General features: G+C 41.1%; 6 protein-coding genes across 6 annotated transcripts; 2 read left to right on the top strand and 4 right to left on the bottom strand.

Annotated features, from left to right (window-relative positions):
- Positions 1-85,389: 85,389 nt before the first annotated feature.
- Positions 85,390-203,550, bottom strand: LOC307250865 (A-kinase anchoring protein 13). Its single transcript, XM_080028127.1, has 41 exons — positions 203,411-203,550; positions 183,005-183,048; positions 166,655-166,808; positions 162,947-163,098; positions 162,191-162,362; positions 155,579-155,762; positions 153,898-154,093; positions 151,483-153,610; positions 150,233-150,318; positions 149,860-149,875; positions 145,583-145,755; positions 137,887-137,941; positions 128,090-128,226; positions 124,934-125,289; positions 123,043-123,084; positions 119,869-120,046; positions 119,280-119,382; positions 116,252-116,294; positions 115,725-115,836; positions 112,691-112,856; positions 110,269-110,336; positions 110,081-110,147; positions 109,533-109,680; positions 109,198-109,310; positions 108,636-108,782; positions 107,885-108,129; positions 107,243-107,368; positions 106,626-106,743; positions 103,613-103,861; positions 103,393-103,469; positions 101,705-101,886; positions 100,029-100,111; positions 99,745-99,933; positions 97,569-97,715; positions 96,238-96,311; positions 95,372-95,416; positions 93,714-93,764; positions 92,911-93,183; positions 91,977-92,156; positions 91,007-91,301; positions 85,390-88,105 (listed from the first exon to the last, which is right to left on the bottom strand). The coding sequence occupies exons 2-41, from the start codon at positions 183,035-183,037 to the stop codon at positions 88,056-88,058; spliced, it is 7,413 nt and encodes a 2,470-aa protein (XP_079884253.1). The 5' UTR covers positions 183,038-183,048; positions 203,411-203,550; the 3' UTR covers positions 85,390-88,055.
- Positions 203,551-218,826: 15,276 nt separating this feature from the next.
- sv2ba (synaptic vesicle glycoprotein 2Ba) lies at positions 218,827-228,679 on the top strand (the record flags this gene model as incomplete). The annotated part of the gene is made up of 12 exons (XM_080027949.1): positions 218,827-219,304; positions 223,429-223,609; positions 224,407-224,558; positions 224,941-225,074; positions 225,637-225,726; positions 226,021-226,134; positions 226,354-226,442; positions 226,642-226,806; positions 226,932-227,065; positions 227,240-227,440; positions 227,525-227,684; positions 228,496-228,679. 12 exons carry the CDS (start codon positions 218,827-218,829, stop codon positions 228,677-228,679), a joined length of 2,082 nt encoding a protein of 693 aa, XP_079884075.1.
- A 7,855-nt stretch (positions 228,680-236,534) lies between these two features.
- Positions 236,535-237,275, top strand: LOC307257443 (uncharacterized protein; the record flags this gene model as incomplete). Its single annotated transcript, XM_080036677.1, has 1 exon — positions 236,535-237,275. The coding sequence occupies one exon, from the start codon at positions 236,535-236,537 to the stop codon at positions 237,273-237,275; it is 741 nt and encodes a 246-aa protein (XP_079892803.1).
- Positions 237,276-244,733: 7,458 nt separating this feature from the next.
- Positions 244,734-258,703, bottom strand: LOC307255405 (aminopeptidase Ey-like). The gene is made up of 21 exons (XM_080034087.1): positions 258,517-258,703; positions 255,600-256,220; positions 253,231-253,373; positions 252,763-252,902; positions 251,767-251,893; positions 251,417-251,571; positions 251,195-251,308; positions 250,882-251,025; positions 250,617-250,682; positions 250,381-250,446; positions 249,899-250,071; positions 249,674-249,750; positions 249,449-249,582; positions 249,278-249,333; positions 249,032-249,179; positions 248,844-248,935; positions 247,490-247,600; positions 246,366-246,533; positions 246,016-246,156; positions 245,465-245,546; positions 244,734-245,136 (listed from the first exon to the last, which is right to left on the bottom strand). Exons 1-21 carry the CDS (start codon positions 258,579-258,581, stop codon positions 244,978-244,980), a joined length of 2,982 nt encoding a protein of 993 aa, XP_079890213.1. The 5' UTR covers positions 258,582-258,703; the 3' UTR covers positions 244,734-244,977.
- Positions 258,704-259,549: 846 nt separating this feature from the next.
- Positions 259,550-279,731, bottom strand: LOC307271484 (aminopeptidase N-like). Its single transcript, XM_080053964.1, has 21 exons — positions 279,614-279,731; positions 268,249-268,978; positions 267,968-268,110; positions 267,423-267,562; positions 267,127-267,253; positions 266,499-266,653; positions 265,934-266,047; positions 265,635-265,778; positions 264,951-265,016; positions 264,611-264,676; positions 264,321-264,496; positions 263,805-263,881; positions 263,544-263,677; positions 262,964-263,019; positions 262,729-262,876; positions 262,531-262,622; positions 262,281-262,391; positions 261,920-262,087; positions 260,810-260,950; positions 260,304-260,385; positions 259,550-260,189 (listed from the first exon to the last, which is right to left on the bottom strand). The coding sequence occupies exons 2-21, from the start codon at positions 268,851-268,853 to the stop codon at positions 260,037-260,039; spliced, it is 2,898 nt and encodes a 965-aa protein (XP_079910090.1). The 5' UTR covers positions 268,854-268,978; positions 279,614-279,731; the 3' UTR covers positions 259,550-260,036.
- A 352-nt stretch (positions 279,732-280,083) lies between these two features.
- Positions 280,084-287,720, bottom strand: ap3s2 (adaptor related protein complex 3 subunit sigma 2). The gene is made up of 6 exons (XM_080032392.1): positions 287,538-287,720; positions 286,429-286,520; positions 285,430-285,541; positions 284,133-284,204; positions 282,388-282,495; positions 280,084-281,411 (listed from the first exon to the last, which is right to left on the bottom strand). The coding sequence occupies exons 1-6, from the start codon at positions 287,604-287,606 to the stop codon at positions 281,301-281,303; spliced, it is 564 nt and encodes a 187-aa protein (XP_079888518.1). The 5' UTR covers positions 287,607-287,720; the 3' UTR covers positions 280,084-281,300.
- Between the last annotated feature and the right edge of the window lie 638 nt (positions 287,721-288,358).

Below are 288,358 nucleotides of genomic sequence, written 5' to 3'. Positions count from 1 at the left end.
AGTTTTTTTTCCTACATAAAGGAAAGCATTATCATTGTGTGTGAATGTTGCAAATGCCTAACCCTTAACCCTTGAGTGGTGTTCTGTGGGACCCGTTTGAATTTTTATCAAAAGAAAAAGGATACAATAATTTTAAACTGAGACTCATTTGCCTTGACTCATTTTCTGTGATGAACATACTGTATATCAGAAAAAAATGTCAATGAAGAGAAAGAAGTTTTCTGATCATAATGCAGTAGATGAAGATGTTTCAGAATGTGGATCGATCACTCTCTCATGATCATTACTCATCATAAACTGCTTATTAGGGGTCGGGCGCGGGGCCAGCAGCTCGAGCAGGGGACCCCAGACATCTCCATCCTGGGCCACATATACCAGCTCTGACTGGGGGATCCTGAGGTGTTCCCAGGTCAGGGTGGAGATCTAATCTCTCCACCTAGTCCTGGGTCTTCCCCGAGGCCTTCTTCTAGCTGGACATGACGGGAACACCTCCCCAGGAATGCGCCCAGTGGGTATTCTTACCAGATGCCCAAACCACCTCAACTAGCTCCTTTCTACACATAGGAGTAGCATCTCTACTCCAAATCTCCCAGGAGGACTAAGCTGCTCACCCTATCTCTAAGGGAGATGCCAGCTCCCTCCTGAGAAAACCCATTTAGGCCACTTGTACTTGTGCAATCTTGTTTTGTCATAAGAATTCATGTTACAAAGGGGGAAACTGACCTAAAGCTGGGGTATATGATTTCGGATTGGTCAAAGTTGGCCAATCAGAGCGAGGCTCCCATTCTCTGTTCTTATTGGCTGTTGGGACTGTCCATTCACTTTGGCACGACTTTGTTGGTGTAGAGCCTGTCAGGGAGGGACCATATGAGAGGGACCAAAGAGAACAAGTGGAGCGGTTGAGGAATTTGAATTGGAATCTCTATCCCAACTGCCATTTTCTCCCCAAATCCTCCACCCAAGCCTTAAAAAAATTGGTTGATTGAACTGATACATCTCTGTGGAACTTTTCTTGGCTTTTCAAATACTAAATCAACATATCCTCACATGCTGTTAGCCTTATTTATTATGCATTTTCACTAGTTGGAGCATGCTGACATGAGTAATAGCTGCACATCTTGACCCCTTAGCAAACTAACTTCCTAATTCTCCGTAATTAACTGGTTTCCGCCATTTTGTAGCAGAGGAAACAAGCCATTTACTCAACACTTGCATATTATCACCTTATAAAGATGGCAGTGGAAGCTTGTTAGCAAACAGGTACCTATTTACCCATTCAGCAGACAGGTAGCAACCATAGCATTTATGAATTACCTCCTTATGAATCTAATTATAATATACACATTCACCTTAGCTCTGCTTTTAGTCTCCACTTATATAATATTCTGCTCCTTAGGTGCAATTAATTATAATAATCATAATTTGTCTATTTAACATGTTCTATTGGTGTGTTATAAGTGTTCTGTGTAAATGTCTCATGTTTGCTACCACTAACAATGGGATTATTGATATTCATGTTTAGATATCCCCCCCCTATGTTTTAACCGGTCTATGTTACATACCTGATAATGTCTAATATCAGAGTTCTTGTCTATAAAAATCTTCTCTACTCCTGTCTGTCCTCCTACTGCACCCTGCAGTACACAGTCAAAATCAGCATGCACCTCTCTGCTGCTGCCTGGCTTGTTTACCACAGATGACCCCAATCCCAGGTGAAATGGGGCAGCTGACGAACTCTGAAGGCTGTCAAGCTTAAGATGTTATTGCCCCTAATAGGCAACTTTTCATGGTAGAGGAACTACACAACACATGGCTGCGTTAAAAAAAAGAAACATACAATTCTGGGAAAACCTCTAGCATTCAAAACTCTTTCCTTTCTCCTTTAGTGAATCTTAAATCTTGCTCACAAGTTGAGCACAGGGAGGTATCATAGACTGAGCATCAACAGAAGAGACATACATGAGTGAGCTGCCCCCCATGTTGACCCATTGTCTGCTCCTTTACTGCTGAGGTCAGACACATGGTCTCAGATCACTCCAAACAGCTACAGAATCCTTGCCCTATCCACCTCGCTCACACAGACCATTCACCGTATTATTCATGATGACGTGGTTGCGTGCATCCAGCACTTTCCAGTGCGTGTTTATTCATAGTCTATTTGTACAATACCCTCCACAGTTAGGGATGTGTTGTCAAACGGAGTGAGAGCTCAGGAGAGGGCCAAGAAATGGGTCAAGAAACTCACCCCCACACACAATGCAAACGGCCATGTGTGCAAATACATAGATGCTGCATGCACAAAAAAGATTATGTTGATGAAAACATTTGCAAGACTATTGGTTGCATACGCGTTTTCATTAAAATGCATATTTGTTTCTCCTGGTAGGGTTTTTTTTTGTAAAATGATCACTTAAACTGCATGACTTTGGCTAATTGATTTCTCTGTTATTCAATTATTCAATCACTCTACATCCTAGTACTATCAAATCAACAGTGTTTCATTTATGAATACCAATTGTATTACTACTTTCCAATCAACTTTCGTAACTTCTTTATTTACTCTGGGAAAACTGATAAGGTCCCATGCTTTTGCACCTTGTTCAACTACTAGATTCATAGATATAACGTTATACAAAATGCCAATTTTATAGGATAATCTAAACAATTTTCTCCACGAACCGTACTACACAGAGTCAATGAATGGTCTTTATACCTGTTCACAAAGATGAGTTGTGTTGTAGTTAGTGATTAAGTAGACAAGTTTGTATTAATTATGCAAATAACACATTAATATTGTCAATAGGGCAGAGCTCATGGAAAACAGTAAAATATGATTCTGTTAATGCAGTAATGCTAATCATAATGAGGACAAATACCACATAAATACTTATACTACAGGTCAATAGTTTGAGAACATATCAACTTTTTCCAGTTTTTATTGCAATTCACACAGTTTGAAGTCTCATGTTCTCTGAAATGTATATACTATATCTAATCTATCTATCCTATTCAACATTGCTTGACGGTAATGCAGACTAGGTTTGACTAGATTTGTATGTTATATTTGAATTCACATCATTGTCAGCAATTTTGACATGTGTTGTATGAATTGTGACAAAGTTGTGGCCATGTGCATGTGTATGAAGCCACTGAAGTAACAAGAGGTAATGTGCATTCTGTCTGCATATTGGAGCCTGCATTTTATTAGTATTCTGCAATTGCATCCTCCAGTGTGTGTGTGTGTGTGTGTGTGTGTGTGTGTGTGTGTGTGTGTGTGTGTGTGTGTGTGTGTGTGTGTTTGTTTTGTACCTGCACTCCTCGACCTTTGAAAGATACAGTTACTTGTATACAGAAACAGAGTGGCTTGGTTTCTCTCATCCAAAACACAGCGGGTTATACAAACAACTGCATTAGTCATCTCTGGTTTGATAATGGGTTGTCCAAAAATAGCTACGGTGATAAAGGATTGTAATTGCAAATTCCGCTAGCAACAAACAACATGTGTGTGTCACTGGTGCACACACAGGTCAACCAACTCCCTGAAGAGATGGCGTCACAGTTTGACTGGATCAAAAATTACTTCATTGACATGACAGTGAGATGTGTATGAAGCACAAAGGCTACAAGGATATTACAAGATAGTATGAGGGCTTTTTTTTGCAGAGCAGCAGAATCCATTTAATTCCTATGATACATTTTGACATCAGAATATGAGATAAATGTGTGACATTGTCTGGCCATTTTCATGATATTTCTTCTGAAATCCTTACCTAGCTTTTGCACATCAGTGCTACTTTTGATTTTTATTAGATGCATTTCATGTTGAAAAAGACTGAATTATCCATACTTGTTTATTTTCAATGCATTCTTTTACTGTCAAGACTATTACTATTGCTGTTCATTGCTGTCTACTATTTGTATTTTCCAGTTGTGCCCAAGTCTTCTCTATTCTTTTTTCATGCTGAATCATATTAATTTCTCTAATTTCTCCACTTTAAATTGACCAATACCTTTTGTGTTTATTCTAAACCAATATGCCCACTGTTATCTGGTATCACATAAAGCAGATGAGGACAAAGCTATACTGCCTGTGAGGAACTTGCTTTTTGACACACAGCCATGATGTCACAATACAATGACCGAGTGGATGAATGTTGATTTGCATATCCAGAAAAACTTAAAGAATGTATCAGTTGGGTAAAAAACACAAGGCTCAGTTTCCTCATAGCCACAGAATGTGTGGGCACAAGAAGGGCTTTACTTAGAGGGGAGCTCTGACTGTCCTGTGTGCCAGACAGTACTTGCTCTTACACAATCAAGGTCACGGGACTTTGCCACTCCTCTCTACGTGCGTTCTGTGGATTTCAAGCTGTTCCTGCAGGTCTCCTGTAGGAGGTGTTGTGTCAGTGTGAGCTGCCAGAGTCGCTGCTATCATCCATCTGGTCCCTTTACAGTCAGACTGACAGCTGTGCATGTGTTCAAGGTGGGTACACATCTATGACAAGGATGCACTTTGTCTGCCCTCTTGTTGTGAGATTCACAGTGTGCAATAGACTACTGGTACTTCCTCCACAACACCAGAAGAATACAAAAAGTTAGTGTATATGCTGGTCCATGTCAGGTTTATAATACTCAGAGACAGGATTTCACCACTTTGAGAAGTCATAATGGAAGCAGTCATTTTATATTGAAAAGATCTGTATAAATATGAGATTTACAATACAGTGTAATCGACAAAGAATGCTTGCTTGCTTGCATTATATAATTTGCCACTGCAACGACATTGCACTGTGGAGCCCTTAAAATGAATGAGAGGGCTGCCTTTTTTGTCTAAGCCTTAAGGTCCCTCTTGTACAATCTTAGCCGGCTTAATATATGTATATATTGCTATATTCTGTTCTTTATAACACCACAGCTCAAAGCTAAGGTCATCATGGAATTGGTCCCAGATATCAACTGCTGTAATAGCTTTTTGATTAAAACAATGGGGGGGGGGGGGGCTTAAAAATGAAATTGTCTCTTCAGAATTAGAAAATAAATGTAGGCAAAGATGCCATATATGTATGAAAAATAGTCAAAATTGGAAAAGGTAGGAATACAATTTCAGCACATTTCTGTTTTATGTATTTTTTTTTCAATTGGCATCAATATTAATGCTGCAGCACCCTTCTCTTTAATAAAATGTTTTGGACTCTTGAAGCTCTTGTTTTCCCTTGTCGCCCACCATACATAAAGTATGTTCATACATGATACACTTATTTTAAAAAACAAAAACAAAGACCTGCTGCAAGAAAGTTAAATTGCAACCGAACAGAAAGAAGAAAGTGTGTATGTCAAGAGAGAAAGAGTGTGTGGTGTTGCGTGTGTGATCTCCATTAGCTGCTCTGCTCTGACAGCCAACCAGGATTACAGTGGAAGCCCACAGGTGAAGCGACCAGTTTTATACCTTAAAAGGTTTTGAATATTTTATTGATGGATATGCACACAGTACCTGCGGACCCATCCTATTTATTTTGCATGCCCATTTTGAGCAAGTATGGTTTTTAAAGTGGAAGTTGTCTTCTGTGAAATGGTCGAGGGAGAGTGCTCACTGCAAATAGGAACAGATACACACTTTTGGTTTATTCAGTTACCATGAGAAATTAATGAGGACACAAAAAACGTTTTTTTTTTCTTTTTCTAAGAACTTCAGCACAAATGCTGGGCAAATTGATATGTATCCTGGGTCAGGCTTACCTTGACAAACTTGTCAGCCAGCCAGTCGAGAAGCATTTCAAAGATATGAACGACCCCCCAAAACACATCAGAACTTTACATGGTAAATGGACTTGACTTATATAGTGATTTTTAGCCAACTTGCTCAGCCCCATTTCTTACCATAGTCACCCATTCACACAGACACCGATGGCAGTAACTGCCATGAAAGGCGCTCTCTTAACCATCTTGCCGAGGGACACTTCGACATGTGGGATTGAACCTCCGACCCTGCAATCCAGTAGACGACCACCCTACCCACTTCGCCACTGCCGCCCATCAATCTTTACTAAATCAACTGTTATTCAGGAAGTAATTACATGACACTGTTCCATTCATTTTGTATAGGCAATATAGGAAACTTGTCAATTAAAATTATAGAAAACTATTTTTGCCCTAGAATTTATGTCAGATGTGTGTATCAATTAATTTAGAAACTTCCACAACAATCATATTTTTAAAACTTTTGGAGAGCTCGGAGACCCACCACACATACATGCCCTCCCCACTCCCCACGGTCTGGCTGGTAATAACAGTGACTTGATCCTGTGGAAAGAGGAGGCACAGGCATCTGAATGAGACACTAATTAAGAAATGCAGTCATGTGTGAACGCGGCCACGCTCGTAGCATTCAGATGGAGTCACCGCTATACCTTGACGCCCACCACTCCATCAGATAAGGCTTTGAATGTGAAAGGATAGGACTGTCACGCTGAAGAGGGATGGTGTGCTATACTGACTATCAGATACTTCAACTTCTAAGGACAAGAAAAAAGGCCAAAGAGGATTTATTTAACGGCTCAAAAGTCTACACTAGTGTCTTACAGTAGAATATATAACACTGCCAGAGTGGGTTAAAAAATGACAATAAAAACAAAGGAAGATATATCAAAGCCGGTCTAGAAAATAATAAAAAGGTAAGTCAAGACCCCCCAATGGTTACTACAATGAAAAATAATGCTGATAGATTTGTAAAGACACAGTACAGGACACAATGGGCAATTACAGCAGTAATAACACAACATGAGATCAGGCATGTTTAATGACCTGATGGAGCCTACAGCCTAGTGAGCAGCTCTGTGCTTAGAGCTAAATGCTAATGCCTCACTCTCATACTCACAGTGACAGAGTTAAGAAGGCTGATGTTTAGCAGGTGTGATCTTTACCAGAGTAAGACTAATATCAGACCTGCAAACTCATAGGAGGTGAAAAAGGTGACAAACACCCGTCCCTTCTAGGGGGGTCGGGTGTTTTTCGCTGTCCAAACGATTGGCTATTGTTAAATATCATTCACACAACCAGAGTTCTCCACTATTGCCTCCAATGTCCAGCTGGGTGAAAATAATAGCCAGCTGAGATCCTGACCCTCCTAGGGGGGTCCGGGGGTATGCCCCCCCGGGAGATTTTTTTTAAACTTTTTAAAGTGAAATGCATGAATCTGGTGCACTTTGAGAGGGAAATTAAGAGGCTAAATCTGAGGAATTTTGTGTGAACAAATAATTTGGAGACACTGGGTCGGATGAATTAGAAGCTTCTTGGATTTTCCATTAAAATGTTCATTTAAAATAAAATATTATGCAGGGTCCTCTGGGTTGGGCTTGGTGCTCTTTTTCTTTTATGGGACATATTTCTCTGTAATATAATGAATGCATTTAAATGCAGTGAGAGGAATGAAGCAGAAGAACTCTGTTGTCCAGCTATCTTTTTTTCCACAGATGAGGCTGAAATAGGTTATACAGTGCATGGGCATCTGAGCCCCATTTCCAAATGTTTTTAAATAAACTCAATACACACTGGACGTGAACGTGACGTGATCAGTTAAACTTGGATTACCTCCCAGATGAACTGATTAAATTATTGGGCTATTAACTAGGCTATCTAGATCAAAACATTGTATTATTATTTTTGTATGATATAATAATATGATGTTAATATCAAACAAACAAACTAAAAAATAAAAATAAATTGAGGGGGCGGGGGGGCTGTCGGTCGGCTCTGATTGTGAGCGCACTGCAGACACTTCATTTCTGCAATGTGCGCTCATTAAACTGTCAGCTTCACTTAAGAGTCCTGTGTGGGTCAACAGTGCAGTGCAAACTATGCAGCATAAAGTTATAACATTCGTCTACGACCGTGATGTTAAATCACCTTCACACAAAGTCTCCGCCCCAGCAAAGCAGCGAGTCGATCGCTGTGACGGTGAAAATCACCGGGACCCGGGAGACCCAGTGAGCGAGTGAGACGCCGCTCAGAAAAAACTCTGTGGTTTGATGGATGAAATCAGTCGGGGATATCCTGCCCGTTAACTTTGTCTACGGGAACGGCTTCCGCGATCTTTTTCTATGTCTCGAGTCTAACAAAGAGCCATGTCGGCAAACTGACAGCGCGACTAAATAAAGGGACTGTAGGCTACAGTGAGCTGCGTCCCTCCGTATAGTTTCTGTTTCAGTAGGCTGTTACATTAACCTCTGAAGCATTGACAGTGTTTAATCAAAGCCTCTAATTTTTTATTATCAAAAGGGTTTTGATTGAGACTTTTAGCCAATTCTAAAGTCTGAACACACAGCGGCAGCAGTGATGCTTGTGCCCGATCTTAACGCTGATTGGACAATACTCATGACGTCTACCAAAGATGTTTTATTGCCAAGATAACGATATTCCCTTGTCTCACACTACGGTAACTCGCCCACACAGTCCAGTCTGGGAAGCGCTGGCTGACTTCTCTGGCAGCTGCCGCTTCCCCCCCCCCCCCCCCTCCTCCCAAAAACAAAAACTCTTCGGATCTATACGATTCACGTGGGTCATATATTTTGATTCTAAACGGCGATTTTCGCCGAAAAGCGACGAGTTTGCAGGTATGTAATATGAATGTTAGATTGGGAGGTATTTGGTGAAAATCTAATTATTGGACAGAAGAAAAACTTTCACACCGAGGGGGACAATAGGTAAAAGACGGCGATTACTAATTATTGCCTATTTCCATATATAAATGTGCCATTCCCCACACTCACCTCCTATCTTGAGCTAAAATACTTTATATTAAAGATTGTTTTAATTGGGTTTCATTAGTATTTATAGATTTGGGATAATCATTAAAGTGCCTACGTTTAAAACTGCGCCCAATGTGTTTTTCCTGTCTCAATATGTCTAATAACAACCTAATTTCCCTCATAAGGATTATTGTTTCATCTGATTTTATTTTGAGTGAGGGCCATTAAGCTGATCCACTAAGCTTTCTCCATTGCACCTTATGCTCTTTCGTAGCTTTGTGATCCATTGGTCCCAGGTGTTTAGCAGATCGTTACTGACCCAGTCAGCATTGAGGACGGCAGCCTTTGTGGCAACATATCTCAAATCTCCAGTGTCCACCGTCATGGCTTAGCAGGGCTTCGCTTTGTTTGGCCATTTTATGAGGCAGAAAATGCCTCCACAATGTAACAGTTTTATGATGCATTTCAAGCTTGGCAATGATATGGGTTACAATGTGTTCGGTGCTTGGACAAAATCAATGTGCCAGGCCAGACTGGAGCCAGAGCTGATGTTTGGCTGATCTCTCCTTGGCCCTTCTGAGATCGATAGCACAAGACATTGTTCATTTAGCAATGCTGTGGTTCATTTATTGTTCCCTAAGGTACAATGAGCGGTCACACTTTCACTGCATGTGGGAATCAAAACCACCAGTCATCTAGAGAAGCTACTCTATTGTATGTTCCCGATGAGATTCACTCCAATACAAATTCTGCATGAGCAGGCCAAATAGGCTCCAGATGAACGAGTAAACAGATAATTTGATCTCAGAAAGAACAACAAGCCGGTCTTTATGACCTCAGCAATCAACACCGTGATTGAGTGCTGTATAATCACGCTGGTCGATTGTTAATTTGTGCATTCATGCATTCAGTGCCAGACATACGGACAGATTTATGTGGGTGATATGATATTCGCTGATGATGCTTTGACTAATTGATTGACCAATTGGGATCTACATACAAAGCACTGTGCAGCATTGAAATATTCCTCTCAACTGTAAAGAGTGTGCATTAGCATAATCAGAGTGTCAGCAGCAGCATGTATGTGTATTTTTTATGGAGTTGAAATATATATGAACACACACTGGGAACGCTTTCACTGGATGCTTTTCCTGAACAGAAAGGTCTGTTGTGGAGGGTAAGAGTGTGAGGCTTAGATGTAATTGAATACCAACAGGATCTGTGTTTCTGCTCACACCTCTGAAGGAGGATCTGACCTTGAGACGCTGCAGCTAGATAGACAGGCAACACAAAGACCCGGCTGGCTAATTAGATTAAAAAACATGGATCCCAAGGGAGTGAGATGTGACAAGCACATTGATTCACTACATTCCCCTACATGTCCATCCCTATCCTTTTCACTTCCTCTGCCCCCACCACCACCTCCACCACATGTCTCGTTTGATCCATCTCATTGTGCTATTCATCTCACAGCTCAAGTTTTTTTTTTCTTTTCTTTCATCTTACACATTAATAAAGGAATCCCTGACATTTATGACATATTCAACAAGTGAAACAAATGGAATGTGTTGAAAATAAATGATTTGATAAATAGCCATAGTCATAGACAAATATAATTTTTCTATGTACTATGATATGTGATTGGTCTTAAAAAATGGTTTACCGTTCAAGCAAACTGTCATTGTCAGTAAAATAGCATGCAGCCATGACCTTCACAAATGCCATGTCACAAATCTTCTCCATGTATAGGCCAAGTTGTTTTGTGAGTGGACATTACCGAGTACAATATAATATTATGGGTATTTCTGGATCTTTGCCTCCGGACAGTGTTACAGCAAAGACATAAACATCCAGCCTTCCATCCATCGTCATCCTCTTATGATGGTACTGACCTCCGATGGTTTAACTTCAGTGATGTAGACGTGTACTTAAGGATGTGTCACTTCGCCATGACATCCCTGTTAAGTGTGGTTCCAGGGGCAAGTGGGTACACTAATGACAACACCTAACCCCCCTCTACACCGATGTTGTGTGTGGTAGGAGGTTCAAAAGCAGTGCAAACCTTTATTGTATTTGGCCCAATGTGTTTATTAATTTCATAATCTCTTTGGGGCTCAATATATTGGGACTTGGCTATTCAGGAAATACAGGATCCATTCATGGGTGGCTTTGGTATTTTCACAGGATTTAAAAAAATTACACAAGCCACATATTTTAAAATAGTTAGCATAAGACATCCACATACTAAAACTAATACCTCCCAGGCTCAAACCAGCAGGGAGAGCAGGGAATGTTGAATAGAACCCCTGTACATGTGTAAATAAAGTTTGGGCGCAGAGCAGCCATGCTGGCTATGGAAAGGGCAGAATCATCAATTAACTGGGGTGCGGGGGCCAGAAGTAACCCTCAGCACAAACCTAGGTAGAAATGGTTGAAATGCATAATCATCACAGGGCCTCCTATGGTCCATCTATCTAATTAAGCCATCTCCTGTTTACAAGGCTTCAGCCCCTGCTCTCTATGGAGGGATTGACTGAAAGGACACCATGCAAATGTCTGACAGCTAATCACTATGCTCCTAAGTATCGATCACAGACCAAAGAAAAATGTCAAATGAGCAAACAGCACAAGCCTATATGATTACATGGAGATGCCTCGATAAACATGAAGAGGATCATTTTCAATATCCCATGACAACATTGATCGCGTAGAAAGTACTTTGCTTTAGGGATATAACCATGCGGACGGACACTATAAATAAGTCTTGATCTTCTTTCAAAGAGGGTTATAATCCTGACAGAATACGCATGCATACTCTGATCCCATTTCATCAAGTGGAGAGGACCGTAATTCTCTCATCGGCTTAGCGCGCGCAGCATTCTGATCCATACACAAAAGGCAAGAGCAGGAGACATTCATCTGGCCGATTAACAACTTCAGTCATTGTCTTCTTTAATTACAACAAAGTCAACAGCTCCATTACTTCCCCCTGCTATCTCTCTTTCATCCCTGCGCTCTCTGAGGATTGTATGTTGGAACACAACAGAGGCAGGCAATAGCTTCATCTGTAGGCTGGTGAGAGAAGGTCTCCCGCTCACACTCTGGTATGTAATCAGCATTCATAGGATGACGAGGAATCGAGACGTCCAACCACAACATATATATATCCGTGGCTGCTGGCGGTAATTACCTTTCCATCTGCTAATTGGGCTCACATCTCTCTCAGTTCTTTCTCTCTCTCACCTGCTGCTCTCACTGAAATTGATTTGTGAGGCATTCTGTAGCACAGTCAGTCTGTAACGCGATCAGTCAGTCAGTCAGTTGCTCGACCATTCAGTAAGTCAGCAAACAGGGCTAGCAATATCTGTCAGTCAGAGAACCATCAGGGGCATCTGTTCGACACAGAGTTCAAAAAGTTGGTCAGCCAGCAATCTGGCAAAATAAACAAGTCACTCACTGGGCTAGACAGCTTCTCAGCCCGGCTGTCCATTGATGTCTCAGTCATTCAGGCAGTAAGGCTAATTTATCAAAGATGTATCAGTCAGTTGTCTCCTGGTTTTGTGTCATTGGGGCTATTCTGAATCTAGGACAGCCTGCACTAATGCTATGTGGCTCTTTTTTTAAGGGAGTGATTGATGAGACGACGGGCATTATAAATGATTTAGTTCGATCAACGCAATTCCAAAGCAGCACAATGAGAGTTACGACATCGTCATTAATGACTGTAATGTTTAACAACAGCAATAATATAATTCAGTGGTTCGGACGAAACCACATTAAGACTGATGAGGTACATTTATTTTAAATTATCTTGCACCGCAGGGGCCAATCTTGTTCATCATGTTGTACTGTATATGGGGCAGCTGCTGTAGAGGTTAGAGGAGCGGGTTAGAGGGTCAAAGGTTTGAATGTGGACTGCCAGATAGGGAAATCTGGAAGACGAAAGTCAATGTGAAACACTTTTGGTCCACAGCATCAACGCAACCTTGAACAAGAGCCTCAACCCAGCAGTTTACCCCATAGTGTTCAGGAAGAAGACTGTTTAAAAGGGGATTTACTGTTAAATAAAAAGCAAACCAATCCTGCTCAGACTCCTGTCTGAACAGGTTCAGTTGTACATCTTTTAGTTTAGAACTGGTTAGTGTGCCGATATTTGTGGTAGAAATGAAGCTAAACATGTTTACATTGGTCTCCATGCTGCATTGGCCAAAAGTAAACAAAACTGACAGCTGGGCGTGTGCCATGCCCATGTAGGTAGGTATAGAGTAAATGAGCAGGGCGGTGCATGCACGCCCATGTAGATCTGACCAGTCAGAGCAGACTAGTATTTTTGCGAAGGGGGGTCAAAACCAACCTTTTGAGATAGAGGGCAGAGAAGGCTGGAAAAGGCGATGAAGAAATGGGAAATGGTAGAAAACTATTGGGTTTTTTGAACAATAAACCATGAAAACCTTTTCTAGTAGACCTTGGAAATACACCTTTAAAACCGAGATTTTGCATAATATGTCCCCTTTAACTATAGTGCATTGGCCATAACAAGGCACTTCCCAGAAAGGGCATTTGACATTACTGCGATGTGTGATTATCCACAACAATCATGATAATGTTCTGACGAATGGCAGGCACAATATGCTGTTCTCATTTCTGATTGACCCATCAGCTCCCTAGAGTTAAATAAAAACTAAGTGTCTTTCTATGTATGAAGTCTTCTTTATTCCCTGCAAGTATAAATGCAGTAAAGGAGTTGAATTGTTTTATGTTGTCCAAACAAGTGAAATCATCCACCTGTGGGCACCTCACCCCCCTTGAATTGATGTTCCACCGGTCTTATAAAAATGTGTAAGTTCACCTTTCACCGCTGTTTCATAGGAGCCTCCTATTCTATTAGGAGGCAATAGAAACACATGGAATATCTTGTCCCACTTATAAAACTATTTTATTTATCTTGGGATCAATACATCATACTGTTAAAAGACAGCATACCAAATCAAAGAACAAAGTATCAGGCATATATTTTGTATTCATTTAATTTCCCTTCTTTATTTCAGTGCAGGGTTAGACATTCAAATAGTAAGTGTGCAGATGTGGTATGTTACCCCATCAGCAGGGACGTTGCATGGCAAACTGGATTTTTCAACAATTTTTCAACTTCAGAATTCAAAAACTGAGTTCAGCAACGGCAAAAAATGTTGATTAATCATTGAACCTGAAACAATAATGTAATATGATCCTTTAAATAAATTATATGTTGCTGAGAGTCCACATGCTGAGATGAGTCAAGGGTGCCTCTTTCCCCAGATGCCAGTGACCCTACCTGTTTAAAGCCACACCTGGCCAGCCATCGGTAGGGTTTCATCTGTATTCCAGATGTCCCCCTGGTCCCAGTGAATGTTGGCCTTCTCTATATTGTCAAAGACAGCCTTAAGCAATTCTCCATGGTAAAAGCACCTGCCCTGGGAAGACTAGTTGCCTCTGGCTTTCAGAGAGAGAGTTTAGGGTGATGCTTTAAGAAAGGTGTAAACCACTTGCTGTTGGCGTTTTCTTTTCAGCCCAGGCTGGTGAAAAGTGCAGCTCCATGTCAGCTGATCTCATACTGCACTGCACAAGCAGCAGCTCCAAGTCTGGGCTAAAGACCTGCTGTGGAGATTTATACCCAACAACCAGGAGGGCTGTCTGATTTTGTTGTGATTCTTTGCTGCACTCCTTATTGATTTATTAGCCAACTTCACCCGCCTTTATGCCCTAAGCAACCCACAAAGTGGTTTGCTCTTTTATGATCTCTTATCATCTCCCTCTTTCCTGCCCTTCTCTCTCTTTATTTCTTTAAAATCACATTCACAACACACTCTCTGTATAACAGTGTGCTTTTTGCAGTATAGCATAGGCACCAAGTAGGACCTACTGTATATACGTATATATATATTTTTTTAATTGTTTGTTACCTCCTTAAAAAAATTTGTATTTTAATAGACGGGCCACAAATGACCGTAATTGCACTCTTTCAGATATGTTTAAATGTTTGTTTGTATAGATAACACTAATATATCATAATAACATTACATTTAGTATCACCCTAAAGGATATATTCACAGTTCTTTATGTCCTTAAACCAGTGGCCTGTAAGGACAATTTATATATATATATATTATTTGATTTTTTTTTCATCATTACAAATACTAGGTGACAGCCCAAATCTGGTCAAGTGTGAAGATGTTGAATGTGCCTGGCAGAAGGACTTCACTTTGCCGTCTGGTTTATTATGTATGTCAATGAGTCATTCATTACATTTGCTAATTTCACAATATCTAATTAGATTTGGAAAACAAAGTGTGCACGTATAGCTAGAAGCAATGATACAAGCGAGACCAAATTAGAGAATGACAACCTGATTCTAAGGCCTCTGGTGTGGAACAATTAATGAACTCTGAATAGTCACAGTGATAACCACTGAGCAAAATGTTGAGCTGCAGCGCTGCCAAAGCAAACAAACACACTGAAACACTTTTGACTGCAAGTCTGGTAAACACTGCAGTTAATCCATGCTCGAAACAAAAGACTTCACCCTCCAAACACTAAACAACTTATCGAAAAACATGTTTCTCGCAAACAGTGAAAATGAGTGTCTGGAGTAAATGCAGAGAAAATATAAAGTAATTAGGATAACACCTCAGAAGTTCAAAAGAAAACAATATGCTCAAAGTCTGCATAGTTGTATATGAAACACAACAAAAAGAGGCTACTTTGAGTGTAACGCATGGACACTGATGCAGTGCTAGCTGTCAAAGCTAACCAGCCATGAAAATGTATTGTGTGCCTCTCTGTTTTTCTGCAGGAAAGGTTCATTCTAGCGCAGCCACCAAAAACAACGTTACGGTAATTTTGTAAATTTTCTGTTGTGAGTTGAATATGGAAAATACGGCACAGAGGGAAATTCATATATTATATATATGTTTATGTTTTGGATTCAATTTGAAAGTGATGTTCCCAGAAAAACAACTGTTATTTTCTAAATTATTACTGAATTATAACCATCATCACATTTATGTTCAATGTGATGAGACCCAACAATTTCCCAGATTTTCTGAGCATTTATTTTTGCCAGGAAAACAGTCATATCTATCTGAACCAAAAGTGTGTTTGGCACGATCCCAACACTGTGGGCAGGGCATATTTGACTTTGTACATAATGTGTGTCAACTTGTGCACACAGAGCAGAAACTGGACCACTGTTGACTTTCGGAAGAAAATTAGATACAAACACTGAGCACGGACTGCAAAATATCAAAACTCTTCCTGTCAGTTGTTAATTCTAACATTAATAAATTGTCCCGTGTATTCGCATTTCAAGAGTGGCTGAAAATACATTCCAGGCCCTCAAGAGTTCAAGCCACAGCAAGGGTTTAATTTTTTTTTTGTTAAAAGTTAAAACGGCAAGTGTGGATATTATCCTTGCCACTAAGAATCAGCAACCTAAGAAAGGTATATGAAACAAGATGGATAATAGGAACCAAAGAAGCAGGAGTTATCTGTATTCAAAACCCTGTAGCTCTGAATCACTATGTTAACATTGACTGTGTGTCCTTTCACTACCTGAGTTTTTGTGTGGCCGGGTCTCCTGAGTCAGCTGTCTGGCTGATATCTGACATTTTCTAGGGCGGTGAATGCAGATCATGTTTATCAATGAGAGATGCTCTATAGAGAAGGCCTATGGGAAGCACATTAACTGAGCCTCCCCCTCTGGGCTCCAACCTAGAGACCTGTACCAATACTACACAGCCTCTTTGCCATATTTCCTATTGGCAGTGAATATGTGTGCTGAATCACCCATTCATCTGCCACACAGACTAGAATGTATTCAACATGGTGACAGACAGGACACAATGGTGGACGCAGAGCCTAGAATCCAAAGGTGTCTATTGGTCCAATTCCAAATGAGCTTTGATATCAAACTGTTACTTTAACTAATCCCCAGAGTACAGCTGATGGGAATATACAAACTGGTCTTGTGAAAAACACAAATTTGTGGACCTGTGCATGAATTTTCAATGTTTTTCGTCTTCTTTGGAAAATGCAGTGAGACTGTGTTGAACTATCATTTGTTTTGAAAGTATTTAGTCATTTACCAAAGTGTTGGAATAAATAAAACGTTGACCTGATGATAGCTCTAAACAAGAAGTCAAGGAGTCACCAAAGCCCTTACAATTCATCCTGTGAGGAACATCTGTCCAGTAGTTGTTGAGACATTCCAACCTCATGATTGAAGTAGAGAAAATCTGGAAACTATGAATGCCCATACAAAATGTGGTGGTAATCTATTCATTCTATGTTGTTTTGTGTGGATATGTAACCTTTGCTTGTTTGTGGTGTTAGAGGAATCACCAAACTAAGACATGTTATGTACACAATGCCATGGCAAACCAACAAGTAGTTGTTGAGATATTCCAGTCTGCACAGGCCAACACTGCCATCCATTGAGCTGTGTCGCTAGTGTGGCTAACATACCACTCTTTTGTTGCGTCAGTGCTAATCTGATATAATGATGTGGGTCAGACTCGGTGTTGAGACCACATTGATGATTAAGTTGTTATTGAATCAAACATTCCTCTACGTGTTATATTAAAGCTCATTACTATTCATTTTCTTGGTCTTTGATGTGTACAGTGTTATGACGTGCTACATTAGGTTGTAATGTATTATGCAGAAACAGAAAAAACATGCTGATCTGTTTGAACCAGATCTGTAGGGGAAAAGAGGGAGCAGTTTTTCTAACAGTTTGCCAGGGCGTAAAGAAAGTATAGAGTAGACATGCAACATAAAAGCCCTGCAACATAAAGGTCAATGCAGCGTTCAAGTATTATATGCTCTATATATTTTAATCCTATAAATCCATGCTTGTATATATAACATGTGTGCTTTATTACAACGTCCTACAGAACTGTACTCTTTTATTATATACGTAATGTCAAACTTGTATATGTACGCGCGCGCGTGTGTGCGTGCATGCATGTGTGTATAAACTGTATGTACTGTATATCATATTACATGTTCTTAAAATATGACTAATTTATAAACTATCGATGTTAATACTGCAGAGGGGACACTGCAAATAAAACAAAGTTGGCTGGAATTCAATACTCACTTACTTCTACATCCATTATGTGCAGCTGAATATCTAACATCATCATAATCTTAGAAACAAACCATTTATTTCTGAAAGGCCGTGGTGGATCTATAGTTAATGGGCGCAAACTTGCTGATCTTGATGTCATGAAACAAGCTGTCCATAAAGTCAATGAGGGTGTCAATTCAGCCTGCAGCAAAGTGTCCGTGTTCAATATGAGTGGACACAGAGCAGAGCTATTTTCATTTGTCAGTTAGGACAAATTTGATGGTCATCAATCTCGGCCACAGACCTGACCAGTTTATGATCAGAGACATAAACAGAAAACTGCAGAGCTGTTGCATTTTATGTTAGCTTATAAAATGCCATAATGTGTTTGGATCAATTCCTACTTTTACCTAAAAATGGGGAAATTGAGGAATAATAGTGAAGATAATGCAATATTGTTGTTTAATGACAGCCGCAAGTCGCCAAGGCTACAGAACAGTCTATGCCATTAGCAAGAATCACGTTATTCAGCCCACACCCCCACCATCACCTTCATAACAACTTCCAGTATAATAATCCGAATCCAGTTTTTGAAAACAGATATTTTGGCGACATAAAAAGACAGCAGCTTTGAATTCCACTACTTAGTTCAGATAAGAGGAATGCTGGTGTTGTTTACTTATTGAAAATCAACCATGCAATACATCCGTAATTTGATGTCGAGGTGTTTGAACATTTACAAAGCAGCACAGCTGTGCAGCAGGATGTGTGTGTGGGGGGGGGAAGAACACAAGTGAACTAAAGTAAAGAGTCTGATCTTGGTTTGGGGTGAGCTGAAGGTTTCTGCACTTTCGGGGGCAGTTTGAGCAGATGGTTCCCAACCATATGCTTTGGGCAAGGGAGGAGTTTGCCAACAACCTGGGGAACATCAGTTTTTTTAACAGGTCTAGTTTTATCTGAGGTTAATTTACTGCGTATTTAAGCTATATTTAAAAAAAGGGATTTTAACCGGTGTGACTGTAGAAAAATTACTGCCATGCTAGATACGGATAAAACCACAAATGCAGGTGTAGCTAATCCAGTCTTAATACGGCTTGAGAGTGTATGCGTTTGGCTGGTGTTTTTATCAAGGGAGACGTCCAGACACTGTGAGGTAAAATAAGCCTCCACTCGCTTATCAACAAGCAGGAGCCAATTGGCAGGAGTGTAAAGCTCTTTTTAGAGGGGTACAATGGTGGAATTAAAGTCAATGTTCTTCACCGAGAAGTAAAGCAGTAATATAACTTACATTAATACAGAGCATTTATGATTTGGGTCAATCTTTATTCCTCACTGTGTATACATTTCACCTAAAATGGAAATGTTGTGTCCAGACCTTTGTATGGTGTGATATACTGTAATGCATTGTTACATCATTTTCTGAAATTCTCTGTCATCCCTCTGGTGAAGTGGTCTCTGTTCATCCTCTTACTTTGACATATTCTATTCAAAGCCCTCTATATGCCATGTCTCGTTCATTTGAAATTAGGCTTTGATGTATATTGTATGAAAAAGAACCTGTTTGCAATGAGTGACCTTCAAAGCTCTCTCCCAATGCTGCGTTTGAAGTATTGTCAAGTCGTTACAAAAGCACTTAGACTAACAGAAGTAGAAGGGAAAGGACTGCAAAAATATTAACTAACATCACCTTGATTTGGAAAGGCTAGCCTCGAGGCTCAACAGGCAAGGGCTTAATCACCAGGACGGTGGTATTTGAAATGGCACTAAATGCCCTTTCTCCTTGTTCTGTATTGGTGAGCTGTCTGAGTTTGCCCATTCAGCTGCATAGCTGTGATAAAGGTTAATCTGTCCATGTCAGATAGCACAGTGTAATGGCTGTTTTTGGATTAAAATAACAAACCGGGAGAAACACACACACACACACACACACACACACACACACATAGTGAGGATATGAATCTGTATCTATTTTAAATTCCTAAACTATTTTATTTATCTATTTTTTTATTAGTTTGCTTTATTTTTAAAACATGTACTGTAGTCGCAGCTCTGATTGCTAAAGGCCCTTTATTGATGGATTTGACTTGACTTAATATCTCCCTTTTACAGTCTGATGGTCGGCTTCACTGCCAGCCATTTGACGAGTTTTTGAGTAAATAACTACTGACTTTTTTCATCAAAGACACAGAGACTTATAGCTCCACCTTAACACACATGCTTATAACATCTGGCTGAAACGGCTGCTCCTTTTCGCTAATCCGATCAGCTCCTTGATGTTCTCTGAGGAACACCTGGCAGCTCTTTGATTCATCTCACCTGGCAGAACTTTGCTATTTGGCCTTTACCTTGCTCAGTAAGCATTTTATAAACACACTTTGAAAAATGTCAACGCTCCCGACTGGAATCCATCAAGAGAAAAGTGGAGACACACACGCACACACACAGAAACACACACACAAAAAGGGGTCACCAGTAATCAAATATGTGGCGCTGGAGTTTAATCCAGCAGGGTGTTTGTGCTTACACCACAGCCTCCGGTTACACCGATTGCTGGCTCATTTGCTCTTTTTAACGTGTCACTGACAGTTCCTACTCGGGGTTATTGGTGCCAGCGGCCTGTTATAATATCTACAGCTCTAATGCAGGGGCAGAAAGGCTGCAGGCTACACTGACTGCACAGTTCATCCCTCACTCCCTTTCAAAGCAGAAAAATGATGCAGCCTCGATTGTGGAAGGTGACCAGGATGATTGCCCCCTGTAGATCTAAATCAAACATCTGTGCACACGATTACCTTTCCAAAAGGATGTATGATCCATGTTGGGAATGTCTTGAGGAATAAATGATACTTCTTGTTAATGCTGAGCCACCATTAATATTATTGCTATTATAACGGAGGAGGTAGAGGGTAACATCATTACTGGGCCATGTCCTTCATCAATGTTGATTACAATTTCGAGAATGATGACCTTGCCAAATCTAATTTGAGCGTTACTCCAAAACATCGCACAAGTTCAAGGGTACAGTCTGAGGCTCTGGAGCCATAACGTAAACAATAAATATGCTAAAAAATCACTACAGACATCCTTATGCAAATAATTTTGTCGGACAGGCCAATGGGGAAGCCTGTGCAGTGCTTGGCCCGCTTCCTGTTCCAAACCGTCTGTCAGGGCAGCTGTCCAAACTACAGCCCAATCAGGCCCACTGCCATTTTTGCTGCAAATTCAGCCTCAGGCTGTCAAGCTGAAGAATGCTCTGGCACACTTGTGGGCGGAAGAAGTGTCTGGCGTTTAGTATGGAAACACAATCTTGGTATATGTAGATGGAGTGACGGGAGAACAGCTCTATACATGCTGCATCACGTCTCTCAGAGTAGCCTCTTACCATAATGAATGTGGTATTCAAGATACTTATCGCAACAGCTGCATGGCTCTGCCAGTATAGACATCACCTCTTTCGTTTTGTGCCTTCCTTGCTCTCATCTTATCCATGGCACACTGCTGAATGCCTTGCCTATATAAATGCTTGCAGAATCATAAATTGGACGCTGTGTGCACTCTAAAAATGTCTCTATTCCTGGATATGCAGCAGATTGTGTGCTCACCCAGACCGCATGGCTCAATCTATGTACTGTTGAAAGTGTCAGCTGCAATCATTTTGCCCACTTGAGTGCAGGTTCTTATGAACTCAACCTTGGCTAATCCACACTGCAAGGCGTCAGATAGCTTCCTTGTGGAGATAATATTATTGGATACCATGTGATGAATCTTGATTGTTAGCACTCGGCTTTCGAGAGATGTGGAGAAGAAAGAGAGAAGGGCAGCATTAATCAATCATGTGAGAGGTCTGATCCCCCCCTAAGGTGATGCACAATTGCTGTACAGTGTAACTTTTTAATTCAATAGGCCACACAGCAGTCACTTTCCACCTGCAGAGAACACGTGTATCTGTCCTTCCCTCTTCACTGAGAATATAAGGCACTACTGTACTCCTAGTTTATACAAATGTTGGATTCCTTCAAACAGTCAGAATGAGAAAAAGCGGCAAACATGCTCAAGTTAAATATTATAAAGCATTGGTACTAAGCATGGTCTTGAAGGTTCTCCTATTTTTTATTTCTTTTTCAACCTTAACCCTTTTTAAAAATGGATCCCCGGTGTGTGACTCCCAGAGTAAGAGCAAAAACAACCCTTTTTCTCCACTTCCACCTTTCTGAATACCTGTGTTAAAAAAACCTAGTCAGATTATCCCCCATATGATGTCACAAGGGGAGAAGCCACACTTCTTCTCTTTTTTTTGACAACCCATGAAAACAGTTTGTAGGAGAAACCCAAAATACAATGTTATACCTAACAAATTATCATAGGGTAAAGAATACGAAGTGACAGTAACTTTGCTTCAGTCCCAAACTTTGGGATCAAATGGAACTGGATTTTCACAGCATGAATGTGCTGTCTAAACATACACAGCAGCTATGTCATAGGAGTAAGCCACAATGAAACAAGATCCCTGTTGTAAAGCTTGCTGAATCCATGTGTCCAAGATTCCACATGCATAGAGTGTACACCCAGTATTTATACATTCAAGATGTCAGTCTTTATTCCATGCTTTGTAGTGGGTGATGTTTTGCTTCGTATGTGACCAACTCAGACGTGAGCTTGTTTTTCTCTCTCTCTCTGGGTGAACAGCTCTCGGCGCATAGTTTGTTTTTACCTAATTAAGTAACGAGCACGGGGATGGCGATGTGCAATTGTAAGGGACTGTGATGATCTGCCACCTATGCTCAGAGCATGGTGTGAATCTGACTGACTTTGACACTTCCCTTGGTGGATAACCTTCAAGACAGTGAGACAAGGGACCGCTCTCCCTATGCAGACATGTAGACGTGCTTACCTGCACTTAAACACAACAGAATAAAGGCCATTGAGGAGTCAAATTAACTATTTGCTTAACGCCTCCGACAATGTCTTAATTAGCATGACAGGCCTGTTAAGCTGTGGATTTCTCCTCACATTTAAGTGATGTACATGGGGTTGTGTAGTATAAGATATTCAACCTTTAAGGAGTTTTAAAGTGTGGCATTTAATTTTCTCGCCATTGAATATGTTTCTTGTGCATATATCTGCTCAAACTTTTGCTGCAAGGAAGCATGCCTGGCTAATTAGCATAACTCCCACAGTAGGAACTGACAGTTTCTTCCAAGGACAAGTTGCATATAATTAACTCAGGGCAACGATATTTTCAAATGACAAAAGTGGGACCATTCACTGTATCACACGTTCATGTACGCCCACAGGTATGTGCTTAGGTACGCATCGTAAGGTGTTATCATTAAGACGGGAGACAACTGTTTAAATGCTAAGCACGCCTACAGAGCACACACCAGTGACGCCATGAATGCAGCGTATAGGCTACCAAGGAAGGAGTAGCTTGGAGCTCTTTATAGAAAACCGACTCTCTTCAGCGTGAGAGATAACCATCATAGACAAGGGTCATAGCAAATGTATTGTGACATGTTCATTGTCATCAAGTATGCCAAAGTGTGAGGCTTCAGGCTATATCAGGCAAATATGTAACACCTAAATAAATGTGAACAAGAAAGCAGTAATGCAGTACTTCAAATCTTAAAAGCAAATCAACAGGGCAAAACTTTCACAAAACAGACGCTGACATGGTTTTGTTTTGCTTTTTATGTCACAATCCCTTCTATTTGTCCTAAAGCTGAAGCTACATACTGTCAGAGGGCTATTTTAAGCCACAGGTCATGCTCAATCTTTCATCCCTTTGTAAAAAAAAATATCTATCAGTGAAAAAGTCAGCCAAGGCCGCCTTCTGAGACATCTCAAACAGGGACTGAACGGCTGCTGTATCTTTCAGAGATCACAGGTGATCTGTCATAGCAGACAGGTGTTTTGTATGCTGGTCAGGGTCCCTTTGGAAGTGAACGACATCTGCTCCCTCCACATCTTCCTAATCAGCTGCCCGGTGCACGCACGCGCACACACACACACACACACACACACACACACACACACACACGCACGTGCACGCACACACACACACACACAGTCACGCACATGCTGTATTTTAGTCAGCTGGTGAATCTCTCTGTGCTCCATGCCCTCTCCAGCCTTCTGTTTATCTACACTTTTCCCTGACACAAACCAACTCAACATGAAGGTACAAGCATTTTCTTAGAAAACCAAATTTAGTCCGTCAGCAGGGCCAGACTTGCTGTAAAGCCATGTGAATGCACAGGGAATCAGGGCAGAAGCGCTTGGATGGGCACAGTAACAATTAGTTGCGGTGGAGGACAGAGAGAAGTGTCCCTGGCCGTGAATATGCATGCCACGGTCCTCCACTCCTTGTCATTGGGACTTAATAAAAACGCACTACTCAACAAGGGGCACTGAGCAGAAAGATTAAACTTGGCTAAGCTACCAAACTGCCAGCATTTCTTGAATTTTACATCTCCTAGGCCCAGAGGCGCAGTCTATCCATGAAATACTCCACTGGTTTTTCAGGCATTGTTCCAGTCTATTTCTCGGATGGACTGGAACAATGCCAGTAGAGCTCACACACACTGTATCTCTTTTCTGTGTCTGTAGATCTATCAGGTTGAAACCGATGGAGGTATGTGGCAGCACTTTGATACAAATAGTAAGTGATGGCAATGGTGATGACAGGGAAATCCAGATAACTCAACCTGGAATACACTATTTCAAAAAAAAAAAAAAAAAAAAAAAGATTAAGAATGACTCAATAATTTTGCGCTTGTCGTGACACCCAAGAAAATATTTACAGACTTCCCTGGACCAACAGATATCTCTGGAAAGGACATGTGCTAACCGATTCTGGTTTGAATTCAGATTGTTTTTCTGTGTAAATCAAGCAAATCTATGGGGTATTAATAAGTGATGTGTGCCGCTCCTCTGTTCTTCAGCCCTATTTGTTTCAGGACAATAACAGGTGTATTTTTAAATAAAAGCCAATACAGAGAGAGCATTCCAGTGGTACTCCCTTAAAGAGAGACGTGATGCACATTTGCATATTTTTATTTACAAAGCCTTGACCGGGAAGCTTCCTCGTTATTTAACAGAAATGTTGCAAATTTCAGATGGGCTTTATCAGACCCGCTCCACTGACATGCTCATGCTTTATGTCCCACAAGCCCGGTCTGAGCTGGGAAAGACAGCTTTTAGCTTCAGTGCCCCCGACTCCTGGAACAACTTACAGCAACAAATTAAACTAAATACCTTCATATCCTTTAATCAATTTAAACAAACTATCTTAAATCTGCCAAACTCTACCTGTAACTGTTTTAATTAGGCTATATTGTACTTTCACCCATTTAATTTAATTTTAATTGCTGCCACTCTTCACCACTATGTAAATGTTTCAATTGTTTTTTTGTTTTTTTGTTTTTTTCTTCTCTTCACCGGTTGTTGTGTATTTGATGTATTTGCATTGAATATTGTGTATGCATTGTTGTTTTTCCTTGGAATTTGTTTGAACTCGACACCATTGAAAATGAGGGTCACCCCTCAATTGGTCTCTCGAGGATAAATAAAAGTTAAATGAAAAATGAAAATGAAAAAATATGTGTTTGATAAATTAGTTATGTTCTTAAATCAAATAACATGAAGTCACTTTGAGGTTTTGGCTTTAGTTTGCATGCATACCCATATAATTAAAGGTATTCTAAAAGACGGGGTATGTGTTATAAGGACGAAGCCTACTGAATCAATTGATTGTTGTTCTACTGTTTCAAAAGGCCATTTACAGTTTACACTGTTACGTCTTACGAAACATTCCATAAGGCTTTCACAGTACTTTTATAATTGAAACAGTTTCCACAAATAGTGATTAAAATTGATTCAACCAGCAGTCTCACAAAGTGTGTAGACAAATGGCAAGAACTGAGATTCTCTCGTATATACCTTTATTTATTGTATCTAGTATGGTGTTGACCTGTGTATCATCATGTAGCCTTTACCACTGGTATACAATGCTGTCCTTAAAGCCCCTCACATATTTAATATTTAGGACTTAATAAGCAACATAAAATATAAATATATATTTTAAAAAACTGATTTATTAAGAGGTAAATGCTCAATAACTGATATGCCAACACTTACAACTTTAAATGCCATGACATTTTGATCAAAACACTTCTAAATCCTTATTGGTGCATTGAAAGAAGGCAGTGACATCACGTTTTAACAAACTGGGCCCTGTCCACCTCAAACCAATGGGCAGAGCACAGACAGACATCCATCATGTGAAATAAGCATTACTGTTCTAACTCAGGCGGAACCTCCTCACTCATCTTGAGAAGGAAATACTTTTTCGGGTCCTTTAATATTTTGTTAAACTGTAACAATGTGAGAAACTGTAGCTGAAACATTTCCCAAATGTTTCGGGGAGTGAAATTGAAAAGGATGATCTAGGTTATTGCCAGTACTGATTCCTCCTTCTCCCACTCCATCATATGTAATAACTAAGGAGTGGTCTGTCTATATACACACAGGCAACCATCTGCCTCCCTTTACCATTCATTGGGCCTCATCATTGCTGTCAGTGAAGAGAGATACATCATTCACGCAAGCCATATGTATTCATCAGAGTAAGAAAGCCTGCGTTTGATATTCAAAATCCAGCTATGTTACTACTGTAGATCGGAGCTGCACACCGTCTGATTTCCCGGTGCTTTGTGATACTCGTGATTCCATCACACTTTCTCCCCCTGGTCTAGCTCATTCCTTTTAACTTTGTCAAGGAAAAAAGGATTCATTATCCCCATACATGCGCTATGTCCTTAATTTGAGAGAGAGAGAGTGAAACGGAGATTGATGCCCTCTCTGACCTGAATCTGCCGTGTCTAATTATGCCGTCTTCCCTTTTTAGGTCACACCTGGTGTCACTGCGCCCACACTCCAGCAATGTTAAGTGGTGCCTTAAATGGGTTTTCTGCTGCAGGTTTCAAGTTACAAAATGAGGACCGTTCCATATTAGGAATCAAAATTTACCTGCTACTTCATTTAGTATATGGAGGAGAGAGGTGAGATGAGTAATGATGTGAAGCAATTTCACTCTCTCTGTTATATTAATTGAACTATTTGTTTTTATGTTGTTTTTAAACTAAACTGCAAGTATTTTCTGTGTATGCAAATCCACCAGGAGTCTCTACTTTAACAGTACATACAACAAAATAGGTTTTAAAAAAGTCTGATCCAAAAAAGTCCATTTTATAACTGAAATGGAAACTCCTTTTTTTATTTTGGTTTTTAATATTCTCATCCATAACATATAAAGATGGTAGAAGATGAGACTGCAGTTTTATAATGATTAATTTAAAAACTTCTTCCTCTGATTTTGTTTTGACAGATATAAAATTAGGCTTTAATTTATCTGACTTGCCCTGAGATGCCCCCAAATGCAGCGCTGGATTCAAATATTTAAATAACACAGTACTGCTGAACCAATCATTGGTTAGTGTTACAATTGGGACATTTAAAGCTGAAAAGTCTCCTTTTGCTCTACTAAGCTACACCGTGATAGCAAAACAGTAATGGATGATTAAACAAAACCTGGACCTATGATCTCATTCCTCATTATAAATATCAAAACCTGGTGTTTTTACTTATTTATTTAAACCCTGTCCATCCATTCATCCATCCATCCATTTAAATATACAGTACTGTATACATTATTAAATCAGAAATAAGTAATGCACAGAGGGGCCTCATTATGTGGCACCTGTACAATCTATAACAAATTCAGTACAACAGCTATGGCATAAATTCCACCTCACATTTGTGTGTAGCCTCCAAGTGTACCTGCAATATTGGTCAGTGAGTGTGCATGTATATCCTTGGTTTGTTTGGACTTGTGATAATTTTTGGTCAAAATAGTAATTACCGAGAAGACTAAATGTCACAAAGGATAAAATGTACACAGTGACAGAGCACCCTAAACTACAATTTTCTAGGGAGTGACTTGCTCTGTCTATTTGATTTGACCCATATCTGTTTGTGCACTAAAAGTAATTTGTTTTATCACTTCCTTTCCAATGGCCACACAGGCAGTCAGAGAATGTGTGTGTTGTAGTGGTGTGGTTGGATTCACAGTAATGTATTGAGTGCTGGGGTTAAAGGACTACTCGTGGCTGTTAGTTCTGATAGCTTGGTCATTTGTCATTCCCACTGGGAATTAAGCTAACAGTAGATGACCCTCCTTTTAATTATGTGTGTGACTCACACAACACTGAGTGTACTGGAGCTACCGATGACTCAGTATGTGTTTGAATAATATGATGAATGTGAGTGGGCATCAATGTAAGCAAGCTTTCACTTCACTTCAAGTAGCCTACACTAGTAAGCTCAAGTTGCAAGCCGTGTATTTTCTGCAAGCTGCTTTTTGACCGACAGTGAGAGACAGCAGTCGTAGAGGGAAGCTGTTGCCTCAAACCAGACCTATGGAGGTCATTCAACTTACTCTGGATAAGTAGTCTACTGAATTTGAAGAAAAACGTAATTTAATTAGTGTACTACTTTGCATGTTTGATATAACGATTAATGGCAGACTAAAAAGCTGGAGAGCCCTCTTTTGCAAATCAAAAGGTGAGTAAACCGAGTTAAGATGGGTTTATCCCCCTCACTCTCCCTGGTGCAAAGTGAATTTCATTCCAACTCCCCTGACACTGAGGATTTGCTCAACAGGAGGAGTTGAGACAGAAAGCCCAAGGCGCTGAAAATGAGTGACCGTTAAATTATCTCTGTCAGAAGGGGCGTCAGACTTGGATTCAAGCTGACAGGGACTTCAGCAAAACACAGGGGATGGTCCTTTGGGTAAAAGTGTATGTCATGCTCAACCCCTTTTACAACCCATTCTGATCAAACTCTTTTACTGAATTGGCAGATTCTCAACACACGCAGAAACACATTTAACCTTGAGTATAAAATAAATAAGGCCAACAGATACCTGTTTGACACTTGAAGAACGAGCCAGGTGAGGGTCACTTTTAGTATCATTTTTTATATGGTCCTTTGTTCTCACACCATTTAGCTACATGGGAGCTCAAAACATCTATTGACCCGCCTCTCTTACATTACTTATCCTTGGTCCTACTCTGTTTTGTCTAGTATTTTTGACTGCATTTGACCTGTTCATAACCTGGGGGTCATCAATTGCCGCATTGCTGGCTTTACCTTCATCCGACCTTCCAAGTCTTTTGAACAGCCTGCCTAAGCATTTCACACATTAGCTAGCTCTGTTTCAGTTTGGTTTTTATCTCTTCTGAGAACGATATACTGTATTAAAAAAAAGCTTTATCAGACAATGGTTATTTATGTGCCTCAGTGCATTTGTATTGCCCTCGCTGAATGTATTCTTACTGTGTGATTTAGGTGCCACTTGTGTTATCGGATGTTTTTACCCTTACTCACATGTGCAGTTGTGATGAGAAGTAACTTTACCCTTTTCCCGCACATCACATCATCAATTTAGTATATATTATAGAGGCCCGGCTTTATGGAATGTATTACCTCCCCTTTTAAGATCCATATCATCCCACTCACTCTTTAAAAAGCAGCTTAAAAAACATCTTATCTTTTTGTGAATCTTCTAATCACCTCCTGTCCTCCCCATTGCTTTTTTCTTTTTCTTTCTCATTTTTTCATTATCTTTTTCCATCTAATTTTGATTATTTTGAGTATTTATGTACCTTGTCTCCTTAATTTCTAGAGTTTATTTGTTAGCCTGAATATGAATTCAGTGTGATTATTGATAGGGGTGGAACTCTGTATAAGCCCATTGGGCTTCGTTCCCTCCTTGCACCATTAATTGTTATTGTGTGCTAAATAAATAATAAATAAACTAAACTAAGTGCTATATGAATAAATATGTTATTATAAGGAGCATGAGTCGAGTACTCCCATTCTCCTCACAAAAATAAAAAAAATAAAAAATTACTTTAGATGACTAGAGAATATATTTCTTGATTTTTCTTTTATCTTGCAGAGCTGTGATTTCTGCCTGGTGTTGGGGGCTTATTACCAGGAGAGCAAAGGAGCTGAGATGACTATCTCATAAAATAACCATTATCATGGTCTATATGTCATGGGACCAATGTGCCGTGGCACTGTAGTATGCTCTCTGACCAAGCTAAAGAGGACAAAGGGGGAGGTAGCCTAATTTGACTTGATGGTGAGAAACACATTAATATATAGGGGAAGGTGGGGTGATTTGTGCATTTTGGAAGTTGCAAAACCCCTTGTTTCTAGAAAACCGTGGAAGAAATTGGAAATGTGACCACATATTTAAGAAGAGCCATCCATTTGACTCATCCTGTAAAGAAGGGAGACACAAGGAATAAGATATAAGCACATTTAAGCTCAAAAAACTGTGTTTTGCCTTTCAAAGTAAAATTTCCATGATCAAGGTTTTTCGATTATTGTGTCTGAACAATTATAGACACGTTTGAAAACATTTGACACATGTTTTAGTGCTTTGGTATGCTACACTTTGAGTCTATATAGTTAGCACAATGTCAACCCTAAATTGCTGCATCATGCCTATTATCCAAAATTCTGGGGATGGGGTGATTTGTGCGCAAGGGCCTGGGTGAGTTATAAGTAAGTAAGTAAGTAAAATGTATTTATAAAAGCACATTTATGACAGTTTGCACTGTCCAAAGTGCTGTACATAGTGCATTCAGTAGGTAAACAATGAAGGTACAATAACAATAACCAAAATAAAAGACGTAAAGCCCATACATCCACATAAACACAGATAGTAGTGCAGAGGTAAGATAGTTAATGGGGAGGAAACACCAGGGTGTACATATGGGTTTTGAGCCTTGATTTAAAGGCAGAAATGTAGGGGGAATCACATTTGTCAGGTGGCAGTTGGTTCCACAAGCACGGAGCAACTAGTGCAAAGTACATTTCTGAGAGTTGTGCCAGTGGCATGGCTGTATACGCTGGTCACCAAAAGAAAGTGATTGTCTACAGTAGCTCAGAAGAGAGTGACATCTCAATTCCACTTAACGACACCACTGATGAGAGTTCAGATGGCCAGAAAGATGATGATGGTGACTTTGTCATTGTGACACAATGACGCACAAATCACCCCACTACGTGGGGTGATTTGTGCGACAAGACAACTTTTTTTCCGAAAGCCATATTTCTTAAACAGTTTATTCCAGATCCAAAGTTTTTATTGCCAGGGATGCACAACATCCTGAAATATATGTACATATTTGAGTTGGAGACATAACTGTCAAGGCCTCACTTGAAAATCACTTTGAGTAAAAAGTTGCACAAATCACCCCACCTTCCCCTACTGTATTATAGCAAGATTTGAAAGCAGTTTTGTTTTTGTTATTTTTACAAATACTGTATACATCCAGTGTTCTTTTTTTTAACAGGGCTGTTTTATTGACCATACCCAAACCTCAATTTAAAGGTCACATATTATGCTAAATGTAATGTATATTATGCTAAATGCACTTTTTAAATGTGTTCCAACATATCCATGGGTCCACGGTGTGCTTAGAGACTGCCAAAATATTTAAAAAAATAACAATCTCTCCTTTTCTCACTCTCCCCCTTTCTGAAACCCCCACCCCTCCCCAATATACTCCGTTCATAATTCTCGCGGTTTATGACGTCATAAACTGCACAGCCACATCCCCATATTTTCTTTATATGTCCATGCTTCCCCCCCACATTAGTAACCAGAAATTTCCACCGTGCAGTAGTCTATGATAACCCCACCCCCCCATTTCTTATTGGTCCACGGCCCAAGATCCTCTAGGAAATTTTCCGAGCGACAGCCATGTTGCTTTCCCCGCTAAGCGACAACATGCCCATAGTAGCCTACAGCCTGAATGTTACATACACCAACACAGAATGCTTTTGCTCATACTCCACTAATTTATCTTAACCACAGCAGTTTATGCCTCGTTTTTAATAACACAACGGATAGGAAGCTACTTGTGGGTTTTTTCAAACAGTGAAACTGAAATAAATGTTTTTATTGGTATTTTTGCCTGACTGGTGTATAGCTATTTAGCTTTGGGACAAGCATTCAGCTTTTCATCATACAAACATAATTCTATTACCCACACCAGTCTGGAAATGCCTCGTTTTTAACAGGACAAAGGATTGGAACTTAATAGTGTGGAACTCAACTTTGAAGATATTCTTTTCACTGATTTGTGTGGTATTTTTAGCCGGTAGCTTCCGAGCTAGCTTCGAGACAAGCAATCAGCTTTTGCTCATAAAAACATAATTCTATTACCCACACCAGTCTGGAAATGCCTCGTTTTTAACAGGACAAAGGATTGGGACTTAATAGTGTGGAAGTCAAATTTGAAGATATTTTTTTCACTGATTTGTGTGGTATTTTTAGCCGGTAGCTTCTGAGCTAGCTTCGAGACAAGCATTCAGCTTTTGCTCATAAAAACATAATTCTATTACCCACACCAGTCTGGAAATGCCTCGTTTTTAAAAGGACAAAGGATTGGAACTTAATAGTGTGGAAGTCAACTTTGAAGATATTTTTTTCACTGATTTTAGTGGTATTTTTAGTTTATTTTATCGTCTTATTTTTAGCGTTAGCGCCCATGTAGCTTCGGTTGTAGCACCAAGTTTTGCTCATAACACGCTGTTTATATTCCCCACAGCAGTATGAAAATGACTTGTTTTTAACATGACAAAGGATGGGAAGATATTCCTGTAGAAATCAAACTTTGAAGCTACTGTTTTCACTGGTTTTAATCATGTCAGGTCATGTCAAACTGTTCAAAGTATGGCTTAGCTCCGGCCGGGTAAACACTGTGTTCGCAGTCACGCAGTGTCTCTCTAGTATCGCGAGAGCACGGCACAGACGGTGGGAGAACCCCATGGACATATAAAGAAAGCCCGGCAGAGAGGTGGGAGGGGCCAGCCAGATCGCACAAATATAGGTCATCCTGAGACCAGAGGACAATCAGGGTATAAAGGCTTGCTACAATAAATGATCTGAACGGGTTTTTCAGCAAACATCTAAAAAAATAAGTATTAGGGACTACTTAGACCATATAAAATTGACAGCAAAGTGCATAATATTTGAGCTTTAAATCCGTCATGAGAAACTTTGATTGTCTGTGGGTGGGTAAGCTGGGTTAGCGGCTACGGTAGGATGAAATAGAATTGTGTTGTTGGTTTTACTGACTGGCATCCCTGAAGCTGTTTACTTAAATTTTCCCACACCACACTGGATTGATTTCTCTGGTCAGCTTTCTAACGTATAAATGTCCTCAGAAAAGGATTTTCGCTTCGGCAGTGGCAGGGATGAAATATCAAATATCAAGTTCTTTTATTTTCCTGGTCGGAATCTATTTGCAGTCTGTTTTTGTACCGTTAAGATGAGAGGAGCAGCTGAGAAGTCCTAGCTGGGCTTTAAGTAATCCAAACATAGGGTTGAGAAGGTTTTTTACATCTGTAGGGATTCAGGTAGGAGGAGAGTCAAGGTCACATCACTATTGGAGCTCTTCATTTCTCCTGGATCCAGTTTATGTTTGTATCTGTACAACCTCCAAACTGCTCTACTGGGTGAAAAGGTGAAAAAGAGAAAAGAAACAATACATAGAGACAAGGCCAGAACCAGAGCCAGAAATCAAGTTATAGGTTGCAAGCGCAAACATATAGAACATATCAGAAAAACACAAACTATTTGTGGACAAGTTGCAGCCAAGGCTGTCATTAAGGCGGTCCAACAAGAAAGACAGTTACATGTCTATTATACCCAAGATAATGAATTTTTTCAATGTATAATACATTCATTAATCAATTAATAATTTTAGGATGTCATAGTATACTGCAAACGAATATCAAAACATCACAAGAATATCATTGACATTACCTTTGTGTGTGCATGTGTATGTATGATATGTCCACATGTGACTTTGTGTAGGGAAAGTAAATAGATTTGAGAGTGAACATTTTCTATACAAATGGACCATTCCATTGCATATGGCCTTTTGCTTTCCTGCATTTGTATGCAAGCTATGATGCTGCTCTCTATGTCAGGACACCCTGGGAAAAACAGCTTTAATCTCAACAGGCTTACTCAATTGGTGAACAAGGTTAAATAAAGTCATTACATATTAAATATGAGGTCAAGTATAAATGATGAATACTTTGCCACCTTGTGTTTGTTGGGAATGTGTCCTAGTTTTGCTGCAGTTGGCCTGTTTTATGTATGCTACACAACTTTAATGGAAAAAAAACTTTTAAAGGGAGTCAAATGCTCACACACAGTAGCTGTTGTTTGCTTATATATCATAACTTTGATTAAAGTTTATGAAGGTTTTAGTCATCTGCATCCTGAATGAATGTAATACTGCTACTGCCACTGTTATTAGAGCATATTGTCCTCTCATTGCTGCTGTACTGCTCTTATACCACATCAAATACGGCTGCTGCCACTACCATAGGTTTGAATACTGAGCCAACTTCAACACTACAGCTGTTACAGGTAGTACATCGGCTGATCATACACTGCTACCACTACTGTTATGATTGCCTCTCAAAAAACTTCCAATAACGCATTATAACATGCAAGGTACCTCCTTTCATGTTCACTATAATTGTTCAACCTTTTGAACACTTTGATGGCTGAACACAATAGTTGAAGGCACTGATTGAGTTTCATCAAATGCAATAAATGGCACTAGAGAGATATGTTGTGTCAGTATGCAATAGAAGTGATACAATGAATCAATGACACATCTTAACCACAAGTCAACATTTTGATGAATTGCTTCCGAGATATGGTGAGGAACAGACAAATGCAACATGGCACGTAGATCACTGCAGGACATACTATCACTCTTCTGTCCCTCTTTTTCTCCTGCTGTCAGTGCTATTGAAGGAGAAAATAAAGTGCCGCTGTGTACCAACAGACGAGAAACTATAATGTTTCAATCATGCGGCAAAACATATCAACGTCAGCCTCCTACCACTGCTTCATAACTTGCAAAAACATGATGCTAATGTTTCTTTGCTGCAGAGGAATGGCGTGTTTTCTGCCCCAGAGAGTTCATCTAACTGGTTTCATACGTGTCTTTAGCACATCATTAACGAGGCAACGAGGCGAAAAACTGCAGTGGCCTCAGCCAGAGAAACGTGCAGCCCAGCACTGCAGGGGGAAATAATATGAGAGATATTATTTTCCTCTTTCTCCCTTGCCCTCAAAGGTCTGATTTTCTACTCAGATTCCATTTTGAAGGCTACTGTGTGACTTTGACCCTTCCGGCATCTCTGTAACACTTTGAAAGCTTCAAGGGGCTCTGTTTGTTTTTACTCACCAATTTTTTTTTCACTCACCTTTTGCCACTACCACTACCACTCGTTGTATCGGGGAGGAGATTTCCTACCCGCGTCTGTACCCGACAACAGTTTCACTTGGGCAAATAGCAGAAAGCCATAAGGTCGTCATTGTGGTTGATATGTTATTTGTTATTTTTCTCTGTTCAAAATCCAGTTTGCAAATAAAGATGTGTGTGTTTCTATACAAAACTCTTTACCTTCACCTATAAAGCATATTTGGTTTCCAGTGCTGGACCTTATGACTGCATCTCAAGCTGGCCAAAGGATTTTTTTCATTCCTCAAACTCCCTAGTTCCATAGACTTGGACTGTGCTAAGGTATTTTATTATTCGACTGCCTGCCTGCTGAGGGAAGAAAAAGACAAAGCCACTGGACTGACTGCAATGAGACACATCGGGTCAGAACCGAGTAGTCACATTGAAATGGATCCAGCCAAAGATGTTCTATAACTATATGAGTGGCCTCATGTAGGATTTCCTGTCAATATACTAATGATATAGCTTGGAAATCCAGACCCACATCTAGAACGATATAGGGTCTGGCCACGATCAATATACCTTCGTTCAATATACCTTCCCAACTCAAGGGGCGGCACTTACGTGTGCATTTCCAATACCACTGCTCGCAATTGGATAGCACTACGACCAAACAGAGCAATGAACAAGGTGGCGTATTCAGCCCTGTTCATTTAGCAAAAAGCGGGGTTAACTGGTACAATTAAACTTTTGATGTGGTCACTCGGCAAAACAGAAAATTATTCTTTCTTGCTAATGAAAGATTAGAGTGCCGTCTTCCAAAATTCAATAAGTGTCGAGGCCAAAGTCGTTTAAACTCAAACGATGTATCCACAGCCATCTTTGTTGTTTACTATCACGGCTTTGATGGCGCATGCCCAGCACTGTGGTCATCCGGTTAGATCCCAATACATAGGGCTCTGGCCCACCCATATCAGATAGAATGATTTGATTGGCAGGTCGGAATTTTCCGAAATAGTTAATGAGCTCCAATGGATCGTGTCCAGTCCAACAGGCTGAGTAAATCTAAATTTGCCCGCAGCATGTCTGGTTTTCCAGACTACTCATGCTACTGAATTGCCTCAGGAATTATCCCTTTGGCCAGCCAGCAATCTCTAAACTGCTGGAGGTGCACATAGTGAATTTCATTATTTCAGGTCAAAATTACCAGCCATAGTTGGGGTCCTGTGTTTTCAGTTACAATCCTAATAATTATTCACTGTTTAATCTGGTATACACAGGGCATCATTCATGAATCCTTAGTAATGTTTACTGTATTTAACCATGGTTGTATTTACTCCTTTGTTCGTATGTACGTAGTTAGAAGTCATTGTGTGTGTAGTACGTAGTTAGAAGTCATTGTGTGTGTAGTATGTAGTCTAAAGTGGCTACGAGGATTTTCTTTTTTGTTGATTCTATGGGTTCCAGCAGTAACTGTATAAAAATAGCATTGTTTTCACTGATGGTCGTGTTTGCTGTTACAGGTAATTTATGATCATCAGAGGAATACATTAAAAGTACTCATAAGAGGTTTACCTAACAATGTTAAGTTCTTATATGGATGTGCCCAGTGGTGAGTTCAAAGCATGATTACATATGTTACTTGTTGTGAAAAGCTTATTTTTTAACAGTTCTGAAGTTGAGTACAATCAGTCTACTTCATCTGTTGTAATTAACGTGTTTAGGATGCAAAGTGACGCCCTCGTGTGAAGCCTTGTACCTCATATCAAACACTGAGTTTTTTGGCACCCTGCTGTGAGAATTAATTACTTCATATTTGGTGCATTTGTGTAAGGCTTTATATCATATTCTAATATTTACATGTTTTTCTAACCTTTAATGCTACACGATTTTGGATTCTTGTAGCCGGCATATAAAATTATCACTACATGTTTTAGAAATAGTTTTATTAGGAGGTTTATAACTGCTACGACTTTAATTTGGCTCATTTACAGAATTAAAGAGTGTTTTGCTAATTTTCTCTTGCAAAATAAATGATAATGAAATTTCAAATGAATTGGGATATTGCTTCTCTGGTCCGTGTCTCCATTTGAGAGCGGAGAGTTGGAAGATTACAGGAAATGAAGGGGTAGAGGAATGGCCAAAACGTCTCCGGGGGGAGTCTAACCCAGCAACACAAATGAGCCATCTTTGTGTTAATAAGATAGGACACAATGTGTTACATGCAGCAGTTGCAGCATATTTTATTCACAGTTTCTAACTTTTCTCCTTAAATGAATAGTTCAACATTTTGAATTTTTGCCTTACTGTCAGGCTCAAGAAAAGTCGACAGAAACCGCTTCTGTAACTGTGTGTGCATTTTTGATATAAAAATGGGCAAAGGTCACTCATCCAGGTTAGCTTAGCTCAAACACTGGTAGTCAAGGGAAGCAGGTCAAAATATAATATTTACAACATCACATGGGACAAGGTTTATTTACCCCATTATGTTGCTCCCCATATTTTTACACTATGTCTTTAAGAGCCAAATTCATACGTGACCGTAACAGGCACTTCCTGGTTTCTTTCAAGTATGTACTTAATTCTAAAATGACTGAATGTGTTAAGAATAGAGAGCAACATAACGTGGTAAATATACAAGTCCAAATAAGAACACAGGAGAGTTAAGTAATGTTGTAAAGTAAATGTTTTGCTCTGCTCCCCTTGACTACCAGTGTTTGAGCTAAGCTAACCTGAATGAGTGACCTTTGCCCATTTCTTTATCAAAAATAAAAGCACAGGGGTGCCCTTAGCTCAGTTGGTAGAGCGACCCCCCCATGGGCCTCGGCCAGCAGCGGACCCGGGTTCGATTCCAGCCCGCGGTCGTTCTCTGTATGTCACTCCCCTCTCTGCCCCATTTCAACTCTGTCTCTATATCAATAAAGCATAAAAATGCCAAAAAATATATTTAAAATGTTTTAAAAAATTCAATAAAAGCAGTTCAGGATCAGTTTCCGTCGCCTTTTATTGAGCCAGAGAGCTAGGCAAAAAGCTAAAAATTAAAAAATATTCCTTTAAAAGGATTTATTTGTGAGTTATATATTGTATGTTTAGAATTTAACTTTACAAAATCATATTGCTTTAAATAAACGATTTTTGAGCTAGTCAAACCAGCAACAGTACAAATCTTCCTGTGAGCATCAAACACTGATACCGTCCCCACACACTCTGAGGTCGCAGAATTTGGTGTCGTTCAGTGATGGATGCAGTGACAACAGGAAAGGGAAGAATTTTAACTAATGTCACATAAGGTTTGTAAATGGCCCCTTGACTCAGTTGGGTCTAACGCAATACTAAAACTGGGTGTAGATTATTTGTACCTCATTTTTAAAGTATCTTTATTTTTCTGTTATTATGTCATTTGATTTTGCCTATATCAGGTTTAGACATTCAATGGACACAACAGGAGGGGGGATTATGTGCTTATTACATCATTTCAGTGGTGTGTTCTTTCATCATACCCTTTAACAGTGGACTTAGGGAATATGCCATAGGCAACAGATATAGTTATTTTATGTTGAGTGCTTGACGTTTATGTCAAACATTTCAAAACTGCATTCACTTAAAAAGCATGAATTGGAGGGGGAATAGGTATATAGTATTCTTACTTTTATGACTGAAAATAGGACATCAATGACACAAATGACTGGATGGAACCTCAGGTATTTCGAACAAGCTCTGAATAGAACCTGGTAAAAAGGAACCAGTAAAGTATGGAGATGCCACCAAGGCCTCTCCTGGGAGAGACATTCTGAGCATCTCCAACATGGGAAAGGCCTTAGGGTAGATGCAGAACATGTTGGAGGAATTCATAAATAATCCATCTAGTTAAGAACTCATCATGCCCTAACCTGGAGAACGTGGATGGAAAGAAGGGCGTTTTGTTTCCTGTTCCTGTCTTCTGCTGACGCTGCAGCTGACAACTCTGTAGAAATGAGAGCAGAACAGTAGAGTGCTAAAGTGTATTAAACGGTGTGAAAATTAAGCTCAATTCTACAACGTTTTGGTTTATTTCTAGCTTCAAATTAAGATTTTGGACGATTTTGCTGGACACTTGCTGGAAACACCATGAACTGTAAAGTCTACCCAAAGCTACAGTGCATGAATATCAATTGTTGGGAGGTTTTATGTTGAGAGCAGTTCAATGCCATCTTTCCGCCAAATACAGTGCCTGTTGAACCACTGAGTCCTCATTGGAAACTATCCAACACCGGAATTTCATCGAGTTCAACAAGGTGAACATATTGTCTTGGATAGAGTAGACATTCTTCTCCTATACAGATCTAATTGTGCCTTATAAAGCTTCAAGCAGAATAGACATCATTTTTGGATGTTTTCCACATCCTGTTTGGAGCTGATATATACCGCTGCTTGCTTAGGCTCTTCAGAGGCAGCAGCGTGTTCTATGTGTTTAACCTCCTTTGAATATAATAAAGTAGACAGCATTGTGCGGTATTGTGCCTGTGAGAGTGTGATCCATGAAGGAGAGAGCATTATAAAACCATCGTAAATGAAAAGAGGCTGCAGATAACAGTCCCTAAACACCACTGCTGCTGCTGCTGCTGCTGCTCTCCATAATCACTGAAGAAACGCTGAATTAACAGCATCCAAACGCAATACAACACAAGCACTCTCTCATTTAACCTTGACCTAACATGTATTTTCACCTACAGATCATAGATATTAGCTGTGTCATCCGGCAAAGAAAAATATGGATTTTGTTCTAGTGACGTGTATTTTATCTCCTCACACACGCACGCACGCACACACCAAATCACATCAAACCACATTCTGCGACTATTTATTTTAATCTCATGTGCATATCATTCACCCTAATATGTATCAAATATGTACATTTCTTAAATGTAAATTTAATTGACTAATTTAAAGTTCTACAGTGTATTCCTCATTATAGAATTAGATATGTTTGTATATTTAGCATTTTCTGTAACTCACTCTCAAGTGCACCGCTGCTGGTATTTGTCATACCAACATGGTGGTGCAATCATCTCTCATGTGTTTATATTCTTGGTGAAACTGCATTTGGCAGCTCATTTGAGTAATTAAGGAAACTCCACAGAGACCCAAAAGCCAGATGCAGTGCTTCACTTTTCTTCTTTAGACTGAACATTGTTACGTTCCAGTGTTGGAATTGTTAGATGGGGTTTAAATGATTACATCTGCTCTATGCGTCTTTCTGTTTTTTCATTTAGACAATAGACAAAATAGACAATTTGTGATACAGACTTAAGGTTCGAACACACTGCATATTGGTGCACCGCAAGATTACATACAAAGTCAATGTACAAGCACGTCGACGCGCGATCCGTCGTTGAGCGTGACGCGCGGCACGCTGACGTGTGTCATTTGCGGAGCATCGAACGCAGAAGTTGTAAATATTGAACTTTCAGAGTTGACTCGCAGCGATAGCCAATCAGCGTTCAGATCGCCCGGTGTTCTGCACGACGAGGCAGGCTTGGGGAGAGTTAGGAGATTGGGCTTCCTGTTATATTCTGTGAATATGTGTCTTTTGCATCTGTTTAGCTGTAGGCGGTTGTACTTTAGCCAAGGTAGCGCCGGTTAGTATGGTAAAACTCACCCAGCTGTGTTCTGTTCCGGAGGATAATATGAACCCAAACTTGACAGCAGTGTCCGTGTGAAATTCCAATATAAGTAAAGCGAAGCACCGGTGTTGTCTTCCGCCAGACCAGGCGTACTTTCACTTTCAGGTAGGCTAATGTCTGCCTTTACATTTTGCCGCTGCTCACACAATGCTGTTATTAATGTGTTTAGTATGTTGCTGACTTGCAGTTAATTTGTGTGTATTTGCGAGTGGGGTGTCATGCTGAGTTAATGCCATTTGTGCCGCACCAGCCGCTGGTTACACAGTATACCGATGCAAATCTGTTTTGTATGTTCAGTTGCTCTTTATTTGTGTGTGTGTTTGCCAGCTACGTTGTTGTACCGTCAGGCACACAGTGCACAGTTGTGCCGGGTCTGATCTCAGACACGGCGTTTGGCTTCAGGAGTCGGCGTCTGGCAAATATGACCCAAATATGATCAAGCGGCGCTTCACTGGCATTACACGCATTAATCGACGCGGGCATCGAGTGCAGTGTGTTCGTACCTTTACAATGACATTGAACAATTTTAGATTGATGAAATCCACTTGTTTTTCAGTCCAGCTGATTCAACTCAAGCAATCAATGACAATATCATTTCGAATAGAAATTGCAGCAGTATTTATGGCTGTGTTGTGATTTCCGTTGCAGGAGCTCAGATTACAGTGTTTGGTTGGTGATTGGCTGCTTGTGTGACTGCCAGGCTAGTACTCTGCATGGTGCTGGCTGGGCAGTGCCAGTACCAGGTTGTAATTGAATAACAGATGTTGGCTGACAGGTAGGACCATTTGTCACTTAACTGTCTAAGCAAAACAGGCTGGAAAGTGTCACCATAAGTCAATGTCACAGGCTTGGACAGCAAGGAAGGGATCCAGACATTTTAATACTCTTAAAGCCCTCTCTACCCTGTACTACTGTGCTCTTCATTGCCAACACCACGGCTCAATATGACTTGCTGTGTGTTTGCTCTGTCGCCCTAGCACCACTACTGCAGACACCTGCTCTTCATCTCTGATCCTGATAAATGGCTTATAGTTTCAGGGATCTGGAGGTTTGTCCAAGGCCGCACATAAGTTGAATACAGCTTTCTAAGGCCCAGTCAAGGAAGGGAGTCCATCGCCTTTGGAGGCAAAGAACCATTACTAAGCTAATAATAATAATAAGCTAAACATTATTTTGAAGATATTCTCTATAACTTATTGTAACAAAATCAACATTTCAAATATTGTGACTTGAGTAAAATATATCCTAATTCATCTTGAAAACCTTAAAACAGTATGATTATTTTTTTTCCCCAGTGACCTTTGTCAATTGTCCATTGTCTTTCTTATTCTGTACTGAATAGGATACAAAAAAAGTCAAACTGCAAAATGTTGATATTAAAGTTGTGTTTTGTTTTAGTTTTTTGTCTGCAGCACTACTCACCTTTCTCCCCATCGCTACAGTAGATTGTTTGGAATAATACCACGGTATTTCTGTCACCACCTGTGGCGAATAAACTGGCCTCAGTGAGCATGAGTGAGGATGACACCAATTTTAACACTGCACTGATTTTTACCACATTTTTCGAGCAGGTGCTTTCACAACACTGAGATTTACCACGGCAGTTTAAGCGACTGAAATGGAACCATCTGTAGACAACTGTAAATCGTGACATTATACTAGCTGGAAATGCGTATGCACTAAAATCCAACGGCATTATGCTCGCTTCTCACCTAGCCCCCAACAGCTTCACTGACTGAAGGTAGTTCTTTAGCTATACCTTCAGATGACAAATTGACCATAAATTGTCAACTAGAATTTAAAAAAAAAAGCTTTGTTGTCTTGTGATTAACTGTCTTTCAGTCCTTTCCTAGGCATTGTTTTAATATAAATGTCAAAAAGAAGACCAAATCTTACAAAGGCCTTCATCTCTGGGTGGTTCATTTTCTCCATCTTTGGGGGCACAGGCATGCTGCATTGCACTGTTTTTGAAAAAAGAATGATGGCTTCTTTTTATTACCAGACAACAGCACGACAACATTCCTCATGTTGACAGGGCTCCATATTCACCTCAGCGCTCTGGGGGGCTCGGCTCGGCCATTTCTTCCAGAGCTGGGCTCAAGGTCACCACATCTCCTCGCACGAAAAAAGCTTTCCTCCCAGTTGTTTTTGGCAACTGCATGCCGGATGAGTGGCTACATTTGGATTCTTTCCCCCTTCCTCACACAGCATGGTTGCATGTTATTTCGTGTGGCTGTCATATAGCTGCCTGTGAATAACTGGCAAAAAAAATCCCCACTGGAAATAAAGCAAAAAGACATCACGCCAGAGGAGCCATGATGCAAACAGCCCAATTCCTTCGAGACGGTCGGCCCTGCAGCCTCACAAACCATCAGTCAACCGCCTACAACAGCTATATCTAACCACAACTATACCCTTCATCTCCAGCCCAATGAAAAAAGCTCACCCACCCAATGCAAAGGGAACAACAGAAAAGATTGGTCACAGAAATCCAGAGTTGTGTGTGGCAAATAATAGGAAGGCTCCGTCCAGAAGGCCAGCTCTGATGCAGTGTTATGAAGGGGAATGAATAGAGGGGGAAGGAAGAAAGACATTCAAAGTTTGGGCATTGATCTGACACAATTATCTAGATTGACATTCAATAAATAAGAGATATTTTGTATGAGAGAGAATGAGTGAAAGAGAGGGACATAGAGAGAGTGAGAGAGATGGGATGACAGAGCAAATGAAGTTTTAAAAGAACTTTAATGGGAGAGAGAAATGAGACTGCACTGCACAGCTGGGAATTGGTTTCTTCCAGAGGGCTTTCATTTTAAGGAAAATCTTTGAACTTATTTTTCAAAACCTTCCAATTTCCTTTATAAAATTAGATTAATCTCAACAGGAAGAGTGAATTCTGGACAAAGGAACAAAGGCTGAGACAGTGGATATGGTATTCTCTTTTCAACACAAAGACAGACGATATTCTGAAGAGATGTTATGGATCTGAAAAGACGTTGGCATTGAACAGAAGTCAGGCATCCCAATTATTTTCAATATAGTTAGAAAAATACTTGCCTAGAGTTCAACAAGAACATTTACTTTTTTGTTTGTTTGCCTACAGTAAATGTGAAGCAATCGCCAACAGTTGGCTACATTTTCTAAGCACGAAAACAGCTAAAAGGTCCAAAGGTTAACAATGCTGCCTATCAGAAACTCCAAGAAACTGAAGGAAGTTACCGCTCCGATTCCAATACACATTCACCTGTAAAAGATCAAGTTTTTGTATAGATAAGAAAATTATAATAATGGTACATATATAGTGAGCTTAAGAGATGTTGTTACCTTTGGACAGGCTAGCCGTTTCCATGTCTGCCGCCAGTAGCTTCATATTAGCTGTGCAGATGTTAGTGGTACAAATTGTCTTATCAAGCTGAATGAGCAAACATTTCCTTTTGTTAACAGCCAACATTGCATTCCAACACCACTAACTATTGCATAAAAAAAGTACCTCTACAAACTGAGCACTGCAACATTCATAAAGGTAGAACACATTGCACTGGACATGGACTGCATTGAGTCACAGAGGCATTCTTGTTTATGTGCGCCCTCCTGCATGTTTGACCATTAGCGTTAGCAATCATTAGCACCTTGCCTGTTTTCCTGGACGGTACAGATTGATTTCACTCTAAGTGCCCGCATGTTTAAATTGCACTTCTTGATTAAGCCGATTCAATTTTTATGAATCCTCTGAGTCCAATTTGGCATGAAGAATTGCTTTCCCACTTTCAATTGTTGAATGTTACTTTGTGGTATGGTGCCCTATTTAATTTAGTCAGCCCTCAGCTTTTACAGTGGGTTAATTAGTATGTATTGCAGTATTAAATTACTGGCCCTTTCCCATGCTTATCCTACTCCGTATGTCCAGTTCACGTGGGTCTCTTCTAAATTGCTGAACTCTTCCATAATGCCCTGCCTATCAATAACCAGGAACATAAAACCAACCTCACCTCAAGCTGAGTCCCTCTGGGCCGCCATGTCCTGAAAAGCACTGCAGTCAGAAAATACATCTACAGCCAAGTCTGACTGTGAGCATGACAAGAGACTTCTGAGCAGAATTTGCATAGAAATGAAATTGGGATTGAGTATCAGTTTGTTCTTGTGGAGTGTGTAATTGCATGTTGGTGGTATGTATTCATATAATTTGAATATTTCTGGCCTGGGAGCTATAAGGGCATTTGGTTTTGTATGTTTTTTAAGTTATCATAAACGGGGCTCAATGGACATTTCTGAAATTCCTTATCAATATAGGCGCCAGTGGTGGTAAAGTGAGCTACATTGAGTGTGCCTATGAATCGAGGCCCACTGCATAGAGTGTACCCTGATACTTAACATTTTGCTTGGGTGTAAAATATTTCCCGAAAGTATTACTATTCAAAATGTTTTATAAATACATCAGATTAGTTTCAGTGCTACCACCAACATGTTGGTTATACACGGCAGATCATTTATCACATTGCATGAAGACTTTACATTAAGTTAATGTTTAGATACTCTAAACTAATGTCAAGTAAATTGCAACTAGTGTGTGTGTGTGTGTGTGTGTGTGTGTGTGTGTGTGTGTGTGTGTGTGTGTGTGTGTGTGTTTTGAATGGGTGTGTGGCTGTGTGTGAATCCTATTTTAATCAATTCTGCCTTCACTCAGCATGATCTTATTATGATTACATGATGAGGATTTCTCAACATGTCATGTCATTCGAGGCAGGGGGATCTTTATGGGGAGGCAGAGGACTGCATAACCCCCAGTTGTGTGTATAAATGTGGTCCTCGGTGAAACTTCACTCTAGGAGCAAAAGATAATGATTTAAAAATTCCAGATTAAATCAACTCTCATCTGTACTGGGCGTGTGTGATATGAGAGCAGTGATTGATTTTTCCCTCCGACTGGCAGGAAACTAATGAAATATGCGATGTCTTACAAATGCTTCCATTATGTGAGACATCACCTTTTTCTCCATTTCCCAGATGTCCATAAGTGGTTTCCAGGCCTATGGGAGCCATCCGCGGCTCTCATTAGAAAGCCAGTTGTGACCCTGTCTTAAACATGTCATCTGGAACCACACATTACTTAAAGGGCTCATTGATTGCCAGCAGAATCACTAGGCCTCTGACAGTCAAGCCAGGCTGATGGCCCTGGACATCTGCCCGACTCCCCCCCACCAGCCTGCTGTTAAATTCCCCCCACATCAGCGCACCAGTCAATACTGCTTTCTATCGTTAGGGGACTGAGGACTGAATGGGGTTTCATCCCCCTAGCTACCAGCCCACATACTGACAGCTGTCAATGTCTTCAAATACAAATCTAAATTACAAGCAAATAATAACAGACTATGCTGAAAACAACAGACGTCGGGACAAAAAAGTCATCACTCAACTATGGGTTGCCATTATCTGGGGGGTGTAATTACTCGTGGTGGGTGATGGCGGCCGGTGATTGAATCAGCAATTGATCATCAGTAATCAAGAGAACAAGATGAGACAACCGTTTACGCGCCTCCAACTGCCTCAACCAATTAGGGCTGAGTTGCCTTCACCTCCAAACAATCCTCACACACAACTCTTTTTGAGGAATGGAAAAAACCATCATGTGCACTTTGGTATGCGGGAGAATTTGTGTGGTTGCAGCAATCTTCTCACCCTTAAATTCACCTGGGCTCCGAGGTCTACTACAGTAAATAAATAAAAACTTTAAAAAAACTGCTTTGCTATAAGAAGGAGAGCACTGTGTCTCGGTATACACACACACACACACACACACACACACACACACACACACACACACAGGGCAAATGATCGAAGGAGAATGCCACTGATGGAAAATGTGCCAACGGCAGAAAGGCAAGCAAGAAAGCAGTAGATAAAATGGGAGAGATGAATATCCCATCAGCCCCAGGCATGGGATTTAATTTTCCTCTATGAGCTTTTTTCTACTTCGGCTTGGGGAAACTGATCATTTATATTCCCATACCAGGTGAAAATGTGGAAGAGGTTTGTGCACAGCTGTGTAGCTGTGTCAGTGTGTGTGTGTGTGTGTGTGTGTGTGTGTGTGTGTGTGTGTGTGTGTGTGTGTGTGTGTGTGTGTGTGTGTGTGTGTGTGTGTGTGTGTGTGTGTGAAATGCAATGGTTATGTGACTTAGAGGGAAGAAGACGGAGAGAGAGGGAGGGGAGAGAGAACTCACAAGAGCATAACTAACCACGCCGAGCCCAGAACAGCCATTCACAGCGGCGATACAGTTGTTACTCAGTTAAATGATTCAGCAGTAACAGGATAAACAGAAAAACAAAACAAATATCAAACTGACGGGCTGCATCATAGCCGGGGGGGAACCAGGAGGGAAAAAAAACACTGACAGGTAGATTAACACTGTCCCACAGGCTGTTTAGCTCCCAAAGAATGGGATGATCATATTAATCATGGCTCCTGATTGATAGCCACTCTTACAGTTGACATCTCCATTGTGCATGGTATTCACACACACACACACACATGCAATCACTTCACAGACCAGCTGCAGTGCAAGTTCTATCGCAGTAAATCCTGCATTCGCTTCCTTGTCACCTATATTCTGTCTTTCTGTAAAATAAAATAAAAAACAACAACAAATGCAGCTCTTCTGAACAATATTACAGATACAAACATGTGTACAGACAGGCACTGTGTTTAGTCATGTCCTTGTCAGCTTGCCGCTCATAAATAGACATCAGTTCTTGGTGTGTACGCCGCTGTAGAAAACAATCTCTTTCAGCCGCGCACAGTGACATTAAGATCACTTGACAACAACACACAAATACTCCCACGGGGAAGAACATGAAAACATATTTGCATTGACTGGACTACTCAGCTGGAAGACTTCCAAGAGATTTAGGGCCCTGCTGGGAGGCAGAGGTGCTCACTGTAGGTTTGAGATAATGACCTTGGATATAGAATGGTTTGACAGAGCTGAACAGCAATGGTTGAAAAATAATTCCCATTTTGAACACAGCAGAAAAAGTTGTAAAAAAAATAATTGTTATCACACTCGAAAACGTTGTTCTTATACTGTATCTGTTTCTGGAACACCAAGCGAAATGAAGATCCGGTGGAGAATATTAAAACAAAGGAATATTTGTATAAACACATGCAATTGGCAAAAATAAAAATAAATTACTGCCGTAAGAGAGACCTTGCTGAGATTAAAAGTTAAATGAAATGCGTATTCTATTTGAATCTTCCGCTGAATATTAATAAATGCTGTATGAAGGTTTTCCAAATAGTATGCAATCTATAATTCAAGCAACATTTACAGTGTGTAAAAACGCCGATTTAGTGTGCATATTCAGAAATATGTTTCCATGAACACTGGCATGTCTGCGGACGGTCATGTGTGCATATATGCAGACGATAATGATCTGTGTTCTCTAAAGTTGTTATTTAAACAGTAGAAAACATGTACAGAGCGTTTATTTGAACATTTGCGTTACTGCTTGTCCATGTTCTTATGTCTGGCTCTATGCATCTACAGTATATATGGCTTAAGTATTGGCTCTAACTGTTACCATGGAAATTCTAACATGAATGGAACGCCGGATGAATTAGTTCAGAGGAAATGTCCCAGTGGACAGCCATGATCCAGAGAAGAGGATCACTGACTGATCCGGTGGTTCGGAGGAAAAAGAAGATTAAAAAACATCTTCCTTTTTTCATAAACAGCATAATTTGTCTCATGCATCTTGTGATTCTGATTCAAGTGTATGCCCCTCAGCGGTGGCTCCCACGAGAGAGGCTCCTGGGTAGCTGGGCTAATCAGATCACTTCATTCTAAATTAGACCTCCGGGGAATAAAAAATGCCCAAACAAACTGAAACATTAAGTGTGTTTCTCATCCGACAAGGCACGATCGGTAAGATTCAAACCCTTAAAGTGCTGCTGCAGCGATGGGTCTATACCTCGTCTCCCAACTCTCTCATCTTGTCCTGGAAATGTTTTTGGTACATTTTTTTCCTGCTTTTTTTTTCTTTTCCAACTCATTTATTCGCTGTCCTGTCTTGAAAGGCACAAAACAGAGCAAGCTTCCACAGCTCCAAAGGTCTGGCAACATAAGCAGACTCCCCGATAAAACATGTCTTGTCATCCTGTGGCCCGTTACCAACTAAGAAGTCGTTTTTTTTTCCACACCGCCACTGAGCACAGAGTGAGTCAGCAGCACTGCTTTCTAACCATCCTCGCTCGGGCAAAAAGTTGTAATTAGCTGCTACAAATTGCAGGATCCTGTATCCAATTATGTGTGAATTTTTGCCCCCAAAAAGTGTCTTAAATATTAAAGAGGAAACTTGCCATTGTAATGCATATATTAATGATGTCCATAAGTTATAATTTATGAAGAACATTGTTAAGTATCTCTGCTATGCTAGTCACAAGGGATTCTGAACAACATGCAATTTAAATGAGATGTACTAATGAGACTGAGGTGGGCCTCTGCAACACAAAAGAGAATAAACTAACATGGCAAGCTCATGGGCTGCATTATCTACTGTTGATAAAGTATAGATAGCCTATGGAACTTAACTTAATCTTTTGATTTTGTTAGTTCTTACAAAACAGCAGTCGTTTCTTTTGATGCATGTGGAAACTGCAGCAATAATATGGTGATGAGATTCACAAGTGAGAGCAGAAGTTAAATTAAGCTTCAGTCCTCCTCATCAATAATGTCTGACTGCCGCCTGCACATTGAAGTCAGGCTCCCCATTGTTTATTCCTGCATCACATCAGGCAAAACACCTAGGTGAAGGAAAACAATGTGTTGTATACAGGCAACAACATCATAGTGAAATGGTACCGAGCTGATTTGGAACCAGCCAAAGAATGATCATTCATAACTATGTCAATGATGTACTGCTGGAAACCAGTGTTGGGAGTAACGCGTTACAGGAAGTAATGCATTACTGTAATGCATTACGTTTTGCTGTAACGCGGTAATGTAAGGCATTACAGAAAAAAAAATGGTAATGTGTAACTCGGTACAAAGCTCAGTAACGCGCGTTACAATGCATTTTAAACCCGAAATTGACTGGTTTGTTGTTTTTATACAAATTGGCCAACACCGCGAGATTCGCAGAGGAGAAAAAAAACCCGCGCTAATGTTACTGCTTGAGGAGGAGGAAACTCGATTTGCTGCAACAATTGATTCCAAAGATGCGCTAGTCTACTGGCTTCCGTCTCACTGCCCAAGTTATTGAAAACTTTTGTGGTGTTTGGAGACTCTGACGTGAAAGCACGTATCACTCTGCAGTCACTGTGCTCAACGAGCAGCGGGTGGTGCCGCGAGCCCCTCCCCGTCTCAAAGCACTAAGAGGCGGTCAGTCTCGGAGCAGCCCCTCGGAGCGAGTCCCAGCCTGCTGTCACACAAATTATGAAATCTTAACATAACGGCGGCAGTGATGGTGCGTAAAGGACAGCGCAGTTGGCAAGCTCTCCTCAGCACTACAAGTGCTGCAGCAAAAAAGCCACAGTAAGAGTTGATCGCTTTGTCGATTCATGCCTCTGACACACACGTCGACTCCCAACATAATGAGTCGAGGCTTTGAATTCAATGCTGGGGGTGTTGAGCTCTTTGGCGATTTGCCGTGCCTTTTTATAGCCTACTATAGTCTCACCGCGTTCTCTCTCCCAGCGCAAAAACGCACGTCCCAGCTGCTTCAGAGCGCACAACCAGTGTTCCACCCGAAAAAAAGAAAAGAAACAAGGTGGACACAGGCCGTGAAGCTGAATGATCGCTCTGGTAACGGGCATTCCCTTACTGGACGCCGAATATTAGACCCCACGTATAAGACGACCCGACTTTTTACGACCTATTTGTAGGGGAAACCCCCAGTCTTATATTAAAAACATCACCGCTGCTTGTAACACTTTTACATTGGTGAAGTTTGTATTTATCAATGTAGCGAGTTGCGAGAAGTGCAGGCTGAGCTTTTTTTTCAGCACCCCCTGTTGAGAATATGTTCCCGCGGCTATGTGCGTCTATGCTATGTGCGTCTGTTTTATGTTGGCGAGCCTGAGTAAGTAGCCTATATTTTAGAGAAGTTTCACATCAGGCCCGCCTATTATGTAGCCTGATGATGCGCCGAGTCCTTTTATTTATTTATTTTTGCCTCGCACCCGGCCGAGAGTCAAGCAGCTCCGCAGGGCGGAGTCCGCCCGACAGCATGTCGTTCAAATAGGCTGCTGCATCCAAATCATCCCGCAATCACCAATTTGATACCAGAAAAGTTGCCAGCGTGTCTGTTTCTCCCCAGCGCACAGCAAAGGAGATATATATTTAGGCTACTATTGTTATTATAAAATGTCATGCAAGAGAGACGATAAACAAACATAATGGGCAGTTATCATTTAGATTAGATGGCAAGATGATAAGGCATATTCTTTGAAACAACTAAAAAAGGCAAAGGTTGATGATGATGTGAACAACTTGTTTGTGCTTTTAAGTCGCCAGAACACAAGAAACAGGTCTTTGAGGCTCAATTTACTTTTTCAATCTACAGTAGTAGGCTCTAGCTCTATTGATATTAATATAGGCTAAATAAATACCTAACGATACAGTATTTCTATTATAAAATGTATTGCACCATGAGCCATAACTGTGACCATTATATTATATAGCCTACTTTTGTTAGCCTTAAGCCTAGCTCAGTAGGATGCAGCTCATTACACAATGCTGTGTAATGAGCTGCATTGAAAACAAGAAGACCTATTAAGAACACCAAATCCATATTTCCTGTTAATTTGGTGAAAGTAATGCAAAAGTAATGTAAAAGTAGTGTAATGCCTTACAATTCAAAGACAGTAATATTGTAATGTAACTAACTACTTTGAAATGACAGTAACAAGTAATAAATAGGGGAGAACGGGGTAATTTGTCACATGGGTTGGATGTCACATTCGTTATATCTCGCCACCAGAGCGCGCTAGCTCTGAAATGTTGATATAAAAAAGGTCCAGAATTGGGATCAGAGGTCACATACATAGACTTCCTTGGAGTTAGACTGCTGCATTTCAGGTGAGAGGATGTTTTGTGTTTTTCATGTCAAATTCAAAATATTTTGCTTCTCAGTATTTTTCTTCTAGGCTTTTACACAATGGGTTTATAACAAAACACTTGTTACCCTCAGAAAGTGTGAAGGGTAAACTATAGTTTAGATTGTGGTTAGCAAGCTAATTAGTTGTCAGATGGTTGTTGGCCTTGATGCTAGCAAGAAATTCAAGTTGGGGTTGGTCGTCAAATTTTTTGGGGGGTTGGTTGTCACATGTTATCTCAAGGCTGCAGCCAGAAAAGGAACCCAATAACGAAAGAAATTGTCAAGCTGTATCCTCACTGACACCCCAGAGAAGGAAAGAATAGAGCAGGAAAAGGCAGCTAGCAAGCAAAAGAAAAAAGGGCAACAAAATCAAAACAACCCAGTGCATCCCAAACTAGACCAGCTGCCAAGGCTACAGAACGTTATGTAGGCCTATTTGTCAACTTGACAATGCAATTAAACATTCAAATTTGGTTCTGCCTCCTTGCCTTCTTTTTAAGATTTTTCCCATTAAGATAACATTGTGACAAACAACCCCATAGTGTGTGACAACCGACCCCTTGATGGGGTTGGTTGTCACAATGTGTCAGAGTGTCTTTGATGGTAAATTACTTCTTCATTACAATAAGTTGGAAAAAAAGAGAGACACACATTTCTAGCCAACACCTTAAGCTTCAATTTAATGTAGGAATGGCTATTGACAGATGTTTTGGTGATGAGCAATTCTCACTAGAGTAAAAAGTGTGCCTACTTACCCCGTTCTCCCCTACTGCATTACGCTTTTGAAGTAACTTGGCCAACACTGCTGGAAACTGATGATCCAATTACATTTCAGCTGTAATCTCAAATCACAACCAATCATTGTGTTTGAAACTATCATGTTTGATATTGTCAACCTCAGGCTCTATTTGGTTTGTTTACCAAACAAATGTGCAATACATGTGAATGATGTAACATAATTGAATGTCAACTCATGATGCATGCAAGTCCATTATACAAGTCTATTTACTGTTGCTGATAAATGCTCATTATGTTGAAGGGCAAATTGCTACATTTGCCTTTCCGCTGTCTCTCTACAAACTATAAGTTAATCAGAGCGGCATTGCTGAAAATATCAAAAACTAAAACCATATGCTCAAAGAATTAAGCCTGCTGCCACATTGGCACAAGACCTCCCAGTCTTACAGATGTAGAGCCACCAACTGCTGGCTTGAACCGTGTATAACCGAGGTCAGGACAATGCCTCGGAGGTTACACGCTGAAACATTTGGGAAATTGGTCTTGCTGCTCCCATGCATAATTTACACTACGACTGGAATGAGGAGAGATACAGTGAGGAAGATGAAAAGGTCCGGCAGCTCTCACATACTGTAGCTTGGCTCCGAAAAAAAAAAAAAAAAAAAAAATAGTCTCAGAAGCTAACAGTAGTTGTCAGAGACAGCCTGAGCACCTTGATCTTCAATACTTTCCTTTCTTTTATAATCAGTGGCGCTATATGACGCTCGCTCCCACGAGTGTTTTGAGAGGGGGGGGGGAGGGGACCAGGTTTGATATGATAATTCAGCGCCTGGGCTCCTCCACTCTGCCATATGCCCGACCTCTCTGTGGGGAGAGGCATGCAGCAGGCTCCTCTCACTATTAATCAGCCTGATGGGGGCGGTGGAGGGTGTGGCGGTGGTGTGTTGGGATGGGGAGGTACGAACTGCAGCCGGATGCTGGCCAACATTTCATTACACACACACTCACACATACACACTCAAGGACACCTACACACACATATACATACACACACACAAACTCAAAGACACACACAGACACACGCACACACAGTCAAAGTCACACAATCAAACAAACACACACACACACACACACACACACACACACACACAACCAACCCTTACACATGTGAAAACTGCTGGTTCAGCATTATCCTGTTTTCCTACCTCATAGTCTCCCCTGCGCTGTACTGTACCAACCTCACTCCTATTCCTCCTTGTCCCCTATTCCTCTTCCCTTGCTCATATGTCCTCATCTGCTTTCTTATTCTATTTTAAAAGCCTCCAACATCCATCACCCCTCAGCCCAAATACACTCCGTTCCCAGAGTACAGTGGCCCAGCAGGGCAGGACTCTATGGAGTGGACAACATATGAGGAATTCAGGAGCAGCTTGTGTCTCCATCCATCAGCCTGCTCAGGTGAGTCCAGGTGAAGGCTCTGGTCCCTGATTGGTTTACCTGGACAATCTGCATCAAGGAGATATAGAAATAAAGATGGCTAGAAAATCTAAAGAAAGCCGTATAAAGATAGAGGTAGAGAGGGTGTGTCCAGAGATGACCCACACCAAGTATCAGGCAAAACAATCTGAATCAGTAAATATGGAGAAAAAAACCTAATTGAAAATAAATGCAAACAGAGGAGATAATTTATCAAATTGGATAGAGTGTACACGAATCAATGAATAAGAAAAATAGCCGGGGAAAAAAGTTGTTTTTGTTTCTTTCTTTACCAAAGAGAATATTATTCTATTTATTCAGGGAGAAAGTCCGATAAGAAGCACCATCAACAAAGGATTTACTGATTCCAAGTAGCTCAATGACTGCAATTCTTCTGTAAGCTAATAAAGTCTGACTGAGCTTCACAATGGGATATACAGTAATGAGAGTCAAAGAACACTGTAGTAGGCAGAGTCATATTGAAATCCCCTACCAATCATGAAGGACAAGGTCTATCCTCCTTTGCTGGCCATGTTCGAGATCAACAGCTAATGGCCGCAAGTGCTACTGTGGTAAAGTCAGGTTGTACAGGCCATAGTTACAGACAACCAAGTGGGAAACAAAAACTTTCAGCCTCCTAGTTTCGATCACAAGTAGATGTGGGAAAATTCTGATAGCGAGGCATTTTTGGCATAAATATTCACGAGTGTCTACAACATGGCAGCAAGTCAACTCAGTTGGACAGTTAGATTTAAAAGAAAGTCCAAAACATTAAAACTAATACAGTACATTAAGAAAGGGGACATCAGGAGTAGCTTGTGTCTCCATCCATCAACCTGCTCAAGTGAGTCCAGGTGAAGGCTATGGTCCCTGATTGGTTTACCTGGACAATCTGCATGAAGGAGATATAGAAATAAAGATGGCTACATAGTCTAATGAAAGCCGTATACACATTGAGGTAGATATGGTGTGGGCAGAGATGACTCACACTAAAATCCGAATCGGTACAATTAGAGGAAAAACCTTATTAAATAAATGCAAACAGAGGAGAGAACTTATCAAATTGGATAGAGTGTACACAAATCAATGAATAAGAAAAATAGCCGGGGAAAAAAGTCGTTTTTGTTTCTTTCTTTACCAAAGAGAATATTATTCTATTTATTCAGGGAGAAAGTCCGATAAGAAGCACCATCAACAAAGGATTTACTGATTCCAAGTAGCTCAATGACTGCAATTCTTCTGTAAGCTAATAAAGTCTGACTGAGCTTCACAATGGGATATACAGTAATGAGAGTCAAAGAACACTGTAGTAGGCAGAGTCATATTGAAATCCCCTACAAATCATGAAGGACAAGGTCTAACCTCTGTGATGATAACAGCTAATAGCATACTGTACTACTTTAAGCACAGTAATCAGCATATGCATTATACGATCCTCGGCAGCGATAGCCACATATTTTTTCAGTCCATACCTTAACTGCACAGTTCATAATAGAACAATAACTCTGCCCCAATTACTTTTACTAGAGTGATGCATGATGATTAGCCTCCATTTTCTCAAGTTAGACATCGTCCTTTGGTGGCCATGTTGGAGGTCAACAGCTAATGGCTGCAAGTGCTACTGTCTTAAAGTCAGGTTGTACAGACCATTATAACAGATAACCGAGTGGGGAAAAAAACCTTTCAGCCCCCTAGTTTTAAACACAAGTACAACGATACAAGAGTGTCGACAACATGTCAGCAAGCCACGTCAGTTTGACAGCTACATACTGTATAAAAGAAATACAAACACTAATTTATTAGATTAAGAAAGGTGGTACTGGGGTATCACACTTCTCTTCTCAGCCTTCCTGGCAAAGTCTACTCAAAGGATTGAAGAGGAACCATGCGGATTCTGTCCTTGCCATGGAAGAACGGACCAGCTTTTCACTCTCGCAAGGATCAGAGAGGGGTCTTGGGAGCCTGCTCATCCGGTCTACATGTGCTTTGTGGGTTTGGAGAAGGCATATGACCGGCGGGTTCCCTGGGAGATACTGTGCGGGTTGCTGATTGTTTGTTGTTTGGTTTTCAGGCTCTGTTCCCATTAAAGGGGGCGTTAAGTGTTTCATTTGGATCCTTTCCACACAAAATGGACAGATTTGCGATTTTGTTGGTCAATAGGATCACTTGGTTAAGATGAATAGCTATGAAGAATATCAAAACATTTATTTCAGCTAAAAGCAACACTGTTGCTGCAAGTAAGGCTAGAGCGTAATGTATTCAGAAAATGGCTGTCTTTTAAATTGATAAACTCCATTGGATGCCTCTCAGTGTCTACCATTCATTTCCAATGTGGTCACTGCTCATTAAAGTGCTCTAAAACATTAAACTGACACTGTCTATTGATGAAGGATATGTGGAGAATCAAGGAAAAATTAATACTATAAACTGGATATTACAGTCTGGAACAAATGAAGAGCCCTCTCCAAGTGATCAGTGTCTCTCTTTTTATTTATAGTAATATGTTTGAGTAAAATCAATTTTATTTTAAAGACAAGATTTCTCCCAAATTCCAAATAGAAATATTATCATTTGAGCATCTCAATTAATTAATGTGGGGATGCCAACTAAAGAAAATTTGGAGTGGTCTCTTTTTCTACAGCTGTAATTACCGAATACTCTGGGCTGTTTGTGGATATGTCTGACAAATCTGAAGTTTTAGTGCAGCACTATTGCAAAGCTTTAGTGTATATGCAAGTAATGTGCATAGGTGCCACCAAATCCCGCGATAAAAAATGAGTACCAACTAATTTACGGTTAAATGTGATGCTGTGACAGACTTTCTATTTACAAAGTTGCTCTCATGTTCCCCTGAGGCTCCAGTGATGGATGCGGGTGCAATATACCTATTACCTGAGGGAATCCGTTGAAGCAATTATACCGCATGTCATCAGTAAGTAAACATCAGACTGATTATTAATATAGTGAGCTATTAATGTATGCCACTTGTGAACCCAGGGCAAGAAAAAAAAACGCGATGTGATACAGTTTGGGCTGCTGTAATTGCATGGTTTAATTACTTTTCGTTACTAACGGGCGGCCCGAGAAGTTTGCTGCCCCCCACTATACTATTCCTATTATGTCTTTGTTGTGACTTATGTGGTCCAACTTTGTAAACCACAATATGCTGAAAATACAATACAATACAAAGCACATGGCAGCTTGGACCATCTTGCATGCACTGAGTGGGCAGTTAAAAGGGTGCAGGGCAGATAAAGGGAAGTGGAAAAAGGACAGCCAGTGGGCGGAGAAGGTCAGGTAACTGCAGGGCCGGAGAGAAGACCAAAGTGGGAGAGAGACAATAGGAAGAGTCTGTGAGCATCGGGTAGAGAGGTGGAACATTAAGATAGACAGGTTGAACTGAGCTAAAAAAAAGTGTATCATTCTAGTATTTCTAAATGTTCATAAAGGCACTTGTGTTGCTCTGTTGTATTTACACCTTGTGGCCTATCCAGTTCTAATGTAGCTACTCAACAGTGAGCTTGTGTTATTTATTTATCGTATGATGTCAGTTTAATTTTATATTAGGACTATACGTCTCTGCAGATATCAAGGCAGAGATTTGTCTGCCAATCACAGGTGCTGCTGCACAGTGGACAGAACATTTTTGAAAGGCTAACATCAGGACCACCACACCCAGCACAGTGTCACTGCCCTTTACCAACCACACAGTACCTATTTTTTTCACTTTTCTAATGTGTATTCAATGTTGGTGTATATTAATATTGATGTATTTCGTGACCCTGTGAAGCACTTGAATTGTACCCTGAATTGTGTCTGAATTGTGCTATATAAATACACTTGCATTGCCTTGCCTTGCCTCAAGCTGATTGGCAGTAGCAGAGTGCAATGGATGGGCTGGGGTGTAAGGTTTGATCTTGTCCTTGGCTCTAGGCATTCGCACGAAAGCTTGAGGCATAGGCTACCAGTGATTTGTCAGAACCTGCACCGCCTTCTGAGTGAGGAGGGTTATAAGAACACCAGATTTAATTTTTAATGTTTGGTATATTTTTCTATGTGAGCGTACTTTAGCCCCTACATACTGTAGAACCAACTATCCTTAAAGACTACCAAGTCCAACAAAACAGCACAGCAAAAAAATCTTAAAAGTCTTAATAAAGCTTTGTAAAAAAGAGTAGTGAATGAAACATGTTTAAAATCAGTTATACAATACGGTAAAAAAGGAAGGAATCCGACCTTGGAGGCTGAAAACAGTTTCTGATATAAAATAAATAAACTGTAACAGAATAACACACACTCCCAAGTGGAGGGTGTTCCTGTTCTTCTATTCTGCCAATATGGTGTGAATGGGTTTGTCGCTTTTTTTATCTGCTGTGTAACTATATTATGTCAACTGCATATGGCTCTGGGAAGGGACTGTGTCAGTGCCTGCTTGCTCTGCGACTGATAATTGTGTCTTTTCAGGGCTTCAACAGCCGTGTTATTAATGCAGTTCCCAGTTCATGTTGGCTTCAGTCAAACCATTAAAAAGCCAGTTTAATATGTCAACAGCTTGATAATGCATTATGGGTACTTGGGAGCCTGTCTCGTATTATCTGTGTTGTCATGTAGTTTATTTGTCAAGAGATAGTAGTCATCTTGTTGCATCTGAATATCTGTGCACAGGCAGAGCTCCAGAGGCCGCCCATGAATAGCCATGGTTAGCTATCAAGCAGCTGCGTAGCCTCCATATGAATGGACGAGAAATGTAGAAGAGGGATATTAGTGCAGAAAATGAGAGGCTCTGTTTCAAATGAATGGAATCTAACAGAAAACTACATTTCCCCTGCTGTGTTTTATGTCTTGTTTAATTTAGCTAGAGCCACACAAGGCTTATGGCTCAGTGCTTTGGCCTCTGCCTCTGTCTATATGGGCTCAGAGCATCAAAGCATCAAAACTGCTAACTCCTCACTTCACATCGTTCGTACAGGCTGTCAGAGATACAGGATAGAGGGACAGTGCTTTTTGGACGCGTTCCACACAGGCTTCTTAGAAAAGTTCCCCTGTGCTTTACAATTGGAAATATTTGCTTTGGGAAGGTGGATTTTAAGGAGAGAACACTGCGTCTGCCTCGGGGTACAGTGTGTTGATAAACAGATGGTCTGCAGTGATTTGTGCCTGGGTTGTTGGTGTGTAGATACCGTACCTTTAATGGAATATGATCTGAGGCGATGATAGGTGTTCTTGATAGGAAGTTGATAGGGAGAAGCTGTATGCTGTTTTTTTTCGTTCATTGCTAATCTTCTCATATATTTTTCGGTTGCTTGGCTTGGCTTTTTCACATTTGTGTTGTCAGGTTTGATTAAAGGCTCTGAAAACGTATTTGTTCTGAAGCAGTTTTTTCTTTTTGTATTATTGGATGTTTGGATCCTACAGCAATACTAAATACTGCCAAAGTTGTTTGTTGTTTTTTCACACTAAAGATCTGTATTTTAGTGATATCTGTATTTTTGTTTGAGCTTCTTCACTTGGTCGAAAACAGCCCGGCTCAGTTGAACAAGAAGGCGCTGCGCTCTTATTTGCTCATCAAATTTAATGTTGTCCAAACTATACTTAAGATTTGAAGCCGAGATTTGAGGGGATTAAATTTGTGTGCCTTGTCCTATAATCGCCTAGCCTGGCATTTCCAGACCTGCCACTAGGCGCTGGCAAATAAAATGTGCTGCGCCTGTTGGTCTGGACAGTCTCCACTGAAGCTTTTTCAAAAAGTAAAAAAAATCCTGACTCACGTTTCAATTGGTTCTATCTAATATGGGCGGGCCAGAGCCCTTTGTATGGAGCTCTGGGGCGGACGTAACCGGATAACGACAGTGCTGGGCATGCGCCGTCGAAGCCGTGATAGTAAACATCAAATATGGCTGCGGATATGTTGTTTGAGTTTGAGACGGCTTTGGCCTCGACACTTAACGGAATTATTATTATTTGGAAGACGGCACTCAAATATTTCATTAACAAGTAAGAGGAATGTTCTGTTTTGCCGACCGACCACAGCAAAAGTTTAATAAAACGAACGGGGCTTAATACGTCACCTTGCTCATTGCTCTGATTGGTTGTAGTGCTATCCAATTGCGTGCAGTGGCATTTGAAATGCACAAGTAGGAGCCGCCCCTTGAGTTGGGAATTACTATTGATTGTGGCCAGACCCTCTATCGTTCAAGATATCAGGGTCTGGATTTCCAAGCTAATAATCGCCCTGTTCTATATATGACTCTCTGTCAGCCCAGGAGTTTCAGATTGCTCAGAAGCACTTCAGTAGTGGAGTAGCCTTGAGTTGTTTGCACCGATTTGATAACGGACCACTAATGGATCAACAGTACAAACGTTAGCTGGGAGCTAGCTAGTAAATAAATAAGTTCCATGTGTGAGGGAATATTTCTGTCCTGAAGGTTTGTTTGACATCACAGCCTCTGACTGATCTCAGAACTCATCAGTAACTCTATATTCCTGATTTTCTCTCCCTTTTTCTCTTATCACTTGCAAACCCAAAAAAGTACAAGCTATTTGCTCAGGTTCAAATATGTTCAACTCGCATAGATGCGCTGCCTCCTCACTTTGGCCAACTTCAGGCAAATTTCCATCTAATCACTCCCACTCACGTCTAATCATGGCCTTTGTATGCAATCGCCTGGCCTTCAAATTTGTATCGGCTTTCACAGTGGCTACTGTGAAAAGAATTCCTTTGTTTCTTCAAGTATTGCCATGTATGCTAGCTACGCGAGCCGAGCCGCACTTTTTTTAGGACCCATTCGAGGAGTCGTGTGTTTAGAGAAACATTTTGGCACGCTGTTCTTTGTTTATTGTGTGGCGTTTTTCCTCTTCATTGAATTAATCAGCAGGCCACACTATGTCCCACTGCTATGATGTCAGGATAACTTTTGAACCAGCGCCGTTCAACAGCTCTCCAGCATAAACCTTTCAAGTAGGGTGCTGTAGGCAGTGGAAACGCAATCCAGATTTAGCGTTACCATGCTAACCTGAACTGTGCCGACTCCAACTGCACCGCTCAATGGAAACATGGCATTATTTTCAAAACTGAGTTAGTTAGCACAGTTGTGTTTGCTCTCACAAAAGACAAACGAACCACACACGCAGTTCACGTGTATTTGAAGCCAAGTCACCTCTGTGAATGTCATCTCCTAAAGGTGACACTTGGCTGCAAAGGAGACCAAGGGGAGCACATTTGCCAGGCATCCGGACACGGTTAAGATTCCTCTCAGGGAATGAGATATAAAATATTAACCTTGTTTTCCGTCCTAATTGGCTGAAGCTTCTGAGGAGGTGAAAGGTGAGGGGAAGAAAGCACTTTGAACACAGCGCAGGAGAAAATAGCATGGCAGGACGCTTGGTCTGTGAATATGAGAGGTCGCATCTAATGAAATCAAGTTTTTTTCCAGCAGTTCACTCCTCACTCATTAGGCCAGATATTTCAATATCAGTTGCCTTCTGTGCCTCAGGTGTTTGGGCATAGGCATACTGACCTACAGAAATATACTCCAAGAACACAAAATTAATATGGAGGTATTATAAGTGATAACAGACAATGCTCACCAGAGCAGAACATTGGACAACCTCTTTTAAACACTTTAACCCTGACCATATTGCACAACACAACTTAAACACCTCACCTATGTGATTCCTGTTTATCTAGTCTTAGTTTTAACTTGATCCATTTGTAATATTTCTAATTTCAACAACTTGTGCACATGTTAATACTAGCATATAAATGTAACACTTTACCTTCCTTGTGTATATACTGTATATTCTGCTAAAACTTTTAATTTATTTTATTCTATTCTATATTTTCTATTTTGAGCACAGTTATAAGGAGTCTGCCACACCAACATTTCACAATACATATGAGCATGTTAGCCTGGCTCCGCCCGCCTACCTACTTCCGCCCAAATTTCATTTTCCCTTCAGTAGTCAGTCTGGGGCTGCGGTAAATTCACGTCTTTGAGCTCAGGAACATTTTCGACCGTCCAATCAGCGAACAGAGCGAGTGGCTGAGAACGATGACGTCGAAGTCACGCTCCAGTTTCAGATGAATGCTGCGACCAAACGTTATGCGATTTTTTGGCTGATCCAGAGTGGCACTGGGCAGATCCAATAGTTTTAAACTTCAACAGACACCCACCTCCAAGTGAGTGAACGTTTGCCAAATAGAGCAGTTCCAGACCTTCTCTACAAATGGAAGGAAGTATGATGGTCTGGTAGCACCAGGCTAGGAGCATGTGACAGAGTATACAGAATCTTTGAATCTCATGAGATTATGAGATTGTGGGAAACTCTGAATGGCAGGCATCAGGCAGTACTATCACAGTTCTTGTTTTCTTTCTCAGATCTTGTGTTTCAGATTGGTTTACATTTCATTCATATTCATGGAGTGTCAGTGTTTTGATACTTTTGGACTTTCAGACTTATTTACTTGTAAGTCAAACAGTTAAAAAACAAGACCAGGCCTTTCACTCTGAAACCTTATCTTTCTTTTGCCAACACGACCCCCCACCACACACACGCACACGCACACGCACACGCACACGTACACGCACACACACACACACGCTTTGACACAAGGCCCACTTACACTCAGTTCATTAATTTGATTTCCCTTCCCTTTCAAGTTTTGCTTCCAGATTTAGATTGTGTACTGCTCTTGTTTATATTATTGACTACAAATATATACCTTTTTATCATCCAGCCTGCCTTGATCTGTTTGTCCTCTTCTGTTTTATTGCATTATATGTAGGAGGTTCAGCGGGAGGAGTTCGCCTTTCTTCACCTCTACAGTACAACGTTTTCTATCACCTGAAAAAAAGGAATAAAACTTACGTCAGACTTTTCAAAGTAAATATTGAAACACAGTACAGACTGAACTATTTTCTGACAGCTAATACTTTGACTTTATGAAACAAAATAGTTGAAAGTAGATGTAAAAACTTTAGGTAAATATCTTCTCAAAGCCTCACCTTTAATTGAATCCCTCCTCCTTCTGCAGACAAGAACCTGCGCCATGGCAGCACCATTTATTTATTGTCCTTCATCCTGAATTATTACAGCAGGGAAAGAAGGGAGCCATTAATTAGACAAGGATGTAAGATGTCTCAATGCCAACCATTTGTCTTGCAAGTGATTACTTAGAGAAAGGCTTTTTCTTTTATATGTGGCTGAGAGCCACAGTATTCACTGGAAGTTCTACATGAATATAGATAAAGGGAGGGCATTGGTTTAGCCACAGTGACCGTGACCAAGAAAACACTCATTGACAATGAACACAAACCAAGCAAATCATTTCCTTAGTCCTCGCTTGATTCTTGGTATCTTTCACTTGTATCTTCATGGTTGAATGCATGGTTGCTTTGGATAAAAGCTACAGCTAAATAAATGGAATAGAGTGAATGTAATAAAAAAACAACATGTGAAAGATTTTTGTTAGATTAAATGTAATCCTCCCCCTGCTGTGCAATATATAAACATCACATTAAAATTATAATGTGATGAAGTCATTTTCTATTGGTGAGTAAGAGGCCGTCTTATATTATTCACCCGGAACAACAGGATTACACAAGGACATTCAGCTGACAGAAAATGTTTATGTTCCTTATTTTGGGCAGTTTGTCATCCACTCACATCTCTGGGAAGACGGCCAGACTGAAGTATGATTGCAAAGACAATGAAAAGTCAAAAGAAGCAATTATAAACTTAACGGTTTTCAAAAATGTCTATGGGAGTGGGACGCTTCCACATATGTTATTATTTAAAAGAAAAATAGGATTATACATGATAGCTATATACCTATACCTATCTGGCACTAGTCTGCAACTGTTTATGGGCGGCTGTGGCGAAGTGGTCGACCCTCAACTACAGGGTCGAAGTGTCGCTGAGCAAGACACTGAACCCTCAATGTTCCTGATAGTTAGCCTGCTTCCAGTGTATGAATGTGTGTGTGTGAATGGTAACGTGGGAATGGGAACAGGTTTCCCTTGAAAAAGAGTCTCCGGTCTCAATGGGATTTACCTGTATAAATAAAGGTTAAAAAAAGGTTTAAATATGTCAACAACAGAACAAAATGATGAAGACACTCGGTAGCAACAGTAGAATGGTGGTGGGGGTGAAGCTGCACATTTTGCCACGGTGAATTAGAAGATGAAACCAGGCCTATATATGTGTTGCATTTCATGTATTTAGCAGTTTAGCTCATTTTGTTTGGGCTGATCACTTAAAAGTAAATAATTTTATTTGACATGGAAGACCCCCCACATGAAGGAAGATTCTTCCGGTTGATTTAAGTATCAGCCTTTTACCAAGCTACAAAGACACATCGTATCTATCAGCTGTGTATGAGCCCGTCGGAGCTGCTGCGTATTCATTAAGTCAAAGAAATGAAATCAGTGATGCAGGCAGTGTTACCGCTGAGTTACTTTATGTTAAAATACCTGCTTCCCGAATCCCTATTAATCAAACTTTCTAAAAGTCCTTTTGCCCGATCATGGCTATTTGTAACCTTGATAGTGCTGTCACACACAGCCTACAACTGACTAGTAAAACAGATCCATCGCCTTACCAAATGTATATGTACAGTATAGTGGAAGCAAATATCAACAGTTGGGATTCCTCTGATCAGAAGTGTAGAATATTCGCAACAGTGAAGCAGGACAATGACAGGGCTATCATAATTTTACACCCACAAGTTATAGCTGGCACTTAGCACTTTAAACTGCAGACACTTATTCCCACTGTATATATTGCCTTGACTTTTATTGTGTGTCTGTGTTTGTGACTCTGTGTGCTCAGGTAAAAAACATTCTGTGTCTGCCTGACATTGGCTTTTCAGCAATGATTATACCATGGACATGGCTACAGAGTGGGGAAGTTATAAACATGCTAATCCATTCAGAACCATGGGTAAACACTGGTATTGCTTTCTCATACATGCACGATGTGTGGGTGACAATAAGGCAGGGAAGCAGTGGATGGTTGGCTGTGTTGCGTACTTGATATTTACTAGCCAGTCAGCCCCGTAACAAGCTAACAATGCTTGATTTACCCACACAGTAAGCACTCAGAACTGGATAATAGTCCTTAACTAATACAATGCATTATTTTTGCTTACTGCATTATGACTCCCTGTTTCTCTGGGAATCTCTCTCTCAGTCTTTCACTACCTTGGCTCTTTCTTTTTCTATCTATATTTTCCTCTGACTTTCTGGTTGCTGTATTGCTATCAGCAGCCAGTCAGACATGTTCCTGTTATTGATGCACACCGATGCACAGCGTCTGACAGGAGCAGACAGCATGAAAAGAGAAGCCGCTGAAATAAATACATATGTAATGAAGGAAAAGGGGGGGGTCTCCAAATGGCTTGCCGATTTGTGTTTGTCAAAAGGCTGAGCTGCGGTTGCATTGACGAATAGATCTATTATGGAGCCACTTCTTCACTCATTTAGAGGGGTCTGCAGCACACAGCACTACAAGCCACCAGGTGCAGGGTCTTCAAAGAGGTTGATTATCAAGGTGCCCGGTTTTTTCCATCATAGAAAATCGTTTTGTCCAAATGAGACTTGAAGTCACTCTGGCTGTCATCATGGGGGAAAATAACACGGCAATTCTGCCACTGGCTTTACCGAAACAAACGACACAAGCGGGAGCTGTCAAGTTGAGCTTTTCAAAAGCAATCTCGGTGGTGTGGAAAAGTAAAAAGGGAGCGCACTCACACTAAATCAGAGATTTATTTAGTTTTTAGTTTTTCTGGGAGATTTTCAGTAGGATTGTATGGTGTTATTTAAATGAATTCCAACTCTTCTTTCACACCCACATTTTAGTTGGAATACTGTATCCCTTATTTTATATACTCTTGCTACTAATACAGCGTCATGCAGCGCAAATACTGCATAAAAGAGCCTCAGCATGCTTTAAAGAGAGTGATTATTGGATCATCAGACAGCATCTGAAAACCATGTCTGGCCAAACACCATTCTGTCTTCAGAAATTAAAGTAGATTTACCAATTGGACACTCATCAGGTGTCCAATGGTAATAGACATGCTTGATTTAGATTCCTCTCAGGTCCTGATTTTTCCATTACGCTACTTCTTCTGTAGTAAAAATTTTAAAAAATAACACCTTTGTGTCACTTTTCAAGATGTGTTTGAAAGTGTGGAATGGACTTGCTGTTGCCCTTTGCGGCTGTTGGGGAGGAAACACACCCAATACTGGTTAAGTCCCCACACACACACACACACACACACACACACACACACACACACACCTTCACCCTCTCTTTCCATCACTCACAATATCGATCAGTAGATTGGTATAGAGCAGCTAAACACGATTGACCGCACATTAAACTCTGTAGATCTTTGGGAAACTGCAGCCTCTTGCCCTCTCTCTCTTCCTTGTATTTTCAGCCTTCACTCAAATCGGTCAATGTAGTCCAGAGTTTCAAAAGATATCTCCTGAAACACTGTGTGCAGAGTCAACTATAACAAACCTGCAGGGCTACCTTTCAAATTACACTTTGGCATCAGTTAACACAACTATCCAGCATTGTGACACCATACATACAGTAGGTCAGAACAGATGGAAATGCATGATATGTGCCCTCAAATTCCATTGCGGAAATTGTTTCACAACAGTTTTCGTCTCACAGATTCCATTAGGTGCAGTGGCCATTGTTGTCCCCTTTCCGAGCCCCTTGTATTCCAAGAAATTCTTAGAACTGTTTCTTGAATGCAGTGCTATTTACAAGCAACTTGTTGAGCTGACCCATTTGATCCCATGGAGCAGGGATCATGACAATTGCCTGTGTACATGACTAAATTCTTCTCATTTCTTCTGATACCCTAATTTTGTTTAAGAATTTATTTATGTGGGTACGCGATATACACATTGAGCTTTGAGACTGAAGCATTTCAAAGAACGTCATCTACGACGATAATCACGAGCACATTTGGCAGGGAGTTTTTTCATTTCCTATATTCATTCAGCAGGAGTGGCCTAAGACAGCAAGTAAATCACCAACACTGCCAGAGGACATAGAAAATGAACATTAAGGTAACAAGTCTGCCTAATTTCCTTCTAAAACAAAAATAACTTTAGTTGAAATGCAAGAACATATTGCTTTTATTATGATAAATTATCCAAGCAAAAATGGTTTCAGGATTTGTGCTACAGTATAGTAGTCGGAAGTAGAGCTTACATTACATGCTACAACATTGATGTGCTTTTTTTCAAGCCTTTCCCTAATACGGAAATACAAGAGAAACACTGTAACAAATGGACAAAACACTGGGTTTTTCATTACCAGCTAACTAGCTTGCTTGCTTGCTTACAGTAATGACCTAACCCCGCTTTAGAGGCCAAGAAAAATGAATACTGTGTTACATTATGGGCTAAGGGCTATGCCCTGTTCACACAACCTGCACATCCTGTATGCAGTATTTCCTCATTGTGTGGAAGCTGATCCTGGATACTGATATACTGTATGTGTCCATCAAGTGCATATTTAAGACCCCTTTAATAGGGCTCTCATTTTAAACGGGTCAGCCTGAAACATTTCAAAGTCAGACTGTATTTCCAACCAACTCATGGAGCTAACGACTAGCAACTGTAGTCATTACAGCTGCCTATATTGATTGCTATAGGACCTACTGTATTGTTTCACTAATGATTAAGGATGTAGAGTGCTAAATCTGCCACTGTCACGGGTCAATTGAAGTCAATGGTTAAGATGGTAGGTGGCCCTCCTGTTTCATCTCCCTTATGTCTGTAACGAGACAGCTTTTTGAAAATAGTTTGCACATTGCAACAGGGACCTGCATGTTCTCCCTCAAAGCCTGTTATGTTCAAGCAGGCAATACTCACAGCTGATGAAAAGTGCCTCTCAGAGACGCTTCTCACAGACTTGGTGAGACAAATAAGCATGTCTGTGGAGTTGCCACGACAACAAGCGCCATGATTCCTTATTGACGCACCAAAACTCTCAACTCAAACGTCAGGAAGCAGGCACAGTCTAAACGCTCCTCCACTCATCTGGATACAACTGCTTGACGCTGTTGGAGGATATGCTCATTTCTCAGAGTTAAGTAGACTGAGCAACAGTGTATGTTTAGCTCGTAGACAATCAAGGGAATCAGTGATACATTATACACTTTTTACACTGTGCCACAGTCCGTCTGGAGATTCCACTGTGCATGCTTTACAAACAGCTTGAGCTTTGCGTCAATGGAGAACACATCTGATCCCTGTGGACAGAATGAAAGACAAATCATGCACACACTAAGGGTGTATTCACACATGCCTTGTTAAGTTCGGTTGAAACAAACTCAGGTGCACTTCCGCCTTCGGTGCGCATCTTTCAGGCAGGTGTGAATACAACAATCGCACTCGGGGGCGGATTAAACAAGCGCTCCGAGACCCAGATGAAGAGGTGGTCTCGATGCGCTTCAAAACGCACTCTGCTGCAGTTCGTTTGTGGGGTGAATTCGGCCGGACTCGATCCGACCCAATTGCAGGAAGCACTGTGCCTTTTCTTTCTTAACTTTTTTAATACATCGCCGTCAGCTTCACATTATGTGTTGTTGTCGCCATTGTTAGGAAGATTAGTTATGGTTTGACCGGGAGCCCCGAGCGAATAGGCTATATTACATTTTATAGACAGGATGCGTAAACATGCAGATGAAGGAGAGGGGAGCGTCTCACACACAGTGCCAACATGCTTTGCATGAAGTGTGTGTTTTTATTTTGCTTGCCGGCCACCGTTAACACTATCACCGTGTCAGTTTGGAGCTGAGCTGTGCCGAACTGACACCCTGCTCAGCTGCACACAGCTAAATCAGCTGTGTGTCTATTCTTCTCGCGAGCCGCGCGTCCAGCAGCAAAAGTACAGTAAAAAATATGTTTCACATCGTAGGCTACAAGCCACATAACGTCGCACTGACATAGGCCTACATATTATAACCATAAGAAACAACAATAATTTGATGTTTTTATTTTTAATTTATAGGCTAGATGCCTATTTATTTATTATTTTTAACCCTATATTATATCAATTATATATTTTGCAGTGCTTATTTTGTGCTTCCTGCTTCTCTCCACCCCAGAATGTCTGTCCAATGAATGAATAACCTCATATCACGTGTGGTTTTGCTTCGTAATGCTGGTTCACTTGCAAAAGGGGCAATATGAAAGTGGACCACACCAAACAAAAAAAATCTAAACTCTATTTGGTCTGGACCAAAGCAAGTGAACTAGCGGACTTTCCCTGTGTGACTGTGAATACACCCTAAGTTCACTTTTTAGGTTGCATAAGAGTACCTTAAATCCCCCCCCCCTTTCCAATTGCTGAAAGGTATAGGAAAAACCCATGTAGCATTTCCTGCTGATGGTATTACTACTCACCTTCTCTCTGTGTCTCTCTTTCCCTCTAACTCTATCTCTATCTCTCTCTCTCTCTCTCTCCTCATCTCTTTCTTTCAATCTCTCCTCTTCCCTGTCTCTTCTCTTCTCATCACAGATGCGTTGCAGCTTCACCAGAAAGCTATATGATAATGTTCACAGACTGGATCTTATGCCAGTGCCCTCATCACTCAAACAGACCCTGTCAACACACACACACACAAACATGCACATACACACACTCACACATACACACACACACGCACACCACACACACGTGAGCACACACTCTCAGTGATGTGTACATATGCTATACACTGCCTTCCTTTCAGCCCATGCGTTGACATGCTATCCATCTTGTACAGGGTGCAGCACAGGAGCAAACTGTTTTCACTGGGTTAGAGTCCCGGTCTTCCTCTCTGCATGTCTCCCTGCTCGTCTCTGTCCCTTTCTGGCGAGCCTGGTGCATTGTGTGAGCAACCTCCTGCTACCTCCACCGCAACACTAATGGCAGCACAGGCCTTTATCTGGCAGGAGAACAGAATCTCATTTCCAGAGCTGCCGCTGGCTACAGTCCACACACAGACACAAACGTTAAGCCTTCGCCAATACACTCAAAGAGGAAGGCAAACAGAATTCAATTTAAAAAGTAGCTTGCAGAAAGACAATGGGAGAATGGTATGTCTGTGCCTTTGTTTCTCCTCCTGCCTTGCCATGCAGCACCACGCATATTGAAATTAATAAGAAAACATGATTTGCATTACGCTGGTCAGTCACGGGAAAACAAACAATACAAGTTTGTTGATGATGAGCAGAGACACAGCCCGGCGTCAGCATGTACCGACACGCAGCAATATGTCACAACTTCCATTCAAACGCAGACGTGCCGGGCTAAAATGATTGGCTCTTTAATTAATTGCATTATCATCAGCAAACACAGTGATTTTCTCCCAGCCTTGAAAGCTCCTGAGAGAAGACAGATATAATGTAGCAGAGGCCACTTCACTCACCCACTGCAGGAGGAATGCAACAGGCGCAGGGGCTGACACATAGTCACAGTGCCCCCTACTGGCTGACACAGCACGGACACCCTGAAAGAACATTACCCTTGGCACTTCCACCGGCAGCAGCAGAAAGCCAAAGGGTTGGGCATTTTGTGCACACAGCCATGGGATGCTGAGAGAATAGCATCCCTTCACAATATGAAAGGGATTTACTGCCAAGTGTTTGGCAGTCCGTGTGGTGCTCATGCATACTCAATTTCAGGGCTGAATTTGATAGAAAACAGCTTTACATGATATTGGGATGCGAATGTGTACCATTGAGATGGAAAATATTCAGCTTTCCCATTTAGAGCATATTGTAGGCAGCCAGGGGACGACTCAGTAAACGTTTGCAGCACAAGGTTCAGGGGTTCACAAAATATGGACTTGATGGGGATATGCATATGGTGTTGAATAAGTGTGGATCTACATATTTGAAAGGAGGTTTTTTTTCTGCCTACTTCATATCTCAGCTTGATCGAACATGCTCTTGTGTGAAAGTATGAAATGCCAAAAGTTCCAGATTATTGCCCTTTTTTGTGTGACAAAATCCAGCCTTAAACAGGATTTAGGTGTCACGCTCAGTCCTTGTGCTGAGCTGCAGAGAGACTGTCAGCTGACAGGCCGTCTGGAGACAAATGCTGAATGTGGTCCTCAGACGCTGAATAATGGAACGACTGCTGGCACACTTTGTTAGCAGATGTGATATTATTTTTTCTGGGATATCGGGAGATTTTGTGATTCACAGCTGGAAGCTACTGTCACATAAAATCCATTTGGACCGGATGTCTCGTACAAGAAACTTAGCCAGGCAACAAGTCTGTTAGGAATTCAGTGCTAGTTGCAGAACATACATTCAGCAGTTATATTACTGTGTCTTTGTGCCGTGAACATTGTCTATGTTTGTGGATCATGTCTGAGCTGTTTAAAATCCCTAGCGTAAGACAATGTTAATTCATTTAAAGTGAATTTCCCCTTTAACCTCTGGCTCTCAGGCTTACTTTCAACTCCAGGGACTGTCCACATTAATACTACTCGAAAACAAGCATGCCAGACACAGACTTGTTGTGCTAATGCGATGCAGTTTGTAAAGGAAATAGCGGCAGCAGAATGGACATATGGTTGAACTGGGCGAAGCATATGTCCCCAGTATTACTGCTCTAGTCTATCTCCGCAAACATGACAGACCCCCGGGCAAAAGAGTCTGCTCCTCGCTCCTTTCAAACAACTCCCAGGCGATAGGAGCGCATAGTGCAATAACAGCATTTTGAAGGGAGCGTAAGGCATTGTAGAAATGCCAGAGACATAATGTGAATTACATCATCTAAACACCTTAAATGTACCATGGCATTAACAAAATCATAAACACTGCATTGTGCATATGTTCCTTCCTATTACTCACTAGAATATGGTGTTCCTGCAGGGCTGTTAGATTCTGCTGACAACCTCTCCTGTGTTCTAAATATATCATTAGCCTGTAGGGGATTTTTTTTTTTTTCCTTTCTGAATTGCCTTAAGCATCCACAGGATACATTGATCTTTAAAGGTAACGCTAAAGAGCAATCCCTGGGAAGAGTCCACTCATGAGGGATGGGCTCATACCACCCATCTGTTCCCCACCGATGACACAGAGCATCTATAAGCCTGTGAAGATAGATTACAAAGCTGTAGCTACAGTGTCTATTGCATATTAGTTATATTAGAACGTTGTCATGTGTTTAATAATGCCCTCACTACTAAAGCTGAAGGAAAAGCTGGGCCCATGATTCATTTGATTCACATAAAACTGCAATGCAATGTTCTCTTATCTGCTGTATGTATTTGTATCTTTATGATGTTTTTGATTTAGGATGCCGATTAAAAGAAGGTGAAGGGAATGCGGATGAAAACTAGCTTTAAAGCTAACTAAAAAAAATGACCTCTGAAGAATGTTAATTAATGTACACTGTCCTTTTTTTTAATGAAAAATATGAGTTTGAACTTTTATTCACATGCAAGATGTGTTTTATCAATTATACAAGAACAGAAGAGCAGTGAAATAGCACTGCAAGAGCCCGATAATTATGAATATGAAAAAAGGAGAGAGACAGAGATGGAGATGGAGTGATGAAAGTTGATCTGATAGAGAGGTCATTAAGATGTTGAAGCAGAAATAATCACAGCATAAAGAACAAGTGAACTTATCATGTCAAATGGTATTGTATAAGGTTGCAGCATTTCAACAGTGGCATGTGAATTATTTGTGTGCTCCATTTCTATGTAGTGAAGCTGTCCAGTGAAGACAAGAAGCACTGGCACATCTAAAAAATAAAAAATAAACATGGCTGTGATGCTGTCACTCTGTTATTCCACAGATACAAACAGTACTTTCTCCCAAAAGGGTCTGTTTCTCCTCCATACAAGATCATATTTTACTAAGGCAATTCTGAATTCAGTCACTTTGCCATGGAAAGACTCTTAATGAGGAGAGGTTTTTTGCCTAAATTGATGAAGACATGTAACCTACCCTGTCCGCAGGCAGTGCACTGCAGATCTGCACTTCTTTTCTCCCTAGGCTCAGTGGACCCAGAGTCTGTCTAGACCTTGGGCCCACAGGTATGATCCTGCCTGGGGAAGGCACTGCTTGCTGCCTCTGATAGCGAAGGTGACATAAGGAGCCAGCTCCCAGCATGCATTATGAGCAAAATGAATTCTAGAATACACATCAGTAGCCAGTGTTAGAATGATGACATTTGTTTGACAATTTCCATCATTTCAGTGGGAAATCTGGCAACAGTGTTTAACAGTTAACCGTTTTGAAGACAGTAATCTTAGGTAGTTATAGGATGAACTCTACGGAGAGGACCAGGCCATTATTGATGACTTCTGATTTATTGTTGTGTCATGCTCGTGTGGCAGTATAGAAAACAGTAATGGCTCAAGTAGTAAGCCGTAGGGAACTCCAGGAGTCAAAGACACCTTCGAAAAACTGCAATAACACCAGAAAAAATTAAATTTTCACAACACTTATATTCATCATATATAAAGTAATCTAACCCATTTTAAATGGACCCTTGGATGTGTGACTATGTACTGGCCACCAGTGCCCCTCTGGAGAATTTTGTTGTCATCCCAAATATAAAGCAGTTGAAAAATTGGTCAAATAGGAAACTAAATTGCAGTGAGGTTAACCGTTTAGGATTTATCAAGAACTGAAGCTCAAAATCGGGGGATTTCTTTGCTATTTCTTTGTCCATTGCACATAATGGCTTTTCAAACTGGGGGTCGTTGTCTGACAACATACACTTGTTCATGTGAATCCAACATAGCTACCAGAATCCAACACCTCCTCCTCCTGGGCAGAAAGAAGAGCGCTAGCTGCTTCTCCTCTGTATGCTCATTCCAGTCAGCAGGTTCACATGGACACAGTCCAACTTCCCTGCAGTCTGCAGGGGAACAGAAGGTCTCTCTGCAGTAATCTGTTGCCATTTCCCTCACAATCCAGCAATTAACTTCACCCGGTGACTAAACAAAGATTTTTCTCAATGTGATCTAATTAGGAAGTGATTCGTTTTGTAAAAAGACACCCACACACAGACCCCCCATGGGGATTCCAATGAAATGTAACTGAAGTTTAATGGGTCTCAGTGGCAATAACAAGCAGCAATGAATATTAAAATATATATGAAAAAAAAACAATAGCGCTGTTTATTGGTTTTAAATTGTGTTGCTCCAGTGTAACACACCAAAGGGTGAAATAATGCATCTTCTAGCAGCAGAGCACCCTGCTGAGGTGGAGCAGAAGCACACAAGTGTATTCAGACTCAGTGTCAGTGGCACAAAAAAAACAGATGGTGCACTAAGGAGTAGAGGCGACACATTGAGACACAGATAAGCCACTGCAGCAGCCGTGCCCTCGGATTCATTTTTAGAACGGACTGTAATTATTCAGGAAGTCAGCTAAGCTCCATGCTGTTTGTCAGCACTGCCCTGCTTCACACTCATACACTACTACACATTCACGCTGGTAGTTGCTCACACAGAGCAGCCTAGCAGGAGCAAGAGGCATCAAACTGAGGGGGGGCACATTGTTTACTTCTCACACCAAAAAAACTTAATCGAAACCAACTGGGTTCCACACCACTGACCTAGTCACCAATATCGTTCTTTAATTCGGTATGAGTTATTCCCAACCAGGGCTACTTACAGTATACAATTGGCATGGGGCATTGAAGAAGGACAAAATAAATAACTATTTAAAGAAAATAATATATATTGACATAATGAGTCAGATTCAACACCTGAATACCATGTGTTGTGATTGACGGTGTGTGAAAAGCAGATAGGTTGGGGCGCCCTTAGCTCAGTTGGTAGGGCGTCCCCCCCATTGGCCTCGGCCAGCAGCGGACCTGGGTTCGATTCCAGCCCGCGGTCGTTCTCTGCATGTCACTCCCCTCTCTGCCCCATTTCAACTCCGTCTCTACACTATCAATAAAGCATAAAAATGCCAAAAAAATATCTTTAAAAAAAAAGCAGTTAGGCAAAAAGTAAAGGATAGTAACATATAAGTAATAAATAAACAGTTGAAATACACAGTATATCTAAATATTAAATAAACACTCAAAAAAGTAAATTAAATAAATAAATATAATAAATAAATTGTGATGAGCCTTCAGTTTGAAATCATTTCAAACACATTTGGAATATGACGGTATCAATGACGGTGGACTAATCTGACAGTATGTACCGAGTTAGCTAAAGTCCAGAATCACTTGAACGACTTGTAGCAGCCAGGATGCCAAGACGTTTCCAAGTTCCTTTACATATTCTCTATCCCCACCAGCTTCTGCCAGCTAGCGCCACTTTCCGTGCACTGAACCCAATTTAACTCTGCTACTGACCCATTTCCCAAGCAATAGGCTCGGGGAAGTATCTGACAAATGCTAGTTCCCGTTCGCGTGTGCCCAGAGGATTTTGGCTTCAAGGAACAATCCAAGATCTAAAAACCCTGAGGTAAGTTTAATCACATGCACATGTATCACTATGCAACGCGCTCAAAGACACAGTGAGAGGTGAAAAAGAGAAGAGACAAACTTGAGTGTTAACATCCCTAACAACAAATTCAGTCAAAACTACACGCTGGCCAGTCACTACTAGTTCAATAAATGGGTTAAATCAAACAGCCAGCATGCAAACTGATTACCGAGAGAAAACTGGAATGTCCCCTTGTAGAGTAGGAAGCAGTCTTCAAAGAGAATTTATTAGCAGATGAAGTGTTAACGATTTTAGGACACAAGTCCATTAAAAACCTTTTTCTTTAAAGAGTGTAAGAATAAGCTCATGGGTCCACGGAGTCCAGCTCTGCTCCTATCCTATCAACCAGAGCACAGGGCCACTGGGACATTCCTAGGAGCATTATCAACCCTCCTTAACTATTCTAAACTGACATCAATTGCTGTGCCGGCCTGATCCCAGCGGACCTTGTTAACTCCATTAATGGCGAAATGAGCCGACTTCTAAGTCCTGCTCTGGCAGTGGAAGCTGTGAGTCCTTCTGGCTGCACTGTGGTGAATGTAAAAAAATGTATCACACTAATTACTGAAGGGACACGGGCATGGGAAGGCTAAACATTTTTACATTTGTTAGCACATAGAGCCAGTTTGTCTTGGCAGTCACAGAAAGGCATTTCTATAAAAACACTAAAGCTACTGCATCAAAAATATATGGGTGGCATATTGTGTCATTGGAGCTTGCATTTAGACAGTATTAACACCATGGGAATAATCAGGTGTATTATTTCTATGGTGTTTATACCGTCTCAATGGCATGACCTCTGACCCCTTGACCTTATTTAGATTCTATGTAGTGGACACGTGTAGGCCTTTCACACCAAAATGAACCAAGAGTCAGTTCCAGGCTGGTGTTGGGGTCAGTTCAAAACTGGTTACAGCCTTATCCCAGTTATGAACCGGTTGGTTTCACATCGACCGGAGACAGCCATGGAGCCGGCAAGAGAGCAACGTCATGACGTCACTGTAAACGTGTGTGTACGTCACCCGACGCCGCTGCTCTTGTGGCTAACGCTAAAGCTACCGCTAGCTTTAAGCACAACAACAGCGGCGAATACGTCTTATTTTTACACTTGTTGGCTCTCGCTTTGCTTTCTTAAGCAAACAGGACCTATACAGCGTATTCTCGCCGGTCAATTTGGTCGCTACGTTCGGTAATTATGTTATGTTTACGTCTCGTAGTAGCGGTGTTTTTAAATATGGCGGGCATGAGGTTTGAGTTGCTCTGGTTGGTCAGGATAATCCCTCCCCCAACCGTTCGCGCAAGCAGTTCTTATCAAACCCTGCTCAATCCTGGGGTATGAGTTCCCCCGGTTTTTACGGCCCGGAGCAGGCTCTCTGGCGGTGTGAAACCAAAACACTGGCTCTAACTCCGAACAAGCCCAGAACTAGCTCCGATTTTGCGGCGGTGTGAAAGGCCTACCAGTTATGTTTTTTAAATGTGATTAACAACAACAATCAGCAGGTCGCCAATGTTTCATGTAATGGGTAAAAAGACAGTAGGGCTGTCCTGAATACCATGCTACAGGCTTCGAATACTGTTTGGATTTTCTGAGATGGTTTTCCAATACTCGTTCTAAATATAAACACACCATCAAAAACAACATTAAACCGAGCGTGTGGCACGATACAGTAGGCCTACGCTGGTTTGCTGTTGATGCTTTACTAACTTTTGAACAGTAATAAAGTAGGAGTTTCTTACTTTTTCACCGTGGAAGCGAACAGCTGTTGTTCCGTTCCAAATCAGCTGGAGCTTATCAATTCATCCTGGAACGTGCATCTTTTCGGGGATTTATAAATCCATAAAATATCCAATATTGATCATCTTTTGTGTCCATATTACATCCATTCTTCACTCGGTATTCCCATAAGGCAAACCAGTCACGGTTGATGGGCAATAGGAGCGCTGCATAGGCTAGCGAACGTAGACAAACAGCTAAATTAAGCTAACATTAGCATTTCGCCAAGCAATGCTTTTCCTTCCGAAATTGCCTAATGTTGTGTTATAAAGTTAAGATAAACACATAATATATTCTTCCTCAATCTCTGTCTTCCTGCATACTCTGCTTGGTACCGCTTTAAATTTGCCTCTTCTGGTAACGTCACGTAGTACAGCTAAGTGTATCACCGGTTGCACTTTGAAAGGTCGGCGGGAAACTAGGTCAAAGTTCAAATCATTTGATAATTTATTTCAAATTAGCATTAAATTTGTAGGCCTATATATTTTTTAACAATTGTTTTATAACTTGTATCTCTGGATATTATTATTTGCTGACAACATATATTGCAGTTTAAGCTACTAAAAGCAAAAATATATATAATAATAATATCACAAATATGCCTACTGAATTGAACTTCGAATACTGAACGAGTATTCCTTATAATTCGGGCCATGGTGTTTGAACTCAACAGTGGCATGACCTCTGACCCCTTGACCTTATTCACATTGTATTTAGTGGTAGGTAACTCATTTTGATATTGTACTATACTGCGACTTTAATGCAAATAACAATTAACCTTTGCCTAACTGTCAGACCAATAACAGGATTTCTGTGCTTTTGTTAACTTTCTTTTTAATACAGCTGCGGTGACCCTCTTTTACAATGACGTCGAGTCAATTACAGATAGCCTACACAATATACAATGAGAATTCACAAAAAGCTTACAAAGAGACAACAACAATTAAAACATTCAGATCAATTGAATGAAGCAGAACAATAGCCTGATTAAAACAGTTACAAGTGGAGTGGGGCTGATTCAAAATAATAAGTTTAAATTGGTTAACAGTTATAAGTGTATTTATTTTAATTTGATGTAGGCTGTTGCAGGAGTCAGGGGCACTGTGGCTAAAAGCAGTTTTTCCAAGGTCAGACCGGGCGTATGGAACATATAAAATACAATGACACTATGCATTTCCTGATATATTTCCCAGAATTCTACCTAGTCATTCACTTAAGTCAGGACTTACAGTAGTTGCTCGGAATTGGTTAAAACACAAGTAAGAAATACAAAATACAGTACATCCACCTAAAGTTAACTAACACAATAGCCACCATAACCTTCTGGTTATCGTAGACCAAGTGGTTGTATTAGAAAAAACCCATGAGAGTATTGATCAGTTTATTTTTTCAGATGTATAATGAAGATTGAGCCTTTACCTCTTGCTAATGTCTCACTATAAATACCTTATAGATACAGTCTTGTGTTTTGTTGCTTAGATGGACTGCACTGCAAGGTAATTCCATCCACCTGGGGGTTTCTGTTCCAACTGTGACAACAATGCGCCCTGCCAAGCTGGAGTGGCAAGAAAATATGAGGTGTGTACAAGATGAATGTATGCCAGGTGCAGTCTGCCATGGGAAAACAATGGTTTTGCAGTAAAATGTGTCTGTTTAGTATTCCACCATTATTGATGATGATTTACCAGTTCTTTTGCTTATTTGGTTTTTGGGAGGGGAGGGAGGGGGGGGCATTGCAGTGAAGCTGTTATTTAAAGGCAGGACCATTTTCTTGAGTAACAGGTTCATATGTGATGGTTCTGAGTTTCACAATGGTTTTCAGGACCCATAGCCCTTCAGTGCTATTACTATCCTCTCCTGCTATTACTGTAAAGGAGAGACGAAGTTGGAGATGGCTTTGTAATGAAGATCTAAGGAAGAGAAGTCATTGCTGCCCTTTGAGAGGCTGGCTGACATTTCGCCCATCTCGCCAATCAGATTAGCATTCATGGGGGTGGAGGATTCTGCACTTTAGTCAGCTTCAGTGTGAAGGATGTAACGCCCAACCGGATGCTTTTTTAAAGTTTGATCGGGAAGTTTATCTCCACCAGGTGTGTGTGTGTGTGTGTGTGTGTGTGTGTGTGTGTGTGTGTGTGTGTGTGTGTGTGTGTGTATATGTGTGTGTGTATTAGTGTGTGAACTTTAGAGGGGGGCCCAGCATTTTGTCACCTGAAGTTGTCTATCCTAAAATGACACATATCCTGGAAATAATGGTATATTACCATTAACCTAAAACTGACTACTGAAACTGAAGACTACATCATTTCAGAAAGATGTTTAAGGCAAAACATTTCAGTGATCTATATTCAATCGTATTTCAACATCAGCCTTTTATATATTCAAGTGATTCCATTTCATTATATTTTAATTTCAAAGTTTCAAGTTTCAAATTGAATCAAACTGTTTTGTCGATGATTTCCCAATACAGAATAAACATGCACATATATAATGCATATACGTATATTCTGATTCTTGGTTAAAGATGGCTGGAGAAAAAGGGATTTTGTTTACTGCCTGCAGCCCTGGCTCTGCAGTCTGGTGAGACCTGTGGGGAGTCGAGCTGACACAGGCAAACATGTTGATCACAGCTCAATTAGAAGCGCTGAGGTCATCAAGACAGGCTGACCGTCGTTACCCGGGCAACAAGCTTCACCGGCGAGCAAACAGGAGATCCCCAGACAATCTGAGTGCGTATACAGCTGTGTGTGTCTGCACAGTCTAATGTCTCCATATGTGGCTGTGTGACTCTGTATTTATATTTTAGTTTAGCCAACTTTTTGTGACCATCTGTTAAATGTCTGGGGGTAGGTGGCGGGGGGCTGTCTATGAAGGCTGAATCACGGTTGTAACCCCCCCCCCCCTCCCGAATCTCTGTTCGTATGACAAATATGGTCACAGAAAGAACACTGTTAGTTGGTAAGTGGATATAAACAGCTAGCCACACTCAAAGGTGGAGTCAGCTATTCTAGAGTACGCTTGTCACAATCGCTTATATCAAAATGAGTGAATATCTCTTCACGATCATCAACCTGTACTATGTAGGCCTACTGTGTATGCCCTGAAAGAAAATTCAAGTGTTAATACACAGCTTAGGCTCTGTAAACAGGTATGTTTCTAGTTAATCTCCTATTTCACTGATTTTGACAAAAACTGTTTTTACATCAAGCGTTCTCCAGAATGACTGACTCCGCCTTCCACCTCAGAACCACCGAGGGAAAACAAACTGCATTTTAATTGAAAAAGGCTGATGGGTCTGTGTTTTGACCTGCATCCTAAAGTGGCTAAAATAAAGTACCCACTATTACCGATAATGGATGCTTGTCCATAACACACTGTCCTTAAGTGAATGTGTGATTTGTTAAGGCTCAGTGTACTGTACATGTACTATCTCACCAGTTAGATGGATGGACTTTCTACGTGCACAAAGAGGAGTTCTTGAAGAAGTACTGACGTCATATTTGAACATCACTAATGCTGCCTTGAAAGGGATTTATACTAACGGCAGAGATTAGCAAGGACTTTGTCTTTCATGTGCCTTCTCTGTTATTTTGGAAGTAAAACCAACAGCATGAGGCACATGAGCCCTGATTAGACTAGTTACAAGTACGTTGAATACTTATCATCATTTCCGTTTTTCAAGTGGCATTTGATTATCTTTCCCCTGTCAATAAATTGGAAGAAACTGGAAAATAAAACGTTTACATCTTTTAACAACAGCATGGCGTGATTTAACAAACAATGATCAGTTAATTTACGTGCATATGAAAGTATATGTCTGTGGTTGTCGTGTTTATTACAGCCCATATGCTTTCCCATTTGTTGTTGATAACATAAGTGAAGAGACCCTTTACATTAGAACAGCGTTTCTGAGCTTTTACACTCATAGAGCTGCTATTGTGTTCACTGTGCATAGTGACAACTGAAGGACTTTGCTAATCCTGACCTGTTAACTCCCTTTAAGGGCGCACTCACACTAGGGCCGCTAGTTTAGGGTGTTCAGAGATCACCAATTCATGCTGAGGAGGATATGATTGTCCTCACCAAATTTCATGGTAATCACTCTGTTACATGTTGAGGCATTTCATTCAAAAGGATGGGCTAGATTAGAAGAAACAGGGGCCGACCAGTAACCATGAGGTCGCTAGTTAAATTCCCGGCACTGGACATGAGGGTGTTATGTGTTAAGACAAATTTCGATGTAGCCATTGACTAATAAAGTAACCTACTCTTAAGCAGAAGTGTTACATCACAGTGGCGCCAGGGGAAAAGTCAGTAAATCACCAAGGTCAGTAGAAACATCTTCTGAGCACTGTGGACATCTGCACCAATTACCATTAGGCAATGATGATGATGAAGATGATGATGAAGATGATTTACAAAAAAATCAGTACCACCCATTTCATCCCCTTAAAAAGAGGTACAATGGCTTTCATTCGCCTGTGCGGTGCATTATTAACTTTTTTAAACAATTGTACTGTATGTGAACTGTAAACTGTGAGCTGCAGGCTATTTAAGCCTGTTGTTTGGTCTGCAGGAGTGCCAGCTGCAGTGTGGTCTTTAAGTTCAGTAGTGGCTTCCTGAACATTGCATTTGAGCCTTCTAGGCATTGTTAAAGTGTGTGTGTGTGTGTGTGTGTGTGTGTGTGTGTGTGTGTGTGTGTGTGTGTGTGTGTGTGTGCGTGCGTGCATGTATTTGTGTGTGTGCATTAAGGCAGGGTCATTGAGGAGTAATAGGATTGCTCGGCCCCGCTCCCCTCTCTCGACACCCTGGCAAAGACAGGTCTCCTAAATCATCCTCACATCTCTGAGCAAGATGGAGGACCTGGCATGGTCTTTCTCCCCGCCCTGCGTCCCCATAAGCGCTCCCTCCCTACCGCTGGCTGGTACACACGCAGCCTCGCAGACGTGATCTCGCTCAAACCTCCGGCAGGACTGGAATAATATCTACTCAGCATTCTGTAAATATCTGCCGGGAGAATGTAGTCTAGCTCATTGCCGCTGTGCCTACAGTTACTGTATATGGACTCGGCCTGCTGATCCTTGACTATACTGCTCTCTGTTCTTGAACCTTTCATCGCATGACTCCTAAAGAGGAAGCAATGTGTGATGTGCAGGAGCCTACTCAGCTACTATTATTCATTATTCATTATTCATTCACTGTACTAGTACTCTCTTATTCCCTATCCAGGGCCATGAAGAGGCTGAATACACATGATGTGTAGTCTACACGTGGCTGCCTCTTTGCAAGTTTTATTTGTAGTTGACTCGACATTATTGAAAATGAGGGTCACCCCTCATCTCTAGAGAATAAAGATATGTTTAACTTTTTTTTTTAACTTAACTTCTTTATAACAAAATAAAAGCTATTCATAATATTGAACACGTCCAGGGAAAGTGCCTAAGAAAGTCAATACGGAGAAAATGCAATCATATTTTTCACTTGCTTCCGAACTGAAACCAAATAGAGATTGTGTTTTCTATTTTTTGTTCCCCCAAAAACTGATGGCATGACATAAAACTATCAGTGTGTTTGTTGTTTTTTATATCTGTGTGTAAGAAGTCCCAAACCGGAGGTAGAAACAGGGTGGTCACAGCCTCGAGCACTCTATATCCCAGACCATGGAAATAATGGCCAAGGTTTAAGGTGTGCTTTTTGACCTCAGGATGGATAGAAAGTTTACCAAGAACAAAATGACAATAGCTGGCCACAGGATGCCTCATAAAAAAAGAGCCTGAATATTGTATCCAACCCATCCATCTGCCATGGACTGCTAATGGTCCCAACAGCCCTTATTCCTATACTGAACATCCCTGCATGGTTAGAAGCTCTACCCCTGTGAGTGGAAAGCAGACACTACTTTTCTTTTTTTTTCTTTTTTACAATTTAAATCAGTGTATTGGTGCTGAGGCCTCGAGGAAGTTGACTGCTTGAAGCTATACTGATTTCACATGGATGTTTTACCTTCTGCTGTACATCCAGGTTATCTCATAGCAGTATAATCAACAACTTAAACAGTTCTTAAGATCTTGAGATTCTGATTTCTGAGCTTTCTGATTTTAGGACTAGGATTTCTGAGCCCCTGCGCCAGTGTCGGGGGGCGACACCAGTCTGCCATACTGCCATACTGCGAAATAAAGAGTTTTGTGGAGCTGATAGGCTTGATAAACTTTGTGTAAACATATCATTTGGTGATGGCTTGTATGTGACCGACATTCATTCATATGAAAAATGTACGCACTATAGCTTCCAGGATTGTGTCCCATTGTTTGCTCCAGTTTCAGCTTAATTCAAAGCTGCTTGAAAACGATCAATTAAGCAGATTTAGTCAATCAAGTATTGACCATTATTAGTTGATCCTATCCGTGGGCATGATAATCAATCAATCAGTTTGAGTGTGTTACTCAGCTGTTTGTCATTATTCATTCAATCGTCTTTTAGTCGTGAAATGATTTCCTTCGCTCTCTCTGTCTCTCAGTCTTCACTTCTTTCCTTCCTCATGTGTCTCTCTATCCCCATCGCCATGACAACCAGAGAGTGGATGAGGCTATCTGGCTTTCTGCTGATGCATCTCACAAAATAAATAAATATATAAAAAAGTAAGAAAATAAAACTTTCTGCCGCTACACAACTTTGATTTGGTGTGAATAATCTGAGAAGAGATAGAGGCTACAGGGCTGTTCCAGGGGTTTTGCTCCAGTAAACAAAATTTAACCCATCAAGCTATACTGACTTCCTGTCTGCTCTTATCAGCGTGGGGTTTGTCTCTGGGGTTTATCTGCTGAGTGAGCAAAATGGAGAAATACCAAGCAGGGGGCTGTGAAGAGTTCCCATGGTTCAATAGGTTAAGTGGAATCTATAGGGGCAAGGTGATGAACTTGGCGTGGCATACAAGATCGTACAGTTAAGAAAACTCTATTTTTTGTTGAAACCCCTCACAGTGGAAGTTTTACAGAGGCAGAATACTGGCGGGCTGAGCATTGGAGAGATTAAAGCAGCTGCTTGTGTATTTATCATGAGGTAGGCGTGCTGCTGCTGTGTGCCTGCACTGCTGTCAATCCATCAAGATCCTTTTCAGCTTTTTCCTCTGGCGCTGGTGCTCATACGGCAGCCCAGCATTAATCAAAGCAGTAGATCAAACCATTAACAGGATTCGGTGATATCAATTTAATTGCCTCCAAAACAAAAAAGTGGATTAATGAGAATAATTATTCTAATTGTAATGAAGCTAAACAAAGTAAAACAGACACAACATAGGGGGTTTAAATGCTGTTGTCAGGACTACAACACAGATGTGAACTGAGTACTTGAGGAGGGATAACCATTGTGGTCATTTTAGTTGGAGTTAAAGAAAACCTTCAGAAATGTTAATTGATGGGGGCGCCCTTAGCTCAGTTGGTAGGACGTCGTCGTCGTCCCTTTGCCGTGGTCGGTCGGCAAAACAGAACATTCCACTTACTTGCTAATGAAAGATTTGAGTGCCGTCTTCCAAATCGTAAAGGGTCGAGGCCAAACAACATATCCACAGCTATCTTTGATGTTTACTATCACGGCTATCACTGTCGTCATCCGGTTACGTCCGCCCCAGAGCTCCATACAAAGGGCTCTGGCCCGCCCATATTAGATAGAACCAATTGAAACGTGAGTCAGGATTTCTGGACTTTCTGAAAAAGCTTCAATGGAGAGTGTCCAGACCAACAGGCACAGCAAATTTAGTTTGCCAGCGCCTAGTGGCAGGTCTGGGAATGCCAGGCTACCAAAAAAAATCTAAAAAAAAAAAAAAAAAAAAATGTTAATTGATATTATGCTCATAATCTCAGTAATCCTGTATTGTTTGAGTATCGAGCAAGTGGCACTTTTTATATACTTAGTACTTTAACAAACAACACACACTCAAAATCTGCATTATGATTTTCTTTTTATTATGAGAGAAATATGACTTTCCATCCCCCCAAGGGTGAGAGAATAAAACATAAATAAAACATTCTTACAAAATGTTGCAATAAATCACCAAAGAAACATTTGTTTGTTTTTTACATTTGATTTGTTTTATACATAAATCATATTTACACATTTGTCCTTGCCATTTTTTTTTTTTTTTTTACATTTGTTCGGAATAAAACAATTCTGTACCACTCTCTATAGTACAAACATTTTCCTTCGTTTTCAAAAGCAGGAGGTATAAAAGCTTTCCTCTCTGTCCTGAGAAGATGCTGGGTGCTACTCTAGTGCATTTTATCGTTTTAGATTTTAAGGCTACGCAGGGTTTGACCTGATGGACACACGCCTATCATCATCGGAAAGAGGAGTTCATTTTGTCTGATCGCGCGTTTGCTGATTGTCCCTTTAAAGAGAGAAGGTTGTGATTCGGCCCCGTCCTCTTTACCATATTAAAGCTACTGCAGACTTTGCTTTCACAGAATAACCAATTACAGCCTCTGACAACTTATTTGTTCCAGCAGTCAATGACAAATGCCGTAGGGGGAAAATGTCACAGATTGTGAAGAGCCCACCAGCCCGCTCCACACATTATCTCTGTACGGCAATGACCTGCTGAGAAAGAATATGTCAATTTCTCACAGCAGGGAAAATATGAAAACCTTTAAAATAATAATTGTTTTTTACTTTGTTTGTTGTGTGTGTGTGTGTGGGGGGGAGATAACTTATTAAGTCATAGGTGCAGTGCTCCCTAGTGGTCAAAACACACATAAAAAGGGACAAGGGTGAAAAAGAAATCCCATTTCTTCTGTTTCTTTGATAGGATTACAACCAAAGCCACAAACAAAAAGTCATGAAGCAACTAATCGGCTGGTCCCTGTAAGCCTCTTTGAACTGAACAGTAAGTTAACAAACAAGCACTTAAGAGACAGGACAGAAGAGGAGGCAAGAAAGCAGTTCAGTGGCGCTGCTCCAAAATTCACTGTTTTTCCTTATTTTGTTGTTTACTTCCTACCTGTCCAGCAGGTTTAGTTATGAGGCCCGAAGTCTGGGCTCGGTGGGGCTAAAACAGGCTTAAAAATGTAAGACAGGTCGGACTGGTCACCTTGGAAACATTACATTAAAAGCTACCAGCCCTTCTTTTTCTTCTTCACACTAACACAATGGATTGCAGCATCTCATATGTACTTTAATACATTTCCTAGCTTTGGATCATTGTTTCTCATATCGTGAGCGTCGGTGCCCCTCGATTAGAAAGTCCACAGAATACATAAAGTATATCTCTTTGATTGATATCTCCCACTGAAAACAAGAACAAATGCGTCACACATCAGGACCAAAGTGCTTATCAACACTGATTGAGTGTTGATTAATATTTGAAATGACCATTGGACTCGGTCGGTTACATGCTGGGCCCATTTAATCATTAAATGTTCCAACAGGAACACATGAAATCGTTGGGTGTTCTATAATTAAGGCCCTTCCTTGGGTTTCTCTAACCAGCTGCTTTCCCCCCCCCCCTTAAATTACATTTTCAGATTCCATTTCCCATAGCCATCAGCAGCGTGAATCTATTAATCAGAACTGAAGGAGAAAGTTGAACTCTTAAACAGACAGACACCATTAGTATGCTACCTGTGGAGTTACACGCAATTAGAAATGCTCCGATGAATGATGAGGGCTGCATAAAAAAAGCCTATTGACAGGCGGATAAAGCAAAAGAGGAGGCTTAATATCCATCTGAGGCTCCAAAATACACTGGAGGATATGAATAGAGCCATTAGACACTAGGAGACATGTCTCAATGTTTTAATTACTGTTGGGTGTGGAATAATAGACACGCACAATCGGAAGTGTTTCACTCCAAATAGGAGATATTCATACTTCAAATAAATAAGGATCTGTGACTGATGGTATAACGTCGCTATAGAGGGTTACTGAAGGTGTCATGCGCCACTTCCATTTTGCATACAATCTAGAAATTAGCAGATATTATCATATCTGCTTTTTCAAAGAGTGAGGGAAGGAACATAAGGGTATTCTGCATTTAACAGAAAGAAACACTGGAGAAAAACACTGGACTATTTTTGATGTATACACATACACAGAGATTGTCGACATTCATATCTGGTCGGTATGTAGGTGTCCTTAAAGGTGGGGGTCCAGTCACATGGAAAAGGCTTCTGTAGATAGACGTACCAGTCTGCGGTGGAACAGGGACAGACAGTTGAAAAGGGGTCTGGGGCGAACTTGGCAGAACTTGTGAGGCAATCACTGTGAAATGCTTGAAATGTGATACCCTATTACAAATGTATTATGATTTGAATTTTGGAGAAAGAATAACCAGGAAAGTACTGCTTTTTCCATGTTGCCTATGTTCATGTTGGCTGCTCTGTGTATATATGAGTATGCCTACTTGCACACAAAAACAGAATTCCTAAAATGTTGTATTATCCGAAAACGAACTAATAGTCTTTTCAGTGTGATTTTGAAGAAGCTTGCTACTGCAGTATAACGTGTATGTGGTTGATTGTATCGCTACTTGGCAGGAGCACATTCCTCTGGTTGTCAGGGTGGCTGTGATTGGTTGATGGGGATGATGATGATGATGATGAGGAGGAGGAAGAAGAGGAGAGCCACTTCTCTCAGCAGAAGAAGATCTCTCCATCCAGAGGAGGCTCCATGTGCTGGGGGTCTGCAGGGAGGAGAGAGGAGAGGAGTGAGTGAGTGAGTGAAGCACTGTGCCCTCATTGACTTCCATTCTGCTTCAGTGAGCAGCTTCATGTGCTGTATTGTTAGCTCAGTATTCACTACTCATATCATAGCCGTCCTTTCATACAGAGAAATGCATTTTTACACTCCTATCTATTCAAAATGATAACAAAAAAATACCCCTGCACATCTGAATAAAAGTCTTGGGTCATAGGTGTGTCGGAGAGTAGTAGTTGACATGAGCAAAAAAAGGAGGTTCCGCACACTGTTTCGGCTTTCACAAATAGAACATGTTTCAGCTACTTTCATATCTATCTAATGTATTTTATATTCTAAGTGTGCTATGTAAGATAATGTAAGATGTGCCGCTGCTCTACAAAAACAGGAATACTCACAGAAAGCTAACGACATACAGCATTAAATTATCTTCACAATAATCACAAACTCATCAGGAACTCATTCCCAGGTGAAGTCAGAGCCAAACCAAAAGCATCTCTGAATAATGTACTTTTTCTGGAACAGTTGAAAATGCAAAAACAAAACCTAATCATACATTTATACTTAGAAAGCAAGCTTTGAGTATATAGCCATTTTCAACATGAAAAGCAAAGTACTTGTATACTCAAAACATCCCACACACTTAAAAAAAATTAATTTGTGTGCATGATGTTGATGATCACCTACAAGGCAGTGCATAAAGCCAATTGAAGGGGCTCCATGTCCACAGAAAGTAGGATGCAAGAACTATTACATTTTCTAAAAAACCTACTGCCGTCCAAAATGTTGAACTGGTAAAGACACTACAAAGTCCCTGTTTGACGTCCGTCAGCGCACAGAGTTTGGTGCCCCCAATGCTGCCAGGAAGGCACTCCCCGCCTCCAACAGTTAAGGTTGGGGTTAGGGCCTTCCAGGCACTGCTGCCTTGAAGGCTCCATTGGGGGCACAAAACACCATAGAGCTAAGCGGACATTTTGTGTAGTATCCTGTCGTAAAAAAAACGCGTATTAAGTATAGAGTATGTTGATTGTTGATTGGATTGTAACAATACACTGAAAATAGTTGTATCATAATAATATATACTTTATAGAGTGAGAGATATAGTATTAAGTATTTGGGAAACAGCAATAGACTCAAAAATCACAGGACATGAAGATGGCAGGTGGTAGGACCCAGCAGAGACCACTGCACACAGTACAATGATGAGTGACCTGGGGGAAGGTACAGCACAGTGGACTGTGGCTGCATTCACTGCAACGTGAAGGAGGCAGACAAGACAAAGAGGCGGCATGATGCAAGCCGACGCTCACATGAAACATTTTCTTTAGAATGAATCACCAGAAGGTAGACCTGTGAAAAGCAGATCAGCCTACAATGAGTTCCTATTATGAAAGTGTTAAAGGAGAAGGTCAGAGTCATTCACTAACACGTGTCTGAATAGAATGTCTCTCACACTACCAATGTATATCAAGTGGATTTAAAACCGGTGGCTTATTAAAAAATGTAATAGCTGGACACTTTCAAAGGGTTTCTTGCCTCAGTTGCATGGATCGCTGCTAAATATGTATAACATGGTTGTGTGCATGAGGCTTATTGTGTTGGTAAATTGCTTTACTATCAGCTTTGCATTATTATGTAAATGTATTAGTCATCGTGTATGCTTGCTAGGTTTGAACAATTCTAAAATGTTAATGATTGGATATATATACAGTGTTATCTACTATTCTTGAAAAGAACATGGGATGCAAACACAATATTCAAACTCATTCAAACTTTAAGAAGTAATATCTCCATAACAGCAAAGTTAAGTCATTTATTGAATTCCAGGGCTGGTGCCACTCACTGAAGTCAGAGCCTGCAGCCATTTTCTGTCTGGTTATTTAAAGAGTCTCCACTGACGGCCGGTCTAGAAGAGTTCCCCTAAACATGCATAAACCTAATGGTACCTGATCCTAAATGTACAGTGGATGTTTTACATGTTAACATGGGTTAAATGTATCCATCTAATAAAAAATTAACACCTTCTACAACTTATTTCATCCATCTGTCCGTCCATCACTTCTACCCATCGCTTTTCCTCTTCCTCTGATAACCCAATGTCATGTGTTTAATCTGAAGTGTCCTTCATAAAATCACTTAACCTATTTAGACCAGATGCAACGTTTGCACGTTTTGGATGAAGTCATTGTTCAAGACACATGAGTGATGAAATGCACCGTGACTTGGCATGTCAAAACACTTCAGTCTATCTGAAGATACAGTTTTCATTATCTTTACTTTTTTGTTAATGGATTTTTTTTTATGTTAAAGGGCAAAGGTAATGATTTACAGTTCTACAGTTCCAGACATTTTTGATATGTTTTGTATAGTTTGTATGTGCTACCGAGGCTGAGAAATATGATGTTTACCAATTTTTTAATGATGTTTATAGATTTTTACTTTCTTACAGGTGGATTCACAATCAGTACCTGTCCGTACCATGTGCACTGAAAAAGAAATCCAGTGTTAATACACCGCCTAGGCTTGTGAACTGGTATGTTGCTAGCTCCGGCGGGCATCCTTTGTTAACATACCCTTTGTTTATATACCAGTTTACAGAGCCTAGGCTGTGTAAACTAGGACAAAAAAGCAGTTAGTGCAAAGGCATTGATATACAGTAAAAGCCAAGGGTTTAATTTCACAATTCCATCTGCTACAGGCTGTGAAATAAAGAATTTAGTAAACCTTGACATTCTATGCAGTCTTTCAAAATATTAATGTTTGGCTGCAGGTTGTTTTGTAACAATGTTCAAGTTTTAGAGTGTGTGTTTTTGGTCAACTTACTTTAGGTCTAAATGGGTTAAGCGCTACCTGCTCGCTCACTGGAAGAGTCTGAATCATTCCTTACCTGCGGTCTGTGCGCTGCCTCCTTTGCCATTCTTCTTCTTCTTCTTGTCCTTGCTCTCTTTGCTCTTGTTCTTGGCCAGCTGCAGCAGGCTCTTTGACATGTGGTTGTTGGCGTCGCTGGCCTTGAGGTTGCTGTTAGTGGAGGAGGAGGAGGTGAAGGGGTTGAGGCTCTTCCCTTTAGGCTTAACCCTCTGGGGCTGCAGCCGAGGCAGGGAGAAGGAGGACAGGTCCAGGGGGTCCAGCTCCAGAGACTGGGAGCTGAACTGGGATTCCTCTGATGTTGTAGAGGGAGTGCTCTGGAAGGGGAGAGAACGGAGAGATGTACAGCTGTTATCTATAGCTGGAGGGAATATGCCTGAGAGGTGCATATTATAATGTTTATCTGGGGGAGAATTTCCAGTGAATAATTGGGATATTCACTGGGGGGGATAGTGAATATCTCCTCACGATCAGCTACCTGTCTATACTGTGTGTTTGTGTGTGTGTGTGTGTGTGCGTGTGTGTGTGTGTGTGTGTGTGTGTTGTAAAAAAAATCCAGTGTTAATACCAAGCCTAGGCTCTATAAACAGGCCTTTTGCTAACTACGATGGACCCCCTTTGTTTACATATCCATTTACAGAGCCTAGGTTGTGTATTACATTTTTTTCCCCCAGCGCGCACACATTTATCGTGAGGAGATATTCACTGATTCTCCAGAGTTGCTGGCTCCACCTTTAAAGCCTGGAAATATAACTGCTGTTTGTTGGTTAATACTTTGCCAAGAGCGTTTGCTGAATCACTTTAAAGGAGACCCTGGTTCAAGCAGCTATAAGCACCAAGCCTGCTGAAGTGTCATTGAACAAACTCTGAATCCCTCCCAGCTCATTGACTGTTGTCTAGCTGAGAGGGGCCACAGAGAGGACATTGTCCTACAGGGAGCCACAGATCACATTATCATTATTCTAATGAGGTTTAAAGGCTCCAGTGCTCACCTCATCCAGGTCCAGCTCCTCCATCTTCTCCAGCTGTCTCTGTACAGCCTCCCTGTCTCTCTCTAGTTTCCTCTGGGCGTCTCTCAGTCTCTCCAGGTCTTTCTGGTATTCCTCCTTTCTGCTCTGCAGCTCATGCTTCTCCTCCTCTAGATCCGTGTGCCTCTTCAAAGCGTCCTCCTCCTGCAGTGGTGGAGAGGTGCATGGGTGGATTTATACACATGTTCAAGTAAAAACAATCAGTACCGAGTAACTACTATTCATTTTGTACAGTGATATTGCAAGTCTATAGGTCTTCAGAACAGTGCTCTACTTCCATGTTCACAGATAACTAATTGAAATACCACTGGATCAGATTGGCTGGTCTGTTTTAGGTTGTAAGGTTGATCAGCTGAATACTCATTAATGACCATTCCAGCTCATATTAAACCTCTCAAAAAGCTTATTTTTTTATTTATTTTAATGTATATATTAACTTTTCCTGAACAAAAGTCTTCAATATGCTACACACAAAACAACATGTATATTTGATGCATTTGTATCACTGTAGAATTATGTAAAACGTTATAGAATGTAGTTTAAAAAGTATACAAATATGGTCTTATACTACAGTAAATATTGTATTCAAACGAGGTGAAATATGATTTTACTCTGCTGCATGATTTTATTTTGTCTTACAAGACACGACAATTAACACAACTCATTCAAAACATTCTAGTTTTCCTTTCTGAAGCCTGCCATGGTAGAAAACCCTTAATGTCTTGTAAAATACTTCATTGTGTTTTATCAGGTTCATTACGGGACAAGGTCAAATAAAACCGTCAAAGGCCTTTCCACTAACACATTTGTTTTTGGGCAGTTACATTGATAATCCAAGGCTGGCTATTAGAAACATATGGATAATAAACAGAACAGGTGTAAAATGGTTCATAGTTACCTGTGATTGCACCAGGCCCTCCCTTTCCGAGAGCAGTTGATCCCTGACCTCCCACTCCCTCTCTCTCCTCCTCTTGTCGTCAGCGTGTGCGGCCTGCTGTCTCTGCAGTGAGGCCAGCTCCTGCCTCTGCTTCTCCATGCTGCGCTGCTTCTCCTGCTCGATCAGAGAGCTGGGCCGAGAGGAGGGCCGAGACAGAGACGTGAGGGAGGAGGAGCGCTCGCTGAGGGCCTGACGCTGGTCCTCTATGAAACTGTCCTGCTGAACCACCACCGCCTGGGAGAGACACAATGGATCAGGACAGATATACATCACTCCTGGTTAAAGTACTATGGAAGATTTTCAATTTAAAAAAAAGCTAGTGTTTGTCCCCCTGCATTTTTTAGCCAGAATCACACATGCACTCAAGAAGTAACATGAAAATCTGAAATGTATGGCGAGCGACATAAATTAATTGAAAATGCTTTGGAGAACTATTGGAGTAATTATTTAGACATGACAAAGCAGACAATAAAGAGAGCACACATTCCCGAAAGCAATTCTCCCCTAAAAAGAAGATCAGAAGTAGGGAAACATGCTAAAAAGGAAGGTGCTGTAATGATGAATAGTACAGCTTTTAAGGTATTCTTTTGTGCGTCTCTATGGCTATGTTCACATTGCACCGAAAGGTATGTCAAAATAAATTTTTTCTCCCTGTACGCATCACACAAAAAGTGTTATTTATTTTCATAATACCAGCAAAAAGCTTTCATCACTTGAATTGTGATCCGGAGCATTTGTATACACGTGTATGGAAGCCATGTTACCTGCAGAGTGCTGAGCAGGAGATGCAGATTGGACACGCTGTTGAGGACCTGCTGTTGGAAAAGAGAGATCATTGAGCAGCTTGTAATCTTGGCTTGTTCTTGTTGCATTGACAACACTGTCTGTTTGATGTTGTCTTGCTTGTTTTTCACACTTGACTTTGCTTGTTAAAATGCAGCAGTGGTGGTAGCAGTGCTTCAGTTTAACTATTGGCTCCTTCTTTTTAATAAGCACTAGCAGAAGACTTGATGTAATACGGATCTACCAGTGGATTATTAGACACAGCCAGCATGAAACTGACTTGAGGTTGAAAGGATTTGACCTTTTCTCCATTCAAACACTGACAAAGAGACAAGACCACTTAGCTTCCAGCTGCTGCCACTGTTTACAAGGACACCAAATGCTCCATTAATGTTCACTGAGAACTGCAGCAAAAACAGCATTTAAAAGCATCTGCAGAAAGTGCTGTTGCATCAAATATAAATACAGAATGCTGTCTATGCTAGTGGCTTTAACTAATGGCAGGCGGTGGGGGTAGACAACCAGCATATACAGTACCAGCATCTGATATAGACCTTCCATTTCCTGTTAAAAAGAGTTGAAACTATGCCAAGCACTTGGATTAATCTGCATCCCTGCATCATTTGCAGACCTTCTTCACTAGATGATTTATGGAAACATATGGTAACAGGATGGGAACTTTGAAATCTTTTTCATATGATCTGCTTTTCATCTTTATGAAGAGAATGGAAACCATTAACCATATATAAAAATGAACTATCTTTACAGCTATTGTCATCCAAAGTGAGACATATCCATGGTGCCCAGATGATGAATCCCGCTGACCTATGTGCTTCTGACTTTGTCTTCACTCAGTTTTTAAGTTACACAATACTAAATGGGGTGGGGGGAGGGAAGAAAAGAGGGTAAAATGTTTATTACAATGTATTGTTTTGTGAATTTGAAATAAAAAACAATTGTTCACAAAAAAAAGTTACACAATACTTTGGTTTATGACTAAGTACCTCTGAAAGAGAGCCACCGCTATCCTTTGTGCTCAGTGCTAATTAGCAAGATATAGCAAGCTAAAATACTAAACAACAATGGTTAATATCATAAACATTAGCAAAATGTCAGCGTCATTAAAAGCATGTTAGCATGATAAACTTAGCAGTTAGTACAGCTTTACAGGGCAGCTAGAAAGGGTGCAAGTGTTATGAGGGGCATATGAAATATTCCTATGGCATTATGATTTTGAAACATATAATAATAATATTTTATCTTGGCGCTGCTACTTGTTTTGATGAGGTTGCTTAAAATATTCTCTTTGATATTCTTTTTTTACATTTAAAATTCTTCTTAAAGCTTGCTCTTAGAGACACCCTTTCATTAAATTTAGTCTTGCTTTTAAAGTTAACATTTCTTTCCAAGTGGTTCTGCAGTCACTTTAATCCATTTTCTTTTAACATAGTGTTATAATAATGCAAATAAGATCTGATACAAACATCTTACATACAACAACTAGTACTACTGCTACTATTACTACTGTTTTAGTTTATACATTAAATGGTGTTCATGATGGCGATGGCAACACATAGTTCTGACAGTTTCCATGTAAACAGCAGTTGTAATTGATTTAGAGACAGGAAGGCAGAGTTACCTCACTGTTCCTCTTCAGCAGCATCAGCAGGTTGGCGTTTCCTCCCTGCACACAAACAAAGCACACTGAGTACTGTGCAGCCAGAACAAGGGAATGCACTCACACACATACACATGTTAAAGTCTATCTCAATTTGAACATGCAATATGTGTAGGTGAACGCAAACTGTAAAGCATGTATAGCGGTGTGAATGTGATTATAGCTTTATACGTGGGTGTGCTGTCAAAATCAGATGCAGTAATACAGCAGGTTTGCAGCTGTGTTTAATAACAAATGTGTAATTTCCTAATATATGAATATAATAGAAAATCCAATGCTTCATTCACCCCTGCAACACAGCATTATTTTAATGCTGGAACCCCCTCTGAACATATGCTTTGTGAACAAGGTAAAAAGCTAATTACAATCAATTACTGCTCTTTTGTTCGGATGGTGACATTAACGGGGTCTCTGTTTCAAAGACTTAAAACATGCTTTTGATAAATAACGTACTACAGTAGGTTGGTCCCACTGAAACATTCAAGATACAATGATGTGCAGTCCAGCTCCTGGATGTGTGCAGGATAGATGACTACACAAATCAGTATCTAGAGCAGGGTTACAATAGCAGCACCTTAAGGAGTCCCATTCGTTTCACACTACACTTACACTATTGGATTTCTACACAAGTGATGGTCGCCATTAGCAACGTGGCCTGGCAGGCTAATTCACCGGGAGACAAGAGACAAGCGGCTAAATTCATGGCAATGGTATTGTTAATGTTGCAGGCCAAATGCACCACAACACATGGCCTCAGGTGCTCATTGAGACATTGGGGCGTAGCGGTTTGGAGTCAGGATTAATTGGATTGTGACTGAATTGCCTACCTTCTTCAAAACACTGTCAGACTCTGTCCTGCGCAGATCTCCCGCTGTGTCCTCGCTCTCGTCTCTGTCTCCACCTGACACAAAGGGACACAGCAGGACACAAAAATATATAGAGATATATCCACATTCAGGTCTACCGCAAAATAATATGAGAAATATTATAATGTGTTCATATATTTTCACATGTTGTAAATGCGCCTAACATAAGCTTACTATTAAATGTGCAGAGCAAAGCGTTCACATTTTAGAGTTGATTGGCCAATAAGAAGGCTTTTCTGTCAGAGCCTGTCAACAGGTGTCCAGTACAATTCATAGGTGTGCAGTAAAAACTGATTGGAATGAAAAGCAATAAAAATAGGTTATATAAAAGAATATGAGGTGGTTTAAATGCCTTAATTAATGTTTAAGTTATTGCTTGAGGGTAAGAATTCTTGGTTATCATCAGACATACTGTATAGTGAGCAATAAAGCAGTGGGATAACAACAGTATCCAGCTGCAACTGGACCATTGTAATCACCATACCATCACCCTGAACAACCACCCACAATAACAAAGGATCTAATAGTTTTCAGATACATTTTTCTTGTCTGTTTTTATATAATGGTAAAGTATGAATGTGTAAACAGCAGGTAAAAAGCACATCACTGGTTAATTGCTCAGGCTGAAAATGTAAATGTTTTCCAATTTACCGATTAATCTCCAAGCTATTCCCTTGAATAATTGAATAATCAGTTTTTTAAGTGAACCACATACGGTTCGGTTGACTCTGCACAACTCTATTAAATCGTATAATGGCTCGGTTGATGGACAGTGAAACAAGGCCTCTGGTATTAATATCTGTTTTTAGGAACAAAATAACGAGTAAAATAAATAAAATAATTTAAAAAACAAACAGCACACCAAACATTCTGTAGGTACTGCTTCTGTTGTAGAAGTCTAGACCTGTTAAGGCTGAGTATCTGCCAGTGTCAGTGAGGTCCCACTCTGAGCGTGCAAGCCAAAAGTTGAGAGGTATCGCCCAAGGCCATGTCTCCCTCAGGAAGCATCAGCCCTGCTGTCCAAGTTCCTGTCTAAAATGTTTTATCCAACTGCACTGAACAGGGGCATTGTGGGAAGTTCTGAGTCTGTGCTGCCTGTTGTTATTTGACCACTTAATTTTTCTTTCAGACAAGAAAGTGAAATATTTACAATGTTTTCGAGGTTGAGCATAGTTTATTCTTCTTCTTGCAGTGATACAGGCTTCAAACATGTATTTTGGCTTACGACTGGGCCGGTCTGTATATTGTTTATTATCGCTCCATAAATAACAAGCATGCAGCATCAGACTTACTCTTACTGCTGTGCATCTGGTGGCTGTCGAAGCCTCCGAATGTCTCGGCCCGGCGCGGCAAAGACACCGGCCCGGCGCTCCCTCCCTCCTGGACACTGGCCATAGCCCCGCCCAGGCTGCCGTTCACTAGCGCCTGTAATGTCTCCACTGTGTCACACACACACACACACACACACACACACACACACACAGTGCAGAGGCAAACATTGATGTGCAGGTCAGTAAGTGAATTATCCTGGCTAATTGTGTTACAGTTCAGCTCCGCACTCATGAATCCTAGCAGGCTCTTCTGCTCTCAACTTGGTATTGGCTCCTGTTGCTAAGCAACTATTGACAACCACAGAGCTGTTTTACTTAAAGATTGAATATCTATTCTATACCATCTGAACAAATATAAACTCAAGCAAAGCACTTAGAGTATTGACATCCACATATGTACTGTATATAGACCAGGCAGCACTGTGACCTTTCCAGTAAAAATAAGGAGAGAAACAGAGCCGGTGCTGGTGGCTTTGAATACACAGTACCACAGCAGAAGAAATTACATTACTGCTGCCAATTCAAATATCAAATAAGGACTCTTATTGCTCCGGGCTTTAGAAGGAAAAGGTGAAAAATACAAAATAAACTTTCCTGCTGTTTTTCTAAGCAGAACCCACAATAGAAATTCTGTTTCATACATCTTTGCTGCATTAAATGCTTAGCTGAATGTCAGTTACACAACCTGTAAAGTACAACAAATATATTGCTGGGATTTGAGACCAACTTCCCCTTAGAACAGTCTTTGCCTGCAGTACTTATAAAGCAGCAGGAGCTAGCTGCATCTGTGCTTTAGTTTCTCAGTTGTCCCTGTGTGGCTTTGACCACCACAGTCAAACAGCTCTTTCAGGCAGCAGCACCAAGGACAGTTTTATTTGAATTCAGAGAGCATTCATTATAAGACAGGCACATCTTTCATACCAAGAAAGTGGTACCCACAATGGCACCGCAAATGACAAAAAGTTCAAATAAATTACTCGAAAATGTCAGAAAACTAATAAAATTACACACATCAAATTGCCTTGCAAATTTTTGCAGCAGTTTTATTTTTGAGTCATCCAAAAACTTCCAATACCATGAGCAGAGACAGCTGTGTGCCGAGTATCTGTCTCATTTCACTCTGACTTTGCTTTAATGTCTCCCATCTCTTTTAAATGAACACAAAACACAAACACACATTCTGCTCCAACGAGCAAACTAATTATCTCTCAAGAAAAGGTGAATTAATTTGGTGTTCTCATCTGATGGGTGAAGATTTATCCATCAGATGAGCTGGTTTGATGAACATACAACCGGTTTAATTAACATACAAATTGGATGCATGCCCAAAAAAAATGAGAATTGTACAATTGACTGTGTATGAAGATGACTGAAAACGAGGGCTCGTAAAAACAGCCTACAATAATAAATCTTTTTAATAGCAGGTATTCTAACTTCAGATTGTCTCTAGTGCAATTAACAAATGATAGCTCTGTTCACTGTGGCTGTTCAGTAGCAGACTCTTGCTGTTGCTCACATAATAGGCTCACTGTCATCCTGGCTTCCTGTTATGACAAGACAAAATGTATCTACCTAGATCTATGACGCAGAATGTGGCTGGTTCAGTTATAGTTTAATTGATCCTTCAACTATATCATGGAAAGTGCTATGAACAACACTATCACCAGAAAGCAGATAGTTAATCATTGGTAACGAAAAGGGATTTCATTCCTCATTTAAGCCTTAAAATGTACAGTATGTTTTGAAGGACCACAACCCAACTACGCCATAAGTGTTAATGCTGTCTGCCTATCTATCTCTATTCTGTTCACTTAAAGGTGCACTATGTAACGTTGGGTGTTTCATAAGTAGTATTCTCATAACTGAATAAACAAAATTCCATCACAGGAAAATTGGATCACTGGAGCACTGTTTGAAGTTAAAAAGCTCCCTACAAAGTTACTGTGTCAATGTTTCAGGGCCCAAAGTTTTGTTTACAAACATGATCAAGTCTTACATTGGGTTCCAGGTAACTCAAGATAATTTAGTTTTGATTTATGATGATATAAACTGCACAGTGCACCTTTAATTCTGCTTAATCGTTCAAGATGCATCTATGAATCTGCAGCACACAACCTTAGAATCACTCTCTCCGTACCTTCCTGCAGGGCATCCTGCATGACGGCGGCCCCCCTGGGTGGCTCCAGGCTAGTGGCTGACCTGAAGAAAGCCTCGGCCTGCTGACAGACCTCCTCCCCTGGGCTGGAGCCCTCCCACATCCCCCTGAAGAGCCGCACCTTCTCCTCCAGCAGAGACACGATCTCTGTGTCCTTCTGCCTCAACAGATCTGACCGGCAGAGAACACACAGTAAGGGAAAACGTTTTGTGCTATTTGGGAGCAAAACCTGTCGCTCTAAAAACAAAAAGGGATTTTTCTCTCACCTCTCATCTCCCTGGCTTTAGTCTCCAGCTGTCTCTTGTCATCTTCCGTCTCACTTGGAATCCCTTCATCCTCATCTTTCTCCCTGTCCAAAGGAGGAATAGGAAGTAAACAAACCTGATGTCTTACAGCGAGTGAATTATACAGGATTCAACCACTACAGACCCCTATCTACAACATGTCACATTCAAATATTTCCTGACGTTTAATTTTTTGGAACAATCAATCGGTATTTACAACATCACAGACTCCACAGGACAACACTTCACTAGAAAGGGATTAGACAAAGCCTTGGAGTGTCAAAAAATGTGATGCATTTTGTATTTCGGTGGAAAAGACAGACACGAGCATCAGTAGAAAACAGTTTTTGTTTTATCTCTCCCGTTCCTGCCAAAAGCCTGATCTCAATGTTCTATATAGACAGAAGTCAGACAGAGGGGGGAGAGAGAGAGAGAGAGAGAGAGAGAGAGGGAGAGAGAGAGAGAGAGAGAGAGAGAGAGAGCGAGAGAGAGAGAGAGCGAGCTAAATCTCTCTCCTTCCCTGCTGGCTGCAGTGGAATAATCCTTTGCTTATAGTGAGCTGCCCTTGAAGCCAATCCAGCATTAGACTGTCCCAGAGTACACCCCATCCCCAGGTAGAGTAGTGATAATCCTCCTGACAGCAAAGTACTCTGTCGCAGCTTACCGTTTATTACTATATAGAGACCTGGGCTGGGTCTAACTCCTGAGTTACAACCCGGATAGACCAAAGGGGAATCCTTAAGAGACCAACGGGGAAAGTGTAAAGCACAGTTTGTTCCAGAGCAGAGTTGTTGTGTTGATTGCACAATGTACGTGTGGGTGTGTCCTAGGGCTGCAACTAACGATTATTTTGATAATCGATTAATCTGTCGATTATTTTCTCGATTATTAGAGTTTTGGTCTGTAAAATGTCAGAAAATGGTGAAAAATGTTGATCAATTTTCCAAAGCCCATGTTGACATCCTCAAATGTATTGTTATGTCCAAAATACATAGATATTTCAGTTTACTGTCATAATAGGATTAAAGAAACCAGAAAATATTCACATTTGAGAAGCTGAAATCAGAGAATTTGGACATTTTTTATCAAAATTACTCGACACGATTAATCGATTATCAAAATAGTTGGCGATTATTTCAATAATCGATTAATAATCGATTCGTCGATTAATCGTTGCAGCTCTAGTGTGTCCGACACGTGGAGATTTTCTTGGGTATATTCTTGTAATTGAATAAACATACTTTCCAAACAGGATAATTAAACACTGCTTAAGGTTAGAAAGCTACCTAAAAAAAGTTACTGTTTCACTGTTGTTGTTTAAAGCAGCAGGGCCCACAGTTTTGTTTACAAACATATTCTAGTCTGACGTTTGGTTTCCAGGTAACTCAAGAATATGTTGATGATGATAGAACAAATGCAGTACTAAGAATGACATGTAGACTAAATATGTTTTGTAAACTTACTGCAGGCTCTGCAAATGTAAACAAATCACCCTGCCTTGAAACTGCATAGTGCACCTTTAATGGAACTTTGACAAAAGAAAAATGTCAAAATGTTTTCATCGGGCACAAACATCATTACATCATCTTTTAGAACTCTTTTTAAGTAGAAATCCCTGCTCTACATAAACAAAACACATGAATAAATCTCCTACTCACATGGACTGCATGGCTTCCTGGATGAGGTTCATCCAGGTGTTGCGTTCGTCCTTGGAGCTGGCCAGGACCTCCATCATCTCTGGCTTCTCCACGCCGGCCGAGATGAGGAAGAGGCCACGCTCTTCGTTAGCCACTTCCCTCACAATGAGCTTCTGCAGGGAGATGACCGTGGAGCGCTGGTCCTGTAGGGGGAAAGGAGGGGAGGGATGGAGGGGTGGGAGGCGACAAGGGAGAGAGAGAGAGAGAAATAAGATTACAGTGGGAGGAGAGAGGGAAGACAAATGTTGAGGATGAGGGAAGGCAGGAAGAAGGGGAAGAGGAGGGGGAGGAGAAAAGGAGAAGGAGAATTACGGGAGGAACGTGGAGGATAAAAACAAGCGCAGGGGGAACAAAATCATCTCAAAAATAAGTGCGGTGAAGTCAGAGGCACAGATGGAAGGAAGGTCAGTTTAATAAAGAGGATTACAGCAGGAATAAGCTGTTGGGTGATAGACCTGCAGTACACACAGGCTATGTCATTTTAGAGTAAATAACACCAGAAGCCTCTGGAAAACCTGGCCTGGAATAGTAAAAATCAATGAATAATATGAGACCAATGTCAATAAGTCTTGTTTGAATGTAATAATGTTAATGTAATGACTTGAAAAAAGTACCTGCCAAAGCATTATGTGAACCGCCCATCTTTGTTTAAATTAGTTTTGCTTTTGAAGTCAGATAGGCCAAACGCTATTGGTAAAATAGGGGCTTTCTTGCAAAATGTCCTCCCATTGCTTTAAGTAATATTTGCTGTATGCCATTCGTTTGTTTTGTTGTATGTTTTGAGCTCAACACCAAGGTATTATGTTCATGAGCTGGAAATAAAATGAAAATTAAATAAAAGGAAGAATTACGGATGTGGAATAAAGAGGGAAAGAAGAAGACAAAATGAGAGTCTGGTTAATGTTATTATCCAAATGGGAGTCAGCTGACTTCCAGAACCTCAGCAGCCCCTCGCATCATAACAGCTGCAAACACTGGAAGTTTACTGCACTAACACCACAAAGCGGAACCTCGTATATTAGCCACATTTAGCTTCATGGGAATACTTTCTATCTTCTGTCCAGGTGACCTCTGACTTCATTGCTACTGGTTACTTATACTGTTGCTGATCCTAAGAAGTGAAGATCATTTTTAGGCAACAACTTAACCGGGTGCACATGCCTGTTGTCCATTAAAAACAATATGTTATTCCTTGTTTTATGTCAACAGCCTCTACTCAAAAATGCCCAGCCTTTTTTAATGATGGATGTGATTATTATTCCACAGGCTTGCCTGTTTTTTATTACCCCTCGTGTGTGTGTGTGTGTGTGTGTGTGTGTGTGTGACCGTGTTACCTGTAAACATGGAATAAACGACTCTAACCTTTATGATTTATCATGGTTGGGTTAGATGCCGAGGGCCAGAACGCTTTTATTAGGTGCAGCTAGTGAGCCAGCAAAATGCAAAGGAATATTACCCAATGGGAAACCTAAGCAGGCAGGATACTGCTAACAGCAAACAACAGTTGGATAGGAAAATATGACAACAACTCTCTGGCAGCCCTCGATAGATCATACAATACTGGAGTGATTGCAGGTAAACGGTAGGGGACAGCAGAAAGAGACAGGGAGAGAGTGCAGAGATAGAAAAAGTTGAAAGAGTGATCCTACCACCATGGCGAAGACATATTTCTGGTCCTTCTCTTGCAGGAAGACAAAGACGTCTGATAGTAGCAGAGCATGGACATCTGGAGAAAACAGACCGGAGAAAAGTGGTTGTGGTTGGATGAGTAAAAGGTTTAGATACATCATGTTTAGATACACATATTGACAGAGAGAATTTGTGGTGAGGTAATGGGGCAGTAAACTCGGTCAATAAGTGTCTCCTTGCCTTTTAATCTCCCCTGGCTGTTCTTGAGCTGCAGGCCTCCATCGTGGATGAGCCTCCTCCTCAGCAGATCCTCCCTAGCGAACACCTGTCCGCTCTTGGTCATCATGATGGACTTGCCCTCCATGCGGTTGTGGAAGTCCTTCAGACGCCGTCTCTTGTCGTGCTCGTTCACTTTGTTGTCCACGGACGCGATCACCTCCTTCACCAGTCGAACAGAGTCCCTCAGGTCCTCAAAGTCTTCCTCGCTTTCTGCCGTTGGACGTTTGACAAACAAATAATGAAGACAGGCAACAGTGCAGCAGACTGGCATTATCAAAAGTCTCCAGACAAGCCCATGCCTAATTATGAATTGAAATGTTGGTATGCTTTTTGGAATTTAACTGCGTCTGTATTACCACTCACTGAGAAATCTCCTATTGCAAAAACCACCGACAGCCTTTTTTTCCATTTGGTTGGGCGAGCTTGACACACAAAGCCTTCTAAAATCGGCTTACCTTCTTTTTATATTGTGTGTTTGTTTGTTTGTTTCATTTTTGTCTCTTTTATTTTGTTATAACATTTTCTCCTATAAGAATACTATTTAATGTGGCTGAGACATAGCTCTTTTAAGATCACCCATGTTCTGCTAGCCCTTACAATTTGGAATACTTGTTTGCCCTTGAAATCTCCTGCTCTTGAGAAAGGGACAACCATTCCTTGTTTACTTTCCTACAGCAAGATTATTGTATCTCAAAACATATACACTGTTGAGCCCATTTATCTTATATGTCTGTTCAAGTCATTTGTATGCAACACTAGCTACACCGTCTCACAGAACAGTTTGGGCTCGTTAGGTTAATTACAGTTGAATATGCATTCTTCTCACAAGTGTTTATAATCCCTTTCCCTTTTTTCTCTGAAAAGGTTCATTCAACACACCTTAATGGGATTATAGGATGTAGAGTGTAAATGTGCTTAGAGAATACAAACAGAGAATGACATGCGTTACTGAATTCAATTTCTGGCATTTCTCCTCTTTTGCTTGTTACATGTTGGAAATGTCTAAATGTTTTATGGTAGTAAAAGACCAAGATGACCAAGAATAGAAGAAAAATAAATTGTTGCTGTTGCTGTTCAGCACATCACAGCAGTGGTGTTCTTGAACCTGACTACTCACTGTGTGCAGCCAATACTGGACTGGCTTTTACCTGAAAGTTTCCACTGTTACATATTTTCTATAATATTAAAGATGTATAACTAAATGAGAAAAAAGTACAGTTAAAGATTAGCAATCTTTATTAAGGTTCTGCTTTATCTGGCTATTTGGTGTGTGGATGTTATTGATTAAACAGTGGTAGCATGAGAAAACAACCCCACCAACCGTCATCGCTATCTAAATGTTACTAAGCTGTCATTGGTGCATGGAAATACATCACATTTGTCAAACTGAGACCCGATCACTTTTTATGAGCAGGAAGAGCACAGGGGAAAATAAAATAGCACAGAAAGCAATCTCATGTGAAATGTTCAAACCTGTTTCCCTTTGTGCCGTTTCTTGTTGCTAAACTAAGCTAAACCGCTGCTGGCTGCAGCTCTATATTTAGTTGACAAATGAGATGATCGATACCACTCTCACATTGTACTCTGTGCAGGAGGTCCACTCTCACATCTTACTCTACTCTCTGCAGGTGGTCTGTTTTTCAAAGCTGTACTATTCCTTGAAATGGTTGTCAATGTAGTTGGCATTCTGCAGGTGTAGGAGCTCTTTTCTCAGTCTGTTGAGTAACTGTCACAGCTCAACTGATAATCTAAAATAAATGTAATAGGTTTTATTGACTGGCTATAGGCTATAGACTCAGTGTTAAACGGTGTTCAGTGTACAAAATGAACATTTATTTATAGGTAAATACTGTGATTAAAGAGAGGGAGAGTTATAATAAGAGGGTCCTGGATTAATTTGTTTTAAACGGCAAGGAATAAAATCCCCAGTGGCCTCCCTACACACTGAGATAAGCCCCAGAGTCAATTTGTCTCTGATATACATCTTGTCTATTTAGCACTTGGGTTTTGGACTGGAAATGTATTATTTGTGCAATCTCTCCTCCCCCCCACCACCCACGTTGCACCAAAATACTATCTCTAACCTGTGAGTGTGCTGTATTATTTCCAATCAGTTCATATCAGAATTGGCAGTAGATACTATTCTTTAAGCACCTTGGGGATTAAGATACATCTCTTCCCACATCCTACATACACATAGAAACAGGCCCTAGGGAAGGATTAGAGAAACACAGTGGGAGGCCAGCTGCCTACAGTTGCTTTAGATCAGATATACTGTAAATATGTGGTGAAGTATTTCAGCTCCTCAAAGTATGCTTGATTTATTGTCCTCAAAAGACCCGTCTAATGTACAATGTATGCTTATTTTTTTTTCACAAGATGCCATGTGTGAGAAAGGCTGATCTTTATAGGACTAGGTACTGACAGAGAAAATTGGAATTTACCTGTTAAGTTGAACACGTATATATTTAAGCACAGATTAAATGTGTCTATTCTCAAGATGAAAATGGAGTTAAGCACATAAATGTTCATCTCAAAAGGTTTCCCAACTTGACTTTCTTAAAAGAGTAGCATGTTTTTAAAAAATCATTAGATGTGGTATGAACTGCATATCAACTTGACTCTCCAGAGATCTATGAGCCAGCAACATTTTTTTTAAAATTTTTATGAGAAAATTCTTCTGATCCAAGGATAATTAATGCATCGCCACCGACTAGCAGATAGTTTCAAGTTGAAGAAAAACTCTTAACTTATGATGGAATATATTTTACTTTACTGCCTTTGAATCTATGACTTTAAAAAAAAAATCTTTGCAATTAGGGTGAAAAATAATGTGTTGTGAATAGTGAATGCTTTGTAATATATATATTTTATGAAGGCGATAACAGCATCAAAAGCATTTTCATGTTATTACAATATGTACACACAATAAAAACATGGATGACAAGTGAGAAGAGGCCGACATGCAGCTAACCTTTCGTGTGCTGCAGCATTCTCTGAATCAGCACCGGATACTTTGTTATCCTCTGCGTCACCAGCAAGATGCATTCTGGGATACCAAGCCTCCGCACAATGCTGCTACTCATCTTTTTCTGGAAAAGAACAGACAAGTACTTTAGTAAAACATGCACACACAACAGGTTTCAAATAAACAATGTGGGACTCTAACAACTCATTTGATGTAGAACAACACAGTATTTAATACAAGACAATGTGTTTGCTGTGATTATTGATGTGACTGGTACAGATACAGTTAGAACTATAAAAGCACTGATGCTTTCAAAAAGTGTTTGAAGGCCAATTCAGGTAAGGGCTTTCATACCAATGTTCCTAGTACATGCATGAAAAGACAAAGAAACTGAACAAGATGGTTGACACTATAAGTAGCACTCAGAAGAGAACAGAATGTTTGATGTTCTATTCAACAAAAAACAATCATGCCTGGACTCACATAAAATATATTTTCAGCACAAAAGCGGTAAAAAGTCAGAGCAAGACAAAAGCATGGAAAGATAATTCTTTGAGAAAAGTAATTATTTTGTAGAAAGAGATAGATAAGAAACATATGAAGGGCTGAAATATAAGTCTTACTTTGATGAAGTTCTTGAAGCGTTTGTCTTTGGTTAAGAGGTCCTTATAGAAGTTTACAGCTTCATTGTGCCGGCTGCAGAATCTTCCGTAAACCCTCCTCATGTTTTCACCGTATGATCCTGAGAACTACAGCACAATTTAACAGGCTTTAGAACATAGAGCAAACACAGGTACAAATGATAGAAATATGAGATATGTGGGTTGTATTTGGTGCTATAACGATATTCAATTAAAGGTGACTTTACTATTAATATAATGTAATTTTACATTATGCATTCGTATGCAGCATACCCAAACGTTGGTATTAGCTAAGGAATCAAACTGTCGACTTTATTTTAACCAGAGTTAAGGACTGCCACCTTTTACAGCAGTCGAGGAATTTGGAAACTAGACTTAAAGTCAGCTCTGTGAGGATTTCCATCGACACACGCATGGCTTATGGCAAAATGAACATGAATGTCTTTACAACACTTCATGGAAATCCAGCCAGTAGTTGTTAAGCTATTTCAGTCTGAACCTACCTACTGTACCAACACATTTACATGGCCTAGGTCATGAAATACACACATTCTGTTTTTGATACTCTTTTCATATAAGACAATTTGTCTTATTGCATCACAGTGTAGGAGCTGCCTGTCTAACCTGGCTGACCAGGATGTCTCCTATCCTGTTGATGGTGAAGCCCCCTGCGTCCTGCTGGCTCTCTCTCTTCCTCTCCAGGAGGCGCAGCAGCAGCTGTGTGTGGAGGTCCAGGAGGTCATCCAGAGCAGGGAACAGCCTCTCTACTGTCTGAGCCTCCAGCTGAACCTCCTTCTGAATACCTTTACTGTAAACCTCTGACATGATGCGCAGGGTCCGGATGTGATGCATCTCCGTCTGCATCAGCTCTGAACAATGCAAAAGCAAGGGGTACTTAGTAGGGAGGTTAAGTTGTGTATTTCAGATACAAAGTGTGATCTCACTTGTGTCTTTGGATACATTTAATGCTATGGCCCTAAGGTACTTACATACCAAAGGAGACCTTATTGCCTCATGGCTTTAAGGCAACACCCTATTTTTTCCACACTCAACCAGCCTACTATTAGACAAAGTGTGAAAGTCATCAAGGCAATCTGAGGGAAAGTGGGTCTGCCAAAATATGTATTTATAAAAAAAGTTTAAACAAATTTACAACACACTCTGAATTAATAATACTGTAGACCTCTGGCCCAGAGGCATTAACCCAGTTTTACTTCATATATTAGCAGTAGTAGAGACACATTTGATACTAAACTGGAGAAACACTGAACTGCTTGTTTCTAAATTCCTAAACACTTTCCTTCATTTCCCATTAACATGAACATCCATCAAGATCCATTTATAAAGCAGATTTTTTCTGGTTAAGTGAATGTACCATAGATGACGTCCTGTCTCTTGCCCAGCTCTCTGTCCAGCTGCTGCAGGTACGTCTGGTCCACACCTAGACTCCATGAGTCAGCCTCCAGCTCTTTGGCCTCCGCCTCAAACTCCCCCATCAGCTGGCCGTCCATCATCTCCGTCCCTGCACACACACACACAACACAGTTGGAGGCATGTGTTTCATTTTGAAGTTTACTTTTATGTGTACAGTATTACACATCTCTGAATACATTTTTTAATAACACTTAACTTTCAGGGATGTGGCTCACTCTTATTGTGAAACATGTGTTTATGTTGTAGTTGCTGTAATAATCATTTTTTCTGCATAAACTTGAATGATAAGTTAGTGAAGTGAATCAAATGAAGATGCAATATCCTGTTATTATACATTGATGCAGTATTGCAGTAACGCTGATAATGCAATGTTGTGGTGCGTTGTGGTAATGTATTTGATTTTGCTAACACTGTGTTAGGTGTAGGCTCAGAATCTTGGATCTCAGGTGATGGTCATATGTCTTGGGCTGTCAGATCAATAGTGTGCACGTGTGTGTATTGACCTTCATCGGTGAGCGATTCCATGGACTCCGTGACCTGGTTGTTTCTGTTGAGGGAGTCAGTAGACTGGGAGAGGTAGCGCAGGCCTTTTATGGGCATATCATCGAACACCGGACTGAATGGAGAGATAAGAAGAATAAAAAAAATATATTCATTGTTTGTTTTTTTTAAACAGTTACAGCCACACACGTTCATTAAATAGGATTAAATAGCAACAGAAACATTTCATTCCCTGTGATTATCTGAGTGTCCTCACATTATACACACAAAAATATATACACACACATATACACAGACAAACATACGCACACGCAAACATACACCCACACACACGCACCCAGCGATGTTGCTTATGGAGAGACTCTTGGAGAGGTTGTTGCCATGGAAATTCATGATGCTGGTGTGTCTCCGAGATGGGATCATCAGGGAAGAATGGTCTTCAGGGGACAAGATGGCCGACCAGGGGCGCTCCCTTGTCCCACCAGCTAAAACAACACACAGATAAATCACAGAAGATAAATATCCTACTCATCACTTTGCTCTATATGAAGCTACATTCTGTCATTTGTGTTTATTAAGGAGTCCTTCAGGGGCTGCCTCAGTATCAATTATCTTCTAAAAAAATGTAATTTAAGAACTCTAGTTACGACACAGGTACATACAGATCTTGGGAGAAACCTTCAACTACTTTGCACTTTAGAAATGAAATACAGAGGACTATAAGACCAATTTGTTTCATCCCACTGGCTGATTTTTACCTTTAAAGTTCAAATCTATGGAGAAAAGTCTGATGCTGTACGTGCTTTTGTATGGTCTGTCTGTCTGTGTTCTGTGTGTGCTTTGTGTGTGTTTTCCTGAAATCCAAGATGGTGGTTTTTGACTCACATTTGTTCCTCATGGTGACCGTGGGAAAGGAGCTTGAATCTGGTACGGTAAACTGCTGTTTGGGCAACTGGCCAGAGAAACAACAGAGAATAAAAGCATAAATGATGCGTTCAAAATCGATATTGGCTGGAGGAGAACAGAATACATCAGAATCAATGGTGGAGTCACTCTGAGCCGGGGACTGTTACCTTCATCTTCACCTTGGCACACACAGGCAGGCTGTCCCTGCAGCCCTTGTGGACGGAAGCATTACAGTCTGGAAAAGAGAAGCAACAGAATGCTCAGTGAGAACTCAGTGTATGGTGGTGTGGAGGCAGTGGGGGTGCTGAGGGAGGGGTGTGTGTGTGTGTGTGTGTGTGTGTGTGTGTGTGGAAAGGTGGGGGCAAGAAATTCTGACTGGATTTCATATAGCCGGCCAGGAAACTCCACCAGCAGCCCACTAATGAAAGCCAGACTGCAGAGCATGTGATGCAATCCAGGGGTAATACTGCTGCTCGCGGACCAAGGGGAGAAAAAAAGAGAGAGAAATGATAGGCGATGGAATGACAGACTCTCTCTCTCTCTCTCAAATTGCATGGGAACATTTCAATTATATAAACATTCCCAAATCACCATTTTGGAGCAAGGGTCATCATTGAACATGGCTCGAATAAGATCTACACTGTGATTTCATCCCATCGAGTCAATCGAAGACTATATTATTTTCCCTGTAACATACTTTATTTAATACTGTCCAATTATTTTCTATGAGTTGACTTCAAAGCTCGTTTGTACACACCTATATACCGGTATGTGTGTAAAAAAAACTGAAGTGTAGATCAAGAAGTGCCACAAGAGGAACAAACGTCTCTGGTTGTGTCCAAATCAAGCTCGACAACAAGGCTGGGCTCAGTTTCCCCTTACTCACATAGAGCCATGTTTCCAAGAGACATGTTGCACAAGAGAAACCCACAAACCCCACTATCAGACCTCGTCATCTTTGCTAACATGCACACAACATTTCCTATGTTAGGATTACATCACACACACTTAGCCTCTCAGTCAGAGTGCGAAAATAAGCCTGTGGAACTCAACAAGAAAATAATGGCAGCAGCACTTTCAGGGTTATGGGTTTCATTTTCACTTCCACCTAACACTTGAAAAGTGTATATGCGTGTGACTGTAAGAAAGGATTTGAATACAAAGTATCCGCCTAGTAGATTATGTGATATATCTAATTATGCCCCGCTCAGTAAAACCAGCTTGAATTCCTGCAGTCTTTTCCTCCTCTTAAATGTTTTTTATTGGGTATTTGACTGCCTTTTGTGGATGTCCAACTAATTCCCGCTAATCTCAGACAAAGGATCACTGTATGTGTCTGCTGAATGGACACCAGCCAGACATCTGCTAGCAAAAACAAGCCTTCAGAAAAAACAGCCCGAGCTCCAACAATCTGAACCAGACCAACACAACACAACGAGAGCTGTTTTTGCCAGTATGAAGTATTTAAGGCTGAGTGTGACCATCCAGAGGATCGCTGTGTGCCATCGCACAGCCAGTTTCTCCTTTTTAGACTTTTTTTGGAGTTGCGCCAAAAGCTTGTGCAATAAACTACATCCTCTTTAGGGTTGCTGCTGCTTCAGTGGAAAACAATGCAAAATGTGTAGTGTTGTCTGTACTGAAAGACTGACTGGGTTTGCTTAGTAAGAAGTTAATATGTATGAGGTATTCTGCTTGGCTTTTTTTAAAACATTGCAAGACACACACTTAACGTTATTCTATAAATGATGATGATAAATTATGAATTATTTCTGATGAAGCTTGGTTTATCTCAGCCTACCAATTATTTACCTATTAAATACAATTCTGAAATTCCATATGAAGACGTATATGATATGGTTCAAATGAACTGACTTAGCCTTTAAATTGATGCGACTTGTGGATTATCATGATAAATGCCTGATGTTAACCAATGTTGTATGTTTCCAGCTGTGCAGAGAGCTTACTGTGGGCTCACAGCAAAAGCTTGATGAGCGTCAGTGGCAGGGTCACAACCCACAGCAGCAAGAAGAGTTCTGAGTGCATCAGTCCCTTCTTGGCCAAAATGAAAGAGAAACTGATCATTGCGGTCTCTGGTTTCCCAGAACTATATGATGTGTCACTTTTCGTATATCGTTACAAACAGAAATAAATAAATGTACTAAAAAGGGCAATCCAATACATTTCAGTTTCATTTTTTAAGTAATATGCAGTGAATGCATGGAAATGTGTTTATTTTATCATCCCTGGTTCTGCAAAGCTCTACTACGTAAAAACTTGATAGACTATAATTAACGTACAATCTGAGGCAGTGGCTTGAACGTCCCGCCCCCGCCAGCGACTTGTAGAGGGGCTTGCACGGTGGTAGGAGCGACCTGAGCACCCACCGGCGTATTTGAAGCTTTTTGGTGTGATTGCAATTAGAGATTGATTTACTGCTATTATTTTAATAATAGATTTGCAACACTTAATGGGTTTTTATTAATAGTAAAAGCAACAGGATTCCTAATGAGTTTCAAACAATGAATGAACAGAAACAGAATCAAAGGAATAATGCTAAATGAATTGAAAATGAACACAAAGGATACGTACGCATGCATTGGAAAGCCTCCCTGCTGTTGAAAGCCTTATTGCACTGGAGGCAGAGGGATGCCTGGCCCGAGCTGACTGGCGAGAACAGATGACCGTTAATCGCCTTCTTGTCCTTTTCCTTGTCCTTGCCCTCCTTCTCTTTCTCCTTCTTCTCTCGATCCTTTTCCTGAACAGATGGAATTAACAGAGTTAGGAACACAAAAGCGACCGCAGCAGCAGAGGAAGGAATCTTTCAATAATTACTTGGAACTTTTCAACCAGACGATTAGATGTTAAGAAGAAAGAGTGTTTGGTTACCTTTAGAGTAGACTAAAGGTACCAGACATTGGCCAGTTGCTTATGTTATTTTCCAATCTGAATCCAGCAGAGCAACATTATTACTCTGATGCACAACACGGCAGGGGGCTTTGCATAGTAAGTGATGCATTATTTATGCAATCAACAAATTGCCTCATTAAAAGACTACTTTAAATGTAGGGAGTCTTTTCCCGTTTTGCTTCATTTCCCGTTTTGCTTCATTTAAAGGCAACAGTGTTTTCTTTATAAAACTCAAATATATATTATAGTGTATTTTTGCATGATAATTGGTTGAGGTTAATAATAATGCTAGCAGCACATAATAAAGTGACCATTTCTACCAAAGAATAATTCATTATTCACATTCCATATTCATAGTGTTATTCAACCCATGCAGATTGCATGACTAATGCCAGAGACACACTGTCTGGGAATCAAATCTGTGACCTTTCCAAAACAGCGTGGCCTTTTCTGCTGCCTTTGCATCGGTGGACGAGCTCGTCCCTCAGCTGTTGGTCATCTCTGTACACTGAGCTGAATCACAATCCCCATAAAGAAGAACAGAGCTCTCATTCTCTTGGATTTACATCACACAAGCCTCCACCCAAACCCAGAGGAAATGGGAAAATGGAGTTTCCAGCTCCCTTTAATAGGCCAGCCTGTGGGCCTCTTGGTTTTGAAGGGGACCACAAAGCTCTCTGACATACTGGAGCTCATTTTGTACTGTTGCTTCATGATATACCATAAGGCTGACAGCAGGGCCACAGCCATTACAACACAGCACTTAGCATAGTCTCACTTCCTGCAACAACAGCCATCTAACCAAAGAGGAAAACAAGGAATAATGCATATCAACTTAACTATATGGCCTAACAAAGTATTCTTTCTAACCGCAAAGGCCTTTCTAAGAATTGTTTTAAATATGATACCTGGTAATATATACGGAATACAACAACAGTTTAACTTATTGGAAGCACAGGAAGCAAGAACAATTCTCAGCACAATTATTTTGGCTTCCAGCTTTTACAATAGGAGAAGTAATCACTTGTGACATTTCAAATACAGATTAAAATAAACAGTCTACTGAGAAACAATGTAACAGGCAATGAATTCGCTGGAAAGAGATATTAGCCCAGAGGGAAGCTCTGGTTACTTTTAACACAACAATGTGACATTCTCTTTCACTACAATTTTACTTGGAGAAGCAGAGCGTTCTGTAAGCCTACCTCCAGACTAGATTTCCATCTCTTTGAGAAGCCGTGGCTCCCTGTGAATCTCCTGTACAGCATCCCTGACTGTGGTCGAACCATGGACTGTATATAAGGTCCAACAGACTCAAGCTGCTATATTGTCACTGAGGCTCCAATAGGAAAGCTGCAATGAGGAAGTGACTGGCGCTCGCTCTCTTTCTCTCTCTCTACTTGCTGTTACTGCAATGACCCTTTGGTCTGGCACAGATGCTATGTGAAAACTGCACATACTAAATCGCCCACCAGAACACTTAGATTTTGGATACGTTACAGAAACCATATGCATAAAGTTTCTCCAAATACAGATCCTCCGACAATTATCATAATTGATGATCTGATATATTTGAGACAGTTTCAAAGGTAATTTATTACCTGAAAGGAAGGATACATTGAGAGGAAACTTTAATTGCAAAAGACTCATCTAGTTTAATTAAATTGAGAAATTAGAAATGTAATGTAGTGTGTGTGACAGCTCAGCTGAGATGGCCATTTAGGTTGTCACTAAAATTAAATACATGGCATACACATACATGCATAATGGATGCAATCGGAAAGCTCTCAGCAAATGTGTACATCAAAGCCTTGCTACTTGTCTTGAAATCAACAGTGATCAATATTTGTGACATTTGACGGGTAACTGAAGCCACTGGCTCCAAGGAGACCCTTCACAATGCTGTCACTTTAAAAGCAAAGCCATGACTGCTTTAAGGTTACAAATGAGATTATAAAACCACAGCCAAATCCAACTTCCTGTTCTACTTCCTGTTCACCCCTGTGTCTCTTTGCATGAGCTGCACGACTACAGACAGCAACACAAGCTTGATTTCCAATATGTTGCCACTTTTATTTTTCAAATTGGATTGATGCACCACTGTTTTTACAAATCATAATCCCATAATGGATAATATATTACAACAAATCATGTCACATCTGTGATTTTCAGAGTGCAACGCTGAGCTTGATGATTTCTAAATTGCTTCCCAATCATGTAGGGAAAAGACAACAATAAAAGTTTATTTTGCTAAAATGATTTTACCTGATGTATTCAATCAGTGTTGTCATCACTCACATTGTAATAAGAAATACATTCTCACTGGGAGAAGAGCTTTGGCAGGTAAACTTTGACTACATCTTTCACCATAGACTCAGTCTGTCTGTGACCAGGCTCAAAATCTAAAACCTACTGGGGAAATCTGAAATCGGGAAGTTCCAAGCAACACAGACCGACACTTAACCCCTAACTCCCCAGTGTCAGGCCGTGTGCAAATGTTTAAACATGAAGATGCCTGGTGTTTTGGAGTAATACATGTTTAAGGAGGAGAAGGCTGAATTTTGAACCAAACAAACACACATAAAGGCCCAAGCTCTGAGAGTCAGTCATATAAAGTGAAGTATAGTAAATAATCTACCTTTAATCTACCCAATAACATTTTAAATTACAGCCACAGTATTATAAGGCGTGCTTAAAAACTCCATTTTCCCCTCACCCTGGTCTTTTTGTACATCTTGTTCTTGAGGTAGCTGAAGGTCCGGCTGACTTTGGTCCCGCCCCTTCCATCAGCGTCACTCCTCAGAGGACCAGGCTCCTCCTCCGATATGCTGGTACACACACACACACACACACACACACACACACACACACACACACACACACACACACACACACACACACACACACACACACACACACACACACACACACACACACACACACACACACACACACACACACACACACACACACACACACACACACACACACACACACACACACACACACACACACACAGTTAATTTTATCCTCAACCAGCTGCATTCACAAGCGCTACCTGTTCACACATTCTGAATTGGGTCCTTAACAGTCATAAAAGGGTTCTATGGAGAACCATTTGACTGCTCACAAGAACCCTCTCCACACTGTTTATTTATGGGACAATAAAAAGGTCCCAGCTGCAGTTAAAAAGCTGAAGAGCTATTTTCCATTCATGTGTATTTTGCAGAGAGTTGGACTGACCTGTATGCTAGTGACCCGGAGGTGCTGGAAAACGATCTCATACCTAGAGAGAAACGAGAGAAAGCAGTGAACAGCAGGCCAAAGTTTCAGGTGTTTTTATTTGATTTTTATTCACTGTATTTTCAATCTCAGGTGGAAATTCTACTTTCCCTCTATATGTAGGGCAGTGAAAATATGTGTTTAAGGGGTTGACCACACAAACCACCAGGGTCATTCTGCTTTTCCTGAATATACAGTAAGTGAATGACCTCACTGACCTAGTGTCCCTTCAGTCGTGTGTCTCCCTGCTTCTATTTGCATCAATGCAGCTGTCTATACAGGTGCACGACAGCTCAGTTGCAATGCACACGTGGAGAATATTTTCACGTTCAAATCTTCTTTCTTCTGTTTTAAGGCAAGTAACTACGGCTATGTCACAGAAAGGGCACAGAGGTTGTTGCTGTTATGCTAAAGTGCTACTCTTTCTAGCTCACCTGTGTAAACAGTGTAACATTGTAGTGAATAATTATTGTGAACATGGGGCTTAATAGTTCCCCTCCTGGCTGCAAGAATTGGGCAGAGAATTGAATAACCCAGGCCATCATGTCCTTCAACAGCTACCTTCAATGTCCTTGAGCTAGGTATTTAACATTTAGCTACTCTCTAGAAGCCAAAAACAAAATGACTCTGGCGAGGATGAGGGGCGGCTAGCAAAGAGGCCAAAAGCTGAAGCTGCCTTTGGATCCGGTGCCATTAACGGCTGCTACACACTGGCCCCAAAAACATCTCTGGCCGCATAGCCATCCGACCTCTTGAAAAAGGAAATCTCATAATACAGCCTATTTCTTTCTGCCACAAGATATTATGGCCTAAACATCAAATCACATTTCATTTAATCCAAGTCTTGGGTCATCACACATAGCTATGATGCTTGTAGCTAGTTTATTCCACACAGGCTCTCAACCCAGAATCCTCTATTTAAATTGACTGGCTCCAGGCAAGGCCACTGGCTGTATTTTTAATCTCAAAGCATCCACTGCAGTCTTTGTCAAATAATAATAGGGTCTCACTTGTCTGGTGTCAGTTCAACATTGGCATGCATCTTTTCTAGGCAACTTTGCTTGCTTTAAAAGATCAATTCTCCCCAAAACATCTGACGTAAACACACAATTATGCAAAGCATTGCTTGCATGCTCTGTGTCAGAAAGTCCACCCCCAAAAACAGGATAATGAGGGCAACGTTTTTGGGGTTACTGTGTTGCTAGTAACACAGTCAAGGAGACAGAGAACACTGATGAAAATATCTCACAGATAAGGAAAGGGAAGGCTCAGTGTCTTGAACTAACAGTGACGGGCTCATTTTTATCTGGAAGGAAGAAAGGGCTCCTGCAGTTCACCTGCATTGTTTTTTGATTATTGTTTTTCCTCTTTCTCTGGTGATCAAGTTCCTTTTTTTTCCTACTTAAGAGCCCAAACAAAGATTAATCTATGTAAAGGTCAGCTAAACACTAGGGCTAGGGAGGGGACTGCATAAGCCAAGGTCTTATTTAATGTCGTCAACAGGGACTCTAAACACAACATGTGCTGCCTAGGTGAAAGGTGGTTTTCTTTACACTAATGATTTTGCTACAAGCTCATTTGAATTGCACATCCTAATTGCAAGGAGCCTTATATCAGCAGCAGTAATTAGTAGTTTCCTTAAAAAGCTTGTTGCAGCTGAACTTTTGGGCTTCACTGCCCTTCAGTGTCTAGATGTGTTCAGACTTAAGTGTACACATATTACACAGAAACTGTTAATACTATAGAGAGAGTTCACCCGTTGCAAAACAAAGGGTGGCTTCATGTTTATGAATAAGTATAGGATAATTGATAGAATCTATTTTGTGTATTTCTTGATGAAATATCATAATACGTGTAACCTGTTTTCCTTTAGCAGACCTTGTCTTCATCTATTTGAGTAAAGCCTTGAGATGGCCCTTTATAAACGGGGGACAGTCCTTCCTTTGGGGGAGTTCCAGGACTCTACTGGTCTGATACTCACATCACAGCTAGTTTCTACTGCAGCTAAGTGCACAGCACATTACTTACTCAAGTTATCCTCATCATCGCTAGATGAAAAGTCTGGGTAAATGATCTCAGACTTAGATTTGTTGAGGATGGGGGAAAGGTTGAAAGAGAAAGAAATTCGCCTCTTACGTCTCAGGCATCCCACAGCTGGTAAGGCAGGGAGGAGAGAACCACAGCAGAAATGGATCAATTATTCAAATAAAGTAAGTTTAGAACAACAGTGAGTATGGAGGGATAGGAGGAAGAGAGGTCAAGATTAAGAGAAAATTCAAAGCACCACCAATTAAATGAACTGCTGAAGAATTCCAAGACGTTTTTGAAAGGCCATACACATGGTGTGCCCACTTATTCAGACTGATTAGACTAATTAGAATAGCATGAGGTCACCGAACCTAATGAAACAATACCATTCACGAAGGTGGTACCTCTCATAGGCTAAAAGTTGCAACATTAATCAAATGGTCAGACAATGACATTGGACTAATTATACAAATAATTGAACAGGACCACTTTTAAATAATGACTACATCCATGTTTAAACACCCTTAAATAATGGCTAGCTCCTTCAAAACCTTTTTACTGTATGTATCTAACACTCTTGAACTTCCTCACCTCACAAACCAAGATAATACCTTTCCTCCACAAATCTAGCTTGTTCTCCATCATCACTGGGACTGATGCAAGGAAAACATTACAACATCTACATTGTGTGGCTTCTCACATAAAGAGACAAGTCTTGGTCATTCTGAACACAGGGCCTTCTGAGCTTTGAAACAGGAGGATGTGAAATACACTGTAAATTTGAATCTTATGATATTTAGCATTTACTGACTCAAATATTGGTGTATTTTCACTAAAATGCATGATTATAGAAAGGAATGTATAGATATAAATAAATGTATAGATAAAGAGGTCTGGGAGGCTCAATTTTATGTAACTGTAATGTGATCACCGGTGATCAGCCTAACAACTTGCTACTCACTGTCAATGTCCCTCTGGCTGATGGCGAGCATAGACACAGACTTAGTCAGGGGAAGGCTCATGGGAGGACAGCTGTTTCTCAGAGGCCGATACCGCCTTGATTTCTGGAACACACAAGAGACACAAGGTTGAGTAAAACACAATGCATGACAATGTAGCAAAAGATCAGTAAACAAAGCAGGTGTAACATGGAACTATACAATCGCAAACATTGACTGAAAACAGGAATTAATAAACTAAAAAAAGGGAAACTCCACAAATGATTTGTGAAGTTTGTTTTAAAACACATTGGGAGCGGAGAGAAGTCGCCCTGAGGAAATTGATGTTTATTAATTCTTACTGATCCCCAAACAGAGAAAAGGGCTCAAAGTTCCCCCAGGCTGTTTATAAATCTTGTTGATGTACAAGTAGATGCATTTTTCCCCTCTCATGTGAATTAAGCTGAGGAAGTGTTTGAGCATCCCCTGGGCCGACTGTGTGCCAGTATTAAGATAAGACATCTAAAGGACAAAACGTGTTGATTTGTCTGTGTGTGTGTGTGTGTGTGTGTGTGTGTGTGCGTGCGTGCGTGCGTGTGTTTTTTTGCTGACCGAGTCTCGTAGTCTGCCGTGGCCCCCCAGCTCCTCCCTCTCCTCTGTCAGAGACACCAGGGAGCCCCGTTCGTCGCTGCCTCTCCGGGGCATTCTGGAAGGCTCCAGGATCCGAGGGCCCTGGTTGGTGGGGCCCCTCAGCTCATCCTGGACCCCACTGAGGCCCTCCAGACTGTAGCTGTTCACACAGAGAGAAAGAGAGAGCAGAGGTGACCTCCAAGGAAAAGAAGGAATGAATGCACTGCACAAATACACTCCACTAGTCTCTGTGGACTATTCATCAAAAATAAATTGAGTTACACACACCTATGGCTGCATCCGCCCCACGCACACACACACAGACAGACATGCACACAGACATGCACACATGCACCTGTTGACACACACACACACACACACACACACACACACACACACACACACACACACACACACACACACACACACACACACACACACACACACACACACACACACACACACACACACACACACACACACACACACACACACACACACACACACACACACACAGCTGCTCCTGCACAGTGTTTAGCCAGCTGAGTTATCACTGGGCTATGGAGCAGATTTACAGCTGAAGCAGCAGCAAAATGACTTCCAACATCAGCATCAGCATAGAGAGGCCCCCGCAGCTGTGATTTACAAACCCAATTACATCGATCTATGACTGGAAATAAGAGGCCTTGAGAAATCCAATACAATGATTATGGAGAGGAAAACTACAGCTACATTTCATTCAGGATGAGCTATGCTACACGGCTGCAGCTCTATCTGCTGCCAGGCCAGGACAGACTGTGATAGGGAAAAGCCCCAGCAGTAAATATCTCTTATCTCCAGCCGTTGGCTTTGTATGGCACTGCATTATAAAGCAAGCCATCAGACGAACGCATTCAAACATCACTAACCCAGACTGGACCAAAATAATCATGCCTTATGGATTATCAGTGACCAGCATAGAGCAGCACTCACCTCTCCTCGGGGCTGTGGATGTAGATGACTAGATTTGTCATATTAAGCATTAAGGCCCGCTTCTTGCCGGCGTTATTACATACTGTACTATGGAGCCGCAAGGTCCTCTGCACTAAAACATAAATTATACAATCAGCTTTTGCAGCTCTCTGCTGTAGTAAACTATACTGAAGGGGCAAACACACATGCTTACAGGCATATACGCCCTCCAAAATGGCAAATGCAAATCAACTAGCATGTAAATACGCCCTATTCAAAGTAGGTCATGTGCTCTTGGCAAGAACAAAAAAGCCATCACAAACACATTGTACTTGAGGGAACTAGTTCCACACCATAGCTGTGAGGAGCATTGGGAGGGCTAGCTAGCGCTGACGCTAACAGATTGTGAGGTGGTGGGGTTAATCAGGGGGGAAACTGCAAGTGGAGATAAAGAGGAGTGATGGGAAGTGTGGCAGTGTGACACCAGAACACATAGAGCAGAATATGCCAAAGACAGAGTTACAGTGATGTATACAGAGAGTGACAATGTTCTAGCATTAGTGGACTACTGCTGTTTCCAGTATGGCCAGTAGGCAGTCTGACATTGTCAAGCATTAACAGTGGAAGTGGGTTCAACTTAATTTCCTGCTGCAGTGTTGTGGTAAAATCAGAGAGAAGTACGTTTACCAGAAATGCGCTACTGGCATGGTAATATTTCCTCTGCTGCTGTGGTAGCCAATGCTTCCTTTAGGTGAAAGATGTAGTAGCCAAAAGTGAAACAACGGCCAATATCTTAATCATTTCTTTAATACATTTTCAATGCAATAAAAGCCAATAATGTAGCAACTTACCAATAATGTAATACAATTTCTGAACCAATAAATTAGTAACTTTCTGCCAATAATGTACTACATTATTACAAGTCTTTAAGCAGGTTTTTGAAAGAAACATCAATACGGGTCATGGAAGTAGGATACTGTATAGCTAATAAATCAAACTTAAATAAAGTGACATAAGTATATGATTACATTAACGGCTCCAATTATTGAATCATTGAATTATTTTTAAAACTCAGCCAATGATATTACAGTATCGTCAATAAGTGTTAACGTTATTGCTTCAGAAATTGATTTACTTTATTGGCAGTTATTACATTATTGGGTGCTACAAAAGACACAGGCCATTGGTTTAAGCAGTGGGTGGTCTATGATTTAAGAGCACTGCATGTACAATGCTTAAACAATCACAATAATAGGTACAGCTAAGAGTCACTAAATTACATATCTGACTCCCTCCACCTATTGGCTCCTGGCTTGCAGCACCAATTAAACCTACTGGCACGGGTTTGTATGAAAAAATGAATGCCTGCCATCTATACTGTGATAAGACATGGCCTTCATGTCATGTCAGGTCTCAATCCATGACCCTCCACTTCACTAAAGTCATGTTGCTCGTTTCTCATCCCAACAAACACCATTACATTACCCTTCACCGGTGACCGCTATCCTCAGCCCTAACTGGAGTAAAGTACCTCGGGGTGGATGCTCTCGCCACTTACAGGTTTTCATATAGACACATTTCGACAGTCTTCAAGAGAAATCTAGGCCTGCAGAACTGAAACAGCTACACCCGGTCCCACAGGATCAATTAGAGGTGAGAGATGTTTCATCCTACTTCATACCTGACTCCCCCTGTCTCCGTCCTGCTTCTTCTCACACAGTCAACAAAGCCATTCCTTTTCTAAACTAGAACAATTCTGCAAAACTTCCATCCTATGTTTACTGCTGTAGCACACGCTGTAAGAAACTGCTCTGTTGCCTTCACAGCCTTGAAAAAAAATCCCTACAGGAACTTATCACACCGAAAAAAGAAAATCCTTTGTTCTCTTATGCCCAGTAGAGCCTCCAGAGCTATACTCCCCTCTTTCCATGTGGCTGCCTGTTATTACCACTGCAATACAAAACACTAGTGTGTGACTCTCCACCATCTATTTTGCCACGGTATTTCTTGCACATTCCAACACTTTTCCGCACAGTTGCCCTGAGGGGATGGAGCGCTACGCGGCAGGAGTTCAGCAAGCATACACTACATTAAAAAGCGAGAAGTGGAAAGGGTCTACACACCTACATGATTTGCCATTGCTTGTCACCTAGCAACAATTCAATCGTGACAAAACATGAAGCGATGAACGTGATGTATTAGTACCTTCTCCTGTGAAAGGTTGGCTTTCCCTCACCACGGTTGGGACTGCAGATGATGGATGAGACAGAAAGGAAGTGATGGATTATGGGTAAGATGAGTTGGGATAAGAGGGGGATGGCAGGTCAATATGGACATAATAAATGAATGAAACTATTGGGACCACAATGTATTTTGGTAAGTTGGATAGCAATGGCATTATTGATTGAGTATGGAGCTCTGAAGCACAGGCCACCATGTTGGAGGAGTGATAACAATGTTATTTGTTCATAGCCATTGATCCAATGAGAATAGTTTGACATGTTGATGCCACTACATGTCAATGTTGGAAGATGGCTAGGTTAGAGTAGCAAAGAGACAGCTGGGAAACAGCTTTTACAGTGTAAAAATGTAACTTAACATTTTACATGGTTTATGTGGCCAACTGTTTCTTTGCTGTGACTTCCGAACTCCATTAGTCTAGTGCACAGCCCACTTTAACTTTCCGTAAACAGAAATTGTAATTTTAAATGTTTTTTTGTACAGCCTCACCACATGAGACAACATGATAATTAGCCATCTTTAGTGTTGCAGGCAGGTGTTTTTTTTCTTTACCCTTAGCTAGTTTTTAGCATATGCAGAGCTAAGGTAATGCATCGTACATGTACAAGACATTGTAATAGGCATAGAAATGTCACTGCAGTCGTATGCCTCAGACAGCGTTCACCATCGGGAGCAGCAGAAACCTTTCTCTAAATCTCTTAATCTATTTCCATGCGTCATATACAGTATGTGCTCCAGATGCCTCAAGTTTTTTCTCTAATGCCAACTCTAAAAATGATTCCTTTTTCCGTCATTACTTACACTGTAAACAAAGCTTACAGATGAGGGCTTGGGATAATTGCTGTTCCTGCTCAACATAAAAATAGCAGCTGATAAAAGTCTAAATCAGTTGTTGTTGTTTTTTCCTTTCTGTTTTCAGACTTCTGTTGTAGCACAGAATACAAAGAGATACCAAGGTCTTGGTCTTAATGTGCTCTGCATCAGCGTTGTAAGTGTGTCAATGTGAGTGTGTTCACTGATTTAGATGTTGCTGTGAGTGGGTATGAGTGTGTGCATCTGATGAAGTAAGGTGTGCGTCTCTAAGTCTTTGAGTGAATGGATTTGTGTGTGGTAGCTCCCCACCAACACCAGACAAATTGCAACACAGCTGCTCGCAGCAGGAGGAGGAAACATTCAACATGGCACAGAGTGAGTGGCATCAAGAAGCTCTAAATATACTGACATCTGCACACATCAGTTCTCCAAACAACTACTGACTAACACATGACTAACTCCAGCAGCCAATGTTGAAGACAAAGAATCTCACAATCTATTCAACTGCACCCACAATGTCATTAGAGATCCTTCATTTATGGGCACACTTACACTTGGCTAGGTTGATCCGTGCCTTGCTAAAGCGCAATTGCCCCACCTTCCTCCTCCCCCGCAGGCCAGGCCCACGATTGTAAATACGCTAACAGTCTTAATAAACGCGGGTTTGGGTTTTGGAGCGTATTTGTATCAGATTATTTTAGAATATTTTCATCAGAACAACACTAACCCTTAGGCACAAATGAATGTCTGTTACGCGCATGGACATATTGAGTCGCGGGGAACAGTCTCATATAAATTGACGTCAGGACCACCGTCTAGGTGCGTGCTTGTACATTTGCATCCATCCCGTTCTGAAGCACACCTCTTCCAACCGGGCCAAGGTCAAGGAAGTTTAGGATGCTTGTTCGTAGTACGGAGCACTCACACTGGTCAGACTAACTAGACTTTAGCCTTTAATAATGCTTGGACACGGTACGGATGCCTAGTGTAAGTGTGCCCTTAAAGAACCTAATGCCATCTGTTCCCCTTCCCCAGTCCCTACCTCCTCTGGTTCATCTCTGCGTCTCCTGCGTTGTTCTTCCCTGGACCCCAGCTGTGTCTGCGCAGAGGGGACAGGGAGCGCAGGCTGCTCCTCAGACAGGAGCGCCGAGGCACTTCAGTCACTCTGTCTTTGGCCTCTTCTTCAGCTTCACCACCTCCTCCTCCTCCACCACTGTCCAGTCCTGCAGTGACGGTCTCCCCAGTACGGATGCCCTCCTCTGGGCTCCAGCTGCATTCCAGGCCCTGGCTCCCCTCGAGGCTGGAGCTGGACGGGCCCACACTGGCTGTGTCGTCTGTGGATGAACAGGAGACGGAAACCTCACTGGTGCTATCTCCTCCCGTCACTGGTTCATCATTCTGTGGAGACAAAGAAATAGATGTATTGTTAATGTTTAGAATTCTCACTGACAAGCATGGTGTGCCTTTGTGGGATTGTTAAAGTAAGAGCAATACCTCCTAAAAGAGACAGTATATCATATTTTTTTTTTATTAAATGAAACAACTCAATGCCAAATTCTTATGAAAATGACTTTTTAAAGGTAATTTCTTTTTCTAGAGTATTTACTTCCATCCCTAATTTAATGAAGGATTGCTCTAAAGGAATTCAAACCACAGAACAATTATAGTCTCTCTCACAGAGCCACACAGGAAGTGGTCATCCGGCTACATCAACAGGGGAATACTTAGCATAAGTTTATGTCATTTTCACTATTTTATCAGGCAGTAAAATGAATAAAAGCTTGGGGGGTACAGCACAGAATAGAACAGAATAGAATAGAAAATGGTGGAATAAAATAGAATGGAATAAAACACAATATACTGTACAATGAAATGGAAGAAAACACAATATAGACGAGAACTGAATGGATTCCTTCAAAATGTTTGTTAATCACAATACCTATCGCATTGTTTATCCGTCAGCATTTCTCCCCTGAAGCAAGCAGGACATTAACAGAATGCTGGAGAGTTGTTTAACCCACAGGAATGAGATATAATGAAGGCCAAATGGTAAGGCTCAGGGATAATGAGCCAGAGCCACTTTATAGCAACACTGACATTAAAACAAAACACCAATTAATGATGGCCAGCTTGTGAAAACAAACCTTTTTCAGGAGTTATAAACAGTCTTTTCATCATTGTAAGAGGACTGTCGCAGAGACGCAAAGCCAAGAAAGTTTTTAGTTCAGCATTGACAAAGTATGTATACACTCTATACTATATTAGTTAGCTAATACATTTATATGCAGAAATGCATTTTTGCTAATGAGAAAATGCTATATGTATAGGAGGGAAGGACAGAAATTATTATTTTACTTGTGGACTACTTGTTTCGTCATTATTAGTTTTACCTATCTAACAGCTCTGTAGTAATAAATAAGGTAAAGAAAACATAGGACTGGTAAACACTCTTTGGTCGGGGTCCTGTGGGAAACACACACACACACACACACACGCAGCACACACACACACACAACACACACACACACACACACACACAGGTATGGGATAGTCCATTTAGAGCTAATTTGTAGGTGTGGGCTTTAACTGGGCCTATTATGCTGCCAGCTGCAGTGTGAGAGCCGAGCATAGAGCTGCCTCTGTCACAGAGCTGGGAATGAAAGATCGGCTTTATGCTTGGGACATGACTTCCTCTGGGAGTGAGAGGATACATGAGTTTGTTTGTGTGTGTGTGTGTGTGTGTGTGTGTGTGTGTGTGTGTGTGTGTGTGTGTGTGTGTGTGTGTGTGTGTGTGTGTGTGTGTGTGGGTGGGTGTGTGCATGTCTATACGTTCCCAAAGTGAGTGTATATTTGCCAGTCACATGAGGAGAAGGAACCAGCTCAATTATGAATGACATTTTAGGCCCTTAGATGATACTCACATATTTGCACAGTATAATTAGTTGTAGTTAGAAAGTCTTAACTGAAGGGCACTTGGACATGACTAATGTTAATGTGAGATGTTACTTTGATCAATACCATGACCACAGAGTTATGAAACAGATTTCAGCTCATTACCAGACAGCTTCTATAAAATGTATAACATCGTATGAATATAAAAGAAAATGTCCCTTCAGAGCAGTGGAGTCAGTAATCCTCTCTTTCTGAAGCTGAATCTAGCTGTTGCCCTCTTTGTGTGGGATCAAAGCCTGTGAAGCCATGGCACATTTTGCATGTCCAGCTGCAGTGTCCTTACCCAGCCTCTCACTGTATACTCCCCTGCTGCTGATATCATATGCGCTGACTTTTTATAACGAAATGGATATTCGGTTCACATTACCATGAGCATGTTTCAAGTCCTCAACAATGCAGAAAACTGAGAGGGACTAGTATTTCAACTTGAACCAAAGGGCGTCTAGATAAGTTACAACATACTTTTAACTTCAGCTGAGTGACAGCAGGGACCACATCTTGCACTTGCACAGTTGCTATGTAGAGCTGCACTGTCTTGAAAAGATGCTTAGTAGATGTTTGGCAAATCGGCCTCAGGGTGCTGATAAATAAAATGCCAAGCATAGACTGACATAATAGCTACTTCATATATTGTATAATCCCTATAGGAGTAGCTGCAGGGCAACACATAAATATGCTGTATATTCTTGCAGGTCAGTGTGAACCGGTTGTTTGGACTGTGGCCAGTAAATGGTTTGGTGAAAGTGTTTGAACCCTAAAGTACAAAATCATAATACATTGTATTTTAAAGTTGGAGTCAGTGATTCTGGAGAATGCTTGTTATCAAAATCACCTTTTTTTTCAAAATATGTGAATATCTCCTCACTATCTGCGCTACCTGTCTGTACTGTGCGTGTACTGAAATAAATGTGGTGTTAATATACAGCCTAGGCTCTGTAACTGGAATGTAAACAAATGGTATGTAAACAAGGGGGGGGGCTCTGTAGGGTGCCAAAGCCTAGGCTCTGTAGGGTGCTACAGAGCCTAGGCTTTGTATAAACACTGGATCATTTTTAAGTGCACACACAGTACAGTTAGCAGATGGGGAAGAGATATCCACTGATTTTGACAAAAAACATATTTTGACAACAAGCGTTCCCCCAGAATCACTGACTGTGCCTTTATTTATTTTTCACATTTCCAGTGGCATGTCCAGAATCTTTCCCAGTGAACCCTATAGCAACAGAGAGGCAGCAGTGAGTCAGACCTTTGTGAAGACGCAGTCATATCCCGGCTCTGCGTTCAACAGGCTTTCTATGTCGCTGCCAGAGTCTCGGTGAGCGGTGGAGGGACAGCTGCCTCCACTGCTGGTTCTACTGGGCAGACTGGGAGACGCTGAGGATCCTGAAACACACAAGGACAATGTGTTAGGATTGAAGTAAAGCATGTTGAAAACACAGAGACAAAGAGAACGATGGTGTGTAGAAAACTGTAACTTGAGCCTCGGAAATATGAAGGTACCAGGAGAATTCTTCCTGACATCTTTCCTCTGGAAAACATTCTGCCATGGTGTAATTAAAAGTAAGATTTTCTGTGTTATTTTGAAATATTGAAAACCAACAAGAGCATTCATGTGTTAAACTGAAAAACACAACAATGATGTGTTATTATCATGCCCTACTATAAAACACAAGCAGGTCTGTTAGACATTAGTCAAAAGACTGGGAACCCAAGAAGGTGTGAAAAGCCTGGCCGATCAATGGACAACTGTCCCGAAGAAAGCGGTCTGTGCTGAACTGCAAGTGCAAACAGCTAGTGTTTGAGTGACATGTTAGCTTCAGGTCTGCCCTCACACCTTTTCAACACAGAAAATAAAAACTAGAAAGTGCAGGATGTGCTGCACAACAACCTCGCATGTACCATTAGTCAACCTGGGGTCAACACTGTTTACAGAGACTTTCTGCTGTATTTTAGGGATTAAGTTAGAAGTAATGGCACTTCAGGTAACAGTTGTTTGATTACCAGCAATTACAGATATCACACAGACATTTTCACGCCCAGGTCTGCAAACATCAGCCACACTGTACTGTATGTACTTGTGAGGACAAAAACGTCCTCACCTGAACCATAGTCTGCAATGCATCACAATGAATATCTTCAATACACCAGAGATACTTTAAAACCATTGCTCTCACTGTAAACCTTTGGTAAAGTAGCAGTTCAGAACTTCACATCAAGTCGGACAGTGTTCTTTAACTGTCGTAGGTTTTCAACAGCAACCCACCATGAGCCTTTTTGGAGTTTAAACACACTATTTTAGAAGCTTTTTCAGGCCCCCTCCTTAAGGAATCCACCCTAGAGTCACACAGTACAACCATTTCTTGTACATGTAAGGACATGTACTGATAAAATCTCAGGACAAACTAAAAGAGGAAGATTGTACCCAACTGCAGATGCATAACAGTGGGCTGACTTTAGCCAGATGCCAAGAAAAACTGGGTGAGATCATTCACCGCGTCTGTTATTTTGCATCATTTCTCATGTCTATTTCTGCCTGAAACAGCGGAAGTTATTCTTTATCCCTGAGGAACATTTCCCTGTGCTCATATGAACTAGAGGAAGCTTCTCATGTGCACGTTACGTCTGTGTATGTGTATCCCTGGAGGACTTGGATTCTGTGTGAAAATGTCTACAGTTAATAATGAATGGCCTTACAGAATACAAGTTAACACTAATGGCAGACAGTAGACACAGTTGATCTCTGGCTAATAGCTAGCGGGCACTCCAGGAATCCTGAGGCTGTGTGTTGATGTGCAGTCAGCTGCTCAGAGCAAGGGGCCGTCAGGGGGTCGGGGAGATGGGACAGAAGGGTTGCAGTGGGTGTGTTCAATGACAGAGCCCCTTCATTTTAGCAAGGATCTGTTACACCAGACTAACAAACGAGCAAAATGGGGGGAGTGGGGCACAGTCACAGACATCCTGACAGCTGATTGACTGCTTACTGCCGACCGCTCACATGTGTGTGTAATTGCATGAAAACATAGGTGGGTCTAGGGAGGGGAGCATTTAGCCAGGGCTTCCCCAGGCCTGCTCACTTAGACCTGTCGGAAAGACTGCTGCTAAAGCCCAAGAAGTCATGAAGGAACAATTTCATGGTAACAATATGTATCAATACTGTAGCACATTACACACGCACACATGTCAGACAGACAATGTAAAGACGCATGGTATTATCCTTTACATCAGAAGCTTTGAAGTATTTATCTTTCGTGGCTAAGGTGAAAAAATGAAATATTGGTATTTAGATATTTAGTTACATATTTTTCTGGATTAGAAGCAGTTGATTTAACTAACACATTATTTAGAGAATGAACGCAATTAGTTTATTAAAATGAAAACTTGCTTCGTAGTGTTTCACAGATCTTAAGTTATAAAGTGTCAACAATGTCTAGTTATACAGTATCTAGTCTTTTAAAGCTAGGCAATTAACTCATATTCACCTCTGAATCTCTTATCTCAGAATCAGAGGTGTTTAGGAGGCAGTTTAAATCTCCATATCTGCATCCCAGTCTGCAGAGATACCGTAAATCCATCCATCAACAGGAGGAGGCGACCACAATATGACAGACACAGGATTACTGCTGTATAACTGCCGTAGAAAGTTGACAAGTTTGATGTTCCAAGTTTGTCTGAAACTACAGTTCTAACCTGAGCAAGTCTCTGAACGGCTACACACAGCGCCAACACACAGTAACATAGATGGTCACCCCATGACATAATCAATAGCAGGTTTGCTTTAAAACATGGTGGACAACATACCACTCCAAACATGAGAAGCACACTGACCTTTGACATCAAGTGCTGCCGCAGACCTTAACCTTGACCAAGGGGGTTTTGGGAACTCAAACAAAAACATTCTACCGTTTTTTTCTTCATATGTCTATACGTATATTCTGTCTGTCTAAGTCCGTCTGCCATGAATGTAGCATCCCAAAATGTAAATGTGAAATGTGTGCAAGTATGTGTGTGTGTGGGGGAGTGGCAAGAGGTGGTGACAGAGGTGGATGCTGGGAGTTTTTTCTCAGCCTCCACCCACTCACACCTGTCCACCAAAAGTAGCAGGGGACTGTGAGCTTTGACAGCTGTCCTCCTGCCTCTCTTTCAAACAGACCCCCGCACACAGACACACACACACACACACACACACACACACACACACACACACACACACACACACACACACACACACACACACACACACACACACACACACACACACACACACACACACACACACAGCACAGAGAACAGGTGTAGAACCCTCTGATGAGTCAGCAGGTTGTTGAGGTTGTTGGTTGAATGTAAATTAGCTCACACACTTGTAAACATTGCATTGACTAACACACAACATATTTTTTTATAATTAATTTGACGTTCGTTTAGAGGTACTACTGGGGCAAACACAGAAAAGCTTTTAATGCAAGTGAGTCAAGGAAAACACCTAAGGCCTTCTCACAGCTGAGTAAAAGTTGCCATGTTAAAGATGTGCGACGAAAGCCAAGGAAAAGGGATGCCAGGCTAAAGTCGTCAGGAGAAACGGGAGTCGTTAGATGAATGTGGCAGAAGAAAAATTGCAAAGTAGATATGATCCAAACCAATCATCCGGTCTGAAGCGGTGTGTGGCGAGAAAACAACCGACAAGATAAAGTATCCATGGGGCCTCCCTGCACTCAAAACACTCTTCACTGCTCACTTCATGTGCCGTTTCAGATAAGTCGCCACTGAGGCTAGCTTATTACGTTCTCCCTAAATGCAGATTTTATCAGCACTGTTCAGATAAAAACCAGATAACATTTAGTTTTCCTTGGATCCTAATAAATCCTTGTCTTGTTTGTTCTAAGAACATGACTGGTTCAATGTATGCAACTGGGCTTGACTATTTGCAGAAAGATTTATTTTTTGTGCAAAGGGAACACCAGCCAGTCAGTTCGTCTACAAAGCTGAGAAACCACTAGGGGCTGACCACACTGGATGTCTGAACAACACAAAGTGTGGCGCACCAACTAATCTTTTTTTTTTTTTTTTTTGTCTCAAAGCAACAGAGCAGCCTAGTTGTGTTTCTCTGTTGCTGTAACTGAATCGGCTCATACATCGGCTATCACCCAACATTATGCTGTTCAGTGGGCTAACAGTGATGTGAGCGACACTTCATTTAAAAATGCTATTATAAAGAAATCTTCCAAACCTTTTAATGCAAAATGGAAGGTCCTAACAGTTTTTGTCAGGAGCTTGCTGACATATAGCCTACCATTTTCCACTCAAATAAAAAATATCTCCTCTGCTTACAGGTTTTGAGACAGAACACTCCTTAACCAGGCTGTAATTCAAACCTTCACTTTAAATTGTGCAATAACCACAATTTACTCCTGTATCTTTGTTTTTCTCTTTTGACTGTATTAATTCAGCCAGAGCACAGCCAGCGTGTCTCCTCCTACATAAATAAGGGCTGCTGAATTGACCCATGATAAATGTAATATCATGCAACATTGCAAACAACACTTTAAAGCAGCAGGGTGAGTGACTCAACAGAGGCAGCCAACCACAGACAGCGAGGCAAGCTACCAGACTGTGGCTTCAGAAGAACAGCTAACCAGTTATATTATGGGATGCAGTACGTTCTCTACACACATGAAGAGGCTTCAGTAGTTTTTTCTGTAAACTCGTCAAATGATTTGTTTGTGTGTTTAGTAGCTGAGGTTGTGCATAGTACTTGTAAATCAAGTGTTCTTGAGTCTCCTTTGAGATTTGTGAATCTACAATGTAAAAGACACCTGTCCACAGAGTCAATAAATCAAACTCCAACATATCCATCATGGGCAAGACCAAAGAGCTGTCTAAGGACATCAGGGACAAGATTGTAGACCTGCACAAGGCCGGAATAGACTACAAGACCATTGGCGAGAAGCTGGGTGAGAAGGAGACAAATGTTGGTGCGATTTTTCGAAAATGAAAGAAACACAAAATGACCCTCAATCTCCCTCGGTTTGGGGCTCCATGCAAGATCTCACCTCGTGGGGTATCAATGATCATGAGAAAGGTGAGGGATCAGCCCAGATCTACATGGGAGGAGCCTGTTTATGATCCCAAAGCAGCTGGGACCACAGTCACCAAGAAAACCATTGGTAACACACTATGCCGTAATGGATTGAAATCATGTAGTGCCCGTAAGGTCCCCCTGCTCAAGAAAGGACATGTACAGAACCGTCTGAAGTTTACCAATGAGCACCTGAACGACTCAGAGAATGCTTGGGAGAAGGTGATGTGGTCAGATTAGAACAAAATCAAGTTCTTTGGTATCATAGTGACTCGCCATGCTTGGAGGAAGAGGAATTCTGACTATGACCCCAAGAACACCATCCCCACAGTCAAGCATGGAGGTTGAAGCATTATGCTTTTGGGGTGTGTCTCTGCTAAGGGGACAGGTGGACTTCACCGCTTCAAAGGAAATATGGATGGGGCCATGTACCATGAAATACTAGGTGCCAACCTCTTTCTCTCAGCCAGGTCCATAAACATGGGTCATGGATGGGTCTTCAAGCACGTCAATGACCCTAAAAATACAGCAAAGGCAACAAAGGAGTGGCTCAAGAAGAAGAACATTAAGGTCATGGACTGGCCTAGCCAATCTCCGGACCTTAATCCAATAGATCTGTGGAGGGAGCTGAAGCTCAAGTAACAGCCTCGAAACCTTAAAGATTAGGAGAGGATCTGCAAAGAGGAGTGGTCCAAATATCCTCCTGAGATGTGTGCAAAACAACTACAAAACATGTCTGACCTCTGTACTTGCCAACAAGGGTTTCTCCACCAAGTACTAAGCAATTTTTTGATAGGGGATCAAATACTTATTTCACTCAATGAAATGCAAAATAATTTCAATCTTTTTTTTATGTGATTTTCTGGATTTTCTTTTTGATATTCTGTCTATCACTGTTAAAATAAACCTAGCATTAAAATTATAGACCATTCATTTAATTGTAAGTGGGCAAACTTACAAAATCAGTGAGGCAGGGTTCAACATAACTTTTTTTTTCCTACTGGCCTGCCGGGCCAGTGGATCCGAGTTTTACTGGCCCCTTGTATATTTTCACTGGCCCTGCACACACTTCCCTTTAGATTTGGTTATTTTTCTTTTAGTTAATTATATGAAATATTGATATTGCTCATACACATAATATAAAACCAGGCAAACATATTGAATTTGAAGCCTACAACTGAAAGTATGTTGAAGGGGTCGGCCAGTATTTTAAAGTCCAATAGTTTGATGATTGTTTTATTCTTGAATTTGGGCAGTTTAATGAATAGTTCACCTGCGGAAGTCATGTTCAAACATAAAAAAAATAAATAAGAGATGAAGGTCTGATCATTCTTTGTGGTGTGGTAGGCTGTTTTTATTACTTTCTCTATATGCATTAGGAATGTGAATGTGTCGACCGATTGACCGGTTTTCCACTTGCGCTCAAGTTGACTTTAAAAATAGAATAGAAATCCGAAAATCAGGGGGTTATGCCGTTTTTTTAATAGGAGATTTCACCGTGTATGCGAGTTCACGTCTGGTCGTGAGCGCGCTGCAGGAGCGTCACTTCAGCATGAAGTGTCAGCTTCACATAAGAGTCCGGTGTGGGACCATTTTTTTTTTAAACTATTGATAAAAAACAATGCATTGCAAAATATGCAGCAAAAGTTAAACGCTCGTCTGAGACTATGACGTTAAATCACCTTAGAAACACACAATGCCTTCGTCCGAGCATAGCAGCGTTTCACCGTGAGATCTCGCCAGTGAGTGAGCCGTCGCACAGATGAACTGTGGTTTGTGGCTAAAATAATAACCGGGGATATTCCCCCCGTTAGCGATTTCAATGGGAAAGACTTCCGCGATCTCATTGTATGTCTCGAGCCTGAAAACACAGTGCCATGTCGGCAGACAAACTGCGCGACTATAGGAACTGTCCAGTGAGCCGAGTCCCTCCGTTGGTTTCTGGCTACAACCGACACAATCACCAGAGACGCATTCACAGCGTTTAAATAAAGCCTCTCATTTGTATTACCATTGGGGCTTGCATGCAAATACTGTAACATTACGGCGGAAGCTAAAGGAAAAGCGCAGTTTTCACTTAATTTTCTGCACCTCAACCTCTGCTGTGGGAAGAAAGAAAGGGGGCAGAGTAAGTCGATTGATTTGTCGACTCGCAGGCGGACAGTAGGCAGCTCTGCCAACGGAGCGAGAGTGCGCCCGCTTGTTGCTCCGCCTGTCAAAACGCCCACGCATCGTTTGTCCACTGGCCTTTCATTAAAAAATATATTTTATATTAGGTTTATTATATTGAGTCTTAAATAAGCACTGCTTTCATTACGACTCTCAACGCCCATTTCAATGAACCATGATGTAGGCCTAGTCTACAAAAAGATACTGAACTGTGATTGGCCGTTACTGGCCCGGGCGGGACAGTGACTGGCCAATCAACTTGCACTGCATATGATTTTACTGGCCCCGGGCCTACGGGCCATGCATTATGTCGAACCCTGTGAGGGATCAAATACTTATTTCCTCCACTGTATAAGGCTCAGGCTGTTTAGTGTACCCTCACCCTCACAACACTAACTAAGGCTGATGGGAATATCTTCTCTTTTTTTTAAGGATTTAGTTATAAATCAAAGTACTTGGCTAATCCAGAATATGACCTCATGAAGTCCCAAGATGAAACGTTGAAGAATCACACAAGATGAATGTCTTTTCAAAAATGTCTATCCATCCAGTGACTGTTGAAATACTTCAGTCTTCTTGAGAGACCACCCAACTAACAATGCCATCCTTAGAGGCATGCCTCTAGCATAGCTCAGACTTAACAGGGTACTCAGATGACAAACAGTGAATTGAGACACAGGCAATGGATGCCAAGTTTCTGTCTCTCTTGTGGGATTTTTTTGATGGCACTGCTGCATACTGATTAGATTTTTAAGACACTACTCTAAATCATTGTGTTCATTATATGGGATTATTTTGTTTAATGTATGAGTGAATGGTGGTTTAGAGATTCACCAGGAAGTCAAATCAGTCTCCTCCTGCTGCTGCTACCTGTTCTAGCAAACTGGACTTAATAAATAAAGACGAGAGATGGATAGAAATAGACTGAAGGAGTTGGACGGGCTTATTGAGGAGGGAGCGAGGGAATATTTCCACCAAAAATAAGTAATGTGGAGTCATCCCATGCTGCTAGAGAGGAAATCCCACCCTGGCCATTTTTATTTCCGTTTGACCCTCCTGTTTATTCTTTCTCTATCATGCTCTTTACAGCTTTGTGATGCCTTTCTTTCCCTCTGTATTACTTCATCTCATCCATTTAAACCTTTTTATCTCTCTTTGTCTCTCTCTGTGTCTCTGTCTCTCTATCTGACAGACTGAGGTTTCATCTGTTTTTCACCACAGATAAAAGGTAGTTTATTCTGAGCCTGATCTAGCTCATCGATCTGTTGGCCTTTTTTTATTGAGACTATAGTCTCTCTACAGACAGACTCATCTTATCCAGGTCAAACAATACTCTTTTTCTTATCTTGCTTTTTGCCCATTCATTAGAATATGTCGACATCTACAATTTTCAAATTAAGATTTCTCATACAGATATTTCCCATATATTCACAGCTGCAATGGCAACTATCAACCGTTTGCAGCAATGACAGGTGAGCTTATATTGTTTTTAGCAACACTAACAGAGGATAACACCGTATTGTGTCTTACCACCAGGTTTTTTTTACAGTCCATCCTGCTGTTCCTTAACATTGATTCGCTCCATTATATGTACTGGGATCACTTCCTAAAGCACCGTGGGGTCAACTTGAATACAAAGAGGGTCATCTGGAATACTACCAACTGTTACCACCCTTTGCAGTTGACAGAAATATGTATTACATCATCTCCAGGCTTGTGGTGTGAATCCACATCCATGCTGTATCTCATGCTGAGAAATACAAACAGGGTCCCACTGTTCACAACTGCCTCAAAGCTCCACTAATGGTCCAACACTCCATACACAACCTTTGAGTTAGTTAATTATACATTTCAAAGTTGCTCTCTATGTTTAAAGCAGCTGTCTTGTCTCTTAGTGTAAGGCCTTACTGATACAGTGTCTGGTATGAAACTCTGGCCTAGTCTTGTACAGGTATCCTCAGTCAAGTATTGTCTCAGCATCTCAGCAACAAGTGCCAACACACAACTATTTGAAATCGTTCAGTACCTTTACAACTACAGTTAGAGATCTCAGGCAGTCCAGCCATGTGTCACAGTTGACACATTTATCACCAGATTTATATCCCACGGCCATCCCACAACTCTAAACCCTGAGTCTGTTGATACAAAGTCTTCAAAGTTATACAGGAAGAATGGCTATCACCTGGTTAACACTCACATCATTTTAACAATACATGTCTCTGTTTCATGTGCCGTTTCAGAAACATTTCTCTTGGACAGAAAACCAAAACAAATGTACTGCAAGTCTTATGAATACTTTAAATTATTTGAAAGGAAGTGGCCGAAAAAAAATCTAAGATATTAACTAATCGACACAAAAATACTATCAGAGACAATGAGAGGATTCATTCCAAAAACAGCCGTATCTGGCGGCAAAACCTCAAATTTGTCAACGTCTTGACTTGGTGTTTCCGAATAACTGTTGAATTATGTCTGATAGTGTCAGTTTCCTCTTCTGAGTAGAAAAGGGCCAAAGACCAATCATCAATTTGCCATCCATTCAAACTAATAGACTTTAAATGACAAGGATACAGCGTCTTCCAGCACACACATTAAAACATAAATGACCCACTCGCCACTGCTTCACATTTGTCACTGATGGGAGCACCAACCTTGCCATAAATTGAGCTTACAGCGACATACAAGAACACTCTTACACTTATAAATAAAGCACAGAAACCTGCACACGAGAGCCATTTGAATGTATACCCCCCTTTCTATCCAGATAAAGTAGATCATTAGCTGCAAAGAGTGACTCTTACCTGAGAGTTGGGTGTTGCAAGGCTGATGGAAGGACGCCTCTGTGTCTCGGTGGATCTACAGAGAAAACAGGAAGACACTGAATCAGCCTCAGCAACATGTGATCGTCACCCACAAAGACATCATGATGCAGACCGGCAGCAGCGTGGCAGTGAGGAAGTGTTGCTCCGTATACACAGGATGGGAGGCAACGATAAGACACTCTTTAGGACAGCACACTTTGCTGTTGTTTTAAACCCATTCAGTAGCTTCCCTCTTCTACACTTCAACTTTGGTGTGTTTGCAGCCTTCAGAAACTCACAGGCACACTAACAACAACTCAAACACACTGACATGCAAACACACGCAAACACACCCACACCCACACTTGCTGTCAGAGATCTGTGGTTGGCTGTGAACACACGACACTGGGGCTCTGCTTCCTCTGTGGTCTGGATGTATATACAACAGCTGTGCGTGTGTGTGTGTGTGTGTGTGTGTGTGTGTGTGTGTGTGTGTGTGTGTGTGTGTGTGTGTGTGTGTGTGTGTGTGTGTGTGTGTGTGTGCGCGTGTGCATGATAGTGAGTTAGGGAACTGGTTTTAACTACAAAAGCCACAGGCACCCCCCTCTTCGCAGGCGACACAAAAGCTTCAACAGTTTGGCCGAAGCTCTGCAGATCTGACTGACAGCTCTGAATGTGAAGCCAGCAAAGAGTGAGACCAGCTCATTGTCTTTTAATGAACTGCGTGTAGATTAGGATGATGATCTTTAATGTGTGTCCTCCCCCCCCCCCCCCCATGCAAACTGAGTAAATGCAAAACAGATTAATAAACTATCGGCATAGACACGTTGCCAAGACCAAGCTCTTCAGCCCAGACAACCATTATATAAGCCATGTCACTTAGGGGTCAAGTGATTTCTGAACGGAGCTGAAGCTACTGTAATGTTTTGTTCATGGTCTGCACTTCAATGGTTTTGTCTTTCCTTTCTTCATACTGTTGCTAGTCCTCCCATTTAACTCCTAACCCCAGTAAACCCAAGTTAAGCATGGCTAAGGTGTACAGGCTTTGGCATGGCCCTTCAAACTTGACTGTTTAAGACTTGTACAAAGAAAGCCCCAGCCGTGGTATGAACAGGTCCCTAATCTATTAGGCCAGAGCCTTTAATATGAAAGAGGAATCAGAGGGACAACACAAAGATGCTGTTTCACACCGAGTCACCAGTCGACCACACTCATACTGTATGATCCTCCTTCTCAAACCTATATCCTGCTTTCATCAGATCTAAGGTAGTGAATTGTCCTCTGGTTCAATAACACATTTAACCTTCTCTCTAGGTGATGCTGAGAAGTGCTTGAAAGAAAACAACTATTCCCGGTGTGAGGTGAGGAGTTTGACTAAAGATGTAAGTCGATATTTAATATTCTGACTGAACGAGAGCAGGGAGCAAAATGGCTGGGGAAAAACAACACTAGAGTAAAAGGAAAAAAAACTCATGACTGCATCTTTTTATTTTATGTGTTACGTCTTTCTTGTCAAAGCAAGACGATTAATATCACTCTAACATGTTAAACATGGAACTAAAGCCAACAGCTGACGAGCTGAGCTTAGCATTAAGACAGGAAACACTGTCTAAATGCCTACTTTCTAGCACCCCTTAAGTTTGCTAATAATTAATTAATTGTTTGATTCATACAAAAACCATATGCAAAGATGACGATCTGTTGTCTTAAAGGGGTTAGTTGCTGGGGCCTATCCGAAAAGTCAAATCTCCTAACCTATAAGCCTCCTTTCCTATGCCTTAACCCCTAAACGTCATCGGGGTTAAGGAGAGATGAAAGGTGCTTCCTATCGAACATAGGAAAGGACAGCGCTGTTTCAAATGAATTCGACTCCACTTTTCCTAACCGACGTCATTGCGCGACGGCGAGTATTGCTGACGTGAGTCTCCGAAAATTGACCACAACAAGCGCTCGTTTGATCCATGCGTTCTTTTCATATTGATTTTAATCAGGTTGTCGCCTACAGAGAGAGAATCACTCCCATATATCCCAATTCACATGTGGAATAAAAAGAGGCTACACTTGTGTTGATGTTGAAATGAACTGCCCCCAGTAACTTCATTAAATGTGAAGTTGGTATTTTATTTTCTTATGGTGTAAATTATGTGCTACGAAAATAACTATTATGATGTTGGTCTTTTATGAGTTCTTTATTATCTTTAGCCTGTGTGTGTGTGAGGGGGGGGGGTATTTTGTTTTAGCCGAGTTAAATCTTCCTCTCTTCTCCTCTCCTCTCTTCTGTTTTACCTCTCGTTCGTATTTGTGTAGAGTCGGTAAACTCCGGCGGTGGCCTGTTGCTTTAAATCTTGCCGCCGTAAAGGATTATGGGATATACCACTATCTCCTTTCCTTTAGCATAGGTTGGTCAGGAGTAACCTATGCTAAAGGAGGGTTAAAGGATGAATCGAGGCTCCTTTCCTATGCCTTTCCTAAGCATTTGGAGAATTCGGATCACCTATCCGCCGAGTACTTCCGGTTCATCTCGATAGGAAAGGAAATTTCCTATGCAAAAAAAAGTTTTCGGATAGGCCCCTGGACTTCTTCTTGTATTGGGAGGACGGGTGACTTCCTGGAGTCTTGTTCTCACCATAAGGTTGCCAGGCAACCATGGGAGGTTCCAACACTTGCTTTTGTAATATATCAAATAATTGTGTAGTATTTTTATTTAATAAGAAAATACAGATCACACTTTCCCAGAGTTCATGGATTTCAAATTTCTGCCAACCTAGTACCTACACACATAGAGACAATGTCACATAAACAGAGACGGCTACAAATAAAAAGAGGAAAAGAAGTCAGAACTAAACCGTAGCACAGACACTTCAGTCATCCAGAAAATGCAGAACAGAGACAGAAACAAAAAAAAGCAAAGAGCCAAGTCAGGAGGTTAATAACAAATCAAAGACATGAGACAGAGGAGGATGAGCGAGTCCCAGCCAGCCAGCAAGGTTGAGCCTCCCAGATGGTTTTGGGGGGTTGAGAGGGCTCAGCTCGGTTTCTAAACAACTATAGCCTTCAACTGTCCCACAACACACTGCTGACAAGCCAGCCGAGACACTGAGAAACACAGAGCTGTGTTGCCCACACCTGTGAGTGGGCGTGTGTAAAAGTACTTACTGTGTGACCATACACATTCAATTCAGACAAAAAACCATGACAGTCGCTTACATGCCGAATGGCAACGTTACGTTTACATGCATCAGCCAACATGCGTGCACACAAATTATAAACACCAATGTTCCTTTTTTCACTCGTCAAAACTCACCCGCACTATAGCACAAACACAGATGGCACACACATATACACACACACACACACACACACACACACACACACACACACACACACACACACACATATACACACACACACACACACACACACACACACACACACTCAGACTGCACACACAAGCTCTCTCTTTTCTCACAGCTGTGTTCAGATATCAAACAGAGCCCGCTGAGAGAGAACAAACACGCTGACGAGGAAAGATTAGCCGGTCATAGAGGGCGCCAGTGAACACACACACACACGCACACAGACAGACACGCACACGCACACACACACACACACACACACACACACACACACACACACACACACACACACACACACACACACACACACACACACATAAATGCATCAAAAGTTAAATGATTGCAAGTGTTGCAACAAATTACAAAAGGCTACATGGCTTGACCCTACACAGGAGCAGTGACAGTAGAACTTCAAATAGAGGCAAAGGAACAGGAATAAAATACAGATTAAAGCCCCATATAAAGGCAAGCACAGCTCTGAGTGACTGTAATAGACTGTTTATACACCATGAGCCACCAGGACTGCTTTAGTGTGTTTTGGCACTGATTGTGAACTGAACCTTGATGAACTGAACTCCAGCATGATGGGAAATCAAGTGAATATTTTTGCTAGGGGGGCTACACATGTGCAAGAATATGTTATTTCAAGTTAATATACTGCATAATTTAATTTAATTGACAACTGAGTGTTGACCATATTTCTCCCAAATTCCAAATGAAAATATTTTCATTTAGAGCATTTCCATGGTTTAATGTGTATTGCCGATTTAAGAAAAAATTTGAGTGGTCTCAACTCTGAGCACTCTTCAACTTCTCCTTTTAACTCATAACTCCTCATTCTGTCCAGTGATGCCAGTTGCATAGCAACCCTGAAGCTGCATTTGGGTTTTGGCCCCAAACATTATTAGAAACAAATAAGGAGGTAAAACAGCAGAGTTCTGTTCAGACCAAAGAAAGACACAGCTCATGTTTCCCGAAAGAAGCACAATGAATAGAAAACTTGGGTTGGACATGGACAAGAGGTAAGGTCCTACACAAACCAAGAGGCACGAGGTGGCAGCTACTTAAAAAGCCAGCCTTTTAACCAGTAAGCCAACCATACACTCATCAAACAAGTGTTCCAGCCTATTAGCAGACCTGTGAACAGTTCATTCAGCCGACGAGTGAAGACCCGATCCCCCCACTGAAAGCTGGCAGCCCAGAGTCTGAACAGCACAGTGCATATTTGTAGCGTCGGGGGAATCTAAACTGTACCCAGTAAAAACACATCTGGTTTAAAAATAAAAAGTGGGCTGGTGTGTGTGTGTGAGACCCGGGGCAGGCAGGGCTTGGACGGCTGCCTTGTTTCTAAACAGGCAGGCAGCCAGAGAGGTTGAGCAGCATTAAAGGATGCCACGGCTGACTGAATGACTGTTTCCAGCCAGGTAATGTATACACAGGGTGAACCCTGAGGGCGGCTGGCAGCAGACCTGAGGGCAAGGCTATTCTCTGTTGCACCTTGGAAAGTGCACTGAATTCAACTTCCCAAGCACTTAAAACAGGATAAAAGCATACAAGCATATCGCCTGTCAGACAATGACCCAACTGCTACACAGATTTTTTTAAATATTATATTTTAAGACCAATAATGAAACACCTTCTTTATTGAAATGTTCTCTACCCTCCCTTTACAGAGAGGTCATGGTAAGCAACAGAATAGTGAAGCTGAGAGGAGCAGTGTTTTGTTCAACAACATTTCACCACAGTGGGGGATTCAATCTGGGTCTTCTGTCGTCGTAACCACGGAAACACTTGGGGTTGTTTATTCATAATATTTTCCTTTAAGAATAGCAGTAGGATTATCCTCAGATAGTTGATCGACAATAATACAGACAAATGTGTTAAGAGTCAAGAGGTTGCAACACTTTTGTCAACATAAGGAACATCTATTCCTGTGATCATACGATGATCAAGAACGTTGGCAATGTGGTGGACATACTGTAAGTTCCCAAAACTGGAAAGGAAGATTCTGTGATTTGTTATTTCCCTGGCCTGTTGCTTGTGCTTGTATATACTGAGTAGTACTCTGTTGTTTAGCATAAAGGCTTATTCACAGACTGACTGTTCTTGGTAAGTGGAGTGATGATGTATTTTGTGACTCCGGGCCAGCAGAGATGCCGGGATATGAAACGCTAGTTGGAATGAAGTCATTTGGCCAAATGCCTGTTTCCATCTGAGGCCAGAGGAAACCGTTAGGCCGGCGCTGCCTTTTTCCCACACCATCATATCTCTTCCCCTCTCACTCTCGCTCTCTTTCACATTCAGTACACACACACCCTCTCTCTCTATCCCTCTCTATATATTTCACACACACACACACACACACACACACACACACACACACACACACACACACACACACACACACACACACACACACACACACACACACACACACACACACACACACACACACACACACACACACACACACACACACACACACACACACACACACACACACACTCTCTCTCTCTCTTTCTCTCTTGCTCTCTCATCCTTGCTCATCCAAAACTTCAGCCCTGTGGTGAAAAGAGGAGCTGACATCAGGAACAGGTTTAGAAAGTGACAATGGACTAAAGAGAGGTGTTACATATACCAGAGCAGTCCACTTCATGAATATTTTCCTCTCAGTACCTCCCAGCCTGCTCTGCACTGCTTCTGCATGTCATAGCCAGCAGACAGCACAATGGTCAAAATGACACACTGTAGGCCAGAAATGATTTGTTTAAATAATGGCAAAGCCTCAACGAGCAATAGGAAATGATTCAGATTAGAGTAATGCTGAGTTTGAATTGAATCAATCCAGTCATGTTTACTGGTTATATTAGCTGTAGCCTAATAAGCAAATACGCATTCTACAAGTTTTGTCCCCTTTTTAGTAAGTCAAGTCACTATATGTAGTAGTAGTAGTAGAAAACTACTAATAATATATATAATGTATATATTATTTATATAGCCAACCTGTGGGTATATGAATGTCACATCTATGTACCAAATGTTAAGGCCGTCGGTCAGAGTTATTCCAGTCTGGAAAATCAGACATTGTCATCCCAACAGTCATGCTGCTAACATGGCTGAACAAAGTGCATGTTGGACATTTGATAACTGGAACATGAGGAAGAGAATACTATACGAGGTCAAATCTGAGATGTAACACTCCTACTTAACTGTGTGGGTTGTACGTTTATGTATATTTATTAGAGGCATCAGTTAAGATATCTGGTCCGACTATCATCTATGTCAATGAACTGAACTAACCGCATAAGTATAAATCTTGGTTGAAGTACAGCAGGTTACGTCAGTGTGTATTGGAAGAGAACATATTATGATTAGTACCACAACGCTTTTCCCATAAGTCAACAGGACTAACTGCTCTCCAACAACATAAACATGGCATAAAGGGTTCTATATAGAGTATGTAGTGCCACTTGGGCTTTAAATAGCACTTCTGGGTGCTATAACGATCCCATTTAGAAGGATTTCATTGAACAGCCAGTTCCAATGGTTTGAGACGGGACTTTGCTGGTGCAGTAAGTTACAGGACCTTTGAGGAAGAGAGAGAGAGAAATGTCCCAACTTTGCAGTGTGACGAGACATTTTAGGAACATCACTGGGCTTTATGTTCTGCTAAAGCTTTATAGTTGTTCAGCCGAGTACCCATCAACCAGACCGAATAATCCATGAGAGATCTTAAACTGTCCGAGCCTCATCGAGTTTCATACACGGTTATTCCATAGAGACGGATAGAGAGTGCAGGCATCCATCTTGGTGTCCCATATATACAGCACACCCATGCAGCGTACATCCAGAAAACCACACTCCACCCCGAAATAATCAGCACTCTGTGTCTGCAGGGCCACTATCAACAACCGTGCAATCATCTCCCAGGGTGCAACACAGCGAAGCCCCATCCGCATCAGCGCTGGCTACAGGTTGGCCCAAACATGTTGAAGCACTTTGGGACTATAGCTATGATTATGTTTCACTTAAGAAATGACCTTTCTCTTTTGAGAATAAATGAGATCAGGCCTCTATCCGTCTGAGGAGCGTATGCTGCTAAAAACTCTCTTTTATGAACTTAATTTAATGTAATAATGAAATTGGTTATCTTTGACTTGCCTTTCATGGTTTACTTCAATGATTTCAGTCCTGCTTTGATATTTCTTACCTAGCTTTTGCCATTCTTTTGAAGCGCTTAACAACTTTGTTTTCAAAGCTTCTGTTTGAAGGTTAGCAGTAGCAGAACTATCACACCAAGCAAAGTGTGTTGTTTCAAAGTGTGGATTGGGGTAGCCTACCTTTAACAAAACCACGTCTACTGCTCTCTCTCCTTTGGCACAGAAACTGTACCTCCGCTTGTGTCGTTCGTACATTTTCCCGCAAATATCCAGGGCAGATTTCCTAACATGAGGGTTCAAATCCAGCAGGAACACTGTTGGGGAGAGCTGAGGCTGTCTGCTAAACTCCACATCTGGCCACAGAAGCTGCAGCCTTCTACCAGACTCCAGCTCTCTGCTCCCTCCCTCCTTCTCCTCTGCCCTCCCTCCCTCCTTCTCTTCTTCCATCCCTCCCTCCCTTTTCTTTTCCTCTGTCGCCTCTCAACTTCTCTGCCTGACTCTGCCTGACTCATTCCTTTACTGCCTTTCTTTCCTTCTCAATGAGGCTGTGAAAGTCTCTCTCTCTCTCTCTCTCTCTCTCTTACTGTGTAACTCAGCCCATCAAAGTAGTGCATTGTTACAGGCTGATAGGTGACAGTAGGGCATTAGTACTCGAGTTAATGTGATCCAACCGTCACAATTCATGCTGTTCTGCGATTCCACACCCCCTGCTGGAAGAGCATATGTTGAGGCCACCTGTGAGGCACCCTTCTGGGACTGATTGCACCTTCTCAGATGATGGATATGACCATAGGCTGTGTCACCCTTGCATATGGCATATTCATTCTCAAGGGGCAAAGCTACAATTGTCCAGCTACTAACCAGAGCAGATTGCACTTCAGGGTTTTCACCACATGTGAGGTATTATGTTTAGATCAAGTTGACAGCAATATTACAATATCAATTCCTTTATAATACTTTATTGAATAGATGTCACAATATGGCATATGCATGCAAAATCACACAGACAAATGGAATTCATTATTACTATGACCGATGTCCTGCTTTTACGCATTATGTGAGACAAAATAGATTATTTTAAAAAATGCAGTAATTGATTAGATCAGTTTGAACTGCAATGTTCATTATAAATATGTCAAAACAGTGAGATGATATCAAAGTGTATAGTGGTAGGCTATAATTCCTCTGGAAATATATCAATTGAACCTCCCACCGATAGTGACTCCTTACTGCATATTGAAGTTACTGAATCGTCTGTTGACTGTTTTTTGAAGTGTATCAACTCTCCAAACCAGCTCAAAGAGAATACTTCATACCGTGAGCACTACAGGTCCTACTATATTCAAAATCAGACTGCACTTACAACTCTGGGGAGGTGTTCCACTAAAAAAAAATGCTGTCTCTGTAGCTCTCTCCAGGACAGCTTCTGGACAAGAGATTACAGAAACATCTCTAGGCAAAATCATGAAAGCCTTGAGGTTGCTTTTATCCATCAGATCTTTTAATATTGCCATACTTTCTTCTGCTCCTTTATAGACAGAAAAATTGAAAAGTGATAATTTTTCTTCACAGTTTGTCATCACATAGAGACTTGGTCCCTGCTTCTTGCTAGTGGCCCATAGCAAAAAGGAGTAAATCCCAGAAGCCAAAATCAAATCAAGCCTTCCTTGATCCCAGCTCTGACCTTCACAGAGCACCGGGTGTTTTAAAAGTGCAGTGAGACACTGCAATGAATCACTTGAACCAAATAAACCACAGTGTTTGCACCGAAAAAATAAACTTTGAATATAAACTGCTGTTTGGCTGTTTGAATATCTGTTTATTGTTCTGCTACACTTCAAACTGTATAGCCGTGAAAAGTAAGGGGAGGCCAGTAATTCCCCAAACAACTTTCCAGCTTGTATCACTCCATCTTTCCACGCTATGTAGATGTAAAACAGCATACAAGCACGTAGAGTATCTGAACGTTTTCATTTGTGTGTTGGCTAAGATGGGGTGTATGTGAAAGACAAAAACAGTCTAAATCACATTGTTAAGGTCTGCTCCAAGATGACAGGAGTCCAACAGAAAGACCTCAGCTCTCTCTCTCTATGGAAGAAACGGCTGGTCAAGAAAGCTGAAAAATAACATCTCAACCCGGCCATGCACTTTCTATTTGATTTTTTTATTATGCCATCCGGCTGGCGCTATTATGTGCCTGCGTGGAAAAAAATCATTAGTTATGTATTTATTTACATGGATGGGATGGACTGTAAAAATGAATTGTCCCTTGTTAAAAGACCAGCTCTTTCACGTGGCCTAATCCACTGACTTATACATGTAACCTTTCTTCTAACTAACTTTTTAATGCCCCATCTTCCACAACTAAATAAGACACTTGGTGCAGTAAATATTAATACTGGTAAATGTGTCAGTCACTGCTGGTGCTTTAGAATTATGAATGACCGGGAACAGAATCGAGAAGACCGGGAGGACCTAAGGAACTGAGAGGTGCACTGTCATACTGTATTCATATCAGTAAAAAGAAATGTCATTGTCTATTTGTATTTACTTCAGTATACACAGAGGCAATGATACCTCATACATTGTATGGCCCTTGGTTGTAAGGTGCACTCACTTGATGATCTGTTTTATCTGAAAAATGCAATATGGTAGGTAAAGTGGCATCTCCAAAGCTACTGCCACATCCGCTGCTTTGATATGGAACAAAGCAGTGAAAGCAGTCGCTCCCCAACATAAATTAAAGCAACACTGGTGGTGACCAAATGTGTTTATTGAGCAGGTGTTCACAACAGCACACTTCACTACTGTTACTCTCTTCTCTTGGTGACTTCCCTGGACCTGCATGCATATATTCACATTTATCCAAACAAATTGCCATTGAAGTGTAATATCAAATTCATCTCATGCTACTATCTCTGGGTCGAGGACATGGCTCACACAGCTATTAAAGACTAAACGCAGAAGGGACACCTTCATTGAAGACATTGCTGTACAGGCTTGCCGACTTAAATAGTAGAATATATTCTAAATGTGAGATGCAAAAGGTGGCACACCTGCTGAATAAACCAGGACTAAATAGTCTAATAACTAAACAGCTTACATCTTGTAAAAATACAGATACAGTCTTGGTTACTCTGATCACAGCTTTTAGTTGGTGCTGCTGTCATTTAGAGTGCGTTAAGTTAACCAGTCAGTTTTTTCCGTTGCTATTGGTCTTCTCTATATTTATTTCCTACTGTCCACTTTTTTTTCTACCCATCCTTTGCAAAGACGTTTTCTTTTTCTAATTTCCCTTTAACAAATCCTTTTTCATAATGTTATCTTATTGTAAAATAAATATACTCATGGCTGATGATAAGGATATTTTCCGTGATAATTCGTATTATAATTAAAAGTTGTACGCACTTTATGTCTATGTTTTGAGGATTCTTCAGCTCAACTCCTACAGTATTACAGTTTGTTCAAAACCAGCATGACTCTAAATTGCCCCCTCATCGTAGAAATTACAGGAGATTTCAACAGGATCATATGGCAGGTCATTACATTCTCTCTCTTGATCAAGAGGGAAAACATCTAACACAAGGCCATTGATGCTACATCGCCCTCTGGTGGAAAGCCCAGCCTCCTGCAGACTGCGTGTGTATCCTCTCCTGCAGTCAAACATCTGGCATTCACAACAAGCCACTGACCCAGACCGCAACCCAGGAATAAGCAAAAGCCACTCTAGTCTATGGGCTGCTGAGGAATCTGTCAGTCAGCAACATTTCAGAGTAAAGCCTCGTCTACTGATGATGGCCTCCATGTGCTTTCCGCGGCTGAGCTGAGACACTCAATGAACTGCATAACATGACTCCCACAGGGTGAGGCAGGGAGATCCTGTTAGCAGTTCTACAGCAAAGTACATGTAGAAGTCTTACCGTAGGAAACAAGAGAAGGACTGCACTCACCAAAAATATATAAGTCTCAACTTGAAGGGGTTTTTTTTTTCTCAGAGAGTAAAATGTTCCAAACAGCTTCATTCCTAAACTCTCTATAAATCTGTAGTTGGCACATCAAGCAGTTCGTAAACAAATCCTGCCGTTCCTTCTCCCCCCCCCCAACATTGTTTGCATACTTCATAAGATATTTTGCAATCTATGGCAAGTCATGTCATAAAATGTTTGTATGACGCTAAATGGTGTCACGTTTTTAACCAATGAAAAAAACATTAAAATTATTCTTCAATAATAACCCGTGCATACAATATGAAATCGAGAAAGCCTAAAACAGATTAACCTAAAGTTTCAACACACCAAAGCATATAGAAGAGATTCTGGAAAAAAAAGTCTAACAAAAGGAGTCCTATTAATTTGATTGAACAAGTATTGCATATTTCCTATTGACTGATATTGTGCTGATGAAAAGTGTTAGTTCAACTTTGTCTAAAATCCTCATGGTGATTACTAACAATTTACTAGCTGACTGGCCATGCTGACAAGAATAGAGAAACTATTATACTGTTAAGAATGGAAATCTGTCACACCTTTATCATTTATGAACTGGATTGAAGTCATGTTCAGCATTGCAATTTATCAATCAGTTGTGATAAGACTCTCAGGATGACCAGATTTGTTCGTTAAAACAGGCAGCCCACCCACAGATCTCTTTGATTTATTTTTATGAAAAATATAAATTCGACTTTAATTTCAAGCCAAATATAACCCATTACTCAGTGTTTGCAAAAGGTCAGGCAAACAATGACTCATTTTAGACTCATGTTAATTAAACCTTTACGTCAACAAAACAGAGCTTGGCAGCTGATAGCTAGATTAGAGATTTTGAGCTTACCGCAGAAACGTCTGTTTTCTCTGTTGGGCCGTTTTCTTCCTCCACTGCACCAGGGACAGTTTCTTCAGGCATAATAACTTCCACCTCTGGAGAAATGCACACGAAAAAAGGCAATCATTTCAATGGCAAATCCCTTCAAATGTCAATATCGAGCGGTAAAGTGAAAGGAGTTAACACATAACCCAATGATGGCACTGTATAATTATGTGAGACGTATTACATGAATATATCTTGGAAGGCTTATTTATGTAAGTGAACATGACTTGATGAATGGTAAAAGGAGTGGAAAAGTCTCCAAAATGACTGACTTGTGTTGTTAAGCATCCACTTGATTCCAAATGGAGTATTCAAGTATTTATCTCCAAAGAATGTAAAGAAGCCTTGTCTCTGATTGCCTATTATTTAACTGGATGCTGTGCCCCTGTCAAGCTGTAAATATATGCTCCCCACACACGTTCATTACAACACCCCACTCTCTTTGTGACGCACAGCACCAACCTTGCCCTAGACCTTTCCAGTACAATTAATACTGATGAGAGAAAATTGCAGACATACGAGTGCTAGAAGTTCACTTAGAGAAGAGGGACTCCCGTCTCTATGCTCACATCAGCTGGCTTACGTGTGTTTGTTTAAGAGAGCCCAGCCTTCAAGCCATGCATCTGAGACTTGCTCACATGCACTGGTAATGTGACTGTGCCTGTTGACATACAGTACGCTGTAGCCAGAGACAGAGACTTACACAGAACGTATGATGTCAGACTATGTATGGCCTAAGGTATCAAAATATCAAACAGCTCAGTATTTCCTGTTATGTAAAATGTTACAATATACTCTAGTGTCCTTGTGTGAACTGATGCAGTTAAATGACTATGCTAATTTCACATTTCACATCTGGCAAGGAATCTTTTCTAATCTGATTTAAAAAATAGGAAATCTTTAAAAAAATACTCAAAGCTAAAATGCAAATTATTGGCACCAAAAAAAAAAGCAGAAACACCAAGCAAAGCCAGTTTTAACAACAACAATATATCATATAAGATGTCATACGCAATACCACAATTATGGTGAGCCACATTGCATTGAGCTTTGCAGAGCTTTTGCCATTAATCATCGGAGAAGGACTGAATCTGATTTAGCATATTTGTTTATGAACTAGACTTTGACAAACATATTGGCCCTTTGATGTATGGGTGTGTGCAGAACAAAGGTAAACCTGAACTGGAACTGTAATAAATCAAGAGATTGCCCACCTTGAATTGCACTGTCGTGGCTTTGTGACAGTCCATCCACTGTGTCAAGGGACTGTGGATTCTCAGCCAGCTCATTGTCAACATGAGGTTCACACGATGCTTCATTGTTTGAAGAAGGTGGTTCTACTTCAGAGGTGTTGACATCTGAAAGTGGAGTGACACCTTGAGATAAAGAAACATCAATCTGATTCTCTGAGTGCCCTAGTTCTTTGTCGGGTGACCTCTGGTCTGCATTATCCTGTTCAGGTTGCTGTGGCAACAATTGCACTTCTCCACCATTTTCTGCTGAGGGAACTTCAGATGTATCACTGGTTTCTACTGACAGATGGTCTCCGTCAACTGGGCCGGTTCCTTCACTTTCTTCAACAGATAGACTGGGTTCCAATAGCACCTCACTGGTGACCTCCAGTGACAAATGCTCAATCCCTGCATTCACTTCAGAGTTGCTGGCTTCTCCAGTTTCGCTTTCATAGTCCTTCACCGCTGGATCTTCCCCACTCTCTGACAATGGCGGACCTATCGACAGATCCTCTTTGTAAAGCTCCAGGGAGAGTTCCTCTCCTGTCCCCTCGGGATTCAAAGCCTCCATTGTCTGGCTTGGTGACAGTTGTGATTCGGGGGTAGAGTGAGTCTGGTTACAGTCCGTTTCTGGCAGCGCACTGGCACTGACCAACTCCAAGGGGAGCCCTGCATCCACGGTTAGTGAATGTTCATTGTTTTCACCAGATTTTAAATCGTTTGGTGAAAACTCTATACCAGCATTGTCCTGAGTGGGGTAGAATATGTCTGTGGTGGAGCTTCCAAAAGATCGGAAACTGACATCGTCTTCACTGGAGAGGCCATGGCTCATCCCTGAATCAAGTGTATAACTAGAGCTGGGCATCCTTTCAGATGATTGATCCGTCTGTAAATCTTCCATGGAGTTCCCGGCAGTCTGAAGATCATCTGCATCTTCATGTTCTTCCATAGGCAAAGTGGTACATTCACTACTGCATCCAGAAGGTTCCTCTACGTCTTCGGCGGCTCGCTCCTCACTGCTCGCTGTTCCAGTACAATTCCCAGAATGACAAGCAGTTTCTGGTGCCAAACCCAACTGCTGCTCTGTAGCGTAATCCCCAGCAGCTGTTTCCTGGTTTTGTTCCAGGCTGTTTATGTCTGGCAAAGGTTCTCCCTCGTGGAAGAGGTCCGCTATCAAGAGACATGGAACAGCCGCCTCAGGTTCCTCGATTACATCACCAGCGCAGTCCACCGGGGATGGGCTGGGGAGGTCCCCCGGGGCTGATAGAGGGTCTGTAAACCCTTCACCCTCGTCTAAAGAGACCCCCACGCAGAGCTCCTGGCTTAATTCCATTTCCTCTTTCCCGACGTCCTCTCCTTCCTCACAGCACTCTTTCAATTCAGAATCAGAAGTGTCAGATACCTGGGAACCCTCTACTGACGGAGACTGTCCCATGGTGTCTTCTTCACTGGGCGTTATGTGATGTGTTGACTCTGAGTTGGTCTCCACCTCCTCCTCCTCCCTCCTTCTAGCTGTGCTGTCCTCTTCAGCTTCCTGCTCCGATCTTTCCGTTCCCACCGTGGCCTCTTGTCCTTCCCAAATCACAGCCTCTCTATCAGTTTCCTCTGCCTGTTGCCCACAGTCTTCTGCTGCCGGTGATGGTGGGGGTGGAGGTGGTGGTGGAGGGATTCCCACACTGAGGCTCTCCCCATCTGCCTCGCTCCGTGCTTCCACACTGCCGTCACACAAGCTCACACTCTGGGAGGAAACAACAGGCTGCTCCCTGCCCTCCTCCTCCTCCTCTACTTGGCAGTAATCTCTCCCCGTGTTTGAACTAAGACACACCCAGTCCTCTGGGGCGCCAAGGCCCTGCTCGTGGCAGCGTACTTCTTCTGACTTTCTAGTACAGGGAGACAAACTCCGGTCGTTCTCTGTGATCTCAGTCCCACATTCAACACTATTGCAGTTTTCCACTGAGCAGAGTTCTACCAAGTCCCCTCCTATTGTTGTATCCAGGGATTCTGATGCCGTTGCCGGGCACTGTAGACAGGTTGTCTCTGTATCTACGCCGTCACAACATTCGGCATCTGTGTGCAGTGAATCAAACTGCAGCTCCAGCACAGAAAGTCCCTGCGGGGGAAAACACAGAAAAAGAAGGCAGGATAAACATTAGCTTTTCACTCTGAGAACCACACAAGAGTTGCTCCCTCTCGTTCTTATCTATCTCCAACTCTGTGATTGCATAAGGTGTTCCGCTGGTTATACAAACTAAACTTGAAGGTTAGAAAAAAGGAGGAGGGCAGTGAAAAGACAAACAATTTAACAATGTTGAGCTGCGGCACAGGTCCTGGACCATGCCAAGGTGAGCAGAGATAGCGTGCTGACTAAAAGGGAAGGGTGGCGTCGCTGTGACTCACCTTGGCGTGGACATGGCAGATCAAGTGCAGCAGCTGCTCCACACTCCGCTGTAGGTTGGGAGGGTCGTGTCCGGGGTGGATGCTCAGTGTCAGAGTGTGTGTGTTTAGCCCGGGGAGGTGGCAAACTACACGGGCGTCCGTAGAGACGGGCTGGGCGCTCTCGATTTCTCTGGCCGTCTCTGTGTCACTCTCGGCCCTGTCGTGAAAAAAACATTTAGATCAACCCGAAGGAAGGAGTCTGTAGCGCGACTTGGCTAAGACAGGACCAGGGCTGCTTTTAGGAGAAGGTTTTAATTAAAGATGTCAGCAGATCCACACTCCCCCTTTTTTCTTTTGATAATCCATGTGCGTAGCAGGCTTCCTAGAGTGTAAAGGCCATCAGATAAATGCTTTGGTTGTTATGTTACTCTATTCTAGCAGTTTAGCAGAGAATAAAGCAACATATAGCGAGTCAAGTTATAATACATTTTAAAGAAAAGTGGCCAGTCAACCAAAAATGTTACTTCCCTTAGCCCTTAGTAATAAAAGACGCCCAGCAATACCTCACTGAACAACCACTCCTAGTGGATAAGCTTTCCGAGATAACTTCACTCCCCCCTGCTGCATTCGCTCTAAGTGTTGAAGGTAAAAGTATGTGCAGTGTTTTTGTCCGTGTAGATACTGCTGTAAAGGGGGAGACACCTCCCAGTTGGACAGATCCGTTTACGTAATCCTGGGTGGATTGTTTTGTGTGTGAGCCCCTGCAGCTGAGGTCACCAGACAGGCTGCAAGTGACTTCACTTTTCATGAGAGAAACACAATGACCAACACATAAAGAGGGAGCTTTAAGTTGAACGGCAACTTCAGACAATAATAATAAGGTAATAAGAAATCTTACTTAGTGGTAGTTATTTTCTCTGCTTTTTAGCATCTTCATTTTGTGTTAGGTTAAAACTATTCCACAGAAGATAAGTAGAGTGCTTGAAGGGCATAAAAAAGGGTCATTTTCCACTTTAAGCCCTTATCTCAGTCCATTTACCAAAAGCCGCCTTTATTCCCCGCAGTTTAATGTTTCACTATAAAGGGATGACAAGAATTTGACCTCACTAGTCAATCAGGCACTATCGGGGATAATACCTGACAACAGCAAACAAGACGATCCACCTGCCATTAAACCCTGGAGAGACAACACTGCAGTGTGTGTGTGTGTGTGGATTAAGGAAAGTTACACATAGTGAGATGTTGTGGAGACATTCTACAACAGGTCAGTAGACACAGAGGTCGTAACAAAGGCTTTTGTGTTGCGAATAGTTTCCCATCTCCCAGGATTCTCTTGGAACAATGCCAACCCACAACTTCTCAATTTGCCCTCGACTATCCGACTGCAGTGGGCTTTTTGGTGATGTTCTATGGCTACTTCTATTGTTCTTCTACCGCAAACAATAGACAAACAAGGTTGACCTAAAGGGCCCTCCTATATAGTGACATGTTTGTCCAGAGAACGAGGTGTTGATTGAAACCTCAGCTCGGTCAAACAGGGTGCTCATATTGTTGTTGTTGTTTACATTCTTCTCTTTTCTCTTATGTTAAATTGTTTTTCACTTGCGCTGAAACTGAAAAGCGCTGCGTTGAAAACATGTCCTAGTGCTGTACAAGAAAAACAACCTTTGACTGCTGTTAACGAGATGTGCTTAGTGCTTACTTTTCGAGGAGCTCCTGCAAGCGTTCCTGTCCTTTCAGGGCGGCGAGGGCGGAGGGGGTGTGGCCTTGCCTGTTGGCCAATCGCAGGGCTTCTCTGGCTCCGGCCCGCTGCAGCAAGAAGTGTGTGACCCGATAAAGACCCCGACGTGCTGAGAAATGCAGCAGAGTCTCCTGGGGCTTCAGGTCTGAGGGGGAGAGACGGAGGGAAAGAAATATAGTAAAGTAAATACAAAAGTGGACAAAGAATTTAACTTGGTAACCAAAAACAAAGAAACAGAAAGATGGATGAGTGCGGCCAGGCCAGGCAGCCCATTTGAGGTGCGATAGCCAACATACCTTTACTTGCCTGCTGCAGCTTGGCAACGCCCACAGTAGTCTAGTTAAAACCAGTACAGGGTCCACAGTGACTCAGTAAAAAACAAATCCAGACTGAGAAAATCACAGCTTATCTCTGTGTGTCTTTAACAATGGAGTGATTGTCATTGTCAACCGATATTGTAATGTTTGGATTAATGCCAACAAATCAATTGGCGGTATTATATCAAGCTTTTGTGTCTCTGTGATACAGTACTTGTATTTCAGTCGATGTTGAAAAGCCTCTTAAACAGCATTTAATATGTGATAATGACAGAAATGGCGAAAACAACAGTGATGCATGTGACTAAATACAATTACATCATTTCATTTTAGCAGAGGGGAGCAACAATAAGTGCACCAGAATCCCTTGTTTAATCAAAGCCCATTACTAGGCCAATATATCAAACTTCTAATAACACCATCAAAGACAAACCCTGCGCTTCAGCCATCTACAAAGACAATAATGGTGATTCATGGACACGCAAACGCACACACAGTCTGCGACCTTTCTACCAAAGCAATATGTACTTAAAGGAGCTCCTTTATGCAATGAATGCAGTCAGAATGAGCGGCTGTAGATCCAGAGATAACCTGATCTCAAGTTGAATGTGTATGGAAAAAATAATTATTCTCTCTGCATTCACGAAAAAGATTAATAAAACATCCCCTCTTTTCTGGTAATATTGTTATCTTTAATTGTCTGACCCTTGGAAATCGAACCGTCAAAGTAAAAAAGAGCATGCTGAGATAAGGGGTATGCCTGTTTAAAAGAGTGGGAAAGTGAGGCCCCAGGGGTTCATTGAATCGTAATTTCATAATAAAGATAAGAACATAGAGATCACTGGAAGAAATAAATATATATATTTTTTTAACGTAATAAATGTGGTGTTTGAAAAATCTCCACTTAAGCACCCACATGTCTTGTAATGCAGAGTCAGTACAAAATGCTCAGATTTACCAAAGCAGCTGCTCTGCGGTTATTTATACCGGTAGCAACTACGCGAGAAAGATAAAACATCCATAGTGCTTTTGCTGAGTATGGACTTCTCTGGTCAGTGAGTTTCCCCAGCTATCATAAGAAAGATTGTGTTGTACTCCTTATCTTCAATCTGCCACTGCCTGAGTGTAAATTGAGGATTTCTTTCCTCCTGTTTTCATACACAAAATTTGATATTTGAGCAAACACAGAAAGGCAGTCATATATTAGGATTCTCTGTGATTTCCTCTAGGTCTTTTTGACTATGCCTTGTGCAGATTTTATTCTACCAGTAAGATAAACTCGGAATAAAAATAAGTGAGAAAACTGCAACATATAAACAAAAGGGGCAAAAATCTAATTCTACCTTCTGTTATCAGCACAATAATAACCATTAAGCAACATTTACGATGCCGCTTGTGTCTGATGATGATGAGAGGTTTCACTCCATTTACCTCAGGCCAGTCTGAACCGGCCTGGCCCGATGAATCTCAAGCTAATTGGTCCTATTTAATGCTCCACTTGGCAGAGCTGGGCCCGACTGGAATGCGAGGTGCAAAACAGCAGGAAATGCTTTACTACTGGGTTTGATGGTGGTTCCTCAAAAGTGGCTGCCACAACTTCTACAACATGTTGGTAAGGCATCTGGGAGGGTTTAGCTGATGTATAGTTGTTAGAAGTAAAACAATCGGTTACAACAATCCACCAGTAGAATAACAGTATATGGGTCACCATGAGCCACCGAGACTGATGCACTGTTCCTTGGCAGAGATCCTAGCTAGCTGGCACCAATTTAGCTTTTGCAACTATGCAATGGTCAAATGTTTTTCTGACCTTTTTAAACGACTAACTATAAAATTAAAACAAATTGGGGGGGACACAACTACTTTTAATTTTTGATAAATCTGGCTATCATTTTGCTCAAATCTCTTTAATTAATGAAGTAATGATTTGGTCTAAAAGAGATGTCAGAAAAAACAACGTACACATTTCAAGTGTAAGCAAAGGTATGTTTTTTAAGTTTTGTTTAAGTAACAGTGCCAACAACAAATATTAGCAAACGTTAGCATGCTTAGTTGGAGAACAATACAGCACACATTATATATGCTAGAAAAACAGTTGTGCCTCAGTACAGCATTACAGAGCAGCTGACATGGTTGCAGACTACTTGTTAAATTCAACTACCTGTTGAGGAATTATGTAATAATGAAAGACGTAGAAAAAGAAATGATTGACCCAATAGCCTACATATCATTGGACACCCAAAGTGTCAAACACCGGTAAGTTAGTTGGGTTCAGCCTTTTCGTTGACATGCACACAGTTCTTTCAGGTGAAGTGAATTTCCCAGAGGGAGTTAAATGGCTGGCTATAGTGAGATCAGTGACCACTCTGTGTCCACAGCTTGAGGGGATGATTGAGATGAACCACAGTCACCTCCACCTATGGTCTGCTACTATCCTTCATCTGACAGATCTGATAAGTGGAGAGCACAGTTGCACTTCTCCTCCCTCCCCACAGTTCACCGCAGCTAGCTGTCACATTGAGGCAGTGACATATTGTGAAGCAGAGACTATTAGAGCTGACATCAGTCACCGCAGCAGAAAGCCGCCTCCAACATCAACAACATGACAACTGACTTCAATTCAAAGGGAGCCTGGTTTGTGTGTATGTCCATCTCTAAAAAATATGTGACAATTCTCAGAAAAGTAACAAGCAGATTGTGTTTACTCAGCATGCTGAAAATTTGATTTGATGATTTTTTCTTTTCAGACTCAAAACAATAATGAATAAAAAGTTAAAAGAAGAAAGTTGTAATTGTTGTCAAAATTCCTACCGATTGGGTTTAATATCCAAGTCCAGGTTCCACCGTAAGCCATTATCTTAGCAATAGCCAGAGGCAGAGGCTGTGCTCTCATACTATTCCCAAAAGTCTTGTTTATGCTGCTTCACAGAGAGCAATTACCTCACAGCCTTTATCATCTACATCAGCTCGTTTGTCTTTCTTTAACTGATTAAAATCATCAAAACCAATGGCTGGAGAAAATTGGTACTTTAATTTTAATTATGAAAATATAGGGATTTTTTACACTGATAGAGCTATTGCTCTCTGTTGTTAGGCCGGGCTACAGCCCAGGGATACTCTGTTCTGTTTGATCATACTACCATAATACTAGAGTCTGATGAAAGCCCACTTTGGGACATGTTTTCAAGTTAATATTAGTTACCAACTTAATACAACAATGGCATCAGCTTTCTATCTGTAATGCAAAGAGAAGTGTATGGCCTACGTCAGGGGTTTTCAAAGTGTGAGAGAGTGAGCCCCCCCTCAGAGAACCAATTTCAGCGGAGCCCCCTCCCCCCCCCCCCCCCCCCCCCACAAAAAAAAATGTTTTTCTAAATCCTTGTGTGTTTTGAAAGATATTTTAATTATTTTACAAATTTAAACATATTTTTGAAAAAAAAATTGTGCGTTTTTAAACACATTTTTAAATAAATTTTAGCATCTTAATCCAGTGGTTTAATCCTGCTTCCTTTAAACATGGATAGTAGTGACTGAGTGTTCAGCGGAGTGAGAAAGATAGGCCGACAGACTTGCTCAAATTATTGACTAGTTAAATGTAATTCACATACCCAGTGTTATTTCACTAGAGCCTCCAATGTCCTGATGGAGGAAAATAGTAGCCAGTGGAGAACCAGACCCTCCTAGGGGGGTCCGGGGGTATGAAAACCCTCAGGCATTAAGGACATGCATCCTAGATTGCCATAGTCATCAATGGGTTAAGACAAGAATAACACATGCATTGGCTAAACAAGAAAGCCAACCTAAGTAGAAAAGTATACCATTGCTGTGTTAGCCTGGCTCCGCCCGCCCGCCTACTTCCGGCCAAATTTCATTTTCCCTTCAGTAGTCAGTCTGGGTGTACAGCGCATTTCCCAGATTCTCCGGAGAATCTACAGCTGTCCAATCAGCGAACAGAGCGAGTGGCTGAGAACGATGACGTCGAAGTCGCGCTCCAGTTTCAGTTGAATGCTGCGTTCCTTTATACTCGGAAGAAGGAGATTTCCGACTTGGTAGTTCCGAGTTCCGACCTGTCTGTGTTCCAGTGCATCTGCTCGCGAAAGTATGGACGCCTAAAACCTTTCTCGTCCAAATAACTAAACGTTAGGCTCTAACAAGTTACTGTTGCCAGGTACCGGTAGATTCATAGACTACAATATGTAGTGAAGTCGGAAATTTCCGAGTTCCCTGTCTAACTGGAACGCACCGTCAACAGCCGGCTCATGACACACGTGACGACCAAACGTGATGCGATTGGTAGGCTAATCCAGGGTGGCACTGGGCAGATCCAATAGTTTTAAACTTCAACAGACACCCGCCTCCAAGTGAGTGAACGTTTGCCAATTACAGCACTTCCAGACCTTCTGTACAAATGAAATGAAGTACGATGGTCTGGTTGGACCAGGCTATTGCTGTGTTGCACCTCACCTGTAAACCTGTAACACTGTCATGTGTGTACTGGATTTAGTTTTGACACACAATTGAAAATAAATCTTTCCAGATGATCCTGTTGAACCAGTGAAATGTTGGACATGGTCAACAAATGTAATTGAAAGGTGGAGTCAGCGATTATGGAGAATGCTTTTTTTGTCAAAATCTCTTTGTCAAAATTAGTGAATATCTCCTCATGATCTGCTTGCTGCCCATACTGTGCGTGCACTAAAAAAAGAATCTGGTGTCAATACACAGCCTAGGCTCTGTAAACTGGTTTGTAAACACAGGGAATGTAAACGAAGGGGGCTAGAAACCATATCTAGCAACATACCAGTTTAAAGATCAGTTTGTAGAGTAATCCATTCACTGATTTTGACAACAGAAAAACAGTGTAACAAGGATCCTCCAGAATATCTGACTCCACTATTAAATAAAGGTTTTAATCTACAAACTTAAATTATTTATTGAAAGTTGCCCAGTTTGATGGATACACCTAGTCTTGGCTGTGCTTTTATCAGCTGCTTTAACAACAAACCAAGACATTGTGGAAAAAGGTGAAAGAAACAAGCCTGTGCTCTATGAAATAAATCTTCCATTCATAAATCTCCATAAAATCTTCACGTTTCAATCGCATTCCAAGTAGCATGCAGAAAAAGGGCCGACCAAAAACTGCTTAAAGCCGAGCAATCTGCCTACTCTGTAGGCCAAAACTCTTTTCTACAGTACCACGTTTCTGATTTTTATTGAATGATGCATTGACGCTTATTACATTAAAGAAATCACAGTGTTTGATGATTTAAATCATGAGCTAACAAATAATTCCGGCATGGTTTATTGAGCCTTTTTACTACTCACAGTACTTTCACTTCCAGACTGTGGAGGCCAGACAGTCATTTTTTTCTCAAAGCCTATGTCATAAACAATTTCAGGCGAATGCTTTGAGGCTTAATGGCATACAACATTCACACAGACTGCCTTCATTTGTCGGAAGGCGCAACTGCCGACCGTGATTAACCCAAACATCAGTGCTTGCACTGTCAATGTGAAATCTGTTCAGGCAGAGCTTGAAAGTGCATCACATTAATCAGCTGCCAGATTCCTCTGTAAAGGTATGTGTTAAACAAGAGGCACTGCAAAACACACACATACAACATTTAGACAGTAAATTGTATATTTTGTGCCAACATGCACACCTTTGCAACAATCAGTACCACTGTTTGTTTTGACCTGTAGAGTCCCTCTGGGGCCAAATAGCAGTGTTTTGAAAAGATGCAACATAATGCTGTGCGTGATCAGTCTCCCTATGCCTCATTTCAACTGAGGACACAGTGTAGCCCGCTGATTAACTCAATGAAGGGGAAGAACACCACACAATAACGAGCTGCGCGTCCAAATTTTTCTCTAAACAAAAGACCCCTCACTCTTTTATCTCTAACACGGAAATGATTCTGTCGGCCAATCAACAGACTGCAGTGTGTTGGTTCACCCTTTCGGGACGGCTTGGTAACCCAATGATAGGGTGACAAAATAAGCTGCGGCTTGGCATGCTTACTTTGGTAACCTTTCCAACTTTTGACAGTAAAAACTCAAATAAATGCGTGTCATTAAGTGTCATTGATATCTACTCAACACTGTGAAATATATTACATGTGAGCAACACACAAACAGGAAGCCAGGAGTGTCATTATGTGCTGTACAACTATCATTTGTTAGTGTGTTTCTGCAACAGCGCTGAGACATTCCTTCTGAGGTAGAATGACATGCCACAGACCCTCCAGTCTCTCACCAGTGCTGTTGGTGACTCTGTTCCCCAGTAGGCTCCATCCTGGAGGCAGTGCGAGGTGGTGGAGGGCCAGGGCCAGGCTCTCATCCAGACGCTCACACTCCAGCAGGGGAATATGACACTCATCCAGCAGCAGGGCCCCGTCCAGGCCATCAGACCGGCCCGCAGTGCTCACCTGTGAGAAGGGCCCATTACAAAGAGGAGTCAAGTTTTACAGAGGAGGAGCAGAGGCTTAGTCTACTGAAAGCACTCACTGTAAGACGCTCAGCATAAGAGCATTAACCAAATGCCCTAAAATGTAAGGTTTAAATGTAAGCAGACACATTCACATGCACTTATCAGTACTAAACTCAATTTGGGGCTGAATAGTGTTGACAAAAAAAAAAAATCATATTCAGATTAAAGAATAAGAAGAAAATAAAGTTCCATCAGAAGCATTTATTATGAGTGTTCAAGACAGTTACATTATCTCGTGCTCCTCCTTGGCAGACTTAATTATATAATTACATTTCTATGGGATGATAAATAGTGTTGAAAAGAATGAATGAATTGAACAGCAAGGGGCTGTGAGACATCAAACTCTGTCAGGGAAGGAACAATAACGTGGCAATCTTTTGTCATTCTGTCACTTTTACGGGGTACGCATTGCTGTACCCCTTGTAACCAACGGTAACCACTTTTCTCCCGTTTTCTGTGACAGGCTGGGGATTTTCTGGTTAATTTACTGCGCGCTTACAAAATGGAAATGACTTGTCTCACCAGGAACTGGGCCATGTCGAAGGCCAAATCCTGGACAAAGCTGAATCGATGCTCGCCCAATGGAGCCACGCGACCCAGACAGGGCTTTACGTCCGGGACGCTGCGGCCGGCTGAACACAAGGTGACCAACACCACCTCGCAACAGTCATGGGCTGCATGAGAAAGCACACAGGAAGAGAGAGAATGAGGGGAGAGAAGAAATTAGAAAGAAGAGGAGGAGGATCATTAGTGTCATGTTCTGTAGGTTGAAAGCATTTTAACATTACAATGACCAAAAAGGGTTATACGTTATCAGTCTGTCTTCATGGATTAATCATGTGCCTCTTATGCGGTGAGCATCAACCATTGTTTGTGGTGGCTAGAAAGGTGACATTGCACTTATAGCAACAACCCATTAAGTCACAGAAAGTACAACAACAATAGTGTCAAAGTCAAGAGGAAATGAATGAACTGGGACACTAGATGTGAACAAATTGTGACCTGTGAAACAATAGTTATTATTGGGGAGCGTAATGGCTGAGACGAGTGAATGCTAGTTAGTTACATAGCATGCTAGTTAGTTACATAGCATGCTAGCAGGGCTAAATCCAACAGGATGATTCAAAGAAAGCTTGTTTCACTTATCGTTCCTAAATGATTTAGATTCACAAACCATTCTCATGGAATGCTTTTTGACATACAGTATATCACAGGAGAAACACAGGTGTAAATTATTAAAAGAATAAGGAAATGTATTTCAACAGCTAGCTCTGCTTGGGTTTCAGGGTCCTGGTGTAGGTTTATGTCATGTCTTACTGCAAGCCATAGTTAATTAACATCAGCAACAACTGTGCCGTTTCTACTATGACAAGTTCAAATGTCTGCTGATAAAAAGGCCTACAGCTAATTAAAGCAGTGTGTGCCCAACTCAGGGGGAGTTGGTCAAGCTTGTATTTTACCTCTTGAAGTTCCATCATTTAGTTCATTAATTTAATGTAATTTCATGGGTAAGTAGGGATATGTAACAAGTCCCAGTCCCACTTGTGTCAAATTGCGACGGCCAATTAATGAGCAATTTGCTACTAAAAATGAAGAATTAACTTTTAGTTTGACATGTTCAGAAGACCAAACTTATTTGCATTCATTCAGTATTTCAGGCAGGTTTATCCACCAGAGATATTTAAATAACCAATAATATTGTACTCATGGGACACCACAAAGTTATACAATAGGAACAAATTACAGAATAATCAGTAACAATACAGTGCAGACTTGCACCGCTGACTTTAAAGCATATTTAATTAATTCCAATAACTGAATATTATTTGAATTATGAAAACATGTTTCAGTTCATCTCAATAATACCTAGCAGTCACAAATCAAACTCGGCCTTCCGACAAATGAACAGCACAATGTAATTAGTTTAATTAATATTCATGTTAAATGGGTTTTCAGTTGACAAAACCAAAAAGAACTGCAGTCCACAATACAAAGCCAATATCAAAGCAGAACTAACAAGGTATAAAGGCTCTGCATGGCTGCCTTGAAAAGGCATGTGGTGCTGACATCCCTGCTTCTAATTTACAGGGCATTATACGGCCTTCTGCATCAATTTACTTCATCCTCAAATGCCAAGCTGTACGCCGTGCATGCAGGACTCCAACGGAAAAAATTAACTACAGCTGACCCTTGATAGCAGCCTCTGCATCTGGAACGAGTTTCCTACCATATCAGACCCATGGAATCGATACACTTTCTTTCATCTTCTCTGTGTCATTGTTTAGGGTCGCTACACTTAAATATTAGGGCCAAAATGCCTCGCTGAAGGGCAACCTAATCAAAAGTACTTATTCACTGTATTTGCAGTTATTTCTCAAGCCACCTAGGGAATTGTATCCCGCGACCTTCTGCCGGAGCTTTACTGTTACTAATGCCTCGTTTCCACCGAGTGGAGCGGATCGGATCGGAGCGGTTCGGTCCGGGTAGTTTGGCTTTTCATTTGCCAAAAGTTGGGTAGGGTACGGTTTAAGCGCACCTAACCGCTCTGAGCCGCTCCCGATCTCAGTACTCCTCTGTAGGGGTACTAGCCGCCTGAAAGCGGGCCGAAACGGCGGAGCCGTCATTTGATTGGTCGAAATAATCATTTCCGCCATGTGTAGTCATCTCGGCAAGAGTGAAGAGAGTCTTGTGTATTGGCGAAAATGTGAGCACAGCAATGTTTATTGTGTGGTGTTTTTCCTCGTCAATAAATTAATCAGTTGGTTACACTGTGTCCCACTAGTCACGTAGCTGCCGCAGCCAGCGCTGTTCTCTCACTGTCTCAATCAGTTGCAACTTGCACCGAGCCGTCTCTGTGTGTTTTCGCCATAGATAGCCTAGTTGGCTAGTAAATAGCCTACACGCTCACAACAATAAAGAAACGGCTGGTTTGACCAAGCAAAAACGAGAGATCGCTGGCTTGTGAGCGCGGCACTGTTTATTGTGTGGTGTTTTTCCTCGTCATTAAATGAATCAGTTGGCTACACTGTGTCCCACTGCTACGATGTCACGTAGCTGCCGCAGCCAGCGCTGTTCTCTCACTGTCAGTTGCAACTTGCACCGAGCCGTCTCTGTGCTCACAACAACACGGGGGGAATAAATAAAGAAGCGGCTGGTTTGACCAAGCAAAAACGAGAGACCGCTGGCTTGACCACAGTTGTTCCACAACCCACATTCTGGCGGCGGCTATCGCAGTCCAGCCTAAACCCCGCCCCACCAGTAAGGGTAGGGTCCGCGGTGGAAACAACACGAGATTCTTAAAAGTGAGCTGTCCCGCTCTGAGCCGCTCTGATCCGACCCGCTCTACTCGGTGGAAACGAGGCATAATGGAGGGAGCAGTGAAGCAGAGCTAATCTGTTAGGAGAGAGTTCACACCTCCTCTGATGGCTGTGTTTCAGCTGAGCTCTTAACAAGATAACACTTTAACATGTTCTGCTTTTGTTGTTTCCTGTCTGGATCTGGATCTTAGAGGAAACATCAGTTGTGTTTGCCCCTTCCACTCATATGTTATGTTATGTTTACTACAGGGTTACAAGTGTTCTGTATTTTTACCACTTATTTTCTCTGTACAGTGACCTTTGGTCCTGGATTTCCTTGAAGATCGTTAGTGCTCAATCACTTCACAGGACGTATTTATGACATTAACACAGGCTAAATATGTTCAATTGTGGAAGTAGAATATGTGGGACGTGTTCCAAGACAAGTGACGAATGAGCTAGTCTCTAAAAGTAAAATGAGGGGATTTCTCTCTTTCGTAATCACAACATTAGTTAAAAGTTTAAAAACGAGGACAATGGTGGTGGATGATTAATCGTTTATTACTGCAATTTTGCTTGCAAAGACTGCCTCATGCTTTCTGTGTGATGTAAAATTAAATTATTTAAAAATTCTAATTGTTTTGCATGCTATAACGCTGCTTCATTTTGATCTGGGATATTTCACATGATGGCTCTGTGCTCAATTCAAATTTTATATTTTGTTTGAACAGAATTCCATTTCGTTAGTGGCTTTAAAAATGCGGCCATGGTGGCCCTTGTGTAGCTGTAATGTACCTGCATCACCGTTTATTTTTATTTCATGATTACAAATAGATGTTAATGTGTTCAAAAACTGTAGGTGGAGCTGCCTTCCCACAGGTCCATTAGAGGAACCAGGAAAATGCTGCAAGGCATTGTGGGTGGGGTGTCTTACCGGGACACATGGCCTCCAAGGTGTCATGACTGCTCCTCAGGGCGCTGGTCAGGTGCCACTGTGTGCTGCCAGCAAACAGCAGGAAGTACTCCACGCCCTCCTCCTCTGCAGACAGCTCTTCATCTGCTAGCTGCACTGTGACAACACACCGCCCCTAAACAGACAGACAGAGAGAGAGAGAGAGAGAGAGACAGAGAGAGAGAGAGACCGAGAGAGAGACAGGCACACGGTAAGAGGAAGAAAAGAAAAGGTCATCATGAACAAGTGGAGGAATGTGTGATTGTATCAGAGTTCTCAAAAAAATATCAAATATATTTTTTTTTATCAGTTACTTTCTGACCAGGTAAGCCGATAAAGTACTGGAATGCGTCTTTAGTGAGTGGTACCTTGTTATAACAAATAATGGTATAACCAAGACTTAGTTAAGGCACATTTCCTGTTTAAAGTGCATCTTGGCTGATCCAAATTCAAGCAGACAGCTCTAAATAGAAGTGTAAATGCACTGGGAATCCATTTCAGTTACAATTATGGTGTCCCATCTGGAGCTTGTCAGTGGTGCATATGTCCACTCATATAACAGTGAGCCCAGAAATACTCAAAACACAAATGCATCCATTATGACCTAGATGAATACAGCCTAGATAGTGTTTGCATAGCGTGACAAACCCCCAAAGAACTTCCACAGGGTAGAAAGTACAAATTCTAATCTAAATCCATTTTGCCTAGCTGGGCACAAATGAGCATGTTTATCAGTCTGCTATAGATTAAACCAAAAGTAATGTGGAGAGGGAAATCCAATCACCGTTGGTCACTTTACATACATTTAAGACAAATGCTGATGCCGGATGTAAACTATGATTGCTCACAACTTGATGTAGTTAGAGATTGGATTAGATGTGCGGATGATACTTCTTAACAGGGCTGCAGTGTAAGAACCCTCTGTTGTGGCTCACATTCTACTCAGCACCACAGTTCTTTACAACAGTTGCAGTAATGGTTTAATACCATTATGATGTATTGATGTCGAAATGCTACAGATCACATCATTAACGAACATACAGGGAGGCAGCCTACAGCCCAGAAACATGTAGGAGCAGCTTAGCTTCATCGAGATCGGACAGCAGAGGGAGAGAAGGAGGACGCCAATACAAAATTGGCATCCATATGTTCCAGTTTGGTACAAATGCCTAATTTCAACACTTTATCCAGTGATTTTCCCTGAGCATTGGGCTTGAGTGAGTGGGCATGTTAAGAAATGGTTGTATTTCTTGGCCCTCAAAACCAAAAACGCATAAGCGCATTGAGCAGTGTTTTGTCTGCTATAGTGTAAGCTGCCACTGTTAGCATGTCTGGCTAACTAGTTTACTAGTAGTAGTAGTAGTAGCCAAGCCAATTCATAGCTATATGCCTTGTGTAATATTACTAAGCATTATGTTTGTCAAACACATTGCCCAGTGCATATCCTAAATGTCTTGTCTTTTGTAATGTTAAAAGTCAAGGTTATGTTCTGCACAATCTGATTTTACAGTTTTCCTTATATTACTTATGGAGTAACAAGCTATTTCTTTTATTTATGTATTTATTTACTTCCATGTCTCCTGGCTACATGAATCACCAACAGTTTTTGCCAGGGAAATTCAACTAGAGCCTGAACCTTTTAGAAAAATACCATGTTCTCTGACAACTTTTACACGATTGTTTTTAAAACCAGCCAGTTGAAAGAATAAAAAATGATGGTCACCTCTGGTCTGCCTCTGTCTGTATAGGACACTAGAATTTTAGAGGTAGATTTTCCACAGTTGTAAACTGCATATGCACGATACAATAACAGACTCAGAAGTCAAAATCTCGAACAGGAATGAGTTAATGCAGAGGAACAACATACAAGGAATTTGCCTTGGTGTTGTGGTGCATATCAGTCAAAATATACATATACATAAGTGGTGGTGGAAAAGTTTCACAGAGAACTTTTATTTTTTTAATTAGCTACGAAGCTAAATTCATTTTAGGAAGAAAACTTTTCTTAAAATCTATCTTTGTTCGCATCTTTGCTCAGCTATATTGTGCTTACTGGTATGATGTATTGCCATTGTTCTAGCAATTAGAAAATACAGAAGTACAGTTATTCATAGTCTATTGTGCAATCTTCTTTTTTCCTGAAGAGACAATTGGCTGGCTTGTGGCTTAAGCGGTGGAGGGGAATGATGTGGTGTCATCTGAGGACAGACGGAGGAGGAGGAGAAGAAGCAACATAAAAATAGGGATATTGTTCCTAAATGAAGTGTTTTCCTCTGGGGGACGCCGAGGTGGGATAATGGGACATTTCATCCCACTCAATCCGAACAGTGCTGCAATCTTTTTCACCATTCCAGTCCGTACATGAACAGCCTGACGTGGCAACCCGGTGAAGGACAGTGTCAAGGGGAGCTTTGCAGTCGAGGGTTAAAGTTGCTTCCTCCTTCTCTTGTAAAGGAGTAGCCTCAGGGCCTTGTTCCATACAGGGGGGGGGGGGATCAGCAGGTTGACAGCAGTGACGCTAACCAGCAGCCTAGGGATTGGCAAGTCTCCGTTTGGCAAGCCACCGTTGCTGATGTGAGGGAGGGGGGGGGGGTGTTCAAAGGCCACCACATAGCACAGAGGCCACAGGAAGAGAAACAACAGCCTGCAGAGACAGCCTGGACTAAATACATTGAAATGGAACAGTGAAGGATGCAGAGTCTCAGCTGTAACAAGCCGAGCAGAGGCACAGGTGGGAGTGACTTGTAGAGGGAGAGGAAGCCAGCAGGCATGACATTATCTCCATTAGAAACTCATCTTCTATCCCAAGCACAGATTGGGTATTGGATTTGTGAGGTTCCACTGCATGTGGAAATGAATATTTATTAGCATGAAATCATTTCTAAATCCGCACTATGAGCAAAAGAAAAGCCGAAGGAAAAATCATTTTCCCTCGACTGCTCAAGGCGGATGGCAGATCAGCGCAGTCACAATATTAACTTGTTGCATTTTGCACATTAACTGCTTGAATGAGTTTTGAGGAACCTCATTCTTGTCAAAATGAATAACCGTTCATCATTAATATCATCAAAAGCTACAGATTTTATTTCATTTACTTACCTCAACCGAATAAATAATGAAGAGTTAAGTGTCAGGTCTGCATTAAAGTTTTGATTGCTTGTAATCAAATCTGCAAGTTATGAATTCAAACTAGTGTGACCAAAAAGAGAAACGCTAAAGAGTTGAATAGAGTATCATCTGAATGAGACCATTGTCAGTCCTTTTGGAGGCAAATGTGTTGACAGGGGGTGTAGGTGGAGAAGTCAAACATCTGCTAGGGACAGCAATCTTTGCAAAACATTCAAGCAAGCACAATCACTAACTAAAACGAATTCTACTAATCAGAGTCTGATGTTTGATGAGAATAACTCAAATGCAAAATAGAAAGATTCTAAATGACTCCTGCTGTGTCCTCCTGTTTAATTCAGAAAAAAACAGCACTTTAAGGCTGTGTGTGACAGGCATAAAATGGTGTCTTTCAGCCACACAGTTTGACTGTGCTCTCTGCTGGTAATAACGACTTATCAAAGTGACCTGCTGGGGTATTGACCTGCTAATCATAGAGCTTTAAAATGGAACAAGCTACATCAGAAGAACAGCTGGAGCCTATGAAAACCAGCCCCCTCTGCTTAAATATGCATGTCTGTTCGTAGCCTTTTCCAAAATATCCTGCAACTGTTCTGGGTTCAACTCTTATCCAGGTAAGACAGTGTAATGATACATTTTCAACCGTATCAGAGAACTTAACATTTTCTAAGGTGTATTCTCATAACGGAATAAACACACTTACTTACAGGAAATTTGATCCCGGGAACAATGTTTGAAGTTAGAACGCTACCTGAAAAGTATCTCTTTCACTGTTGTTGTTTACAGCAGCAAGGTCTAAAGTTCTGTTCACAAACATATTCTAGTCTTACGTTTGGTTCCAGGTGGCTCAATTTAATTTTGTTTTTATTGATGATGATAAAATGATTCAATAATAAGAATTACACGTAGAGAAAAAAAAGTTTTTGTAAACTAACAGCAGGCTCTGCGAAGGTAAACATATCCTATGATACAGGCATCACAATGAGGAGTCTGCTCCACTTCAGAAGCACCCAAACTATTATTGTCAAGACATCCCGTGGCACTTCTTAGATTTTCTTTTATCTTTTTAAATGAATAACTTTAAACACAATAAAGCCACCTTTTATACTCAGTCCTGTTATATAAAAACAAAAAACTGACTATGGACACGTGAGGTTAAACGATCTGTAAAGGGCTGGCTTGATAAAAAGCTAAAGGTTTATGGCTACACTTGTGTGACAGTGTGATTCATAGCTGCAGGCATTTATGCACACTGTACGATTTTAACTAGCTTTAGAGAAGCAGTGTGAGCGCCAGAGGGTTTTTTTTCTTCTGGAATCAGAATATACACAGAATTGCTTTTACTGAATTCCCACAAGACCATTTAAAAGACAATTAAGGGACATCTTACTCTCTTGTTGACGGGTCTCAGGAGACCGACACACGTTTAATCAACTCCTGTGTGCACACGTTATGACATGTTGAACCACCAGAGCATTTACTAAATAAACTACACACACCCTGCAATTAACAAAAAGCAGCTGATATCTACAGCGTGTTTCATCCCTGAAGCAGTGCAGTTGCAGACCATCCCGTAGCAGTATTGAACCCTGTGTTACACTGAACCCCTATATAACAGCTCATTTAATCATAAGCCACACTGGCAAACATTGTCCGCTAAATGCCAGGAATGTAAATAGCAAGTTTGCTCAGAGTCAGTACAGATCGCTGTTATTGAAAGAAAGCATTTTTTTTAAGTCTTTAAAAAAAGGGGGTTTCTTTCAATGAAAGCTTTTAAAAGAGCTTCCCACTTATCTTCTGGCCAACAAACCCTTTAACCCGTTCTACTCCCTTTAATTGCTCTCTACCGATCACCTCCTCATTAAGAATAATTATGAGTAACCTTATAGGAACACAGAGGCCTTGGCCTTTAGCCTCCTAACTACTGTTTATTTCTATGGTTCATTATCTAGAAACGTAGACTTATTAAGTTGAGTTGTCATTTCAGTCACTCAGTCCCCCAAGTGTTTTGTTTTTTTGTTTTTTTATGTACAATCACGGTCAGACTACTTACCGCAATGAGCTATCTGACTGAAATTGCCTTTTTAAGTGTCTTAAATCTGATGTCTAATGATGCCTAACTCCCCTTAAAGCTGGGGTATGTGATTTCTGATTGGTCAAAGTTAACATGAGCTGTACACTTTGACCAATCAGAGCGAGGCTCAGATTCTCTGTTCTTATTGGCTGTTGGGACTGTCCATTCACTTTGGCACGGCTGTGTTGGTGTAGAGCAGGGGTGGCCAACCCGCGGCTCGCGAGCCGCATGCGGCTCTTTGCCCAGCTTCGTGCGGCTCTTCAGTTCATATCAAATTATGTGATTATAATTTTTTTTTTTTTTTTTTCTGACTTTTTTTTTTGTGTGGGCCTATGTGTGTGCATGTTCGCAAACGTTTCATGCGGCTCTTACGTTCGTTTTACATGTTGTCTATTATTTCATTTTTTATTTTATTAATGTGTAGGCCCTATGTGGATGCCTGTTCGCAAATGTTTAATTGAGGACGCAACATAACGTTCGCAAACGTTTGGTGCGGACGCAACATAAAACTGCATGCCCGCTCAGCTTGGAGGGAGGTTTTCCGTGAGTAAACTATTTGTGTCAAGTTCGCTCCGAAACAGAGTGGGAGAGTTCATATTTTTTGTTGAACGTTATGCCAAGCCATTCTGCTTTATATGCCAGGTGTCATTTGCGCATTTCAAGGCTTCAAATCGTAAGCGCCACTTCAGCTCACTCCATGCTAAAAGTAAGTCCCACAAAGCAACATGCATAGTAAGAGAAAAACGCTATTTTAAATTGTTATATTTTTGTTTGTGGACTTGGTTGAACTGAGAGTTTGTGTGTGAGGCAGTGCACACAATGTTCATTGTTGAAAATGACTGCCCTGTCGTCTATAGTCCAGTCCTGTCATTATCACAGGGGCGGCCTTAACGATCTGGGGGCCCGTTTCAAGTCCTAGTGTGGGGCCCCCTGTTTTATTTTATTTATTTATTTATTTATTTTAATAAATAATGCTTGTGCATGCATGTGCAAGCTCCCCGCGAAAATAAAAACGCCCCCCCCCCCCCCTGAAATCTTACTGGCCACCCCAGTGCCCCCCCCCCAGTTCAAATGTTATTTTTTATTTTAATTTTATTTTTTTAATTACATTTTTTTCCTGATATGTATCCTAGTTCAGAGATGATATGTATTTTTTTTTTCTTAACTTTTTTTGATAGGTAGTTGCCAAGTTCATCACACAAACACTCCAATCCACTGATATGAGATCAGTTTGCAATTTTCAATTACTAAATTAATGGTAGGACTGTGGCCACTAGAACTGGTCTCTGGTCAGCAAAGGTCTTGAAAACAGCATAAGTGTGCTTGTGACATGCGTGCCACCCATGCATGTGTATGGGCACGTGTCCCAGCAGATTTTTGAAATCTGAATAAAAAAATTAAAGTTTGTAGTTAGCGAGTGTAACATGTTCTTAGCAAGGGCAGACTTTCATAAATAAAGGTTTATTTTTTTAGCAAGATATTTGGTCAAAAGCTAGTGGTCATCCGTCCCTCTGTCCAGTTGTTAGGCATCTGGCTGCTAGCAAGTTATGTTGTCTTGCTAATTTTACTATTCATCTGAGCTGAAATAAATATTGACTTTTTCCTTTATTATCTTCGCGAGAATGCACCAGAATGCTTAGATTACATGTTAAAAACACAAAAAAATCTTCTGGGGGGGAATGCCCCCAGACCCCCCTTCAGGGGTTTAGTTTTCTGACAAACATTACAATGGATACTAACATGATTTGGGCATTTGGGATTATAAATCATCTTTGAATTGGTTGTACAGCATATCACATGCTATTCATTCAGGGGTGCGATGGCCACCCCACTCTAACTCTGTGGCCCACCTTGGCCACCCCCAGTCAAAATTTCCTGGAATCGCCACTGTGTGTACCCGTGTGTACGATGTGGCTCTTTGCAGTAACACAGTAAAAAATGTGGCTCTTTGTCTCTGACTGGTTGGCCACCCCTGGTGTAGAGTGTGCCAGGGAGGGACCATAGGGGAGGGACCAAAGAGAACAAGTGGAGCGGTTGAGGTATTTGGATTCGAATCTCTATCCCAACTGCCATTTTCTCCCCAAATCCTCCACCCCAGCTTTAAGTGTCTGACTGTAAATCACAGATAAGGTTGTCTGGGTGGTTAATGTGTGCGCCACTTATGTCTTATAGAGACACACACCCACACACACACACACACACCCACCCATCCACCCACCCACACACAGACACAAACACAAACACACACACACACACACACACACACACTCAATCACACACGTGCCTCTGACTTTTCTCATTTCCTGTCTACCTTCCTCACCTGCCAATGACTGGGGGATCAGTACATTCAGTGAGACACTCATCCAGAAATGTCTCCGTCTCACACACATGACACCTAATATACAGTGGCTTGAAAAAGTATTGATCCCCCTTGAACTTTTACACATTTTGTCATGTTGAAACCACACACGTACATTTATTTTATTAGATTCATGTGATGGACCAACACACAGTGGCACATAATTGTGACGTGGAATGAAAATGAAATATGATTTACAATTTTTTTATAAATAAAAAACTGAAAAGTGTGGAGTGCAAAAGTATTCAGCCCCCCTGAGTCAATACGTTTTAGAACCACCTATCGTTGCAATTACAGCTCCAAGTCTATTGGGGTATGTCTCTACCAGCTTTGTACATCTACAGACTGACATTTTTGCCCATTCTTCTTTGCAAAATAGCTCAAGCTTCAGATTCAGCATCAGATTGGATGGAAAGTGTCTGTGAACAGCAATTTTCAATTCTTGCATTTAGGTCTGGACTTTGACTGGGCCATTCTAAGACATGACTATGCTTTGATCTATAAACCATTCCATTGTAGATATGGCTGTATGTTTAGGGTAGTAGTAGGGATGGGCATTTTAAGAAATTTCATTTTTTAACCTTTTATTTATACAGGTATATCCCATTGAGACCGGAGACTCTTTTGCAAGGGAGACCTGTTTTCCTTTCCCACGTTACCATTCACACACACATTCACACACCGATAGCAGGCTAACTATCGACATTCACACGAGGCAAGGTGGGTGAAGTGTCTTGCCCAAGGACACAACAACCATGACACAGGTGGCAGGGCAGGGATCGAACCTCCAACCCTTTGATCATCGGCCGACCCGCTCTACCAACTGAGCCACAAGCCTCTTTTACACAGCCAGTGAAAGCCGGGAATATGCCGGAATTTCGGCCCAAGCCCTGCTGTATAAATGCGACCGTTGCGGAACGGGGGAAGAAAGGTGCGAGAAATTGTTCCGGGAATTTTACTACCTCGGGGGGTAGTAAGATTGCCGACACAATCAGTTCCGCCTCTCTGTATAAATGCGGCCAGCTTGTTGATGCGGAACAGGGGGGTGTTTGACGTTCCATAGCCTACGTTCTAAACATGCGACCATGTTAGCAGTTGAAGGACGTGTGTTTAACATTAACCACGGCGGCCTGATGTCCAGTAAAAATCACCAAATAAAAGGAACGGCGTATAATCTAGTTGATCATAAAGTCCGCTGCTCAATCCAAACCCCCACGCTTCATTTTGCAGAGTTTATGAGTCTATTTCTGCACGGGGGAAGTTGTACAATGAAATAGGAAAGCTAGGCCAGGCTAGGCTAAGCTAGGCTACGCTAGGCTGCTACCGGATCGCCGCCGCCATTATTATCCTAAATCTGAGCGTATATCAACACTTTATTTCTGTCTACAGTAACGTGACTTCACACACTGGCCCTCATTTATCAAACTTGCGTGGAAACTGGTGCAGATTCTGGCGCAAATACCTCCCTACGCCAGGTATCGCGTGGGATTTATCAAACAGTCGTATCTCGCCAATCTCGGCGTACGCCACGCCATTATTGATAAATGCAGCGGCTGAAAACAATCGTACCACGCCCCTATATTTTCTCAGTTTAGAGGCCTCGCCCAGAGGTTTTGCGACATGGATGTGCGCTTTACGGTACAAAAGAGGAACTTATCTGAAGTAGAAATTGACAGAATAACAGCGAAAGTAGAAAAATAAAGAGTTTCATTTCGGAGCATTACAAGCGGCATCAAAGAACGACAGAAGACAGCAGTTAGGAAGGAAATAACTGCTGCGGTCAACAGCGTTGGTGTTGACAACAAACGATCTCCAGCTGAGGATTTTGCATTTTAGGTTTACATATGGCTATTGCTCAAATGCTATAAAACAGCATATACAATTATATGTCGCCATTTCTTTACATAGATGAAGAAAAAGTGGTCTGACTCAAAAATCGCCACTAAAAAAAGCGTGTTGCTGTTCTTAACTGTTCTGCAACCAACTGAGGGTGCGGGCATAATATAAGTGGTAGAGGAGAAACAGACGCACCAACTGTCCGATAATGGTCCCCATAATATAAATACAGGTCTGCAGAGATTTGAATGATTAGAATGTATTGGCCCTTTTAGATAGCACTACTCAAAAGGGTTGTAAAAACTAAAAATAACACATTTTGCGTTTTACTGTATGACAGCACGAGTGGTCAGCCCGGCCGTCAGCTGCACAAGCCGACCCGGCAACGATCAGCTGTGAGAGCGCCCACTGTCCTGCTCCACCAGCAGATCGGAAAAACGTGCCGGTTAACGGTGGAAATAAATCTCTCGCTTAAGCGATCAATGACACATTAAAAGAGGAACTAACATCTACAAAGTGCGTAAAATAAAAAAAAATGTTAAGCTGAATGTCGCGCCGTATATATTTTTTATCATAAAGAGCAGTGTAGGCCTACTACATATTTAATACTGTGGCTAACATTTTGAATGAATGCAGCCCCCGTGCCTCAGTGTCCCCCCAGCTGCTCCAGACGGAGACAACTGCCCTTACGTAGTCCCATGCAGCGCTCCTAAGTGGCCGGTGTGTGCACTATTGAATCAGTGCTCCTACTCAGTTGCACACCATAAGCTGCACATTTTTAAGTGATTAATATCTTTATTTCGGTCTGAGCAAACACTGCATTTGTATTATCTTCTAATAATTGTCCAACAAAGTCATCGGCTACCCGGCACAGCCTGCACTGCGAGTCCATGCTGTTTACAAACTTGCGTACACGAGCTGAGAGCTGGCGTGGGATTTGAGCGTATCCTACGCTCACGTCCATATTGATAAATGCCGATGTTTGCGTGGAAATGTACGTACACCCAAATTTCTGGTCTACGCAAGATTGATAAATGAGGGCCACTGTGTGTATGTGTATGTCTGAATGGCAGAGCACTGCCCCCAAAGAGACTCGCTCACAGCCAACCTGTCACACAAACACACAGACACACAGACAGTTAGTTGACGCAGTGAGCCGAGTGATTTTGTCAGTTTGGTTGTTAACTGTCCCAGAGACGTTGGACTCAGCGCGTAGCGAGATCGCCGCCGCTATTATTATCCTAAATCTGAGCGTATATCCACACTATATTTCTGTCTACAGCAGGGGTGTCCAAACTTTTTTCACTGAGGGCCACATACAGAAAAATCTACGAAGGGCCGGGCCACTTTGCAAAAATAACACATTTATCAGGACATGTAGCTGTTCTGATGTTTAGTTTCATAGTGTCTTTGTAAATTGTAATCCTTCTTCATGGCAACACTTTCCTTGCACATTAAACAGACACATTTCCCCTCTTGTTTATATGCCAATGATACACCCAGTGTTTTCTGCCTTTGCGTCCAATGTCCAGCAGGGTGAAAATAGTATCCAGCCGAGGTCCCGACCCTCCTAGGGGGGTCCGGGGGTATGCCCCCCCGGGAGATTTTTTAAAGTTTTTAAAGTGAAATGCATGAATCTGGTGCACTTTGAGAGGGAAATTAAGAGGCTAAATCTGAAGAATTTTGTATGAAAAAAAATGGAGACACTGTGTCAGATGAATTAGAAGCTATTGGAGAAGGACACATAGATTTTCCATATTAATATTAATTTAAAATAAAATATTATGCAGGGTCCTCTGGGATGGGCTTGTTGCTCTTTTTCTTTTATGGGACATATTTCTCTGTAATATAATGAGTGCATTTAAATTATTTAAAAATTAAAAGCACCATATTACATTATATTTTTAAAATGTGCCACGGGCCAATCAATCAGTGTTTGACACCCCTGCACTAGTGGGTTACTAAGAATGCAATTTTTTTTTAAAGGGCCATATTACATTATATTTTTAAAATCGGCCGCGGGCCAATAAAAAGCGGGCCGTGGGCCGCAGTTGGCCCGCGGGCCGTAGTTTGGACACCCCTGGTCTACAGTAACGTGACTTCACACACTGTGTGTATGTGTATGACAGAGCACTGCTCTCAAAGAGACTCGCTCACAGCCAACACAGACACACACACAAACACACACACACACACACACACACACACAAGTGACGCAGTGAGCGGAGTGATGTTGTCCCAGAGATGTTGGACTCAGTGCGTAGCGAGATCAACCGGCACATCACGGGGACAGTAAAATACGGCCCTCTTAGTGCAAGCCCCAGCACTCCTGCTCTCTGTTGTTGTTGTAAAGCAGCTGACCGGCGCGGTGCTAAATGTTTAAGTCACACCGGCGTTGCTTGGTTCTGTGTAAATAACACCTAACAAAGCAGAGCCGGCAAATTGCCACTCTTTTGTTCCGTCAGTATGCCGCAATCTCTGTGTAAAAGGGGCTACAGTCGCCCCTAAATTGATCGATCGGAAAAATTAACGATCAATTATCGATTAATCGTTATCTTTTTACATATTAAAAAATGCCAACAGAACATCCAAAATACAGCGTTTTTACCATAGACTGTATGAGGCTTTTACTCAATTGCATCTTTATTCCAAGATCTTCTAGGCAAACAACAATCTATTAAGACAAGGCAACTTTTTAAAATAAAATAATAATACAATGTGGCGCTGGTTAAAGCCCGAGGCCATGAGCCAACAATGAGCCAATGCTACGATACCTTTAAAGTTTAAACACATATGCGCCTCCTAAGATGCTGCGAAAGACTGCATAAGGGCACGGCACGTTTCTCTGAGTGGTAAAGGACCTAACGTTACTTCATCTAATAAACAAAATGTGCAAATTAGTTCCCTGATGAAGGCGAAGTAGGAAAGCATAGACGCTAAAGTTAGCCGCTAATGCTAGCGGCGCTAACGTAACACGTTAAACAGGGTCGGATGTAGGCTTCAATCTACAAGTGGTACATAATTCGGTTTGTTTAAGTGTTGTACTTATACAAGGTTTCACAATGCTTAATGAACTTAGTTATTTTCGGTTCTAAAGCTGTCCGATGCCAAACTTCGCCTTGACTTCTTCCTGTTTACGTTTTGACATCTATGGTAGCTCGCAGGCTGCTGCCTGAGCCTGTTCTGTTGTCTCCTACTACTAGTTAAGTATCTCCCCCTGCTGGTAGGATGTTGCTACCCATACAGTCTTTGGTGCTGCCACATAGTGAAATTCATTGCTGTGCTGCCGGACTCACACTGCGCAACACAACGGCTATATGATCAATAACAATTTCACGTGATCGACAATATTCTTAACGATCAATGATCGATTAATTATGCCCATCCCTAGGTAGTAGTCCTCCTTGAAGGTGAACCTCCACCCAGTCTCGAGTCTTTTACAGACTCTAACAAGTTTTCTGCCCTGTATTTGGCTCCATTCATCTTCCTATCAACTCTGACCAGCTTCCCTGTCCCTGCTGACACCATCCCACGGTAGGGATGGTGTGTTCAGGGTGATGTGTAGTGTTAGTTTTCCGCCACACATTGCATTTTGCATTTAGGCCAAACACTTCAAAAGTTTGGTCTCATCTGAATATGCTGTGTCCCCCTAATGGTTTGTGGCAAGGGTTGGAAGGAGGTGATCTGGTCAGATGAGACCAAAATTTTAGTTTTTGGCCATAATGCAAAATGCAAAGTGACTGAGTGACAGTCACTTTGGGGCTTTACTCACAATTGAGTATAAGGGATCATGAGATTGACCGCTTGTTCGGGGGCACCAGGTGCAGAAAGCTGAGCTATACGATAAAACAGTGATGACAACCAGGAATAAGAGCCACAAAGCAAAGCTTTCAGCTCATAAGTTGACCCTCGCCTCTAGGAGCAAGCTTTGGGTAGTGATAAAGAATAAGACGAGAGATTTAAAGCTTCTGAGATAACATTCTGCATGACATAGTAGTGTAGCAATCTGAGAGGACCGCAGCAACAAGCCACAACTCCTGCACCTGAGCCACCTCATCTGGCCCCACTAGTAAGCAGACCACCCAGATGTCTAAAGGCATCCCCACCAGGACTGACTGGAACACCATTTTCAACAATTCAGTTTTTGATGGTGTTTTTTTTGTTGCGTACTAAAAGCAAAAGAACCGGCTGTCAGCCAGGAAAACTGGTTCTAGAACGGCACCAACTCTTTGCTGGTATAGAACTCAAATGGGCCTTCGGTAGCCTTTCCTGCTCGGCATGGATTAGAACAGTGCCCTCGCGTGCATACTCAATCAAAAATGAGTTTTTGCCTTAGAAAGATGACTTCTCATTGCTGTTTTGATCATGCTGAAGCACCATTCTGTATTCATTGGTATGTGCACACTTGTTGTCACCAACCCGACCGTGCGTAAGTTAGTAAAAATTACCCCGGTAGCCCACATGATTTAATCAGTCAAAACAACGGACGGGCTTGAGATGTTTCCGTCAATCTTGAAAATATTGGATCAATGATACTAGACAAAAAAACAGTTTTCAAGATCAAAACTTTTCAGCTCAACATTATCAAGAACAATCAAGCAGCCAATAGGTCACGCAGGCTCTATGCACAAGGCCCCAAGCTCTTTGCTGTAATCACTTGTCTATATTGATTTGGACAAATGGCCCATGTCCAGGTAAACTAGGCCACCATTTGTTATTTTCTGTTCACTTATTTATTTAAATGGCAAGTACCACTTGATGTTCTTTTTGGTGCGAAAGGGAAGAAAATCACATGAATGGGTGGAGACTGACATTTTCATGGCTGGGGTTTTATCGTGAACAGCATAATATACATGATCTAAAAAACTATAATAAAAATATTGATAGATGTGTTATGATGAATCTTTTGGTGTTGTCATATCAGTTTGTTCAATTCATGATAAACAGTGGTGGGAAGTACATTTACTCAAGTACATTATATTTGTGCTTTACATGATCATTTAAATGTTATGTATAATTATACTCCACTCTACTGCATTTATTTTGACAGATTGAATTAGTTAAAGCTACTCTTCAAAGTCAGATCAATACAAAGTATTGACAACATAGTATAATGGAGGACAGGACTGCAAAACAGTTTGAATTAGACAATTAAAATTAGAGCCTTCTTTAGCAGCTGCATCATTAAAGAGCATTAATGCATTTAGACAATAATATTTATTATCTAGTAATACACTCTCTGAAATGGGCCATCCTGCTTAATGTTTACTTTTACTTTTGATACGTAAGTGTACTTGAATGCAAACACTTCTGTACTTTTGATCAAGTAATATTGGATTGTAACAGAGTATTTGTGGAAATGGACTACTTCCACCAACAAATATGGGTGTCCGCAACATCACCACTCTATCAAACATCACCACTAAATACTGTACATGCCAAACATGCAAATTTGGAAGAACAGTGCACACACTGTCAAAAATGTTGGCCAACCAGCTTACAATTACAAGCCACTTGCTTGATTTGCATGCAGGATGTGTTCTCTGCGTTCTCCTCTATTTGGCCTCTCACACCCACACTGTTGTTTTCATTTATCCCAGTTAATTAAACATGTCCTCAGAGCGAAGTCAGGGCGGAGCTATGCCAGGAATTACATGAGGTCATCCAACTCCACACACAGGACTTATAAGAATGATGAAGATGTAAGTTGCCCCACCCCAGCAGGTGTGTCAAAGGAACCTCAAGGCACACACTTAGGGGCCACTCACACTAGGGCCGCGGCCCCGTGCCAAAGCTCATTAGCATACTAAAGTCTAGAACGTTTGGCTAGTGTGACCACGCCATCCGTATTCCAGCACGGAACAGCCCCTTGGCCACGGCACACCTGGGAGAGGTGTGCCGTGGCCAAAGTACAGATGCTAATGAGATGACACGCGCACAAGCAAGCGCACAGGCGGCGTTCCTGACGTGAATTTATTAAGGATGCATTGTCCGTTAACGTCCGCTGCCTTACTAGTCGGCACCAGAATTGCCCACCACTTGGACTTGTAGCTATAATGTGTGAGAATTAACGTGTGTGTAAGCCTAGGTGTGGGCTAATAAAAGAGGGAGAGAGCTAATTAGGTCGGCTCAGAAAGCACAGCAAAAAGGTTTTCGTGTTTACTCACGTTCGTCAGATGATTTTTTTTCTTTTTCCTCCCGTCAGCTGTCATAACTGCATTTACGCATGGCGGTGGAGACGCACCCAAAACAACACACCGCGGCCCGGTGATAAGGAAACAGTAGCCTACACTAAGGTTTAACAAGAAACTTTATAAAGACACTTAAAAAAACGATCTCTGCCCATACAAAAAGTTCTGACTTGGATTTGATGGAGCGATCGATGTGTACAAAACCATCCGGATACATATGGTCTGATGACGGGCCGTTATATTAATAATAAACAGCGTGCTGCACAAATATGAGACTGTCCACCGCGACCTATTACGTCAAGACTACATTTAAAAAAAAACAATAGCTTAAGGATTCTCGTTGCTCTAATGTGGAAGTGGAATATTTGATGCAAATTTGGCCGGATGAAAATATTCACAAACAGTCGTATAGCCTACAAGTAGACTAAGCTCCAAATCCTAAACGTGCACAGTGACGTAGGCAAGGTGCAAGTGTGCCCAGGCCACGAGCAGTGTGAGCACGGGCCTGCGGGGGGAGTGGGGAGGGGGGGGAATCGTGCTGAATCGTGCTGAGCACGGAACAGGCAAACGGCACTAGTGTGAGTGCGCCCTTACTGTACACAGTCCTGAGAAGATGTCTAATGAAGCAAAAAGTGAAAACGGCTGCATGGGTGGCTTAAATGAAGGAGAGGTAACAGACAACCTGTTTGCACTGGAGAATGAGAGAAGCTTAGAATACAAGGTATAAGATGAATAGTGATACTTACATATAATGGAGCTTGCTGTGGAATGAGTTTCATGTCCCCAAACACTGTAAAGAAAAGAACAAATCAGAGGTCTTAGATTTGCGCTGTTAGATTGTGATATGAAACATGATAATAAACATATCAGAATGTAATTAAGTTGACAATGTTTTAGCTTCATATTATCAGCAGCAGATATTGAGCAACATTGGCATTCATTTATAGCCTGAGCGTTGCACCTCAGCACGTACAGTATCTCTATTTGCGTGTCCACTGTCAAAAGTTGGATAGGGTACCAAAATAAGCGAACCATGCCACACTTATTTCTGTCACCCTTTCGTTGGTAGACAGATACCGACTCTGATTACATATTAACTTAAGAAAAACGTCTAAAATATCAGTTTTACGCTTCACTCTGTGACAAGCTCTACCGTGTTTTGATGGAACAATCAGACTTTTGTTTGTTGTTTCTTTGTTAATTTCACAAAATGCATATCAAACAGTTCCCGCAGCATCCAAACATTTCTACTGACGAGGTGACAGTTGAGCTTAACCCTGGCAGTAGTAACAACAATCTGTAGGTGCTATAGCACCTTAGAACAGAACAGTCAAACACTGAATCACACATGGTAACACACACACACACACACACACACACACACACACACACACACACACACACACACACACACACACACACACACACACACACACACACACACACACACACACACACACACACACACACACACACACACACACACACACACACACACACACACACACACACACACACACACACACACACACACACACACACACACACACACACACCATCCAACTAAAGCTGCCAACTCTATAGTGCCTGTTTGTTCAAAGACGGCCACAGCAATGATGATAAACGTTGCGGGAGCTCCTGCCTCCAATGATCACACATTAGTTACACCCGCACCAAGGCACACTACTTTGCCTCTTCTGCATGGTTTAATGGTGGGAAGATCAGCTAGCAGGATTTACCGGCTCATGTTCATGTTTGATTCCTTACTCCAAGTCTTGGACGTAGGCCTCAAAGCTGTTTTCTGGGCACAAGGTCAGTAGCAGTGGGTGTGTAATTACACCCAAACAAACATATAGACTAGAGGACCAATGGATTGGAAACCTTTTTGTTGAACTTTCTTGAAGTCCTATTGGACTGCTTGCATTCATCAAAGAGTCAAAGGACTGGTGGGCTTTGAGTGCCTGTATTCTCCTAGGTTGTTTGCAGAGACAATTTTCTTTTGTTTGCTGTTCCTTGGCAGCAAAACAAGTCCTTACTTCTGGCCTCAGTGGTCAGCAGTGCATTAATCACATGAACCCCACAGCGAAGAGGGTGGCTACAAAAGGCCAGGACCTAATGAGTTCAACAGAAAACACCAAAAGAGTCAAACAAACAACAAACAAAGCGCTGAAGCACAGCAAGGCAAATTCAGTTCCCGAAGCCCAATCTAAACATTTTTCCTCTTTTCTGCTAAATAAATAGGTTCAAGCTAGAATAAGGAGGATCAGTTAAGGGGATAATCAGTAGCTCTAATAATACTCTGGAGTCTAATCCTCTTGCCTTAAGTGCACTGGACCAGGGACCAGCTTCTTCACAGCATGCATGACTTTGACAGATAACATTCTCACATAAGGGTCCCAACAGGCTCACTGGTTCTTTTAAATTTATCATCTGCTGGGGCAATCTTTTGGTTGTGGCCTTCAACAGCCAGACTGACATCCGTGTTGCCTGTTGCAGGAGTTGGGCATTTATAATCCATTCATACAACATCATATTGACCACTATATTGCCCAACCCGATGCACGGTAAGAAAACATTTGGAAGGAAGTGGATGCGTTGCTAGGTTCAGTTTGCCGTTGAGGACAGAGTTGATAACATTTAGGGGCACTTTACACGGTGAAAACGTGACAGTTTTCCAGTTTTTGGTTTAAAAAAAAACCCCCGTTCAGACACAATTTATCTGACATCTTCACCCATACACATGTTTTCAGAGGAAACGGGCCGAAATCGCTGTAGTAGCAGTGTAGCAGCCATGCCAAGCCAATAGTCAGCGGTGACACAGCCTAGTAGATAGCTCTTCCGGTACAATTTGATGCATAAAACCTTACTGTAACCGAAAATTAATGCCACTAACGTTCATAAAGCGGTTGGTGTAAGCTTGGGGTTACAAATATTGTAAAAGACAAGCTTTCTGTCCTCTTATTTCACCGCATTGAACTCGTGAAAACAGAAGACTTGCTGATAGTGAAGGGGCTTCGTGAGCTGTTAGGCGTACTTCAAAATAAAAGTCAACTCACGTGTGTCCAGTGAAATGCTATTAATGTTTAGCCAGTGAAATGCTTTTACTGTGAAGCCGTAGCCTTAATGCTCCTTTTGTTGAACAGTAGCCTAACTTAACCGCTGCACGCTGATAGTGTTTTTAATGTAGAGAGAGCCGTGTCCCTGGCATATAGAAGTGACACACGTTTATTTAGCTAGAAAAACAGGCAGAGCACAAATCTTTCCCCAGCCAAAGTGGCGGGTGGTCTCAATAACTTACTGCGGTAATCGCTTGGACTAAATTGGCGAGTGTTAGCCTATATTTTAGCCCTGCACGTCACTCTCCGCTGATCACAGTGATGGTGCCGTGGAGACACCGTTCATGTTGTCTTCTAACTTTATAACTCGCTATGTGTTGTGGGTATTTTGACAGCAAATGTTATAGACTACGCATGTGTGAGGGTGGAGCCGTGACGTCAGTGTTATCAGGGGAAATGGTTTTGGTGTTTACAGGAAACCAAAACCGTTAAGTTTTCCAAAAAATCCTCCCTGGGAGGTGATCTCAAAAACCTGCGGTTTCATGCCTGCGTTTGCTGTTTTCCTGTAAATAATATAGTGCAACCGCGGGAATTTTTTCGCGTTTGCACCGTTTCGTGTTGTCATGTAAAGTGCCCCTTATTCAACATAAGAAGGATGTGGTGCCCTTTATCAGCTCTAGCCTGCTTTACATTCTGCACACATTCACTCCTGGTAGCTTAGTCTGTCACTGTAATGGTCACTTCTTCACAGTTGTTAAAGCACCCCAAATCCACAAAATCCTTCAAATCTGGGGAGTTAGGTGCATGATAGTAAGCATTTAAAAGACGAATGAGACGTAAGTATTAATCCAAATAAAAAATATTGTCATTTAGGATTGATAAACATTAAGAAATTTGGTTTAGATGGGTCAGGCAATGCTCAGGTTCTTATTACACAATGTGTTTTTTGAATGAATCGAGGCAGTTTTCTGCCCGAACGTTCTATATAAACAATGACGGTTGCCATGGACACAGTTCGATATGGCCACACCCACACAGTCCTGTCACATGGTCTAGTAAAAAATAATTGTTTTAACTTAGTTTTATAATATTTATGAACATTTATTTTCAATCAGATTGTTGTAAAAGCTTATTGAGGCACACAACTTTGATAACATATTGAATTTTTATATTTTTTTACTACTACCCAACCAGTCTATAACTATAAAGTGATATAATATTACAAGCAATGTTTAGTCATTCAAACGTATTAGGTGCTGTGACAGTTCATCTGGTAAAGAGTTGGTCCGAACATTAGGGTTTAAGTATTCTTACCAAGTGCCTTTTACTACATCATACTGCATCAACACAATATCTTATTACTTGACTGATTGTTTTCTGTTCATAAAGGGGCCTGCGAATTTGCAACAAAATTCAAAATGTCAACCTTAGTCTGACTATCAAACTAAGCCATACCAAGTCTAAAGTGGCAAACATGTCCTCCCACCTGAGGAGGAAATTGTGGGCTTGTGTCATCACACAAGTTCTTCCCATTATGGTGTAAATGTGTACAATTCACAAAGTAGTTTAAACATACCCCTTTTCTGAATGAATATAGAACATTTGTAAGCTAATGTTTTCATCTTGTCGCCGGACCTAATGACGATTTGGCCCTTTGTACAGAGCTAATTTAAATTCCAATGTCAGGCTTTATTGTATTCGCCTCTTGGAAGAAACACTTCCTCCAAAAGTAAGTCTGAAAAACATCTCACAGACACAAAACCCTACTAAGCTAGAGTGGCTTTATTACATAGTAGTTAAGGCTCAGATATTAGTTTCCGGCCAACAGATGAATAGAGAAAAATATCTACATCTAGATATTGGGCTTTCTTCACCATCACCCAGTTTTTGGCTTTTCTCTGGCTTGATAATGCTAACAGCTATTGTGCCATCATCTCAGCTTAGTTAGTTTCCTAGATCCGTCTGCCCACTGATTTTATAGGGGCTGATGAGAGATGTAGGATTCAACCGAATTTAGTAAATCAAACCAAACTAAAACAATGAGCCAAAAGAGGATACAAGCTGTGTAGAGCGGCATAGTCTGCTGTCGGGAGTCTCATGATGACATCAAAACATATTATTTAACAAAGGTTTGATATCTGTTCACATGAATGCCTGAATTGTTTTCTCTGGTTGACCCCATGGTCGTACAGTGTACTGGGTGTGAAAGTTCGATCGGTCATCAGTTCCTCTTAAGCAGCAACAACTATTAAGGAAGTAGATGGGGAACATCTGAAATAGCTACATATGTGAGTCATTTCTAACAACAATTTCTGTAATCGGAAAGTACAGAAATTAAAAGACTGAATCTACTGATTTCTGTTACAGAGGTCCCACATAAGATATCTTGGTGTGGTGGTGGATATTACCTGGACTAGTAGGTCAAGTTACAATGTCCGGTCTAAAAGAAAGGTAATATCCACAATAGAAACAAAATGGGGAAACTGATGAAATAAAAAAACAACATTTCTACCTGTATTTCCTCAAGTAAAAAAAAAACAATAACACTCTACAGCCAAATTTCAATTAAACTTAACAGGGGCCAATGTTATGTGAACCTCACATTCTTAGTGAAACCCACAAACAGCAACTGACCCAAGAAATCTGCACCAGAAACATATCTGCAATCTGTTTTCTTCAAACAAGATGGATAAATAAAAACCCTCACCCATGTTCTTCAGGAAAATACCTTGTTTCCAAACCAAACTAAGTTTCCTTCTCTGGTAACGGAAGAACCTTGAGAAATGACAACTCCTAATCTCACCCTACGGCCACCCGACACCTTCTTATAGAGATTACACAACCCATTAACTCCACCTAAAACAGTGGGTGCAGCCAGCCTTCCGCCAAGGTCCTTAGAGGCTCCATTAAGGCTGAAATTGCCTCTGAACTGCTGCAAAAACAGAATCTTTTTCTGCCTCTGCAGTAGAAAAGCCAGAAAGACTCAGGGCATCAGCCAGGTTCAAGTGCAGAGTTGTCACAAATGGACCAATAAATCAAGAGACAGAAGCCTCTCAATGCTGGATAGGAGTGGTGATACGGCAAATCAAGGTTGTGAATGAATAGACCTGTTATGGCTTCCACAGGTCCCCTGGCTATCAGAATAAGCAAGAATAGCCATGTGACTACATGGGAAGGATGGGAGGATGAACAGGATTAGCTTCACAACTCATTAATTAGACAGTTTCCTACACCCTTTCCAATGATCAGTGGATTCTCCGACAAAACTCCATACAGGGGACAGACTATGATGACTATTATGTATTTAGCTAGTATTAACACGTGTGTGGCAGCTCTGTCTGTTATGATTTGATTTTGTCTGTAAAACGGTCTCTCTTGGGGAGCGAGATTCTTGTTGTTGTTGGGATTCACCGTTCTGCAATCCCTGGATAGAGACAGGATTCAATAAAGGTCACTGACCACTGATCACTTTAGTTACAAAAACCACACAACCAGCTTTACTGTGTTTAGTTATAAGGATAAGGTGATTTTTGACAGACCTGATTCTGCCCTGAGTTTTCTTGTAAACAAATACATTGTAGGATTAAGTTTACAAGTATTAACCAACATAATTTACGTCTATGCTTGATGTTTAAAAAAATAAGTATTCACTGCATGTCTAACAACACTTAGGTATTATTTACAATCATGTTTAGATTGCAGACATGTTTCCTGTCATTGCTGGGATATTACTGGCACAGGTAGATAAGTGGAAAAATGTAAAAAACATTTGTAGGAAAGACTATTTTGTAACAGGTTTCAGTTTTAAAATCAATTAATCGTTCAGCCCTAGTTTGTGCCAGAGACAGAAAAACTGGGGAGAAATGGTGACTACTGTGAGCGTTGTGGTTTTCAAAAACGTCAATAAATCAAAGTTCACATTGTTCAAGTGAACCAGGCTTTTAAAGTAGCAACCATTGATGCACTAGACCAAGCTCAACAAAATAAACAGAGACAAACTGACCAAACTACAGACAATTTATCAATTGTGCTTGTATTCCCCGTCTGCCTTCCTCCCCCTAAATTTGTGAAATTAGGAAATTATAATTTTGAACGTATTTGAACCAGCATCCACTTTGTATCATATGATCACCTGCTTACAAGATACACTTTTTCAAAACTCTCCAGATCAAGGAGAATCCACTTGGGATAATATGATATGTGAACAATGAATTGGTGATAGGACGAGGAAACTGTGGGATCAGTGGGGTCTGGCGGCTCGAGATGGCGTCAACATTATCTGTTCTGTCCGCACCACTCCCTTAAACTCTTCCTGCAGGAACATCAGAGTCCTCCAGTCCAAAGTCTCTTTCAACAACTAAACAAACGCACATGTTAGATTGAGGTCAAGGTTCAAAACCTGGGTATTGCTAAATTAGAACACTTCAGGAAATAAAAGCAGTTTGTTAATGCATGATCTCCAAGTGTGCTAACCTAACTCCACCCTAAAACCATTATCTGCTGTACGTGCCCATAGACAGCATTGAATAGCCCTTAAGTCATACGGTCATTATCACACCTTAGTTTGATGGAAGGATTTTTGGAATCATTTTTATATCTTCTGATATCTTCTTTGGTCATTGTTCCTTGTAACTGTCAAAGGTTTGTGTCAAATCAATGACAAATCGGTGTGTTCCTTCACAGAACAAGGAATATTTTCTAACCCACACAGTTATAGTGCTTGTCCTGTAAACCAGACTCTGCAGTCTGGAGCTCAGAGGAGCAACATGCCAGTGAAAACCACACCATTTACAAATAGTGCTTTACCTCAACAACTGCAATTGAACAATGCTGCATATAATGTGATTGTACTGACCAACTCCAAATGTCTGCTGCTGAAGAAGAGCACAGATCTCATCAAACCTTCCCTGGATAATAAATAATGCTAAAAAAATAAAAGCAGAGAGTGCCCGATAACAGCTGATCAGAAGTACGGTATGCAGAGGCCAGGGCAGAAACATTAAATAACAGGTCACATTGTATGAGCGTAAAGTATGTGCATCTTTTTATCACATCAAAGCTTCATACTGCAGCCTCTCTGGGTCAGAAACCTCCCAATGGCCATTAATTAACCTGAAGAATGCCAACGCAGATCTGTGTTATGGGGACAACAGTAACCTTGGGCTGTGTCTACATGAAGCTCTTTGAATGTTGCTGTGCATAGTGAGCTGCAGTCAAAGACAGACACACCTGTCAAGAGAGACAGAAGCCCAATATAGACATGAGGTGTCATCCAACCCCAGCTTCATGGTGACAACAGAGACAGGACTTCATTCTCCAAGATGTGAAAGAGTGACGTTTGTAGCTCACCTCTGCATGGAGATCCCCTTGAGTGTTGACTAGACAAGGGCAACCTGGCCTGGATACATTAATAATTTTCATATTTTGCCACAAAATCTGCATGGAATTCTGCTGGTGGTTTAATCGTGAGCAACACTAAGATCAGGAAACAGGTTTCGGAGTTCCACACCCACATTGATCACACTTGATTTGGTGGAAGGCTTCATGGTAGAGTAAGGAGCTTTGGATAAAAAACATTCACCAAATGGTGGATAAGATTGCCAGGGAGAGCTTATTAGATTGATTAAAAAGCCTGGTGAGAGACGGATTAGTTCTTCTTAATTCATTTAATATCAACCCGTCTTTTCCATGTTACACTCTGTTTTAGGTTGTGGAAATGCTGGAGCATTGAATGGATATTAAATCATAAGTTTACATTTCTTTAAACTGTTGAGAAAAAAAGAAGGTTCGCTTACTCAAGACAATCTTGGCACAAAGCATGTTTCTTTTTTTCTGTCCAAATAAAAGTTTAATTCTATTCATGAACAAATATGGCTAACAAACAAAAATCCAAAACTCTTGAAAACCATGTGCTAAGTATTCTCCAGCACATTGTTTTTAACAGCTAGTTTCCTGATTGAATATTTGCCTTTAAAAGTGGGACACTGCGGGAGGATTAAGGCTCTGTGGCTCATATTGGTTTGATGTTTAACTCAGAGGTTTGCTTAACCTCTCATGTTGTCACCCTTGGTTAACCACTAGTTACTGGCCGACCATTACAACATGTCACATTCTGCACTGAGAGCAAAGTTTGTATGCTCCGAGTCTGTATTGAACCCTTGTGTGTGTGTTTTTATGGTTAAAGTATCAGCTCTGCTCTTTACAGCTAAATTAGTCCAGGCTACGTCACGTCCTAAACAACGACGCCACAGTAACTTGGACACACCGTGTTGACTACCAAAGATAGTCACGGCTGTTTGATTTAATCAAACCCAGCTATTGTCTCTATGGACAGATATGAGGCCATCGTGGTGACGTGACCTCACCCTGCAGCACAAAAGCAGCCTCTGTGCAGAGACTGCACACAAACGCTGGCCGACAACACGAGGCCGCGGGATGAAAGGTCTCCTCAGTGTTTGGTGACAGTTATTACCCTCTCCACTGAAACCAAATACCTGTGCGCCCAGATAGCATTATCTTATTGTGAGGCACACTGGGGGCCCGGCCTGTAATCACGGGCTGGGCCTTGATCAGTGCTCCTCCCCAGGTTTGATGCTACCCCCTCCCCCTCAGTTTCCACACAGCAAAAGCCATGAACAGCCCTGCAGACATATTTAAAGGGAAAGTTCAACATTTTGAAAAAGCGTCAATTATAACTTTGATTTCTAATGTCACGTCTACATGGGGAGAAAAACAGGAATCAACCAGAGGCTAGAGGAGGTTACTGGTCCTGCCCATAACAATTATGGTACTAACACAAACTGGGTCAGTTGTATTATGTGTGTCCTAGAGATTAAACAACCAATGACATGTTAAATAGTGAGCCCTAGCTGTGCTGATAGGTGGATTTAGTTGTAATGGACAAAGCCAGACTAGCTGTTACCCCATATTTCATCTTTACGCTAAGCTAAATTAGCTTCTACTCACAGAACTGCAGAGAAATAGCTTTGCCTGTGTGCATACATTTCATGTGGATTTTAAATTAATTTATAGAAGCACACACTGCAACAAATTTTCTCAAAACATCGGTTTCACATTTCACTGTCAACCGTCTGTGAACACATTGACAATTAAAGTAGACTAAATCAGGGCTGAAAACAAAAAAATATATAAGCAGACATCAGCGTTAAGGAAAAGGAAAGTGGCTGTTAGGGCCATCTGAAAGGTAAGAGGTTTAGCCTGGAGAATCCTGAGCAAGGCAAACCTCAGTCTCACAGCAGGCCTGATCAGATTAACATTACCCACAGCAGCAACTTCTCTCAGAATTTGGAAAAACTAGGTTCAAATACTTTGCTGCATTCAAATGGAATGAATTACAAACACATTTGAAGTTAAGCTCTTATGTTTTTGTATTGTAGGCAGGCCTCTCTAGAAAAAGAGATCTTGACCTGTTTAAATAAAGGATTATAAATATATTTTATAGTACGGAATCAGCTAAACTTGGCAGGTTAAACTCTCTCTTTATCGGGATTGGGCAAGAAAACTGCAATTGTTGCACCCCAAGTTTGAATCTCAGCTATGGTTCCTTCTATGTGAAGCTGAGAAGTTTGGTCAATCAGAAACAATTGCGGACAAATATATGCATGTTTGTTTGTGTGTGTGTGTGTGTTCATCCTGTGATACACTGGTGAACTCTATAGGGTCTTTCCAATGCGTAACAGTGTAACCACATGACTCAACATGACCTAACCTACTCTTTAGACTTTGTGTAAAAAATGGCCACTTTTTGTGCAAGTGTGAAACTACCAATGCAGGGGTTTCAGGAACTGAATATCCAGTGCTCACTTCTCCCACTCATTCCGCGTGTACGTTACAGGCATCTCATCTGTAAAAAAAACATCTTATTTCTAAAAGAAGAAATGAAACAATGGATAGACTTCTGAGATCAATATTTGTAAAGTATTCCACTTCTAAAACTCACTCCGACTTGTGCAATAACATCAACTTACTGTAAGTTGATGATTAAACCACAGAAAGAGATTCCAGTGTTATTACTTCAGCACCACTGAAGACACAAGTGAAGTCGCTGTATTTTTTAAAGGGGCACTCCACTGATTTTATAAATAAACTCGTCCTGAGTATTACATGGGAAAACAGGTGTATCTGACGTGGCTCTAATGGAGCTGAATAAAGTTCTGAGAAAATAGCTGATGGCATCAATAGGGTTATCTCAACCTGGGACTGGATAATGTTTTTATCACTTGGAGGAACATTTTTATTACTGAAATGATTTCAAGTGTTGATGAGTCACACCTCCACATTCCATCCTAGCACAACTACATTAGGTTTCTCATAATAAACAGTAGATTTATGTAGAGTTGATTCAAACCTTAAACAAAAACATGGCTTTTCAGGAAATTCCAGTGCAGACATCAAATATGTAATCCTCCTAAGCAGAGCTCGCTTACAGCTAAATTAGAAGTAAATGTTTTGATCGCAGGTGTTGCTATTAAACCCATTACGTGTTATCCCTGAGGCAGCCGTTGCTTGGCACAGTACATTACAGTCAAACTTTGCCCTGGGGTACAGTATCAAAACAAAAACAAGGTAGAAAAAACCTCTGAATCAATGTGTAACTTCACACATAATAATTATGCTTTTGTTTAGTTGACATGAGCACCCACAAAGTAAAAGCTGCCTGTTTAATTGTTCTTAAACTCTCCAAATACAAAGCGACTTTTAAAGCATGTGTCTAAGCAAACTGAGCAGCTCATGAAGGCAGCGACGGAAACCTTACCCGCAGACTATTTGATGACGATGGCTGCAAGGCGCGCAGACTTCTTCAGGTGCATATTAAACACAATATAAATCCATGAAAGCAGGTGTGTTTACACTAGGCAGGTATCCTCAGTAGCAGGCATGCAAGCTCTCACCTCTCCGATTACACTGAGCTATATATGGCTTTGTGCTAACACAGACAGTAGGCAGATCAGAGCCCTGATCGTCAGAGGGGGGAGGCGGAGCTTACAGGCCACAGGTCAGGTGTCTGCTCTAACTAGCCTACCTCTGCTCTCTAAACATGGAGCCTGCAGGTACAAACTCCTCCTATCTCTGTATCAGACAGGTGTTAAGCTAGGATAATAGAGACATAATAGAGAAGGGTCCAAGGACGATGACAATGCCTTGGTCTTCATGGAAGAACCTATCAAGCAGCCAGTGTATTTGTTTAGTAAGCAAGCGAAAGAGAGACAACAGAATGCAAAAATATCTTTCTTTACACTGATGGTCTCGTTTGGTGTTACAGGTCATTTATGATCATCAGAGGAAAAACTAGACCGTTTCATTAACATTTAAGAGTTCCTTGTTGGAGGTTTAAGTAACAGAAGCAACACTACATTAAAAAAGCACTCCATTATAGTTAGTTAGTTAGACTTACCTATAGGTAAGTCTAACTAACTACTACTTTAACTAAGTAAAGTAAATGCCTAGAAGTATCTGCGGTGAAGCAGGTGCATTAAGTTGATGGCCTTATAAGAAATTATAAATATAATCACCCTGCAATTTTAGTCATCAATTAATTAAGTACAGTATAAAAAGGTTGATAGTTCCTGGTTCTCACTTCTCAGATAGATAAAAATGTGCTGCTTCTCACATAATCATTCATATCTGACGGGTTAAGCTGTTGCTCAGACCAAACAAGACATTTGAAGAAGTCACGTCTGGGATAATGCGAAGAGCACTTTTGACTGACGGTAGATAAATCAATAACAAAAATAATTGTTGACAGCAGCATTGTAGGAACTCATTATAGCCACTGCAGTTTAAAGGTTAAGATGCTAACTGTGACCCAAAAAGTTCCTGGTTCAAATTTGCAGGGAGCCTTTTCTGGACTTTTTTACCAAAACCAATACACCGATGGCAGCAACTAAAACGCAAAGTGCAAGCTAACCATCGGGAGCAATTTGGGGTTCAGTGTCTTTCCCAGGCCACAACCACACATCTCTGTCAATATTAAGGGTGGGGGAAAAAATGTATTCATGTAAAAATCTCGATTCCTATCTCCTGCGATTTTAAATTGTTTTTTTTTAAACATGTATTGTGTTGCCACCGGTAATGTTGACTTGCCTTAAAATAAATGCATTACAAGCTTCACATTTAAATAGACTTAAATGAAGATGAATAAGACTAAATGGACTTTAATTTGATTTCATACCATAGTTTGTCACAACGCCTCTTAGCTTAAAGGCACTACGAGTAAAGGCCTTTGCACACTGGGCGCGATGCGAATAAACGCAACGTAAAAGCGAATGTTTTGAAATGTGAATTTTGTCGCGTCCCACTCTAGAAGCGACGTCCCAGAAAAATCGAACTCAGTTCGAAAAAATAAAAAACGCAAATTCGCGATGCGAAATGACGGCGCTGGTGTGGAAGCTTGTATTGACTCTGTATACGTTCGTTAATTAATGGATTAATCGCACGAATAAAACGCGCCCGGTGTGCAAAGGCCTTAAGATGGCACGTTGGCGTCCCCTTTGGACAAAAGCGGTAGTATTTTTACGACGCCCGCTGTCGCAAATGCTCGTGCCAGGCGCGTGAGCGTGGACTGAGAAGGGCGCAATATAGTGCATGTTCGTGTGTTGAAAGTGTGAGGACTCTTTTCGGCTCCGTGAGAGTGGTTTTGACACTGCATCAACTAATGCCAGTCAGTACACACACCTGCTTGCAATGAGTTGATTCAGCAGCGTCACCTAACTACTCTCTCTCTCACGGAGCTGTGTCCTCACAGAAAGCGAATGAATGAGAGACGGCAGTTAGTAGACTATGGATCACGATGAGGTAATGTGTTTGTGTTGTTGATGTAAATAATGACTATTTCAGATAATGGTTATCTGATGATGGTGAAGCAAAGCAAACTTTGTGTTAGTACCAACCGCTCATTCATTTAGCAGTCTAGTTTCGCTCTCGTGAAATTGTATACACGTTGCTTGGCAACGTCCTCCCGCCCGCCTATCACTCACTCTCCCTTTTCGCTTTTCTTCATTGCATTCTCTTTTTTTTCTTTGATGGTTCAGCCCCGTTATCAGTCATTTATGACGACAAATAACTGTCTCAAACAAGGCTCCCGCTCCCCTTCCCTCACCTGGAGGGATAGGCTTCTCAAATCGCGTTGCAGCGCCACACTGAAATCTGCAACCAATACGGATATGTGACCATAGAGCCTGCACGAGCGAACCGAAAATCGGACTGGGTGTGCGACCAGACCAAAAGCAGTAATAAAAACTATATAAAAACGTCTTTCTTTGCACTGATGGTCTCGTTTGCTGTTAAAGGTAATTTATGATTATCAGAGGAAACATGAGGTTGTTTAAAAGATATTTAAATGTTACTCGTATCCGCTTTAAAGGGGACTGAAGGAAATCCTGAAATCGAGAAATCGATTTTGAATCGGGAATCGTTTTGGAACAAAACATTTATTTTGAATCGAATCTTGACCCCAGGAATCGGAATCATATCGTGGGATTCCAAAATATTCACAGTCCTGGGCAATATGGATATTTCCTTCTCTCGACTATAGCAATCTAATGCACGGCATAAACTACCCAAAAGATCAGTTGATTTTAAAGATGTACTGTGCAACAGACAGAAAACATTTCTTATCAGCAGCACGGAGGCGTCTCTGTGTCTGAAGTCTGAAAATGTTAAACAACTCAGATATTGGCTACGCAGTTTATTCAAGCAACACAAATCATTTTCCAGTCATTCCAATCTGAAAAAAAGATATCAGATCCTGAGTATTGGTAAGTGACGTGCACATATGAGCGTTACATGTGCCTTGCATCCATATTGCACGTGGCTGGATTACATTCCCAGGTAGGACACATCTCCTGCATACAGTACACTGAAATATAATTTCAGGGAGTACACAAGAGAAGATAGCTCTGAACTCAACAGTAAATATCTGTTTTGCACCCCATCCATCCTGACAATCCTGTTTTTGCAAGGATCTATTTGCATCTTTGTATTTGAGCCCCCCCCCCCCCCCCTGCCTTCTGTTTGTTTTGTATTTGCTTTTCAGCAGGTCGGCACACATGTCTGTCCATATGGAGACTTCTAGCATTTACACAGTCTTGCTGATGCGATGAAATGCATACGTGAGAAAGTTTCACTGTCAGACCTCTGTGACTTTACACTTGTTACACTGTAACAAGCAACACACTTCCATAGGTTTGTTCTAATAAACCATACTGTCTCTATTAAACAGAAACTGCCAGGTACTAATTCAAATGTCTAGTCAGCTTTGTGATATTATTGATTTCATCAGAAATTTGATTGAAATCAAAGTTTTGACAATTTTATTTAACTAACAACATTTTACGCACAGTTTGCTACTTGTACACAACTCAAGTATTATATCATTATCGACAGTACTGTATAATCCAAACATTTCACATACCCTAACATTTAAGTAATTGAGACTTCATATTGAGACAAAACTCAGACTGGTCAAGTTGACATATTTTGTAGAAAGATGGATTAGCACCACAGGCACAGTAACAATTCACAAGAAAGTTTTCTGATAAGACCCAGGATGAAAAAGACTCTACTCCATGGGAAGAAATGTGTGCAAGCTGAAGATATGGCTGATGTTTTGGAACAGTGGTTGTGGCTGCTTTTTGGCGTGCAGAGAGGATTCCAGCAATTCAAGTCTTAACAAAAACTGAGTCAAGGCTTTATTTTGATTATCAGCACGGAATGCAGCAGCCCTCCCAGGCGTACAAAACCCATCGCTGAGACAGCACAACATCATGAACTAGTACCTGTAAGACTTCCTCTAATGCTTCCATTCTATACTAAATACAGTAATTACAAACTTGACACTGTGCATATCCTCCATCATCATTCAATTACGGGGTTTGTGAGGATGATAAATTGGCTGGGTTCAGCTTGGAGCCAGAAGAATCCTCACAACAGTTTACAGTACTCGTAATGGGAGGCCAACTCCTCTTAGTTTCTCTATGCTTACTTTCCAGTAAGCATAGGCCCCTTTTACACAGCCAGTGAAAGCCGGCAATATGCCGGAATTTCGGCTCTCCGCCCTACTGTATAAATGCGACCGTTGCGGAACGGGGGCCGAGAGGCGCAACAGATTGTTTTGGGAATTTTACTACCTCGGGGGGTAGTAAGATTGCCGACAAAATCTGTTCCTCCTCTCTGTATAAATGCGGCCAGCTTGTTGTTGCAGAACAGGGGGGCGTTTGACGTTCCATAGCCTACGTTCTAAACATGCGACCATGTTAGCAGTTGAAGGACGTGTGTTTAACATTAACCACGGCGGCCTGATGTCCAGTAAAAATCACCAAATAAAAAGGAACGGCATATAATGTAGCTGGTCATAAGGTCTGCTGCTCAATCCAAACACCCACGCTTCATTTTGCAGAGTTTATGAGTCTATTTCTGCCCGGGGGAAGTCTTACAATGAAGTGGGAAAGCTAGGCTAGGCTAAGCTAGGCTGCGACCGCCACTATTATTATCCTAAGTCTAAGCGTATATCCACACTCTACAGTGACTTCACACACTGTGTGTATGTGTATGTTTATGTCTGAATGCAGGGGTTGACACTAAGGTTTCAAAAGCACTTGCCCATGGCAGAGCCCTGCCCTCAAAGAGACTCGCTCACAGCCAACCTGTCACACAAACACACACACACATACACACACACAGGTGAGCGGAGTGATTTTGTCAGTTTGGTTAACTGTCCCAGAGATGTTGGACTCAGCGCGTAGCGCGATCAACTGGCACATCACGGGGACAGTAAAATACGGCCCTCTTAGTGCAAGCCCCAGCACTTCTGCTCTCAATTCACCGGCCAGTGTTGTTGTTGTACAACAGCTGACCGGCGCGGCGCTAAATGTTTACGTCACACCTGACGCTGCTTACAAGCACCTCTTTCATTCCGGAACACTGTAAAAGGGGCTACTGATGCGCCAAGATGCCGGCTTTGCTTGGTTCTGTGTAAATAACACCTAACCAAGCAGAGCCGGCAAATTGCCACTCTTTCGTTCCGTCAATATGCCGCAATCTCTGTGTAAAAGGGGCTTTAGAGACACACAGAGAGTAGACTACGCAATGTTGTTTAATAGAAGCACTGTCCTCTCCTCTCCTGATAGCCTTGTCAAAAGAAATGTAACTGTGTTGGGATGTTTATGTGTTGGCGATTTGAATTCATTAATGCACTGGTAAACTGATATTTGTATTCAATATTTATCACATGCCCACATCAGTGTTTCCCACACATATAGGCTCTACTTGGGCGGCCCGCCCAGGTAGATTGAGACCCGCCCAGGTAAATAAAACCTATAAACCACTTTTTATTCATAAAAATATCAAATGTAGGCTGTTAGTCAGTGTGAGTGTTATCTTGGTGCAGTCATGTGTACGGCCCATATGTGTGTTTGTTGTTAGTTGGCTTTAAAGTGCCTCATGTACCCAGTTTAAGTGTAGGCTACAGTCGGATCAAAGTAAAGACCTAAACACCACCGCAATGTCTCGCTTCTTCATTCCTATAAAGTCGATCGAGCAGCTAAAGCTAGTTAGCTTAGCAGAGCCAAAACAAGGACACTTGCAAAGACCAGCGTGCTCCCAACTACAGTTCGGGCCAAGAAGCTGACAGAACTCCTGTGAGAGATGTAGGCCTGCTCTTAATTTGTCAAATAAAGAACTGACAGCCTCTCGGATAAATAGAAGAGAAAAACACTGTATAATACTTGGTGATGTGTTCAAGTGCCGTTGGTTAAAATGTTATTTGACGGAGATAGCTCATTGTGATTAGTTCAATGTGATCTCGTAATAAGTAGTGTTAGGCGAGAAACTAAAACAAAACGTCTACAACTGCTGAAGTAGTATATAGAAGAAAACATTTATTATAAAACCTTCTACGCAATTACACAAAGGCTATCCGTACCGGGGTATAATTTGAGGACGATTTAAAGGCATCAAAATGTGGATACTGCCAACCGTATAGTCTGGTTTAATTTAGTTGAATATGTAAATAAGTATTCCTTTCTAAATTGTTAAACGTCATAGACTAATTTTTTATCAATAAGTGGTTCATAAAAACTTTGCTTGACTAAGTTATTACTGAACCTGCCCATCATGTGCCGCGCTGTCACACTCCACCTGACCACAGCAGGTAAAGGAGACATTAAGGAGATTTTTAGCCCATGGTTTCAGATTACACAAAGACACTAGAATTCCAGACCTGGCAAAGGAAGGTTAATGATCATCTTAACCCTCCTCTTCCCTCTTCAACAGCCCAACGTGCTAACAACAAGAAAAGCGAACAATCTCCAGTGGAGCTGCTCTGTAGCAGGCAGCCATCAGTAGATCAACGCAGTTGTAGTGGGCGGTTCCTCGTTTTAAAATGTTGTGTTACTGTGAGGCCTAAATCAAATGTCCTTTGATTCATAAAAGTTAGAAAGTACTTGAAGTGATACTGTAAATCAGACAAACTTTTGAGAAGTTTGGCAAGGAGTCAGATCAGGTGTATTTCCTTCTTTCGCCTCCTCCTGCAGAATATAATATGAGGAAATGAGTAGGCCATCGTTTAAAGGCAGGGACTGATTTACAGGCCAACCCCACAACAAAAAGTGTCCACACGGAGAAACAGAATAGGAGAGGACTATGCTGACCGACACTCGAGAGTCAGATACACTGAGTCATCACATAGTCTAAGAATTCTCTGCAATGACAGCAATAGAAACTAGGGCTGGCCCGAATGCCTTTTTTCAGGCTTCGAATATTCGTTGGTTTTTCCGAGCGAATATTCGAATATTTGTTCCAGAAAAACACACCATCAAAAACAACATAAAAAAAATTTAAAATTTAAATTAAAATAAAAAAAAACGTTAATAATCCCTATATACTCCCTGGAACCGATTTTGACAGTATCTGCATATTTTGTTGAAGATTTACGCTCTCGGAGGTGAAGTAATGGATGCGCTATGACACTTAGTGATGAAATATCCTCCTAAATGAGCAATACTACTACTACTACTACAATATTACTAACTTTTATATCCAAATATAAAATTATTTGATGACATTATATTGCAGTACTAGCTTCTTGAAAAAAAAAAAAAAAAAAAACAAGCTCCGAATACTAATCTAAGCTCCGAATACTAATTTTCCGAAAGAGTATTCGAATATTCGAATAATTCGGGCCAGCCCTAATAGAAACATGCCTTTTCACTGAGTGTCTGAGGAGTCATAAGTGGTTACGAGGGTCCAGTCTTTGTAATCCATACCCTCTAATAAAATTTTTAAAAAAAGGGTATGTGAGGTGGTGAGAGGCACATGCTCTAGTAGTCTACAGTAGATACTCAAATCCTTGCGGCTACTCAACATTTCTTAAGTATCATCAATGTGGAATCCACGGATTCATCATCGTGGGTGCTTCCTCGAGTACCTCGAATAGCTACTCGATTACAAAAATGAATCGTCAAATTCTTTGCATCGAGGCTTTGTTTCCATTAAACTCTATTTAACAGCGGCGCTCTGTGGTTCTCGCAAGCCGTGCTCATACGCGACTGACGTCAAATGGAAAGAAACCTTAGAAATGATCTCTTGTTCTCTACATTATGCTTCTGATTGATATGAGATTTTCATATGAGGAAGTGATTGATTAAAAAGATGTCCATAGGTCCGTAGCAACAGTCTGTTACCCATAGTAGCGGTGTAGAATGCCATGATAGACCAATCAGAACACAACATTTAACTGTGCCCTAAATCAATGTTATCAAAACATCTCAGCTTTTCAAAGATAAGGGGCATGAGTATCCACTTAAACATACCAGTTGTGTTCACAGCATAGTTTGTACTGCCTGACAGCCTGCGAGCGTTTTCCCTGATTACTCGATAAATCGATGGAATTATCATTAGATTACTTGATTATTAAAGTAACAGACAGCTGCAGCCCTAGCTTAGAGCAAACTATCACTTGCCAGATTAGTGTCTCAATTCTGAGGCAAAAGATACGTTTGAATAACACAGGAAATATGTACCTTGTAGGACATGTTGACTATCTTTAAGTAAACCAGCTTTTTAGTTCATAATAGCACCTGAGCATCCTCACTAGAGCAGTTTGGACACAAGTTCTGGCTAAGTGGAATAAGGTCTGAGTGATCCCTGAACTAAAGAGGATATGTGTTCCCATTGTGCCACTTCTGTGCAAACCTATGGCTGTGTGTTACAACATGGGAAACCAGAGGGCGGCCATGTTCATGTGCCTGGTCCTTTGAATGTGTTTAAGTGGGTGAGGTCAAGCGAGTGTAAATGAATTAGTGTGACTACTGTTTTCCTTTACTTGTGAGCAGATCCACCCACCTTCCTTGATGAAAGAAGATGAGATAAAGGTGTCTGTTGAACAGTGATTTTGTAGTTAGCTTATTGTGCATAATGGAGGTGTAGGCCTATCTAAATTATTGGGATTCCAATTATTCCAATATGGACAGTTAAAGCTGGGTATTACATCAGCAAGTATTATCAGCAATCAGCATGTATTATGTTGCATATGTCTATAGGTTCTATATCATAGCCTAGCATTCAAAGCAAACTTCTGATTTATGAAATACTTAAAATGACAACTTGAAATTGTAGGCTACGTTTTGACTTAATCACAGTGACGAGTGACTCAACATCACATGATTTCCCATAACATGTAAGCTAGGAGACAAGGATATCGATCTAGTAATAATAGCCAAATAAGTTAACAATGTATTGACCAAATTTTTCTTGTCATAGAATTTCTTTATGCTCAAAGTGCTTTCACTGCCTTTCTTATTGTATGGCAACAGTTCTGGGACATCCGAGTTGTCTTTCCCTCGCGGCGTCTGCTTTCACAGAAACGTGAGAAGTTCTCACATTGGCTATTAACGAGGATGTCATGGCTACCAAGCAACAAGTTAAAACGCTGCGTCCATTGGCAGCCATTTAAACAACTTATCTCAGTGTAAAACACACGCCGAAAGACATGGAGTAAAGCCAGAGTTGTGTTCATACAGGTCAGGTCTACAGTAACTGAGTTAACGACGGGCTAAATTTGCTAATGACTCCACTTACCTCAGGCAGATGGAGCGGTGTGTGAAGAAGCAGCAGCAGCCTTTAGACGCATAATAATAACCCTCAATGTGGACGGTACCGCGTTGTGTCAAACTGGGCCGGGATATGACTTCATAAAAAGTTTGTGTGCTTTAAAGAGAGGCGTCTGTGTGGCTCTTCCAGTAAAAGCGTCCCCGTTGCCAAACAGCGGGACTCGCCGCACTTTCTTCCAGTTGTTAGTGTTTCCCAGGACAACTCAAAGGGAGGAGTCTGCACGAGGGCTAGAACAAGCCCCGAGGGAGTCTCTCCTCCAGGAGTTCACTCTCATACAATAAACAACTAATAGGCTAACATTTTTCACTCGTGAGGAAGGCCTTACCTTAACTTAAGTTATTATTGAATATTTGTTGAGGCAATGTGACGTACAGTAGCCTATTATGTAGCGTTATCGTATAATAGCCTATTAATCGTTATAGGCTACAGCAGCAGCATGAAGCTAGCGAAAAAAATGCAGTATTATCCGGTTTGTGTTTTTCACAATAAAAGGAGCAACTTGCCAACTGATTTCCTTGGTATAATAAAAACATACAGTAGGCTACAAGAAATAGCCTATGTTTTCCTAATCTGACTTTTTAGCTTTTTAATCTTTTTCCTCGTTCCTCTTTGTGTCGACTCTATCAAATTCAGCCACCAGTTTGTATTTCAGTTTTTAGTGATTTTTGAAAACAAATCCATTATTATTATTATTATTATTATTATTATTATTATTATTATTATTATTATTATTATTATTATTATTATTATTATTATTATTATTATTATTGTTGTTGTTGTTGTTGTTGTTGTTGTTGTTGTTGTTGTTGTTGTTTTATTTTGAAGGCAAACCACGAAGCCACAAAAGACTAGGCAACAAACTGCTGATATATAGACAGAGATCTTACATGTTTCCAGTGCTGATTATACGGCAGACGAGTAGAAAATGTTGCACAGTGTGTTCACTTATAGTTGGAGAATAATTAAACTATATTACCCAGAGGTGCTGACTGCTGAGAACCATTCTGGCATCACATTGATGTACGCTATAGGCCTATAGCCACAGAACAGGGTCCCATAGCTCCACTATTTATTCACCACTAACTGCAAACTGCAATTCTGAAAGAGCATCTATTTATAATTTCCTCTAGGAATGTTTTTTCCAAACCAAATACTACTATAGGAATCAAATGCATTAGCTTGTAAGATCCCTAAGTTCACTATTGAACAAATTCTGTGACTGAATAGTACCACAGTGATTGCATGCCAGTAAGATAATGTCACTAAAAGAAGACACATTAGGCCTATCTGTATGAATAGACAGTCTTTTATTTTATTTTTTTTTCGAGTTAGTAACCTATAATGTAACCAGTTGTGGTTCAAGTTTTGGGCCAAGTGGTCAAACCATAACCACCTTCCATTATAAAGTGTGAGTCATATATCCCCGGGTTTGTCAAGTGGTGCAAACATAAGGTGCTTGAAATGCTTTTTAGGAAGGTTTCATTGCTGTCTCATTCTGACTGCCAGCGGTGTATCATTATTTTCCCACAAGGAGAAAAAAAAATGTTAAGGTTTGAACTGCCCTCTGCTGGTTTATAAGGCTTTCTGCAGTGTCCTCAGACAGCAAGGGACATGCTTTGTGTAGGGAATGGATCTGGTCTGAAGTAGAGGCAGCCCTAAACTCTCCCTAGGCAATTCCAGCATAGTTCTTAGACTGGGGGTGCAAGCCTATAGGCACATATTTCTACTAAGCAGTGTTGAAAAAGGAGTAAGGTCTTCACAGGAAAACATTAAATGCTCTGCTATGTGGATGTCTGCCTTGTAGGAATGAAGTGAAGGTGGTTTACACTCCTTCTTATTTATGATGCAGACCAGTACAACATTGGAAAAGAACACTCAAGCAGAGAGTTGTTTTTTTTATCTCACAACAAAACAACTCATGCAATATGTGACTGAAATGGTTTCCATATTTTCAGAAATGATTCCCTCCCTTTGATAAGCACTGTTTAGAATTCAAATGCATCTATTCCTCAGCAGCCCTTTCGGATGAAGTGTATTCTACTTAAAGTATGTTTACTTTCCATGGCCTCAGCTGTACAAAGACTAGACCTTGTCACACGTAGAAAGAATTTAGTGTTTAGAATAGTCATGTTTTTTGATCAGGTTTCATTGTATAGGTATGTGTGAGTGATTGAAAAGCCTTGCTGTGCTGAAGAGGAGCACATATTCCCTAGACTAGAGCTTTAGATGACCAAATAAAGGTTGGTTTGAACTTGTAAATAACATCACATATCAAAATCAGACAAGGATGTGGTTGGATTCATCTGACTTTCTTTAGGCATCTTTTGAGCGACATGAACAGAACAGAGCTTTTATTATGTGGCCATGAAGCATGAAAAAATAAAAAATAAATGGTTGAGTGCTTTTCAGCTGAGCTTTTCTAGCATGTGAGCACACTTCTGGGTAAAGTCACCGCTAATAACGTCAGAGGGTCCCCTGGGGCGGGGAAGAGGGGAGTTTTGTATGCAACAGAGAGGGAGCCTTGATGATCAAGCATCCTAAAATATTTTTCAGCTGCTGTATTTTGACCATTTAACATTTATTATGAGTTAGTCATCTGTGAGGGCAAACTGACCTATCACAGTCAGACAGACATTTCTGAGCGCTCGTTCCCATCTCAGTCTTCCTCCACTCTCAGCATAGCCTGTCTGCTTTTATGGATCATAACTGTGATAAAAGCATTACTGACGAATCACACTGTCTGTGTGCTGGCTTTTGGAAGTAAGAGAAAAAATAAATAAATACCCTTTAAATTCTGCTATGATGTGTCTTCAGCCACAGCACAAAGAACATACAGACTAACGTTAAGCCTGGTGGATAGAAAATGAATAAATCAGAATAAATTTTTGATTTTTGAAACTAAAATGTCATTTCTGCGCATTTAAGGAATGGCCATTTCAGTGACTATTTCTTGCTACTGATTTTCAAATGAGCAAAGCTAAATGTCAGGTTGACTAAAGTGCACATGTCATGTATGGAACTAAGACGTTGAACAAATATTTGATGCTATACATGAGTTGATCTTGTGTTTTGTCAGAAGTGATATGGACTTTAAAGGTCACATACTATGCTAAATGCACTTTTTAAATGTGTTCTAACATATCTATGGGTCCAAGATGTGCCTAGAGACTGCCAAAATATTTAAAAAAATAACAATCTCTCCTTTTCTCACTCTCCCCCTTTCTGAAACCCCCACCCCTCCCCCCCAATATACTCCAGTCAGAATTCTCCCCTTTTCTGACCTCAGAAACTGGAAAGCCAGAAGCTTTCACTGTGCAGCCCACACCCCTATTTCTTATTGGTCCACGGCCCTGACAGACAGAGGGCGAGGCGCATCTAGCTTCGCTTATGGACAAGGGGGCGGGGGGAGCTCAAAGATTGTATATTTACGAGGGGAGCTGCAGCTCTTTTTAAAAAATAGGCTATTGTGAGATTAGCTGAACATCAGCATAGTACAATAAATTATCTGAAAGTTTTTTTCAGCAAACAATTAAAGAAAAACGTATTAGGGACCACTAAGACCATATAATATGGTGTATAATAGAACCGAAAAGTGTATAATATGGGAGCTTTAACTTGTAGCCAACTCAGATCATAAAGCAAGCTAAAGCTACAGATACTGTATGTACCTTACAACAAATGATATCACTGTCTCAAAAGCTCCAACTTTCTGCAAAACAAGCCTGCATCTGGCACCTCATCAGAAACATGCAATCAGTGTTACAAACGCACCAGGTATACAGCTCCCCATCACTCTATGTGAAATTGAACCACAGAAAGGTTGTTTCAGAGGCCCAGCGGGCAGCCAGGGCCATTCTCCGCTCACAGGCATCTGAGCTTTGTGTCTCTCCTCCACCTGTAACTCAACTGAGGGGTTAGATAAATGGCATGGGGTATTGAAAGGAGCCCCCATTCACCGCCATGCTGAGCTGCACTTACACACATTATTGCTGTCTGGAGGAGCAGCGGAGGGACGTGAGGAGAATGTTGAAGCCGTCTGCGAGACTGGCAGAACATGAGCGGGACGGAGAAACAAGCATGACACAAAGAAGTACATAGCTGCCTTTGTGCAAAGGTAAAAAGAAGGTTTTGTAAGTTGAAGCACTTGGATGGAAGAGATAGCCCTGAACCCCCCTCCTCCCAGCCAGAGTAAACACTTGGATAGAGAGACAAAAACACACTAGTTGAAAGAGGAAGGAAAGCGAGAGATAGAGAGGCATATCATTTGGCTGAAGAGCCTTCAGGAGACACTGTCTTACGATTCAGTACACAGCTCCTTACTCAGCAGCAGCACCGTCAATGCTTCTTTCACTCAGTCTGGGCTGCGAGGACTTTGTTGTTGTTTCTTGGTTAAAGGCTAGTCCGTTTTATTTATTCAGCCTAATATCACATGTAGCAGCTTGCCCCAGGGGGCTTAGCTGCCCTGGGAAACTTTGTGCAGCCCATAACAGCAGCAAGTGGGATATTTTTGAAGCAGTTTGAACTTCAATGCCCAAATTATGTAACATTTGCATATAAACGGCAAGCTAAATTGCCCATAAACAACATTTTTCGGCAATCTGCATTCACTTGTGCTGTTTGTGTTTGGATTTCCAGCTTAGAAACTGTATCAATATTTCCATTTTTCTGAGATTTTTCTGAAGAACTTCTTTCACATGTTTGTTATGATTTTGGCCTATTTGAGAAAACAATCTTTCCTGAAGGTCTGGCTGTTCTTGTGATTTTGATCATATCACATAATCTTCATCAGCAGAGAAGGTTTGCCCAGTTGTCTTGAAATGTCCAATTTTTTTTCTGTGATTTTTAAGAACCTCTCTCACATTGGCTATGATTTTGGCCTTGGTAGAGGAAACAATGTTCCCTGAAGGACCAGCTCTACTGGTGCTTTTGATCATATCACATGATCTTCATCAGAGCTCCGGAGGTGAGAGAGTTCTGTCAATGGTTAAGCTGCCAAGGTCAGGAAGGAACTCACCAGAACAATACTTTGAGAAATCAGATGTTTAGTATAAGATCATCATAAAACAGAATATGTCACCTTTTCTCAGTATGAGAGTAGTGTATTACTATGAAATAAATTGAATATTTACCTCAATAATGATACACACATCTTTGGACTATCTTGGGTGTTCCGACACTTTGGAGGCCAAACAGAATCTTATACATTTCCTTTGCCAACTCTACCGTCCTTTTTCTAGTTGTCATGAACAGAGACAAAACAAAGAGGTTTCTTAAATTTTCTTTATAATGCCTACTCGATTTAAAGCAGCAATCATTTTTTGGGCCCCTATTGGCAGCACAAAGATGTCAACCGAATATTTTATTAGCAGCTTAGAATGTTTTTGTGGCCAACATGCCAGGAAAGAGTTGCCTGTTAACATATCAAACAGAGACAACATTATCACACATTCTGAGCCATGTCTCTGGTCACCTACATCTAGTAAACTGTGTTCCCCAGCTAGTCCCTAACTTAATCAGGCATTTAATGCCCAGCATGAATAGGTTACTGGGGGCAGGTTTTTGGCTGAAAACAGCTGTCTTCTATGACTGGAAAGATGGCTGGTATGGTGGGATTTGAGACTCAATCAAATTGTGCAGGCTATAGAACCAAAACAGTTAGCTTAAAGATGCTAACACGCTCTGCTGAGCTGAGGGAAATGTCAAAGCTTGGTGATCATTTTCTATTGGTACGAACCCCCTTCCACACACATTTGTTGTTTGATATACTAGTGTATATAGCCTACTGTATATGTAATTTTCACGACACAAGATTCCCTGTCTTCTTTGCTTTCAACTTTCTGATCATTGTTATTTTAACAAAGGTTGACGCATGTTCAGGGTAAAAAGTTCTGACAGCACCATAACGATCAAAAAGAACTCCGGGAAAAAGTTCCTCCAGGTTGAAGCTGTCTCTTTTATTGGCAGTACAGTTCACTCAACTGCCACTCACCATTTGCTTTAGCAGACCACCATTTTTGATACATTTCATACAAATCCTCTGTAACTGTCAGCTTTAAATTGACTCTGGATGTTTGATTTTCCAGCAGTTCCTCATTTATTTCATCTAAGCCTGTAAAAATGTCTCAGAGAATCAAAACGTATTGTTTGATACTAGGCTACGTGATATAATTGCACAGATAACAATATCGCAATCATGCTGCTGTCTTTCAACTAGTTAGATTCGGTAGCAACTGCCAACCCACAGCCACTCTGTGTGCTCCTGTTTAAATCTGGTGATATTCTACGTTATTTTTGAATTGTTAACAAATCCCATGAACACACCCAAAACCAAATACACAATATAGTTTATTCCTCGCTGTCATATAACTATATTCCATAAACTCTTAATGAAATAGAAATTAATACTGTTGCACCGCATGAAATGTTCTTTCATTATAATAAAAATTAACACTTCATTGTCCCAGGTGCTGCAAATACAGTGTGACTTTTATGCATTATTCAGCTTAGAAAAGTCCCCAGCAAACACACTAGTTACTACTGTTTGAGTGACATGTGTTAAACAGTAACAAATCTTGGCGGTTTAAGGTAAATATTTTCTTTAAAAAAATGAAAATTCACATTTGTGTCATTGACATCTTCAATATGAACGAATGGCCTGTGTGCCACATACAAGGTAGGATAGGGAAATCATAAGGTATCGAAAGACATTGTTGGTTTTGGTCTTTTTATGGAATGTGGTGACAATAACAAAAATCTTTATCCTTACCTTTAAGACGGATATCTGTTACTGCATGAACTCTTATTTAGTGCTTATGATAGTAAACCATGAACTGGCTATGACTTCAATTGTGAATGAAACATTGATATTTTATGGAATGGTAATGGGATAGGTATGGGGATTGTATCTTAACTTTTATAACAGTGTTTTACTGTTAGCACACTGTCACAATGCATCAGCGTTTGTGAATAATTTAAGTCCTTGTCATTTCCACAAGAGGTCAGTGTCTGCGGTGCTGCAGGCCAGTAAATCCAGTTGATCCCATCAGCTGGGATTTACCATCACACAAACTTTGTGAGGTTATGTGTGTATGACTGGGGGTGTCCACCAATCATATCGCATATTTAGACCCAACAATCATTTTGGAAGTAGTGAGACTACAATGTATGCATTCTGTTCACATAGTTGGCTGTTTGCATTGCAATGACTGAGGCATGCCTAAATCATTGCTAGGTTAAAGTTTGCAAACCTGTATCTTTGTCTAAGCCGACATGTACTTACACATGTATGTGTCCATGCATGCAGTCCTGGAGACACGCCAAACAGCAGGTCAGGTGACTTAAGCCTGGCTTGCATGTCTAACCAAATGAGAGGGATTTGGTAAAGATGGACCCAAACTACCTCCAAGCCAACTCTGCATCCCATCTCCATTCACTAAAGCCCAGCAGGTTAACTCCCTAGGATGTCCGCTCTTTGATTAGGAGTATACAGGAGGAGTGAAGGCAGCGCGACTTCACAAAGAAAAATCAAAAGATTCTCAGCTGGGGAAACGTGAAAGAGGAAGGGCTTGATATATTGTAACTGACTCATAATCTCAAATGTCTTCTCTCTGGATATATGTTAGTCTAGGTTTTAAATATACTTCATGAAACAACATTTACTGAGCATGGGAGAGAAAAGTAATTTCATATTTCTCAATGATGTCAAGTCAATCCCTTCCTATAACTGGATACATTGCATCATCAATCATATTAAAGAAGTTTATTTGTAACTCTTTACCAAGACCTCAACAGGAAGGGGAGAGAAAATGAGCCACAACAAAACTTCCAGGAGGGTTCCAGGTACCTTGCCTTAGCCCCAGGATCTAACATGGTTTTATAAAACCGGTTAAAACCAAAATAAAAATCATCCAACCTTAAAAATGTGACAGTAACTACGTAAAGGCCCAGTCACCAGGGGAAACATAGCACAAATCTAAGTAGCAGTAATTGTACCAGCAAGACTTTGCTCGCTGTGTCTCCCCCTCTGGCTTGTAATCTTTAAGTTTAATTGTTCCCACATACAGAAAAGGCACCTTTATAAAAATAAAAATAAAAAGTAGGAAAGAGAACTGAAACTTAAGGAGGTGATACAGAAACCCTGAGGGCAGAAACAGTGTTTCTCTTGTTGTTGTTGTTGTGGATCTGACTGAAAGGAAACAACACAAAGGTGTGTCAAGAGTTTGTGTTAGACAAGGAACAACGACAATACAACCCCCACTATGTTTTAAATTAAGTGCATTTCACAATGACCCTCTATAAGCCTTCAGTTCTTGGTCATTGACAAGCAACAAACTGTAAGGATGTCATGGGGTCAGAAACAATATGTATATAAGCATTGACCCAGCATGGAGTTAACAGAGGGAAAATCTAAACAGCAAACACAGTGGTTTAACATTATAGGCCATGAAAGGGGGACACAGGGAGGGTTAGGGGGTTTTCTTTTATCGCTTTTTCCCAGAATCCTCCCCGTGGAAGCTATTAATTTCCTGGATGTTTGCATGAGATGCCTCTGCGACGCATCGAGAGGGATTGGCTGCATGGGCCCCTCCTCCTGAGGCAGGCCTAGCAGGGACCATCAACCATAATCCCAATGTGTTCAGCCCAGAGGACAAGGCACTGCAGATGAAGGGCAGAGACATCAGGGAGGAGGTCATGTCAGCAGCCTGACACCGACCCACATGTGCGTGATCATATCATATATGATAGTCTCTATGTGATTTCACTCTTAATTTTTATCATTTATAGGATGCTGGATCTGACGGTAAGGCCTACATGCCGGAGAGGTCCAGACATGTCACGATGACATTATGATAGACTGCAGGCTCTGATTGGTGGGCAGTGTGTCTGGATAGATGGGTAAAGAGAGCCAAGGGTGGGGCTTGGAGGAGGGGTTTAAATGGAGACTGGTGAAGACAGGGAGTATGGGGGGCTAAATTTAGCCAATGGCTCTGCTAGGGTGGAGCTAATCCTCTTTGCACTCGAATTATCTAGCCTTGGGATTAGAGAGCTTTGCCTCTATGCAAGACATCTACTCTCAATAATGATGTCCCATAGCGGGCCGTACCATGTCCCCCAGTGGGGGTGGAGCAGTGGGCAGACTGGCTGCTGTAATGAATGAAAGTATTTCGTTTTATGGGCCAAAATGCGCTACACGTGCCATATAGTGTTGATTATCATATTTTAATGTAGCAGATGACCTCAATATGAAACATATAGTATAATGTTGTATAAAGTGGGATTGCACATTATATAAGTAACATGTAATATTGTTACTGGACATGCAATATAGTCTGCTACATACAACTCCTTGTTATGGAACTTTTGAATACCGAATATTTAATATGCTTTATCATGGATATTTACAGATGTAGAAAGGGAACAGCTGCATACTAACTGACAAGTCACAAGATGATGGCCAGAATAGGACATTTGAGTAAATGTTCTCTACACTGTCGACATTCTGCAGAGTTACAACCTCGCTTTAAGACATTTCGATGCATCACGCCTTTTATTTTCTACATTACAGGAGGGCGGTGTCAACACCTCATGAGAAAACAAACCACGTGAAGGCGTTTTGGCCGAGTGAGACTGCAGACAGAAACTGGCCTAGGTCTCCTGAGGCCTACGCAATACATCCATATACTGTATGTATAAGAAGCTTTTTTATATAATATAATATACTGTCATCATGTGGGAAGAAGGCTGGCATCAATCCACCACATCATGGAGCCATAAGTGCCGTCCTCTCAACTCTCACGGCCCCTATATTTTCTGTACGTAAACCACAGGAATTATATGTGGTGCATGAGAGCTACGATTATCCATCTCCAGCAGTAGGTGCCACTCACATCCACATCCATAATCACCTCTGCACTCATCCACACAGCCAACAAGATGAACCACCAGGCCTTCCCTCCTGCTTCGAGGGGAAGAGGAGGAATACTTTAGTAATTTTTTTTTTCTTTCTGAGTTACTTATCCAGAGAGACCTGGAATGGATGAGCAGGTAGAGCGGCGAGTTCATGTCTCATTCAAGGACACTTTGACAGGAAACACAGCTATTGCACCGATGTGTCCTTGCCCTCAAAGGACAGAAGCGCTCAATCTGGCTGGGGTAACTATGGGCAACCATTATTCAAATGGGCCACCACCACAGTCCACTTCTTTGTATTAGACCCAGATCAAAGTTTCCATGTCAACAAGCACCTGCAAACAAAATGACAGAATCTCTACCAGTTTCCAGGGCTGCTCATGACCTTTGACCTCTCCGTAAAGGGCCCTTTGGTGAGGTCAGGAGTATCACAAAACATTTGGGTAAAGTGTAACTACAGTTTGCATTCACATTCAGTGGAGCCTGTTTACGCTTGATGGACTGTACCATTAGGTCACAAAGGTGGGGGACTTACTTCCGGGGAGTTTCCTGTCGGGATGAGTCTCGGTGAGGGAGGGGGCGGTAGTGGTGGTGTGTGGGTGTGTGTGTGGGGGGGGATCGTGAAGTCGGATCCTAATCCCCATCCAGCACGGCCTTAGGCTAAACCGACATGTAGGCTTTTGTTTTTGCACATATGAAAATGCTACGAGGACTTTAGCTTTTTTTTATTTTATTTACGTGTGTTTTGTCATTTGTTGTTTTGTATTGTTTTAAGGGAATGCCAACTCTGGTAAGACAACTTTTATCTTTTTTAAATGTTGGTTGTAATGTTGTATTTTTATATGTGTTGCTTGGACAGACAAATCAATGAGGAAGAGAGAAATATTGTAGACTGGAACAATACCTTTGGTGCAATAGTTTACTTTTCAAGGTTTGTCCGATGTTAGATTATCAAAATGTTGCAACAGTTCCTTTTCAACATTTGATTAAAGCTGCTTTGCAGAGATGTGTAGGAAGTGGGTAGTCGCATAACAATGTGAATGTTCCATTGCATGTTAAAGGAATCTACAGTCTGTGTTATCACAATCAATTCAATTTAGCATTTTTGGTAGCAGAGGTATTATTAGCATGAAAGTTTCATAAGTGAAATTATTCATAGGGCCCAGATGGTCAAATCTTGACAATCTGACTGACCTTTATAGATAAAAACTGTTACTCGGAAACATGTTAGAAATAGATATAGTTGATGGGTTAGCAGACAGGTGGTCTCAAGCAATCACACAGGATTGTTTGACCTCTGTAGGTCACGTAGGAGAAACGACTAAAATGAAATCACAGCTTTGACAGTTGAGGTGTCTGACAAACATATACAACAGAAGATTTAGAAGAAGAAGATGCAGTATAATAGATATTTATTTTCAATAGAAACAATTGATCTTTTTGTAACATTTCTGGACCTTGCAACCAAACCCCTCATCCTGTTGCTTAGTAGAGCCCTGGTGGTGCAAAGTGGAAGAAAAGTTCAGCCACTCAGTGGACAAGCAACTGTTGTTGAGAAAAATCAGACTTTGCATTTACGCTGATGACAACATATGCAGTTTATCATATTCCCCGGCAAATCAGTTGTCAGGTTCAGATAAAGAACCTCAATTGTAGTTATAGTATGACCTTTACCCAACTTGCTCTTCTTTTTAAGGTTCCAGGTTTAGAGCAGATATTAAAAAATAAAAAAAACACAACGAAAGATTAAAGATTAAAAAAAGAAAACAAATTGTGCATGTGTGATGGAGTTGCACTGAGGGGCTCATGAGAGATTCTCATGCAATAACATAAAATAAAAAAGGATCAGGAGGACAAATCGCAAAAGGCCTACATTACAATTAAAGTAATTGTTAACCTTACAATGGAAGATATTGAATACAATATTTTCAACATAAAGCTTTGGCTTGTAGAGCTGGATATTGCTGTTGTTGTCCATTTCTAAACTTCCTAAATATAAATGTAGTATACATCTGAGTCCCTGAATGTGTAAAGTATGTGAAGAAAGTGGGTAAATAAATTCTACCCCAACTCTAAGTGAGTACTGATGGGGTGCACTTTAGCTTGAGAAGGCTCTCAGAGCAGTGGAGGCTTCTGGTCATAGTGAGTGAATCCCATGGTGGCTGGAGGAATCAAAATGAGGCTTAAGCTGGAAAAAATACTTCCACTGCTGGCTACTCTCCCATGGTCCGTTACCACAGCATTGATATGTAACACCACAAGTGTCTCTGGTTCCCTTGCTCTCTATTGAAGAAGCTACAGAGACTGATGAAGTGAAGATGGCAGTTTGGCTCAATCAAACTAATAAGAGCGGTAGAAGGTCACTGGTCCAATTGAGATAGCTCTTTGTTAATTACGCAGCAACCTCTGTGCTTCCCATTAAACCTCACATTGATTTTTATGATCCAAAGGAACCTTCTGACTTTTCAACACCACCAATATTAATAGCCGACCTATTCAAATGATGCATGAGCATAAATGCTGATTTGACATCTGAATCGTTGTGCGTGTGTCAGGGGTAAAGAGGTTCAAGTTGATGCATTGACAAACGCAAACACAGGTCGATAAGTGAGGAGAGAAGGGAAGCAGGAGGGAGAAGGAGGGAGAGAGAGTGTACAGGCAGCCTAACTGTTATGTAAGTGCCAGCTGTGTGAATAGAGGCTGCTGCAGGAGGATGCTGAGAGCATCACCTCTTCCCTCAACCAGAGCGAGCCTCCGCCCTCTCACTTTCCCTCCTGATTTATTTGTGTGAAATCATGATCACGTCACGGTACTGCAATTCCAATTATTACTCCCGGAAAACAGACAGACACAGGGCGTCAAAACTTCTAATCCAAAAGGGAGAAAATGCATTTCGGTGCATCAATATAGACTCCATAATCCACTGCCACTATCAACCACCTCTATGAGTTTCGTGACGGAACAATAATGTGAGGCAACAAGGCCAAAATGAAAAAAAAATCTGCAGTCTTAATCTGGATTAAATTACAGCGCTCGTCATCATGGCTCCAAACCAGGACAGACCAAACCAAAGCAGCCATCCACTTGTCAGATGATATGACAGAAAACTAGATCGAGCAAGTTACAGTATAAGTATAAGTGGTAACCATTGGAAGAAAGATGCACCAAAAATACTTGGAATTGGGGGAAAGTAATCAGAAAAATATCGGTAGCAGAAGGTTTTAACATTAGTATGTAGCTTGAGTCCTTGACATTGCTAACATTTACAAAGATTTGTGTCCTTAAGGTATATTCTGGAAAAATGATAAACTTAATAAGGGTTAAATCAGTTGTTTTAAGAATCAAAAAAGAAAAGTATATCTTGTGTAACTATGTCTCAGATTTAAAACTACATTTCCCTCAAATCCTGTTCGGTGGACTACCAACAGGATGTTTTGCATCTTGTTTTGTTCTGCTTTTGACTTACGTTTCACTGAAAAGAATATGCATGTTGGCTTTATTTCAAACTATACAAACTTCAGCTTTTGTTTGTTCTGGGGATGCAACTCACTCTCCCTGTTTGGTGTTACAAAAAAAAACAATTTCCATGGTTTTGATAAGATATAGAAGTTAAATACAATACACCATAGGCTACTGATAAGGCATCAGGATCTCTCAACAACAGGATACCGCACCATGTTGAAAACAGTTAAAGAGCCAGGGTTTGGAAATAGTGGAATCAGTAGTGGGCCAAAGAGAAATACAACTTTACATGTACAATACAACTCATAACTCACTTGGGGGTTTGCTGCTACAACCTGGATTGGTTTGGTATGGCCAGTAGCTTATGGTAGCTAATGTTAGCAAACTTTTGGTTTGGTTCCGCTGTGTAACTCACATTATTGAATCAGTTGACTGACTTTATGATTCTTCTCTGCCTCAAGGTGCCCTCAAGCAAGGGCATCAAGGACTACATAGCCTCCAAGTTTGAATGTGCATACTGTAGGTAGCGGCAGAGAGCAGTAAAAACAAACAAAAAAACATTTAAAAAAACAATTCGGAGTGCACATTTGGAACAGATAGGGTACCTGCAGGTTAAAATATGTGTTAGTTTTCAGTTTAACCAAATCCTCAATTTTCTTAAAAATTGTGCTGTATTCAGGCTTGATTGTCTTTCACAAAATGTTTCAATATATGTCATTATTTGTCCTCTGTGATTTACAGAGGATCCAGGAACAATTGCTTGATTTTGTATGAAAAATATGTGCCTGACTTCACTGTGCAAGTCCTTCAATCATGTCCATAATGCATGTGACAGCAATTCAGTGTAATTTGTGTTATTCTCATCCTTTTGGTGTCTCCGGTCGCTGTTCAAATCAAGACAGAGCTGAACGTGTCATCGCTGCAGCAGCGCTATGTGATGGATTAAAATGGCGTCAGGGCATTTGAGCAGGGACACGACCAGATTATCTGGTTGTGTGGAGGGATGCGCGGCCTACAAGGGAGAGTGGGACTCCTGAGCTGCTCTGTCCTGCCTAAAGACACTTTTCATTTCTGTCTAAAGTAACTATAGATAATATATGTCATAATTGATTAGACTGAAAGGAAAGCAAACTAGCAAAGTAACAACAAGTGATCATAAAGCACAAAATGTCTTGCCTAGGGATGACCCTGAATGGTCGACTATTGAACAATTAGATCGAAGGAGCCCGATTCAACTGACAATCTCAAAGTCCATTAGTCGCAAAATTTGGTTATGTATCAAGGATCATAATATTCCGACTACATGGCGCTGCTGAACGTCTGATTTAACATGGAATTGCTTGGTTTCTCCCAATAAATGATGATACATTGCCTAATGTGGTATTAATATCAGCCTATCATACTGTCAATAAAAAATGTCAAATAACTCATGAGCTTTTAATCAATCTCCTTAGTGTGTGTGAATGGTAGACTAAGTCACAATTAAATAAATGCTCATGCCAAGTCAAGAAGACAAACGTCGCTAATGAGAATAGGGTTAAATGAGCAGGAAGAAGTAAACCGCCAACCTGCCAACCTAGAGAAAGTCTAAAAGTAAATGATCTGCCTGCAGATCATTTACTTTTAGACTTTCTCTAGGTTGGCAGGTCAAAAGCTGTCCATTAGGGGACTATCTCAAAGCGATGTCTGTGTGCATTTGTTTTTGCCATAATGCTTACAAACTCTTTGTGACATCTTGTTTGCATTGTGTTTTAGGTCCAACATGCAGCACTGTGCAAATCAAGAATCGTTATAATCTTCCAAGGCCTTAAATTTGAAGGCTAGGCCCCTCAGAAGGTCGAACCAACGAAGACCTGCAGTTTCCTACAGACTTTCCTTCAACACTGAAAGAGAAACTCCCGGCTTCTTTGGAAAGGATTATGCCATTTTAGCTGACGACTTGACCTTCCTCATAGTACGACGGCTACAAGGCAAAGTCATACCCGCTTCACTTGCACCTGGCAGGAACCATCATGGATGACCCTTATAGCAACAACGTGAACCAGCAGGTGACGGAAGGTGGAGAATACACCTACACTCAGGATGGAGGGACTGGTCCGGACGGCTACCCTTACCAGACTGGCTACCCTCCCCAGGACGAGGATGCCGCTAGCGATGCCACCGGGGGCGCAGACGATGACCAGCAGATGTACGAGGGGGAGTACCAGGGCGTCCCCCATCCCGACGAGATCAAGGAGGCGCGGCGGGCGGCTCGGATGGAGGCCAGGAGGAAAGCCCGTCTGGCCGGCCAGGAGGAGGAGGAGGAGACCCTGGCAGAGCAGTATGAAAACATCATGGAGGACTGCGGCCACGGACGCTTCCAGTGGATGATGTTCGTCGTGCTGGGCCTGGCCCTGATGGCCGACGGCGTGGACGGCTTCGTGGTGGGCTTCGTCCTGCCCAGTGCCGAGAAGGACATGTGCATATCCAACTCCGACAAAGGATTGCTGGGTAAGTGAAAGCAAAAGGGCGGGAAGGTAGAAGAACTGAGGTTTCTGCTGTGTGGACGTGGTGAAAACGTATCTAGCAGGACTGTCTCCGGGTCTTCATTCATTTCACTTTTTTAAAACACTGACAATGGAAAGGCTTTCAATTTCCACCCATTGTTCTTTATTTGGAAAGAATCTTTTGAAAAACAGATCAAAGGAGCCAAATGCTAACATTAGTATAACATGTTCTCTATAGCAATTCTCAAATGCTGATGTTTGCCATGTTTATCATCTTAGTTTAGAGTGTTAGCATGCTAGCATTTCCCAATTAGAACCCAAAATACACACACTATGGGGATCCATAGAGTTATTACATTTCCTCCTAAGGGTAACACGAGTGTATGCACCAAATGTCAAGAAATGCCAGGGGATCACCAAAGTCAATATAATTCATCCTCTTGTACCATGATCGTGTGTAAAAAAATTCACAGCAATCCATTAAAAATTTGCTGTCTGAACAACTGCCAGACCGGTCAAAATTGCCACTCCTCGAGCCATGCAGCTAGTATAGCCAGAAACTGATTTAACAAACACATTCGTACGCAACAGATATACAGCCTTTTGGAAGCCTATACGCAACTAGCTAATTACAATCATCTGTCCAAGAGTTCCAGTCTTTACCCAGAGAGAAGGATCTCATCAGTGCTCATATGTTTGGCTGTTGATGGCACATGGTTGCAGACCACTGCGTCAGACAGACATATCTCCCATCCACTGGGACAAATTAGGCTCTGATCTTTATAGGCAAATGCAAATACTAAAACATAACCAACATTATGTGTCCTAATAGACTATGGGTCCTTTGTGAGCCATCTGATTGAGTCATCAGTTAGTGGGACTTGGCATTTGTGTGTCGATGAAGACGCTATGCCACATGTTAATTGTTTAATTATGTTAGATAGCAGACAGAGAATGCACCTGCTTTCAATATGCTTTTACTGTATAATAAGGCTGGTGTTTCAGTTGCCTTCTAGCTTCACTCGGTCCAAAATCCAAACCAGTAAATATGCCAAAAGATGATGGGGACATTTGTATTCAGCATAGACCCAACTTACTGGGAAATGTACCTTGAAAGCATCTGTTTTTTCGCTTTCCGTGCAGACAACAAAACTGCAAATTAGAGCCCCTCACCTTATTTCCCAGGCCTCGTGTGTAGCGAGGCCATGTGGCATATTGCACATCGCTCATTTCATCTTACCTACAGGCTCCTGGGACGAGGCTTTGCGAGAGATTGATGAGAAACCCGGTGGAGATTGTGTTCAGTGTGTGTTCCCAGGCCATCTCGGGCTAATATGGAGCATGTTGCAGCAGTCAGAGAGCCTGGTGGCCTGCAGTGCCCGGTGCAGACCTGTCAGATACGCTTCAGGCGTCTGACAGGCCCCCGGTCGCAGGAGGAAGGCTTGGCAAAAATGAAATCACAGCGTCTGTGTAGAGCGGGAGGGGGGCACTGATCATTGGCTGAGGATATGAAGTAGATATGAGGGAAAATGATCCTATGTGATTCACACTCATGCTCACATCACCAGATTCACGGGAGCGGAAATGTGTTTTATACCGGTAATTACTGTTTGTCTTGGCAGACAGACAGACTCCCAAGCCTTGTGTTAAAAAGAGGAAAGCCGGTGCACTTACCTTTATTGGTGTTTTTATTGTTTAATCCATAGAGTGAAAATACAAGAGGCACTTGAGGCATGATGTGGTTGCAGAGATTTAACTGACTTTTCAAGGAAACAGTTAAAGTTGAAATACAGCTAATGCATCTCTGGAATAACACTGGAATTGCAATGAAGAAGGTCATGCATAAATTATTAGGTGGGTTTATGATGCCTCTCTGCCTCTGTTAAAGGGATCATCTAGACTATTTTTGGTGCTTAAAATTCATGGGTGTAATGTTTTTGCACTGCACATTGAACAATTTTTTATTCGGTTTCTAGAGATTTTTTGTGTTGCTGGAAAGCAATGACAGCCTCACTGCTTAAATTATCCAGCTCTTCTTGGGTTTACTCTACACAAACTGCTGACACTGTTGCATGGAATATAAAAATACATCACCTCCTGTATCTGAAGACTTTCTCTTCTGGATTGGTTTGGACCAGCTTGGTGTAATTCAGTGTTTGTACAGAACTTCCTAAGTTCTAAGTAATAGCCTACGTGTTGCGAGTATCAATCTACTTAATTGGAATGCATAATCAATTAAGACTTACAAAATGTATTTTTTTGTAATGTTGCTACCAGCTAGTTTTGAGTGAGTGGGTATCTGAATATGCTAACGTCCTCAAACAAACAAAAAAACGTTGTCAAATATTGGTCTCACATTTTGTGAATTATGATATGATAGTGTTATTGTTTTGTTAAATGTACCTAAGAAGGACTCATGAAGTGTCTGCTCAGCTATGTTGAACATGTACCATAGTTGACCTCCTTTACTCTGAAATCAAAACAAGTCACTAAAAGCAAGCTAACGTTAGCTTTGTCTATTAGTTCAGTTAGCTAAACGGCATTTATGGCTGTGAATCATGCTGTGAATATTAACAGTTTAGGTCAATCTTAGACAGAAAATGGCAGAACTAACATAGCCTATTCGGAAAGTGCAATAGCCTTCATTATGAGTTTTATTCTCGTCACTGTTTTACACTGCTGCTGGGTTACAATTGTTCAGCTTCCATTACATTCATGTTAGATTCCTAACATATTACCCTTTTGTTCAAGTCAATAAAAATGGTGCAGTGTATCTGAAAGGAAACTGACTTGTAAACAGAAGTGACAAGGACACTTTAACAGGCTGATAGAGGCTTGTTGCTGCAGGGGTTGATCCCGAACCTCCACCTGAAGGACAGGCTTTCTAATCACAAGGGCACCCTGTCAACCTGTCTGTCTGCGTATCCAAGGCCTAGTACACACAACCTCAAGGGACAACGTGGCCAAGATATTTCATTTCATTTTCATTTAACTTTTATTTATCCTCGAGAGACCAATTGAGGGATGACCCTCATTTTCAATGGTGTCGAGTTCAAACAAATTCCAAGGAAAAACAACAATATTAGATGACGTGTTGGCCTTGACTCTTTTGTCTACCGGTGCCTGCAGCAGCTTCTTGCTGAATGGGTTAGAGATGTGCTGCTTGGCGTGTGGAGCGCAGGAGAGCATTTGGATGGCCTAGTAATCCACAGGGAAGGTGCACACTATGGCTCCATGTGCCGTTAAGCTGCTTAGTCCTGCTGTAATTAGGGCTGTGTGTAGTAAAAACACAGAGCAGGCAGGAGGTACGAGTCCAAAGGTTTAACTAACATGGTGAAGAGGATGGCCAAGGTTGTAGGTTTGAGTTATCACACTGACAGTGTATTACTCTACCAAGAAACGTAAAAGGGGAGCTCATAATCCTTTTTATCTCCTTGGTGGAGTAATGGGCCAATCTTAAGGCCTCTTGCTTTACCAAAAGAAAAATAAAGTAGCAGAGTATAGACCTATACCCAGTGCTTGCTGGGGCAGGCTCCACAATGTGCAACAAAAAGTGTGAATTGAAATGGGAATCTGCTGGTAAAATGTAAGGAACTGAAATGTTGATACAGCAGGAAATTAAAGCATCAATACAATGTTAGAAAAAGAACATGTTCTGAAGACAGCAAAGGCAACTGGAGCAACACGTGTGAACAAAGGCTAAAGCAGATTGAAATATATGGATGATAAATATTGGGGAAGATATGCACTCTTATATGCCTCAATCTTAGTATGACCTACATTTTTAAATCAGCATTCTGGTAATGCTTTTAATAGTATAGGTATATTTTCTGGTTACCTCATTTTGAATGGTGTTGCATGATGCATCCCTGATCCCTCTGAATTACAGTACAAATTGTGATGATTTATCTATTTCTCTGTGTTCTTACAAGGGTAGAGGGAGCCCCCTTGTGGACATCCTTGGCCATTTTCCTTGTAAATAACATACCAATTGTTATTCCTTCCCATGATATCTGTCTATATGTATGCATAAACATGTTCCTGTAGAGCCCACACATGTATCTTGTGCAAAGGTCAAAAGGCATTCGACTGATATAAGGTGTGTGTGCTTGTGTTGTGCATTTGCAGGTCTGCTGGTGTATGTGGCCATGATGGTGGGGGCGTTGGTGTGGGGGGGTCTGTGTGATAAGATGGGGAGGAGGAAGTGTCTGATCTACGTCCTGACCATCGACTTGATCTTCTCCTTCCTGTCCTGCTTCGCTCAGGGCTACGGCTTCTTCCTCTTCTTCAGGATCTGCTCCGGTTTCGGGTGAGACACATTTACACTGCCGTTGACATTCCCGTTCACCGTTGCATTAGCAGCCCCTTGCTTGAACAGATCTCATCCTGCTTCCTGAAACCACTGACCTTTTCCACAAATAATCTTTTTACTGGAAGCAAGCTTTTGACAAGTGCAATTTACTTCCTTCCCGAAAAAGATGACATTTAAAAAGGATGAGTAGTAGTTAGGACTTACATTAAAGCAAATTGTGGAGCTTTAGGAATATCCTGAGGTATAGAGGGGACCTCCATGAACACCAGTTCACTTACTTGTTATTTGACATTCCTGCTGTTGTCAGCACCTTGGTGCTGTGCACCGATTGATTTTGCAGCTTTCAAAGACACATTTATTTTGATAATGACTTCAGCCTGTGTGTACCTAGACCTGTAATATTGATGTTTGAACCAAAAAGCACAAGGTCACCAAAATAAAATGTTGATGTTGATAATTCACTGTGATGAGTCCCATGTTAGCAATTAATAGAACATTCATCCGCAGAAGAATGGTTCAAGCAGATAGTCTCCACATCCAATAACATATGATGGTCAGTCCTTGCATCACATTGAACACTAGGTTCTGTACAAACTGACCAGTGTCAGTTAGCAGCAGCAATTCACAAAATGCATTTTATCATAAGTATTCAAAACTGACTTTCCAGAATCTGGTTATTTACTTGCAGTTTAGATTGCTGCTTTAGAGATGGAGGAAATACAAATGTCAAGTGAAAACAAAAAAGAACAGATATGTTTTTCAAAGACTGAGCTCTCTTGCTATTTCTCCCCCAGTATCGGCGGCTCCATCCCAATAGTGTACACCTACTTCACTGAGTTCCTGCAGATGGATAAACGTGGAGAACATCTCAGCTGGCTCTGCATGTTCTGGATGCTGGGAGGCCTGTATGCCTCCTTCAGCGCCTGGGGGATCATCCCTCACTATGGTAAAACACACATGCACAGACAGGCTGACTTGCATGCATAACTAGACACACATATGGACGTGTATGTAAACACGCATTTATTGACTGGAGCAGCGTTTGGCTGAGTTTTTCTTTTCAGTCTGAAATGAAGGACAGGATATGTTTGTGCTTGCTAATCATTTTCATCTTGATACATTTTCAGAGCAATTAAATATGCCCAATTCAGCTCAAATTAAGTCAACATTTTGCCACCATCAGTAATTAAAGACATAATTATATGTAAATCTAAAACGAACGCCCGGATGTCTTTGGAATAAAGTAATAAAATGGTGTGGACGTTCTAATATGACAGAAAGATGGGTGTTTGAGATATTAACACGCTCTTTGCTGTACGGTGTTCCAGGCTGGGGCTTCGCCATCGGTTCAGAGTTCCAGATCCACAGTTGGAGATTATTCATTTTCGTGTGTCTCTTCCCTGCGCTGGCTGCACTCGTCGGAATCATCTTCATGCCGGAGAGCCCTCGATTCCTATTGGAGGTCAGATATGATGTCACCAGATTAAAACACGCAAAAAATATATATATACGTATGTGCTTAATTGGCTGGTTCAAATGCAAAACGTAAAAACACATCCATCTAATACATGCTAGATTAAGAATTCCTACCTATCCCAATATTCATTATGTGTGTGTACAGTATTAAACATCAAGCTGTGATTGGTTAAAATTGTTGAGTCAACTGCCACCACAGCAACATCCCACTGCTGTGCAAAGGTAACGAAAGGTTGCTAAGGCGCCACCAGAACACCACCCACCCCTGTTTCTCGTCCAGGACATTGTCAGACCTGTAACCACATGTGGTATTGTATTTGTATGTTACAGCAGGGCTGCTCCAACATGCTCCTATCACACACCCCCAAATTATAACACTTTTCCCCCATCTGATAAGAGGCAAATCTCATGGGAACATTGTTACTCAACTGTATCTCGCCACAGTCTACAGTATATGGGAAACGAACATGCCACTAAAACAGAGAGCCCTTAAAACGTTTGTGACGTGGGAATTTATGTATAGATTTGCGTGTGTGTGCTTCTTTTAGAATGCCCGGCATGATGAGGCGTGGATGATCCTGCGAAAAGTTCACGACACCAACTGGAAGGCCAAGGGGGAGCCGGAGAGGGTCTTCACTGTAAGCCTTCGCTAAAACAAAATGCCTGACTTGTCCAACCACTAGACTATTTGTAAAATGAAACACTTCACTGACAGAAATAAATGTAACTGGAGGCTTAAAGCTGGCAATATGAAACAATCTAAAAACGCATTTACAGTATGTAGCTTTATTTCCCAGATGTATAATTTTCAGGTTGTCATGATGACCCTCTTTCAAATCTTAAGATCTTTATTTGATCTAATTTGATCTGAATTTCTGTTGAATTGAAGAGAGTTATTGTTGACGTGTCCAAACTCCACTCTCTTTGCAAAGGCGACCAACATTAAGACTCCACAAACTCAAGAGGACGAGTTCATAGAGATCCAGAGCGATACTGGAACTGCCTTCCAGCGCTGGACCGTCAGACACATGACCATGCTGCAACAGGTCTGAGGATCCCTCCATCACTAGACTCAAATAGAATAGCTGACACAATTAAAGAGAGCTGACTTAGGCAGAATGTAAAGAGTTTTTTCATCCCCTTTTTCCTGCAGACCTTGCATGCCCATTTTGATTGTCTGTCTGTCTGTCTGTCTGTCTGTCTGTCTGTCTGTCTGTCTGTCTGTCTGTCTGTCTGTCTGTCTGTCTGTCTGTCTGTCCTTTCAGGTGATGGCTAACATAATGTCACTATCAGCTGCAGAGCTCAGGCTGCAAGGACTCTTCCTGGTTATTGTCTGGTTCTGCTTGGCCTTCAGGTAGCAAAAACTCTATTCTATTCTCTTCACACCTTTACTGAGAAAAGGCTCAGTAGAATAAACGTATACCCACTTTGGTATTTTTCTTTTACACTTTTCCAAGGCAGAGCTAAAAATAAAAAATAAAAAATATTTCTTATGTACCCCTGTGGTAGTACCTTTTCATGTGCTCAGGTTTGTGTGTTTCTGTGTGTATCAGCTACCACGGCCTTGGAGTGTGGTTCCCTGATATGATCAAGTACATGCAGTATGAGGAGTATGAGTCCAAGGTACGGGTGTTCCACCGAGAAAAAGTCGAGCGTTTCCACTTCAACTTCTCTCTCGTCAACCAGATCCACCGTGAGGGAGAGTACATCCACGACAAGTGCGTTTTCCTCACTGCCGCTCCACATAAAACTCTATTCATCCTATTATTTGACCCTCCAAAGTCACAATTCACAATTTTTTCAAAAGTCTGCCTGACGAGATTTTTCTTTTCCTTTCGTTAAGGTTTGTCGACATTGAGATAAAGTCTGTGAAGTTTGAGGATTCTCTGTTTGAGAACTGCTACTTTGAAGATATCAGATCAACCAACACCTTCTTCGAGAATTGCACCATCAAACACACCATCTTCTATAACACAGGTACCGTGCAAAACTAGCAGGGAATGACTAATAACATTTTATTCCACTTTTAGATTGCTGGCTCCTTAAGGTTTAGGTGTCAATAAACTCAACAAATTAGTGGTATAAAATATGTATCTGCTGTCATCATAGCCAAAGCATCAACACTTTGCAATATGTCTATCTCTTCTCCAGACCTCTGGAAGGAAAAGTTCAAAGAATGTCGAATGGAAAACGTCACCTTCCTCCACCCTAAGAAAGGCTGTCATCTGAACTTCCAGGAGGAAAACGACATCGTAATCTACATGGTCAGCTTCCTGGGAAGTTTGGCCACGTTGCCTGGCAACATCATCTCAGCATTGTTCATGGACAAGATAGGACGAATCAAAATTATAGGTAAGAAAGTGCAAGTGCTGTGAAAATGTGTGTACTGTTCGTCAAATCGATTTCAGAATGTGATCATCTATCTTTATTTTCTAGGTGGTTCTATGTTGGTGTCGTCTGCCTGTACCTTCCTGTTGCTGCTAAGTTTCAGTCAAGGAGCTGTAATATGTTGGCAGTGTCTCTTCTATGGCGCCAGCGTGGCGGCCTGGAACGGACTAGAGGTCATTTCTGTGGAACTCTACCCTTCCGCTAAAAGGTACGCCACAACTCTATGCCGCTGTTAAATACCAACCCTTCCCAAAAGTGACTGTCCAATTATAGCTTAGTAATCATGACTAAGGGATGACTAGAGGTGTTGTCCACAAGGATGTAGTAAGAGAGATAGGCCTACTGTTATTATTATCTGAAGCATTTTGTGGTGTCTTTTTACTTTTCCGAACGTAAAACACAAAGAAGGTGTAGGAAATGGAGTAAACAGTGTGTACCTGTTCTGAAACGAGTTGCAGCCATTAGCGTGCCCAGCTAACTAGCTTACTGCCAACAGTAGTTATCCAATAGATAGTGTTTACTGTATATTTTTGTTAGAAAATGTAGTCTCCCTTTTAAAACATAAAGGAATTTAGGATGAGGACTAAGTGCTGAGTTGGTTAACACCATCTCTGTCAACGTGTTTCACTTGAGTTGCTGGAGTGTGAACATTTCCAAATGCAACCCTACAGAACAATGTGGTTGGAAAAGTTGCTGCTTGCCTTAGGTGTGTTGCATGTCAAGGAATGTTTTTCTACAGTCAGCACATGGTTATGATTAACATCAGATACCATCAGAAAGGCAAGGTGGAATTTAAACCATCTCACAGTTTGCATTAAATAATTAGCTAATTAGCTGATCTGCTAGCAACATTTTCCCAATCACAATCAATGTTTGTTGGCTAGAAATGTTATTTAATTGAAGACCAATAGTTAAAAATCACTTGTGTTGTCAAAACATATTCAGCTCATCGATCGGTCGTCAGTCATGTAGGCCTATCTTCAAGTCTGCATCTCATCTTACTCTTTTTGACTCTGCAGAGGGACAGCGTTTGGTATCCTGAACGCGATCACCAAGTTCGCTGCCATCCTTGCCAGCTTTATCTTCGCAGCCTTCATCGGCGTCACTAAGATCGTCCCCATCTTCCTGGCCTTCGCCGCCCTCGTCTGTGGAGGTTTGGTGGCTCTCAAGCTGCCTGATACCCGGGAGAAAATCCTCTCTTGAGAAGCCAAATTCCTGCAGCCTCCAGGCCCAAAACCACCGTATAGCTGTGGGGAAAAGCTTTTTTTTTTGTGGGGGACGGGGGGAGTATCAGCTTAAACTGAATTGGAAAGACATGAAAGAAAGACCATGCTGTGCTAGCTGTGTATATGAGTCTGCCATGTTTATGTGATTAAACATGTTGAAAACCTGTCTGGTTGCCTATGTGAACCTGTGGTCGCTTTCCATTCCCTCTTGTAAGCTCCTCAGGCTGCCCAGCATTTCTGTCACATCGTATACAACTACTGTCATTTCCTTTTTATCATTTACTGCCCATCCTCTATTCACACATGCACATACATAAATGCACATACATGCACACGCACACGCACACACACACACACACACACACACACACACACACACACACGTTGTAGCAACATTTTGTTTTGTTTGAGGTTTGTGTATAAGAGAGGTTAATTTGAGATGAAACTGTGTCTGTGATTGAAGGTGATGTAGTTCATGTGACCATGTTGTGCTTTGAGTTCATTCCCTGTTGGAAACAAAGTAAAGAGAGAGGACTTACTGTATAGTCGTAACTTAAATTGGATTTGAATCCTGTTGTATTCACTGCCAAGGCACAGCAGCAATATCACTGCTGGTGATGTCATTCAGAGAAAACACCTCTTTCGTTCACCCAGTCTTTATTTTGTTCTGCATTGTCCTGTGGTGTCTATAGTCTTCTTTAGTTCGAATGTGGTTGATTGGTTCGTTCATACACCTGGATTGGCCGTTTTATCAAATGTAGGAGCTTTTTTTCTTTTCTTTCATTGTATCCACTGCTGTTCAATTCTCCCAGCTGACTGGATGCTCCTTGCTGTTTTTTTTCATCTTGTCCTCGACTGAGACGTGGTCATGACTGTTCCTAACTGTAGAGCTGTGTGCTGTAGGTGGTGATAACATAGTCTTATCTGTCACATTTTGCCATGATAAATTGTAACAAATTGTTCTGTTTGTTTGTTTATTGATTGTTTGATTTTTCGTCTTTTTTTTTCTAAAAAAAGAGAATGATACAAAACTTTTGAGATTAGATGTTTTGATATGATGCTCTCACTTTAACGTTCTGATGAAGAACAGTTTTACAGAACCTGCTGCATTTCTGACAACATTGTGTCAAGATTTCTAAGGAGCATGTTACTTTTTTTGGCATGACTGAATTGTGTGTGTGTGTGTGTGTGTGTGTGTGTGTGTGTGTGTGTGTGTGTGTGTGTGTGTGTGTGTGTGTGTGTGCGTGTGTGTGTGTGTGTGTGTGTGTGTGTGTGTGTGTGGTTGTTGTCCACATGTCTGTGAATTTACTGAAACACAATAGTCTGACTACCAATACCATATTTGTTGTTGTACATACTGTAGACCTGTGTATATTAGTTGTAAAATACTAGCTCCATCATGACTTGAATAAAGCTGAGGGCTTATGATCCTGTTTCCTGCTTGATACATATATAATAGATCCAATGAACATACAAGGTTTGAATGTTCCAGAGTTCCAGGTTTGACTTTGAGAGATACTTTGACATTTTGGGAAATGTAAAGTTAAATGAAAAGACAGACACCACTCTCATATCTGTTCGCTAGAGCAAAGCACATCAACCCGTTAGCTTAGCTTAGCACAACTATTAGGGAAACAGTTAAACGAGCTCTGTCCAAAATGAGCAGATCAGCTCTACAGACTGAAAGGATACTAAGCTATTTTAGAGGCTGCATACATTACAAAGTCAGTGGAAAGACATACATTGAGGTATATTTGCCTGGGGTATAGAATTCAAAGACTCACTTGATAGTTGAACACATGTAGCCTACTTTAGTGAAATAACACAGAAATGGAGTTGTTGAGTTCTCGACTTTGCCTCTCTTCTGTGTCGCAGGCTGAGGTGAACTCAAAAGACCACCTCCCGCTGCTAGCTTGCTTACAGCTGACTGTGACAAGTGGGTCTTAGGCAAATTTTGGGCGAAACAAACACACTCATTTTCTCAAATGATGCTCCACTTTCTGTCAGGACATACCTCGAAGCTCCCTATTTTAGCCTTTATCTTATTTGATTAGTCATGTTATGTTCCTGACTACATCTTGGCTGGGCACAGTAGCCTTTTTACCTTTGGCCAGAGCAAGGCTTAGCTGTGGATAGTTCAGTATTTTTGAAGTGGTTTTATATTAAGTATTACTTGTGCATAGTTAGTCTGTTACCTTATGGAGATGGCGATCAAGAGTAGTCTATATTAGCATTGCAGCCTTGCACTGACTGTGACCTCAGATTGCTATCTAGAAATATGTAATATGCCAGGCATGGTAGCAGTGAGTGGGAGCTGAATATAACTGTTCCCATGTCAGTGGCAGCTGTGTGTCGTGGGGTAAGTGAGGAGGGCTTGTAAAAACATGGCAGCACACAAGTGTGAGCAAGTGCCCGAAGTAGGAGGATGTGTTTACTCTGGCTGAGGTGTGAAAGACTCTGTGATGACCAGTCCAACAGTTTTATCCGAACATCAAAATAGAGGGCAGCGAACAGAAGACACACATTTTCTCTTGAGCTAAAACTTTTTTATGATGAAGTTTAACTTGAGTTAGATCTGGCCCAATCAACATATCGTACATTGATGATGGATTGGTTCTTACAATTCTAAGGGGTCTCTCTAGAATAATAAAATATTACTAACATTCCTACCAATGCAACAGACAGTTCCTGATCCCTATTCCTGTTTCAGGCATTGAACAAAAAACTATTCATTCTGTTAAGTTGTTGTGTCAGATCTGTGTCAGTCGCTTACAATTAGAGGAAATTTACTGTCCACCTCTGGCTGACCCCTCCAGTTCCAGCTATGTTTCACACCTAGGTTGCAGAATGTATCCCCCTCACCTGCCACCTCACTCACAGACACACACACACACACACACACACACACACACACACACACACAAACACACACACACACACACACACACACACACACACACACACACACACACACACACACACACACACACACACACACAGCTTTCAACAAAACTAATATTATAGGTAAAACTTGTCAGACTGAATCAAACATTTAAGTGATACTGTATAGGTCTGTATATGAGTGAAATATGTCAGTTAACACAAGGCAACAAGAAAAGCACTCCGGCCAACCTCAGTGCCCATCCAGCAGCGGTTACACAGCAGTTTTACTCAGCCCACTCCTTTACGAGCCTTAATTAGTCACTTGTTACATCTCCATGTTAATGATTCCTTGCGATTGTTCCCTTACGCAGTGGTGAACTGACCTAACTGTGAACACATAAGATCACTCAGTGAGCCCTTGTGTCCTGTATGAAAACATTTGCATATGTTGTTTCTCTGCCCTTCTTTTTCTTTACCTCTTACTCGAGGTGTTGCAGAAACTATTACCAGAGTTCAGTTACAATGAGCTAGTTCACATTGAATGAGAGACAAAAGCAGAGACACCCTTGAGGGGAACTGACTTCTCTTCCTTTTTATTCCAATCATTTAAGTTATGACAGTAGTGAACTACTGACGGGACGTGTCACTGTTTTGCTACAGGAATCACTGACATTTTTTCTAATTTAACTTTACTCCAAGGAGAGGTAGCACACTGGAGGTCGTGGTGGGGTTGGTGGAGTCAAGCGGCCCAGACAGGTGGCAGGCAGCCCAGCCTCAGAGCCTGCTGTGGCTGTGCATCCAGTCCACCCAGAGGTGCCAAACTCCCAGCCAGGCTCCCACAGCCCCACCTCAGTCAGGGTGGCCAGCAGGGTCGCACTGCGAGTTCAACCCCAGTTCACGTTGCCCTCAGCATGACACATGCACACTTCTCCCAATTACTTTGTTTAGGGTGTGTTCAGACTGAACTATATTCAGACATATGTATCGCCCCACCACCACTCCAAATTGGATTAAACCTATGTTTTATCATTTATGATTCATGGATTTGCCAGGGCCTCAGTCTTCAGGTTAAAGGAACTCAAAGGGGCTTCGATATGAAGAACATCCTCTCTAAACAGCAGGCAGAATTGCGTCAACTATCAATATTTCTATTGTTATTTACTTTGCTGCACTGTAAAAATGCCTACATTTGAGCCAATTCATTATATTTTGTTGAGATAACTTAACCATTCATATAGGGGAGAACAGGGGAATGTGAGACATCAGGTAATGTGAGACACCCCCTGTATATAGGAATCTATCTGTAACGGAACACATTTTTGGTCACGTGAGATATATGTTTTCAAGCCCCTCTCATTTCCCCGTGGCCATGAAAGAGAGGACCTCATGGTGATGTTGTAAGCATGTTTTTTTTTACAAAAATGTATTTGTTGTATGTAAAAGTAAATTTTCCTGCTGTCAACTTAATCAACTGTTGTGCCAAAGCAAATTGTTTCAGATAGAAAAACTTCTATCATACATGTTGATGAACTACGAACATATGAAACCATGTGATGATGAAAACTGAAGATTAGCCTGAATTGCTGAGAGAGGCAGTTTTTTCTCAAATTGTGGCAGTGGGGTAAAATGAGACAAATGCTGTGGGGTAAAGTGAGACAGTGTCTGTGCCCTCTTTTAATGAATCCATTATATTTGAGGTAGCAAGGAGACTAGTTTGAATAGGACAAAAGACAATGTGGGCCAGAGGTGGGGGTTGAATGGTTATAGGGGTGTCAGCAAGGGCATGGTTTGGCAGGTATGTATCTGGGGGACAGAAGAGTGACCTTTAACTTCAATGGTCTCTTTATTAAATGAATGATCCCAATAAAACAAATGCAGAAAAATATTAATCAAAAACTAAAAAGATGGAAAATGACAGCTGGGTCTAGTCCTGTGTTCTGAGTCCCAGGCTGTTCTAGCTGGTCCTGGTTGTCCTTTGCTCTGACCACCAGACACTAGCTGGCTCTAAGGGTCTTGTGTTCTGACCCCAATACTGTTTTTTAAACTGACTGGTTCTATCTTTCATTTGAATGATAATTATTGAATATGAATTATATGTTGTATTTGATCAGAGTTACTTTCAAGTGGTTAGAATTTTTTTTTGCTAAATTGACCAAACCCCATGATTCTGGTACTCGTCCGACATTAGTTTTGGAATATTTGATTTTCAAGCTAGCTGTCAGGATTGTAACTGTTACAACATGTGTTGTTATGGTAGTGTAGAGTGGAAAGCAAGTGGTTCAGTTTACCCCCTTGATTTTTTTGGTCTGTCTCAGTTTACCCCGGGAGACACATGACAACTTTTTTTGAAACAATCATATTTTCACTGCCGTTCGTCCTGAATAAATTCTGATAACGTACATTGCTAGGAAACATCCTGAATTAATGGGAAATGTGTACATTTGACTGATAAATCATTTTAGCTCGCTAAGAGGAGAGCAAATGTAAAAAGTGTCTCACATTACCCCGTTCTCCCCTATAATGAAACTTTATATTTCTTATGTAAAAAAAACTTAACATTTTGAGTTTTACATACTAAGAAATTCAAACATGAACAGCTGTGCAAACTAATTATCTGTCATACGGATAACATATAAAACCAAGTTGGTCGAAATGTTGATTCAAACATTGTTAAAACTGTCTAAAAAACTTGTGTTGTGTTTTTGTACTAAAGTGTTAGTATGTAGAACTCCAAATTTAAGGTTACATTACATATGGATGATAAGTTACCTCAACAAAGGATAATAAGTTGGCTCAAATTTAGGCAGTTTCTCAGCGATTGTAATCCAGAATTTATTTTGTCAAAATCAGCTAATATCAACGTTGGGTGTTAGTTTACACACAGCCAGCAGCCGACCACTCGCTCTGAGTGACAAATATTGCCGCGGTTAATATAATATAAAGACAAACGCTGCCAAACGTTCACTTGAGATCCCTTACCCCACCTTTAAAACTAAAGTTGTTTAGCTGGCCTCAAAACTCAGAAATCTAGTTAAGACAGAATGCCTTGACAATTTGCTTGGTACGGAGTAAACCACAAAATATTGGCGTTTCATCAAGACTCAGCTGAGAAAATCAGAACTATGTACCTTTGTTTAAGTAACTTATCATCCATATAGGGATGGGATTCATGACAGGTCTGACATTGACATGATTGAATATACAACACAGACAACATAAAAAAAGAGAACAAAAGATAGCTGAACAGACAAATTGCTTCGCTGCTCAGAAAGAGGGCTGCATGCAATCAAGCTGGATGGGGAAAATAACAGGGTTAAGCATGGATGCGCTGACTCAGCATTCACCCAGACGTGTCGATTTTTTAAGGAAAAACTGCACACTTGAGCGAGTGTGTCGAAGCAGTTGTCAAGTTTAATGCTTTATAAATATTTAGCTTGAGTTGGTAAACTTAGCGAGAAAAGTTTCAACTGAGGAATCTTTGGAGGAAACATCGATACGTAACGCAGAGAATCGATTCTCTCTAAAACTTTAAATATATACTGTATATAATAAATAAACCTCTCTTCGATCACTCTTCCCAAATCGATTTGATGTCAGAGAATCCAACCTTTTTCTGCTGTTTGAAGTGCTGAGAGCCACAATGGAGGATGGATGGGGCACAGAGGGGTGAGCAGCAGTGGAAGCATTCCTGGTTCTCACAGCTGAGGTGTGAAGTGACGCCTCCAGACTCATCAGTTCTCATCAGTGTGAAACCATCGCGCCTCCGCTTTAACTGGATCATTATGCTTCAATTAAATGTATTTACATTGACTACATCTCCAGTTTAGCCATGTAGGACGAAGGCCCCTGCACAGGAGCAGCGGCAGTAGAAGACCAAGCTTCACTTCTTGGATTACTGATAAAGAAAGTGTAGTGTCAGTGATCACACCTCACGCCCGACTTTGCCTCCAACTATAAAACGATCAGCTTGGTGAGAATTGACGCAATATAAGGTTGGAGGAGATCAAGAGCAGGGCAGAGAGCAGGGGCGCTGATGTCAGGTTCAAGGTTGGAGGGAGTTGAGGGGTTAATGATCTGATGATCTGCGCTGTTATCATTGCCAGTGCTTTGATGGCCTGTTCACGAACATCCCAATATGTAAGAATCCAATAATCATTGACTATGTTTGGAATGTTCTTGCCCAACCACAAATCCTTCAATTAGAATTGGAAGTCTGATGTCACAAATTTCACCATGAATCGTGGAAAAACAGAGCTTATCTACAAAAGTTTTGAATACCATTTAACATTTTACCATCTTATTTCATTTAAATTAATTTGTAACTATATCTTTTAGATGAATATAGCAATGTTATGTACAAGATAAGGTGACATTTACAGTTGGAGACAATATTGAAAGGGTTTACAGACTTCTTGAATTCAATCATTTGTAAGGATTTGTTTCACTTATACTTTCATATTATTCATTTCACTCTTTGGCTTAAGTGTTAGAAAGTGAATGCGAGAGAAATCAGATTGTTCAAAAATAAACCCCGTCCCCTCAAACATGTGCAAAACGCATCTGGGTTGCTGCTGCTGCTGGGACCGAAAACCCAAAAAAGCAACAACAGAAAAAAGCTGTTTATTGTTTTGACCAGGAGTCAAAATTCACACTTCCACTCCTGTAGCTGAACTTTCCCAGAGGAGAGGGAGAGGTACTGACTGAGAGACCAGGTCCTGGTGAAGGAGTGTGGGCGTGTGTGTGTGTGTGTGTGTGTGTGTGTGTGTTCAGGGGGCCTCCGCTTTAGACAGTGACGGTTTGTGAGAATCTGTGGAGGTGTCACTTCACACCTCTGTGGCCCTTGCTGGCACGGCACTTATAAAACCAGCGCCACAGAGCTGAGCAGCAACTCACACTCGCTTCCCAGTATCTCCAGTCCAGACCACTCTGTCCAAGCTCCACGCAACAACATGGATACCTCCTCTGTCTCTCTGCTCAACTACGGCCTGCAGCAGTACCAGTGGTGCTCCGACTCGGACCTCTCTAGCATGTCCTCTCAAGAGACCCTCTCCCCTGTCCCTTCTATGGACTCCAGCCTCTCTCCTTCCTACCAGCAGCTGCCCACTCCTAACGCCACCAAGACCGGATATTCCAAAACCCTGGAATCCTCTCCCTGCTCCTTGTCTAGATGTGGACGGAAAACGGGCCGCCGATCCACACGCATTCGCAGCAAGCAAAGGGAGAGTGCCAGCGAGAAGGAGAAGCACAGAATGAGGGATCTGACCAAGGCTTTGCATCATCTCAGATCTTACCTCCCGCCGTCGGTGGCCCCCGCCGGACAAACTCTGACAAAGATCGAGACCCTCCGTCTGGCCATCGGATACATCTCTTACCTGTCGGAGCAGCTAGGCCTGAGCGAGGAGGTGCTGTTTCAGAGGAGGGAACAAGGAGATACGTCGGCCAGTGACACATCCTCACCTGATCTCAGCTACTTCCAAAACGGTTTATGTGGAGAACAGGGGGCCCAGTTGCAGAACCAGATCCAGTACTCATCGGCCCAGTGTCACAGCCAGAACAACACCATGCTGCATTCTGGGAGCTGCGGTTTCGGAATGGATCAGTACTATGAGGCTGATCAGGGCATGGACATGAGCATAGACGCCATCCTGCAGTCACCTCCAGCAACACAGTCCTCCTATCAGGTATGTTAGTATTCATTTAGTGCAATAATTGACTGTAGAAATCATGTTGGATCCTTTTTGAAGTAAAAGTAGAAAATACTAATCCAATCTCCTGTTGATTTCTCAATACAGGTGTGTGGCAAAGACGTCTGCATGCCGTTGGTTTCCAGAGGGTATTGGGGCTGAACACTCCCAATGCGGCACTGTCGTCATCCAACAACAGACACAAACTACTTCTCTGTTTTTACTGCCTTACTGTGAATCAAGTAATTTATTTGAGAGATATTATGCTGTTCTACATTTTTATTTATTTTTTCCTATGAAATGTTCCATGTAAATATTGATATGTCTAACAACTATTTTTATATGTCTTTATACCACTATTTATAATAAAATATTATTAGAATTAAAGTTCCTCATCGTTTGTCATCATTCTAAGCATTGTTTCCAAGAAGCAAATATTCCGTTTCTTGCATTTGCCATTTAGACTGCTTGTTTGCTCCCAGTGTGTCTATGAGTGTATGAGTAAAATAATTGGATGCAGGATAGAGGTGGCACTCGGTGGAGAGTGCTAGCGCTCTCTGCTGGTCTTAAATGGACACTGGCACCCCAAAAGATAAGAATTGGCTTTTTATTTGGAAATCTTACTGTTAATAGTATTGGTTTACTCATAACATTGTATCAATTGTAGTTGTTTTTTTAACAAATTTTGTATTATACTTTTTATTAAGTAGTAGTTACTGTAAAAATTAAAAGCTTGGAAAAACTCAAATTTTCAAGGCTGTCATCACTAGATTTAAAAATTTCGAGGCCAACTAAAATCTTCATGTTTTAAGGCAAAACTGCAAAACATTTGAGCCAACTAATTATCTTTTGTTGAGATAACTTATCAATCATATGAAATGAAACTGTATCTTTAATATCTATAAAAACATATTGTTTTGAGTTCTACATAGGGGAGAACTAGGTAATGTGAGACACTTTTTACATTTGCTTCCCTCTTAGCGAGCTACAATGATTTATCAGTAAAATGTACACATTTCCCATTAATTCAGGATGTTTCCTAAAAAAGGGCATTAGCAGAATTTATTCATGAAAAATGGCAGTGAAAATATGATTGTTTTAAAAAAAGTCTTGTGTCTCAGTTTACCCCAGCTGTCGGGTAAACTGAGACAGACCAGAGAAATCAAGGGGGTAAACTGATCCACTTACTTTTTCCTCTCTGAAACTACCATAACAACAAATGTTGTAACAGTTACAATCCTGACAGCTAGCTTGAAAACCAAATATTCCAAAGCTAATGTCGGAAAAGAAACAGAATCATGGGGTTTGGTCTATTAAGAAAAATATTTTCTAAACACTTGAAAGTAACTCTGATCAAATACACCATATAATTCATATTCAATAATTAACATTCAAATGGCAGATTAAAACACAGTCTGGGGTCAGAACACAGGACCCTTAGAGCCACCTAGTGTCTGGGGGTCAGAGCAAAGAACAATCAGAACCAGCTAGAACAGCCTGGGACTCAGAACACAAGACTAGACCCAGCTGTCATTTTCCATGTTTTGAGTCTTTGATTAATATTTTTCTGCATTTGTTTTATTGGGATCATTCATTGAATAAAGAGATATTACTTAGAGTCTATTGGTATTAAAGGTCACTCTCCTGTCCCCCACATACATACCTGCCAAACCATGCCCTTGCTGACACCCCTTCAACCATTCAACCCCCACCTCTGGCCCACATTGTCTTTTGTCTTATTCAAACTAGTCTCCTTGCTACCTCAAATATAATGTATTCATTAAAAGAGGACACAGACACTGTCTCACTTTACCCCACTGCCACAATTTGAGAAAAAACTACCTCTCTCAGCAAATCAGGCTAATCTTCAGTTATCATCATCACATGGTTTCATATGTTGGTAGCTCATCAACATGTATGATAGAAGTTTTTCTTCCTGAATCAATTTGCTTTGGCACAACAATCGATTAAGTTGACAGCAAGAAAATGTACTTTTACATGCAAAAAATAAATTTTTGTGAAAAAAACATGCTTACAACATCACCATGAGGTCGTCTCTTTCATGGCCAAGGGGAAACGAGAGGGGCTTGAAAACATATATCTCACATGACCAAAAATGTGTTCCATTGCCTAGATACAGGGGGTGTCTCACATTACCCGATGGCTCACATTCCCCCGTTCTCCCCTACTAAGAATTTCAGACTATAACAGTTCCAACTAATTATGACATTTAGATAACAAACAAAACCAAGTCAAAAAGTTGTTTCAATTATTAAAACAGTGTCAAAACTGTCAGAAAAACCTATGATCACCTGAATCTGTAGCTCCTTGCAGCTTTGTAGTGTAGAGTAGAGTTATGGGCGCATAATATTGTTTAGCTGTCCCTAAAGCAACTTTTTACTCACACCATTCTAGCGTTATTTTTTAGAGTTAGAAGCCTTAGTTTATCAGAGTAAAAACTCTGAGAGACAATACCCGACTCTGAACGTTGAGCAACTAATTGGAATTCAGCCATCACCAATTTGATTATTCAAACTTTTGCTTTTCTGTGACATGTGAAAAAGGCCTGTTGGCATTGTTGTCAGCAATTCTGGAGATACTTTTAATTATGACTTGTTGTCAAAATCAGTGAATATCTCCTCAAAATCCGCAACCTGTGTGTGAGCTGAAAAATTAAATCTGGTGTGAATAGCCTCTGTGCATGGGCAAGTTGATAGCTATACGGTGGGCCCAATTTTAAAAAATGCCCTTTGTTTGCATACCCATTTACAGAGCCTTTTCATCGCATGATCACTGGCTTTTGTTTTCACCACACACAGTATGGACAGGGAGCGGATCGCGAAGAGATATTCACTGATTTGACAAAAAAGTGTTCTCTAGAATTGCTGCCTCCACCTTTAAGTCCTGTGAGTTTAAAAAAAATGTTTTGGTTGCGTAGTTTAAGTCTGATATATATTTTTTTTAAATCCTTCATAAAAATAATATGACGCAAAAGGTAAAATATTTATAATATTTTATAGCTCTCACATGCTTGTTTTTTGGAAGACCGTTTATGAAATGTTTGTGTTCACATAAAAGTGCTGCCATATCCAGCTGGAGAAAACACGCCAATAAACTATAATGATTCTACAGCAGCTTGTTCCTCTTAAAAAGGTCACAGGAGGCGTGTGTACGTGGCAATATGCCTTAGAGAAGCTATGGATAATCATTCATGAATATTAATGCAACAGCACATTGTATAACCTAAAGACCTTAAAAAGAGATTAAGTACCATTACAAATTGTAATCCTCACAGACATTGGCCTTCAACAGAGAGATAATATATTAATGTTTTCTCGTGGTCTGAGGTTTTGCATCGGGCCAGAGATCAACCTCTGCCACATCTTATCTAGTTTATTTAGTGCATCTTTGTGAATGGGGCTCTGCAAACACAGAGAGCTCCTTGGCACCGCTAAGTCTAGACTAAGATATAAGATCCTGCCTGCTCTCTCTCACCTACAGCCCTAATGACCTGCTAGAGCCAACATGGAGGGCCTTTAATATTCATAGAGGAGAGTGGATCCGCATAGCAGGCGGGGGGAATTAGGCCCGAGTGTTTAGTTTGCCACATACATGCAGTTCATTTGATATGCAAGCGGCGAGCCACAACACAAAGCCTAATATACTCACTTAGGTCTTTCATCACGGAAAAGCTAATAAACTCTCAGGGCTAAAGGGGTTTGGGATGAAAGGTTTAACACTGCTGTGCTGATTATTCACTCATTACATGTGAGTAAACACCATCAGAGCTAATGTGGATTAAGAGAAGACACATCCTCTATGCCGTCAGCCTGGGAGGGAGAGAAGAGAGTCATGGGGAAATTCTGCAAAAAGCTTTAAAAATGGAAAATTACAATCAGTTAATAGTTTATTATGTGAAACTAAATATACTCAAAATGAACATGCTTCAGTTTAAAACTGGGAGGATCCCATCTGTAAACACTCCAAACTAAAATCAACCAAAGATAGAAGTGCTAGAAGTTTTAATGCTATCAGTAATTGTATCAGATGATAGGAGTTATCATTAGAAGCAACATCCTCAAGAGGAAAAGGACAACTGTCAATCAAAAAGATTAATACTGGGAATGACAGAAAAAAATGATGTAGTTGTTTCCAGGGATGAAATGCAAGGGCCCATAATGGTCTGGGTGGTCAGAGGGCACAGTGGGAACTTGTAGATTCAGCTGTCAGGTCTGGTGCCAGCTCGCACACTTTTCAGCACAAGACAAAAATAAATTAAAAAGCTTCAGAAAAACCTGTATACATTTAAAAAGTTGGACTTTTCAATGTTTTAAAGCCTTGAGAAGATTCTCATCCTCCTTTAGATACTTATTTTCTGCTTCAGGTGTGTTTTTCTTGCTAAACTGAGGTGGTGGAGAGCTGTGTGAGACTGATTCACACGTCACACGCAGAGGTTGCACCTCTGCTGCAGAGCAGGAGTCAAATGTGACGCGGTGGTTTGTGGGAAAGCTGCGCGGGACTGAGATCCACAGTCAGCACGTGACATTCAAATCTGCATAAATATCATAGAGAAGCCACTCTTCTGCCGGTACCTTCAAAAATAAAAAAGGATTAAACTACCCTGCTAAATGAAATGAGTTGTACGAATGAATAGACAACATTTTATTATTAAAATTATTTGATTATACATTTTTGCTCTTGCTTTTATTGCCTTTTCAGTCATAGTCCCTCATGGGTTGTTTATAATGTTAGCAATCTAGAGAGAAAAGAAAATCCAATATAAAATCTTTATCTCACCTAAGTCCCCTTTAGGATGAGGACCACCTTTGTAATGGAGACCAGACTAGGACCCTAACCCTATACGTCTTTTGTTATTATGTATTATTTATTTATTAGGTTTTATCTGAACCCAAACCTTATACAAGACACGGTCAAGTCCAGTTCCCCCAATCAAAAAGGTGTTAGGAGTTATTGGGCCTGCACATTCTTTCAGTGGAGGTTGGGGTTCTCAGGCCAGTGAGGTCTACTGTTGTCCAAACAGGACGAGGTGTCAACTCCTCACACTTCACAGCTGGCCTGGCACACTTTTCTAGCCTGACAAGAAAGGAAGCAATGTGGAACTGCAAAAGTGTGCCTCACTAAACGTTTATTGTTAGGGTTAGGTTTATTTTTTTGTTAATTTTTTTAAGGGCTATTCTGACATTCAATCAGCCATTTGTAAATAGTGTATTTGATTATTGATGATGCAGCTGCTTCCAGGTACAGGCAACTACACTCTAGATATCTAATTTAAAAAAGACGTCCATGTTCAGAAGACAGACCTGTGACTCAGGTGCAGCACCCCGTCATGGCACGGTTATGTTCCCAGGCAGCACAAGCGTATAGTGTGAACTTGTCTACTTTATGATGCCTGTGCGAGCTGCCAGCTCACACCTTTGTCCTGGAGCTGGCCTGATTCCCATGGGACCCCCTGGCCAAGGTGTCAGCCATGCTCCCAGAGCTTCTCAGGGACTAGAGGTGGCTGCCGGAGGTGCAACCTCGCACCTTTGAACCACATATAAGGATCAGCCTGCCTGGTCCTACTCACTATCCTCCAGTTTGCCTTACCAGCAACACACCGAAACCGACCACAACTACAATTGCAGCAATGGAGACCAACTTCTGCTCTGCTCTCCAGCTCCAGGACAACTCTTTCTTCTTTGACTGCGAGTCCCTGCTGGACAAGCCTTGTTACGATGCTCTTACCTACGACTCGGCCTCGGACCCTGGGTACTTCAGTGCTGGCAGCAGCAGCCTGTCTCCCACCTCCACCGTGGACTCCTTTTGCTTCTCCCCCACCTCCATCCAGACTGTAGGAAACAACGAAAAAGACGTTTTGGACCATTTCATCTTCAACAGCCCTTCAGAAGAGCCTCGCTCCACCAACGAGACACAGACTCTGCCTTGTTCCAGAGCCTCCCAAGCCACCACCTCCAGCGCAAAGAAATCCAGGTCCAGGTATCCAGGGAAGAAGCGGCAGACTGCCAGCGAGAGGGAGAAGTTGAGGATGAGGGATCTGACCAAGGCCATGCATAACCTCAGAGCATACCTGCCGACCTCAGTGGCACCAGCCGGACAGACCCTGACCAAGATCGAGACGATGCGGCTCACCATCCGCTACATCTCCTACCTGTCGGCTCAGCTGGGCCTCAGCGATGAGGCTCTGGAGCAGAGGAAGTCTTCAGGCTTCGTGGAGCAGCCCCAAACCCTCAGCCAGTTCCTGGGTCAGCCAACAGCCAGCTACAGCCCACAAGAACCAGACTGTAACACCATGAGCACAGCCCCGGTGTCCACTCTGCAGCCTTCGTATCAGGTATGTTCATGTCATGGCCATCTCAATATTTTTGAAAGCAATGAGAATTTGCTTTACAAATCGTTTGTAATCTATTCCTAAACAATGTTTTTATTTCCATATTGTTACAGTTGAATGAGTTCCTAACCAATTTTTTTCTTTCTGATTTCAGGTTTCTAGTGGACCTTGCTTCAACAGCGAGCAGTACTGGATGCCACAGCAGCAGCTACAAAACAGCGCCTTCTCCGGACATTTCTGAGAGATGTGGCCATCGATCCACTCAGCTATTTTCATTGCAACAATGAACTCACAGCAAAATCTATGGACAAAACTTTGATTTTTTGTTATTTTGAACAAAATATATTTATGTGACTTTCTGCGTATTATTGTATATAGACACTGCATATTTATTAAGCTTTCAAAATGACCAGAATAAAGTAATTTATCTAAGTAAACCACATGAGTTTTTTGCATTTGTCCAAATGTGTTTTTTTCTGATTTCTGTGATCATTCTTTACAAACTAAACAAATTATATTATGCATGGTGACTGGTGCAAGGCCTTCACTTCCTTACACAAACACTGCAGCTGTCAACAGGACAGTGAGGTGCTAAATAGGGAGCACATCCCCTCTAAAATCCTTAAGGAAAGACCCCCACTGAGAGAAGTGGCAGCTGCCAGGCCCTGTTAATTGGCACCTTTTCTATCCTGTGTAAACATGGACGGTGGTGAGACCCTGAAAGATTCTAAAGACACTTAGAATGAGCAAAGACTGCTGGCCTACTTTTGTGAGTCGATGTTTAACACTTTTGCTATGTAATCAACAATGTAATCTGATGTTGCCCAGACGCTTGGGGATGCTCCATTTACAATAACTAAAACATTGGATGTATTTTCAGTCAGGCATTTTTATATTCAAATGGATTTTGTTTCCCTTGTAGGGCCTGGACACTGGGCTCACAACCTTTGTAAAATGAACTGGATGGTATCAAGGAACCTTCTCTCTCCTCTCCTCCTTGTTTCTGCTGTTTTTTAAATTTGTAGGTTTTAAAATGTCATGGTTAAATATGATGCCAACCGAAGATGGAAAAATTTAAGAATGCAGCCTGGTGAGCATCGCACTTTAGTGTTTTATTTTATTACATTGAAATTCCTTTAACAACCTGTCAAATGTTGACAGTACACACAGTATTAAAACATATTTAGCTGATACAAAACCAGATTTTAGTATCAAATAATCTTCGTCCATAAAAAGGCTCATTAATCAAAACTGTACATTTAAACAAGCTCCATCGCATTCAAAACATTTATAATAATACAATCTGCTTCCAGCTGGAGTCAAAGTCAGTAGAATAATCCATACGTGGAGTGGAGAGAGTTAAACTGGAGTGGTAGCTTCACTATTGAGCCAGTCAAGCACCTGTTCCTTGTTCAGGGCCACCCAGTTCATGTTGGCCTTGGTCGTCTCCAGCGCCTGCTCAAGAGCTGTGGTGGCCGAGCCAAAGTTCCCTGCATTGTCTTCTTTGAACTGTACCAACTGGAGAGAAACATGGGGGTTATCTGGAGTCAATTCTGCACGTAGGCTACTGTAGAGCACAACATTAAAAAGTATGGCAACACAAACATTATATAGGACAAACATAGGATTAGGATAGAGGAATATTTTCTTTACCAACATAATGATAAAACAACGCTTGGATGCAGAGTTCATGCTTGTACTGTACCTGATGCAGTCTACAATGCAAACATTAGTCTAATTAGAGTTATTGATATTCATGTTCTCACTAATTGACATAAGACCCAAAAGAAATAAAAAATATATCTACAGTATATAGGCTATATACAGTATATTAGAGAAACTGTACCTGCTTGTACTCAAACTCAGTGGAGAATCGTCTGGTCACTCCACTTATTATTCTTCCAAAGCTAAGTGATCCACCGCCATATCTGAAAAAAAGGCACAAACAAGACAAACTTTGTGAGCTCTTTGTTGTGCATTTACAATGTATATGAACAACTACATTTTGAACAGAATGTATGAAGATTGAATATATGATTATATGACAAAATGATAATTGGTTGGACACGTTGATAACAACAAGACAAATAGTCTATATTCACTCCAGCGACTCAGTGAGGCTGTACTGCTAAATGCTAATGTCTGGCATGCTCACAAGTCAATGGTAACATTTTAGCGCGCAACACAACTCCAGTTTGGATAGGGTTTGTATTGGATCACCACATACAGACTAGAAATCCTCCTTTACAGTAGCATGAAGGTACACATTTGTAACAGGGTTTGGCTTGATAGCAAAATGTTTAACCCTGACACTGCGTTCCCCTCCCAGTTTCATGGTAAAAGCACCACTTGATGCTATATATACTGTACACATGTGTGCATCAGAGGGACACTCACTCATTGAATATGTGGTCCCACTTGGCTCGGATAAAGTCCCATGCTAGAGCTTGACCGACGGTGTTGCTAGCAATATAAGTGATGACGGCGGTGGCATCCTGCTTACGGATCTTCTTTGGGTCCAGACAATAGTCCAGGTACCTGAAATACACTCACAGTTAGGGCAAAGTAATGTATTGCTGCTGATGTACAACCATCAACACCCTGCAGTGAGCTTTCTCTGTCAGCAAAGGTTAGTATAGTATAATTAAAAAGTCAAGAGCAAAGGGTCTTTGATCATTCATTGTGCATTTAGAGCATGCTGCAGTGTGCATGATGACCTTCAAAAAAAAGCAAACCGTGTTACTGACCTGTTCAGCAACCATGGCTGTTCGGTGCAGGACAGAGCAGACATGAGTTTGTCAGCTTCTGCAGCACTGGTGGTGTTCTTGAACATGGACCAAGCAAAGTCCCACTCCTTAACCCCTCCTGCTGCGATTGCACTGCAGTACACTGTTGACTTCAAGTTGGGACTTATGCTGCAACGATTGATAAAAATGACAAAAAATAGTTAAAGGAAATGAATGATTCACTCAGTCAATGAACTAAATGAGAGGAAATGATCAGGGAAAGTGAAAAGGTTGACAGAGAAAGAAAAACATTTCACATGTTAAAGCTTTAGTGCGTAACATTTTCATATTAGTAAATGTCGGTTACATTCAAACGATTGCCAAACGAGTTGGCACAAATTTGATTAAGCCCATCAGACCCACAAAACTCTCTGTATTTCCCAGTATGGCAGCATTTAGAAACTGGTGTTACCCCCTAACACAGGTGCAGCAGCTCGGAAAGGTCCCAAGAAGAGCCCATGAAATGTTTCAGTTGTTGATTCTACTGCTAAGAAAAAGCCTGGACAAACAGCAGAAGGTATAAAATCCAATGCGCGATCACCGAAAGGTTACCTCATCTAAATGTGCAGACAGTGCTGTTGTAACTGCTTAGAATTCCTCATCGATGCAACAGAAGTTACGCACTTAGCTTTAATGCATATGGAAAAAAAGGAGGACAGGTTGAAGGTTATGTAGGCCTAAGGAATGTCAAATTAACCCTTATTCTACCAGGTGGAGTCCTTTTGACCCCAGAGGTAAACATCTGGTCATATAACTCTAAAATATTAATGATATTTCCATAAAACACTGCTATTCCCCTAGAAAAAACATATTTCCATTTTTTTTCTTTTTTAATCAACTTAAACTCTCCTAAAAAAGTATTACAATCTGTTGTTCTATCTCAGATTACATTATTTACATAACATACTGTATATTGCTTATAGAATACAAAGAATGTATTAGTTTTCTTTGATGGTGGTTTCTTCCGGTATTTTTTGCCTGGGGTCTCTAGTGACCCTGTCGGTAGTCCAAGTCTGCGAGATACGTTGGTAGGATGAGGGTTAAGAAATTGAAAGAATAAAAGCAAAGTGGCAGTGTGAACTCACTTGTTTACACTTGGGTTTTCCATCCACTTTCTGAACATACCGGTGGTCAGTTCCTTACAGCCGGCCACTCCAGTGCTGCAGGCCATGGAAATTGCATTCACCTGGTTGTACCTGGACAGGGACACGACATGATACAATGGTGAGGAAATGGTGACATTCCTTTGCTTTAAAGTAAATCCTCAAGTAGTGTTCATGCTGTTGGTTACATATCTGACTTTATATGAATGAAAAGAGAGTTAGATTTACTGTTAAATTAGTAGTCTATTTGCTTTTATGGCAAAAAAAATAAAAATAAAAGAAAAAGTGGAGCATCTAATGGGGACCTGACTTTCTTCTCATTGGCTTGCAGACCTGGGGTCCCCAGATGTGAGGTCCGTAGTTGGACTGTAATAAAGTTTACGCTAAGAAAGCATTCCCTTAAATCTCTTTAGTGTTGACTTGGTACAGATTACTTGGTACAGATGGCCTATGTGAGCGCTCCCTTATACGATGTGGTGAACTATGTCTTTCAAACTTGCTTGGCATTGGGTAAAACCCACAGTTGAAAAAGGAAGACTTTCAATATCAGAACTGCAGTGAAGTTTTCCAGAGGCGACAATGTAATGTGTACATATATATAAACTCAGGAGCATAAATAATATATTTCCGTCAAGATAAGAATAAATTGGAAGGAACACGTTAAAGAGATACAGGAGACAGGGACACAGCGTGATGAAGGTTATGTGAGACACAGTTTGGGAAGATTTTATGTGAGAGGATGGGTTGACACTTTTGGAATGATCTAGTCTTCCGTAGGGGGTGATTAAAGTTCCATCTCAGAGGTGCGGCTTATTGTGGTTTAGCGCAATGTAAGATATATCAATCATAAATAAAGTCGATTTGAAATTGACTTTTAATGTCTAGAAGAACGCATGAGTCGGGCTCAGCTGTTGGGGGTTTGAAGTCTGCTGAAGAGACCACCGGGGCTTATCATAACAATAAATATTACAATAAAACTGCTGTTTTACAATGGTCACAAAGTTATAACTCAATCTTATCAATGTATCAGCCAAACATTTTTTTACACTGTAAAATGTTGACCGATTGCGATGGAAAAGTTACGTAAATATAACTTTTATTCTTAAAGTTTATTTCAGTTTATATCTTCAAGTTGCGTTTTCTTTCAGTTTAGCTGTATCCACCACTTCATTTTGTTTGGTTTTACCGACTTATAAATGGCAAGTGCAATAAACTTGTTCTTTCTAATTGCATGTATCAACCAAATCCTGCTACTGTCATTTTCCCAAACTTTACGATACGGTTATGTGTTCAAAGGACATGCTTTAAAAACAGACAAGCATATTAACTTCCTTACTGGTCGGTGTGTTTCTCTGGGATCTTTGTCCAGTTGGCAGTGATGGTTTTGAAGTGGTTAAACAGTGGGGTGACCTGTTTCTTTATGTAAGCCTGTAAAGGGAAGAAAATGTACAGGTTGTGTGAGTTTGTATTCCTGTTTGGAAAAGAAAAATGGAGTTACTAAAGAGTTGACCGGTCATCACGAACCTGCATTGGCCCGTACACTTCACTGCGGTCAAACATGAGGAAGTAGTAGTTCAAGTTGCGACGTGCTGTCTCCCAGGGCATGTATTCCACTTCTTTATCCAGGAACTTGGTAGTCCTCAGAGCCAGAGTTGTGTCCACAATCTTTGCCCTGAAAATGGCACAAATTGTTGTTCAGCTCTCCTTTTCACTAATTTAAAACAATGGTTTGTAAAAAATAAATAATAATAATAATATATATGGCCTTACCTTGCGAGGTTAAAAGCATCATCGATAATCTGAGCTCGGTTGATCACTGGAATAACCTGAAAAAAGTGAACAAGTAATCGACTTAGGATATTGATTGTCTGGGGGTTTGGATGGTCATTTAGAAACACTGCAGAAGTAATGCTGCATCATATACAGCTGCGGGTTTTGTACCTGACGGTTGGTGTTCAGCGTGGTAAGGAGACGCTCCCAGTTTCCAGCGTCGTAGTTGACTCTGTAGAAGCCCTTCATATCTATGTTGGCCACCAACCACTGACTGGCAGGAAGAATCATCTCTGTGCTACTATCTGGTCGGGTGGAAATGGTGAAAAGAAATGTTTTGTATTGTGTTCCTCAGCCTTTCCGATACCCTGAATGAACAATTGAAATAGATCTTACCTTCTTTTTTATCAAGCCAGAATGCCTTCTCCGCTCCACCAGTTTTCATCCACGTAATAGGGACAATCCATTCATATCTAGATCCACATCCATCCAGCCATTCACGTGGACATAAACAGTAAGTACAGAAGAAGCAGGTGAGTTACTTTTGGTATGGGTTCATGACCACATATAGGCTACAGTATATTCAGCGTATTCTCACGAAAATGTTCAAATGTTTCCTACTTGAATTCTGAAGGTCTATTCACTACAGAGTCAGGGTCCAATAAGAAGTGCTGCTGGGTGATTTTTCCAGTCTGGGTGTCGATGGTGACCACTGGGAAGCCCATCTGTAAGATCCACCGATTCATGATAACCTCCACAGAGGTTGGCAAGGGTATTCCGTTCCTATCTACTGCCTGGTAAGAGAAACATTCAAATATTAGTTATAATACAACTCTTCATTGCTCCCCGCTGAGGAAAACTTCACCTCAGAGGGGAACTTCATGTAACAACCGTGAATATTGTTGACTAATGATTTTGCTAACATTAGCTACAATAAGCTATGTCAGGTTGTTGCACCAAGTGTAATTAACTAAGAAAGGGGGCCTTCCATTTCTTCTGAATTCAAGTTGTGTAGTAAACATGGCTTGTTGTTGTTGTTGTTGTTGTTGTTGTTGTTGTTGTTGTTGTTGTTGTTGTTGCATTAAACAATATGTGCTTCTTACCATTTGCAGGTTCTTCCAGAGGTCTTGGTAGACTGTGTTCTTATACTTGAACTCCTCTAGGTATGTCTGCAGACAGATAGCGTTTGGGTTATACTCTAGTTGTGCTTTGGTTGCATAAAAAAAATTGAGATGCAGACAACTGTAATATGGCAACATTAAATACTACTTTTTTTTAAAGACACCACACATAGCCTACAGGTTCAATGCTCATCATCGGTTTGATCAGCTGTACTCACACTGAGTCCTTCAGAAAAGACCTTCTCAGTGATAAATTCGGAGAGCATTCTGAGGACTGCAGCTCCCTGTAATCAAAAACAAGGACGTTAGCAGTGTGAGTGGGTGACATATCAGATGGGGCAGAATGACAAACACTTGCTAATGACGCTCAAGGATTCATTAACAATTTAATTTAATGTAGTTCCAAAAGATAAGATCAAGGGTCCTTGATGAGTTTTATTCCTTCAATTTTTTTTAAGGTGTTACCCATCACTTATACTGCACCTTGCTGTATGTGATGGAGTCAAACAGTTCACTGATTTGCTCTGGCCTCATGACTTCTTCCTCTTTGGATGAGAGAGGGTGGGAGGAGGCCAAGGCATCCACACCCATCACACCAATGATCTCATTCAGAACTATTAAATCTGTCTGGAAAATACACAGAGAAATATCTGCATTTAGTTACGTGGTATGTCCGGACACACTCTCCAATAAAGACATTATAATTGTTTTCAACATCCAAAGTGTTGGGACTTTGACATATTCAGTATATTCAGCAGGTTCATTCTTAGCTTGGATGTATTTCTACCAAACTCACAATATTCCACGTTGGCTCAGCAGAGTTGGCTCCGAGATAGGAGACGTAGGAGGCGAAACCCTCGTTGAGCCACAAGTCATTCCACCACTTTGTGGTCACCAGGTTCCCAAACCACTGAGGGGACAGAGCTTCATGTTACTGCTACGTTTTTTTAAACACTTTCCAAAGTTTCACACAACCAATATCAAAGACATTATTTAAAAAAATATTATAGTGTGATACCATATGAGCCAGCTCGTGTGAGATGACTGTCGCCACCCACTCCTTGTCTCCATTGGATGACACAGCAGGATTATATAGGAGGGCAGTTTCTCTGTAGGTGATCAGGCCCCAGTTCTCCATGGCTCCAGCACTAAAGTCAGGAAGAGCGATCTGGTCTAAAAGCGATCAGAGAGGTCAACATAGGTAATTTTTTGACTGCTGACTGTACATTTCCAGAAACAATTTCAAAAATGTCAATCAAAACAAGTTGTTAGTTCCTGCATATGCACATTACATGCATGAAGTGACATTAGTTAGGGTAGTAGTGTACACACATGTACTACTAGTGTGGGTCTGTGAGTGGGTCCTACCTGACTTGGTCAGAGGGTAAGAAGAGTTGTAGTAGCCCTCAAAGAATGCCAGAATGGGTCCAGTCTTCTCCAGAGCATAGTTTCCCTGGCCCTCCTCGATAGCCTTCTTACGAGCCCAGATCCTGATCTGGACACAAACATCGCTTTATTAAAGGTCGAGTCAAGCGTTTCTGGAAAATTCCTGTTGTCAAAATCTATTTCTCAAATTCTGTGAATATCTTGTCATGATCTGCTACCTTTCAATACACCTGGACACCTGTTGGTGCACTGAAAAACATTCAGTTACACAGCCGAGGCTCCCTCTACAAACAGACATGTTTCTAGCTAAGGTGAGTAGTCTAGATACCCTTTGTTGACATACCAGACAGTTTACAGAGCCTAGGCTGTGCATAACACCAGAATCGCTGACTCAGAAAAAATGGTAGAGTCCTTAGCTATGAGTCCAGCAGAGGGCAGCATAGAGCCACTCTGGCCCAAAAGGCAGAGCAGTGAACTATAGACAAACCAACATCTGTTTGTATTGATTGCTGTAGTCAACCGAACAATTGTCTAAACCCAACTATAACATTTGAATTTGTAAAGGATTATTAAGGATACACATTCACAGCAGCCCCATGACCCCAAATGAGACATGCAAATCATCCCTGGGAGGAGGAGTAAAAACACCTAGGCTCAACAACTCTGTCCTTTTCTTCTCTCTCTCTCTCTCTCTCTCTCTCTCTCTCTCTCTCTCTCTCTCTAAGCTCTTACCTCTTCTAAAAGAAAAGTATTTGAATACTCTTTAGGAAAAACCAACAAGTATTCGAAACCTGTAAAATGGTATTTTGGACAGCCCTACTTGCCCCTTGCACCTCAACTTAACTCGGGAAACACACAATGCACAATGATATAAAAAATAGTAGTATTAAAAAGAATAGTTAATGTTAATGATGTTGATATTCTACACCCATGACAACTTGTGTAATTCTGACCGTATACGATGTAACAGATCCTTACCAAAACGTCTGCGCCCGGTGCCGAACTTATGAATGTGAATTCACACACAACAAAAGCCAGAAGGTAGGTTGACATAATCTCTGTGGGGGCAAAGCTGGTCTGGGTTACATCCTGGCCGTCCATGGTGACGTTAACTGGAGCTGTGTGGGGAAGAATACGGCAGCAGATATGAGTAATTAGGTCATTGTAAGACTACAGCACAATATACAATACACAACAGATAATTGTATATTTTGAAAGTATTTGACTTCCCTCTGTTATAACTATAGTTATAGATACTTTCACCAATGTAAATTCATTTTGCAGAGAAGGGTCTTCGGAGCCATGAATAAGAAAATGCTTGATTACCAAAAAACAATAATTTAAGAAAAAATGGTTGTTAATGCTTATAACTGAATACTGATTCATGCGAACGGTAGACATGGAGCAAGTGGTTTCAAAATGAGAGCTGATTAAAATAGAACTTGCCATAGTTAATGGAGTTGGAGAGAGCCACAGTCTCATGGGGGTGATAGAGAGTCATGTGGAAGACAGCTTTCATTGCTGGCTCGTCAAAGCACGGGAAGGCTTTCCTGGCATCCGTTGGCTGCATCTGAGTGGTGGCCACAACTCTGACAATAGCAGATAATAAAAGTCAATAATTAACACTCGCATCAAATGTTATAGGGACCGTCCAATCCATCCTCAGAGAATTCCATACTTTAATATAATCCGTGTTCAGCATCTTCTAGGAGTCATTTTGTAATATATTTTTTTACTTATCCCTTGTTGTTGACACCTGCTATTTCCAGAATATATATCAGCTAGCCATGGAAAAGGCACTTGAACTTGTTTGTATTTAGCTGTGTATGAGCATCTTCCCAGTCAAATAGTCCCTCAGAATTCAGCATGCCTTGTGGTTGCATTGAATTAGATCTATTGAGGTTTAGTCGATAATGCAAAATGGTATTGTTTAAATGAAGCTCTTGCTCTTTGAGTTCAGGTAGCTGAAACCAATCCTGTCAATCCTGGTATTTTAAATGAACAACTAGGCCTTTTTCTATGCTGTCGATGAGATGAGGTTGACTTTAAATTTGAATAGACTTAACAGTGCTCCCTTTTAATTAGTTTGTCTTCATGATTGTTCGTGGGAATAGTTTGAAATTTTGTGAAAACACATTATCACTCTCTTTCAGAGAAATTGATATGGACAAATTGAATCAATCTTCTCCTCTAACACTTGACATGGCTTGTGGTGCCTGTAAAGTTGTCAGGGCATTTACAGTTTTTCACAATTGTTTAAACACATTTTTTGGAACATCAGACACAATGTGCACAATCTGAAACTAATTTACCAACTGCTTAACCAATTCTGCTGAACTCATTCAACACATTTCCTGCCTAAGACTCATATTCTCATTCGAAAACACAGATTTTTCACAACACTACACACAATTCTCCATATCTTGCACACTCTTCCTGAATTCTCTCTCATGGTATTCACACAGAACACACTGCCAATCAAATTTCTAAACTCAAAAGGCTTTTGTGCAGTTAGCTATAGAAGGGTCAGAGATGAGCTCCTGTTTGCTGTGATTTATAGTAGACTGCACATTTTGGTACAAATACAGTTTTTGCCGAATACTGTAGACACTAAAAGTGACTGCTATGACCACAACCTCTAACTTTTGTAACATATGCCCTAAACCAAAGCACCAACCCTACAAACACGATATATGCTTTGCACTGTGTTTGAAATTCTCCAACACACTTCTTGAAAAGAAATTAAACTAATTGAATACCAATCAGTCTAAACCTTAGCACTACACATAGACCCCCAGGTGAACTCAGCTCCTTTCTGAAACAGTAAGAGTCAGGGGAAGAGGAGGAGAGAGAGTGACAGGACTACGAGGACAAATAAGGCAACAGACGGAGACACATACAACAGGGACACTAGTGGACCATGTTATAGATCATGGCCTATCAATGAGGGAGCCTGGACAGAGAGTGCAGCCCAACCTGAGTCGCTCCATAATTAGGAGATTTAGACTGGATATCAGGTGATCATTTCCCTGTTGCATCTCAAAGGATGAATAGCTATGTCCCATTACAGAGACCACGCACTTGGTAGGACGCAGTCTCGCGGTCTATGAAGGCTATAGCCTATGAAGGCCGATTTTAAGGCCGATTCCAAGGCCAACGAGCATAATTCTACTGATAAAGCATTCATATAGTGGTTTGCATTTATACTATAGTGTTTTCAATTCTGCACACTAGTGTTCAATGAGTGCTAGAAATGTCTAGTCATATGATGTATGTGTTTGTCATTTGAAAAGAAAACATCATTTAGTGAAGAGTTAACACTGTTTTTAGGGTAAAGTGTGCTTTTGCAAGAGAAGTAAAGGATTTTGCATTTTGTGTTTGAGTTTTGAGATTTGTGTTTAGGGTTTTGAAAAAGTGAGGTAGTCTATCAGGAAATGTGTTTAAGCAATTGTGAAAAACTGTAAACCCTGCATCACTTCATAGGAACATTTACACCTTGTTTAAAGGTGATTTATGTAACTATTTCAGAGAAGTAAATATTTTCCAAGGTATATTCTTACCACCAATCAACCAACTTTCCTCAGAGGAAAATTGGACCCCTGGAACACTGTTTGAAGTTGGAAGATTACCTTATATGTTACTGTTTCACTGCTGTTTACAGCAGCAGGGTCCACAGTTTTCTTTACAAGCATTGTTCTAGTCTGACATACTAGTCCCTTGAAACTGCTTACTGCACGATGACAGAAAGTCTCGGAGCTAATCTGAAATAAAATAATAGCAAAGAAATGTAAATAATATTAAAGAGAACATCCTACTTTTTCACCCCATCTTCCATGTATTCACTCCTGTAGAATCCTCCCAGGTCGTCAGCCAGCTCTCCAACAAACTCGGTGAAGAGCTCGTAGGTGTTGCCAGCCATCAGCGGGCCGGTGAGCTGTATGACCAGGTACTGGGTGGGAACCTCCAGCCAGCTGTTCTTCAGGCCGGGCGCAGTGGCTCCTTCCAGGCCCTTCAGCTTGGCGGGGAATCCCTCGAACACGGTGAAGTTCAGCTTGTTGGAGTGGATGATGATGAGGTCGGTTTGCTTCAAGCATTTGAACACCACCGTGGAGTGTCCGCTGAAGATGTAAAGGCCCTGTGCGTTGGGCACCAAACGGGGCCACAGGGTCACATTGTAGTCGACGGGAGCCAGGGAGTCTGGAAGCCTGTAGCGCTGCCATGGCTCCTTCGGCGTGGAGGGCGTGGTGGAGATGGGGGGGACAGCCGTGGTGGAGATGGGGGGGACAGCTGTGGTGGATGGAGGTGGCGAGTCATTCTTGGACTTCTCCTGAGCATAAACCACAGACAGGGCTATGATGGTGGCAGCAACAGCAACGGCCGCAACCACACAGATCACCGCCAACGCTTTGCTGATGTAGAATCCTTTACCCATGGTGCTACCGGTTAAGAAGAAGAAGAAAGATGAGGGGACACTGACTTATATATATATACCCTGCCCAGTTAGATTCAGAGTTAATGGTTGATTCCTGCTGTGGGGAATACAGCTTGTAAAAATGTCCTTGAGATAAGAGAGAATTCTGCCTATCTTTGAACTTTAGACCTGCACAATGGTACAAAATAAAGGCCGGTGTTGTCTGTTTATTTGGCTTAGTGTGTGGTATGGAAATATAGTCAAACTTAATGTGTGTGTGTGTGTGTGTGTGTGTGTGTGTGTGTGTGTGTGTGTGTGTGTGTGTGTGTGTGTGTGTGTGTGTGTGTGTGTGTGCGCGTGTGTGTGTGTGTGTGCGTGCGTGCGCGCATGCGTGCGTGCATGCGTGCGTGCATGTGTGTGTATGTGTGTGTGTGTGTGTGTGTGTGTGTGTGTGTGTGTGTGTGTGTGTGTGTGTGAAAGAGAGAGAGAGAGACAGAGTGCATGTTTACAATTTGCAAATGTCAACTGTATACATAACTGGCTTTCCGATAATTAATAAGCAATTTCAAGACAGCTAGCATGGCCTGGCGGATGTATGGCTCAGAGAGGCATACACTTGCCGAATGGTGAAAGTACATTGATGGTAGGCAATGATTTAAAGAAGGTAAAGTTCTGAAGCAGCTACGATATGGTACAAGGTCACTGTGACCTCACAATATATGATGTAAAATATTGTCTTCACAAAATTGGAGGTGAAAGTGACCTTGACCTTTGACCTCCAAAATGTGATCAGTTTTATCTTTGAGTGGAAGTTGACGTTTGTGCAGAGTTGGCCTGGATGACAATGGACGGACGTCGCCAACGCGGAGGCAAATAAAAAAGTCATTCCAGTAGCTAAAGTGAAAACACATAAGTTGTGTATGGACGCCTACCTCAACACAACTGGCCCAGAAATGTCCTCCTAACATCACCACATTTGGATTTTGGTCTGCAAACAGCAATCAGTGTGAAATCATAAAAGGCATGATGGGAAATGAAAACTTTGATGAATCAAGTACTCTATTGACAATCGTGTTGCAAATTGAAGTGTGTCCCGATTGACTCAATATAAGCCCATATTTCCAGCTTTTCAAAGTGAGGTGATGTCAGAGAGTAGAGAGCCTCCCTTCTTGGTGCAGCATTGATTTTGACAGCTGGGTGGAAACTAATGCAGGAATTAATTGACAGTCCTTTGTAGCTTAATTGCAGTTTAGACTGTATATAGCTGATCTGTCATGTAATATTCACCACGTAAACGAAAGGGAAACAAATACTCCAAGCGAGTGTAAAGCGTTTGTGTTTGTTTGTCGAATTATTGAGCTTTAAGCCTTTCTAATTAGATAAGTGCTAAACATGTATCAATGGAAACATAGCTCTGTGTTTCCACATAAAATCAAACATTCCTCTACATTAATTAGCTGTCTTGAATCACTTTCTTGTGACATTAGCTCCGCCTACACCACAGTTTTAGAACAAACTATTTAGAATAAAGACAGAGGTGGAACATTGTTTCAGCACATGCGAAAAAATATTTGAAGATTAACTTGACTCCTTTGCCAGTGGCCGAATCATTTCGATTAGCAGCCATTAATAGAAATAATATGTTTTTAAGCCATTGTTAGGTTGCATTTCCAAACTATAGATACCACCGTTGCATGGCATAAAATTAACCAAAAAAGACAATCAAATGATTAATATCAATTATATTTACTGTAGCCTATATCAAAATTGATCATCTTATAACATTTCATGATTTTTCAACAAAACAGCTTAAATCGGTATTGTGTGGAAAAAAAACACAGGCTTCACAGTCATTTCAATGAGACCATTGTGTGAGAATGGGACACATCATGACATAATAGTGCATGGTCATCTGAAAAAAAAAGTCCTGGTTTTACTTTTGCTGCCAAGTGACTGAAAGTGAGTCGAACACATGGAAGCGCCCAGTCATGATATCTTTCTTCCTATTGTTAATGTGGAAATTCTGATCTCAAGCTTGCCAATTGTGGAGAAAGATGGTAAAAATATGTCAATGTTTGTAACAGTATTTTGATGTCTAATACGCATTCAACTCATGGATGTACAAGTTAAGATGTTTTTCTCTGGTCCTTGCTGGACTTTGCATTTTTAACACTGCTCGGTTTTTGGTCTGATTGCCTGGTTATTGCCGTAAAACAGCTGTAGCACTCTAAAGATCATATGCAGACATGCATACTAACATCATATTACATTATGATATGATGACAGCAAATCATTCCCCTTTCCACGGTTAGTTTTCTTACCTTGTAATAAGTTTTGACTCCATGGATTCAGCTCCATCTTCAACTGTTAATTGTGAAAATATCATTTCAAAGCAACACTGGGCTCACTTTCAGCACGCGTGAGCCAGATTTCACATGTGAAATGTTTTCTTGAGGAGCTTCAGTTTGTTGCAAAATAGGAGTCCTCTTTGTACCAGTTCATCCATGCTCTGTAACTTTCCCTGTCTATGGAGTTTGATTCCGTCTTAAAGATACATGAGAGAGAATATTGCCTAATCCTACAACACACAGTAAACCTGTTTGGTCAGAGTTGAATGGAATTTGTCTTGCCTTGCCTTGAGGTGTATTCCAGTGTAATGCTTTTGAATGCTGGCAACGGTGCAAGAATGCCTGGTTGATGTTTGGAACAACTTGACATGCTCATCTGACAAGAGGTTTCACAGTGTTTAGCTTACGCTTGTAAAGCTGGGTAGCTTGTAGGACATTGTAACAACGACCATAAATATAATTTAAAAAATGTAATTAAACCCCAAATTAAATAACTGGTTGATAATGTAACACATTGCTGAGTCCAAAACATAATAACTTTTAAGGGTATAGTATGAAATGGCTCTGAGGCGTGAGAGTGTGGCACAAAACGCTCTTCCTTTAGCCGGAATAAAATGTGTCCTCCCTCTCTGTTGAAAAGGTCCCATTCTCATCCTTACATTTACACTTAGATGTACAGTTGCTTGCTATGCTGTTGAAGTGATTACTGATTTCAGACAAAAACCTTCTTATAAATGGTGCTTAGTAAATAAACATGCACATCAACTTTACAGGTCATAAAAAAATTCATAAAAAATCAGGTGACATCAGTAAAGCCTCTTATCAGCTCACCTTTACCTGTCAGTGTCATCCCTGTTCTAATCTTACTCCTCCGTCGTTGTACAGTGATAATGTTCATATGTAATGTGAACATAAAATCTACAGGGTATGTTGATCTTTGACTTGGCACACACAATCATGATCTAACCATCAAGTTTACAAAAATGACAAACAACAACAAGCATAATACAAATCACATCAGGTTCATTTATTCTGCAAGATCACTTTTTACAACCACCTCCTACCACTGAAGGGCCAGGCCACTCTCAAGTGTCTCAGTGCCTCATGTTTATGGGATAAAAGCATTGCATACATAGGAGAAAGTTACAACTAACATGTAAAGTATAAAGAACATTTAAAAAATACATAAATTAATGCCTGTTTGAGAGTAAAAAATACATGTTATGCGACTAAAACAATCCTTTTGTTATTCCGCTTTTCTCTATGAAGATCACAGGCTACCGGTGAGAGTTTCACTTGTATAGTAACCGCTACATCACTGATCATCCACTGATCCACTGATCTCATTATGTCTTTGCCTTGCTTCTAAAGAGGCGGGTTGTGTCATGATTTCTTTACGCAACTGTTTACCAAGAAAAAGGTTTGGCAATGATTGATGACAGTAGTGGTCATTATCCATCAAGTAAAATGTCATTTTGTCCACGTAATTGTCCTCATGCGGACTCTTCAGTGAACCACTTCAGCACATGGGCTTTGTTCTCTGTCAGCCATCTAATGTTGGCTGTGGTCTTCTCAATGGCCTGCTCCAGCGCCAGGCTGGCCGAGCCAAAACCAACATGGAGGTTGTCTTCTTTGAATTTCTTCAGCTGGAGGGAGACAAAAAAAACAAAGAGAGGGGAAAATGAAGTTCTGTTGTCTTTCTTTTCCTCTCAATACCCTCAGGGAAACACTGTGTGTGTATATGAGTGTGGGATGCATACCTCCTGCAACTCAAACTCTGTAGAGAATCTCCTTGTGATCCCGTTGACGAGACTAGCGAAGGAAAATGATCCTCTTCCATACCTTAAAACATCAAAATAAAGATGTGGTTCACTCTAAAGTTGTAGACATGATAAACTGTTAGATGAGCCTGCAAATAACATGTGGTGGTGCTTGACATATGTGAAGACTCAAAAAAGCAGTTTCAGCATAATCAGCACTTTTATATTGTTTTTTCCTTCTTCCCTTTCCCGAGGACTAAACCATTTTTCAAGCTGACTGGACTTGTTGGAGGCTTGAAGAAATGATTGCAAACTCAGCAAACTGGTTATGCATATGAAGGAAATGTAGCACCATGAGCACTTGGAGAAGATACAGTACATTTCTACCAATAAATCCAGCAATCTGAATTTTTACACTAAGTCGAGAGCTGCTGTGGATTCTGTGTGTTAGCCTTCGGCCCTAAATTGATGTTTGAGGGTGCTGACTGTGAGGAGTGAGCTCTTACTGTTGGAAAATGAAGCTCCATCTTGCTCTGACAAAGTTCCAGGCCAGCGGCATCCCCACAACGTTTCGAGCGATGTTCTGGATGGTAGAGGTGGCGTCTTGCTTGCGGATCTTTGTTGTGTCGAGGGTGTACTCCAGATACCTGGCTCAATCGAAAACATTTCATTACAAATAGATAGTTTCCAAAAAAAAGTATTCATACCTTTGATTTCAGAAAAAGTTCAAAGTTTATTATTAAGAGTATGTAAAAGACTGAAATGTTTGTTTATTTTGTGTTGGGATAAGCTACTGCCTGAAATAGTAAAGTAAATTGAGCTTCAAAGGCAAAGCAAGGTTGGGGTTTAGGTGAGCATTGATTTTTGAGTTCTGAGATGAGCAAAAGTGTGAGCGGTCACACAAACTAACAGTTGGTGAACCTGATAACTACAGTTAATGTTAGCACAGAAAGTTTGACTCAATTAATTACCCTGCCCAAACAGTCCAGACGTTAAATTGGCGTGAACAGCACAAAGCAAATATTTGTTAAAAGCAAAACTGGACGGCATTTTCTATCCTCCTTCAAATGAAGCCTGAATTCATAGGCATTAAAACACCATTGCACTGAGCAACAAGCACAGCCCTTTTTGGTCTGACCATTGGCTTGTGGTAGCTAATGTAAGCGAATGCTAGCAAATATTACGTTGATATTGATGTGAAACTAACATACAAGTGTCCATTTACTGAATTTATTACTATTTGTGTAAGTTGGTCACTAATAGCTATACAATACTCTAGCATGCTACATATAAAGATTTGTATGCGTCATTGTCCTGTTATTGTGACTTGTGGGCAGGGAGATGGAAATTAGCTTATAGCTAACACTGGGTACTGCTAATGAGCAGTACATTGTTTGTCAAATAAATGTCTCGGAAACTTTCAGATGCAGGTTCAATTGATTAATGAGTTAAACCAAATTAATTTATTTCTTATCAATCAACCAGGTTGGTGTCTTACAGGACAGAAGAAAATAGACAGATACAAATCCTCCACTCCAGCCAAGACAAGTGTCTTGTTCACAAAAACCCTTGAACGTGGATACTTCAACACATTTGGACGTTGCATGTTAGCCTACCTGTTCAAAATCCAAGGTTGTTTGGTGCAGGCCATGGCCGACCTGAGCCTGGAAGCTTCTGATGCAAGAGTGGCGTTCTTGAACATTTCCCAGGCAAAGTCCCACTCCTCCACACCTCCGTAGGCTATTGCATGGCAGTAAACTGTGCCTTTCAAGTTGGGATGTATCCTGGTCAACGTTGAGGTAAACACACACAGTCAGCATGTATATCGCTAGCTAGCTACTATTGACATTTGTGCTTTTTTTTTTGGCTATGCCTGTCTCAAGCGAATGAAAAAAAAGGCTGCACAAAGGAGTTGAATAAGTACAAGTACTAAATCTTGAAACACTAAAAAACGTAGTCAAACTGCTGTATACTTACGGGTTGTGATTTGGATTTTCCATCCACTGTCTGAACCAGCTTTTGATTAGATCCCTGCAACCCTCCACACCCATGCTGCAGGCTATTCCGATAGCATTGATCTGAGTATATCTGAAGACACGAAGATGTTTTAGAAAAGGAAAGGTAACCATTAGATATACAGTAGCCTTGACTCAAATTAAGTCACTAAATGGTGGTGTCAATTGCTTTTTGCTTTCAAAACATTGTCTTCTGATATACAAAGTCTTACTGATCAGTGTGTCCTGTAGGTACTCTGGTCCAGTTAGCTGTAATTGTCCTGAAGTACTCAAAAAGGGGCTGGATTTGTTTCTTGAGGTATGACTAAAACAAAAAAATATATACCAGAAATACTTTTTATGTCCAGTTGTTGTCCCTTTATGTACTTCTCTTGAATGTGCATTAGTGTTAGCATTAGGACAGCAGTAACCTGTAAAGCTCCAAAGACCTCAGTGCGGTCAAACATGAGGATGTAGTAGTCGAGGTTTCTGAGAGCCGACTCCCAGGGGATGTAGTCTCTCTCATTGGCCAGGTATTTGGTAGTCCTCAGGGCTAATGTTGTATTGATTATTTTGGCCCTATATAAAGAGAAGAAAATAATCATAATTGCGTACATACAAGTGTGAAGGAGTAAATCCTAATAAAACCTAATAATAGTTCTTTACCTTGCTAGGTTGAACGAATCATCTATGATCTGTGCTCTGTTGATGATTGAAATAGCCTGAAGGAAATCACACACACACACACACACACACACACACACACACACACACACACACACACACACACACACACACACACACACATACATATTTGAAATTCACATACACTGCCAACCACACGGAAGAGGATTAGGGCCATCCATGAAAGAAAATTAAAGTTCTGACTTTATTCTCAGAATTCTGAGAAAAAAGTCAGAACTTTTTTTTTTTTTTTCATGCATGGCCCTAATCCTCTTCCGTACCACCAAGACTGAGTGATAAAGTTTTTTTGTTGTTGATATCTTTAATTTCATATGAAAAATGCAATGCGATTGGCTAATGTACCCAAACCCAGCATCCACATTGAAGTTTAAAGGACAAATAAGCTTGAACCTGAACGTGAGTGGACAAGTATGCAACTGTAAAATGCATAATGCACATTTTACCCTCTTGTGCATTCGTCTAAAAGTGAACATACAGCCCAGACCAAAATGCCACTTCATCCAGTGGGAACTTTCACCTTGTGCATAGGCATGTGACTCACCTGATGGTTGGTGTTGAGCAGGGAGAGGAGACGATCCCAGTTGTCGGCATCATAGTTCACCCTAAAATACCCAGATACATTGGTGTTCGCCAGGACCCAGCTATTGCCTGAAACTCTCATCGCACTGTTGGTGGCTGGTGCAAAATATTAGAAAGAGAAATATTGAATCAAAGTAATGACCACTCATTTGGTAGGAACTATTCTCTCCTCTAGTATGCAGATGTAATACAGAATAGCATTGGGTGTTAAGTATGAGCGTACCTGTCTTTTGAAGGAGCCAGTACTGCTCCTGCTCCACACCTGTCTTCATCCATTTGATCGGGACAAACCACTCGTAACTGGGCAGAAACAGAGAGAGACAGTGAGCAAAAAAGTTCTAGCAATGTTGAAAAGGTGGCATGGCTCGTGGAAGGCCAGATCAAGCTGTTGGTCTGTATTTCTGTTGGACATCTATTTGCTGGATTGTCATGAAATATTTTGGGGCCCAAAGGCTGGGTCATACTGACTTTGGTAATCCTTGCTTGATGAACCTTGATTGGTCTCATATTGAGTATGTTAACATGCCCATATTAGCATTTAGCTTGAGACAATGCTGGGCCTTAGTACAGCCTTGCAGAGCTTATCTAGAGCTGCTTCAGCTGATAGTCATTGTTTGGATTAATGTCTCTTCCTTCTATCTAAGACATTAATCCAAATGATTAACATGACATTAAGAAATCATTGTCCTCATGTATTGTCTACGTAGAACTTACAAGGAAAGGTAAAACTGATTCCTACTTGAACTGAGAAGGCCTTTCCACTACAGAGTCTGGATCCAACAGGAAGTGTTCCTGGGTGATACTTCCTGTCCGGGTGTCAATAGTCACCACTGGGAAGCCCATCTGAAGAGTCCAACGGTTCATGATGTCATGGACGGTGTGAGGAATTTGCATACCTGTGGTATTTTGAACTGCCTGATAACACACAAAGAGTAGCGTGAATTTATGAATAAAAACAGACGCAAAGATATATTACCAGGTGAAATCAAACACAACGCATCGGTGACTGTGCAGTTTTTTCAAACTGACCTGTTGGAGATGGTCCCACAAGTCTGTATACACTGTGTTGCCAAAGGCAAAGGTATTCAGGTAAGACTGAGGGGAGAAAGCAGTAAGCATCAATAGATTTGTCAACATATTGCCTTTGCCATAATCAAGTTGTTTAAGTTCAAATTAGTTGAAAACAGTAAGACAGAATCTTAAACAACAGAAGCCACTGCACACAGAACGTGACGGATCAGTAATATTTTAAGCGAATAATCTTGAGTAATCTTGTTGTTTACTCACGCACACCGGTAAGAATAACAATGCCACAGTGGAAGTAATTAATAACTGCCACTGTGTGCTTTATAACTGACTTAATACTCACACTGAGTCCTTTGGCAAACACAGGCTCAGTGAGAAACTCTGACAGCATCCTGAGCACCGCTGCTCCCTGAAAGCACCAAGCACAGGAACCACCACAGTTATTTTGCATTCAATCCAAAGGAAATATTAAAGCAAGATGTTTCCCTGGTTGGACTGCATAAATGGAAACATGAGTCAAAACTAAGAATCATACTGAAAATGTCCCATTACAAAGGTGTAATAGCTTTCCCCTGCCAATGACAAAAACAAAATAGGTAAGTGAAGAGTGTTGTCAGCGGTTCTGGAGAACGCTTGTCAAAATTACTTTTGCCAAATCAGTAAATATCTACTAACGGTTCACTACCTGTATATACTGAAAGAACAATCCAGTGTTAATACACAGCCCAAGCTCGTTTGTTTAAACACCAGTTTAAAGGGAATCGGCTGTTTATTAACATCAGATTTCCTTTCAGCAAAAGGAAAGCTAGTAGATCGTGAGGAGATATTCACTGATCTGGCCAAAAAGTGATTTTGTCAACAAGCATTCTCAAGAATCGCTGATTCCACCAATGGTGGGGATAAACAGATTTAGCTGTATTACCTTATCAAACCTTTGAGACGAACTGTAAGTGTGATACATACTGTATGTCTGTATACGACCCTGCATGAGATACTGTATATATACAATTCTATCAGCAGAACAGACCTTGCTGTAGGAGATGGTGTTGAACATCTCGCTGATCTGGGCGGGGTCATTGACCTCATCTTCCCTACGGGACAGTGGATGGGAGGAGGCCAGGGCATCCACAGCAAACACCTTGTGCACGTCATACAGTATGATCTGGTCTTTCTGTAGCGAAGCGGAAAAACATTTCTGAACCCCATATCTATAAGGGGTAGGTGAAAGTTGAATCTGATCTGATCTAATCTAATCAGTGAAACGTAACATGCTATTCTTGTCAAGGCCCACTGTCTCTGAAGGTACAGTACAAGCAGGGCTCTTACAATGTTCCAGGTGGGCTCTGCGTGGTCAGCTCCGAGGTACTCCACGTATGAGGCAAAGCCCTCGTTCAACCACAAGTCATTCCACCACTGCACAGTCACCAGGTTGCCAAACCACTTAAGAAAAAAAGACCCAACAAACAGTAAAGAGAGATAAATAGGTCAGTCACAGTAACCAGAAACGCCTCCGTTTTTCTCCCCACGTGGAGGTTATATGGAATGGAACTAATGTTTCCATGGACAACGTTGCTGCTAAGATCTGGGACAACATTTCCACTGAAGTTTTAAGGAAATTCCCAACCACAGGATTACAGGGAAAGGGCTTGATTTGTCCCAGGTGGTGATAGTTATCTGCTATTGCAAAATCTGGTTGTGTACTTGGTCTGAGTTCGTTCTTGACCAATAACTGCATTTTTTCACAAAAGTATAGAAGGACCAAGCTGGGATTGAGTTTGCACCAACTGTGTGTCCTGATTATTAGCTAAGTTAACACATTTTAATTTCCTCCTTTTAAACCAAAGTGGAATTGATGTGGCGACAGCAGTTTGGCAGAAATATCATGGCCTACCATGTGTGCGAGTTCATGGGAAATAACAGTTGTAATTCTCTCTTTGTTTCCAGTGGAGGACAGGATGGGGTCAAAGAGTAGAGCTGTCTCCCTGTATGTGACCAGACCCCAGTTCTCCATTGCACCAGCATTGAAGTCAGGCAGGGCTATCTGATCTGGGGAGGACAAGGGCATCCGCATTTTAATGTTACCCTGCATATCCAAAATCATCGAGGCATATCCCACGTTAAACAGTTACCCTGGTACTACTTACTGCAAGTCCATCACACAGTTGTTGTGCAATGTCTAACAGGAAATGTGCTGAAATGTGCAAAGCTTGCACACACATGTTAATGAGTGTGTGTGTGTGTGTGTGTGTGTGTGTGTGTGTGTGTGTGTGTGTGTGTGTGTGTGTGTGTGTGTGTGTGTGTGTGTGTGTGTGTGTGTGTGTGTGTGTGTGTGTGTGTGTGTGTGTGTGTGTGTGTGTGTGTGTGTGTGTGTGTGTGTGTGTCTGTGTGTCTGAGTCTGTGTGTGTGTGGGAGAGAGAGAATGCTGGTCAGCTGGTGTGAAAGGAAATTAGATAAATATTTCTGTCTTCACTTGAAAATGTTTGTCTAGGCATGAGGATGCAGGTTTGAGAGAGTGTTACCTGACTTGGACAGTGGATATGGTGCATCGTAGTAGTGCTCATAGAACTCAAGGATTGGCCTCGTAACGTTGAGTGCATATTGACCCTGGTTGTCAGCTATAGCTTTTCTCCTAGCCCAGATTCGGACCTAGAAAAGAGTTTGACAATGTTGACTCTCCATAACAAATCTTTGTCTTGAGATTTTTAGATCTTAATATTTGTATTGCATTCTGGGATAACAGGAATAGGATTGACAGGATGGGACATGTTACAATGTGAACACACAGAATGTACATGGATACAGGGAACAAACTCACCAACAACTTGTTGCTTTCCGGTGATTGAATGGGAGCAAAGTCACTGACTATAAATGCCAGCACATATGTGGACATTCTCGCTGTGGGCTCAAATGTAGTCACTCTGACTGGCACGCCATCAATGTCAGAGTCTGCAGTGTCTGTTCAGGGAGGGGCGAAATTAGACTCTGACTCTCTGTTAGCATTAACAGCATTAAGTCACTGATTTTTTTATAATACATCCAAGTAATGAATAATTCACAATGAACTTGTCAAGCACATAAAACATCTGTTTATGTTGTTTGCTCTAATAATTCTTCTTGTGTAAAAACATTTTGCACTAACCAACATTTATGTTCTTATTTTTCCAGTAACTTAAAGCTGTAGTGCCCAACTTTTTCATATATATGAATGGTGTAATTCCTCATTACCTAAAAAATTATGCCTTTAAAATAAAATGTTATTGTCTACACATTTTTCTTTTCTTGCACTGACCTAGTCTCCATAGAGAATTTAAATGTGACAAAGATTTGAAATAACTCAGTTTGCACGTTTCCAAAACTAACCAATATCCCTGCCATTAGACAGAGCCACAGTGCCTATGTCGTGGATGATGGTGACGTTGAAGACAGCTTTCATGGCTGGCTCATCGAAGCAAGGGAAGGTTTTCCTGGCATACGTTGCTTGCATCTGCGAGGTAGCGACGACTCTGCAAAAAATGTCCAATTTAACATTGACACAAAATAGACATCAAACAATGCCAACACTCCTAAGACCAACCAAGAAGAACAGATGCATGAAAATCAGGATCTAGATTACTGTAAGGTTATGCTATGTCTTTGCTTACTTCTTCACACCTTCCTCAATGTATTCGCTCCTGTAGAATCCTTCCAGATCATCTGCCAGCTCCCCCCGAAAATCAGTGTACAGTTCATATGACGCTCCAACAGCTAGTCTGCCTCGCAGCTGAAGGACCAGATACTCCGTCTTCACAACCAGCCAAGAGCTTTGTACGGCGGGCGCGGTGGCTTTACCCAGGCCACTCAGCCTAGCGTGATGCCCATCGAAGTGTGTGAGGTTCAGCTTGTTGGAGTGGATGATGATGAGGTCGGTTTCCTTCACACACCTGAAGACCACCTTGGAATGTCCAGTGAAGATGTACATGCCCTCTGCATTGGGCGTCAGCCGGGGCCACAGGGTCACGTTGTAAGAGATAGGAACCAGGGATTTTGGAAGCCTGTAGTGGTCCCAGGGCTCCTTTGGGGCATAGGGGGTGGTAGCGAGTGAAGGCAAGCCGGTGCTGTCCGCTGTCCCATCTCCAGGCTTGCCTCCATTCTTGGCTCTTTCCTTGTCGTAGGCAACGGATAGAGCTATGATGGTAGCCAGAGCACAGGCCGCCAGTACCAGCACCCCAAGGCCCACATTTTTACTGATATAATAGACTTTCCCCATGTCCTGATCAGGCTGTCATAGAAGGACTGTCAGGGTTGTTTGTGTCTGTCCAGCACAGCAAGTTTCTTCCCTCCTCGGTTAATGGCTGAGCTATTAACATGGCAAAAAAGACATTTTCATAATACCTAAGGAGAAATGGAAAGATGGAAAACGTTGGTCACTGAGTTTACAACTTTGACTCTCTGAGAGTTATAAATGTCAATTAATGATGCAAAATGTGACAGTGAAATTCTACATTGTGTATAGTATTATTACTATCAGTCAATCCTTAGATTATCATAAATACACATTACAAACATCCTCGGCTGGTCTTCATACAGCATCTTACATCATGTTCCAACAGAAAATCTAGAAACTGCTTTATGCTACTTATTGTAGGAAGTATTTAGATCCTTTACTATTAAGTCCTTAAATAAAAGAACTAATACCACACTGTAAAAATGCTCTGTTACAGGTTCAAGTAAAAGTCCTGCACTGAATCATGTGACCTAATAAAAGTATGTTATTATTATCATAATGCAGTAGAGTTCAAATGGAATCAGATATTTCATATTTATTTAATTGTTAAATATATATATATATATTTGAACAATAATCAGTAAATGTAAACGACCAGAGAGCAAGACAGGAATTGAGAAAAGTTATGATATAACTGTTCGATGGGTTTCTGCGCACCGTAATCAGTGAGATACTTGCTCGGGGTGGGGGCAGAAATGACTGAAATATTTACATGAAAGGTTGGTTTGAGCCTTAAATTGCACGAATGGCAAAAGCTCAGAGGACACAGGTGGCTATTAGCTCTAGCACCTGGTCAGAGCTACACATTGTTCATTTGTCATGAGTGAAGCGTTGCGTGTGTACACTGCAGTCTCTCTAATATGAGTTTTTTCTTGAATGTAACACATCTGGCTGATAAAGTGTTTAGTACATTTTGAGGAAAAGGCAGGATTTCCATGCATGCTAATGTAATAAGGTCAATGTTAAGCAAAATGAGTGTGTCAGTGCTCTTAGCTTGAGCAGCAGGCAAACAGACTGCTAACACTTTGTGTGTCTATGTCATACAGTCTAGACTCTAAATCATAAATGAGTATCATGATGAAAGGAATCAGTTTGAACAGGAAGTCATAAAATGGTATCTAATAATTCTATAATAGATAATAGTACCTCTTTTAAATTGAAATGCAGTAAACCTGGAGTTTATTCTTCTTGGAAGGAATGAATAAGGAGCTTATAGTATTCACCTCCTGATCAATAAATTACTATAATAGAATAGACAATGCTATGGTTCCAACATGAAGTCCTTCGTGGGAGATAAACATTACCCTCCTTCTCTAATGTATGTCATAATGACTTGCATTAACTGCAAAGGGATCAGTATCTATCTGCGATAGCATGCTCACGCAGATAATAGACGACAACAAGAACTCAAGGCACACTTTTGTAAGCACATCTTGCCCTCCACCTCTGATCCAGTCCCCCTTGGACAGACGTGTGTGTGTGTGTGTGCATGTTTGAGACGCCTCAAAAAGGAACAGTGGTCAGTAAGTTACAATTATTAATTTCTTAAACCACATTGAAATGCATGGATACCAATAATTATGGAGCTACAAATCCAAAAAATGGAAGACAAAATTTAGATTTTGAGTGTCCACAGGTGATAGGGAACAATTTGGGGGTCCTTAAATATACTTGTGTCATTGATGGCTTAACAGTCTTTAGCCACAACTTTTGACATTTACAGGTATGTCTTCTCTTCACATACTTGACTTTAGGAATAACTAATCGGATGGTTAATCTACAAACCATGGTGCAATGTATTAATAATCTAGATCAATAAAAAAAAGGAATAGTCATAGAAAAATGGAAAATTGCCATTGAGCGTAACCTTTCTTGGCACTTGAGTCCATGGTTTCTGGATATCAGGCAGCAATAAATGAGACGACCCAATAAAACAATGTGGCAACTAGCTTGATTAGACCGAGTAAGGTCCCGCAGTGAGGGATAAGGAACAGTTTATTAGAGTTTTCTACAATTTGATTAAACTAAGACACCAAGATCAATGGCTCTTCCAGGCACCAAGAAGAGACAAAAAACATTCACGCTATATTCAAATTCAAATTCAAATTCAAAAAAACTTTATTTGTCCCCAGGGGGCAATTGAAGGCACATAGAGCAGCAGCATTACAAAGGACAAGGCCATGTCCAAACATAAAACAAACAAAAACAAACAAAAACACAGCGTTGCTACCTGGCAGACAATACACACAAGCACAGGTGTCTACAAATACACAAATATATGTAAATATGTATAAAATATGCAAAGTGCATATGAACACCCAACCAGAAGAGAACATCTGGAAATGATGGATCTGAACCCAAGTAAACTCTGCAGACCAAGACCACAACAAAGGCACTCTATACCAAACATGCTCTCAGCCATATGTGCTTCATCCCAGGCCTGCCCACACAAATGGCTGGGCCCCTGAAAACATCCAGACAATGGGCCCACCTTACCCATGCTTTACTCGTATCAATGTGTGTGAGTGCGCTCATCCCTCAATAAACACATACATGTATTTGTAGAGAGAATAACTATCTTTTCAACCAGGGACTTGCAGGGACAGTTGGGGGAGCAAGGGATCATTATTATTTTAAAATAGTAGCACATTTCTGACTTAGCCCAGCTGACATTAAATAATTTGAAATCTTTTGGTCGTATTGTTGAAATAAATAACACTTAAAAATCAACATCAACAACAAATTCTTCACACATAAATATAAAAAGGCGGATCTTTACATGAATAACCAAACCATACCCTCAAAACTATCAAGTTGGCCTACGTTTAGTTGCAACATTTAGGCTTAGTTCATTCTGCTCTCATCACTGCAAAAACACTGAAAGTGAAAACATTACTGAAATCATTACAAAAAAGTTCTTAATCTTTGAACTCAAAATCTGTTCCTTCAACTATTTCTAACTTCTTTGTGCCTTGTATCTTTATTTGCATTAAGAAATGTTTATCTATTTCTAAAAATACCTATTTTTATTTTTTATTTTTTGAAAAAATACAGAAAGCAGGACCTTGGTGGTTACGGCAATAATTAAAACAGGATGATGCTGCTCGTCAGCTTCATTGTGATATGACCCAGCTGGTTGGTCAATTGGCCAGGTTTGTGAAAAACTGGTCAGACCTGGCTGGCCGTGTCAACCTGAAGACTTATGTCAAAGCCTTTAGAAGTTATAGTCCCCAAAGGGAAATTCTTTTTCACAAAAATTTACATTATGGGGAGAGAAAATGTAAACCTGTTTGTAGACTCAGGAAAATTACAGAGTAACTAGCCTGTCCTCTTTATAAGAATGTAGAAGAAAAAGGTACCCAACCTGTTTTTTCATGGGGTCCAATTACTTTTCACAACGACACCCAGACACAAGTAGCAGGTACATGTGTTTTCTGTGAGCAGGAACGACTCAGGAAATATAATCCAGACAAAACTGTTTAATATCAAAACCCAATCTTGTCACCATTTGGAACACAAAGGGTTTATAGGATGGATTATGTTTGAAACAGTTACACTCCACTGTGCTCAATCTGAAACATTTCTGCTTTTCTACTGCTTTTTAAATGGCCGTAAGCGGAGCCGCGGCTCTGTATAAACACCCAACTTTGATTAGATATTGACATAAATATCTAAAAATAAAGTTTAGCTTAGTTAGGTTATTGGCTTCCAAAGACCATGGGCCCCCCAAGGGGCTAGGCCCTAGAAAGCCTTCCCACTTTCTACCCCTTATGGGCGGCCCTGCTTCTGCCATTGCCTGGAAGATGAAAACATCTAGTTTGTGGTTTACTGCTGTAGTTAAAAATTACTATTTACTTATTACACACTAAACAATTCTGCACTTCAAAGGCAGAGGGAAACTACAGAAGCAGTTAAGTTCCAAGTCTTATTAAGTTACAGTCTTTAGCTTATAGGAATACATTTTGGCTAGGCTCAATGTTTTGAACATTAAGTATGCGATATAGGCCCTAAAGGTAACTTAACTACACCAAAACACATAGAATTGATTATGGGTCAAAAGCTGAACTGGCAGTGACTGAGATCTGATGAGGTGGATAGCTTAATAAGTTATGTATATGTAGCCTATATATCAGTGATTCTTGAGAACCGGGACAAAAGGCTGGGACAAAATGTAACTGCTGTTATCTTTAAAACTAAAAATATTTTAAATTGTAGATGTTATTAGGGATTAAGAATAGAATGTCTGGAGCACAATTATCCCCTTAAAGCGACTCTTACCTTTGGTGCATTTTTACACTTTTTTTGGATTAGGTTAAAATGGTATTAATAAGGTAATTACACTCTAAAATATAAGACAGACCCACCAGGAGTAAAAACAAACAATGATTTCAATCTCATAATATTATGAAAAATATACACTACCGTTCAAAAGTTTAGGGTCACTGAAATGTCCTTATTTTTTAAGGAAAAGCACTGTACTTTTCAATGAAGATAACTTTAAACTAGTCTTAACTTTAAAGAAATACACTCTATACATTGCTAATGTGGTAAATGACTATTCTAGCTGCAAATGTCTGGTTTTTGGTGCAATATCTACATAGGTGTATAGGCCCATTTCCTGCAACTATCACTCCAGTGTTCTAATGGTACAATGTGTTTGCTCATTGGCTCAGAAGGCTAATTGATGATTAGAAAACCCTTGTGCAATCATGTTCACACATCTGAAAACAGTTTAGCTCCTTACAGAAGCTACAAAACTGACCTTCCTTTGAGCAGATTGAGTTTCTGGAGCATCACATTTGTGGGGTCAATTAAGCGCTCAAAATGGCCAGAAAAAGAGAACTTTCATCTGAAACTCGACAGTCTATTCTTGTTCTTAGAAATGAAGGCTATTCCATGCGAGAAATTGCTAAGAAATTGAAGATTTCCTACAACGGTGTGTACTACTCCCTTCAGAGGACAGCACAAACAGGCTCTAACCAGAGTAGAAAAAGAAGTGGGAGGCCGCGTTGCACAACTAAACAAGAAGATAAGTACATTAGAGTCTCTAGTTTGAGAAACAGACGCCTCACAGGTCCCCAACTGGCATCTTCATTAAATAGTACCCGCAAAACACCAGTGTCAACATCTACAGTGAAGAGGCGGCTGCGGGATTCTGGGCTTCAGGGCAGAGTGGCAAAGAAAAAGCCATATCTGAGACTGGCCAATAAAAGAAAAAGATTAAGATGGGCAAAAGAACACAGACATTGGACAGAGGAAGACTGGAAAAAAGTGTTGTGGACGGATGAATCCAAGTTTGAGGTGTTTGGATCACAAAGAAGAACGTTTGTGAGACGCAGAACAAATGAAAAGATGCTGGAAGAATGCCTGACGCCATCTGTTAAGCATGGCGGAGGTAATGTGATGGTCTGGGGTTGCTTTGGTGCTGGTAAGGTGGGAGATTTGTACAGGGTAAAAGGGATTCTGAATAAGGAAGGCTATCACTCCATTTTGCAACGCCATGCCATACCCAGTGGACAGCGCATGATTGGAGCCAATTTCATCCTACAACAGGACAATGACCCTAAACACACCTCCAAATTGTGCAAGAACTATTTAGAGCAGAAGCAGGCAGCTGGTATTCTATCGGTAATGGAGTGGCCAGCGCAGTCACCAGATCTGAACCCCATTGAGCTGTTGTGGGAGCAGCTTGACCGTATGGTACGCAAGAAGTGCCCATCCAACCAATCCAACTTGTGGGAGCTGCTTCTGGAAGCGTGGGGTGCAATTTCTCCAGATTACCTCAACAAATTAACAGCTAGAATGCCAAAGGTCTGCAATGCTGTAATTGCTGCAAATGGAGGATTCTTTGACGAAAGCAAAGTTTGATGTAAAAAAAATCTTATTTCAAATACAAATCATTATTTCTAACCTTGTCAATGTCTTGACTCTATTTTCTATTCATTTCACAACATATGGTAGTGAATAAGTGTGACTTTTCATGGAAAACACAAAATTGTTTGGGTGACCCCAAACTTTTGAACGGTAGTGTATATAAAATTCAACCAATCGAACGATTTGATTGGCCGACAGACCTGTCTGTTTGCGGTCTGCTTCTGTATTGCGCATTCTCAACTAGAGGGTTTGTTTTGATTCCACGGCAGACAGTAGCTAGTAGCGACCATTGTAGAAAAGGCCCCAACGTTCATAAGTTACAGTGTTGTTAGTTCTTACAGTGTGTTAAAATGTGTTTTGTTCAGTGTGGATAGCAGTCAGTTAGGGCCGTGACGTCAGTCGGACAGAGAGCCTGTTTAGTTTCCGTTCTCTTCTCCCTCGGTCAGATGTGTGAGCGTTGCCGCAGTAAGCGATCATTCCACATGGAAACGTGTTTATCTGAGTTTAAATGTGAATCACCCGTGTGTGAGTATGTACATGCAGTCCCGATCGCTGTTATAATATAGTTTGCATGCGATTCGCGGGTCGCAACAGCTGTTGTCTCCTCACGAGCGGAGTTTAAACCTCTGTTCTTTTCCCGCGATCTATATGCGACTGTGCCTGTGAAAGAAGGAAAATAAAGAGCGGATAAAACCCTACTCCTCCTCTCCTAGTCTCATGCTTATAGTCTGACGCCTTTGGCCATAAGTGGTATTCTGGCCGACACCTCTGAAGTGAAACCAGTGATACAAGCATGGAACGAGGGTGTGGGGGCATTGGAGGGAGGCGGGATGGTATGATAGTGCTGTAATTCTCAATTGCACGATGGGTGTGAGTCCCTTTAAATTAAATTTTATTATTATTATGTCAAATTTATGACACTTGTTATCTTCTCATGACGTCAAAACAGTGTGTCCACAGAGAAGGTTTCAATCTTTCATATGCAATAAAACCTATTAAAAATGTACTTTAATGATTAAAAAGGCAACACTAAATAATCTCTCATATCAATAAAACATTTTTTTCTACAACACATTCACGTTTTATAAGGTTTCTAAGTGGGGGGACACTTTTTGTCACCACCGTCAGACATTTCATTAAAATTTAATAAATTCAGGCAATATGAGGGGCAGCTGTCTCCGTGAAGGACCTATTGTCACCATGGACAAGCTATCTGTGCAGAGTACATTAGAGTCAGACAGGCTCTGATTAGTGTTGTAGTTTTAGAATATTTTACATTAAAAATCTTGAAAGTCCTGCATCACAACCATGATACGTCAACACCTACTTACAATTTCTGAAGAAGTTATATGAAATGTTTCGATAATTTTATTTTCCTGAAGTAGTTCATACTAGCACCTAACATCAACAGAAAAACCAAACTGCTACTAGAAAAACTCTATTTGTTCTGTTTAAGAAACGTTAAATATGTCAACACAGTCAGATATCAAAAACATGTATATTCATATACATTTTGAAAATATTTTTTTGTGGCCTCTATCAGTTTTGGTGAATATTTGTGGTCACTATACATCTCATGGGTCGAGCATAAAACGAGGGAACATTTATTTGTGTTTTTTGTTGTCTGACAGAGTTGACACAAAATAAGGAATGGCAAGCTAAAAAGCCCATGTTAAAAAGGAGAAGCAAGGTAAAAAGTCCATTTTGATAAAAAGGACAAAAGCTGGGAGGTTGTGTGTCAAACCTTAGCTCAGTAGCTTAGTATATGTTGGATACATACATGTCATTTAATTTGCCTAAACATAGGGTTTGTATTTTTTCAACATTGCACCCTGTTTTGTCCCACTTCTCAAGAATCACTGATATATGTTGTCTTTCGCTAATAGTCGCATTTAGCCTCTGCCAACATGAAATAACAAACTGAAGAACCAACAGGTCGTCATCAAAATGGATGTTTTCAATCAACAATAACAGCAAGAGGAAAATGAAAATAAGTAGGCCTGAAAGTAGGCCGAGCTACTTGTTTTAGCTAATGCTAGCTTTTGCTTATAGAATCTAAGCAAGCTGTTATCATTAGCCTACAGTCAGTTACTGTGTTTGGACTTGGTTTTTAGCTCTGTTTTGTAGTCTTTGCCAATTTAAGAGCAGTTTGGGAATAAATTACATATTCTTATGGAAATAATAATAATAATAATAATAATAATAATAATAATAATAATAATAATAATAATAATAATAATAATAATAATAATAATAATAATAATAATAATCAATAATCATTTTCATACAGTAAAATAACATGTTGTTAGTTAGGACTTCTCAAAGTGGTAACACTTTACAATAAGGTACACAAAATTGTAGTAGCTACTACATACCTACTACATAGATATGTGTTACCTACTACATAGGTTTTTTTTTGTGCTACCTAACACATAGGTAGCACAAAAAAAACCCTATGTGTTAGGTAGCACAAAAAAAACCTAACACATAGGGTTTTTTTTTTGTGTGTTACCTACTATATAGGGTTTTTTTTGTGTTACCTACTACATAGGTTTTTTTTGTGCTACCTAACACATAGGGTTTTTTTTGTGTGTTACCTACTACATAGGTTTTTTTTGTGCTACCTAACATAGGTAGCACAAAAAAAACCTGTGTTAGGTAGCACACAAAAAAACCTATGTAGTAGGTAACACAAAAAAAAACCCTGTGTTAGGTTTTTTTTTGTGCTACCTAACACATAGGTTTTTTTTGTGCTACCTATGTGTTAGGTAGCACAAAAAAAACCTATGTAGTAGGTAACACAAAAAAAAACCCTATGTGTTAGGTTTTTTTTTTGTGCTACCTAACACATAGGGGTTTTTTGTGCTACCTAACACAGGTTTTTTTTGTGCTACCTGTGTTAGGTAGCACAAAAAAAACCTATGTAGTAGGTAACACAAAAAAAAAACCTATGTGTTAGGTAGCACAAAAAAAACCCTATGTAGTAGGTAACACAAAAAAAAACCTATGTAGTAGGTAACACATATCTATGTAGTAGGTATGTAGTAGCTACTACAATTTTGTGTACCTAATTGTAAAGTGTTACCCTCAAAGTTGTAAACGTCATCCCAAATGTATACATTTTAATAAACAATTCCTTATAACAGTTCTCATAACATGTGACATGTCTATATACGTACTGATAAATCATACTATAGCCTTCACAAAAATAAATGTTGATTTAACAGAGCAGAAGCATTCTACTTGAGATGCACATCATACTAAAAGTCTAAAAGTTTGTGTCGTTGTTTGTAAGGATAACGCACAATTGGCACATGAAATTGCTTAGCAGGGCTTATACAAACCATGCAGATTAATCAGCAGTCCCTTAGATAAATGGTCCTAATGTCCAGAATTTCCCCAAAGGCCAATTAAATGAGCAATATAAGACAAACAAATTCCAAGCCCCTTGCCCCTGCCTGCAAGCAAAGAGCGGGATAATCTTGTTAGTGGGAATGTTGATCCTTGGGGTCAAAAAAACAAGAAAAACCATAAAAAGAACATTTTATTTTAACACTCTCCTCTTTGGTTCCCTGCAAGTACGGTATATTCCTACTGGTCGAAACCTGTGCAAGGTACAGTTTGTATTCACATGATTAGAAATCATTAACGGTGCAGTATGTAACCATAGGTGTGTCAGAGAAGTGAACATTTTCTAAGATATATTCTCATAAATGAAAAAAGTTAGAAAACTACCTTAAAAGTTACTCTTTCACTGTTGTTGTTACAAAAGCAGGGACCAATGTCTTGTTTATAAAGATATTCGGGTCTATGTTTGGTTCCAGGTGCCTGATTTTATCTTTTTTATTTTTATGATGATATAATTATTCCATATTAAGCATTGCATGTAGAGAAAATGTTTTGTAAACTAACTGCAGGCTCTGCAAATGTAAACAAACCCCGTTCCCCTGAAACTGCATAATGCACCTTTAAATGCTTGTGTATTGTCCACATGCATGCTGACATCAATGCAGGCCTTAAATTGGTCACCTGCCTACCAACTATTAAATCAATATTTAGCTAACATGGAGAAATACCCCACCAGCACAACACACTCATTTAATGTGCATTATTTAACTCTTCTCTCACACTTTGTTTTTCTGGCGCCAGGTTTGCTGCTGGGAATGGATAAAGTTCATCTTATCTAAAGAATGTTAGGTTAAAATACCTTTTAGTACCCATGCACAGGCTTTGGCATTATCACTCCACCTGGTCATGAACCTTTGACATTATCAGCCCAGTGTGGTCTCACCTCCACACAGTGTAGATAAGCTCCCAGCAAGCTGTCAGAGAGGTTAAACTTATTCAGCAGAACCACGAAGTCGAATAGGATATTAAAGGTTGAGTCAGCAATTTTGCAGAATGCTTGTTGTCAAACTATTTTTGTTTGTACAGTCTGTGCACAAACAAAATCCAGTGTTGGTACACAGTCTAAGCTCTGTAAGCTGGCATGTTGCTAACTATGTAGAGTGGGCAACCTTTGTTTTGTGATTTTGACAACAAGTGTTCTCCAGAACCACTGACTCCACCTTTAAGGGTGCATGGTGAATAAACTTCTAGTTAGAGCAACAGCATTTTGCAGTGCATACATTCCGTCTGCATTCATGCACCAGTTGGGAAAACTTATGAACCTTTTTGTTGCTGACAAAGAACATTCTGAGAAACCTTCTTTCGGGGAAGCAGAGCAACATTGCTCCAGGTGCCAACCATTTGTAAAGCAAATAACACAGTCTATAACAAAACAGTTGCTATGAAGGGGAGAAAAAAGACAAGAGTGACTTGGCATGCAGCACATTGAATAAATTAACATGTCAAAAAACGGTACATACCAAACCCTGTAGCTTGATGTCCACTGCAAGCCCCTGGTTTAAGTCTACATGAGACGAAGAAGTTTAGCTGGAATGAACCTGGCTGATGTGAAACACTCCTCACTCTGCATCTGTGAGGTGGGAGGTTTGGGAGAACTACCACAGGTTTTTCTTGTCTGGGGATGTAGGGAGGGAACAACTGCCTCTACCCACCCACCCAAGCCTCCCCTAAAAAAGAGAAAAACTAAATTAGTGGGAACGGGGAGCTGAAAAGAATGTGGCTGTATCAACAAGACCGCTTCTCATTGTGGTTGAGCAGAAAAGAAGTCCGCGCATATGATCGTCGGAGGTACGGAATGTTCTGACCACTTTGATGCAAGATTCACAAGATGACGGGTGGACCACAGGCCGGTGACTGCGCTTACCTGCTGACAGAGGTGGACAACTCCAGGTTGTGGCGAATGACTGCACGAAAAAAAAGCACAGCCACAGGGATTTGTATTGTATTTATTTACCTCGGCAAGGAATGTCTTTGACACAGGTATAACTAACAGACTATGGCTTGAATGAGTCTGGATCTGATTCAATGCGACAACTACATACAGCCAATGACACACAAGCTCTTTTTTACAAACACTTAAAAGATCAAAAAAAAAAAAAGGTCAGTCTGCTGCTGCCTCGGAGCAGATGTTGGCAATGTACCATGACAGCACATTAAACCCTGGCTAGAAGCAAACAGCATTTACATGTGGCATACTCAGCACAAAACTGCCCCCATGAGAGCAATAACATTATTCACAAATCGTAAGAGTGTCAGAGACACAATATATTAGGCTACCGAAATGGAAAAATAAACTATGACAAGAGCCAAGCGGATGGAGTCTCCTCCCAGTGTGTACAAACACACACTTGGAACAGAAAGATGAAGATGTGTTGGAGTAATCACAGCCCCATACACACACACACACACACACACACACACACACACACACACACACACACACACACACACACACACACACACACACACACACACACACACACACACACACACACACACACACACACACACACACACACACACACACACACACACACACACACACACACACACACACACACACACACACACACACACACACAGGATAGTATTACAGTGAACTGAGTCCAACAGCTCTACACATGGAACCTATTGTAACCTTGGACAGCACAACTGCTTAGACGTTGTGCAGGAAAATACGCACTGGGCCAACATACAGAGACGGTACATTTTTCTTTTGGAAGAAGCCTAGGAAATAGAATGGAAAAAGTACATTTAAAAAGAAAAACACAGAAGGAATAGCAGAAACGACACGGCTATTCATATTATAGAATCATACTCTACATTATTGTGCAAATCATTCAACTGGAGTTATCTGTAACTTTTGTACAGAAGAACTCGAAAAACAAAAAAACAAATCCACTGCTCATCTCCCCTTCATGTGCAAAGAATGAGGGGGGAGGATAAGCTGACGTGGCTCCATAATACACATACAGTAGAAAACAGTTTGCTCTGTGTTTACAACAGAGCTGGACGGAGGGAGAGAGAGAGAGGGAGAGAGAGAGAGAGAGAGAGAGAGAGAGAGAGAGAGAGAGAGAGAGAGAGAGAGAGAGAGAGAGAGAGAGGGATGCATCAGTAGTACATGAGCCCAGCAGAGCTCAGCTGGTTTTAGAACGGGGAGAGGCTCGGCACTTTGATGTTGATGTCGCGCGGCATCTCGGGCAGGTTCATGTTCTTCACGGCAGACACAGCGCGAGCGGGGGCCGCCGATAGACCTCCCTGCCAAACACACAACAACAGGGAGAAGCCCCTTTGAAGACACTGTGGGTGGAAGTCTTATGTGATGAGAGCATCTTCAAAACTATTGGCATATAATATGGGGTTTTCTTTTGTCAGCCAACTATCATTATTTTACGCTATTGTTCAAAAAAAATTTAAGCAGACCATTAAACAGAGTTTCTATCTGTTATATTCTAATTTTTGACAGTTTTTCTTCTGCCTACCAGGTTACCACAAGTTAGTTAAAGCTGGGGTGGAGGATTTGGGGATAAAATGGCAGTTGGGATAGAGATTTGAATCCAAATACCTCAACCGCTCTACTTGTTCTCTTTGGTCCCTCCCCTATGGTCCCTCCCTGACACGCTCTACACCAACAAAGTCGTGCCAAAGTGAATGGACAGTCCCAATAGCCAATAAGAACAGAGAATCGGCGCCTCGCTCTGATTGGTCAAAGTGTACAGCTCATGTTAACTTTGACCAATCAGAAATAATATACCCCAGCTTTAAGGTCACTACAGTAACTTATAGGTAAAACCAGAGATACTGTATGAGAATGCAGACTTGGCTGGTGAACAGCAACCTTACAGTAACAGTTTTAGGGAATACTGCTGCTTTTGTAAACAAAGGAGACTTAAGCCTTCGGTGTCTCCGGAGGAAGCTGCACAAAGTCTGATTTACTGCCTCAAGTGCTGTCACTTGAGTCAGCGTTAGTTGAGGCTGGATGCAGGAAAAGAAAAATCTGGAGGTGTCGACTGAGATGAGAGCAAAAATAAGTCAGGGAAGAAGGATGTGTGGAATAAATAAGAAACCCATGGTCCGTCTACTTAAAATGATTTGAAAAGTTGAGTGAGTCTCATTAAGGGTTTAATTTATTTTCCTTTTTTTTAATAAATACTGTTAGCTAGATGCTAGGAAACTAATGGCCAACTGTTTAGCTACTAAGCGTACTAAGCTCTGATGTGGCTAACAGACTCACCTCAGACTTCTCCATGCGGTTCTGCAGTTCCACCTGGCCTACGATCTCATTCATGTTGGTCTCCAGCACCATGCCTCCCATCACCACCTCCTGCAGGATATAATGGACCTGCAGACCGACACAACACACCGGTTAACACAGAGCAACAGCCTGTACACCACTGGACATGTCCGTTCCTTCATTAAAGAAGTGTTCTATGCATTTCTTAACAATTAGAAATACACTTCCGGAAGCAACTATCGATCTCGTCAGGTGAAGAAAATTCAATAATTTGCACAAAATGCTGCCTCCTATGATAAGGTGTAAGGGTCAGTATTTTATAATGCTGTCTTGTTTAGCCAAGTTTTTCCTGTGTTGCTTTATTCCCATTGACACAGAAGGGATGAGAGGGGTGCAACATCTAACGTTTGAGAGATCAGTCAAGACTCATGGACTCTGTTTCAAACTGTCTCTAATCTTTATTTCTATGAATTACTTCTGGTCGAATTTTGGGGTAACATGACACTGTCTTCTGTTGTAAAATACATGCCAGGCTAAACCAAACGTAGTTTTCAAAAGGCTATATTCCACTTCAAGAAAATAGGACTATATCAGCAATAGTCGTATTAAGTTAAAAAAAAACTGCTGAAACAGCCTAAATATGTCATTTATGAACCTGCGTATGACTAGACTAGTTATATTAGGTCTATTTAAAACCCTGAAAATGTGTAAAAATTCATTACGCTATGCAGGTTGGTGTTGTCTGGCTTAGAAAAGCCACCTGAGAGCAAAAAGGGTTTGTCAGTAGCAGAAATATTTCCAATTTTCATCCTGGAACATTCCTCAGGACAAACCCCTACGCACCACATGACATGAATTTCCTGCTGGGAACATTCTATCAAGATGGATCTGTGAATGTATCCCAGCAACACATTAACAGCTCAGCTCCAGTGAGAGAAAGGGAGACCATGTTGTAGCCTGAATTATTTTTAAGAACTCAATAAAATAAAAAATAAAACTTTCAAGAATAAATGCAATTTAAAAATCTTTTTTTTTTAAACTTTATAAAACTGGACCAATTACAGCAATGCAGCTGTTCCTGAAAAGCATCTGGCTGTGTGGAAAAGACAAACATACACACACACACACACTGCACTTAACCTCTGGGTCATATCTCTCATATTGCTTATTCATAAACACAGACATAACCTAGTCTGAACCTTTTAGTGAATAGGAGAAACAAATAACTATTTAGAACAAATTTGGCACATGGACTGTGAACATGACGGAGTAAACAGGCGGGTGTTTTGGACATGTCTTAATGAATACAACAGACTTGGTGTGCAAAAGGCCTTGACGTTCCCATAGGCTTACAGATGCTGCATGTTGTGCCAAGTGTGAACTTGGCTAGCTGAGGTGGACCACATACACAAGTGCACACACTGAGGAGGAGAATGAAGCAATGTGCTTTTCTTTTTTTTTAAAGATTATTTTTGGAGAATTTTTGTTTTTATTAGATTAGTTTTGGAGAGACAGAGTTGAAGTGGTGCAGAGAGGGGAAGACATGCAGAGAACTGACCCAGGCGGGATTCGAATCCAGGTCTACTGCGGGGCCTGGGCCCAGGGGGTGACGCTCTGACCACTGTGCCACGAGCGCCCCGCAATGTGCTTTTAATGGATGTTTGCCTCACCAATTGATCTGCATAAATATCATAATTATTTTTTTAAAGTTGCAGCTGACCAACTACTGGCCGTTCCGCACTCACCTTGTCCATGTGGAATATGAGGTCCAGCTCACAGACGTTTTCAAAGCACTTATCCAGCGTTTCCACAAAGACCTACAACGGAGAGGATTTGAACAGTCAAACATTGAACTTCTCAAATAAACTACTGTAGAGAAGAGTGAAGCTTTAAATGTCCAAAGAGGAAAATTAAAAACCTGTAAGCAACTTTAGGGATTCCACAGTCATCCTACTTATAAGAAGTTAAGGGTGGAGTCAGTCAGCGATTCTGGAGAATGCTTGTTGTCAAAATCAATTTTTTGTCAAAATCAGTGAATATCTCCTCACAATATGCTACCTGTCTGAACTGTGTGTGCGCTGAAAGCCTGTGTCAATACACAGCGTAGGCCCTGTAAACTGGTATGTAAACAAAGTGTACGTAAACAAAGGACCGTAGCTAGTAACATGCCCATTCACAGAATCTTTTTTGACAAAAGCTGATTTGATTTCGACAACAAGCATTCTCGAGAATTGTGGATTCCTTCTTGAGTATCACGTGTCGCTTTAGTCAATATAATACCAAGGAACATTTGAAGACATGCAGTGTGGCTGGTGCATTGATGCATCGAGTGAAGAGTTGCTTGCTGCCAGTGGTAGTCACTATCTGCTTCTGTGAAACTGCTTTATTAGTCTTTAAGTACACACATCATATTTCCCTTTATTGGTGATAAGGAGCAGATAGCTGGTGTTGGTGATCAGTGTGTGCAGGATGACTCACTTTCTCCTGATCCAAACACTGATGTTGCTCTAAGTTTTAGGGCCCTCATTGGCTTATATGTGGATGATGAGTCATATGTCTTATGTGCTGCCACACGTCTTGAGACACTCTCTCCCCACAGGGACAAGAATTAGATATGATAACAAATTATCAAAAGAGCGCATCAGCACTTCACGTGATAACTTAGTTTGTACAGACTGTATCTGATTTGTATCTGTGATATCAGTGTTTCCTTATTTAACCTTTTATTTGTATATGGCTTGCTGTCTTATCCAGAAAGATTTCAATTGAGATTGACAGCAGCAGAGTATGTTTCATTTCCTAGGAAGCATTAAAAGCAACAAGTGAGGAGTCAAGAAGGATTCTTATTTCCACAAATGAATCAACTACAGTGTTATACAATGGAAAGAAGCTTGTTCAGTAGCGCATGCCTCCTTTATAGCTTGGATCGTAGTATAAGGAAACAGAGGGTGGTGTGGAAAAAAAGGGAGATGTGAAAAAACAAAAAACAAAAAACACTTATTAAATATGTGTCTAAAGCCATGGGGTAAAGTAGAAGCAGACCTGGATCAGGTCCAGAATGCCGAGCTCACTCTCTGATGAATCCACGCAGAAGACGAAGTAGAGGGTCGCGTAGTGTCGGTAAATCAGCTTGTAGTCAGAGCCGCCGATGAGACTGCAAGAAGATTAAATAATATATATTAGAAATGAATTGAGGATAATAAAAAGGTCTTGTTTCCCTGAGATTAAAATATCGTATTCAAGGGAGTCCTCCTGGCCAAGAAGCAACACAAAAACATAAAAGTTTCACATTAAAAAAATAAATTTTAATTGAAAAATAAAATTCAAGACTCAACAAAAACCAATAATCGCAATAAAACAACAGTTCCATTTCAAGCAAGACAGTTGCACCTTTGCAGTTTGTGGTTAAATAGTCCTCAATCCTGCTTTTATAGTCAGCCATGCTGATGAGGGATTCCAATTTAAAGTGATCCTGTAACTGATACCATGGTGAGGGTGCAAAAGCTTTAAAGGCATTTTAAAGTGCAGTATCAGTATCAGCGGGAATGGAAGAAGCACATGTTTGCTAAAGTGTGTAAATGATTTTGATTAGAGAAATGAACACAATGACTGAAGCGAGGTCCTCTTCTGTGGGTTTTGCTTCCATCTAGTGGTTGGAGTTGTGCTACTGCATCTGAGCTGCCAAGAGATGGCAGTCTCTGTACTGACGACAAACCGAATTGAGAAAACCCACAAATTCTGCCTATTGTTGTATTGGTTGTACAGCGGTCAGCTGTTATAAAACACATCATAACTCAAATTCTACCTTTGTCTGTCTATGCCGACATGCACTTGAAGGTCTCCAAATGTGTGTAACCTCTTAATGTTTAGCTGTCACACTTTGCATTGAAACAAATCACACCTATAAGATCACAATCACCACTAATAAACACCTCGGAGTCTTTTAAGATGTACACGTGGTGTAAATGCATGCTCGGTCGGTTATTCATGTGTCCAAATTGTAATTTTGCACAGAATCACACAGCCAACAGCAACACTTGCCTCCCGCCCTCCAGGAAGTTGCAGACATTGTCGTCTCTCTTTGACACCAAGTGGAACGTCTCCCGAATGATCTGCTGCTGCATGTCCTCCGGCTGCAAGTAAAACAAGAGTGGGGTTAATAATAGTGCCAACAGTTCTGAACAGTGCATGATGTTGAGGCATACTGCAACAACTTCTAAAATGTATCCGGGCTGATAGTGGGGAAAAGGTGACATGGACCTTGTGGCAAAAAAATGTAAGTAGTTATAGAGAAAAATAGATGAGCCTCTCCTGTACCTGTATTCTGACACTCCTAGTCATAGATAACATACAAATATATTATGGCTACTTATGGAAACAGATATATTTTGAGGATTAGAGTCTTTATTATTTATCATCCCCTGCACACTTGTGGATCAGGAACAACTTTTTGAACGTTTTCTTAAGTTCACTCAATAAAAAATCTAAGGACATTTTAGACTGTTCCTTCAATTGGAAATTATAGTATAACACATCTCCTAACAAATCCTTTCTGTCATATCTCAACCAACGCATAGGGATCTTACTGCACTATTTAACTGTGTCTGTCTCAAATGTAACAGCACACGTAGCTGGAAAGAATGAGCCACATTGGATTCATTGTCCTTTGTGAAAGACGTAGGCTCATTGATATAGTTCTACGCCGCGACGTTCAAAGACAGGTCATCACTGATGCAAAGTCAGTGGTTAGCAGCTAACGAGCAAGTAGTTACTATGAATTTGTAATACAAAATATAAAAGGTATCGTGCTTTTATGTATACATATATATATTAATATATTGATATTATTATTTATTTATTTTATCTACTGCTAAATTTAATATTTTAAACAATGCCGAAGAAAACTGCTCAAATAAGAGTAATCTTTGTCTACTGCACCACTATTAGCTAACATCGGCTGACCTTTCTTAGAACTACTTGTTCATTGACATTTTGATTTTAAACCACTCTATTATAAACAGTCTATGACACTGGCCGAGACCTTGTGTTGGGGATTATTACGCACCAGCTGTCAAAAAACTAATCCAACACTGACTGCTCCACAGCAAAAGAGGGGAAAAAAACATGCTAATGTTTTGAGCCATACTCACAAAGTACTGATAGAATCTGATCATCCGCGGTTTCCCGTGGTTGTTAAAGATCAAGATGGCTTTGATCATGGTTATTCTTTGGAGGTATCCAGTCACACAGTGAAAGGTGATTGTTTAAATCTTCAGAAATGACTGTTAAAATCACGTTAGCTTGGGCCTGACAGCTTGAGGATGGCTAAACTGGTTACATCCGGTTGCGTCTCTAAATTCAGCAGTCGACCTCCAACAAACAGCTAAAGTATTTTTGTTCCGGGCAGGTCATTGAGGTCATTTCTTCATGCACAACACAATCTTAGTTATTATTATACGTTTTTAGTATGTAGGTTATATGCAGCGCATGTAAACATCATATATTGGTTTCAGGAACCTGTATAAGACATTATTCCGATTTCTAAAGTACATGGTTATGTTGCCTAGAGTAGGCTTATGCTTTTTTCTGAATCCCATATGAATAACCAGGTCTCTGATGTTTCATAAAAAGATATTGCAAGCTATATAAAATTAGATCAAAACAATTATAAGTCTCATAATGTTTAACTGCATGTGTAAATCCAATTTACCGAAACATGATCCTTGGCTCTTTCATTAAAAAAAACTCCTTAGACATCTCCTGGGGTCGTATATGTGAAATCAGAAATGTGTAGCCTATTATTATACAAGTTGTACAGTAGGCTACACACAATGTATGGTAAATAATATGCACTGAATACAACAACAACAACAATGTGAGGGAGCTGAGCTGAATTCCCTGCACATGACATGTGGTGGCTTAAATCCACCCAAATGATCATCAGAGTCTATAATGAAATAAGTAGAATAGT

The sequence above is a fragment of the Ammodytes marinus genome, assembly GCF_949987685.1.
Source record: "Ammodytes marinus genome assembly, chromosome: 1".
NCBI lineage: Eukaryota > Metazoa > Chordata > Actinopteri > Uranoscopiformes > Ammodytidae > Ammodytes > Ammodytes marinus.
The sequence above is the reverse complement of the archived record's forward strand: the minus strand, read 5'-3'. Positions and strand labels throughout refer to the sequence as shown.

What these genes read in the sequence shown, in the direction of transcription:
- ap3s2 (XM_080032392.1), bottom strand. Translation starts at nt 287,606, where the DNA reads ATGATCAAAGCCATCTTGATCTTTAACAACCACGGGAAACCGCGGATG. An exon ending in TCAGATTCTATCAGTACTTT is followed by an intron (nt 286,521 to 287,537) that starts GTGAGTATGGCT and finishes TTTTACTTGCAG; the next exon opens with CCGGAGGACATGCAGCAGCA. An exon ending in AACTTCCTGGAGGGCGGGAG is followed by an intron (nt 285,542 to 286,428) that starts GCAAGTGTTGCT and finishes ATCTTCTTGCAG; the next exon opens with TCTCATCGGCGGCTCTGACT.
- LOC307255405 (XM_080034087.1), bottom strand. Translation starts at nt 258,581, where the DNA reads ATGATATTTTCACAATTAACAGTTGAAGATGGAGCTGAATCCATGGAG. An exon ending in ATGGAAGATGGGGTGAAAAA is followed by an intron (nt 253,374 to 255,599) that starts GTAGGATGTTCT and finishes TGCTATTGTCAG; the next exon opens with AGTTGTGGCCACCACTCAGA. An exon ending in ACTCCATCACATACAGCAAG is followed by an intron (nt 250,683 to 250,881) that starts GTGCAGTATAAG and finishes TTTTGATTACAG; the next exon opens with GGAGCTGCAGTCCTCAGAAT.
- LOC307250865 (XM_080028127.1), bottom strand. Translation starts at nt 183,037, where the DNA reads ATGAAACTCATTCCACAGCAAGCTCCATTATAT. An exon ending in CCACGACAGTGCAATTCAAG is followed by an intron (nt 150,319 to 151,482) that starts GTGGGCAATCTC and finishes GCATTTCTCCAG; the next exon opens with AGGTGGAAGTTATTATGCCT. An exon ending in GAGACAGGACGTCATCTATG is followed by an intron (nt 108,130 to 108,635) that starts GTACATTCACTT and finishes TGCATTGTTCAG; the next exon opens with AGCTGATGCAGACGGAGATG.
- LOC307271484 (XM_080053964.1), bottom strand. Translation starts at nt 268,853, where the DNA reads ATGGGGAAAGTCTATTATATCAGTAAAAATGTGGGCCTTGGGGTGCTG. An exon ending in ATTGAGGAAGGTGTGAAGAA is followed by an intron (nt 268,111 to 268,248) that starts GTAAGCAAAGAC and finishes CATTTTTTGCAG; the next exon opens with AGTCGTCGCTACCTCGCAGA. An exon ending in AGGTCTTTGGAGCTTTACAG is followed by an intron (nt 262,623 to 262,728) that starts GTTACTGCTGTC and finishes TTTTTGTTTTAG; the next exon opens with TCATACCTCAAGAAACAAAT.